This window comes from Aphelocoma coerulescens, chromosome 9 (assembly GCF_041296385.1).
Source record: "Aphelocoma coerulescens isolate FSJ_1873_10779 chromosome 9, UR_Acoe_1.0, whole genome shotgun sequence".
Classification (NCBI taxonomy): Eukaryota; Metazoa; Chordata; class Aves; order Passeriformes; family Corvidae; genus Aphelocoma; species Aphelocoma coerulescens.
Window position 1 is genome coordinate 25,399,586 of NC_091023.1, and position 246,603 is coordinate 25,646,188.

At 47.7% G+C, this 246,603-nt stretch overlaps 6 protein-coding genes across 10 annotated transcripts; 3 read left to right on the forward strand and 3 right to left on the reverse strand.

Annotated features, from left to right (window-relative positions):
* Positions 1-3,486: 3,486 nt before the first annotated feature.
* LOC138114893 (ovocalyxin-32-like) lies at positions 3,487-10,819 on the forward strand. The gene is made up of 6 exons (XM_069024853.1): positions 3,487-3,797; positions 7,666-7,728; positions 8,500-8,674; positions 9,309-9,445; positions 10,136-10,198; positions 10,290-10,819. The coding sequence occupies exons 1-6, from the start codon at positions 3,585-3,587 to the stop codon at positions 10,446-10,448; spliced, it is 810 nt and encodes a 269-aa protein (XP_068880954.1). The 5' UTR covers positions 3,487-3,584; the 3' UTR covers positions 10,449-10,819.
* A 2,169-nt stretch (positions 10,820-12,988) lies between these two features.
* On the reverse strand, positions 12,989-28,667 carry GFM1 (G elongation factor mitochondrial 1). The gene is made up of 18 exons (XM_069024852.1): positions 28,534-28,667; positions 27,736-27,888; positions 27,311-27,443; positions 26,699-26,903; positions 25,903-26,019; positions 25,225-25,375; positions 24,738-24,892; positions 23,877-23,961; positions 23,098-23,235; positions 22,523-22,624; positions 22,374-22,430; positions 21,924-22,061; positions 21,161-21,243; positions 15,961-16,123; positions 15,024-15,168; positions 14,221-14,381; positions 13,677-13,730; positions 12,989-13,411 (listed from the first exon to the last, which is right to left on the reverse strand). Exons 1-18 carry the CDS (start codon positions 28,585-28,587, stop codon positions 13,280-13,282), a joined length of 2,226 nt encoding a protein of 741 aa, XP_068880953.1. The 5' UTR covers positions 28,588-28,667; the 3' UTR covers positions 12,989-13,279.
* LXN (latexin) lies at positions 16,134-21,159 on the forward strand. The gene is made up of 6 exons (XM_069024854.1): positions 16,134-16,679; positions 17,684-17,746; positions 18,195-18,369; positions 18,954-19,090; positions 20,138-20,200; positions 20,864-21,159. The coding sequence occupies exons 1-6, from the start codon at positions 16,551-16,553 to the stop codon at positions 20,969-20,971; spliced, it is 675 nt and encodes a 224-aa protein (XP_068880955.1). The 5' UTR covers positions 16,134-16,550; the 3' UTR covers positions 20,972-21,159.
* A 744-nt stretch (positions 28,668-29,411) lies between the features above and the next one.
* On the reverse strand, positions 29,412-42,376 carry MLF1 (myeloid leukemia factor 1). Of its 5 annotated transcripts, none has more exons than XM_069023853.1 (8): positions 42,277-42,376; positions 37,406-37,580; positions 34,850-34,894; positions 33,878-33,964; positions 33,444-33,572; positions 31,775-31,934; positions 31,380-31,512; positions 29,412-31,222 (listed from the first exon to the last, which is right to left on the reverse strand). In XM_069023853.1, the coding sequence occupies exons 1-8, from the start codon at positions 42,321-42,323 to the stop codon at positions 31,120-31,122; spliced, it is 879 nt and encodes a 292-aa protein (XP_068879954.1). In that variant the 5' UTR covers positions 42,324-42,376; the 3' UTR covers positions 29,412-31,119. The 5 variants fall into 5 exon arrangements, with proteins under 5 accessions (XP_068879954.1, XP_068879953.1, XP_068879957.1 ...); XM_069023852.1 differs by having other exon boundaries at positions 33,878-33,967; XM_069023856.1 differs by having other exon boundaries at positions 33,878-33,967; positions 42,247-42,307.
* Positions 42,377-51,298: 8,922 nt separating this feature from the next.
* RSRC1 (arginine and serine rich coiled-coil 1) lies at positions 51,299-151,491 on the reverse strand. The gene is made up of 11 exons (XM_069024161.1): positions 151,442-151,491; positions 150,874-150,918; positions 150,336-150,530; positions 148,331-148,456; positions 127,665-127,823; positions 104,944-104,980; positions 89,865-89,916; positions 66,326-66,394; positions 54,736-54,842; positions 53,504-53,650; positions 51,299-52,709 (listed from the first exon to the last, which is right to left on the reverse strand). Exons 3-11 carry the CDS (start codon positions 150,521-150,523, stop codon positions 52,617-52,619), a joined length of 978 nt encoding a protein of 325 aa, XP_068880262.1. The 5' UTR covers positions 150,524-150,530; positions 150,874-150,918; positions 151,442-151,491; the 3' UTR covers positions 51,299-52,616.
* A 1,836-nt stretch (positions 151,492-153,327) lies between these two features.
* SHOX2 (SHOX homeobox 2) lies at positions 153,328-157,874 on the forward strand. Its single transcript, XM_069024476.1, has 4 exons — positions 153,328-153,592; positions 154,644-154,852; positions 157,307-157,364; positions 157,447-157,874. The coding sequence occupies exons 1-4, from the start codon at positions 153,328-153,330 to the stop codon at positions 157,872-157,874; spliced, it is 960 nt and encodes a 319-aa protein (XP_068880577.1).
* Positions 157,875-246,603: the final 88,729 nt, after the last annotated feature.

A 246,603-nucleotide genomic window follows, 5' to 3' on the forward strand; every position in this document is an offset into this window, starting at 1 on the left:
ACAATCATGGAATCATGGAATGCTTTGGATGGCAAGGGACCTTAAAGCCCATCCAGTGCCACCCCTGCCATGGGCAGGGACACCTCCCACTGTCCCAGGCTGCTCCAGCCCCAATGTCCAGCCTGGCCTTGGGCACTGCCAGGGATCCAGGGGCAGCCACAGCTGCTCTGGGCACCCTGTGCCAGGGCCTGCCCACCCTCCCAGGGAACAATTCCTTCCCAATGTCCCATCCATCCCTGCCCTCTGGCACTGGAAAGCCATTCCCTGTGTCCTGGCATTCCATCCCTTGTCAATAGTCTCTGTCCATCTTCTTGTAGCCCCGTCAGATGAGGCCACAGTGTGGTCACTTGGAGCTTCTCCAGGCTGAGCAATCCCAATTCTCCAGCCTTTCCTCCCAGCAGAGCTGCTCCATCCCTCTGATCACCCTGGTGCCTCCTCTGGACCCCCTCCAGCAGTGGATACATCCCTTCAGGTCAGATCATTCACTTCAGCTCTGACACATTGCAGAGCTTCATTTCACCCTCACCAAAGAGCCCGAAGCAACCTTGGCTCCCGGAGGATGCACTTCCAGCTTTCAAAAAAAACCCCCCAGAGCTTAAAATAAATTTCCTAATTTCCTAAATGCTGTGGAAGCACAAAACCTTGTGCTTGTACACATTTACAAACATCCCCCAGCCTTGACCTGAACCTGTTCAGAATCAGAGCTTTTGTTTTTCCCAAGTCAAATTGTTTTGTAAATTCCTAGTCCCATCAGATCAACAGCAAACTACAGCAGCCTGATCTCTGCAGAAGTGTAGGAAATTGCCCTGGGACTGTCCGTGCTTTGTCGCACCGACCCTCGGTTACTCACAGCCTCCTGCTTGCCCTCGGGAGGAAGGAAACTGCCCTGTCACTGGGAAAGCAGGAAAAGGAGGAGAACACGAGAGGAAAGGAAGTGCATCCAAAGTCACGGATGGGGTCAGCGGCTCAGGGCTCAGCTCTGAGCCAGCAGGGCTGGCAGGCTTTCTGTGACAAAGCCGGATTTAGAGGCTTTTACCTCTTTTTGAGCCTCTGAACTCCCCCCCATCAAAGGCACCGAAGCTGTGAGTGTGAACCCCCCCGTGCAGGGTGGGTTCCACTTGCTGCAGCACAGGAGCAGCGTGAGCAGGAGAAGCCGCTCCCTTCCCTCCCTGCCGCCCCACCCTCGCTGTCATCCTGCCCCGGGGCTTTCCTCCCCGGCCACCCTGCTCCACCTCGCTGCTCGCCTTTCCGCGGACCTTCCTGTGCTCCCACGGAACCCTCGGCGCCCATCCCACACCCAGGGTGCTGCTGGAAGGGCAGGAAGGGAACAGCAGGACACAGCTGGCACTGCCCAAACCGCCCCCCCAGTGCCAGCCGAGGGCAATCAGCCTTCGGAATTCAGTTTAAAAGGGACATCAGCGCTGTCACCACAGCGAGGATAAACGAGAAAAGGCTGGATGTTGGTTTATTTCCAGAAAAATATTGGAGAGAAACGTGGCAGGGTGTCCCAATAAGGAAAAAATTATCCTCCAGCTAAACTTGACACCAGGCAGGGACACCTTCCACTAGTCCAGGTTGCTCCAAGCCCGCTCCAGGCTGGCATGTGTGAAATGTGAATGTAAAGATGCAAACTGTAAATTACAGGATCTGTTTCAGGAGGGAAAACCATAATCAACAAAATCAGGAAAATTAGCTGGGTGGCATAAAAAACCGTAATAAAGATAGTTATCATAGCTTTACTGAAATAATTCTTTCCCTCACTTCAGAAAGCCTCAGAAATACTGAATTTCAAGTTCTGTGAAAAAGCGTTCCGGTAATAAAAAGAGACTTAAAGCTCCACAGGAGACAATTTGAGTGCTTAACCAAAGTTTTGATTTACTTCTCTGAGGTCCCAGCCCAGAAACCTGCCCCAATACTCATGCAGGAGCACAAAAATAGATTCCCAGCTGCACATACAAACACCCACCTGCTCAGATGGTACCAGAGCAGGTCATTAAAAATCAGCTTTTTTAACACAGGAAGTGCTGCAGCCTTTTACATTTTACCACATATAGTCTCTCCAAAAGAGATGCTTCCAGGAGGAGCAAGGCAGCAAGCTCGTATCCCAAAAATCATCTTAAGGGAATCTGGCTCCTTTCTCAGTTGATTTTCTTCATGTTACAAAGACATGACTATACTGGTTCCAAAAACTTTACTAAGTGAGATTTATTCCAGAGATGAATGCTTCCCTCTGCTTCTTGTGCACAACATTTGGAATATTTCAGCTGTGTCCAGGCAAAGTGTGTCATGGTCTGAGCGGGGCTCTGGAGTTTTGGGAGGTGTTGAGTTGTGGTAATGCTGAGAAGGAGCTAACTGCGTTTTTCCAACCATTACCTGTGTTTGTTCTGATCTGTGTCAGGCTTCCACACCTGGCTCGAGCTGCAGGCTCCCTTCAGACAAATCCTGTGACCCCTCAAGTGTCCCTGGCTCCCCAGAACCCCTGGTCCTGCTCAAGTTCCAGCATCCTTCAAGCACCCCTGGCTCCCAGCCCTGCCCGAGTACCCCCAGTCCCCCTCATCTCCTCTCACAACCCCTGGTCCCCCTTGAGTCCCCCTGGCTTCCCTTAGGACCCTGGCACCCCTCAAATCCCTCTGTCCCCCAGAACCCTTAGGTCCCCCTCAAGCTCCTCTGGCTCCCTTCAATTCCCCCTGGCTCCCCTTAAAATCCCTGGTTCCTCCGAAGTCCCTCTGGCTGCCCTCCAAGTCCCCAGTCCCCCTCAAATCCTCCTGGTTCCCCTCAGAACCCCTGGTCCCCCCCCAAGTGCCCCTGGCTCCCCTCAGTACCTGGTACCCCTCAAATTCCCCTGGCTCCCCTCAGCAGTCTCAGTCGCCCTCAAATCCCCTCAATTTCCCCCGCTCCCCTCAATACCCCTGGTGCCTCTCAAGTCCCCCCGGCATCTTCGAGCCTCAGTGTCCCCCTAACGTCCCGGCTCCCCTCAGCTCCTCCGGCTCCCCTCAGCCCCCCCGGCTCCCCTCAGCCCCTCCAGCTCCCCTCAGCCCCCCCGGCTCCCCTCAGCCCCTCCGGCTCCCCTCAGCCCCCCGGCTCCCCTCAGCCCCTCCGGCTCCCCTCAGCCTCCCCGGCTCCCCTCAGCCCCCCCGGCTCCCCTCAGCTCCCCCGGCTCCCCTCAGCCCCTCCGGCTCCCCTCAACCCCCCCGGCTCCCCTCAGCCCCTCCGGCTCCCCTCAGCCTCCCCGGCTCCCCTCAGCCCCCCCGGCTCCCCTCAGCTCCCCCGGCTCCCCTCAGCCCCTCCGGCTCCCCTCAGCTCCCCCGGCTCCCCTCAGCCCCCCCGGCTCCCCTCAGCCCCTCCGGCTCCCCTCAGCTCCCCCGGCTCCCCTCAGCCCCTCCGGCTCCCCTCAGCCCCCCCGGCTCCCCTGCCGCCCGCGGGCTCTCAGGTGGGAGGGCTGAGGGAAGGGGAGTCGCCGCCGGGCCGGGCCCTTCGGCGGGCGCTGGCAGCGGGCGGAGGGCGGGCGGGAGCAGCGGGCCGGGCCCCGCTATTTGTACCGGAGCGGGGTCCAGCCCGCCCCAGTGCCCGCCGCTGCCCGCACCATGCCGGGGCTCCGCGCCTCACTGCCCGCCTTCCTCCTGCTCCTCGTCCTTCCCCATGGCAGCCCCGCGGCGCCGGGCGCCGGGCAGGAGCTGGATCCCGGCAGCCGCTCGGCCGCGGCGGCGGCGCGGGTGGCCCTGCAGTACCGCAACTTCCAGGCGGGATCCCTCGGCAAGCTGAGGGCGCTCGGGCAGGTCCGCAAGGCTACGCTGAAGGTAAGCGGGGAGCCGGCGGGGTTTAAAGGGACGCTGGGGAAAGTGCAATTAACAGTAATTATTCTGTTATTATTCAGTTCTGTATAACCGAGCTTAGCGCGTTCCCACGCAGGGCACCGGGCGCCTTCCCGCATCCCTCAGGAGCCGCTGCCCCATGCTCGGGGACGCCCGGGGACTGTCCCATCTCCCTCAGGGGGCACCTGAGGCCCCTCCGGGACTGCTGTCCCACTGCCCCATCCTCAGGGACATCCAGGTCCCCTCATGGCCCACTGTCCATCTGTCCCTTCCTCAGAAACACCCGGGTCCCCTCAGGGACCTTTGTCCCATCTCCCCTTTTCCTCAGGGGGCAGCCCCTCAGGAGCTGTCCCACAGTCCCTCCCTCAGACCACGAGCTTCATCTAAAGGCAGTGTAGATTCCACCAGAAAATATACCTTAATCTTCCAAAAATCACATCGAATTGAGGCGACAGAACGGGACAGGAGTCCCAGAGAGGAGCAGCTACGGGGACAGAGCCTTCCTGTCATGGGGGGCTTGCCAGGGATGCTCGAGGTGGTACTCGGGGTACAGCCCTTCTCCTCCTCCAGGTCTGGGGTTTTTTTACAGCTTATTCAGTTTCTGAAAGTACAAGATCAGGCAAAAACTTCTGGGGAATGTTTGTCCAGGCTGTAGATCCTGGAAGGAATGCATCACCTTCCTGGAGAGCCGAGGGAAGGGATTTAAATCCAGCCCTGTGCTCCTGCTGCTGGGCGGCTCCCGAGAGCAAGGGTTGGTTGTTCTGGATTCCCAGTCTGAGGTGCCAGAGGCAGCACTGGATTCCAGTGGATCCTTCCCAGGATCTGGAGGTCTTACACCACTTGTCCTGTGCAACTCCTAAAACTGAGTAAGAGGGTGTAGTGTTAAATCCTCCCTTTCAAAAAAGATATTCCAAACCAAGCAGAAATATCGAGGATGCATTAATGCAGCCCCTATATGATAGAGATCATTAGCTGCTGAGCATGGAAGTGCTCATGGGACACTGAAGTTCTCCTATGAAACTGCTACAGACACCTGTGACAGGGATTCACTGTGTTAGTTTCTAGGCTCCAAAAGTACAAGTGCTCCTTCTGTATTTCCTGGGCACTTTGCATATGTCTATATGTAAATATTTCCGTATATAAACACCTGTGCCTGTCTGAAGAATAAGGAAGTATTTGTGGGGAGGGAAAGGGATTTTTCCACCCTCTGTCAGCCACCTGCTTCCTCATGTAGGAAGGAAAACAATTGGCTCATTACAGAGAAGCGAAATTGCTCCTTATTTCCTCACAGTGCTGGGTGCTGTAGGAGCTCCCTGGAACCACTCCCTGCAATTTATTTCCCTCTTTTTTTTGCACACTCTGTGAAAACAAGAGGAGAAATGCACTAGAAGTGGGCACTTCCTTCCTTCCTGTCCTCCCCTGGAAAAAAAATGAAAAGAATTTCCTGGAAGGAATGTGCTGTATTATGTGAAGGGAAGAGACAGAAATGTTGGGATTTGGGGTTTTTTTTGGCTTGTCTGGTTTTAAAGTTTTTTTTTTTTTAAGTGGGCTAATTTCCTATTGGTTACTCTATTTCTGGATCTCCTAAAATCAGGATAATTTTTTCATGGAATTTAATAATGAGCGCTGTAATTTAATACTGACTTTATTAGGCCACGAGCTGGTGAAACTGGTAATTGGAAACAGGAGTGGGAACTCTCTTAGATGGGAAAGATCTTCCAAGTTCAGGTAAAATGAGACTTTCTTTATGGGCAACGAAATGCCAAACATGGAATAATCCTTACCTTGCTGTTGGATGCAGTTGCTTTTTGTTGTCCCTTCTTTTTTCTTGAGTAAGGACCTTGTAGGAAACAGCAGCTCCTGGAGTTGTTGGCAGCAGCACTTTAAAATACACTTTTGATAAGAGAAGTATTAGTTTGTACCAGCTGAAGATCCCAGAATTTAAAGGGAAGCTTTTGGGAGCAGTTTCCCATCCCAAGCTGTCATGGAAATCCTAATTTAGAAGTAGGGAGGTGAAAGGGAAAAGCCAGGTGACCTCGTGCAACGTTTGCTTAAATTGGACTAGAAAATCCAATTTTCAGATATCCAGGTGGGCATTTCACAACCTCACCTGGACACAAACAGTGCAACACCACAGCTCTGGTCCCTAACATTAGAAGTCAATTAAAATTTTTCTAATAATTTCCAACAGTCAGAGCCCCACGTTTGGGTGGGAAAGGCAGAATCCATGGCAGGAGCAGCTCTGACTCCTTTTTCCATAGTGCCAGCTTCTCCATGCCCAGTGATCCAGGCAAAAGCTGATCCCAGGGGAGAAATCCTGGTGGGGAAACGCAGAAGGGAAGAGATGGAAACTTCCTGCAGCACGGGGGGAGAGGGGGATCCTCCCTTTCCGTGCCTGTGGGCAGTGAGGGAGGTGCAAACTGATTGTAAACTGATTGTAAACTGATTCCTTGGGGACCTGCAATTAAGCCGCTCTGAAATTGCTGTTTTGGCCTTCCCAGGACTGAAAATCTGTCAGGAAAGCTGCAGTAATTTGAAGCCCACAAGTAAAAGAATCCCGCGACCCAGATATTGAGTGGAAAAATGAATTACTCACTTGTTTTCTTCTCTTTTTGGACACTTTTTATCTTTGGCTGCTTCCCTGGGGGTTGTCAGATATCCCAGAGCTCTGACCAGCTCACACTCTGGGATTGGTTAACAGCGTTTTGGGATGAGAGTGGGAAAAATACTGGAAATGAAAGTTTTCCTTCGGGACTATGAAGACTTTTGTACATCTCCAACTATTTCAGGCTAATTGGAGCTTCTCCCTTCTCCCTGGTGAGCTCAGGAAGCCCCAGGTGTTCACACCAGAATAAGTATTTATTTTAGCTGTGTAGCATCATTTGAAAGCTTTCTAGGCAGCAGTAGTAGAGTGGTAGTACCAACTAGCAGTACTATGGGGGAGTTGTTGCAAATCAAGAGAGAATTTCTGCTTCAAAACCCATGGAAACACAGAATTCTGTGCCCTTTTAAAAGTCCTGCTGACTATTTCAGCTTCTCTCATCTGCAGGACTGATGACATAAAGGAACAAGCCTGGGTGACTGTAAAAATCCCCAAATTAATCAGATATGGGTGTTATAAACCATAGCAATAACACCTCTTGGGTAGATTTACAACGGTTAGAAACTTAGACTTAAATGTGGTTATTCCAGGAGATGAGAGCCTTCTTAACTTCATTTCATTTCAGTTACTGCTTCTTTGGTGTTCCTGCATTTCAGAAAGGCAGTTTTCACTCTTCTGCCCATGTCCTGTTGTCACTTTGAGGACAATATTTCAGGCAATACACAAAAAGGGCAGAAGGGGAGAAGGAGGATGCAGAGAAGAAAGAAATTATCAAAGTCTGAGCTCATCCTCTCTGTTTCCTCCACCTCCTTCATGGTGAGATTTGGCTCCACACTGGACTTGTCTCATCCTAAAACTCCAGGAGGGGATTTTATAAAAATAAAATGACTAAAGCAATTTTTTTACCTGCATTTTCCAACTCTGTGTAGGTACCACAGGCAGGTGCTGAGCTGAGGATCTGCTGTGGGTATGAAACTTCACTCACCTTATACCATTAATAATTTCCTGGGAAAAGTGTGCCGGGAACAGGAAGGCTCAGGGTTAGATAAACAACACACAGAGGTTTGCTTTGGGTCCTGATCTGCCAAATGCTGCCAACAGCCAGAATTGTGTTTAAACACCAAGGAAGACTAAAAATCAGCGCTGTTGCACTCAAACCCAGGGAATTGCAGGAGGGGCGTTCCCTCCTCAGTGCTCCTTGCAGCACTTAAGGCTTTAATTCCACTGCTGGCTCCATCTTCTCTCTTCCAGAACATCCCAGAGTCTGGCCACAAGTATTACCTGCAGTTCAGCACTGAGGACTACAGAACTGGGGTGAGTTCCCACCCTGGGGTGAGTAATGCCCTCACCCTGGGCATTAATAACTCCAGCAGCTCCAAAACAGGGACATTTGTGTCCTAAACGGATCTGCCACAATGGAAGGACCTTGTTGCTCCTCCCTGCCTGTCTTTGCTCCGAGGCTCACCTGAGCGAGCGTCAGGCCTCAGTCATGAAGGGATTTCTTGCTCAACTCACCTGAGGCAACCAAGGGCCTGAGTGGAACTTGGCAGTGGCCCAGGCTCAGTGACAGTGTGGTCCCCACTGTCCCTCTGTGGTCTTCATTCTCCTGCTGTCCACACCCCAAAATGGGAATCAGGAGCTGACAGCTCCACGTTCTTTCCAATTACAACCCCCTCCATTCGCTCTGTCCCAGCTGTCAGCAGCATTTTACTGTCCTCTTCCTTCACACACATTTTGTGGAATTCAAACGATTTTCAGAACTGACTGTGAAGCCTTCGATTATTTTTGTTCCAAGGCTGACACAATGAAAGTCCCTGTTATCAATTAATGTTGTTTCTTGAGCTCTCACAAACATACTTCCAGGATGACTTAGAGCATTGTCATGTCCTGAAAGCAGGACAAGCATTAATTAAAACCTTCTGTTAAATCCCTTTAGCCTTGTGGTTTTAACCTCTTTCCTGGAAAAAAGAAAAATAAAATCCTTCTTGACACTTTCCAAACCCCTGAGCAGCTTCATACGAAGAGTGAGTTGCTGGTAAATAAAATCTTGATTAAAGATAAGAGTTTTTAACTCTCCCTTGACAGGAAGATGCTGGGAGCTGCCTGGCTACAGTGCTGTATCCAAAGAAAAAGTCTCCTCCTGTTGTCAGCATCAAGTGCTCCCACACCAAAGATAAGAAGGAAATCCAGGAAGAAGACAACAGACTTTACCAAAGGATCAGGCACCAAACCAAACCAATAACTGCAAACAACATTCCAGGTATATTCCTCCAAACAATCACCTGTATTGCATTTTGTCTTAGAGAGCATGAAGAACACAAGCATTTGAGAAGGAGACACATTATTGGCAGTAGCACCCTGAGACCATCCTGCTGTCAAAACAACCCCACCTCCCCAGGGATTTTTGGGAGAACAAAGCCCCTCTGGATTTACCAGCAGCACTCAGCACCATCCTGTGAGGGTGGTTTGGATTTAAAAGCAAGTCCACACCATTTTTAAGTCAAGTCAATGCAGACTGTCCTCCAGGAACAAGTGCCCAAACCCACACACCTCCCCAGCTGTGGCTGGAAATTCACTGGGGATGACTAACACAATTTTTCCACCCTGGAAAAATCCCATCTTTTCTCCCAGCTGGGTAAGGACTCCCATTATTGTGGATTTTTGGGTTTCTCACCTCATCGTGGGGACCCCTCTCTTGGCAATGTCAGCTCTGCCACACTTTCATAGCTCGCTGGGACTGCAGGTTTGGCATCATTCTCCTCCCTGTGACACACTGGAGGGAAGAGCCCCATCCCAGGAAACGTGCTGTGCCAGGCAAAACCGCTCTGAGGTTCATCATTTTTCTGCTGAGCAGCCAGAATCAATATTATTTTCTCTTTCTCCTTGCCTTGCAGACAGCTATGGCAACATTGAGCCTGCCCTGGAGCCAGTGTGGGCTCTGGCTGTGGCTGGCAGCAGCTCCATCATGTGGGAAAAGTCCACGGAGACCTTGGGATACTTCCTGGCCCAAGTGAAGGCTGTGAAGCAGTGGGTGAGTGGGCAGCAGAGAGCACTGCCCTGAGGGGAGTTACCCCAAATCCCAGGGGGATTCTCCTCACCAGCAGCTCCACCTCTGAACACTTTGTGCAGGTTTTGCTGGGGAAAATTGTCCTTACCTGGGTCTGCAGGAGTGGCTTCTGCAGGTGCTGCAGTTCTGAGCCCCACAGCAGAGCCCAGCACCCTCTGCCCCCGGCCATGCTCACACCTGACACAAACACCAGGCTGGGGAGCAGCTCCAACACCTGCAGCACATCCATCCAGCAGCACTTCCAGAGCCCCCTGGCCCTCAGCCAGCTGGGATCCATAGGCAGGATCCAGGTTTTGTTGCTTAGCTGTTCAGCATGAGATTTCTCTGAAGGAGAGGTTAATAGTCAGGTATAATTCTCAGATTTAATTGAGGATTGAACTCAATTGATTAGCACTTAGCCAGCCCGGTTCCACTGCAGACAGTCAGGCTGCAGAGCCACACAGCTCTTGGTGCCTTCAAACATTCCATGCAGAAAGTGCTCCTAATTCCCTGTCTTTCCATGGTCAAACCCCATCTGACTCCAGCCAGCAACCACAGCCATAGGGCCCTGCTCACCTCCTTCCCCAAGCAAGCTCAAGTCAATCACAGCAAACATTAAATTTCAACAACATAAACCTGTGTTCTTGATAATTCTTTTTTTTTTACACCTGCCAGATGAGGAAAGATGATTTTATTGAGTTTGACTACACTGTCCTATTGCATGAAATGCCAACCCAGGTAAGGAATTTCATGTGGACAACCCCTGCTGTCAGCAGGAGATGAACAGCGTCAAGATGATAAAATCTGTGTGTTTCAATCCCTTCTCCAGGAAATCATTTCCTGTCACATGCGCCTCACGTGGCTCCCTGGGTACCCTCTGAAGGTGAAACACTTCTGTGCTCCTGAGAGCCACGGCCTGGATGAGGGATCTGGGGCAGAATCTGGATCAGCTGCTGGCGCTTCAGCTGAAAAGGGAGCAAATTTTTAAGTGAAATCCTCGGTTTTGGATGTGGAGCTGGGATCATCCTTCCACACAAGTCGGTGAATGGGAATGCTTTCACTGACCTGTTCTGTGCCAAAATTAATTCCTATCACTTCTTCAACTGCAAGACTCCAGTTCTGCAGCTCTGCCTAAACCTCTGCTACTCCATATATACACAGATGAACACACCCCAGGTGATTTGATGCCACTAATTAACTGTTACTCAAGAGTTTGTAAACAAAGTTAATATATTTGGATAAAAATCCTAAGTGTTAATCTGTCACTAAGAAATATTTGCCTACTAATTTTTTGTCATTTTTTTGGGCTCGAATCATGCTGATTTTAAACTCACACCTCCAATAAACCAAGTACCATCACTCAGGGTCGAGGCTGGGTTTTCTTTCAGCTGGCTGCTGTTGGAGCCCAAATTTCCACCTTCTCTGTTACCTCAAACCCAAACACAACTGCAGAGCCAGGGAGGCTCCCTGTGCATGAGTTCCCATGTTTGGGAACAGCTCCTCTGTTATTCCTGCCATGTCCTGTCCCATCCTAGCCACCACAAAGTCATGGCTTTGTCCTTTGCCTCCAGCTGGGTTCCCAGCAGATCCACCACTGTCCCACCTCTGCTCTCTGGGATTGTGCCAGACTGTCCCAAACTTACCTTTTTTCCCCCATTGATCAGGTTTGTGCCAGGATAAACTAAATCCTTCCCAAGAACACCACCTTCCTGAGGAAAAACAGTCTCTGAGATGGCTGTTCTGTTTAATTTGGGGTGGTTTTCACAATCCTTGAGCTGTAATTGGGAACAACAATCCAAGGATTTCACCCAACAGCTTTCCCCGGATGTTTTAAGCTTCCCAATTTCCAGCATTCTACACAAATAAGTCTGATTTTCTGACTGAAGCTTTTTCCCTCAGCACACAAAAGGCACCCAATAAACTCAGGGAGGCAGCATTCCACATCCTCCTCGTGTTTTCATTCCTGCTGGGAGAACATTTCTTGTCATCAAAAGTGTGAAATCAGAGCTTGGAATTCCACCATTCCTTAAAGAAGCTGGTGAATGAAATATTTTTTTGGAATTAAGCCAAGAAAATAGGATGGATTTGGCACTTTGGGGCTCTGATGTTGTCTCCTTACCCTGTTTTGGCCACTGCTCTGCAGAGCTGGAACTGAGGATCAGGCACTTCCCAGGCACCAGGGCAGTGGAAATGGCTGCTCACAAACTTAACAGCAGTTAAACAAATTCCACAGCAACTTCTGGATAAGTAGCAAAGCTGTTGGAGTTCTAAGGCAAAGTCTCCCCCAGCTGCTTTTAGGCCAAGATTTCAGCCTAAAAACCTCAAATCATACAGCAAAATTATTTTCCAGGTTTGTGGAGAACCAGTGTATCTGGCAGAACTCAGCCAGGAATTCCCATCACAACTGGTGTAAACATAACGGAAACCCCATAAATAGAAATACAAACCCCATAAATATTAACACACTCTGTAAGTACAAATATAAACCCCATAAATACAAACAAAATCCTCCCCACCCCGTTTCTGTCCTATGTTCACACTGCTTTCATCAGACATCTCCAAATTCTGGGAAAAGTGCTACATTTGCTTGTTTTAAAGACTCTCCAACTGTCTGAGAACCTGCAGGGCTTTTCTGCAAACGAATCCCAGCTGAGCATTCCCAAAAAACAAAGCCACGGATGTAGGGGAATCATGGTTTTTTCCCAAGGCAGCACCACACGGATACCCCACATCTTGCCTGGGATCCAGCAGCAGCTCCAGGCCCTGCCAAACCCTTTCCCAGGGTTTACATAATTCATTTTCCCAGTCTTTCCGTGAGGAGAAGCAGCCTGGCTGCTCCAGTTGTTTCTGTCTGGGAGCCATCAACCCCGGTCCTGTGCCAGGAATGTCACTGGGTTTCAACTGGAACTTTGCTCCCTGTTTACTGGAATCTGCAAAAACACTTCTCAGCTGAGTAGGGCAGGAAGGAGGAAGGAACATTCAACGTGGACATTCTGGGAATAATTATAAATGCAGAATTATGGGAATATCTTCTCACCTAACCCCCCTTGTTTTGTCTCTGCTGTGAGTCAGCAAAGTCAAGTGATTCCCAAGCTGAGCATCAGCTGCAACACAGCCTCTGGATTGTGAGATTCTGAGAAAAGGGATCTTTGGTTTGGATTTCTAACCAAGAGCTGAAAGCCAAGCCCATACCATGAATCCACACCCCAAGCCCATTAAATCCACATCACCAAGCCCACACAATAATTCCATGTTGTTCCCAGCTTTGGGAAGAGTCAGCTCCTTCCAACATCCTTGGCAATTCTGCTCCATCCCTGTGCCACCAGTGAAAGTGGATTTGGTGACAAGCCAGTTGCTTTTGCCCAGCGGGTTGAGACTTTGGAGGATCCTGTGCCATTTCTGAAGGATTTGGAGGGAAAAATTCCATCTGTTCCCTGGAGGGAAGCTGGAGCACCACGTGCCACGTCCCACTCCCTGTGTTTGTCCAGCAGCTCTCACCTGGCTTATACAAAATAATGAGGTATCAAGTAAAAAATAGAATTATTTTAATAGATCTCAATGAGGACGAATCTCAAGCAAATCGTCAGCCATGTTTTAACATCTATTTGTTACAACAACGTTAACATGTGAGCAATGCCGTGGCGATCCCCTGGTGCTTCTGACAACACCCCACAGGAAAGGCTTTAGCATAAAATTCCGAGTCCAAATCCCACTGGAGCCCACCTTACCCAGCCAGCCTGGGCTGCTTCCGTGGCTTGGAAAAGCGAGCTGTTGGAGAAGACTGGGAAAAACTGTTCAGTGGACTCCAGAGGAATATGATCAGCTCTTGGCTTTGCCCTTTTTGGCAGGAAGTCTCCCTGTTGCTTCCAGGTATTTGTTGATTATTTCTTCCTGAGTGCTGGCTGAACATGGGTGGTATTTGGAGTATTCCATGGTATATTCCCCTTTTCCCTGCAGAGTTGGGAAAAGAAAGTGAGGATGGGCCATGTGCAATCCTGCTGAGCACACAGCCCCTGTCTGTGAAGTAACACCCAGGGATCCTTTACAATCCCACCCAAACAAAACTCCTCAGGTACAGAAGGATTGTTTGGCCAGGAATTGCACAGCTCTGGTTTGATTTTGATCCCGTGCTGCAGGTGCCATGGATGTGATGCTCCAATTAACCCAAATTTACAGAATTAAACACGTTTTAGCAAAAAGGAGCAGGAGGACTCACCTCTGTGCAAGACCTCAGCTCGGAGGCATATCCAAACATATCGTTCAGAGGCACCTACAATCCAAACATAGCTGCTTGTAATAAGGTATTTTTCCATCAGTTTTGGGCTACCAGCTAATTAATCCCAATTATGATATCAAGAGTCAGCGCTGTCTATAAATGGTCCTGGTTTAATGATCTGCTGTTGCAAAGTACCTGTTATTTTAATTATTTTATATTTGCAATGTGTTTGCAGCAGGAAACTGCAAGAATCTGAGAGTTTGAGTGCACCAGGAACTGGAATATCCCAAACTCGGTGATGAGTCAACCAGCAAGGTTTGAGGTATCTCCAGACATTCCTCCAAGGATAATTTGGGAAGCAGAAAGGCCACAGGGTGTGGCTGTCCTGAGCCCCCCACCCAGCAGGAAAACACAAGCTTGTAGAAGGGACATAAAAGAAGGAACACTGAAATTGAGTTGACCTACAGCTGTATCCATATAAACTGCAGAAAACAATGGAATCAAACACCTGGAAAGGAGAGGTGAGGAGCAGAGCACCACAGACCTCAGCATAGAGAGTGAAGTATCCCTCCGAGCCATCCTGGCCCGTGATCACGCCGTGCCGGCGGTTGATCCCAGCTATCACTGCTCCCTGGAACTCTGAGGGAGCCATCACCTCCACGGCCATGATGGGCTCCAGGATGCGAACGGTGGTGTTTTCCATGGCTGGGGAAAGAATGGAATAAAGAATGCACCACCAAGGGTGAGCCTGGTGTAAGGCAAGCTGCTCCCATGCACAGCAACAAATGGTTCATGGGTAGTGCCAGGTGTTCCATCAGTGAGGGAAATCCGTGATCACCTACATGGAATTCCAGCTCCAGGCCTTTCATTCCTGGAACCGTAACCACAGAATCACTAAGGCTGGACAAGAACCTCCAAGGGCATCAAACCAACCTTTGGCTGATAGCACCGTGCCCACCAAACCACACTGTGAAATGCCACATCCACACGTTGGCTGAGCACCTCCAGGGATTGTGACTCCACCACTTCCCAGGGCAGCCCCTTGCAGTGTTTAACCTCTCCTTCAGTGAAAGACTTTTTCCTAAAACAAGGCCCAGTTTGACCAAATGTTCTCTCCCTACCCCGTAAGGATGAAGCTGGTGGTGTTGCTGTACTGAATTCTAGGGAAACAGGATTTCCTTTGTACAACCACGGGAATTATTGTGCCTCCCTCAGAGATTCTGTAAACTCCTGTACATGTTCTGCTCCAAGCAATTGGCCAGACTTTGGGTGGAGGGATGGATGGATGGAGGGATGGATGGAGGGATACCCCAGCCAGCAGGACCCGTTCCAAGGAGGAGCCTGTACCTTGTTTCAGGGCTCCCTCTCCGGCCCTGATGAAGGAGATCTCGTTGGAGTCCACCATGTGATGGGCACCATCTTCCAGCACGAAACGCACTCCGGAGATCCTGTGCCCCGACACCAGACCCTTCTCACAGGCATCTCGGAATCCCTGGCAACGACAGCTCAAAGTCACCAGCAGGGATCTGGAGACCCTGCACTGTCAGTCTCTGGCACCTCAGTTTGAGACTTTTTACAAATAAAAATCTCAGGACAAGGAAAAATGTCCTCGGCACTTGCCTTTTAAAGGGATTCTATGGCCAAACCCCAAAAGAATGCTCTGTGTGGAAAGAGCTCTTGCCTGGAGAACAACATTTCTTTAAGACCATGGTTTTTTCAGGATTTGGCAAAAATCCTTAAGTGTTGCCTCATGAAAAAATGAAGGAATAACTGCAGGTTATTACAGGAATTCCAAGATGTTGGTAGGTTAATTAGTGTGTGATAAATTATACAGTGAGACAATCACAGAGGGGATAAAGAGAATTTGGGAATTGTGGCAGGAAATGCAGCTTAATTACAGTTTCTCCATAATTGGCCTCAGAGAAGTCACTGAAAAAGTTACATATTTTGGGGTTAGGAGGAGAATTGTGGGGCCACAACCAGAAGCAGAAGAGGCCAAGAAAAAGCAGCTTGAGCAGGAGGCTCTGACTGTAAGAAAAGGAGGCACTGCAAGGGAGCCAGAGCCAGCACACACCACCAAAGAAAACACACAGCAGCTCCCGAATTAACTGGAAACCCCAGGAATGCAAGACATGAAGTAAAACCACACAACTGTGATCCTGCTGCCACTGGAGCAACGGGAAAAGCTTCCTTTCCTGGGGAAAGTAGGCACAGTAAATGTGGATGGTATTGCAGGAAAACAATGGGAATCAGGATTTTCTGTATCACAGACAGAGGTCTGTACCTTTTCCACAGCAGGCACAAACTGTTTGGGAATATTTGTGCCAATGGTTCTGTCCTCAAATTCCAGTTTGGTGAAGTCCTGTGGATCCAAGGGCTCCAGCACTCCGATCACTTTGCCGTACTGGCCTGCTCCTCCCGACTGCTTCTTGTGGGTGAACTCAAACCTAAACCCCAACAATCCCCCAAACACCACGTTACTCATGACACAAACCACGGCTTTCTATGGAAAACATTCCCATTGAGCATTTCAGAGAATCACAGACTGGTCTGGGCTGGAAGGGAATTCAAAGGTTCCATGGGCAGGGACACCTTCCACTATCCCAGGTTGCTCCAAGCCCCATCTGACCTGGACACTTCGAGGGATGGAGCGGCCACAACTTCCCTGGAAAACCTGTGCCACGGCCTCCTCACCCTCAGAGGGAAGGACTTACTCCCGGTATCCCACCCAGCGCTGTTTAAACGCTATCCCGTGCGGCCCGGAGGGATGCGCTGCCCCCGCAGCACCCGCCCCGTCCCGCGGCTCGGAGCCGCCCCGCCCGCTCCGGCCCCGCCCGGGCGCTTCCTGCGGGAGGAGGAAGCGGCTCCCTGGCCATGGAGCTGCCTCCGAGCCACTTCCCGGCCGGCCGGGCCGCGGCCGTGGCCGTGGGCTACCTGCGGTACCTGCGGGGCGGCCCCGGGCGGGGGCTGGAGCTGCGGGCGCTGCGCCGCGCCCGGCGCCAGGTGAGCGGGGAGGGACCGGGAACGCCACGGGAATCACCCCGGGAACAGCACGGGAATCACCCCGGGAACAGCACGGGAGCCGCCACCCCCGCGCCGGCAAGGGCTGCTTCCCAGGGAGCGGGCAGAGCACTGCGGAGCAGCCCAGGAGCTGCGGAGTGTCCCGCTTTGGGGACATCCAACCCCCGCCGGACGCGTCCCGGTGCCGCCGGCTCCAGGTGACCCTGCCTGGGCCGGGGCTTGGAGTGGATCATGGCCAAAGGTCCTTTCCAAGCCCAGCCACCCCGGGAGTGTGTCACCGCGGGGGTGACACCGGCTGTGCCCACCTGGGGGTCCCGGGAGGAGCTCGGTGTCACGGCCACCACGGGCGGGTCAGCAATGCGAAACACACCCCGTGTGTCACCCGCGGTGACAGCACCGCCGAGGGAGCCCTGCCCAGGGCACGGCACCGGCACCGGGCCCGGAGGAACGTCCCAGGGAGGAGGAGGGTGCTGGGTTTGTGGGGGCCAGGACACAGCTCAGCCCTGCCCTGGGTTTGCAGGGACACTGGCACAAGAGGGGCACAGCAAACCCCCCTCCCAAAACAAGGGTACAGCAAACCCCAGCTGCTCCCTTCTTTATAGCCAAAAAAATACAGGGCATGATCCAATTCATGATAACCTGCAAAATGGACTTAATAGAAGGAAGCACTGAAGGCTTTTAGGCGAGTATTTAACCAGGCAGCAAATTCTTGGACAGAATCACACAGGAGCCCAAAAAATGGCAACTCAGGGGTGTTCAAGGTTAGAAATGAAGGTGGAGAGGTGCTGGCACAGGTTGCCCATCCCTGGCAGTGTCCAAGACCAGACTGGATGGGACTTGGAGCAGCCTGGGATAGTGAGAGGTGGGTGGGACTGGATGGGATTTAAGGTCCCTCCCAACCCAAACCATGCTGGGATTCTCTGATTTTGTCCAAGATGCAGCCATTCAACAACTGCCAAAATAAATTAATGTGTTCCCTTCTTTAGGACATCGATGATGTTGGGCACAAGTACTACCTGGAACTGGAGCTGGAAGATGTCCTGGACAAAGTGAGTCAGGCTGGTTTAATTACACACTCTGAGGACACAGCACTTAATAACACAACTGTGTTCCTGATTTTTCTATACTGCTAATCAGGCCAAAAAAGGCTGAATTTCAACCAGAAAGGAACCCATGTGGTACCTTCCACTGCACCACCACACAGTGCTGCAGGGATGACAAGAACATTTCAGTGTCACTCAGCTCCACCTGAACAGCACAAGGGACATTCTGCACCCCAGCCACTGCCCCTTCCATCCCTGCAGAAAGCAAACCTCACCCTTAAACGTTCACAGAAATGCCATGAATTTAACCTTGTCTTAAATAATCACACATCTCCACAGGCCTTACTCAGAGAAAACAGCAACTACATAAAAATGACGGTTTTAGAAGTGCAAATTACCCTGGTTATACATGTATTTCATCAAATAATAATGCACATAATTAACTCTGCAACAGGACAGGCCTGTGAACTGCACTGCTGAGGTTCTGTATCATCTGGGCAGCAAAAGCACTGCTCCAGATGTGCAGGTCACAGTGCAAGGAGAACTCAGGAGCACAGAGGAAGCAGATAAGGAGTTCTACAGTCGAATCAGGAGCCTGGAAAAGGAGCTTGTGGCTGAGAACATCCCAGGTACAACCCAGGGCTGTGAGGGGCTCAGGCCTTCACCCTGCTCTGAGCACCAGCTGCTGCTTTTCCCTGTCTCTTTTTGGGCTCTGCCAATCACAGCCACTGCATTTATTCCTAATTCTGAATGGGACTGTTCTGGAAAAGCACCTGGCACTGTCACCCTCTCCTGCTCACTCTGAGGTCATCCCTGGCACAGCACATCAACACCCCAAATGTGCAACGAGGGTCTGCTCTCACCTCAACCCCTGCCTTCAAGACCTGCTGGAATTCATGTTAGGAGAAAAAGGTGGAGGAGAACACCCTGGCAGTGTCCAAGGCCAGGCTGGATGGAGCTCTGAACACCCTGGGATAGTGGAAGTGTCCCTGCCCATGGCACAGGTGGCACAGATCAGGATTTAAGGTCCTTTCCCACCCAAACCATTCCAGGATTCTGTGATGTGGGAGGAAAACTCTGTGGTGACGGAGCAGCTCTTCCAATTGCTGTGGAAGGTTGTGTGACAGGAGGGACTGCAGCATCAAGCCCTGTGGGAGGTGATAATGTTCTGTTAACGGCTCTCTTTAACATCCAGTGTTTATTTTGGTTCCAGACAGCCACGGGAACGTTTCCCCAGAGCTGGAGCCCATCCACCTGCTGGCCTGGGCAGCCTCTGGCTATGTGATCTGGCAGAATTCCACTGAAAACACCAAGTTCCACCTTGCCCAAGTCAAACACGTGAAGCAAGTGGTGAGTTACCAGCAGGCACAGAATCCCAGACTGGGCTGGGCTGGAGGGACCTTAAAGCTCATCCCATTCCCCCCCTGCATGGGCAGGGACACCTTCCATAGCCCCGGTGGCTCCAAGCCCATCCAACCTGGCCTTGGCTCTCCATGGGAAATATTTAAGAGCTAAAGACTTGTGGCAAGGACAAAAAAATTAACAGAATTCTATAGATTCTCCCAGTTTTCCTGTGTTCTATTGGAGAAAATAAATTCCGAGCTATTCTTAACTCCTAAAGTGATCACCAGCTTTAAATTCAAGGCAGTTTTCCATGGGAGCCAGGAAAAAGCAGCAGGATTTAGTATTTAGAAAACCCACTCTGAACAGACAGTGAACTCCCAGGAAGTTCTGGTGAAGGAAAGACAGAATTCCTTGTGGGAGCAGGATTTGTGAATGTTTTGCTCCCTCTGATGGCACCTTAGAGAATTCACAGCTGCTGCAGGGCTGTGCACCAGTGAGATCTCAACGTTTTCAACTCCTCTTTAACAAATTTGAGGATAAAGGAGACAAATAACTATTAACACAGCTGCCATCCCTCCTAGGTAATTTTGTCCCTTTTCCCCTGAAAAACATAGGAAAGAGTCTATTCCAAAGGCCAGGAGTTATTTTGTCACTCAGAATCCCTGACTGTCACCCTCTGTAAGGCCTCTGGAGCATCCTTATCCTACTGACAGTTTTATTTGGGATTGTTTGGGCTACATTGACACCTTGTAGAGTGAGGTGCTCCTATCCCAAAGAATTCCTGGTAGATCTGATCTCTTTTAGGCAGGAATTAGCAGCTTTAGGCTTTACATTCAGTGTCTCCAATGCAGTTCTGGGGTCCACAGAAATTCAAACCAGGAGCTTTTAGTTTTGTTACAGTGACTGAGCTCTAGCTGCTTCATTTGTTAGCAGGAGCTGTCAGCTTTACCTGAAATCCATCAGGGAATTTTTGTGATAACCACAGAGAACTGAATCACTTTTTCTGAGGTGGGAGAATCCCCAAATTCACCACTTTTCATCCTGTCTTTTCAGAAAAGAAGTGATGAAGACCTTCAGTTTGACTACGTGCTTCTACTCCACGAAATGGTGTCCCAGGTAAATAATTTTATTCCTAAAAAGCCTTTTTTGGGTGTTTTCAGACTCCAGCTGTGTGAGCTCCAGCTCAGACACTGATCTGATCCTGCAGGGTGAGCCCAGAGTCCCCATCCCTGCCTGTCTCAGCATTCCAGGAACAACAGCAGCAATTTCCAGCTATTTCTGGGCTTTCTTGGGAATGGCTGAGGTTCAAAACTGGCCCCTCACAGCCCTCCCTTGGGAAATCCCAGTGCCACAGTGGGCAGGGATAAAGGGAAGAGGCAGCTGGAGCATCCTGGATGCTGGGCTCAATCCCAGCTGGGCTATGGATGCCTCCATGCCCCAGGACAGCACTGGTGGCCCAGTACAGAGACACCATCAATCCCAGTAACCCCCAGCAGGAACTGGTTCCCAGAACAGCATTTACATCCTGTGCTACTCTCCATCCAAATTTTGGCACCTGAGCAAGTGTTTTCATAGGAAACCCACAGAAAATTGGGAAGAGAAGCTCTTGATTGTAATAATCCAGGGATCTCCCTCCCAGTTCCAGCTCTGCTGCTCCCAGTGCTCCCGGTTCCCCTGGGGTATCCACAGTGGTTTAACCCCTAAGTTTTCCATGAAGAGAATTCCTGACTGGTTAGGGAGGGGAAGCAGGGGTTGTTCACTGTGCTGTGTGACCCACAGGAGGTGATTCCCTGGGAGCTGACCCTGCTGTGGCACCCCCGGCGCGGGGCCCGAGTGTCCCGGGATCGCCGCCAGCCCGGCCACGCCCCGGGATCAGGGAACACCTGAGCACCCCTGGAAGCAGCTTCAGGGCTCCCACAGCTGGAAGGAGGCACAGAAGGTGCTGGGAGTGGGAATCAACCACCCTACAAAGACATTAAATTAAACTTTCCTGGATGTTTCTGATCCGAGAACTCCAAAGGGACTTTCTCTGCAACAAAGTGCATCAATCCAGCAATTCCCAGCAGGAATACTCACGGCACAGGGGCAGAGATGTTCTCCCTGAAGGCAACTTTGGGCTTCCCCATGGTGCAAGGACAACCATATTCCCTCTCCATTCGCTGCAGGAAAAAACCCACAGTGATTAGGGTTGTTCCACTGGGAATTATTTATTAACTTAATCAGGATCAGGCACTTTCTGGCTTGGGGGTTGGATTGATTTTTGAGGCTTTTTGTTGGGTTTTTTTAAATTAAAAAATTATTTACTGTCAACTTCTTAAAGACCTGCAGCTTCAGATGCAGGAAAAGGAAACAGCATTAATTATGCTAGTAAAATTCCAGTTTTTCAAGGCAAAAATCGCTTTTCCTTCATTCTGTCAGCATTTACGATCCATCTTTTGTGTCGGATTAAAATACAGACATCAGCTGGAATGAAACAAATCCCTCTAACTACTCCCTTCTCCCTGCACCACCTTTTATTAGGGAATGATACATTTAAAACCATAGAAACAGAGGGGTTTTCTGTAGAAACTAATTATAATTAAGTATTATTATTAATTATAAGCCAAGGCTGCTAGAGCAAAGTGTAGTGTTTAATACATTTTTTTATGAACTTGATCCAAAACCTACAAATATTCCAGGCAAAATTTCCTTTTAGAAGCCTTCAAAATGGAACCACTGGAGAGAAAGAACCTTCAAAAGTTAACCTTTTCCCTAAGCAGCTGGAAGGAAGAGGGAGAAGGAAGAGGAGACTGGAAAAGCAGGCAAAAGCAGAGTCCATGGAATCTGCTTCCCAAATTACCTGGGCATAGATTTCCAGGTGCAGCTCCCCCATCCCAGAGACGATGGTCTCCTTGCTCTCCTCATCAAAGTGGATCCTGAAAGTGGGATCTTCCCTGGTGAAGCGGCCCAGGCCTTTGGAAAATTTATCCAGGTCATTCTGAAATGAATTATGAGGCAAGATTTACTCAACATCCACCAGTCATTCCAAGAAAAGAGCCTCAAGTTTTCCTATCCACTGCTGAGCACTTCTGCTCTTTGGGGTTATTTGATGGAAGATTTCTAACTCTATTATTCACGTTCATGTTTCTGGCTGAGTGACACCATCCAACCCAGCCCTGAGTTATCCAAGGGCTAACATCTTGGATATTTGGGATGAAACACTTTGAAACAGTGCTTAGGCTGCTCCATAAAACACAAAGCAGCAGAGGGAAGGAACTCAGGGAGAAGAGGTTGATCCAAAGGCTCCTACCTTGTTGGAAGGCTTCATAGCCACAGAAATGACGGGATCAGGGATGTGGATGGATTCCTGCATGGCCAAGGAAGAGGGGATGGTTACACATGACACCAAAATCCTGGTGACTCCCAGTGCCCGAGGCAGCTGGGGCAAGGGGGGCTCACCATGGAGATGTCAGTGCTGGTTTTATCCGTGAACGTGTCCCCGCTGGCACAGTCGATCCCAAACAGGGCACAGATGTCCCCGGCATAAACTTCATTTACATCCTGAGGGAAGGAGAATTCCTGTTCAGACAGCACTGGGATAAGAGAAGCAGTGGCTGCCCCATCCCTGGAAGTGTCCAAGGCCAGGCTGGATGGAGCTTGGAGCACCCTGGTCTATGGAAGGTGTCCCTGCCCTTGGGGCTGGATGATCCTTAAGGTCCCTTCCATCCCAAACCATTCCAGGATGGATTCTGTCTTTCCCTTGCATCCAAACTACACCTGGATTATAGAATATCCATAAATACTGGGTTTTAAAGCTTGACACTGAGCTCCTTTAAAAATTCCAGCTTGGATAAAATGCCCTGCAAATCTCCCTCTTTATCCAAAGGACAAAAGGGAGGGCTCAGCTTGGATTAGTTTAGGATCAAACAAGAAGCAAAGTTGTTCAGAAGCAAACACCTTCCTGTGCTTCAGGCAGTGCTGACCCATCCAGGATTATCCAGTGGCTGGCAGCCAATCCCTGGGGATCCACTCACCTCCATGTTGTCCGAGTGCATCCGGACAAGCCTCTGCACCCGCACCTTCTTCCCCGTGCGGGTGTTGTAGATGTAATCTGACTTCTTCAGCATCCCCTGGTACACCCTCATGTAGGTCAGCTGCCCAAACCTGCCAGCCTGCAAGCAGAATCCACCAAAATCAGCTCTGAGAATGCTGGGAATCAATCCCAGCTCCAAGCTGCACTGACTGAACGTGCTTTGAGTTCCCGTGCTACAGACGGGAATGAAAGATTTTCACAGCTTTCACCTGGCTCTGCAATGGGATTTGGTGATTTTCTGGACCAGTTTTATCCCTCCCAAACCTTCCCAACAGAGACACACATTACCATGGAATTTGGCCAGCCATTTTCCATATTCCACATGAATCCTGAGGTGCTGCTCTCTAAGGAGCAAACAACTTACTTGCCTAAATCTCTGCACTTTTCCCTCTCTGACTCTCCCATACCCCATTGTTTCCAAACCCAGGATTTTTCCCTGAGCATATTTCAGTTAAGCCAACAACCTCCTAAATGTTCAAGTTTTAACTAGAAAACCAGGAAATATTTGAGGTCCAGAACCCATCCTGAAGTTCCAAATCGGCAGTGTTCGTGGATTTTATGGTTAAAGCCATTTTTTAAAAAAGAAGTTAAATTCCAATTGAAGTTAAATATGAACTGATTTTCAATATGAACTGATTTTCAAGTCTGCTCCAGGTAAGTTTTGGTAGCCCCACCTGGACTCTCCCCATGACTTGTGGGAAGGAGCAGAGTGAGACTCACCTCCAGTTTGAAGGCAAGGCCGATAAAAGGCTGGGAATTGTCACGAGCAGAGTTCAACAGGAACTTGGTTTGGTCCTCAGAATCCCTTAAAAATGGGGATGAGAGAGAGCTGAGGTTAGGAACCAACATGGGAGTCTCCTCTAAACATTTACTGGCTCTGCTTCACACGTCTTGCTGGGCTCTGCTCCCAGGGAACAGGGACAGGAGGAGAGGGAACAGCCTCAGGCTGGGCCAGGGGAGGCTCAGGGTGGGCAGCAGCAGGAATTTCCCCATGGAAAGGGTGCTCAGGCCTTGGCAGGGGCTGCCCAGGGAGGTTTGGAGTGCCTGTCCCTGGAGGTGTCCAAGGAAGGGCTGGAGGTGGCACTCAGTGCCCTGGGCTGGGGACAAAGTGGGGATCAGGCACCACTCGGACTCGATCCTGGAGCTCTTTTCCAGCCTCAGGGATTCTGGGATTCACATCCAAAAGAATAAACACCATTAACACACTTGGGATGTGCTCCCACCTCCAGGCAGGCCTGGCTTTAGGGGCTGCCATCAATTCTAAAGAATGATCTCCCAGTCATGGTTGAGGTGTAACACTGAGTGTGTTACATCCCCAGTACAGAGAGTAACCCTCGGACGAGAGAGGAGCTCTGGACTCTGTGCCAAATTCTGGTGGCACTGTTTGATACAAATGGTAAACAACTGTGGATCCTGTTGGGAATGTTTCCTGCTTTGAAATTGTTCCATGGAATCCTGGAACGGTTTGGGTGGGAAGGGTCCTTAAATCCCATCCAGTGCCATGGGCAGGGACACCTTCCACAGCCCAGGCTGCTCCAAAGCCCGCCCCTGGACACTCCTGCTGCTGCTGGATGCACTCACCCCTGGTTGAGCAGAGCGTAGTTCTCCACCTCAGAGGGATTGGGAAGGTATTCCAGGACAGCATCCAGCAGTGGCTGCACCCCTTTGTTCTTCAAAGCACTTCCCACGAGGACGGGGGTGAAGGATTTCTGCAGCGTTGCCCTTCGGATTGCCAGCTGGAAAATGTCCCTGTCAGCTCCTCCTGCAGCACAGCCCAGATTCCCTCCCTTTCCTGGGCTTCTCCCCTCCTGGAGCAAAGAGCTGCTCCCACAGTCCCCTGGACAGCCCCCAACACAGGGGCTTCCCACAAAACCTGCTCTCCAGAATTCTTTCCAACACAAAGCAAAACCAGACTGGGAATGGGCCCTGCCTGGGGGGAACTGGAGCTCAGCTGAGGTGACACGACTCCAGCGAACAGAACTCCTTCGAGAATTCCTGATGTGTTTACTGAGGAATGAGGGGACAGGGACACAGCCAGCTGAGGGCACAGCCAGCACAGGGCAGGTACCTTCAGCTGGGCAGCCGTGGGGATCTTCTCCTCCAGGAAGAGCTCCCCCAGGAGCTCGTCGGCGTTGGCCACGCACTCGATGAGCTCCCGCCGCCGCTCCGCAGCCTCGGCCCGCAGCTCGGCCGGGATCTCCTCACACCTCAGCGTCTGCCTGCACACACAGGGAACACAGGGACCCCAGGAGTTCCACTGGGATCAGCCTTCCTGCCACTGGCGTGGCCACCCTGACTGAGAACAATCCACCCTTCACGTGGATCCTGGAAAAAAATCCCCTGCGAGCATCACCTGCGTGTTATCTCTGACGTGGGAGAGGCCTTCCCACGCCTAGCAGGAGCTTGCAGGGATCAGGACAACTTCCCAACAGCCTCACCCACACCTGATCTTCATGCCAGGGAGCCACACACGCTGCCAGATCCCCCTATGGAGCAGTCTCCTGCTTCTCCAGGTGGGCAGCGTGGCCGCCACCCCTTCACAGCAACCAACTCCTGCTGCAGCCACCCCCACCCAGAGCTCCCTGCAGGCCCAGGGCCCTGGGGGAGCTGCAGGGGACCCTCAGCCCCAGCACAAGCCCAGTCCCAAATTTCCAGAGAGCTGGGTTTCATCTCTGAAGAGAAACTGCAGGAATTCCTCCTGCATAGAGCAGCTCCAGCTAAAAAAGAAGCAATTCCCAGGACTTACCCAAATGCCCCATCAAAGTAGATTGCTTTTTCTTCAATGAGATCTATAATTCCTTTAAAGTTTCCCTCCAGCCCAATTGGAATCTGAACAAAAGCTGCATTGTGTTTCAACTTGGATCTGAAAAGGGGGGAAAACAGGAAATATTGAAGAAAAAAGTAATTTCTGTGTGTGTGCTCCAGGTGGTCTTTGAGCATCATCCCCCTCCCACAAAATCCCAGTGGTTTGTCCTTTGGACAGTGCCCAGATGTGCCAATATGGATAAAAACCACCCAGCTGTGGTTTGGGGCTCCAGCCCTTTGTATCCCAACAGGCACAGGGAGCAACTCCCATGGGAAAGGCAGCAGGGGAAACCAGTTGGAGACTGATTACTTGATTAAGGGAGTTATTTCTCCCTTAATGAATATTCATGAGTTTATCTCATGGATCAAATTGGGCAGGGAAGGGTAGGGAGCAAGCAGGGCTCCAGGAATCCAAATCACCCTGTGTCACCTCCCTGCTGGAATTTCAGCAGCACCAGGACCTAGGGAAAACAAAGAGGCTGCTTTCAAAGTGGGTCCTGACACAGTTCCACCAACAAAACAAACATCAAAACCCAGCTCTTGGTCACTGCAAGTCTTGGCTGACACCGATATTTCAGGTATTTTTAGAAAAAGGAGATTGTTCTGGGTCAGATCAGGATTTAACCTCGAGTCAGGAATTCTCCAAACTGCAGCTCCCAAGAGAAGCTTCTCCAGTTTTGTTCCTAATGACCTGCCATGTGAAAGGGATTTCAGGAATCATTGTAAATGCCAAAAACCTGAGCTGCTGCACTGCTCTGGCCGGGTTGGAGCCCATCCTGTCCAGTTTGTTGATGAAGGTGAGGAAGGGGACATTGTAACGCTTCATCTGCCTGTTGACGGTGATGGTCTGGCACTGGACACCTCCCACAGCACAGAGAACCAGGATGGCTCCATCCAGCACCCTCAGAGACCTCTCCACTTCAATGGTGAAGTCCACGTGTCCTGGATAACAAATAGAAATGATAAATGCATTGGAAAGGAGCAACAGCCAAGGGGATCACACTGAGTCACATCAGCTCAAGTGACAGAGCACAGGGTCACAGGATGGTTTGGGTGGGAAGGGACCTTAAATCCCATCCAGTGCCACCCCCTGCCATGGGCAGGGACACCTCCCACTGTCCCTGGCCTTGGGCACTGCCAGGGATCCAGGGGCAGCCACAGCTTCTCTGGGCACCCTGTGCCAGGGCCTCCCCACCCTCACAGGGAACAATTCCTTCCCAATATTCCATCCAACGTTCTGCCAGTTTGAACCCATCACTCCATGTCCAGTTACAAGGGACAGAAGGATGCACCACATCCCCTGTATCCCTGAGGAGCAGCAATCCCCAGCTGTTCCCAGCTGCCCTCACCTGGTGTGTCGATGATGTTGATGTTGGTGTCCTTCCACATGGTGTAAGTGGCTGCAGACTGGATGGTGATGCCCCGCTGTCGCTCCAGCTCCATGGAATCCATGACAGCTCCAACTCCATCCTTACCTTTCACCTTAGGAGAAAAAAAAGGTTACTTCAAGGAGTTTACTAAGAATTCACACCCCATCCCTGGAAGGGCCCAAGGCCAGGTTGGACGGGACTTGGAGCAGCCTGGGATAGTGGAAGGTGTCCCTGCCCATGGCAGGGGATGGAATGGGTGAGCTTTAAGCTCTCTTCCCACCCAAACCATTCAGTGGTTCTGTGTGCAGGAGGGATGCTTATGGACCAAGCACCATCCCTCACGCAGAGAGGAAAAGCAGCACAACGCGGAGGAGCACAAGTCCTCGATGGGAGCTCAGCCCAACCTCGTGCATCTGCGCGATCCTGCCCGTGTAGAACAGGATCCGCTCCGTCAGCGTCGTCTTCCCAGAGTCGATGTGGGCCGAGATGCCGATGTTGCGGATCCTCTCGTTGGGAAGGACCCCCGAGGAGCAGTGCCTGCAGGAGCTCAGGAGCAGCTGCAAGGCAAGAGAAGGTCACTGGGTCAGCCAGGAGTGGCTCCAACACAGCCCGCAGGCAACGAGGAATGGGACAAGGGCAAACAGCCTGAAGCTGGGCCAGGGGAGGCTCAGGTTGGACACCAAGAGGAGTTTCTCCGTGGAAAGGGTGCTCAGGCCTTGGCAGGGGCTGCCCAGGGAGCTTTGGAGTGCCCATCCCTGGAGGTGTCCAAGGCATTCCTGGAGGTGGCACTCAGTGCTCTGGGCTGGGGACAAGGTGGGGATCAGGCACCGCTCGGACTCGGGGGTCCTGGAGGGCTTTTCCAGCCTCAGTGATCCTGGGATTCACTGTGCCCATGGATAAGCTGCCGAACGGCTTCCCCACGCTTTCCTGTCAGTCTACGACGAATCGGCCACCTCAAGCCGAGCGGCCTTTCCAGGGTCACCTCGGAGCTCTCACCGCACCCCGCGCGGCCCCTCCGCGCCCGTCCCGCACATTCCCGGCTTCCCTGTCCCCATCCATGTGACCGAGGCTGCTCGTTCCCTGCAGCTGCTGCGGCCCGTCCGGGGCTGCTCCTCGCCCTCCATCCCTTCCGCTCCCGGCTCCCTCCCCTCCCTCAGGCACCGTCCTCTCATGCGGGCCCGGGCCGGTCCCGCCGCCGGTACCTGGATGTGCCGCGGGCGGCCCGGGGCCAGCCCGGCCCGTACCACCCTGAGCATGGCCCCGGCTGCGCTCCGGCCCCGCTCCCGGCTCCAACCCCGGCTCCAGCCCCGGCTCCAACCCCGGCTCCAGCCCCGGGTCGCTCCCGCCTCTTCCGGGGCCCCGCGCAGGCGCCGCTGCCCAGCCCGGCCCCCTCAGGGCGGCGGCGGCTCCGGGCGGGAGCCCCGGGGCGGGGTGGGACGGGGAGGCTCCCACCGAGCCCGTCCCGGAGCATCCTCGGGCTGATCCCCTCACGGAGCGATCCGGACCCAGCCCTGGGGATGGCGGAATTCCGCAGCTGCGGCGTGAAAGGAGCGGATTTCACCCAAACCGGCATCGGCGCCGGGGTCACAGCCCCAGGAGTTTGGGAATTATTAGGAATTAGAACAACTGGAGAGCGGAGCGCTCTGGCCCAGGGGGGCAGAAGTGCAGGGAAAGGGGAAGGCAAGGCCAGGACGTGCTGGAGGGTGCTTGGGGCACAGCGACGCGTTTGGAACACGCTGTTAAATGTTAACATATTCTCGATATAAAAATATTCCCCAGGATTAGGAACTGCCCTGCAAAGGCTCCAGGAGCAGCTCTGAAACAGAGAAAGAGGCCCTCTCCATACTCTGTTTCCTTCTGTCAAACTGTATTTTTTGTGGAAAATGCACGTTTCCCTCCGGAAACAGAGGGATTTCCATAGAATCCCAGAATGCTGATGTTCAATCTCATCCTATTCCACCACTTCGTGGGCAGGGACACCGTCCCCAGCCCAGGTTTCCTTCATTGCAGTGGTTCAAAGCAGCTCAAAGTAAATAATGCACAAGTCCCTCTGTAGTGCAGAATAAACCAACAAACACCATAAATAATAAATAACTTTATTAAAGGATTGCAGTTTCAGATGCTTCTACAGAGCACAACTTGTCCCTTACATTGGAGAACAGGCCTGGCACAGCAAAGGGCTCTGGAGGGAATATTCACCTCTTTCCACCATCATTTCAAAAGCCAGGATGTGCTTGGTTTATTCCACACAAAAATCCCAGGTATCAGGTGAATTCTCCATTTAACAGCAGCAGCTCTCCAACATTCCTCAAGTGGCTCAAGTTCCAACATTTGCTGCTGTTCATTACTGAGAAGCTTCTCTAATACATTAATTGCAGAACCCACGGTGCCTCCAGTGTAGGGGTTGAGCTCTGACTTTAAGGGGTGTCCCCTGACCCCCACTTACCTTCACTGCTCATTAAATGGTTCAATTATTGCCATTATTATTGATCACATCAACTTATTGCCACTGATACTTCTCTAACTCAGGAAGAGACCACTGCAGGAACAAGCACATCATTGTCCTTCCTTTTCAGAACTCAACAAAAGTGCTGCTGGTTGGGTTTGCACATTAACAAACATTCATTCATTAAAATTAAATATTCTAGGGATACTGCAGGAATATTAAATATGATTTAGAGGCTTTTTGGCCAAACAAATATTACTCTTAACTTACTAAACCCTATTTCTTTTATCATACAAACAGTGCTTTTTAAGGCTACATTATAATGAAGCCTTGAATTTATGCAATGCTTTAATGTTATTAAATTAATTTGTATTATTTAATGTTATTTAATTTACAGAAATTCTTTATGTTGCACCACGGGGATAATTCTGTGTGGCACAACAGCACAGGGGCTGAACACCTGGAATACCTGCAGGATTTTCCTGTTCTCAGACACTGCTGGCTCTTCTAGACTCCAATCAAATGTAGATTTAGGGTAAAACACAAAGACCACAGTGAGGGGAGAGGGGTTCCTGTATCCAGGGCTCTTTAGAACACGAGAAATGGTAAAATCATTCCAGTTAAACTCATTTCTCCCACATATTTTTCCCACTAATAACTCCTACTTGCAGCTGATCTCAGGACACTGTTACTGCTACAGGATAAAGGAACTACAGACAATCCTCAAATGGAAAATGATGGGCCAACTCCACAGGAAACAAACAAGGAGCAGGAATACACAGTGGACAGTTCAGGCACAGGAAATGAGGTGCAAGCACAGCTCATCAACATCAAAGCTCTGATAAATTTAAAGTATTGTCATTGCAGTATTTCCTCTCTCTTCATGTTACACCAAGGTAAGTGTGGGGGTAACAATTTATAGTATGATCTTAAAGAGCTTTATAGCGTATTCAAATTCTATTAATTAACCTAGAAAATCAGTAATTATTTCAGCAACTCAAAAGAAAGAAAATTTACTTTATGTGCAACTTAGAGTGGGAAGGAGGAGCTGCAGTACCAGGCTTAGTAAAGCCTGAGACTGGTCAGCTGGAGCAGAAAACCTCTGCAAATCCAAGCTGTTTTTAACAGGATTAGAGAGGATCCATAAAGTGCTTTTAGGCAGAAAGTTGTTGGGTGTTAATTCACTGAGGAGCTGAGGTTTGAAGGACATTCAGAAGCAGGAGGAGCAAAGGCACAACACAGAACAGAGATTGGTCACAAATCCGGGTGTATTTTTACGGACGCGAGCACTGAGCACCATCATCTGCTCCAGGGAATCTCCATCCCCAGGGAATGGGGACAGTTATTTCCTGCAGCTCTTCAGGGGGACGTGTGTTCCTTTCACACTGAGAGTCTCCAAGGAATCCCTGGGCACTCTGGATCCTGGAGCTCCAAGCGGCTTCTCTCTGGAAAAAGAACAACAATGATCACAATCTCCATGAGGAAAGGAGGAATAAAACCTGCAGCTCCCCTGGGGCTGCCACAGACATTGCTCCAGAGCTGGATTTTCCTTCTGCTGCTGCAATTTCCATATCCTGTAGGATAGTAGGGAACTATTTTTACCTTCTTGATCCATTTTCCCTGGGACTGTAATGGACACTTTTGGATCTTGGAGATTCCACAGCTCCTCTGCTTCGGCAGGGCCTGAACTTCATGATCTCTTTCTGCCACTCCTCATCAAAGGTGTCAGCCTCAGCTGGAAAACAGATTAATTTATTTGAAATGTTAATAAAGAGAGGAAAAAAACATTTAATGAATATTAGGGGGGTTGAGTAGTGATTTTAAACTTTGTGGTCCACAATTCTCCATATGGCCTGCCCCTGTTTTTGGGATCTGTACATGAGAATTGAATTTGGAGACTTTCGGTCTAAAAGTCCCTTTTAAGCTATCTCAAGCTGGAACCTCAAAATCAGAGTGTGAAACAGTGCAAAGCCCATTAACTGCCTAAAAAGACCTACATTCATCCAGGTTGATGAATTCTTGGTTCATCTCCTCATCCCCAGTCTTGGAGTTCTTGGATTTTCTGATGACATGAGCCCGATCCTGAATGTGGTGACCAATGGCCATTTTCTCCAGGCCACTCTCAGAATCCTTCAGTGCTTTTCTTGTCTCCTTAACCTGTATTTAAAAAAAGGGAAGTAAGTGTCCTTCCAACCAAAACTGAGGTCAAAGAGTTCATAGAATCCCAGACTGGTTTGGGTTGGAAGGATTTAAAGCCCATCCAGTGCCACCCTGCTGTGGGCAGGGACACCTTCCACTGTCCCAGGCTGCTCCAAGCCTCGTCCAGCCTGGCCTTGGACACTGCCAGGAATCCAGGGGCAGCCACAGCTGCTCTGGGAAGAATTTCCTTCCAATATCCCATCTAACCCTGCCCTCTGCAGTGGGAAGCCATTCCCCCTTTTCCTGTTACTCCAGACCCTTGCAAAAGGTTATTTCCTTCCCCAATAGTTTTATATCTTTCCTTTAAAAAAGTCTGGTTTTCCAAGCTTTTCCAATTCTCTCATTTCCTGTGTTGGATGAAAATACACCAGCAAACACAAATCAAGCCTATTTTCTTTTGGCCACCAGACAGGAAGATGAAACACCACCTAAAGTTTTTTAGCTGGGTATTAATTATTGGGGAAAAAACCCTCAGTCTAAAAATGCTACAGAGCCAAGTTTCCAACACTCTCCTTGAAAAAAGACCGAGTTACACCCGGTGCCAAAATTCCCAGCGTGAGGAACAACCAATTCAGGCTGTGGTGCTGACTGGCCTGAAAGCCAGGCAGCCCCTTATCAGTGTGGTCTGGGGTATTATTAGCAGCCCTGTGATAACAGAGTGTGCTGCAGTGGGACACATTCCCAGCCAGTCCTGCCCACGGCCTTTAGGGAGCACGTCTAGGCTTTCATACCCCCTGCCAGGTTCACATTCCCACTCCCAGTTCCCGGCAGGATCAGACACAACAGCTGCAAGGGAGCTCCAGCTCAGTGTTATGTAAGTGCCTGGGCAAAGGGGTGCTTTGAAGGCAGGGGCTGCATAAATCAATGCCTCTCCTGGAGTTTGGGTGGACAGGAAAACGATTCATTATGGCAAAGAGAAGGACACTGGAAAATTGCTGCTCTGTGCTCTGGTTTTCCAGCCTTGGATGGGTCTGTAATTTATTTTGGGGGTGTACTCGAAGCATGAAATTACAGGGAGGAAATCAGAACTTTAATACAGAGCAGGGTTTGAGAGCCCTGTGTTTTCCCCATGTCCTAAATTTTCTTTGTGCAGCCAGGCAGGTCGGGCTCTGCTCCCAGGGAACAGGGACAGGAGGAGAGGGAACGGCCTCAGGCTGGGCCAGGGGAGGCTCAGGGTGGGCAGCAGCAGGAATTTCCCCATGGAAAGGGTTGTTAAACTCTCAAAGGCGCTCCCAGGGAGTCCCCATCCCTGGAGGTGTACAAGGAAGGGCTGGATGTGGCACTCAGTGACAAGGTGGGGATCGGGCACAGGCTGGACTCAATCCAACCTCAGGGATCCCAGGATTCTGTCAATTCCAGGAGTGGCTGTCTGCAGTGAAAGATGCTGGAGGACACTGCTTTGGTGTGGCTGCACCTCAATCCTGAGAAGTGCCCAGCTCCCTTGTGCTGCATCCCAGGATTACTCACCCCTCCCGGAGCCGTGCGGGTCTGGGTCGCGGCTTGGAAAACTTTGGGAGGTTCATCCCCCATTTTGGAGTAGGTCATCATGGAGGAGGAGCTGAAACTGTGTCCATCAGGCTGGATGGACAGGTCATCCTACAAAGCAATGCAGCCTCATCAATCAAAGTTAAAACTTGTGGAGAACAGGTGTTCCTTACTATTTTATTATGGAAAATATCCCTCCACAAAATTAACCCTTCCTGGCACCACATAAACTTCAGTTTTATCTTCAAAGAGTAAAGAAAAATTATAAACACAATATAGTCTAGGCAAAAAATTTCAAATTCTTACCAGCTCCTTGACATTAGTCCCATTTTCTTGGCATTATTTTCTGAGGACTATCTGAAGTAACTGGCACTCTCCAGTACACTAAATTTGAGAACAATTTTAAAAGAACTCACAAATTTCCTTTGCATTTCTAGCATGTTGTTCCTCATGTCTGACATCATCCTGTCCATTGCAGAAAATGGATCTCCAAAACCTGCATCCTGCTAAAAAAAAGGGGGAAAAAAGACTACAGTTAAAACAGCCTCAACTGAAAGCTGAAGTCCTGAAGCTCTTTTTCACATGCATTTTTAACTTAAAAAAGCTTTTCAGGCTGCACTTCACACACAGACAAGCCAAAATGCATCTTTTTAGATGAAAATTGAGGGAGCTGGATTAAGCTGGAGATATTGGGAAGATGAAAGTGGAAGATTTGTCACCCTAATGTCAAACTGGCCAAAAAATGAGTTAATTTTACAAAAATATTCATTGGATATATGTAATTGCAATATTCAATTATTTCACAAATGTGTTCACAAACCTTCTGAGGTCACCAGCTTCTGCTCTGAAAGTCCTGTGTGACCCTTCAGGGCTTACATTTGAATAAATTCATTTCCAGAGTTACGTATTTCAACATTGCAAACTTAAATCTGCATTTAAGCCCAAAATGAAGTAAAATTAAAGTATAGGAAACCTTCCACTTATTTTTTGACTACAAGACATTGGAATCCTCTGGCCAAGAACTATGGATAGATGATGGATATTTTACAGGATATTCCAGACCCCCAACCCACAGCTGGAAACCACTCCAAGCCCATTTCCAGGGGCAATCCCATCTCCAGGGGCTGCTCTGCCTTACTGGGAGCAGTGGTTTTGTTGGTGTCACCCCCACAACCACATCCTCCAGCAGCACTCAAAGTCTGGGGTTTCCCCAGGGATTACTCCATCCATATCCAGAGGTTAATGCCCCAGGAAGGATTTTTTTTTCCTGGATTTTCTTATTCCCAATCTGCCAACAGCACCAAAAGCAGGATGCAAGCACAGAGCTCAGCCTCTGCCATGCTCTGGTTACACACAGCTTACACAGGAGCTACTCCAGGGATACTAACCATTCTCCCAAAGCCTGCAAAGGGCATGAGGGAGAAGCTGGTGGCCTGGAAAAAAAGGAGCAACATCTGGAATTATTATCAGGAACAGCAGAAATTACTTTTATATGCAGCAGGTCACATGAAACATTTCCCATCTAATTAAAATCACTCAGGAGGCCCTTGGTAATTAATTAAGGAGTCCCTGGGTATGTGGAAAGAATATATTTATAGTGATGATATTAGAAAGTGATAACTGCCAGCACATCTAATAAATATTGATAAGTGTGTGTGAAAAGCACTTAGAGGTTGGCAAACATTTGTACACCACAAGAACCTTTGTGCTGAAGTGATTTCACACTTCAGGCCCCACCCTGGAATGCTCCATTCCAGTCAGGCAGCAGAACCCCAGCACTGAAAGCTGATTAAAATCAACAAATCAACAAATTGTCCCACTGATACTGAGTATTTCTGCATGACAGGGCAGTGAGATCCTGGGAAACACAGGGATGTTTCCAGGAAACTGAGATTGGAGGGTCAGATAAGGCCTGCAGACACACGGGGTGGCAGGAGGACCAAACCCTTTGCAGGAACTGTAAGGCAAAAAGAAGGAATTCTCCAATTCTGGAACAGCTTTAGGAACTCTTCAGGTTTCTGTCAGGACAGACTAGGCAGAACTGTAAATAATAATACATATTTTTTCTCTATATGTGACATCCTCACCAATAGTAGTTATTAGTCATACAAAGCTTATAAACTCTGTTTTGTAGCACTAAAAAGCCACTCAAAGCTGTTAAAATGTTTGCCTGATATACAGGATCATCAGATATCCCAAAAACCTCAGTTAATAGTATCCCTTAATATGTTTTAGCTCATTCTTCCTCCTTCCCTAAGAACTCAACTGCAAACCTGCTGGAGAAAGGAGAAGCAGTTTTAAATTTGAATCCTACACTGGCACACATTGAGTTGTCCCAGCTAATTTGGTTCCTTTGAAAGCAGTTTTAGGCCTGCTGCAATTTAATTAAACCCAGAATTACAACACTGCTAATCAGTGTAAGCCATTTGAACGAAGTGTATTTGACAAGGTAGCAAAGATCCACCTTTTCCTACATAAAAATCGAATTTTAAGGGTTTAAATCATTGGTGGAGCAGCAGTTTGAGATTACAAGGCAGAGCCATCAGTGCTGAGTCGGTGTGACATCTGACAGCTCTTCAGTGGAACATGAGCAACATCAAAAGATCCTGGGAAGGGTTTGGCATTCATGTGGAATTCGTGTGGAATTCTTTTGTGCTTGTCAGACTAACACAGTGCTCCTGTGCCTTTAAGCCCTTGGTGCAGCCACAGATAAAGGGTTGGGGCCTCACATCTGTCCCTCACTGCAGGAACAGGGACAGAACCCCTGAGCTTTAAAGGTGAGCTTTGACAGGTTCTTTGTCTAAAGGAAAATCTCAGATCTGGCTTTAGGCACCGCTGATCCGAGGCCTAAGGATCAGCAGAGGGAAGCTCATGCCCTAATTAGAACCAGCTTCTGTATTTGCCAGGAACTGGATGAGCAGGGGAAGGAATGTGCCAGTTCCCCTCTGGAGCTGCAGGTGACAGGCTCTGTTCCAGCTCTGACCTGGCCACCAGCCCCTGTCACCTGCCTTTTCTTCCAACGGTCTTTCAAAATCCACTGGGATTCATCACAGCCAGAGGGAGGCAGCTGCTGAATAGATGGAGGGAAAGGAACCAGCTCCCAACGTATATTCTCTATAAATACAGCTCTAGATAAGGGTTAGATAGGATTGTCCTGCATGCCCAGAGCTGAAAAAACACTTTATTTAAGCATAGATCATCAGTCTCACTTGGTAACACACAGAAATACTAAATTCCATGCCAATTTCCCTGAGCTTTAATTCTTACAGGTTTGTATCTAAGGAAATATTAACAATCAGCCCAAATTCAGAGCATGAAGTCTTGATTCCCAGCTGCAAAGGTGAAACAGGGATTAAAATCCATGGAGGGATATTCCTGAGGTGGTGAAATCCAGGCTTGTGTAAATCAAGCGGAAATAGCTGCACACAAGGGACTGACGTGCACAGGGAAGGCACAAATATACCATGGAATCCTGGAATGGCTTGGGTTGGAAGGGACCTGGAAAGATCAGCCACAGGCAGGGACACCTTCCATAGACCAGGTGGCTCCAACCTGGCCTCCAACACTTCCAGGGATGGGAGCAGCCACACCCAGGCACCTTTTTAAGTCAAGTTAACATAAAAAGGAAATACACGTGCAGAGCATGTGGGACATTCTTAGTGCCTTTCTCTAACAGAAACATTTAATCCATAGTATTTACGAAACCAAGCACTGGATAAAGACCAGTTTGTCCATTAAATGTTGTCTGTTCAATGATCAATAAAACCCAGACTCTGATTAGCCCTGACAGATGTTTACCAGAGATAAGGAATGTGCCATGAAGGAACCAAGAGAGGAATCATTCACATTTCACTGAGTGACGAAACAGCTTGAAGGAGATTCCAAGAGCTGAGGCAGGAAATGCCCATTCCATGGAGCAATCCCTGGAGCTCAGGAGCACTTACCCTGCCGCCGCCCCTCACAGCCACCTGGGAGTCCTGCTGTGCTCTCCGCTCCCATCTCCTGCCCGCCGGTCTCTCCCCTCCCTCCGGGAGGCTCAGGAATGGATCCCGCCCAAAAGGCTCGGAGAAGCTCCTCATCATCTGCCTCATGTGCTCATGGTGGGCAGCAAAGGGATCCCTGCACAACAGGCGTTCCAGAGAGAGGCACTGGCGTTATTCTGGCTGATGGAGAGTGGCTCTGAGATCTTCCAAACTCCATTTTTTAGTATCCCATAGGGTTCTGTATCCAAAATCTTTAATAGGATCCAACTGGGCCATCTCCCATGCCCAATGAACTCTGATTTTCTCTTCCCTTCCCATCTTTCAGGTTGGGTGTTTGAGATCCATTTTCCCTCAGCTGCCCTCACTGTTCTCCTGCACTCCTGGGTGTCCCTATTCCTTTTCCAGAAATATCCATCCTTAGCAGCATCTTTCACTCCAGCCTATGTTTAATACCTGCCAGAATCATAAACTGATCCATGTTTCATTTTCCACCTCTGACATTAAAATAACTTCTTTTTAACTTTCCCCCCTCCCTTTTTCCCTTGCATCTTCCCAAGCTTAGCCACGTCCTACTCCCTGAACTCCTCATGTCCCACTGGATCTTCTCTCAAATTTATTCTGCTGGCAGTTTCCATCCTTCTTTTCCTTTTCCTTGTCCCACATGCTTAAAAACACCCACTATCCTCTAAATTCAGGCCAATTCTATCTCTTTTAATCACCCACTGCTGCACCTTTGCCTTCCCTCTCCACAAATCCTGTTCCCACATCCCTTTCCTCTGCTTAGGAAGAAGATTCTCATTGGCTTTTTGTTTTCCTATAATTTTCCCCCTCCTCTCCCAAAAACCTACAGAACTCCACTGGTATTCCCAAAGCTTGGCTTGCAAGGAAAACATTGTTCAACTTCCCTAACTCTTTAATTTGGACAAGACATAATATTCCTAATTAAGGCCAAAAGAGGAGCAAACCAGGAACTTTTCAGAAGCACAGGGTATGAGCAGTGCTGCTGCCTGAGGGCCAGGCTGCAAATTAGCACTTCCCCTACAAATGAACATGGTTCATTTCCTCCTTCCATCTCATTTCCCTCTTTGCTAGCCCACTGAAAACTTTATGAACATTAGCAGTCACTTCCCAGGTATGTTTAGTTTTAATACACCTCATCCTCCTTCCTCTCAGTTCCTGGTGCTTCCCACAGCCAGGACACCACAGCCTTTCCTTCCTGGGACATCTCACAGGAAAAGCTTCAGGCTGTTCCTGACTTCTTCCCTGCCCAGTTATCTTCTGCACAGCTTTTCTGCTCCCCACCCCTTATCTCCAGCCCCATGAAAAGCAGTTCCCACATCACGTGGCCACTTTGATCTTGTGCCAAAGTCACACTTACCATTTTTTTTTTCCCTTTCAAGTGAAAAAGACAAACATGAGGCTGGATTCATTTTCAAACAAGACTTTTTTAACACAAAAATATCTCTTTAAGCTACGCCCAACCTTAAACTCATCCCAAAAGAGACTTTTGAAATATTTTAGTGTTGCCATGGAGCAGTCCCTGCCCTGCTCCCAGCTTTGGCTCCAGCCCTGCCATGATAAGGAGCTCACCCAGACGTGTTCCCTCACTTCACGATGAAGAACAGATGGAAAAAGTCCTGGCATGAGCCAAGGGCAGGGAATCACACCAGCATCACCATGGGATGTGCACAATTCCAGCAGATCCCAAACCTCAGAGAGGTTTGGTTATCAAACACAAAGAGCTCCTCAGTACCAGGGACAGGGAAGTCAGATACAAACTGAGGAAAAGGTTTAGGACCAGAAGGAAAGGCTCCCAATTCCCAATTTGCCATAAAATGAATTAATGCTGCCAAGCCTGAAAAGAAACACCCCAACTTTGGTATGAGCTGGAGTAGGGCAAAACCAATGCAAAGGGAACAGAAAATCCATTTGGAAGACAAAGTTTCCAAGGAATTAAACCTTGATGGCTCCAATGACTGAAACTCACACCACAATTACAAGAGGAGGAGGTCACCCTGACAGAAGAGAGATGGACTGAACAAGGCGAAGTCTCTGCAGGGGACATGCAGGATTTTAAGGCCCTTGCTGCAAGCACAGATTTTATGGGATGGCAGCAGGTGTAGAACACTTTAACAATTATTGAGCATATGAGACTTAAAATCTGACCTTTTTTGGGGGTGAGAAGATACTTTTGATGAGAAGGACATGATTTCTGTTATAGCATAAAAGTGATGAGGAGAAAGTGAGGGGCTCCACAAGGAGTCTGCACACCAAATTTGTGCCCTTCACGTGTTAAACACTAAATTATTTTTAAAATTGAATTCTGGGTGGAGACAAACAATATATACATTTATTGTTCCAGCACTCTGCAGTAACAGAATTTTGTCTAGTGTGTATTAACCTGACCTTCACCTGACATTAAACATGCACATATAATGTTACTGCTTACTTCAGTGCATGAAAAATCGGTCCTGGAACAACAAATTCCACTTATTATTTCTGTAAACTGTACATTGTATTAGGTATATTTCCTTTTATTAGCTATTAGATGGAAGTATTAGATTTTTTTTTTTTCCCCACTCAGGAAGTTATGTAAGGCTGCAGCTGCAGATTCCCTCTGGAGAGAACACCTGGCACAATAAATAAAAGCTGTGCTTTGGAGAATGAAATCCAGAGTGTGCACTTGGCAGGGCAAACACAACCCCTGCACCTGCACAGGGCTTCAGGGATGGATCCCAGCCTGCCCTGGACACCTTGGGGTGAGTGACTGCTGCTTCCCTGGGACAGCTGCTCACACAGGGGCTCCAACCCAGGCACTATTTCCAGTTCAGCATCAAACTCTCTCCTTATGAAGCAGCTGGAGCCTATTAGGACACTATTTTGGACGCTAATCTTATCTGAGGCAATCAGCTCATTTCCTTAACCACATGCAAAACAGACTGACAAGGACAGTGCTGAGAAAATAAGTCTCAATTTCCAGCTCATCTTTCACACAAACTCTTTTCCTCTACCTTTTGCAATCTTTTTTTTTCCCTACTTCAGTGGCTACCATAACAAGGAACAAATTAATAAATAAGCAATTGTCATTTCAAACAAAACCTAATTTCTATTACTACTTTAATTTCCTGCAAAGGATCTGCATAGGGAAGGTTCCTGCATAGAACTCATGAGTCGTTGTAACAGCAGGAATATTTCTGGAAACCAAGGGTACTAATCCATGTGGCACAGCTTTGGGAATTATCCTGGAATGTGCTGCAGCTCAGCAGCAGATTCTCCTTTAAGCAGCCTCAGCCAGAGCTCCCCGTAACCAGGAGATCCAGACAACAAACGACATCACAGGGCCTGCTGTTCCCTTCCTCATCCACCCCTTACCTTGGCTGTTAATTAAATTCCTTAGAGTTTTTTCAAAGATTTAAAACAATTATCAAGGCTCCCCAGAGTGCTCTGATCCCATTTTCATCCACTACAAATTACAGTTTCTGACCAAAGACATGAAATGGGGCCAGACCAGGTAATTCAGCAGTTCTGGCTGAGGGGAGAAGCATATGCACCACTCACTGCTTACATTTCGATTCCAGTGGCAAAAGAAGATTCCCACAGGGAATAAACTGGGCTCAGGCTTGAATACACAGACAGGAGCCACCACTGTGCTCATGGTACAGAAGCAGAATCCCAGAATGGTTTGGGCTGGAAGGACCTTAAAGCTCATCCCATTCCAACCCCTTGCCATGGGCAGGGACACCTTCCACCGTCCCAGGTTGCTCCAAGCCCCGTCCAACCTTGAGCAATTCCAGGGATGTTGCAGCAACAGCTTCTCTGGATAACCTGTGCCAGGACCTCCCCACCCTCACAAGGAACGAGAACAAAACCCAATCTGCTGAGCTAAAGCACCGCCATCTCCTCGGGAAATGAGCACACGGAGACAATTTGCCACCCGCGCTCTCACACACGCCTTGGCAAAGTTTTAACTGAAGAACACCCGGGGTTCTGAGTAGTGCTGGCAACGAGAAGAGTTCAGAGACAGCCTGTGGCTAAGTAATTAATTAAACACGAGCATAAATCCGGACGAGCTACGCTGCTCAGACCCTGTACTTAGGAAACTGAAGAGCAAACAAACTCAAGGCAGCCCAGGAGGTGAAGATCCCCTCTGTACGAAATGTGGATTAAATTCTTTCCTGCTGAGAGGGGAGACAGACTCGAGTCTCCGGTATCAAACCTCGCTGAGAACGTTTAACCCCGGCACGGCTTTAGGGGGGCTCGGGAGGTACCGGGAGGGGCCGGGTGCGGACACAGGGGCGGTTCAACAGCCCCGACCCCGGTCCTTGCGCCCCGAGCGACCCCTCGAACCCGGACAGACCCCGGTCCTTGCGCCCCGAGCGACCCCTCGAACCCGGACAGACCCCGGTCCTTGCGCCCCGAGCGACCCCTCGAACCCGGACAGACCCCGGTCCTTGCGCCCCGAGCGACCCCTCGAACCCGGACAGACCCCGGTCCTTCTACCTGCACCGATCCCTTTAACCCGCCCCGCTCCTTCTACCTGCACCGATCCCTTTAACCCGCCCCGCTCCTTCTACCTGCACCAATCCCTTTAACCCGCCCCGCTCCCCCAGTCCTTCCCCCTGCCCCGACCCCTTCAGTCAGCACCGACCCCATGTCCTTCCACCCGCACCGACCCCCGCTGCTGCCTCAGCCAACGGTCGGTCCCTCACACCCACCCCGCCCGCCCGTTTACAGCCCCGGACCGGCCCCTCAGAGCCCTCCACCGCCTCAGCCCCCACTCTGCCGATCCCCCTCCGCCTCACCGCCGTTGCCCACAGCCGCCCGCCCTTCACCTGAAGAAGGGATCGTCCTCGAAGCACCTCTGGAGCCCCCCGAACATGGCTGCGGCCACTGCGCTCTGCGCGCCCCCGGCCCCGCGCGGCCCCTCCTCACCGCGCCCCGCCCCGCCCACGCACGTGACCGCCCCGCCCGCTCCCATTGGCCGGCGCGCCGCGAGGGGCGGGGCTCCCCGCGCGACGCCGTTGCCGTGGCGACCGCGGGGCCGCCGCTCCAGAAGGTTCCCGGGAATGGGGAATGGGGAATGGGGAATGCGGGAAATTCGGGAATCGCGGCCTCCTCGCCCCTCGGGGTGCCCCTCCCGCAGCCCCGCTCTGCCACAGGGTGCGCCCCGGCCCTGGGGAGTGTGAGGCGGGGACAGGCCCGGCCCCAGCGGGGCTGCGGCGCGTCCCGCTCCTCGGCAATTCTAGAAACAATTCTATTTTTTCCAGTAGATGGCAGTAAAATAAAGCTGCGGCCTCTTCCCGGCGGCTGGAAACTCGCGGAGCGTGGAAAAGCACCGGGAGGCTGGAGTGAGCGATCCATACACTGCTGTTCCAGGGAAGCGCAGCAGCGAGGAGGGGCGGGCCGGGATGGAGCGAGGACAGGGATGCTGCGGCCGTGAGGATCAGGGCTCCAGGGCAGATCCCCTGCCCAAGGCTTTGTGGCAGCGCCTTATTGCTTCCCTGCGCTGCTTCGGGCCTGGGAAGGGCTGGGTAACAGTTAAACAGGGAAAAGGAGCTCTTGGTTTTAGCAGGAAGAGGCAGATAAAGGGAAAACACCTCAGCAAACCTTTGGAATAGTCGTCAGAGGGAGGTTTCAGTAAAAGCATGGATTTGGGAGATCTTTCCCAGCCTTAATCGTAGAATATGTTGAGAAGTTGAAGCTCCAGGAGCAGGAGAATTTGCAGGATTTTGTATTTGACAGACAAATTACATTAAAGAAAATCCACCTGGCTGGTTTGTGACAAGTGGCAAGTGAACATTGCAGCCTGCCATGGTTGCCCTAAAGCCAACCAGAGCCATCTCTGTTAATCAGAATATTGACAAGAAATTAATAAATTACTCCTGTGAATGATTTATGCTACGCTAAAGATGCTGCTTGTGGCGTTTTTAGTGTGAATAGACTTTAACTTCAGGGCAGTTTGAAATCGTTCTAAAATCTCAGAGTAACTGCAGTGCAGAGGTTGGTACTACTAAAATATTTGTAATATTCTGTATGTGGCTTGAAGCAAGGCTGAATTCTGTGTGCAAGCAATAAAACCCATCACAACTGGCACGAGATTTGGTTGTAAAAGGCCCAGAAGAGGCAGAATTGCCTCCCCTGAGTTTATTTGCTGCTCTCTCATCCACAAAGAGCTCACCTGGGCAATCCCGGGGTGACCCCTTCCCTGCCCACCAGTCACATTGCTGCTGTCACATCCAGCCTGGAGTGAATCCCATATCCCCTCTGGCTGGGATCCGAGGGAACTCTGCCTTCTGACAGCAGAATCAATGCTCCCCTGGTTACTGGGGCATGCAGGAATGCTGCAGCCTCAGTTCATTCATCTTTTATGTCTCTTCTCCACTTTGGGCCAAACCCCTGCAGCGTGATGGATCCTGATGGAACAAGGATCTCCTCTCCTGACTGCCATGGGAATACTCCAGGCTTCTCTAATCCCACCTGGTTATCCCAGGCATGTTTTTTATAGGGAATCTATGGAGTGACAGGGCAAGGGGGATGAATTCCCACTGCCAGAGGGGAGGGTTAGATGGGATATTGGGAAGGAATTCCTGGCTGTGAGGGTGGGCAGGCCCTGGCACAGGGTGCCCAGAGAAGCTGTGGCTGCCCCTGGATCCCTGGCAGTGCCCAAGGCCAGGCTGGACATTGGGGCTTGGAGCAGCCTGGGATAGGGGAAGGTGTCCCTGCCCATGGCAGGGGGATCTTTAGGGTCCCTCCCAACCCAAAGCATTCCATGATTCCCTGAACTCAGCCCTGTAAAAAGAAGTGATTTCTAACCCTGAGACAGGGATGGGGAACTTCCCCAGAGCTGCTCCCAGCCCTGCACATCACCCACACCTCCCTGTTTAACTTTATGCTGGCTCCAAAGGCTGACATCTCCCTCCCAGCCGGAGCAGCTGCAGCGCTGGGTCCTGTGCAGGAACGGAGGGATGGGGCTGCAGTGTTCACTCCCAGCTGCTGGAAGGAGCTCATTATGGGGTGCTCGGTGCCAGGGATGCAGGGCTGTGTTTGCACAGGGATCCCTTTAATTGCTCAGCCCTTCTCCAGGTCTGTGGCTGCTCCAGCTCCAGCTCCTTTGTGCAGATTAAAAGAGTTCTGTAAGAAACTCCTCGTGCTGCAGCTCTGTCGGGCTGGAGGGCATCTCCAATGAGATTAATGATGTCTGCCTTAATGGAAGAAAACTTTGCATAAATGAGATTATGGTTTCTGCTGAAACCTGCCAACTCTTATTCATTTGCAGTAAATATTATCTTTAATTAAAAGTTTTAAGGTATCTTGTTCCTGAGCTAATGAGATCTACAGTGATTTCCCTTAGGAATTAATTTACCTTCTCAATTCTTACTCATTTTGGTGATAGGACTATTTAAATCTGATCCAGGCTTCAGAGCTTTGTTGAGCACATCCAGCCAGAACAAAAGGTCATTTTGCCATATTGATGTTCTGTTGGTATTTATAATTCCCTTGTTCTCTCTCCATTCCAAGGATCCCTGTTTAGGTTCCTGCCCCAAACATTTCGTTCCAACCCCTGAGTTCCTCTTAACTCCTCATGCTGAGAGCTTTTTTTTCCACAGCCATTTCCCTTCGGATTTGTGTTTTCTGTTTCCTCCAGAGTAAAAATCAATTCTGGTGATGCCTAAAAAGACTCTGTGATCAACTCATTCATGTAAAATACACTAAAATCTGTGGGAAACACTTTGTGCAACTGCTGGAAAACACAGGAATATTTCTGCCTTTCTGTATGGGAAACCATCTACTCTAATTCCTCTACAAGGATTATTTTTAAGAAGCAAGGATGCTTTAACACTTGGAGGTGAAAATTGCATTCCTGCACATGTGTTTAAATAGGAAAAGTGCCAAATTGGGCTGGGAGAACTGGAGCCAGAGCCCTTCCTAAGGCTGGACACAATGCTGCTGGCCAGATCTAAATCAATTAATTAATAGAACTAAATGCCAAGGTTCCCTTCATTCAAACATAATCACAGATGGAAATTAAGCAGTCCATTTCAAAGGAAATACCTGGTCTGCACACACAAAGAAGAAACTGAGAGAAAAGAAAGAATTAATGCTCCTTAGCTCATTATCAGCAGATTTTTCTGCTGAAATCCCATCTGAATCCTGGGAGTCTCCTCTGAACATGCTGGGTCTGACAAGGTTTAAAAGTTGGGTAATTAGTTACGCTAACGAGGGAAATAGAACAATCAAGAGCCCAGTGTTGACCAGAGGTGGTTTTGTTCTGATGAAATATAAAATACCTGTTCAGGACTATGCTGTCAGCCTTACCTGGATAAGCTGAACCCTATTTTATACAAGATGCAAACCAGGGAAAGCCAATTCCTGCTTTCTACAGGAAAAGATTCCATTTCTTTTACTATTATTCCAATTTTTTCCACTTCCCACTCAACAAGTTGTGACAGAAAACCTCCCCGTGTCCACCCTGCGACTCTCCTTGTGTATAATTAGGAAATATCCCTAAAAACTGCCCTTGTGTCTCTGCAGCTGATAAAAGGAGTCACTTAGAGGCTGCAGGAGGAACTCCTGCCTGCAGGAACTCCTAACCCTGAACTTGCAGCACCAAAAAAGGGGAAGAAACACATTTTGGGGCCTGGGCCGGGCTATAAATAGAGCTGTCACCAACTTGTGCAGGCTGTTGATAACCTTCCTTTTATAGCTCACTGCAGCCCAGCTTCCTCCAGCCCACACAAATTAAAGATTATCAATTATGGATGAGCTAATAAATAATGCTGGCAGGGCAGGCAATATCCTCTGAGAGCAGGAGGGATCCTCGGGTTGTGTCACCTGTGTCCCAAGCCTTCTGTGTCCATAATGTCTCAGCAAAGTGGGAAAATTGGATTTTTTGGTGTGTTTCTTTGAGGAAGCTGAAAATCGGTGACAAATACCAATGTAAAACATCAATCTGAGTACAAAATCCCAATACATGTAGGAATTGCCTGACTGGATTAGCTGGGATGCCTCCTTGGTGTCATTTTAGGATTTACCCAGGCTGGGTGTTTGGTAAGGAACTACCAGAATGCTCCCAAGAGCTGCATGTGACACAGCCAGCCCATGGCCTGGCACATCACTGGCAGCCCAACTCACTCCCAAGACAGCCAGGATAAGCTTCTTGGGTTTTTTTAACATATTGGGATGTTGCTTTTCAAATCATCTCTACAGCAATGATCCATTGGAGAGTTCCTGAGGCCTGGGCTTTAATGAATTCCCAACCTTAATTTCCATCGTGTGAACCAGCGTTTCTTTTAACCAGCCCCAATTTTGTGACCTTTCTCTTCTCCTCTTGTTTTTGTTTAGCAGAGTCAAAACTGAGGCACAGAAATATTCTTAAAAACACCATGACCAAGAACTGGCTCCAGTGGGAGCACCAGCACCGATTCCAGGATCTGATCCAGACTAATACTGGTTTAAATGGCCTCTGGTGCCATCGAGGGCAGTAACTACTGATGGATAAATCTTTGGAAGCACATGTGGAAGCACAGGGAGCACAGGGAATTCTGATCCAGAGCTGCAGCTCTCTCAGTTTGCCATTCCCAAGGGCCAAGTGACCAAAGGCACTGAGCCTGAACAGCCTTCTGGAGATGACAGAGTTATTCCTTAAAGCCTGGCAACTTCTCTGTGGCACTGGAAGGGAGGGAAAAAATTCCTGCTCCAGCCCAGCTCCAGGAGTGCGAAAAAAACATCTGGATTTTGGTGCTTCCTTCAGCAGCACAGCCAGGGACAGCAACAGCAGTGGGAAGTCAGTGACTCCTCTCCAAAGCTGGAGAGACCCCAGGAGCAGAGATCCTGGGCTTTTGGCAGGCATTCTGGAGGTTTTTCCCAGGGAAAATCTGTCTCAGCTTAATGGTGATGGTCATCAAAACTGAGCCCAGCTTTGGCCATGGCCTCAAGCTGTGAAATCAGACAAAAATGCAAAATGGATAAAAAATCCCACCTGGGCAGCAGGAGCTGCTTGATTTATTCAGGGCTTCCAGGAGCCCTTTTCCATAGGGATCCAAATCCAGGTTTACCTGTGGCTGGCACCAGGTGAAGCCACTTCCAGCCCCTGTTTAAAACCTGAGCCCAGTTCAGGCCATGCTGTGTTTGTTCAAGCACTGAAGGCTCTGAAAGGGCTCCCCTGCCTCAGGCTGGTTGTGGCTGCAGCTAAAAATGCCTCCTGCTCCTTCAGCAGATCTTATTAATTCCATGTTCTAATTAGTCCTGGACAAACGGAGTGAACTCAGCGCATGAGTTATCACAACATCGAGTTACCAGCTCAGGTTCTGGCTGATCTCACAGGGAGGGCAAGGATTAATTGTCACTTCTAATCAGCCAGGAAAGGTTTCACTGCTCACTTAAGAAAAAAACAGCTTTTATTACACAATTACTTCTTAATTACATTTCTTGCAGCCCCAAACTTCTGTTTACCCACCTAGTGAGAAACAGCAGAGTTATTAAATAGGGAGTTTCCAACTATTTTGGAAAAAATGGGAGCACTTGGGGAGCCTGCTGCATTCTCTGCCCAGCAATGTCAGGAGCAAGGCTGGAGGGAACCTGAGAGGGCTCAGACAATCAGTGCTCCATCCCCAGCAGCTCTGGAGGGATCAGCAGTTCCTCTTTCAATTTCCCACGGATTGGCAGAAATGAGGGGTCCTCACTCCTTCCAACTGTTCCATTCCAGGTGGGCTCAGAGCTGCTCTGCAATTTCCAGAGCCTTACCAGTGTTTTTAGTGGGAGAAGCCTTTGGATTGTGCTGCTGCAGAGCTGATTTCAGTCCATAAGTGACATCAGCTTCTGCAAAGGCGATAAATTGTTGGTAAATGTCAGATAAAGCAAGGACTGGAGGGAGATGTGTAAGAACATGGCCATTAATATTTGATTTAAGTATCTCTTCAGGTCCCAGTTGTTCCCAGTTCAGTAATTTGTACAAGGCCTGAAATAAGATGACCAGAATTTATAGCAAAATGCTATTAAATTCACTGGTATAGAATCAGAGAATCATGGAATGGTTTGGGTTGGAAAGGACCTCATCCCTCCCACCCCTGCCATGGGCAGGGACACCTCCCACTGTCCCAGGCTGCTCCCAGCCCCAATGTCCAGCCTGGCCTTGGACACTGCCAGGGATCCAGGGGCAGCCACAGCTGTTCTGGGCACCCTGTGCCAGGGCCTCCCCACCCTCCCAGGGAACAATTCCTTCCCAATCTCCCATCCATCCCTGCCCTCTGGCACTGGGAAGCCATTCCCTGTGTCCTGTCCCTCCATCCTTTGTCCCCAGTCCCTCTGCAGCTCTCCTGGAGCCTTCTCCTCTCCAGCTGAGCACCCCCAGCTCTCCCAGCCTGGCTCCAGAGGGGCTCCAGCCCTGGAGCAGCTCCGGGGCCTCCTCTGGACTTGCTCCAGCAGCTGCACATCTTTGTGGTGTTGGGAGCAGAGCAGCCGGAATGTGGGAGCCAGGCTGGAAGCTCAGCTCACTCTGCTGGAAGCACTGAGCACCCTCCTCCCTCCCAGGCCTCAGCTCCTGCTTCCTCCCAGAAAGAGGAGCCCCCTCGTGTCCCCTGTGGCCCCGGAGTGGCAATTCCAGAGTGACTCAGGGTCTAATTCCCAGTGTTACCCTACCCGGCCCTGCCACTGCTGCTCTTTTTCCAACCAGGGAAAAACAAACCAGGCAATGCTGCCCTAAGTCCAGATTACAAGTGGGGAATATTTTCAATCCTGGTTAATGATATTTTTAGGATTTTGTATCACTTTCAAGCTGAGGAGTCTCCACAGCCCCCTCCAGCCCTGGCTTAAGTCCTGGGTTCCAGCTGATCCCTCCTCACAAAGGTTTCTGCAGTTCAAGGATCCCCACTAAAAATAACTCCTTGTAACCTGACAAATGGAAAACTGTCATCAGCCAGAGGGCTGGTTTTGGGTTACTGCTGGAAGAGAGGCCTTGGGATCATCCCATGCTGCTCCTCCTGGAGTGACTGGAGCAGAAGGAGCAACATTTGATCTCCTGGCCACGAGTGTTTTCTTTGACAGCATCATTTGAGCAGCAAAACCTTCCTAAAATATGGTACCAGTAATAAGAATCATCATTTAAAAACCAAGCCCAGCTCCTTTCCAGGCAATGATCCCACAACAAACAGTGCTGGAGCTGCTGAGGGATGAGAAGGGGCAGTGACCATCACACCTGGTTTGATGGGAAGGGAGGGCGGCTGCTCTGCAGCCTCAGGGAATGAGTTTGCTGCTGGAATTCCTGGGGGAGGGGGCTCTGCTGACTCCAGTTACAGCTTTATCTCCCCATTCCTGCACTCCACTCCCTGAGCCACAGCCAAGGCACTCTGGCATTAGCAGGAACTTTGTGCATCAGAGTCCTGAGTGACAAAGCCACGTCACTGCAGGCTCCAAAGCAGGGCTAAAATCCAGTGTTCTACTGGGAAAACTGGCACACAGCTGCTTCCTTCCCTTTCCTATTCAGGAATCTGCTCCCCTTCACCAGCAGCAAAGTGGAAAATACAACAAGAAGGTGAACTTTCTTGGAAAGAGTCCAAAATGTGAGAACATCAGAACTTAAAAAGCAGAGTTACTGTCACAGGTTAAGATTTAGGAGATTAAGACAAGTGGGATTGTTGGATCAGGAGAAGTGGGGGCTGGGAGCCAGCAGTGCATTTGTCCAGGCTGGTGGTGATAATTTGTACACATTTATAGGGGTTTATGGCCAGGTGCTGACATGGATTGATCTGGACCTGGCTGATGAGGTCACACATCCCCTTTTTCTCCACACATGGAATGGTGGAGGGCACATTTCCTTGGATACAATCCCTTTATAAGGTGTCCAATGGTAGAATAACCCCAGCAGTAAGTTCCAAATCCACCTGAGTCACACACAGCAAAGCTGGTTCCTGCTGGGGCTGCCTCCTCCCATATCCCATTGCTGCTATTCCAATGCGTGCCTGCCTTTGGCAGGAAAATGAATAATTGATCACAGGATGCTGCTCAAGGAAAAGCAAAGTTTGTCCCACTGGAACCTGCTGCAGCCCAAACCTTCACACCCAGCCCCCAGTCTGGCCCTGCACAAGCTCTGTGGCACTCACAGGAGCAAAGGTGGAGGAGAATCCACGGGAAGAGCCGAACTCACCTGGAGAACTCTCCTGGAGAACCCACCTGGAACTGCTGAGGTCACTGGTCAGCGCCATGGGAGCTCCCACTGAGCGTGGACAGCTCTGGCAGTGTGTCCTGCAGGGCTGGCACAAGGTTTGGGACTGATGGGATCCAGGCAAAAACTCCATCCTGATATTTCTTTCCTCTCCCAACACCAACAACTCCAAAGCTTCCACATCCTTGAGTGTGGAAAGGAGGGACTGGGAAGAGTGTCAGGTTAAGAAACCAGAAAAATCCCTCTTCAATGAACCACCCAAGGCAATACCCAAGTTATTATTCCATGAAAAGTGCAGAATCCTGAGGAATTCATTATTGGACGTGCTGATCATTGAGCTGTGACTGGAACTATAAAAATCAACTTTACCCTGATTTGCTCCATGTTTCCAGTGGAGTTTGGAATATTTCAGTACATTTTCCATTCAGCTGGGATTATCTAAAATTTATTATCTAAATGTTATTTCCAGTTTCTTTCCAGCTCTTGCTCCCAACTCTCCTCCAGCAAATTCAGATGCTGATTAACAAGCAATAATTAATTAATAAATACTACTTTTACCATAAGTCTCTTTACAGTCTATTGTGGAATTTTCTAATATTCTACAGGGCTGCAAATAAAAGGAATCATTTTACATCCAATAAAAGCACCAAAATTATCCAATACAATGTGTGAAAAGAGGAATTTACACCTGGACCTTCCACGGACATCAAATAGTTTTTATTTTCTATGAGAGAAGCATAAAAGGTGATTAGAAAACACAGCAATGCCAAATATTTACCATTTGAAAATGCTGAAATGAAACAAGGGAAACCATTTTCCCCCCCACTTTTTCCTGCAGACAAGGTCTTGGAATATTTGGATGCAGGATAAAGTCAAACTAATGCTTCATAGAGGAAGTAAAAAGGTGTCAGAATGCAAATTCAATACATTTTCCTTTTATATCCAGGATCTACAATAAAAAAGAAGACAACCAAAGTCCATTTCCAGAGTCAGCCTCCATTTTTTATCACCACAGATCTGAGAACCAGGAGAAATAATCCTAAAAAGCAGCCTCCCAAGGGAATGCTGATGCAGGTGAGTTCCAGTGAGGTACATCCAGAGGTGGGGCTCAGCTTTCTCCTCTCCTGATGTGCCAGTTTCCTCCCAGCTTTGCTGAAGAAACACTTTTGCATTTTATTTATTTTATTTGGTTGATCTCCCACATTTAGTTGGATGATGGGCAGTGTGGTGGGAGTTTATCCAGGCTAAATTCCAATGTTCAGACTAAACCTTCATTGTTTGGAAGTCCCACCTGGCCAGAGGGAACTTTGTGGGCTGGGAACAGTCACTGCACACAGCCAGGTGTGTGACAATGACATAATTCAGTAATTATATCGATGGTGAGATTGGTGCAATTCCCCATTTGGAGCTGCAGTACTGACAGATGTTCAAGGAGCATTTTGCCACCCAGAGTGAGGCACTGGGAGCAGATGGATGAACACATCCACGTGGAAGATTCCCTCAGCCAGGAGCCTGCCCAGATATTCAGGATTCCACAGAAGGAAGGAGGAGGGGATAACAGTGATCCCCCTGCCCTGGGTCCTCTCCAGCTGCAGGAGCTGGCCTGGCCTGGCCCCACTCACCCCTGACTGTCCCAGCCCTGCTCAGCCCCAGCCCCGAGCCTCAGTTCCCATTTATCTCCCAACTCCTGCCTGGTTCTCTAAAATGTTTTGGATTGGGAGGTATAAAATGATGTTTCATAGGCTGCCAGGTGTTCTGCCCCTGAGGAATTCCCCCCTAAACAAGGAAATGCCCCTGGCTGTGCTGCCCTGCCCATCTCCAGTGCGGGGTCTGGAGAGAACCAGGGCAGAACATTCCTGGGTATTCCAGTGGAGCAGGACACAGCACTCCTGTTCATTCAGGTGAAACCCTCCCTGCCTGCACAGCTCATTAAAATCTCCTCTAAGAGACAAACAGAACAACTGAATGTAGGAATTCCACGTGGGAACTGGCCTGGGATGGTCCTGGGAGCTGTCAGGCCACAGGGCTTCCCATCAGCCGTTCCTGGCGGAGAGCAACCAACCTCTGGAACCACTTCTCCTCAGCCTCTGCCTTCTCGATGAACAGCTGGGCACAGGGAAGAGGAGAGAAGTTGGCACAACTCAGCAACTCCAAGTTTGTGATCATCCCTTGGAACACCCATGACTGTTTCAGCACCCAAAGGAAAAGCTCAGGGGGTTAAAGACAAAGGTGATCCAAAAACATCAGGAAAAGCAGAGACTTTTCATGGAATCCTCAAATAGTTTGGCTTGGGAAGGATCTTAAAGATCATAATCATTGGAAAGCCAAGACTCCAATGCAAGTTCATCATTGTACATCTTGATCTCTGCTGTCTCTGTCCAGTGCACAGAACTCACACTGGTTTCTTTACTGCAAGTCATTTTTAACTTGCTAATTCTTAAAAAACTCTATGTAAGTCCTTTTATTTCCAACTGAAGTGCTCCCAAAGGAATTTGCTCAAGTATAGCCACAACAATTTAAAATTATCTGAAGTCTATCCTGTGTTTAAAACTTTGCAAGTTGGCAAAATGGGTAAGTCCTGAGTTTTCCACCTGGTTTCCAACTACAGAAACCAAAAGCAATTTGTCCTGAATTTTTATTCAAGGGGCTCTTAAATTCCCCTGTGTTACATTAATTATATTTTGTTATAAAATTAATTTCTAACTCCAGAACTCCTGGTGAACTTCCTGTGGGATTGCTCTGCTGGGCAGTGGGAGGAGTGGGATCCTCTGTGTCCTGCTGTCTCCAGAGCAGGGATTTTGTGAGGAGCAGCACAGCAGAGGCTGTGGGGTGCCCTGGTCCTGCTCTCATTCCAGGGGCTGTTCTAAAGCTAAAGATGGGATAAATATGGCAACACTCACGTTTGGATGTGCTAAGGAATTGTCATCCTGGTATTTGATGGCAGTGGGAATGTGGGCAGCTGGAGGCTCTTTCTCAGGAGCTGCTGCCTCAGTGGTTCCTGCTCCCACATTTCCAGGCTCATGCTGCAGTTCAGGAGGTTCTGTCGACTAAAAAAGAAACAAGCACACAAAATTGGAGTGTTTTATCCCCAAATTCCCAAACGTGGCAGCATCTTAACCCAGCACTTGGCTGTCTTCCCAGGAAAGGATCCTCATGGAAAGACTTCTCAGCATCCTCAGCAGGATGGACACCCTGGACATGGACAAAGGATATGAGGTGACAAAAAAAGGTATCGGGAGAGAGCTTGAAAAACTCATCACTGGGATTTTGGATCACTTCCTGAAGAAGCTGCATCAGCTTCTTGGAGACTTCTGGAAAGACAAGAAATTACATATTCCTGGGGAAACAACCAGGGATAATTCCAAACACTCGCTGCCTGGTGGAGAAAATGAACCAAGCCTTGGCTTGCACACATCCCAAACCAGTTCCCTACAACACCTGGTGGCCAAAATGCAGGTGATTTCTGGGATCTGGATGTCTCCTGTTGGGTTTCTGGAAAGCTGATTGAAAAGCAAACTGCTTCTTTTCAGGGAGTAAATACAGACTTAAAGTCTGGCTTTAAGTTAAGCAGCATTAAAAATATCTCCACTCTAATTACAAAGTAAATGTCTGATCACTTTGGGATTTTAATTCTCTTGCTTCTCCTAAAAAAAGTCTTTAAAACAGATGATTTCCTTAGATTATGACACATTTAAATTCCCTGAGCCCATCCTGAGACCATCAGGGAGTCCTTGGTGGGATTTCAGGTGGACTTAGGGTTGATGCTCTTTCCTCAATGGAAAATCCTTAATAGTGCAGCTTCCTCCTGGCTCTGAGGGGACAATGCAGCAAGAAAGGGATTGAGAATGTGCCTTGTGGAAGGAAGATGTCCCTTTTGGGAGGGAAATGTCCCTTTTGGAAGGGAAATGTCCCTTTTGGGAGGGAAAGGTCCCTTTTGTATGGGAAATGTCCCTTTTGGAAGGGAAATGTCCCTTTTGGATGGGAAATGTCCCCTTTGGGTGGGAAATGTCCCTTTTGGGTGAGAAATGTCCCTTTTGGGTGGGAAATGTCCCTTTTGGGTGAGAAATGTCCCTTTTGGGTGGGAAATGTCCCTTTTTGGGTGGGAAATGTCCCTTTTGGGTTAGAAATGTACCTTTTTGACTTCTTTGCTTGACCTGAAGGTCTGTGGGACGAAGGCGTCGCTTTCGATGGCTTCGATCTCCTTCACTCGCTTCACTTGGTCGATGAGGGTGGCTTGGTCTGCAGAGGGAAGGTGGGATATCATGGGATCAGTGAAATCCTGGGATCCAGGCCCTGTCCCAGCCATGCCTGGAGGAGATTTTGGGACATACCAGGAAAAACTGCTCGTGCAATGCAGCCCAAAATCCTCTGTCACAAGGGAAAGCTCCAAGTAAAGATAACAACAGTGAGGCCATTGCTGGGAACATTCCAAATGCTGACCTAAGGATTTGTGGGATAACTGGGGAAGAGAAGGCTCCAGGGAGGGCTCAGAGCCCCTGGCAGGGCCTAAAGGGGCTCCAGGAGAGCTGGAGAGGGACTGGGGACAAGGCATGGAGGGACAGGACACAGGGAATGGCTTCCCAGTGCCAGAGGGCAGGGATGGATGGGATATTGGGAAGGAATTGTTCCCTGGGAGGGTGGGGAGGGGCTGGGATGGAATTCCCAGAGCAGCTGTGGCTGCCCCTGGATCCCTGGCAGTGCCCAAGGCCAGGCTGGACATTGGGGCTTGGAGCAGCCTGGGACAGTGGGAGGTGTCCCTGCCCATGGCAGGGGTGGCACTGGATGAGCTTTGAGGTCCCTTCCAACCCAAACCATCCCATAATCCTAAGCTGGCAAGAGCTGCACTACAGCAAAGGCCATAAATACAACTTCAAGCCTGATGTTTTGGGGGAATTTGGAAGGAAAAAAATAATTTGCTACATTTAAACTTATAAGTCCTGCTGCCTCACTGCTGAAACCTTCTCCTTCAAAACAGATTCCTAAGGATTTCTGGGGATAAATCAAATATCCCAATGCCTGCTGGGGAGAGGGAGTCAGAATTCACTGAGGTTTTGGATACACCGGGCCTGAGGGTAAATAGAAGGACAGGACATGGAACCTGATTAAGCCAGGGATAAAAAGAGGCAGGAAAAGGAGATTTCAAATCCACTGCTCAGCTCCAGTTTCACAAAATCCCAGCCAGCTCCAGGATCCCACACGGATCCTGCACAAACTGATGGGGATGACAAATTAGGAAAGGGGCAAAAATCACTGAATGCTGCCAATGACATCAGTGACATTAACGGGGGAAAATGGACTGGAGGAAGCAGAGCCCATTAGTGCAGGGCACTTTTGACAAACACATTACTGGGAGATAAAACGACTTCCAGCTGTTGTTTGTCAGCTGTCAGTGGAAGGATATGTATTTCATAGGAAAATCAAAAATAATGGAGTCAGAAAGCTCAGAGGCTTCAGACAAAAAAAAAATCAATACTAACTCAGTGCATGGTGAGTGTTTTTACCCTGCAAGGGTGGAAAAAAGGAACTAAATCTCGGATTAGGGCTGGTTTTTAATAAAAAGGTGATTCCAGCAGCAGGTACAATTTCCAGCCCTGTCACCTTGGCAGGGGGGACCTTGCCCAGTTGGACTGGGAGCATCATCCTTCAGGGATAATTCACTATTTTACACTTCTCTATTTACATCTGTTTCTATCCTCCCACAGATATAAATACACACACCAGCTTTTACAGCTATAAATTCATATGGAATTGAGCCGGATCAGCAATAACCTGGAATGTCACTTCAGAACTAAAATCTGCAGGAATTCTTTCCATGCCACCCCAAAATACCACACACACAATAATTAAAAACACCAGAGAATCACATAAAAGAAAAGAAACAGAGAATTCTATGACCCTACAAATCAGATAAAAGGTAACTTCCCTACAAGCTCTGCCTAACATATTCCCCTTTTTTTCCTTAAAGACAAAATTTATTCCACTAAGAGTTTTAAATCAATGAAACAGAAGCATTAAATGACCAATAATATCTTGTGAATAATCCATTAAATAAAAATATGTTTTAAACATTTCTTGGATAATCTTTGGGTGTAAATTTTTATGGATTTGTTGCTTATCCATAATCCTGACCATGAACATGTACCTAAAGAGATTTTTTCAAGCAGGTCTAACTCCAGAATCAAAGCAATGACACAACAAACCTTCAATATTCCTCAGAATTGGTTTCTTCCTATTTTACTAATTGGATTTAAGGGGTTAATGTAATTTAAAAATACAACATGTTTTATGTTAAATGCTTTAAAAACCCAAAAAAGCTGTTATTTTTTCTTGCTCTTTTGAGTGGAGAATGAAAAGAAGGAAAAACCCCCAGACTGCAGAGTAAACAAACAACTACAGCAGAAAACATTTCCCCTTTGACCCCCTTTTCTTTGGGGTTATTGGAAGTGGTGGTTTTATCCAGCTGCCTTATAGCACGGTGTGTTTTCCAACAGAACTGTGTTGTCACACATCCCACGGTTTTTGACTGATCCCAGTTTTACTTAAGCTGCACAAACTGACAAAGAAAAATGAAGTTTTCCCTGGACAATTTGCAGTGGGAGAGACAAAACCTCCCTGGCTGTGGGAGATCCTGGATTCTGTACTAAACAGAAGGGAAGCACTGGGGAAAGGAGGAAAAATCCAGCAGGACAGTGGGATTCACTGCGGCCGTGCCAGCTCCGGATCTTACCAAACCTGGGGCTCTGGTTTTTAGGGACTGTTCCTGCCTCAGGTCCTTTCTGTGTGCAGGAGAGGATCAGTTATCCCAACCCTGATCCCGTGGTATCCCAGACTTCTGATACCCTTCCCAGCCCCAGTGCTGGAATTCCAAGGCCAGCGGGAGCTGCCTGGAGATCCTCCCTGGGGATCCTCCCTGGGGATCCTGCCTGGGGATCCTCCCTGGAGATCCTCCTTGGAGATCCTCCCTGGGGATCCTCCCTGGGGATCCTCCCTGGAGCCTCAGCGCCCACTCCAGAGGTGAGAGCTCCCAACAGCCGGAGCAAAATCCCGAGGGAATCAGCCCAGAAATGTCCCGTTCCCACAAGCTTTGAACGCAACATTCCCGGCACTCCGAGTCCCCCCTGCTCCTGCCCAGGCTGGAGGGGGCTATCCCGGGCCATCTCCTGGGATATATCCCAGGATATCTCCCGGGATGTTTCCCGGGCCCTCTCCCGGGATGTTTCCCGGCCCATCCCCCGGGATGTATCCCGGCCCATCCCCCGGGATGTATCCCGGCCCATCCCCCGGGATGTTTCCCGGCCCATCCCCCGGGATGTATCCCGGCCCATCCCCCGGGATGTATCCCGGCCCATCCCCCGGGATGTATCCCGGCCCATCCCCCGGGATGTTTCCCGGCCCATCCCCCGGGATGTATCCCGGCCCATCTCTCGGGATGTATCCCGGCCCATCCCCCGGGATGTTTCCCGGCCCATCCCCCGGGATGGTTCCCGGCCCATCTCCCGGGATGTTTCCCGGCCCATCCCCCGGGATGTTTCCCGGCCCATCTCCCGGGATGTTTCCCGGCCCATCTCCCGGGATGTTTCCCGGCCGGGCTCCGCTGCCGTTAGAGGGAGGCACCGCCTCACTCAACAGCGCCGGAGCCTCCGCGCCGCGGGTGCCGAGCCCGGGGATGCTCCGAGCGGAGCATCCCTGCAGGACCCACCCCGGGCATCCCGGATTTCGGGATCAGCTTCCAACCCCCGCCCCCCATCCCTCTGACAACTCAGCCAGGATAAGGCTTCCCATTCCCGCTGCCGCTCCCCGATGCCTGAGCTCCGGCAGAGCTCTGCTCCGACACTTGGCCACACTCTTTCCCAGCTGTTGGGATTTCCAGGGAAAGAACTTTTCCCAGGCAGAGGCGCAGGAACAATAACCACGCTCCAAAAAGAGAAACTGGGCAGAGAAAGCTTTGCCCAGTCATTTGTGTGTTCTCAGCTTCATTGCAAGCACTTAGAAAATACAATTAAAGGCATTAAAGTAGCAAGTTGTGAGTAATCCAGCATTTATTTACTACAGGGAGCACACAGGATTTACAATTAAGTTGGAAAAATGTGAATTAACAAAAAAAAACTTTGTCCAGTCTTGTTTTAAAATCCTGTGAGAGTGAGGTTATTAAAATATATTAAAAATAGCATTTTGTGAGCACTGTGGTACTTACTAGGGAGAATACTACAGAGAGTACTAGACTACTCTAAGTTTGCTATTTTAATACGTTATAGATAATAACCTCGTTTTTATAGGATTTTAAACAAGTCTGGACAGCTTTTCCTTTAAAAACGTGGGAGCATTAGGTATAAAATGCAACAGAAAACAGGAGGGGAAAGTTCAGCAAGCGAGCTCTGAATTTAAGAACCTCGAGCTTAAGAACCTTAAATTCAAGAACTTTGGATTTAAGAAGGTTAAACTTCTGCTGGAGCTCTGCACATCCTGCGTGCAGGTGGCCTTCACCACCGCCCTCCTCACATCCCTGCACCCCCATTTTGGGGCTTTTTGGGGTATTTCTGAAAACATCCTGGGCACGAGCCACACTCAGCCAGCGGAGAGCTGGGGCCAGCCCTGGCACAGTGAATTTTGCTGGATTTGTGGCCACCCCACGTTTGTCACCGTGCCGACACCGGAGCCGCCGCGCTCCTTCCTGGGCACACAAAGCCAGGGCTGTAATTCAATGCTCAATTTACCCTTGTCTCAGTGGAGATTTCTCCCCGCTAATTGATAGAAATTAAGCCATTAATCAAGGCACCAGCCATCATTCAACCCGGGGAAGATGAATCCAAACTTTCATCATAACCACCTTCCCCATTTTAGTGTTCATTAGCATTAATTTTTAATGCAATTATGCTCTTCTTTTACGCTGAGCTCATAAATTACTGCTCTTTTGTTGCTCACTGGCCTTGTAAAATCCAAGGTAATGCTTTGTGCTCTGATCTTAAAGGCAATTACTGCCTGCTTCTATCTTTTCCATACCTCTATCCCAAATAACCTCTGTGTTGGAGGTACAGACTCACCAGCGCGGATCCCACACGGATGTTTCCTACAGAGCAATTTGTCCACATTAAACCCACACACTGACATGGGCAGAGCAAGAATTCCTGCTTTTTCTGCCAGATCCCTGGATCCACCGGCAGAGAAATGACAGGAAAATGGGATGGTGCACTGGATACAGGGAAAAAATCAGTGTATTGGAGTGGAAATAAGCTGTGGATGAGCGCAGGGAAGCCGTGCAGGACAGCAGGGCTGCAGCTTGGAGGCTCTCCAGCTTTTCCAGGAATCACTTTGTGTTGTCACTTCAAAAAGTGCTGCTGGCACGTGCCCAGTGCTCCTTTCTTTGCCCTGTGCCTGTTACAGTGTGTGGAAACCCCACAGAGCCCTTCCAGGGGATCCTGTATTCCATGGGATCCGTGCTGGCACTCAGTGCCCCGAGTCAAGAACTTCCAGCCTTTTATTCCCACTCCATGCACCGATCCTCAGAAGCCCACCAGGGGAAAGGCACAGCAGCTACAGCCACCTCTGGCTGCCCTCAAACACCTCAGAGTGGTTCCAGGGAAAAGGAAATGTACTTCAGGAAGATGTTGCTTTGTTTGAATTATTTTTCCACTTCTTTCCTGGGCCAGTCCTTTAGCTGGGATACAGGATAATGTCACTCACAGCAGCTACAGGTCTGCCCAGCACCAAGAAAATACGATCCACCTCTAAGTTCCCAATTTATCTAGGCCTTAGCCAGCCTAAATAAGACAATTCCCAGTGAACTCTCATGCTCATCCCATAGATTCCCAGAAAAACCCCCCTCTGGAAGTACCTGTGTGATGTTCACATGGCCCAGATCCACAAAACCCCATTTCTTATCAAAATAAAATCCCCATACCAGGGACTGTGGCTTAAGAAAACGGATCTGGAATTTTGTTCCATACACCCCTGTTTGTCTCCCATACGCCCCTGTTTATCTTCCCTATACACCCCTGTTTATTTGCCATACACACCTGTTTATTTTCCTATATGCCTCTGTTTATTTCCCCATACATCCCTATTTATCTTCCCCATAACCCCTGTTTATTTCCCATACATCCCTATTTATTTTCCCCATAACCCCTGTTTATTTCCCATACATCCCTATTTATTTTCCCCATAACCCCTGTTTATTTCCCATACATCCCTATTTATTTTCCCCATAACCCGTTTATTTTCCCTTTAGAAACAGCTTTTCAATACGTAGCTATAAATTTGTGTTTCAACTGACTGAAGTCCGATAACCAATTCCATGATGGTTTTTACAACCCCATTCCCTTAAGTGACTTCTCCTTTAGCACAAATAAACACCAGGGAGATGACAGGAGAACACACCACATTAATGAAGTACAGAAACCAGATTTGTTTCTCATCCTGAAGCCTGAAGACGATTTCAAGACTTTTCATTTGTAAAAATAAATCCTAAATTTCCCTGTTAGGGAGATCATAAATTTCTCTGTTTCACTTGTGGAACAGTAAAAATTTAATGACACCAGCTGTGATTGCTAAAATAAAATCACTCAAATATCAGCTGCGAATGTTATTTGATATTTATCAAAGATTTATGGAATGCTTTGGGTTGGAAGGAGCCTTAAAGCCCATCCAGTGCCACCCCTGCCACGGGCAGGGACACCTCCCACTGTCCCAGGCTGCTCCAAGCCCCAGTGTCCAGCCTGGCCTTGGGCACTGCCAGGGATCCAGGGGCAGCCCCAGCTGCTCTGGGCACGCTGTGCCAGGGCCTCCCCACCCTCCCAGGGAACAATTCCTTCCCAATCTCCCATCCATCCCTGCCCTCTGGCACTGGGAAGCCATTCCCTGTGTCCTGGCCCTCCATGCCTTGTCCCAGTCCCTCTCCAGCTCTCCTGGAGCCCCTTTAGGCCCTGCAAGGGGCTCTGAGCTCTCCCTGGAGCCTTCTCCTCTCCAGGTGAGCACCCCCAGCTCTCCCAGCCTGGCTCCAGAGGGGCTCCAGCCCTGGAGCAGCTCCAGGACACTGGGACTGGGGTCTCTTCAGGGAAAGCAGGGAAGCAGAAGAGGGAAGTCTGGAATACGAAGGACAGGAGAGGATGGGCAGGCACAAAGCAGGGTACAATTTAAGGAACACATTTCCAAGTGATTATTAATTACAGCAGCTTTAATAAAAAGCCTGGCATTGATTCCTCCAGCAGCCATCATCCACGGGGGGCCATCGATCCCCTCTCCAATTCCCTTTCCCTCAGCTCTGCCGAGGGGGAACACGGACACAGAGAGTGGCCAAACCCCAAATGCCTGTCCCTCTTCCCAGCTCTCGTTATCACCGTGTGGCTGCTCTTCCTAACAAGCCACACTCTGCCACTGCACCAAAACTCGGCATTTTTTATTTTCTCCTTGATTTGTTCCTACCCCCTTTTAATTCCAAACCAGCAATATAAAGATTAAACAGAGATAAAAGAAGATCACAGTGTGTGCCAGATGCTGGAACAGCCTCCTGGGACCAGCAGCACAACACCAGGTGTTGGTGTCAGCCTAATGAAGTGACACTGGCACACCAGGGACAGCCAGGGCGGGGCTCCAAACCTGCCATTATCCAGGCAAAACCAGGGAATATTGGAAATTCCAGCTTTGAGAAGGCAGGAAAAAGCAATCCATGTGTTTCTACAAATGTATTGTCTGTATTAAATAATTTGGGGGTTAAACAAATTGAGTTTGGTCTTTGCCACCACAATGAACTTCAGGAAAATTTACTGAAGATAAATGATGACCTCAGGCAGTAACTGCTGAACTTAAGGGCATCCCAATATAGGGCTGAGTAAAGCACTTTAACTTATTACAGCTCCCAGCCTGACCTCACCCCAGCAAATCTTCTCCTGGCACATCCAACCTGTGGTTTAATATCCATTACACCCAGGGAAAGTCTTTTAGCTCTCTCTAAAGGAAGTGGGAAGGGAAATCAGTGGGTTGGGGTGGCCTGGGCAGGGCCAGGGGTTGGACTCGTGAGCCCTGTGGGTCCCGTCCTGCTCGGGATGCTCCGTGGTGGCCACGGACAAGATTCTTCATGTGAGAACTCCTGGCCCTCAGGTTAAAGATGAATGTAAAAAAATAAAACTTTTAATTTGGGTTTATAGAGTTTATAATTAAGGGAGCTTCTAAAAGTTAAGTCCTCCAGGAGTTTTTTTTCTGTACGTTCTAACTTTGCTTCCGTGACCCCTCCACCACTCGAAATCACGGAATCACAGAACCACGGAATGGTTTGGGTTGGAGGCACCTGAAGACTTGAAAAATTTCACTTTGCTAAGGAAAAGCCACCCCAGCAGCACAGAGGGATCAGCAAGAGCCTGGAATGACCCCTCAGGGATGGGGGTGATTCCCTGTTTAAGGCCAGCTGTCTCCCAGCCCTACGTTCCCGCTCTCGTTTGCATCCCTCCCTCCCCCTGCCCACGTGGGCCTCATTTCCAGGCCTATTCAAAATGATATTTTCCAAGCATGTGCCACACGACTTGTTCATATAAATGGAACAAATTAAACTGTCTCCACAGATATCCCCTCACATTTGTAGCCCTGATTCCTCTCCCTCACACGTGGCCAAGACACCGTATTATCTCCCTGCAGAGGTTGACCTCAGGATATTGGATTCTGCCACGGAGCTCTCCGGGACTAAACCGACGGGAAACACTTAATCACCCCCGCCTTTGCAGGAAAAAAATCAACTTTAAATTTGCCCTGATGAAAAATCAATAAACCAGTAATTGCTTGGCTTATCACGGCGTGGAGGAACAAATTGGGAAGCGGAGCTCGGCGTCGGCGCAGATTCCAGGGAAAGGCGCGGAGTTTCGGGATCACTAAGCCAGAAAAGGGAAAGGTCTCGCAGTGATAATTAAATCTACTCATGCTGATTTTCTGCCAAATTTATTTCCCCAGAGTCTATCAAAACGGTGCAGCACTTACTGGGGAGGCAGAACTAATCAGTTCAGTGCTGGGCCAGCACGCGCCGGGCACGGGAAATGCAAATTCCGGGATAAAGGCACCGGGATAACGCCCTGCCCATCCAGCACCACCTTCCCATCGATCCACCTATGGACTGATGGCCAAAAAACTCCCATTTTCTGTTCTGCTGTGTTCTGGAACAACTTCTTTTCCTGGCTTTCTGAGGCACCCACAGCTCCTCCTCCCCACACAGGCCCTGACAGGATGTATTTTAAACTCAACATTTAGAAATATTCTTATTCATGGCAGACTAAGAGAAATGAGCCCCAAATCTCTCCCTAACATCATCCAACATGTTCCAATTTTCCCTCCGTGGGTTTTTTCAATTTTTCTCTCGCCCACTTCACCTACTTGGGATTTGTCTGGAGTGAAACCCAAGTTTGGCGGCCAAATCCCCTTTAGATTTTGTCACTTTTCAGGCAGTGCCAAAGCAAGTAAACAAACACCAAAGTATGGAAATCCAACCACGGAAAATACTCCTGGAAAAGTAGTGGTTTTTGCTAATAGACCTAATTTCATGCAGCAAATTAGCATAGCTCCAATGGAAGTGCAAATGTAATCAAACTGAAAAATTCAAATGAGGCGGGGGGAGCCTTTTTCTTTCTTTCTTTGCTTTTTAGTCACTTAAAAAAAAAAAATCAGCATTTTGCTGTGTGTCCTTCATGGGGCTGGAGGGACTGTGGTAATTAAAACATTTAAACCAGCACAAGCCCCCAGTCTCCCAGTCTCTAATCTGGAGCTGGGGTCAGCTGTCTGTAGATTCTAATTTGTCCTCAATTTTTTATTCATGCTGGGGAAATGCTGCATATTTAACAGGAAACCAGCGGGAAGGGGCAGCGCTGGGCTTGGAGGTCAAATAATTTGATTTCCGAGCAGATTACATGGAACATCCAATGTCTAATCTCACACCTGATTTGGCAATAAAATGACAATAAAAGGAATGTTAAGACACCCTCGCCATGGGGTGGGCAATAACCAGTTTTTGTGGGCTGGGGAAGGATTGTTTTATTTGTAGAATTATTTTTATTGCAGCTCCTGGGTAAAGGAGTCACAGGATGCCCACACAGCCTGGAACTTCCTTTTGGAGAGTTCTAGTTAAGGAAATAAAATGAGGAAGATTAGAGAAATCAAATGTTTTTAAAACTCATAATTTAGAAATTATTTTTAAAGATTTAATTTAATTTCATTTTATTTCAGTGACTGGACGTGGCACTCAGTGCTCTGGTGGGGATCAGTCCCAGGTTGGAATCAATGATCTGGGAGGTTTTTTCCAACCTCAGTGATCCCATGATTCAAAGAGGGTTAAAAATCACCCAGAGATGATGTGTGAGAAAAGAACAACTAAGAAAAAATGCAAAAAGCTCTTTTTCCAAGCAAAAGATGCCACTGGAGCCCAGCATGGCTGGGACAGGGAAGGGAATACACTAAGCACTGGTAAATATCCTGTTTGCAAATCCACATGGGACATAACCCTACCTAAACCTGGAATTTTAAATCCATGTGGGACATAAACTTAAAAACTGGAGTTTCCCAGGTGTGCAGCTCCCCTGGATGTCTTGGAATGCTTAATGCACAATTTATTAGGACTTTGTCTTTTCCAGTGAGAATGGACTCTTTTACTCCTAACTGGGAGCCAACTCCTCAGCAAATGGATGAATTTGAGTTATTTAGGAAAAATCTTCTCTTCATTTTTGAACATTCTCAAACTCTTCAAAGCCACCCCAGGACAGTTTTAATGGCTTATTAATAAATTGTAAGGAAGTTTTCCTGCCCATTTCCCTGCAGATGACCATTGTTCCCAAGTCCTGAACCACCCCTTTTTTCTTCCCTCTGCCTTTCCACACTCGCCCTCCCCAGTCCCTGCTGGCACAGCAATTGCAAGCACATGTGCCACCCACAATGGGGTGTGAGCACAAAAACCCACGGGTTTTTCCAAATGTTCCCTGCAAATTGGTGCTGGTGGGACCCAACCACCTCATCCCAATATCCCTGGGCCCCGTGGGAGCCTGCCTGGGTGATTCCTCCAGGTGGAAAGGTTCCCCCTGGGCCCAGTGGCTCCAAAATCCAGGAATCACAGTGGGGAGGGGGCACAGTTGGCTGGTTTGGTGCCTTTTCCAGCCAGAAGTCCAAGTGCCCCTTCCCCCTCCTTCCATGTCTGTGCTATCCCACTTTTCCACTTGAATTTCCTTCTTTGGTATCACAAGAACCTTCGCCAAGCAGGGTTAACTGGGAGCACCAACCAATTCCTCTCAGCATCCCACAGTCCCCAAGTAAAACAAACTAAAGATCAGAACATTCTGATTTTGAATGAAATTCACAGCAGCCGTGGTTTCAAAACTGGGGAATTTTCCTGAGTCACCTCTTGTAAGTAAATCATGGAATCCCAGAATGGTTTGGGTTGGAAGGGACCTTAAAGGCCATCCAGTTCCACACAGCTCCAGTGAGGATTTGAGGCTCCTGGGATTGTCTGGATTGGCTCCCTCACAGGGGTGGAAATGTCTCTTCCCATCACTCCCTGACATTTCAATCCATTCACTTTAATTTTTCCAGCTGCTGGACTGCAGAGGCAGCAGCTCTGATCCCACCAGGATTCAGGGCACCAAATTCCATCATCAGCTTGGGGAGGAAAATCCCACAGCCCCACTGGAGCTTGGACCCTTCGAAACAATCATTTCTGACTTCCTGGGCCTTAGTTTGCTATGAAATAAAAGAAAATGCCTCACCTTCTTCCTTTCTTCTCTTGGCTTCTTCTTCACTTCTCTCCTTGGCCTTCAACGCTTCGTCTGCTTTAGCTAAAAGGAAGAAGAAGAAGAGAAGAGTTAGAATTAGTTAATTTATCCTATCAAATCATGGAATGGTTTGGGTTGGAAAGGACCTTAAATCCCACCCAGTGCCACCCCTGCCATGGGCAGGGACACCTCCCACTGTCCCAGGCTGCTCCAAGCCCCAAAGTCCAGCCTGGCCTTGGGCACTGCCAGGGATGGGTTGTCAACAACCTCTTGCCAAACAACATTTCCTGGGCTTTAAACCCAATTTCCTGTTCCTTTCTGCAGGTCCCACAATGAAATCCACGTGCATGAAAGACCAGAACTTGGTTCTTCACTTATTTTATTTGAAGTCATTCCCAGAGTTAAAGGACACAAATGGGATTATGAAGGGTAATATCAGGTCAATATTAGTGGCAATATTAATGCAATACAAATCCCTGCATTCATTTTGTGTTAAGCAAAGCCTTTAAGAGACTTTTAAGGGGTTTTCTTTCTTTAAACTCCAATCTCCCCACCCCAGTTGCCCCCAGACCGAACTGCAACGACCCAAACGTGGTGCATTCATAAAGTGGCAGATTTGCTGCCATAGTGAGTAATCCATCAGACCTATTTTGAGGATAAAACAGAAACAAAACAATATTTCCAGGGCTGCAGACTCTGCTCAGAGTGGGAGTCACACAGCTCTTCCTCAGCACTTTATTAGGTAGTACACAATTTTCTCTTCACTCCAAATCACAGCAGCAGCACTTAATCCATGTTACAACAATATCCTTTAAAAAGAATCTTTTTCCCTCTAGAAACCTTTTCCCTTATTACTTAATTATCTACCAGTTGCTCAACTGCAGGGGTTTTCAAACACTTTCCTACAGATGTTAAAGAAGATTAAAAATATACAGCACAGTAACAAGGGACTATCAATATACTCTGTAAATTAATTAAATTTCTGTTCTAGCACATCATTTATTCCAAAGCATTAATGTCTCAAAGGAGCCATTCTCTTTTATTGCCATCTCACTGCCTGATGAGTGAACTAAGTGAGAATAAGTCTCTAATAACATTATACTTGATGAAATATTAAGTTTTCAAAAGTATCACCAGGCCAAAAAGAAAAGAACCAACAAGGAACAGGAATCCAGCACTTAAACCAGGCCTTCTCAGGGAGGCAAATCACTATAAACTGTGGTCTAAATGGCAAGAGCTCAGTCAGATTTGCAAATATTTAATCCCAGCACCTACTAAAATTAGGCAATAATTTATGAAAACCAAATTCAGCTCACAGAGGGTGAAGGGGTTGTTCCTTTTCGGAGCCAGCAGCTCCACCTTAAAATGCACAACCTGAACAGGGTGTTACAAAGTGATACAATCACTGCACAGACAGCTGCTTCCATTTCCACACTTTTATCCATATTTAGACAACATCTAAAGTCATGAAATATTAAAACTTTTCTGCCACTGAAGATCATTACAAGAATCTATTAAATCCCATAATAAAACCAAACCACGAGTAACTCTAAAGACTTTTACTTCATTTACACTTTATTCTCCTTGGTAAAAGGACAGGGATAATAGAAATTCCATTTAAATTCAATTTTGGTTATATGTGTAATTGTAGATATACCCCTTGAGTCATGTAAAATGCTCAGCTTATGTTTCTTTCAAATTATCCCGCTCCGATTCCCATTCTGCTCCTTACAACTGTCTTCAATATGTATTAGCAGAGCTCATTAGGCTGGAATTTAATAATGCAAACATCAGGTGGATTTCAAGACCCTCCATTATCAGCACAAGATGGATTGCTCATATAGCTCGTGGGCCAACTGGGCACAATTTAGATTCAATAAACTACCAGGCCTAAATTTGATTTATCTATTCCACTGAGCTACTTTGTTCTTCCTCCCCGATTTGTTGCTGCACAGGAACAATTCATTGGGTATCTCAGTGGCAAAAAGATATTAAAACACACAGCAAAGATGGTGCTGGTCAATGAATAAATTTTTAGCTTGTCTTTGTTAACTTTAAATCGCTGATTTCCAACCCTTGTAACTCAAGTTAGAATTGCTGCCGAGGCAGAGCTTGGCCTTTCAAGTCCTGGTTAATTAGAGGGACAATGGAGCAATTTAAGAAGTATCATGAGGACAGTTCTCCACACAAAATTGCTCATCAACAACAATTTAACTTAGCCCATAAAGCTACAGAGCAGTCGGTCCCTGAGCTCACAGGGCACCGTCCACCACGACCAACACAGGCACTGAACCCATGAGATGCATTCAGGATTTCAAACCAGGGATTCTCTTCAAATATTTTACATTTTCTGTCATTTTTGCACAGAATCCCAGAATGGGCCAGGCTGGGAGGAACCACAGGGGGTCAAGTGTCCAACCTCCCTGCTCATCCTGGAGCACATGGCACAGGATTGGGTCCATTCTTCTTCTTCTCTCCTTCCCCTCCTCTTTTCTTCTTCTCCTCCTCCTTCTCTTCTTCTCCTTCTTCTTTTTTTCGTCTCCACCTCCTTCTCCTTGATGCTGTCATGATGATGATGATGATGATGATGATGATGATGCCAGTGAATATATTCTTGTTCACAGCCCAAGTGCCATTAAAAGCACTAAAAGAGATTCACTTTTCTCAAATTAAGCTGCAGTTAAACAACATTAAAAGATCTTTACAACTTGAAGGTTGGACTCCAAGGTCTGAGAGGGCTTTTCCAACCCAGACAATTCCAGGATTCCATGGAACCCCTGGGGTGGTGGAAGCGCTCGAGGTTTGGGAAGCAGAGTCACTCCCTGATGGATGGGTGATGCTTTAATCCTGACCAGCCTCACACTGTGCTAAGGTGAAATTATTCCAAGCAAAGCTGCTAATTAAGAGAAACCAGGAAAACCATGAATTATTCCAAGGTAGAAACAGGGCAGGGGCTGTTTTGGGGATGGAAAGGGCATTTTGGAAAGCATGGCACGAGCTCATGGAAGAGCCCCTGCAGCAGAGCCCTCTCCCAGTGCATGGGAGAAGCAGGGAAGGTGCAAGGAGAAGGCTCAGCCCTTCACTAAGAAGATTTCATTTTCCTGTCAAAATTAAAAGGAGAGGAGTGTCAGAACACCCACAACTGCAAACCACAAGAGGTCTGGAAAAATAAATGAATTCAACGTAATTGTAGACTTTCCAACTGCTCAAAGTTGAAAATACAAGATGTGTTTGAGGAAAAGAAAGCCCAGAAACTGAAAAAACCCACATGGACATCCCATTTAAAATGCAGCAAACCATCCACGATCCTCATCAGAAAGACTCCACTGGTTTTTTTAAACACAAACATTTTTGCACTTATAAAATATTCAGTCAGCTCACATATAAAAATACAAGTGGAATCCATTATTAATTTACAAGGCCCTGTTTAATTTACATGCTATTTTTCTCTGGTATATTAAATTTATCAAGGCTTGTGGAAATCCTCTCTGCTGAATATTCATAGGCTGACGTGTAAAATTATCTGTTATCCATCCGACAAATTCCAGCACAAACTCCAAACAACCACTTGCTCAGAGAATTCCTTCGACAGGAACACAAGGAGCAGGGCCCAGGAATTCCCAGTTCCAGAGGAAAAGTGACACCACCAAACACATTTTCATCACCCCAGATTTAAGCTGGTTTTCTGTACTTTTGCCTTCAGTAACGTCTCCCCCAAAATTTAAACACCACAAACATTCTTGGGGGTCTTCCCATCTTAGAGGCCTTTTCCAACCTAAGTGAGTGTGTGATTCTATCAATCCATGATTCTGTAAGTCCATGGAATTCTGTGATTCCATAAATCCATGGAAGCCAGGTGGCCACTTGCCCACTCCATCATGTCCACACCATGCACCTCTCAGTGCCATGAGAGTTCCCATCAGGCCTGTCCTCCCTAATTACACGTGAACACCGCAATTCCCAAACATGGGAAGTTCCAGCCGTTGCTGTCCTGTAATTTAATTACACCAGGCTCTAATTATGGATACTGGAGAGGCCTGAGCACGAGGGTGAGGGAGGAGCTCACTGCCCCCTCCCCAGCTCTGCCAGTCACACTTAGAAATTCCCCAGAAGCCCAAATCTATTTTAAGCTTTTCCACATTCTGGGAGGAGCACACCCAGCGTTTGGAAGGGGGACGTTACCCCACTGATTCCTCCTGGTGTAGGAATGCTGTTTCTCACCTCTTTAGCAGCATTCCTGCTCAGTTCCCTTCCCTCAGTCGTTTTGGGAAGTACTCCTTACTTTGGGATAAACGTCCTGTTATGGCACAGCTAATGAGCACCTGGCTCACAGCCACGAGGGATGTCCCAAATACTAAATGTGGTTTTGCTAGAAGATACATCCATACAACCCAACTGAAAAAACACAGGCAAAACCCAAATGTTGCCTTGTTCTTGTCCTAAAGCACAACCAAGGTAATTGTAATTATTTGGTAGAACCAAGGTATTTGTTTATGTTGGGTACAACCAAGATAACCGTGAAGATAAATCCTTTCCTGCCAACCAGGCAATTTCCCCCAGTTTCTTTCACTGTTACCATTTGCAGGAAGCAGTTTGTGGATCACCTGCTGGCTAGAAACGGCACAGGGCTGGGAGAAAGCCCTGCAGGAAAGAGAGAATATCTGAAATCCCACTGAACACGTGACTCTTGAGCCCAAATGGGTTAAATATTAAACCAACTTCTCGGGAGAGAGGGAAGCACGTTCATGCCTGGCCAGAAAATTAACATGCTGGGCAGAAATCCGGGAGGGGAAGAGAGGCTGGAAAGGGACACGGGGTGCTGGGCAGGGAAAGGTAAGAGCTGACAGCTAAAATCCCATTCTGGTGAGCGGGGCCGACCTCCCCAAAGACTGCCCGGATCCCGGTGACTGCCTCCTGTATTAAGACTGCCTTTCTCATCACTTAATGCTTATTTTCATCACTTTGCTTAAAATATTGATAATCAATTAGGGCTACGTCTGTTTTGCCACAGAATCTGTGTCACAGTCTATCAGCCTGTCAGGGCCAATTCAATCCTCATTCAAAGTTAATTTTTTCTCCATAAATCCGCCTTTGGAGGAGTCATTAGGCGCAGAACATAGCCCGAGGTGCAATCACCTATTCTCTTTCATTAGAGGCAGGCAGGGAAGGTGAGGGAGATTATTAGAACTTTGGAATGATCACAAAGCAGCGTGCTGCCTGTCAGATCCCCCCAACATTTCATTCATCTCGCCAGCTCGCTGCCAACGCTTCTAAATGGACATTATTCATGAACATCTGTGACACGCTGAATATTCCGAGGCTGGGAGTGATGAAAAAGCCGTGCCCCCCCTTGGACTGGGAAATTAATTCTATGGTCAGAACAATTAGGAATATAACAAACTTGTTCCGTGATGTTATTTTTAGTCCTTCCAAGATATCCTCCTTAAAGAGGTATTTTTTTCAGAACTGGTTTTTTTTTTTAAAGTGTAAATGTGACCGCTCCAAATGGTCAAACACTGGAGAATGATGAAAAATCCATGCACCCCTCTGACTGGGAAATTAATTCTATGGTCAGAACAATTAGGAATATAACAAACTTGTTTTGTAATGTTATTTTTAGTCCTCCCAAGATATCCTGTGTAAAAAGGTGCTATTTCAGAACTGCATTTTTTTTGAGTCCACCCTAGATGGTCAAACACTGTATTTTAAGGTATTGAAGAACAATGTGTATTTCCTTTGCTATGGAAATAAATTGTTGGTTGGGTTTTTATAAGCAATTACCAAATTAGCAGCTTTGCAATCTGATTTGTTGATCCATTTCTAAAAAGCAGCCAAATGAGACCCCACGTTGGATTTGAAATCGCTGCCATCTGAAATTACAGCCCACTTCACTCCTGGTGGAAAAGAAGAGTGGGAAACAGATTTCCAAAATCAAATCTATTTATTGCTATTTCCTTCCATTGAACATCTGATGGTCATCAAGGCATTTTTTGGGTAAGAAGGGCAGAAATGTTGGTGCAAGAGACAGCCACCCACAAAATTAAATAAACCACCACATTTTCTGTGCATATTCCCTTCCTACATGCAGGGGGTTAAGATGTAGCTACTTGGAGGAAAAGTCATTTCCATCTAATGAAATCACATCAAGTAGTTATTTGAATCTCATTACAAAATTCAAAAGAATAGTCATTTACATTTTTTCCCTGATATTACCAGGAAAACAGTGTTATCATCACCAAACTTCTCACAGCCCCCAGCATTCTCCTCCCCAAATACCCTCCTTTTCCAGAATTAAGGGCCAGATCCTCAGTGAATTCAAGCTGGCACAATTCCACTACTTGAAGCAAGCCAAGCCCATTTACTCCAGCTGAGGATCTGGCACTCCCTATTTATAATAATAATCCTAAAGAAGACTTAATCAGCAGATCTTGGCTAGGTACATTCATCCATTATTTAGTGCATCCCTAATTTCTTTCTGTCTCCCACAGTTTCCACACCCCCCCCCCCCCCCCAGACACACATTGGAGGAAAAATCCAGCCTAAATAGGGTTTAACACTAAGGATTAATTGGCTTCAGTTGCTTCTGTGGCTCCTGACTCATTGCAGGGGCTGCTGTTAAATATTCCAAGGATTTGTTTCCATCCCAGAAAAGGCTGTGCATTATCCACCTCGACATCTCCTAATCAAGTGATGTTTCACCTCGGATCTGCTCCCCCAGCCTGCAGCCCAGCTCGGGAAAACAGCAGAATTGGATGTGATTCTTGTCTCCTGCAATATTTAGCCTTGGGGAGGAAATCAGTTCTCAGAGTAAAATTCAGTGATTCCAATGGAAGTGTTTAAATGGCACCTTCCAGGCGAGTTTCTTTAGGGAGAGAGGGGTGGGAATCATGGAATTAGGAATCACTAAGTCTGGAAATCCCTCTGAGATCATCAAGTCCAACTGCTAATCCAGCACTAACCCTGTCCCCAAGTGCCACATCCATGCATTTTCTGAACAGTTCCAGGGATGAAGACTCCACCACTTCCCTGGGCAGCTCATTCCACCTTTTCCATGAAGAAATTTTTCCTCAAATCTAATCCAAACTTCCCCCAGTGTAACTTGAGGCCATTTCCTCCAGCTGATGACAAAGGAAGAGCTTCCTCTTCCTTCAGGAATGAAAAGCTGGGGAAAGAAAAAGGACAGCCTGGAGTTAAACCTTCCCCTAAACTACTGAGCCAAAAGAGGCACCAACATTTAGGAGCAAAGAAATAAATTCCATATATAAAAACTGATGGAGTAAGGAATGCTCTTAACTGCTGTATCCTTCAGGAGTAATTTCCACACCAATTGGAAAACCAAGAAGTGATCCCTATGAAAAACTCCAATCTGATTCAATTTATTTTAACTGTTCTTAAGCCACTATTTGTTCCAGAGTTGTTTCCTTCCCCCTGGCACACCATGGATGGAGAAAGGAGAGGACAACGGACACGGATCTGGTGAGCAGGTGAAGGGAGGGAGGCTGGGATGGAGCAAACTGGGACAGTGGGAGGTGTCCCTGCCCAGGGCCTGCAGTTGTGATGGAACAAATGCCTTCAAACCATCACACACCTTCTGCAGGATAAATTTAGGTTGCTTTTTTCCTCCTCGGTGACTTTAGTGCTCCCTTTCCTGTGAGGACCTCAGACCAAAGCATGACCCTAGTTCTGCATCCTGCTGTAAAGCAGAGCTCGACCAAGCCCTCCAGCTCCACAGACTGCATCCTGTCCCACATCCCACTCCCAGGAAACACCCAATCCTCATGGAATCTGCCAGCCACTCAGCTCCATCACCCACTGCATCTGCATGAGAAATCACCTTGATGTTGCACTGCCCATGTATCTTCACACAAAAACAGAACAGCTCCTCAATTTAATTCCACAAATCAATCATTTTAATTCAAAAAACACTCACTTGCTTAAAATATAACCACTAAGAAAAATTATTGAAATGATTTCTGGGGAAAAACATGGCACTGTGCCTCAAATACAATTGTCATTGCAGGCTGTAGATTGGGAATGACAGTCAGCTTTTCTTCCTGGGGTAAGGGCAGAATTCAGCCTGACAGCTTGTCAGCAAACTTGAAAAATTCACTCCCAAAACTTCGATTCCAAACGAGCCCTTCTTTCATCTGCCAATTTCCCAGCGTCAGGAATTGCCGTGCTAAGTGAAAATCAAGCAGATGACAACTCATGTGGCTATGGAAAGGAAGCAATAAAGCACAGAGCACGCACAGCTGATTACAGGGAACAACTCAGAGAGAAGCCAAAGCAGCCCCCAGCACCTTGGGAGGGCTCCGGGAATTTTCAGCTCCTGTTTTCCAATCGAATAAAAACATCAGGAGTGAAAACGTAAGGAATAAAGCTGTGTAAGGGGCTCCTGTTGGAGCATACTTCATCAAGAATGGAGCATAATTAATATTCAAATAACGGTGCAAGAATCAGGAAGCATTTCAGAGGATTTTTTGCAGAAAGAGGGAACTTTGTTTGCCCTACTCAGGATCATTTCCCACTCTGACCACGGCGTTAATGAAAAACCTTCGTGAAGCAATGGAAAATGAAAAGGATCAAAAGGAACTTTTAAAAAGTGATTTTTTTGAAGCCTCCAAGTCATAAACACCGAGACACAGTTAAAGAAAAAGCACATTAGCACCACGGAGTGTGACCTCACAAGATATTGAACGGGGCACTGCAAAATCAGGGAAGGACGAGGTGGAAAACTTCGGGGTCCCAGGATTTACTGTGCCGGAACTGCGGAATCATAAGACAGGCAGCCAAAAGAACCTGACATCTGGCACCAAAAGGGGGAGTGTGTGTCCAGGAAAGATTTGTGGGGAGGACTTAGGGCCGATGCCAGCACACACTCAATTACAGCCCGGCAGCCTTGGGAGCGGCCGGCAGCCCGGGAACGGCGCGGAGAGCGCGGAGCTCATCCCGGCCGAGAAAATGATGGGAAACTCCACGTTCTCAGGCTGTATCCTGAACTCCTGTAATCATTTACTGTACTCAGCATTATTAAATACTCCCCCAGGATAAAAGAGGTAAATATATTGCTTAAATATTCAGCGGCTGGCTGTAAAATTTCACTGCAGATTAAGTGATGAAGATGAAGAAATGCTGCTGAAAACAAACAATTTATCTTCACTCGGCACAGCAGAGCACTCCTGGAACCCCGCCAGAGGCTCTGTGGGTTGGAATTCAATAACTGCATTAAAAGAAAACTACACCCCTACTACACACCAGGCTGAACATCCCTGAGTAAACAGTTTGCTGCAGCGGCGCTTAAATAATTCAGGAAGGAATTTGGGGTATCAAACATTTTTCTGAAGTACTGTGTTTCTTAATGTATTTCAAATAAATGCTTGTTTTTAAAAGTTCAAGTAGAGCCCATTAGAGCAAATGGGAAAACAGACAAATCCAAGACGGAAAACCACCAAAGCACTGATTTCCAGGAGACGAGCGAAGAAAGATTTGTCATCAGTGAGGAAGTCAGCGCCAAGGGCACGGAGCTGATAATATACACATGCATTTCCACTGCTCATCTGCAACCTTGAGAGATTCCAACTGGCTCTCATAAGTCTGGACAGCATAATTTTCCCTCAGACACATGTGCATCTATATATTTGTATAAAGCTGTAGCAAAGTAATAAATAAGCAGCCTTATTCAACACCACAAGTTCCATAAACTTTCTCCAATTAGGTTTCATTCCCAGCCAGCTTTAACTTTGGATGGGAGAGCTCTGCAAAGTACTTCAGAGGGCATTTTTCTCATTCTCAGAAAAGAGAAATAATTCGAAATATTAAAACCTCATGAAGTGTTTAATGGTTATAACCAGGAGGAGAGGGAATGCACAAAACCTAGTGGAACTGGCAGCAGAGCACCAGTTGAGGCCCATCATCCTTCATCCATCACAAAGAACTTGGTTCTGAACTTGTACGTGCACCCGTGGGATGTCTGGGTATCCTTTACACGGAAGTTGTGCTATTTAATGAAGTGTTAATCACACTTTTAATTTCACTGCTCAGTCACCCAAGCACAGAACCATGGAACAGTTTACATTGGGAAGGACCTTGAATCTCACCCAGCCCCACCCCTGCCATGGACAGGGACATCTCCCACTGTCCCAGGCTGCTCCAAGCCCCATCCAGCCTGGCCTTGGACACTTCCAGGGATGAGGCAGCCATTGGAAGGTGGCAGGGGTGAAACTGGATGGTCTCTAAGGTCCCACCTAACCCAAACCATTCTGTAACACATGCTTTTTAAAAAAAAAAAAAATCCCTTTCTTCAGATAACTTTCATCATAACACTTTTTGAAATAATATTAACAGATTGATTTTAAAATTTGTACAAACTTTGCAAGCAGTGTAATAACTACCTCCGAGAAATCCATTTAACTGCTTTAATCCCTATCTTCTTCCAGCACTGGATTTCCACTCCTTTGAAGAGCCCCTGATCAATACTAGCCAGGCCAGGCTGGTTTGAGCCCACGTGGCAAGAACAGGTAACAAAGCACTGGTTGAGGGGCTGTGCTGGGCACAGGTCAGCTCCAGGTCCAGGTCCACATCCCGCCTGTGTCCTGGAGCCACGTTCAGAGCGCTCTTCCCGCTCTCGGGAGCCCTCTCCTGCATCCCCCCTATCGATCCCTTCACATCTGTGGGATGATCAATGCCCAGGCAGCCCCACAAACACCGGCTGAGGCTTTAATTACATCACTGCTGGGAGGGAATCATTGACCAGCAGCTTTGGGGAGACTCCGCTGCCCCCCGAACCAAAGTCGATGGAAGGCGGAGCAGCGGCTCCGGCTGGGAATTGTCCCACGTCAGTGCCCATGGACAGCACAGGGAACTCTGCTCTGCTCCCCCTCCCTGGCAGCTGTCATGCTGCAAGCACGGGTTTGATGACTCCAATTAATATAACATTATCAACAGATCTCCATATTGATCCCTAACCCTCCTTTCTAATGGAAAATTCCGAGCTTGGAGCTCGGGAGTCGAGGCGAGCGGGGTTAATGGTTTTAATCTTACCCCAGCGGTATGTTGGATTTCCTGAAAGTACTGCTGACTCCTTACAGCAGCAAACTGATTTGTTTTTTTAGTATTTAGTATTTTTTATTTTGGTATTTTCCTTTGCTACAGAAACAGGCACTACTTTGTTACCAGCTGAATCGATTTAAAAAATACCATGAACACACACATCCATTATTTTCACTGAGACTAAAACAAAAATATGAAATAAATTGAAATGAATAATAAAGCTGAGTTTTGATCCTAAACTTGATTTACTAAAAATAAACTAATAGGATCCTTATGGTTGGAAAAGACCTTCAAGGCCATCCAGTCCAACTTCCAAGAATTATCTATGTTACTGGAAAGTAAAAAGTTTCTTTCCATTGGCTGGTGACTGAAACATTTAAATATGAATAACTGCATGCAGAATATACTGTCACACGACATTTAATGTCCATGAGAAAGAAAAATAAGATGCTACTCCTGAAATTATAATTTAAATGACAAGTATTTTAAATTTTGGAATTTTTTCCCCTCAGTTTACAGTGCCACAGGGATGTTCCTTATTACCAGGACCAATTCCACATGTATCAGACCATGAAGGACTTTATAATCCCCCAACTTAGTCCTTTAAAACTCATTTAGCCCTATCACAGTCTGTGGCAGGAGTGGGCAGCACTAATAGGCCCCCGCTGCCCCGTGCCCCAGCTCTCCTCATTCGTCCCAAATTCCCTCAGGTGTTCTCCCTGCTAATGCCCAAATGGCATCACCCTGTTGTGCAGCACATCCCTGAAAAGCCGAGCCTGGATCATCCCCCCAGGGATTCAAGCCCTGCAACCACTCCAAGCTGTTCCTCTGTCTGTGGAAAAGCCCTGCCCTGCCAGCCAGGCCAAAGGGGAAGCCAAATAAAGCTCATTTTAAGGCAGAAAAATTCAAAGTGAGATCGTTTAAAGCAACCCCTCACGTGCCAAATACATCGGGTGCTGCTGCACACGTCTGCTGCCTAAAATTTGGGAAAAAAACCTGGGAAATACCGAGCATTGTGATGATCTAAGGGGATTTGTGTTTGAACACACTGATCTTGTTAACAAAAAAAAATCTGACACTTTTAATAAAAACCATGTTGCATTCAAAGTTCTGCACAACTCTAGTTACAGCCCTTAATTCTCTTTGAATATTTGGTGTTTCTCTGTGAACACCCTGGTTTTATTGCCATGTCCCGTGCTCACCAAGGGAAGGAGCAGGGCTGCTCCACCAGTCCTGCAGCGACAGCCAAAGCCTCACTCCCGAGGGATGAGATGAGTATAACCCCCTACCCAGGACACCCAGGGATGGTTAAAGCAATAAAGTTAATGGTATTTGTCACCCTGGGCAGGAGCAGCACCCAGGGAGGGAAGGGCACATCCAAAATCAGCTGCAGGGCTGCTCCTGAGCAAACATCCGAGCTCAGGATCCAGCCCACACAACTCAAAGCCTTTTCCATTTTCTTCCTCCACCCTCCCAAGTTTAATAAACAACAAACCCATCATTTCTTAACACTTTAACCAGCGAGAGCAGTGATTCATAACTCTGTCATAATTAAAATTTTATGGCAAATACACGCAGCCATCAGTCATCCAGGCGGGAACGTCCAAAAAAAGTGGGATTTCAATTTATAAGCCTGTGCAGGATTGTATGAGCTACACTGTATAAAAGCACATTTCTAGGGAGTTATTGAACTGGGGAAAGCAAAAGTTGGTGGGGTTTATTTTTTAAAATCAAATACAGAGGAGGTTATGAATTTGTCGGCACAGCGGCTCCGTACAGTGACTGATGGTTAAAAAGGGAAGGAAATATTATCCTGTGTCTCCTTCCAGAGCTGCACTAACGAAGTTTGGTGGTGTCCCTGGCACTCCCTAATGCCACAAACACAGATTTCCTGAAATTATTGAAAACTCCAGAAGAAAAGACAAAAACCCACATTGATGCCAGGGACCAAGAGGGGTAAATCAGTGGAATTGGTAAACTGTGACATAAGCATGTGCAGATATATTTTAGCATAAAACAATATGGATCCCATTTCAATAAATTCCATCCTTGCAACAACATGGAATTCTCCGCGTGACTGAAAATAATGGAATTGGTGGCCGGGTAAAGACACACATTTAGGGATTTCCAAAATTTGTCCTTGGCTCTCCTGTAGATCCATCCTGGATCCAGACATAGAACAAAGTACTCTTTAAAACATGCATCAGGATGATTTTACTTATTTAATATACAGCTGGGTTTAGGATATAGTAGAGAATAAATAAATGTTTGCAGATCAGTTTCACAAGCTGCTTATTTGTTTAGAAATAAAAGAAACCCAAATACTTTCAGTAACTGTTTCTCATACATGTCCTTAAAAGGACTTTTTCCTAAATCCCATCAATATTCCACATCACCTGGGAAATCCCTTCTGCTGGCACACACCCAGTTATTAAACCACTTGTGTTCTACAATGCTTTGAGAGAGAATGGATGCTCCATGGATTTCCAAGAAATATCTATTTTTAAGACATAACTGACACCCATTCCACATGTTTCTGCACATAATCCTAGGGCCAGATGATAGGAATTACCCACAAGAATATTTAGGGATTCCCAACACTCTTTGCCACTATAACACTGTCAACATTTGAGGTTTTTATCCACTTTTAAGATGAGAAAAATATCATGGGAGGTGCAGGGAAAAGTTGGATTAAGTTTTCCAGTGAAAATGGTGACTCTGCTGGCTTAAGGGTTGGGCTTGATGATTTTGGAGGATTTTTTTCAAGCTTAATGATCCTGGGACATAAATTCACAACACAATCCCATGATATAATTCTGGAAGAAGAACCAGTTTGTATTTTCACACCAAAAAGAAACCAGGGGAAAAAAAAGAAAGAAGGAAGCTAAACATTAGACTTGCAGCTTCCACAAACTGTTATTACAGGTCTCCACAGTCCATTAAAGGAAGTAATTGAATCAGTTTGCATTTTCTCAGTAAAATCTCATTCAGAGAAATTTTATTGCCAGCCATCTAAATAGTAAATACTTATTATCCTCTCCAAATGAGGTTTTGCTTGCCAAGGGCAAAGCCATGGCTGTGATTGTGGTGCTCTGTCAGAGCCAGCAGAAGTTAAAAAGGTTATAAAGACACCATTAATGTCACGGGAGTGCCTCGTCAGGGCTCGGGAGTGCTCCGTAATTGAGGCCTTTATTCCGAGGCTCAGGCCCCGCTAATAGGATGCTTTAGGGTTTCTTTGGTGGCAGCCCCACATAATCACCTCCACCAGCTGAATATGGACATTTATCTGCTGGGGAGCACGCCTGGTTTATCAGGAGGCTGAGCCTTGGAATAAAACGTCAATAATCGCCAGCTGAAAGGCCCAGAGGAGGCACAGCCAGGCAGGGCCACGGAGCCAGCGCCGACGGGGACCAACGGGGCACAGCCACGCTGGCAAAGGGCACAGGCAGGCTGGGTTTCACCACAGAAACGCTGGGAACAACGCTGGAAAAGAAGCTTTTAAAAGTCAGTCCATACTGCAGGGAAACCTGGGAATGGTACAGGCCCAAAGGTAATATTAAGATTGATTAAAAATAATGTGTTTCTAACTAGACTAGCACAGGCTGCCCAGGGAAGAGCCCAAGGAGCAACCTGGTGCACGGAAGGTGGTCCTGCCCATGGCAGGGGGTGGAATGAGATGGGCTTGAAGGTCCCTTCCAACCCAAGCCAGCCTGGAATTCCATGTACTCTTCCACAACTTGTTTCCTCTCCCCCTTAGCTTTACCCACAATTCAAACCAGAAAATCCTGAAACAAATCCAGTGCTACTGTAAGTTAGGAATATACAGGAGGCAAACCCAGAGCTGCAGTGAGTGAGAATCCCAAATGGTTGGGTTGGAAGGGACCTTAAAGCCCACCCAGTCCCATCCCCTTCCAGGGGCAGGGACACCTTCCACTATCCCAGGCTGCTCCAAGCCCTGTCCAAAGGAATCACAATTTCCTCTTGCTCCAAGAGGCTCATCGCTATAAAATCACTCACATTTCTCAGAGAAAACTCTCCGAGGGCTTGAGATCAGCAGCATAAAATGCTCAAAACCTTTAAGAAACTCCTGTGGTTAAATAGTTTTAGTGGGTATTTTAAGAACATAAGGGGATACACGATGGCTTAAACAAAGCAGCTCAGAAATCTTCGATGATAAATCACACTGCAGCCACAGAGAAGGAAACAGAAGCAGAATTAAAGGGAGGATCTGCTATAAAGGCACCTAATTTGATTTTTCACATAAGCTGTGTTTTGAAACACTTCCTTTTTCCTTGCTGGGGTGATCAATATGAGTGATATGGCAAAGGACACGAGTTTTCATTACTGTTGCCTTTTACCAACGATGCCGTTCCCCCTTTCCAATGGATCACAGAGCAGTTCTTTAATGGGCTGGTGGCAACAGGGCTCAAATCATCCAATGCAGGTTTAATTCAGTGTGAACTTGCCTTGCTTCACATTTGGGGGAGTGTTTAAACTTACTGTTACAGAAGTTTAACATCTGCTTTTCAAGAGCATTACTTCAGCAGAAAACATTGTATAACATCCTTTCCAAGTCACTAAAGTTACCAAACATCCCCAGGAAAACTCTTTATATTAAATATTCATAGAATAAAGGTGTGTAAACAACAAAAAGCAAATCAAAGAAAATTTTCTTATTAGTCTCTTAGATATGAGGAGAAATGTTTCACTTATAAAACTGTGGTAGGGACCTTGTTTCTATCAACCTCTATGACCACCCGCATTTGCAAAAGCCTAAGTGGGAGAACTCCCCTTAAACCACCCAAAAATCCCTGCTCATGACAAGCAGCAGCCCCATAAAAAGCCCACCACAACTGAAAAAGTCCTTGCAAAGCACCCTCTGCTCCATGCTAAGATTTATTTGGCCGACACCTCATAATCATCTCTAAATCTAATGGGACACGAATGCATTTCATCACAGATGAAAATCTTCAGCGACTGCTCAAATGAAAATCAAGGAATTATTACAATCCCGTGGTTTGGCTTGCAGCAGGCATTAATCAGAAATCATAATAAATCCACACAGCACATTCAGCCAGCACATTAGTCAGGCAGTTTTGCATGATAACGACGTTGACTAATGGGCTCCGAGTTGGAAGGGTCAATCATAAACTCATCAAATGCTTCATTTAATTTCTTAATTTGGACAAACACGATTTGTTTATGGGAAAGATATCAGGTGTTCTTGAATGAATAATGGCTGTGAAACCAAAGTCCATTAATCAGCGCCTGATTACAAATGACTCGGAGATTGTTTGTTCTAATTTCATTCATTTGGGGCAACAAAGAGAACACGAGAGAGCGAAGGCACTTGGCGAAAATGGCACACTTAGTTCTCCATGTTTAATAAAGTTGTGATAAATGGGCTTTCAATAACTAAAACAAGGGGGTTATTACCCATATTAAATACTATCCTTGAAAAAATTAATATATAGGAGTTACAAGACGGCGGTGCAGGCACAGAACAAGGTGCTGGATGACTGCTGAACTCGGAGCCGTGTGCTGGCATTCCAGGGTTTCCTGAAAGGATGGGTGGGAAAAGCACAAAACCAGCAGGGCTTCATTTCTACTTCCTGTGCAATATTTTAAGAAAATGATGAAATGGTTTGGGTTGGAAGGGACCTTAAAGCCCACCCAGTGCCACCCCTGCCATGGCAGGGACACCTCCCACTGTCCCAGGCTGCTCCCAGCCCCAATGTCCAGCCTGGCCTTGGGCACTGCCAGGGATCCAGGGGCAGTCACAGCTGCCCTGGGCACCCTGTGCCAGGGCCTGCCCACCCTCACAAGGAATTATAATTAATTTAATCTAATCTAATGGTTCCTTTCAGCAAGATGATTCCAGCACAATTCCCGTGTGGAAATTAGAAAGGCCCCCAACACCAGAACACCGAGGTGAGCCCATCAGCCAGAGCAGATGGGGCAATTTAAAGCCTTTTTCTGGGCATTCAGGCTATAAAATCCACCACTGGAATTTATATCCATGGATAAAAACACTCTCCACTTTCACTTGTAGAAAATATAAACATCCAAAGCTGTACAAGGGAAACAAAGATGTACAAGGAACAAAGCTCCTGGACACCCATTCCCGGGAATGCTTGGATGACCAGAGCCCACAGAGGGCAGCTGGGCAGAGAGGAGGCTGGGACAGATCATGTAGAACATGAGAAATAAATATTTCCCCGTCAATATTAAGAAATAACATTTCCCAAAAGACCTGCTGAAAACAAACGAGCCCCACGACCACATATGGTTTCCACAGCCAAACCAGTGGATAATTAAATTACAGCAAAGTTGCTAAATATGAATTGATATAAAACTTAAGCTAACTGAAAAATTGTCTTTGACTGCAGATCAATAGCTGGCCTGAAAGATTCATCTGCACATAATTAGCACAGAGATTTGCATCAAAATCCTGTATCCCATATGCTGCAATATTACTGAAAGCCATTAGGCACCATGCAAGCCTGAGATACTTTTGGTGCCACAAAAAAAAAGGCCTTGGATAAAAATCTAACAAAAAACCCCCAGAAATTCTAAAAGCTTTAAAGAGATTTCTGAAGGAAATAAATGCTCATTAATTAATAAAGTTACTCTAAATTCTACTTATAGGCTCTGGTTTATATTATGGCATCCCTACAACTCCTCATTGGCTTCTTACTCTAAAAACAAATATTCTGCAAAAATGGTTCAAAGCCTCTTTTTTTAGTCTCCTGTAAGAACCTAAAAGAGGTCCCTGAAGTGAACAGCTTTTAGACACCAACAGAATAATATCATACATTGCAAAAGTGAATTATTTCATTTCAAACACATTTTATTCTCTACCTACATTCAATTAAAATCCTGTATTTTTTCAGCAATCACAGAAATTAATTTAAATTAATGATTTAATAATTACTATTATCCAAGTGTTTACTCTGCTCACCAATGCCACAACCAGCTGCACTTCAGAAATCACATATTTTGTAAAGACAACAGCGCTAATATGTTAAACAAGCAATTAACTGGAGTAATGACTCTTTTTTCTACAGTTGGCACTTTGTGTGCAGAAATTCTTATTTTTTTAGAACTCTAAGGAGATTATGAAGCTTCTCCAAGAGATCAAGCAATGTGTGAAGAAAGGTGTCTCAGTCCAGCTTGGCTATGAAGCTCATTGGTCTGGAGCATTCAGATGAGCTCAAATACTTCCTGAATTTTCTGAAATTCAGTCTTAAAACACCTGAAATTCTCATAAAATACATCATATAAAAAGTAGCTACTTCTTCTAATGCACATCTCCTTGATTTTTAAATTAATTGTTTAATTCCTCTATCGCTCAGAGATTTTTCAAGTGTTCTGTCTGCTGATGCTGTCACTGAAATGGGTTTTGACACCAAAATCTGCTGAGTAGGAATCAGCAGTTGACCCAAAAACTGGGTTCATTAACTCCATAATTAGATGGATTTCCTAAATTAGCTGGTTTTCAAGAACAGGATAAACCTCCCCTATGGAGCCAGGAGAAGGGAAGGCTCCAGGGAGAGCTCAGAGCCCCTTGCAGGGCCTAAAGGGGCTCCAGGAGAGCTGCAGAGGGACTGGGGACAAGGCATGGAGGGACAGGACACAGGGAATGGCTTCCCAGTGCCAGAGGGCAGGGCTGGATGGGAGATTGGGAAGGAATTGTTCCCTGGGAGGGTGGGCAGGCCCTGGCACAGGGTGCCCAGAGCAGCTGGGGCTGCCCCTGGATCCCTGGCAGTGCCCAAGGCCAGGCTGGACATTGGGGCTGGGAGCAGCCTGGGACAGTGGGAGGTGTCCCTGCCATGGCAGGGGTGGCACTGGGTGGGCTTTGAGGTTCCTTCCAACCCAAACCAGTCTGGGATTCTGGAATCTCAGATGGCCCTAGAGCAGGACACACAAAGATGAAGTTTGAGCAATCACTCTTGAGGCTCTTCCCAGGTGTCATTCCAGTTCCTTTTCCTTTGGCACAGGGAACAGTAACAAGCTTCCCAGACTGGTGAAGAGTCACTATGCTGAAAAGTCCTCTCCTTAGCTGGGGGTTCAGGAAATGCTCCACAAAACACCCTCAAAACCCCTTCCAGCACCTCCACCCAGAAAGAGGTTGAAAGAGAAAACGTCATTCAAGGAAGACACCTTTGCTCTCCAAACCAAGATTTTTATATAAATAGAAGTAAAATGCAATTACCCAAAGTGCCAATTGCCACCATTCAAAACAACTATTTGAAACTGATAAAAATTAGAGTTTTATATCAAATCAAACCTACATAGCAACTAACTTCATCTCTTCTTCAATATTCAGAACTTTTAAGTTTGCTAAAATTTCAAATTCTTGCAATTTCTGGGGCAAGAATTATTTTAAAAGCCTGTTTTAAATTTCCACAGAACAAATAAAATATTTTAAGTATTATTTCATCCTTTGTGCATATATACAACACATGTTATCCACCCTTCTAAAATTCATTGCATAATTAGAAATTCAAATTAAAGCCAGCGACCTTTCAGTGGAAAGAACACAAATAAGAAAACTGAAAGAAAACCATCATCAAAACGAGAAATCCATAAACATTTGATAAATTTGGCAGTTGAAAAGAAGCCCCAATAAAAGGAAATTTTTCATACTTGTTGCCACCTGCCCGCCCGACTGCTTTGCATAGCCAGAAAAGAGCAAAATAGAGGCCAACCTATTTAACTAAACAGTTTTTATTAAAGTAAAAGAAAAGCAAGAATCTATAAAGTAGCAAGTGATCCTATTAGTTCCACCAGACTAAAATCATACAGTCTACGTATGTGGTCCTTTCAGCCACATCTGTTATGAGCCATTTTGATACCCAAAAGCAGAGAATATTTGACTACATTTGTCAGGCACTGAGTGCAAAGCAGGCTTTTCCTCCCCAATAACTTGTGGCAGAATGGGTAGATTTCAAAAAAAAATAAAAAAAAAAGGCAGTCAGAATTATAAAACATTTGTATTTACCACAGTTAAGGCCAAAGTACTCATTGTAGTCCATGATTTCCTCTTTGAGGAACGTGTGAAATGCAATGAAGACGCACGGTACAAAATGAAAGGCAGCAATCTGATAGCATAATTCAAAGATAATGAGTTAAATATCCAACAACCAGAATTGGATCTGATAAATGGTAAATGCTTGGAATTTGTATTCCCCCATTTTCATCACCTCACATTTAGTGCCTCGGTCCTGAAGTTTCCTTTAAATAAACTCCGGTGAATTCTTTGCACAAAACGCCCTATTCTTGACTGCTCTTTCAGCCAGAGATTGAAATGTAGATCCCAAAAATAGATCAGTCACTTATTTCAACTCTAGACCTTTGAAAATCCAGATCAATTGCCTTTTGTCATCGTCTTTATATGGAGAGTAAGAAATTTCTGCTTAGCACCATGGCAAAGCTCTCGGAGTCCTTTGGAAGAGGCGGCAATATCGACAGTTTGAAACATCCGCGTGCCATTTCATAGGAATTTATTGACATTTCGGGAATATTCATCCATATTTTAATCTTTATGAGAAAGCACAGGTGCTGTATCATTTACAGCACGTATTAAGCAGCTTTCAAATTTTGAGGTTTGCTCTGAGCTTGGGATTTAGGATTTGAAACAGCGCAAACTTTTCCCTAAAATCAGCGCCGGGAGCCACGTTTAACACAAACCCCCAGCTCGGATCTTCTCCGTCCCTCGGTAATGAAGTCTGGGAAAGAAATCACAGACACCCAAGTGGTTTGGCAACTGTAAGTGACAGAAGCTGAGCTAAATCCTCTGTTTACACTGGGGATTATCCGGGTGGATTGTGCGGCGCTCCCGGAGCCGGCGCTGGTCAGGGGACGCTGCTCCCCGTCCGCCCGTGGGGCAGCGGCACAAAGCCCCGGCCTGGTAGGAAGTGACCCAGAAGGAGATCCCGAGCAAGGATTTACACAAAGCCAGTCTGCCTCAGAAAAACTCCATATGACCATTAACTGGCCGGCAAGGCCTGCCAGGAGGCCTAATTACAGCCCTACAGAGCCCACTAACAAAGGCTGGAGAGCTTTAGCCCAGGGATGATCTGCTTTATACTGACTTGAGAGAGTCCATATAGAGCGACAAAAAGAAAGAGGTTTAGCTTGGAAATTCTCCCAAGAGACAAAGCATTGTAGCTCAGTCTGGAAGGCCCACATGGAACATACTTCAGATGGGCTTAAACATCCCACCCTCTCCAAATTAACATTCAACTACTGCCTGCTTAACATCTGCTCGGGCACGGCAACTTGTGGGAGGTTGTCAGAGGAGCCTAAAAAGGCTCCCTGGCACCTCAATATTAAGAAATCTAATTCAATGAATTCTGCAAATATGAATTTATAGCTGGGACTAACAACGCCTGAGGAATGATGGGTTTTATAAATCAAAAATCAGTTGCCTCGAGAATTAAAGTCTTTCAGTACCTCCCAGTGTTGCCCCGCCTAATGAGAACAAAAATACTGACATGAATCTACACTTACAAAGAAAAACATTCTTTAACAAAGTCAGCACGAATGCAGGACTTGGAGCCAAACCTTCTTGTCAGCACTGTGTCATATAAATATAAAAATGGCCATCTTACCCCTTCTCCCTCACAGGCACAGGTGAATAGTTTTTATTTGACCTGCTTTCATAATGAGAGACCAGAAGTCATAATTCCCATCTCTGAATACACATGGGGAAAAAAACCTCAATAATAAGAGTCTGTTTTACTACTTGCTGATTGCTGATTTCTGCCTTTCAGAGAAAGCAGCTGCTATTTCCTAAAATAAGATCTAGGTTAAATTCTAAAAGCAGATTTTCTCAAGATCCTAAATATCTGCAAAAGGGAAATTTAGATAGGAAAATAAAGACAAAGAATTCGAGAGAAGCTGTGGCTGCCCCTGGATCCCTGGCAGTGCCCAAGGCCAGGCTGGACATTGGGGCTGGGAGCAGCCTGGGACAGTGGGAGGTGTCCCTGCCCATGGCAGGGGTGGCACTGGGTGGGCTTTGAGGTCCCTTCCAACCCAAACCATTCCATGATTCCATGATGACAGCAGGGATGAACCAGGAAGGGACTGTCCCAAAAGTCTCTCCAACACTTGCTGGTGATTTAGAGCCCCTGGTTTGTTTGTCCAAACCACGGAGGAGCAGCGTGTCTCCAACCTCCAAATCCATGGATAATCCACTGGGAACAAAGCACAGCTTTTTATTCCCACTTAGTGGGACTGGAGCAATCCCTATAATGTGTACAGACAGATATTCCATGAGTTCATTCCCAAGTCTGGGATGGAGCCCGTACAGAGCCCTGTGTACACAAACAACAGCTCCACTCACCACTACTGAAGCACAGAGTTAATTTAAATTACATTCAAATAAAGCATCACCACAACAGCAACAGCAATGAGCCTGCTGAACCCAAACTCCTCAAAAAGCTGCTGGGTAATGGTTCAGCATAAAGTGATTTTTAAGACTAAAAGCTGAAAAAAGTGCTGATTTTGCAAGGAGTAAACACAAAAATATATTGAAACAACATTATCAACATTTCCAACCTCTTCTCACAGCAATTTAATAAAAATTAAATGTAATTGACTGAATGCAGGACTTGGGGAAGAAGGTGGGGGATGATCTCATCAGTGCCTGGGATGACCAAGACTGAAATGAAGCCAGGAAGGAACTTAATTCTGTATTTTGGATGGTAAGAGACACAAAGAGATTAAATCTCTTCTGTTCCTTATGAAAAACTTGCAACTTCAATCTAAGATCCAGCCCTCAATGGTGAATATTTGAGTTTAACAATGTCACAGACCTCTGATAAGCTTTGGAAAATTTTGGAGCCCAGGTCATGATGATATATGACCCCCAGTTATCTTCTGTACATTTCCCAGGTACAAAAGAAATTAAAAAATGAGGTGTGATTGATGGCAGCAGAATACACAAATTGTGCTTTTGAGGTCAGGGCTGTCACATCCATTTCATAATTACATGCTTCAAAGACTTATTAAAAGTTCTGGAGAACAAGGAATATATTGGAAGAGAGACAATGCAAAAGGCTGGATGGATTTTGGAAAAAAAATACATCAGCAATGTGAGGAGATTCCTCAAAACAGAGGGTTTCTAAAAGGGGAAATGTAATAATAAAAAAAAAATACTTGCACTGATTTAGAACAATGCCGAAAAATAAAGAAAAGTGCAAAAAACCAAACAAAACCAAATTTTTGAGAGCATGGAATAAAGCCTCAGTAGCAGCAGGAGCCAGAGGACAAACATGTGAGGTTTTAGTGTAAAAAAAAAAAAAAAAGACTTATTTTTATTTCCTTAAAGGGCTTTACTAAGTGCCAATGATGATGCAAACCAATTTAATCTTAACCTGAAATGAGAACAGGATCAGCATCTGCCAAACACCAACAGACAAAATCCCACCTGGTATCACAAACGTGAAGTAAATTGTTAAGATTATCATTTACTCACCAGCTGCCTCCAGAACCAGCTGTAGCCTGGCTTTGGCCTGTTCAGCAGGAGTCTGCAAGAGAGGATTTATCAGCTCACACCTGGCTGTACATTTGACACTCCAGGTCTGACATTCCCACCCCCAGAGAGCTCCAGCCTCCACCAGCGACTCCGTATCCACACCAGCCAGAGAAACCTCCAGACTGGAATCACATTGAGGTGGGAATTACCAAAGAAATCTTCAGAGGTGACACAAAACACCGTCCCCACGAGGTGGCTGTGGCACCATGACCAACCCACACCCAGCTCCTCTCCCAGCCCTCCAACCCCAAATCCTGCTCAGCTCCTGGGTGACCCCATTCCACACAACCACACAGCTCCACATAATGCTCCAAAACTGGAATTAACATGATTAATATGGCGAGTTTTTCACACTTTTGTCTGATCTGGGGTGATTTTTCCCTCTCCTGAAGGTATTGCTGCACATCTGCTGGGCTGAGGAGCACATTGTTGGCTGTGGCCCCACTATGCTAATGAGTCCCAGTGATGTTGCACTGTGTCCAATGTGTTTGCCATCCCTCTAAATTTGAAGCCACTCAAACGTTGCCACAGTTAAATTGATACACAAACCCTATTTGTCACGGAGTTCAGAAGTTGATTTTTTTCTGGAAGCGTCGGAGAAGTTTGGGAGGTTTCTGCTCTGCACTAAAAACAAAACCTGACAGAAATTTTTGGTGGTGTTTTGCAGCTTAGGAAACTCTTCTCAAGAACCTAAACATCTGCAAAAGGGAAATTTAAATGGAGAATAAAGACAAGACATTCAAGAAACTGCCCAGAGCAGCTGTGGCTGCCCCTGGATCCCTGGCAGTGCCCAAGGCCAGGTTGGATGGGGCTTGGAGCAGCCTGGGACAGTGGAAGGTGTCCCTGCCCATGGCAGGGGTGGCACTGGGTGAGCTTTAAATTCCTTCCAACCCAAATCCTGCCATGATTCCATGATTCTAATTAAGCAAAGCTCTTTGCCATGACTGTCCCTCCTGGTGATGCTCTGCAGGGCCCCACCACCCTCATCTACACCCATGAAGAGAGGCTGACAATGACAGAACAATTCCATTTCTGCTCCTTCCATTAGCATCCAGGAGGAGAGATGCTGCATTAAAATGCAATTTAAATGAAGATCCAGATTTTGGTTGTACAGAGATATAACATTTATAGTTCAGATTTTTTCTGCTTGCATAAACCCAGACCTACTGGGCAGAATTTATTACTGTAGCTGCCATAGGGAGCCTACCATTAGACCTGACCACTAATCCTGGTGGCAGCAACAAATATCTTGAAATTTATCATAAATTATCTTCCATTTCTTCTTCTTGCCATGAACTAATCATTGCAATGTGTTTTGGCATCTTAAATACATCACGGGGGGGAAGGAAGGAGAGAGGAAGGGAAAGATCTGCTTTTTATCCAGAACCAACTTGCCCAGCTTCAGTTTCAGAGAAGCTTTACTTGGGTTTGTGGTTTCTCCATTCCATGACAACTTTAAATTTAAAAAAACCCCACCAGGATTAGTTGAGTTTGGCAAAATTTTGCAGGAGAAGCAGAGAAGGCAAAGTGTTTGGTGTCAAACTCCGTCTGTGCTCACGTCAGCACATGAACAGCCCAAGTCTTTGTGCACCTCATCCATCAGGTGGGCTCTGGCATCCCAAAACACAATTTCCTATTCCTACTGCAGTGATCCAGTTCAGCTATTTCATCAAAACCCCCAGGGATCCCTCAGATCCCTGGATCTCTTCCTGTTGGCTACGCAACCATCACTGTTTAGCACCAGTGGCAGGAGAAAGATGTTCCACTGACAGTTTTGAAGATACTTGTGTCCAGCACCACCATGTCCACAAGAATTCCACGAAAGAGCAAATGCCAAGCCAGGCTCCAGAGGAGGAGAAGGGAGCCAAAGAGCAGCTGTACAAATGTCACTCCCAGCACTCAACACGGAGTTCCACAACACCAACACAGCCGACCCCGCTGTTCTGAGGAGCTCCACGAGCTCCAAATGCTTTTCCCCCTTCCTCTCATGGAGGTATGGATGTGTCCTGTTGATAGAAGGTAGGGAAGACTCAAATTCTTCTTTTACTCAGCAATATCCCACTGGGAACAGCCCCGGCAGTTGCTTTGGAGGCATCTTCCCCTTTGCCCTCGCTCCAGGTGCTAATTACTCCATGGGCATCATTTACCCGCCGGAGAACTCGGCACAGCCACCTTTTTATCAATCAATAAGCCCTAAACAAGGACTGAAAGAAGGATTCTGAAATAAAGGTGACTGGCTTGGCCCCAGAAAACATGTCTCCAACTGGTGGATGAGGCCAGCACTCAGAGAAAAAAGGACAGAGAGGATTTCAGCTGAAAACCACAATTAGAGCCTCAAACAAGCCAGGAGCAATGTGTGAGAACAACCAGCTACCCGAGGTCAGTATTGATTTAGGGGACCATTAAGTGAAAAAATTCAGCAAGACCCTCAGGAAACTTCAAAATGGTGAAATGATTGGTGGAGGAAACATTACCAGAGTGATGTCGAGCAAAATAAACCCTTGTACTTTCCTTATGGTCTTAAGCACAACACAGAAGGAAAATAGTTCAAAGAGAGTGGAAAAAAAAAAGAAAAACATATTTCTAGAGACAGCTGGGGAAGGAGGCCACTAACTGTAAAAGCAGGAGAGGAATTCCCTAAAATTCCTTAACAAGCATGCTGTAAAATGACCTGAGGTCATCCCCGGCAATGAATTTTACATGTGTCCAAAAGCATCAGGTGAGACACTGGAATCCCAGTTCAGAAAATGATGGTATTCCACAGGACACCACCAGCCACAAATATCCATGCGATTGACAACAGGTTTTAATATCTCAAGCAAAAATTTGATTCAATCATTCAATTTTTAATGGCAGCTGATTCATGAAGATGAAAGGCATCCTTGCTTCTCTTCACAGTTCATCCACTGCACTCCATCACTACTCCTTCTATAAGGAGTTATTTTTAATTAAACTACACTAAACCAAAATGTCATAACTTCAAATTCAGTGGGTTTTGTGTAAAAATCCCCCCACAAGCTGCTTGTCATTCATAGCTCCAGGAAACAAGTGCTGAGTGTGATGGGCAGCTCCAGAAATGCCATCAGAGCCATGGCTGGCTTTCAAAATATTCCATTTCAAGGGACATTCAGCATCTCAATTGATTAATAGATTAGAACAAACACTTTAATTCAGCTGTAGATTGTATTTTTTAAAATATTCCCGCTACTCGGGGTGAATAGTAAATGTTTCTGACAGAGAAAATATTAAAGTGAAAACTTGAGAACACTGAGGAAAAGGATTTGAGAAACATGAAGTTTGTAAAGAGAGTCCAAGTTTCTGCTGGAGGCAGCCACTGGGAATACTGTGGAGCAGAGCATGTGGCTCTTGGCAGCACTGGAAAACTTTTATCCCAGGGCTCCAGCAGTTCATGATGCTGCAGCATTTTGAGCTGGAACATTCCCTTCCTGAATTTTTATTACAGAATTTCACACAGAAAATGTCCAATATGTGCTAAAACGGGACAGGTTCCATTCCTCCTGCTCACCCCTGACACTGGTGGGGTAAAATTTACCTACAGGACTTTTCTGTCTGAAAATATCTGGGCAAAAGCCCAACAAACTTCTGGTGGTGGTGATCAATTTGGGGGGCTTTTCACACAAATCTTTTCTCTTGACATCTGATAAAGACAAATCTAGCCCTCAACATTCCCAGGAAAACCTGCTACCTGAAACTGTAATTCCACATTCGACTTGCAGAGAGGATGTAGGACATCAAACCTCTTCAATGAAAACAACCAAGCTCCTAATTTAAAAGCAGTGAAAACTGAAAACAGGATGTGAGCTGTGGTTGTACCCACTACAGAGCTCCTCGTGTCATTTCCCGGGGTTCAAATTCCTCTGGATGCAAGTGTAGATGGCAAAATCCCAGTTTAAAAGCAAAATCCAAACAATACCCCAAGGAGGCAGTAAATAAACACTAATTAAGTAACTCCAGATCTGATCTCGAAGGCAGAGCACAAATCCATCCTCCTGCTTTAACTCCAGCCTCTCATCCCTTTCCTGGGGACATTTATCCGACCTTTCCCAATGCCTGATGAGCTCAAAAAAAGGTTAAGGAGAAGTGTAACAAGAAAAAGAGGGAACAAAGCACACATTCCCCAGTTGTCTGAGGAGGTGGCTACCCAAAACTACTGGGAATAATTCCAAAGCAGGTCAGAAACCTACAGCAAATGTTTGGAATGGATTCCAGGAAAAAGAAAAGTCGGCAAGGCTGAGAATCCAAGAGAAATTCCTGAGTGGAAGTATAAGAGAGGTTTTCCCAGTGGAATGAGAGAGGTTGTGGTTGGCTGGGATGAAGGGAATTGTTCAGCAGGGATAAACCCAGGGGTTCTGGTATTACACAGATGGAATTCACATGGAGGAAGGAGAGCAAGAGGAAAGCAAATCCCATTAATGGACAAAGCGGTGGCTTCTCTGGACAAACAGCCACGTCACACGAGCCTATTCCATCACTCCTCAAACATGGATACAGGGGCTGGGAAAGACAAGCTGGTGTTTTCACAGAAGTGCCAAGAGGTTGTGATTCAATCCCTGTGTAAGACAGGAAAATCAGTAACCACAGCACAAAGCCACCAAATCCCACTGCTCCCAGGAATCCCTGATGAGGGCTGCCTGCTCCTGCGGAACTGGAATGGTGTCCCAGCTGCAGTGGGATGTGGGAATGATGCTGAATAACAACATCCCATCCAATGAGTACATAAATCCAGTATTCTGGGATACAGGAGACTGACAGGCAGAACCAGCTGGAGCGGTAACAGCAGCCTGGAGCGGGATAAATGCAATCCCACTGGGATAACTCTGCCCCACTGCATTCCCAAATCCCAGCATCAGTTCAGGAAAAGCCCCATTTGGGGCTGTGGACAGCTAAAAGGAGACCTCGAGTGTCAGTGATGGGAAGAGACAAGGAAGAAATTAATTAATCAGAGGGGCTACACCTATAATTACATTTGAATGTATTCCATAAATCGGTGGCCTGCCTTCACCTGGAACATTTTCCATCCCACTTCCAGCAAATCTCAACATGAGAGAGCAACAAAGGAGCCTAAGCCCAGCCAGCTTTTAAACAGGGTTTGATGAAATCATGGAAAAGATTGTGGGACAGGTTTGTCTACCACAGGAAGCTGGATTCCTTCTCTGCCATTTATTCCTCTTTGGGTGATTAAAAAAAAATAATTACCAAAGAAACTGAAAATAGCTTATTTGTGTGAGAAGACATTTCACAGGAGCATAAAATAGTAAAGTAAAAGTAAAACCAAAGGAGATTGAGAATTTGCAGTTGTCACCCTTTCCATAGGTATGTCTTTGAGGGTGGCAAATTCCAGATTGACATAGGAACGTTTTCCACATTAAATATATAAAAATAAAACCACAAACAAGAATTCCTAATCTGAATTAATAGCACAGAAATATAATAAGCACATCTGACACTATTTGAATTAAACCCCTGCATTTTCAGACATAAATCAGCCAAAAAGATTGGATGGGAAAATGATATTTATGTCCTAGTTGGATTTTTTTCCTCTGATACAATTAATCAATAACAACACTCTGGAAGAAGCTATGGCAGGAGTGTCCTGGCTGGATACAGACCCACCTGTTCCCAAAAATATCATCTTAAATTTATCAAAGTGAATTATAAGTGCAGAAAAATCATGTAAAGCATGGAATAATGGTAATTTCTGTCTGTGGAATACACAGATGCTCTTAGTACTTCCACAGAAATCAAGAATCCAGCATCAGAGATGGACTAATTATGGAAAGGGAAATCATTAACCAAAAACAGGCAGAAAAAACCCAAACTGTAATTTGTGTAAAGGCCCCAGAAAATATGACCAATGATGAAGGGAAGAGTCCAGCTTAATTAGACACCAACGCCACAGCGAAGGGAAAAGCCGGTTATGGAATGTGGCTCCTCCAGCCAGAGCCAGGAAAAAGCATCTGAACCTTGAGAGAAAGGATGGAAACCTTTCCCAGAGTTCTCCTCCTCCAAGACAGCCACTTGACCAAAACTGGGAAGGAGACTGACAACAAGGATAAGGCCCAATCCTTAAATTCAGAGCCCAAGGAGGAATGACAGCATTAGGCAGAACTATAAAATCCCAGCTCTAAACAACTGGATGCAAGGTCCGAATTTCCTGCTAAAACACCAAAGGGACTCCAAGCTTCCCACCCGAGGGAATTTCACACGAATTCGAGATCAAAGGGAGATCACCTTAAACTGTCCCCAAATGTCAGCAGCACTTTGACACGAGCCACAGCTCCACAGCTGAGGATTCCCCAAAGCCTCTCCCTCCTCTCGTCCAGGACACAAACTGCCATTAAAACATTTGGATTTGTTAACTTTAATTGTGGATTTTTAGGCTCACTCCACTTAACCAGGAGCCGCTTCCCAGAGCGACCCAGGATCTTCAGAGAACCCTGGAACACTGGCTGGGTGGAAAAATCCCATCTTATTCCCACTAAAACCAACCCAAAATGTGAGGAATAAGCAACAATGGATTACTGGAACACAATCAAAGGCAGGAGGGAATGGCTGTGGCAAATGGCCCGGATGGCTCAAGCACACGGCCGGGATTTTCGGAATACAAAGCAGTTTTTGCAGCAAGGACTCCTTTAAAAGGACCAGAAAACAACAATGTATTCATTTCAGTGAATATTCCTGAAAAAAGGAAAAAGGCCTTCCTACTGGGAGTGGAAACAGCAAAATGGATTAACCACTCAGCAGAAATAGGGAGGGTTGTAAATAAGATTTTTTAAAAAAATTAATCCATAAATCCAGGTCTTTTAAAAAGGAAAATTCCTGGACGTGTTAAACTTACACAGCCATAAACCCTGTGTGGGTTCTTTAATAAGAGAGAAAATAGGGATAATATTGCACCCAGATATACACTAAAGGCTGAAAAATTACCTCCCCTCTATTTATTTCCTTGCAGCCTGGAATATCATCCCTTAGATTGACATTTGCATGGAAATTCAGCCACAATCACCAAAAAACTCAACATTCCAATAAAGAGCTGACAGAACAGAGGTTTTTGCATCAACATCATCTGGTTGTTATTCTACAAATTCATATAATTCCTAACTTACCCTTTGAAAATTACTCCAAATCTCTGAGCTGAATGTGAAGTGAGAACTGAGCTCTTCTGAGCATTGCAGGGTGCGTGGAACCCAAAATTAAAGGTAGAACGATGCCCACTGCTTACAAAAACTCTCAGGTGATTAACATTTAACTCTTAAATGTGCATTTTTATCTTTTATCACGGTTTCAAACTGCTGCTGTGCTATGCTACAACAAAGTCGTGGGAGAATATAAAAACAGCAGCAGATAAATGCAGGTTCTGAAACAAAAATTCCTAATTAACACATCATAAACTGCTTTGGAAAGAGCTCCAGCCAAGGCTGGACTGGCTGGAAAAACAGGAGCACGACCAACAGGTAACAGGGATTAATTAACAACAGGAGGGGTTTATACTTGAATTACTGCTTTACTTTTTCCACTAAGAGAGGAGTTTTCTCTAAATAAATTATGAGTTTTTCGGGAAAAGGGAATCCCATCCCCTTCAGGATCTTTGCATTGAAATGCAGTAATTGAAAAATAATAGAAAAAAAAAAACATTTTTAAAATGAAAAGCATTTCAAATATCACAAGGACCCAGTGAGCTCTAAATTAGCACTCACCATTTCAAAATTATCTGACAATCTACCCAAAATCATGCCTAATTACCCAGGAATTAATCTGAACTTAATCAAGATTATATACTTTGAATAAAAGCGCATTTTCTCTTTGCTCTCAGAGTCAATGATCAACTCACCCCCACAGCACCATTTTTGGGATGGCACAGATTTGCTGTTTTAACTTTTCAAAAAATGACCCGTGTTTCATGCTTTTGGCTGCTTCTCTTGACAAATAAATACAATATAAAATGTGCAGGGCAAAACATAATTATCCTGAGGAGCACCTGCATAAAATCAGGGTGCAGAGATTTGTATCTTAGGTGCAGAGCACAGATAGTTGGGCAAATTTATGCTTCATCTCAGTATTGTGCCAAGATCCCTCTTCAGTATATGCAATAAAATACATTCGTACTGAAGATCTCTGTGCAAAATCCCCAAAAGAAGAGGAGAAAGAGCCCCCCGAAAAGATGAATTCAATGGTGGCCTCAATAATTAGATTAACAATCAATTACATTTCTGCCAAAGTGTTTGTTTGCTGGAGAAAACCCTCCCAGGAAATGCATTTAAACTTGGGCACAGGGAAGCAGCCACTGCCCTCCATAAAGTTCCTTTATATATTTTTCCACAATATGCACAAAACCAGAATATGAAATCAGAAACATTTTACACATTCTCATACTTCAGAGAGCACTAACAGCATTTTACTCGTCGAAAGCACTTTATCTTCATGTCTCTATAAGGCAGAGTTGGTGCATAATAATGTAATTTATATTGCCTAAATGTTATTTTGGGAGCATTGCATCATTTCTCAAACTTCATGACCTTTACAATTTTCTAAACTTTTATTTCCCTCATTATTCTGAACAGATTTCATTACATATTTTGAATGTAAACAACCCTGAATAATGATGGGCCCCATTACGTATGTACAGCTCTGACAATCGCGCGCGGGGCCGAGATGGAAACCCAGTGCATTAATTTACCTCTCATCTGCCGTAACTGCACTCCCATAAAAAGTTTTATACTCAACTCACATAAATCACGGGGAAGAAAAATGAGAAAATCTGGTGGCTAACTCATCTTCCACCATTCTGCGAAAATGAAATTCACTGAAATACCTATCAAAACTCCAATCATCAAGAGATAATGTCTTCTTAGGTCTATCTGCACTTTCCGATTTAATTTCCTCCATGCCCTTGACATCCACAGATACCATTAAGATTAAGAGCAGCGAGTAACTGAGCAGTTCTCAGATTTTGATATATGGGGCCCAGGCACTAAATGTAATATCATCATTTGAAAATTAATGCAATATTTCTTTTGTTAGTTTTTCGACTCGGGAAGCGGGACGAATACTCGGGGTTCTCGCCAGTAATTTCCCCATCAGAATGCCGTGCAATTATGAGGAGATGTGCACCTGGTCAGAGGTCACCCAAATTACTCCATCATTTAATGAGCACGGAGATCAAACCCGAGCACACTGTTGCTGCCGAGAGACGCCTCGCAGCCTGCTACATCAAATCTGATGGAATCATTAGAGTAATAAGCAGGAAAATCTGTTTGCAGATTAACCTCTGGTTTCATGCTGCTTTCATCTAATGGGGCGCTGTGGAAATCTTGTCAGCTTTTCATCAGCCACGATCAAATTACGGGAATTGCGAACAAACCGCCGGCGCGATTGGAAACAACACCCGCACGTGCCGGGGGTTTTATGCAGATGCCAGGGAAAATCACACTCTTTATATTTTACAGCGTTATTTACCTCAGCTGATCACTCCTCTCATCCGTCTGCAGAGCCGCATCGGGGCCGCTCCCATCGGCCTTTTCAAGTTTACAGCGGAGAGCGGGAGCCAAGCAAATTTCTGGGGTAAACACGAGCGGGGTGACAAAGGGAGAGCAAAATAAAGGCATGGGGGTCACGTGGATGAAAGGTCATGGGGTCCCCACCACAGCCAAGGGCAGGGGAGGCACCTCTGCCTCGGTGGTAAATGAGAGTGATCAAAGTTTACTTTTTAATAAAGACACACAGACATTAAAGTGCTGTTTCATGTGGAGTGGCTCTGGTTTCTGAGCCCGCTGGTAATGGGAAGTGACAGGGTAAAACTCGGTTCTCTTACCAAGTTTCCAGAACATTTGTCACTGTTGGAACAACAAACTACTGCAACCCTTTGAATATTGTGCCATTAACATATTCTGCCTCTGATGGTTTGATCCTCCGGTTGTTTGATTCACATCTGCAACTAAAAGCAGCAAAACCTTGGAACAAATACAAGTGGTGTGTGCACATTAATTTAATACACACTCAGTGCAGTAGGTTCTCCACAAATCCTCCAGATCCACGGAGCCCCTCTGCAGGAGCAGCCCGTATTTCATCCCTGTAGGCAAATGGAGCCAAACACGATGCATTTTGCCATGGATATTCATAAGCCATTGATCTTCTGCAGTGTGATTACCTAATACGAACCTGATCCAAAGCTCCTGAAGGAGCTGGAAAGATTTCCAAGGGCCAGGCTGCTGCTCAACAAGGGGAATGCTTGGGATGCCAACCCTGGCACAGCTGGATGGTCCATCGGCCACCAACTGACAAGTCAGGGACACCAGGGGCCCCCTTCAACAGGGGACACAGCCAGACCCCAGCACTGCTCCTCAAAAAGCACCTTCCAAGCTGGTGCCTCCCACTGGACACTTAGTGGCTCTCCAGCCCATCCAAGTGGAAATCTGGGATGTCCCTGAACACAAATGTCACTTTGGTCATAGGTGGAAAACCTCTCCACCCCCCAACCTTCACTCCCTTCCTCTCAGACTGGGACAACGTTTGCAACTGGAAATTTCACCCACTGCTCAGCACAGCTATGGAAAAGCTCAGGAGAATTAATTTTAGGGATTTACACCAGGAAGAATACTTTGAGTGATATGTATCAACTTTCAAGTGAAACCACCCCTTATTAGTTAGTAAGTGATGCAAATCAGAGGGGTTTTTTCATAAACTCATGGAATGGTTGTTGGAAGGCCCTTGAAGATGATCCAGTTGCAAGGCCTGGTTCAGGTGACTGTAATACAACCACCAAATTACAGTGAACTATTATTTATAAAACTGTCATTTACCAGGAAATCCCAGAATCATTTGGGTTGGAAAAGCCTTCCAAGCCCATTGAGTCCAACCATTAACCCACCACTGACCACGTCCCCAAGTGCCACATCCACAGGGCTTTTAAACCCCTCCAGGGATGGGGATTCCACCACTGCCCTGTTCCAATGCTTGGCCACCTTTTCCATGGAGGGATTTTCCCCAATATCCGACCTAAACCTGCCCTGGAGCAACCTGAGGCCATTTCCTCTCATCCCTTTCGCAAACAGGTGAACAGAAAAGGTCCTTTTTCACTAAGTTTGATCAATCCTGTGTTCTGGATACTTGAAAAATGTGAGCATCCAGTTGTGAAGCTTAGAAAGGTGCCCAATTCCTGCTCTCTGTGCTGTGTTTTTAATCAGGAATAACAAATTCCACAATTCTGTGATGGCAATAAACCATTTTATGCACTCTGATCACCACATTTCTCAGAGTGGTAGCTGGAACACAATGACAATACTCTTCTCTATTCCATATGAAGATAAAATTCACATTTAAGTTACTTAAATATTTTTTAATGGACATAAAATTTTATTTCCTTCTCATCTAATGTGTACTTTGCAGGAACAAACACTGGGCCCTTCAGGTCCTCTGTGTTCATTTGCATCCTGGGAGACTGCAGTGGTTTAGGTTGTAACCTCATGCTGGTCAACAACATTTTGGGCTCAATGCAACCAAAACCAGATAAAATCCAATGGCAGAATTCGGCGCTTGTCTACAAAAATGCCAATATTTACAGTCTAAGTAGTAGGAGTTAATCACTCATCAGTTACAAATAATTCATCTGCATAATTAATATTTAACACTATTTTAGAAAAGGGCCCAACCTGATTATTTCACAAATTCTTAATTTTTTGAAAACTTGCAGAAAATGAGTTATTTTATTACAACCTTGCCAAAATTACCTCAGCAGTGGCTGTGCTCTCACACTTCCCACTCCGTGAGGAATCTCCTATGTATCCATCACCTTTTAGGAAGGAGAAGATCAGAAAGACTCAAGTTGAAGACTCAAGCTTAATGTTCAAGCACCAAACTCAAGGCCAGACACAAAGGGGCATGAAAATTGTAATTCCCAAAGAACACCACAGTGGTTTCCCTAAGGGAATTCTTTCAGCTTTAATAATTTTTAGGACATGTGAGATAAAATGTCTTCTATTAAAAAAAAAAAAAGTGAAAAATCTTATTTTTAAATAAATCAATTTCAACAGGGGAAAATCCCAACCCTCCATTCAGCCTCTGTAAGAGACAATTCAAGCCTGCAGAACATAATTGACCAGCATGGAATTTTGCCAGGACAGCAAGATAAGCATAATTACTCATATTAAGAGCGTTAATTAATTGTTTGTGAACACAAATAATTGGCTGCTTGGTTTACAGCTCGCTGGGAAGCCAAGGACTCTGTCAGACATCACTGTCCCGTGGCCACCCGAGGACCACGGGGCTGTGACACCACAGGTGAGAAACTCAGAGAGCAACGATCAGCGAGGGGCCAGCACAGTGACAGCCAGGAAATAAATACTGACACTTAATAAAAAGAAACACTTCATAAAATATTGACACCTAATAAAGGAGAGGGGTTTTTTTGGTTGGGTTTTTTTTGGTTCACCAGATCAAAGAAAGACGTGGACCTTAAAGCCCATCCAGTGCCACCCCTGCCATGGCAGGGACACCTCCCACTGTCCCAGGCTGCTCCAAGCCCCAATGTCCAGCCTGGCCTGGGCACTGCCAGGGATCCAGGGGCAGCCCCAGCTGCTCTGGGCACCCAGTGCCAGGGCCTGCCCACCCTCAGAGACAGGAATTCCTTCCCAGTATTCCATCTAACCTACTCCCTTTCAGTTTGAAGCCATTCCCTCTTGTCCTGTCAGTCCAGGCTCTGGTAAATCACAAATTGTCAGACACCTCTTTTTCACAGAAGGGACTCAATAACAGATTATCAAATCAAGATAAAGACTCTTAAGGTGGGAAAAGCCTCCTTACACACATTTGGAGATGTGGGAATTAAAGTAGCAGAGCCGGAATTGTGTGGCTGAGACCTTTTGAGGAATATCCCTGTAATTTATTGGAGTCCAAAAGGTCTTTATGGGCAAAATGTTGGGATATGGAACAGTTTCCAGCACAAATATTCCTACCTGCAGGTGCCTTGGGAAACAGTTTGTTTCCTCAAGCACCCATTCCTAGGACAGATTTTCTAAGATGAAAGGGAAAAAAAGGCTTAAACCTGGAGGTTTTTGACAGATCTTTCAAAGAAACATTCGCTGTCCATGGTAGGGGGTGGAATGAGATATCATTATAAGATCTGTAAGATACATAAGATCTCTTCAAGGGATCTTTAAGGTCCCTTCCTGCCCAGTGCTGGCACTCTAAATGCAAAGCAGCCAATTTATTTAATACAGACATAATTTTATTCCAAATTATTGTGAGTTACCCTATAAGCACTTGAGGCATCCTCATCCCACAGGGGATATTTCCGGCACATTTTGCCCCAATCCCAGAGAAACCCTGAACACCACTCAACTCTCTTCCTGCTCCCCACCTCCCCAGGCTACTCCAAGCCCACAGAGCCTCTTCCTTCCCACTCCTTGGGAACATTTGTTGTTATAAACCAGGCCTGCAGCTCCTGCTGTGGCAGAAGTCCCAGTTCAGAACAAGTCCCAGCCAAGGTCAATCTGTCAGGAGCGGAGCAGCTTCATCGTGCACGAGAAGAACCCCAGGAAGCTGCTGGATTACAACTCCTTGCCACCAGCAGGGTGACCAAACATTCCTAAAACTTATTTAGGGGATTCAACCTGCAGCTGAGATCCCCCTGGAAGCAGCAAACAAGATGGATTTTCCAGCTGCTCCAAGAATTGTGCTCCTTATTCCAGTTGCTGATTCCCAACACATTTCTCACATGGCACCTTTAGAAAGGGGGAGCTCCTGAGAACTGTGCCAGGATATCCATCCCACCAGGATGTCCATCCCACCAGAACAGCCATCCTTTCCATCCCACCAGGATGTTCATCCCACCAGGATGTCCATCCCACCAGGATAGCAATCCTGTCCATCCCACCAGGATGTCCATCCCACCAGGATGTCCATCCCACCAGGATGTCCATCCCACCAGGATAGCAATCCTTTCCATCCCACCAGGATGTCCATCCCACCAGGATAGCAATCCTTTCCATCCCACCAGGATGTCCATCCCACCAGGATAGCAATCCTTTCCATCCCACCAGGATGTCCATCCTTTCCATCCCTCTAGCACTCCCAGGAGATACTGGTACCCAAGCTCCTACAAATCACCCTTCCCAAGTGATTCCCAAAATGATTCCCAACAAGTGGAAAGCAATGTTTTCCAGTGCAACACACGATGTTTTTAACAGCACTATGGAACCATGAGGATTATTTAGATATTCCATGAAAACATTAAACCCTTCTCAGGATGGATGTGCCACTAATAGCGAGTATTTTAATTTAATGGGATTTAATAATCACTTTAGATGAACTATTTAATGTTCCACTGATTGCTGATACCAACATGTGAGGCTCAACCAGCTCCTGACTTGTGACAAGATTTTATTTTTCCCAGTTTTGATCAACTGACGAGTTTTTAATGCTAAGCCTGGCTTGCCATCACTTGTGGGTTTAATATGTTTACTTAAACCAGAAATATTTTGCACCTCAATTATTATTATTTTCTGCTGCAGCCCTGAATGGAATTTAAGTCGATCCATTATTCATAAAGCAAAGACAAGAGAAAACACAAAGCTGTGCACTTCTTTCACAGCCTCCAAATGACTCAAACACACCATATTTATGCATGCAATATTTGATTGTGTCCCTGTCTCTTTTTTTTTTTTTTTTTTTAATCACAAGTTTGTTGTTTTCAGATCAGGATATGCCAAAAATCCAACACCAAACAATTTTTGTTTATAATTAAGGCAATCATCAATCCAGGGATTGTAGTCCGGTTTATTTCATCTCTACATCAAAAAAAAGTAATTTAAAAAAATTAAAATTCCCTTGAAATGGGGAGATAAATGAAAATGTGAGTGCCTTCACACAATAACAGTACCCTGACCCTCTGGGAAATGGTTGACTTTCTCAATTCAAGGTATTCAAAGCTCATTTAAAAGTGTTCATTTGGAATGCAGATATCAAAGATGATGCAAATGTTCAAGAGAAAATTAAAACTTACCAGATGTTCTAATCCAGCTTTGATGTTTGCAGAGTCCCTGTAAGAGAAGAACAAAAGTTCTAAATAGTTGCTAAACCCTTGTCTGCAATGATTTCTGTTTAACTCTGAAATGGCAAAGCTGGCTCATTTCTCCAGTGCGTAAAATATTTGATTTTAATACAAATATTTACCTGTAATGCCTAAAAAATATTGATTATCCTAATGCACAGTGACAGAATTAAACCCCCAAACAGCACCTGCCCTGAAACTGCTACAAACCATAGCAATGCCACTGGATACACGTTTAAAACCAACATTTTTAATCTAATTGTCCCACTATTTACACTGGGAAGAATCAGCCAGGCCAGGGCACGGGGCTGTTTATCAAATCCTCGTTTGGTGCTCCTGGCTCTGCTTTGCCACCCTACTGAAATCCTGTGCCCCCTTTCCAAGGTGACAGAGAAGGAATTGTGATTCATTCCATGGGTCGTGGCAGCCATGCTGCAGCTTGGCATCTGATACCTGAAAGCTGCAAGAAATACAAATGTACAGACAGAAAATGGGGAAAATTTTACATGAAGGCAGCTCCAAAAAATTTGGACCAAACTATCCAAGGAAAAACACCGGAAGGCAAGAATTCAGAGGGAAAATTAATCCTTAACACATCCTGCTATGGAAAAAATTACAAAATCCAATGGAAAACAAATTAAAAATTCCCCAAATCCCAACCCACTGAACAAGGAGATGGCTCCTGCTTCCATCAGCTCCAGGTTCTACCTAATTCCAACATCACCTCTTGGAAGGTGGGTCATTGCCATGGCAAACAAGGAGAAACCAGCCCGTGAGGATTGCAGGGAATCAGTTAATACTACAGTATTACCAATTACTGGTACTACAATTACTAATTATTTGTAATTTCCTAAAGCTTTTCCAAAAATCTGCTACACTATTTTCTTCTATTTAAATATCCCTAATGAAGTGAGAGGAAAAAAAACAAACGTATTTTCACTATTTGAATTTTGAAAGAATTTATTATTCTTCTCAGCCATACAGGATTTATCCCAAATTGTCTCCCACATCTTGAGCCTGAAGGAGGCTCCAGGGAGAGCTCAGAGCTCCTTCCAGGGCCTAAAGGGGCTCCAGGAGAGCTGGAGAGGGACTGGGGACAAGGCATGGAGGGGCAGGACACAGGGAATGGCTTCCCAGTGCCAGAGGGCAGGGATGGATGGGAGATTGGGAAGGAATTGTTCCCTGGGAGGGGCTGGGATGGAATTCCCAGAGCAGCTGTGGCTGCCCCTGGATCCCTGGCAGTGCCCAAGGCCAGGCTGGACATTGGGGCTGGGAGCAGCCTGGGATAGTGGGAGGTGTCCCTGCCCATGGCAGGGGTGGGATGGACAGGATTTAATCCCCCTTCCACCCCAAACCATCCCATGGTTCCATGATCCATTTTGGAGGTGCTACCTGGCCTTCAAGGCCTGAATTGCTTTGGGAGAGGGATGCAGGGCAGGGCTGGGAGGAGCCCCCAGGTCAGGCCCATCCCTGCCATCAATATCTCCCCCCGGCCTGTGCTGAAAGCAGCCTTAATTCAATTACAGGCCTCAAAACTGATAAAAAAGGTCCTGAAGTGGAAAATGTGAAGAGATTATTGGCAAATGAATAAAGATTTGTATCGAACCAACACATGGGAGGTAGAGCAGGGCTTGGTGGGGCTTTTTTTTAATCATCCCCTGTCTCAAACCTTCTGGGAACAGCGAGTTTCCCTTCCCCTCCTGCAGCACATCGATTCCTGAATTAGGCTGCAATATTAAATAATTAATATACTCGCCATGATTGATGTTTTGCATTAGTTGAATATTAGGTTATCAATCAAAATCCACTTGGTTTAATGTAATAATATTGAAAAAGTGTCACGGGCTGTTCAGCCAATTTGTAGTTGAGGCAGCCCAGACAGGAATATTGGTGTAACACAAGGCCCTAACGCAGGAAATGCAGTGCTCGAACATCCATAAGGAAAACATTATCAAACTAACCAGGACAAGGCTGAGCTTGTCCTAAATAAACCTTGGGGCACCTGTCACTTCCAATGAAAACCTCTTCCCAGCCTCAGGCTGCTGGGCATCAATCAGCCACGCTATGGCAGGGTTTTATCTTTCAGTTAACCAACAGATTATATTATAGATCTTATACAATTATATTCTGTATTCTATATTACATTGCATTATATATATAATACAATAAATTATTGCATAATTACAGCTATATTTATATAATTCTACATAATAATATATCTTAAATACATACCATAAACTATATTATAAAATTAGTTATGTTTGTATAATTATATATAGTGATCACATATTTAAATTTTATTATTGGTAACATAAATTATACAAACAAGACTCCCATTAATACTATATTTCATTTGTTGTTTTAGGCAAAACCAGACCTATGGTCACAGCTCAGTCTCCCACGCAGCCTTGAGTGCCTGCAGAATTTTCAACCACGAAACACCACAAATAAACACCAGGAGCAGCTTCCTGCACATCCAGCATTCCAATGCTCACATAAAAGAAACCATATAGTTGTATTAATTTGATATCATTACCAGGTAATTGTTTTACTCTGTTTTACACCCCAGAGTCCCCAGCAAGGCAAATATTTGCCTGTTAGACCATCCCCAGAGCAGCACCTTCATTTCTTTGGTTCATTAGGCAAGTTTGATTTTATTCCTGAGGTTTCCTTTTTCCTACCAGAGAAGCTCTGGAATTGTTTCCCCACTAAAGTCAAGATTTGCAGTGAAACACCACTTGACATGCATGTTTTAAAATCATCCATTAAACCCAGTAAATGAAACTCAGGCTCATCCAAATGTTTCAGCAATGCCAAGGGAAAAAATTCCAGCTGCATTTGAATCCTGGTCATGAGGGACCTGCAGCAAGAAGCTGGGAATTCAATTAAGGAAGTTTCATCCCTGCCCACACAGCAGGTGGAACTGGAAGAGTTTTAAGGTCCCTTCCAGCCCAAACCATTCTGGGATTCTCCAAGGTTCACCAGGTCTGGGATTACTTAAACCCATAGTGACTAACTGAGGTGGTGAGAACTTCCTTTCCCGGTAAATTAAATTTAAAATATTCCCTAGCACTTGCTGAAATCATGATTTTAACCTGGAATATATTCATGTTCCTAAAAATACTCCCTGTATCAAACTAACCATTAATCAAGGGAGTTGAAAAAACCACGGAATCACAGAATGAACTGGGTTGGAAAAGACCTTCAGGATCATCCAGTCCAACCTAAGGCTCCCATACGATGACACACCGTGTGTTTCTGCCTCAGGATATCCCAAGATGAGACACTGCTGAACTTGTCTTTTTTTTTTTTTTTTTTTTATTTGCTGCTCTTCCCAATCTTTTCTGCACATCAAACTCCTCAAGAAAAGCAAATGTTTTGGGAATCCTACACCCCCCGAGGAAAAGCATCCATGATACTGTTTTTAAAGTGTGGAATGCTGTTTTGGTCTACCAAGTATCAGCTTCAAATGATCTGGAGCTGATCCTGGAGAGCAAAGACCCCAAAGCTGGTGGTCCTGAGCTCAGTAGATCCCTCACTCCAGTCATCCAAATAATTTACCCCAGGAAAAACCAGTAGGAAGTTTGGCCAATTATTAATAAATTTAAATGCAACAAAGAGCCAAGAAGATCCTATGAAGGTCACTTAGCAAAAGCAGGAGGAAAAGCCAAAGTTACCCCCCTCACAAACACACTGGAGTAGCTTGGAAGTGCCAAAGAACTCAGTGGAATGTAATGCAAACCAAATCAAATCATGCTAAAACCAGGCACTTTAAACAGGACACAAGGTGAAACCATTTCCATAAAATGTTATCCTAGAGAGGAGGAAAATCAGTACCCAAGAGACCTTATCAAATATTCAAGAGGGGGAAATATGTAATAACCCTGGCTTAGAGAGTAAAATCCAAGATTTTATACAGTTGAAATAAATACTGAAACTAAACAGAGGAGGAAAAACCCCAAAATACAGTGTTGATAAGAGCAGTATTTTCAAATAGACCCTACAAAAATATTGCATTTCTTTGTCTGTCTTTCCCAGGTAAACAAGAGACAAAATAACTACCCAAAATCTCCTGGTTTTGTTTCATGGAGGCTTCAGGTCGGGTTTGGAAATCCCATAAATCACAAGAGACAAAATAACTCCCCAAAATCTCCTGGTTTTGTTTCATGGAGGCTTCAGGTCAGGTTTGGAAATCCCATAAATCACCAGAGACAAAATAACTCCCCAAAATCTCCTGGTTTTGTTTTACAGAGGCTTCAGGTCAGGTACGAAAATCCCATAAATGCCCAAAGCTGATTTCTCTGTCCTGGTTACCTTAAAGCCACTCCTCAGCTCCACCTGGTGATTCCAAGGACACCATAATGTGCAAGTGCTTGGAGTTTTCCAACGTGGAGTGGGGTTTGGTTGGGTTTTCCCCTGGTTTTGGCTGGCTGGGTGGGATTTCTCCTCCTGCTCCCTTCAGGAGGGAAGCCTTGTTCCCAGCAAACACAGGCAATTAAACGTGGGGCTCCGGAATGTCACGGGCTCTGTTAACCAGCCTTAAATAAATCAGACAACTTTGGCCTGCTTTACCTTCTCTGTAATATTATTTAGTAGATATTCAATTAAAACACATCCTGTAGGTGAAAGTGTAGGAAAACATTTCCATAATGGACATCAGTGGCAGTCGGAAGTGCTGCTAATTGGCCTCAAAGTACAAACCAGATTACAAAAGTAGCAGAAAGCCCGGCAGTGTAAATGCCCACAAGGCTGGGCTGAATATAAAACAAAGCCCAGCAAGTTCCAACGTTGGGAAGCACAACTATGGGAAAAACTCTCCGGACTGGTAGAGAGTGTTACAGGTTAATGAGGAACATAGAAGGAGAGCACAATAATTATCATACCCACCACCTCCCCATCTGTGGTGGGATGGCTGCAGAATATAAACACAGTTGATCAGCATTAAGGCTGCCACTAATTACACGTCCTGCCATTAGCAGAGTGTGAGCAGAAATATTTGAAACGTGAGCTTTTCCTCTGCTCGTGGCATTGAGGAATATTAAATGCAAGTGTAAGTCAGGGAGGAAATTTAAATGTTCTAAGCACTAAAACAATTTGAGTACAATCGATTTTCCATTTTCTGAAAGCTTCTAAATCCCCTCATTCACCCAATTACTACTGTACTTAACCTAATGAAATTTTATTCTGCAGGAACAATACTATTCTCAAACAAATTCTTGAAAAAAATATAAGATTAAAAACTTCGAGACAAAGAACAAACTCCTAGAGAAAAGATGCAAATAAAATTACTATCATAATCTTTTGTTTTTTATTTGCAAGTAGAAGAGTGAAGAGAAACAAAAGCATGGAACATAGCATCTGTCATATCAGAATATAAAAAGATGATCCTGGCACCAAATGAAAAAGCTCTAATTCATTTGCAAATCAAGCCTGCCAGTTCTATTTCAAGCTGGCGGTAACTGTCAAGAGTTAACAAGATAATCACTTTCAATCCTGCCTTCAATGGTACATTACACTGTTATTCCATTCAATAAGGCCCTTCTTTGGGGCACTGGATGAATGGTTTTCATTTCGAACTCACACAAAAAGTTGCAGAAAAAAAAAATCCATGGGGCTTAAGAAAGAAATCCCTTTATGGGCATTTATCTGCCGGCACTTGCTTTTAGGCAAAATGAGATATTTGGATACATTGGTGTCCATTCACTTCCCCTATTCCTTCAGGCCCTCAGTCTGGTGATAAAAAAAAAAAAAAAAATCCCACAAGGAAACCTCAAGCCTGTTTAGTTTGGGGTTGGGTTTTTTTTAAACTATCTATGCACATTAAACAAGTTCTGCAATAATCTTTGGTAAATACTTCTCACCACGCTGAAACGACACTGTGTTTGAACAGCTCCATCTTTGTCTAAATTCATTAAAAACTGCTCAAAACCCAGTAAATGCTCATGAAAATTGTGCTTAGGGAAACATTTGCCAGTTGCTCATTAAATATTCAATAAAAATAAAGTTACCAATTAAAGGCGCTCTGCCTAGGAAACAAGGCAACCTCCAATTTATCTGAATTAATTATTTGTAATTCTTTTTAAGACTCTGTGCCGTGACTTCTTCCCAAGAAGAGAAAATCTTCTAGAAGTTTATTAAGTATTTTAAACTCATTTGCTGGCACCCAACTTTCCACTAAGACTTGTGAATACAACACTTCATGCTTTTGCTCCGTGCTCAAAATTCACATTGCAAGACACAGCATTGGCTCCATTGCACAGATCTCATTCTGTTATTGCATGTTCATATTTAAAGGTTGGGACTGATGATCTTGGAGATCTTTTTCAACCTCAATGATTCTACACTGGCAATTTAAAGCTTCTATACTGACTTTGGAAACAAATCACTATTTTTTTTTCCATTTTTTCTTTCTTTAATCCCCACAGATCTCAGTTCAGAGAACAAAGCTAAAATCTATATTTAATATCTGAACTGAGCTCAGCTTATCCAACCTATAACCAGTGCAGAGCTAGCAATATTTTTTATTTAGTTTTTAATCAGCAAAACCCACTTTCCTCAAACCCAGGGACCCACCTCACTCATCACTTGTTATTCCGTTTGCAGAACTCTGAAGATTTTTGATTGTTTTTCTAACCCACCACTACAAGTCAGACATCATCTTTCCCCATGCTCCTCATGCAAATGCTCCTTTCTATTCAGGGTTTCTTTTATGGAAAATCTAAACACCACAAGTTATGGCTTTGTTTTTGTTCTTTGCACTTCACAAGTTCTTCAAAGCTTCTGAACACGGAGATGTTCTTATAATTAAAAATACACCTTAACAAACCCAAACCCTCCATGCCTTTGTGTAGCACTGGAATACAGCTGGTTTTGTTGCCCTGCTGCCCCTCCTTCCCAAAAAGAAGGAATATTATATAAAAATTAATTAAAAGTTCACACAATTTTGAAGGACCTTGAAAGAGCACAAGATGTTGCATTTGGAATAGAAATTAAAAGGAAGTGACAGACGGATTTCAAGCAGCAGGTCAGGACTCCAAGGAAGAATAATAAAGAATAAAATCCCAAAAAACCCAGGAGAAATTTGGGATGTGTTCCCTTCCTTTCTAGCCAGCAGCAGGATGACACTGGCACTGCTGAAAAACAAACAACTGATTAAAAAATAACAATGACCCAACAACTGACTCATTTCCACAGCTCAGGAGGAAGACCAGGCTCACCCAGCAAGCCTTAGATGCACAGATTTTAAGGCCAAAATTTAAAAAAAGGTTTCCAATATCCCTAAAGACAAGTGCAGCACTTTGGGAACCGTGGTCAAGCTCAGCTGAGCCCCACAAATTCCCACTTTGCTGAAATTCCAGCACCTGGGACTGCATTTGATCCAATTTTAGCACACTGAAACCTCACAATGTTTTGGGCAGCACCACTGGGAGGGATAAAATCCAGTTTGGAAATGCTTTTACAGGACTCCTCTTTGTCCCTGCAGGTTGAGTTGGTCACTCTGGTTTAATTCCTCTCCCTTCTTCCATCCAGCCTGGGTTGCTCTCCCTGAGGGACTCAGGGGCATGCTCAGAAAATTCTCAGAATGTCTCAGATATGTCAGACAGGCTCAGGTTTTCAATCACACAAGGTAAAAATTGCCCTGTTCCTGAAAAGAGCAGATCTACTTGATCTGAGAATATTTAGTTTTAATCTGCTCAGCTACCTCAGCTTTTCTGGTCAGAAGAGATTTGAGTTTCAGGCTTTACTTCACAATTAAACTTTTTTTTTTTTTTTTTTTTGCATCTCAACTCAATGCAGCCCTAAGGAAAACCTTTGGAAGTCTCTTGCTTTCTCCAAGATGGTCAATTCCAAGAGACCCAGCCTAACTTCCAGTAAGGAAGGAAGTTGTATCCTCTCCTAACAACTTCCACGCTGGGCTGTGTCACAAGACGAATTTATAAAATTTTAAAAGGTAGAGCTAAAGTTGTTCAAGCTTGAGGGGAAATTAGATCCTTGGCCACAAATGAAGAGGAAGAAATAATATTTAATCAAAATTAAAAATAGGAACTGATTGCAAGTCTCAAAAACATCTGACCAAACCCAAGCCTAACAGACAATGATAAAAGTAACCTGGAAGTGCTTTGAAATTAATGAAAACATGAGGGGAAAAAATCAAATCAAATTCAAAGCAGCTAATTGGAGCTGATGAAGGAGAGGAGATGGACAGGGATCACTAAAGGGATCCCACGTACATCAGTTCCCACTTTGGTTTTCACAGGATTCAGGCCAAAACAAGGCCGGGCACCTTTGGGACATGGCCCTGCCAAGGCTGAGAGCACCAGTATGGACTAGAATTTGATGTCCAACACAGCGTGGTGAGAACAACGAAAGACCCAGAAGTTCCACTAAATCACAATTTGTATTTTTGGCAGAAAATGTGACAGCCTAGAAGAGCCCCAAAACTACCAAGCAAATCTGCCTGAGCTCTTCATGCTCCTTGAGTTGCACCAAAACCTCCTTAGGGCTTCACGTTTCTTTAATTATTAACTCTGAAGTTCTTACCACACCACATTGGTCTCATTCATTTCGCTCTCTTGCTTTCACTAATTTGCTTTTAACCTTTTACTGCCATGAAAAACTAACACCATCTGTTTTCTTTGGCATTTCTCATTCCCAGCACTTCCCAGAGAAAGTGTCTGGTGGAAACAGAGAGAGGGACTGGCTTTGCAGGATGGAACAAACCCCCAAGAAGCTGCCAGCCAATGTCTAGACCAGTAATCCCAGAATGGTTTGGGTTGGAAGGGACCTTCAAAACCATCTCACTCCAACTGCCCCACCATGGGTGGGGACACCTTCCCCTAGAATCTCCCAAAAGCATTTTGTGTTTTGGCATTTCTTCAAGGAACTGTAAGTAATTAGTATTGCACATTATTGGTTTACCACCAACTGGACCAAAATGAGACCAAAAAAAGACAGAACTATAAGGCATGTCTCATTCTACAGCCAAGATTTCCTTCAAAGGTTATTTTTTTTAATAGAGAGTGAAGAGACTCCTGAAGGAATTGAGCACCATAAACATGGCAGGCTTCAAGGAAAGCTGGAGCTTAAGGAATTGGGAAGTTGATGGTTAAAACCAGTACTTCCTGTTGTATCTGCAAATCTTGGAGGTGAAGTGAAATAGTCTATTTAAAAAAAAGACCAAATAAGTGGCCAGATCCCAGAGGATTCACAGACCATACGAAAGACCTGGGAATGTGGATGATCCAGCCAACACTGAGCAACCACTTCTGGTGGGAAGAATTCCAAATGTGCAGAGAACCCCGGGAATATCCCCCAAACACCTCAAGTTACAAACCCAACCAGTAAATTGTAGCCAAATTTATGTGCCACACATCCCATCCAGCGCTCACCAACCTGCTGCTCATGAGGGACTTCCTGGGATCACTGAGGCTGGAAAAGACCTCCAAGACCATCAAGTCCAGCCTTTGACCAAATCCTGCAATTAAATTCTATTCTGAAATAGAACATCCAATTTTTTGACCACTCCAAGGATGGTGACTCTAGCCCTGCCCTGGGCAGCCCCTGCCGGTGCTTAACCAATCCTTCAGGGAAGAAATACTTCCCATTGTCCAACCTGAGCCTCCCCTGGCCCTCACAGACCCAGGCTGGCAAAGACCCCCAAAAATTACTGAGTCCAACCATTCCTGAACCAACACTTTAACACAAGCCCAAGGCAGTGCAGGTTTACATCAAAATGCCTATTTTTACCTCAAACCAAGGCTGACACTTCGGGGTGGTGGCCTCAACCAGCCCACAGTCAGCTGAGCTCATGTGTGAATCGAGGTTTTATACTTTCTCAAAGGAGGAACTGCCACTACAGCCAAAAAACCCTTCACCAATAGGAAATTCAGTTCCCAGGATTAAGGATTTTCCCCTGTTTTATCACAACACTCTTCATATTTGTCTTATTTCCCTCTTTGCAGGAAATGCATCCAGACAGCCTTACTGATGTCAATCAGAACAACCTGAACTGTTTGCTGTTGGAAGAGCGTGGTGGGGAACACTGGACCCGTGTCTGAAAGGGATTAAGAGAAAATAAAAAAATTAATACATAAATTCAATAACTAAATTCATAAATAACTATGCAAAATGAGGGACTGCTCTCCAGAAACAGCACCTTGATATTGCTGAAAAAAAAAAGTCTCCTATGTTGGCTTTTCCCCCATTTTCAGTTTGCAATTTCAATATACAAAATTATTATGGCTTGCAAAGAAGTGCCACAAAGGGGTGTCCCCAGAAAGAGAAACTGGAGCTGCTCTAAGCAATCAAACACATCCATGGGTTCAGCACAAAGCTCAGGACGGAGGGGCCTTCCACACAAAGGCAGGACAGGATAAGCCACTGCTTAACTTGCTGTTCAAGCAAAATATTGCAAAGTTACATCAACATTTGGGCATAGCTTTCAGGCCTTTCAAACAGGTCAGGATGTCCTAACAACATAAATAAAAAATATATAAAATACATCTATTAAAAAAATCCCTTCCCTCTGGTCATTGTGGCTTCAGTCAGCCAGGTCAGAATTTGGATGAGTACCTTTTACACCAGTACCAACAGCAGAGAATGGAAGAAACTGGAAGAATCAACCGAAGAAACTTAAAAATAAAGTTGAAAACTTTGTCCCTACACACAAGAGGAAACAATAGTTTAGTTGTCTCTCCATGTATTTTTTTTTTGCCCAGCAGCAGAAATACAGCATAGCCAACAGCTGGAGAGAACAATGCTCAAACTGCACGTAAAAGGGGAGAAATCATTTCAGCTATGGGGTAAAATTTGCAAACTCTGCTTCATATCCGGGATTCAAGGTGGGCTTTTCCTTGGAAATCTGTAATGACAGAAGCTGCACAAACCAATGGAACAAATAGCAGTAAAATGTTCAGTCTTTGTACATACAACACAGCCTAGCACGTGGTACTTGGTGTACCACAAAAGTGCCAAAAATAATTGTACAAATTAATAAACTGGTCATTTTAAATGCTTTTCTTTGGCCCATTCTATGTGTGTCTGGCACATCACTCATCGTGATGATGGTAATGAGGAAGGCTGAAATCAGCACCCTCTGGAGCATCTCCTGCACTTGCAGGATGTCACAGACCTGACTGGAGAATGACAGAAAGCCAAGTGCTGAGAAATACTTGAGAAACTGTAAGAGCCCAGCACCAGGTAGATATTTTTTTAAAATTAAAATAGAGCCCCCAAAGTCAGAGCCGAGGGAATTTGCTATCTCTTGGATGTGGAATTGATCTGAATGCAATTACTTTACTCTTTTCAGCGCTGTTTGACTTTGAACTAAACATCAATTAATGCACAAGCAAGATCTGTTAACTCCAATACTGATTTTTTCCATAAAAGATGTGAAGCAAATTTATTGGCTTCCACTGAATGGCTTCCCACAATCACAACCATCACCCAGGCAAGCTCAACTTCATTTTCCACTGGTCACTTAAACCCTTAATTCTCACGATAAAACTCCCTCAGCCTTAGTTTTAAACCCCTTAAATTAGCAAACAAGACATCACATAATGTATGCTCCAAAGCTGGGACCTTCCAGTGCTTCAGCTGCGATGCAGCCATTGAGCCATGGCCAATATAAGCTCATTTGAATAATCAATATGACAACCTTATTTTTCTAATGCAAACAGGATTGCTACAGTAAGGTGTCTCACTGCCACATCACAGTCATGGCCTCTTTTAACCCCTAATTAGATTTAGGCGATTATCCCTGCTCTTCCTTACAAGTGTACAGCCCGGATAAGGGATGACAAAAGCTATCTGCCACTTACTCAGCCTTTGCAGACTGCAGGTTATCCAGGGAGATACAGGGGAAGATCAGCAAACAATTGTTATTCATATCATCTCCAGTTTGGAGATAGTCACAGTTTGCCATACATGCTAAGGGAAAATAGCCCAGAGCATTAGGTAAATGCAAAACGCTTAAGAACATCGGGGTTACACAGATGGAAATTCAAGGTGATGTTGGGGAATTATGTTTAATTCAAATTGGTTATCACAAAGAAAACTATGGAGCAATGGTTTTGTGCCTCACACAGGAAACCCTGCCTTTTCAAGAGATTTCTGCTCATTGTCTGGTGGTGTGTAGCATTTTACATGGCTATTTCTACAAAAAAAAAAAAAGAAAGAAAGAAAAGAAATCAAACTTAGAACCAGCAATCCCAAAAGAATTACATTGCTCAACAAAGTCCGAGCAGACAGAGAAGATCTATTACAGAAATGTAATCACATTTCATTTACAAGAACTCTTATCTCAAGCACTTAAACATAACATTTAAACAGTTTTCCATTTTATTGTGCTCAGTATTGGAGCTAATAAGATAGAAAAGTATAATCACGTTAGCAACATTTCTATTGCATTACATAAACACAGCGCAAGATTAAAGGCAGAGCAGGGAGAAGGCAGCCTGGAAAACTGAGCCCTGGATTTCTCCTGGCAGACAGGAATATCACTGGGATCATGTGTGAAAACTGCCACGCTGAAATTGGATCCTGTGTTCCCAAAATGGCCATTCCCAGACTGACTGAAAAGGGGATTTCACCACATAGCCTCCATATGGGAAGGTGCTTTGGAGCAAAAGTACTGGCTCTTACTGGAAGGATCATTCATCCAAGGCAAGTAAAATTGTCAGAATTGCTAAAAACACCATTTGGACAGAGCTTTGAAAAGCACTGAAAGGGAAGGATATATTTTAAAAATATTATACAGATTGTGATTAATTCCCCTTATCAGCACAGCTCAAAGTAGCTCCAGTGCAAGCAGGGGCTTCATTTCCCAGGGAGGAATCACTGCAGCTCTCCCCAGATTTCTGCTCCATCCACAGCACAGGATGGCTCAGGCTGGAGGGGCCACGGTGCTCATCTGGTCCCACCTCCCTGCTCCAGCAGGGCCATCCCCGGGCACAGGACTGGAATTCTCCCTAGGAGACTCCACAGCCTCTCTGGTCCAGGTGGAACTTGCTGGGATCAGTCCCTGCCCGTTCCTCTGGTGCCACTGCTGGGCCCCTGGAGCAGAGCCAGGTCCATGCCCCAAAAGTTGCTCCAAAACTTGCAGTACAGAGAAGAAAGAGAACCAACCAACCATGGAGAAGAGAAGGAACCAGGGAGAGCTCAGAGCCCCCTCCAGGGCCTAAAGGGGCTCCAGGAGAGCTGCAGAGGGACTGGGGACAAGGCATGGAGGGACAAGACACAGGGAATGGCTTCCCAGTGCCAGAGGGCAGGGCTGGATGGGAGATTGGGAAGGAATTCCCGGCTGTGAGGGTGGGCAGGCCCTGGCACAGGGTGCCCAGAGCAGCTGTGGCTGCCCCCGGATCCCTGGCAGTGCCCAAGGCCAGGCTGGATGAGGCTTGGAGCTAATAAATTTTTCAAAACCTGTGAAAGTTTGTCAGAAGAAAATTTCTCTCTCTTAAGCAAGGTGAGAAGCACAACCTAAAGATAAGGCACTTCCATGAGTCAGAATATGTTACAGTGCAAACATGAAACATGTTATTTTCAAAAATTATATATAAAATATATAGCATATAAAATTGCAAGCCTTTATCATCTAGACCTAATTATCTAGTATCAATGTACTGAGTTATTGTGGCCTGAATGTTTTAAAATGAGGAAAAAAGTAGCAGAATTATTAAAATAACCTTTAAAGCTCATGGAAAGAGTTTCCAACAAGCTCTGGGGCCTAAAGCTTGCTTTGTTTTTTTTTAAATAAATTAATTGATGGACTTTAATCCTTTGTCCTCCTCAATAAAAAACCACATTGTGACCTTCTAAAATCAGATTTAGTGGCTCTCACTCCATATAAACCCCTTCCTTCTCTTCCATCTTCATGCTCCTGACTCACAGGGGACCTGTAAATTAACTCCCAGCAGAAACTCCCACTGCAACATTATCCAAAACTTCATTCAGGATTTTTTAGCACTGCTTAATGTGGTCAGGAAATAAAGGTTTTCCCTTAGACAAGGCAGAGCAAAGGAGGAAATAAGAATGAAAAAGGGAGATGGCAGAGACAGGCACATGAAGCCTTCCCACTCCTGCCCCTGCATTCCCCATCCCTGTGCTGAACACTCTCCCATAAATCCATGGTCTGCATTTCCCTAATATTTCTCAAAGCACAGAGCAATGCCCACCTGACAGGAATCAATGGAAGACTCCCTTTTCCCTCTTGGACACAGCATGATCCTGTTAAGCAGCCTCAAAAGATTCTGATCTGAGCAGCCAAGGCAGATCTTCCTGATCAATTCCTTAATCCATGTGGAGAGAATGGACTGATCCTGCTGGTTCGATTTCAGTCCAGGGAAAATCATTCCCAACGTAATTCACCATTAAATGGGCCTTGTATTACAAGAACTTCAGCTGCTGGGAGCAGCTGAGGAGCGAGGCAGGATCCAGGAGAATCCCCAGCACATCCAAGGTGCTCCCTCCTCTGGGTCTCCCATTTCTACCCTGGAAATCACACAAGCATTTCCCAGCCTTGTCCTTCACAGATATTTAAAGGTGTTGGTTTTCACACTGCAAATAATGTAAAAATTGATGGCTGAGGTGGAAGGGAACCCCAGACTTTTCCCCCAGAAAAACTGCAATGCATCAGGTTGCCACAATATATAGAAAAAAGGGAAAAAACCCAAGATGATGCTGAATTATTGTCACATGGATGACTCCACTCCATGGGCTGGTGGATTCTGCTGGAGAACTGAAGGGGTTTCATTCCCAGAGTGGGTCGGGGGATTCTCAGTGAACAGAGAAGGACATGAGGATCAAGTGCACCCTCTGCATTTGGAACTCTCTTATGGGAATCACTCTCAAGAAATTCTCAGAATGGAAAACTTAGGTTGGACAGCCTCTTCTCCTCAGGAAGATGCAAGAACCTCCCCACTCCAAGGGAAAATTCCTCTAGTGAAGTGGTGTGGAAGCAGAAAAATGTGTGCACAGATCATCTGTAGGACTTTACTCCTGTTGAGTAGGAACATCCTGCCCTGCACAGAACCAGGAGGTGCCAAGGATGAAACCAGAGCCTGGAAGTAAATAATGGAATTCCAAAGGGATTTGGGTTGGAAGGGACCATAAAGACCACCTCATTCCACACCCTCCCAAGGACAGGGACACCTCCCACTGTCCCAGGCTGCTCCAAGCCCCAATGTCCAGCCTGGCCTTGGGCACTGCCAGGGATCCAGGGGCAGCCACAGCTGCTCTGGGCACCCTGTGCCAGGGTCTCCCCACCCTCACAGCCAGGACTTTCTCCCCAATATCCCATCTAAATCCCTCTTCACTTAATTTAAAACTATTCCCTCATGTTGTACCACTGATCAACAATTTAGATTATTTCATTTAAGTTTGTCACATCATTTTGTAATTCCAACTAACAGAAAGGTCCAAAATTAGACCAGGATTAGAAATGCTTTCCTCAAACAAAGATTCTCCTTGACTTCCTAATCAAAGCCATGGATGGTTTATAATCTCCATAGCAGGTAAGCTCATTCCGGAAAAAGCATTCCCAATCCAAAATACGAGGTGCAACAGAGAGTTTAACATCCTAACATGGATTTCAATTTCACTTTAACCACAGCATTATCCTTTTGATGGGCTGTTTGTGACCTGCCTCTCCTTTGCCTGCTCTGAGGAGCAGTTTGCAGGTTTGGGGCTGGGTTCTCCCTAAATCCTGGCTGGGGTTTAGTGGCGGGGTGCAGAGCAGGGTGCACGGTGAGGTGATTACTGTATCTCTGCTGTTCAGTATCTGCAGGGTGTCTCAGTGCCACTCCAACTACTTAAACCCAGTAAAGAGATTACAGCTCACACTAACTGGATTTGCACAGCTCCGGATCATTCAGTTTGGATTCCTCCTGCCCAGATTAAGGGAGGCCATTAAAACAATAGTCAGCTGCTCTCCCAGCACAAGGTGTCCCAGGGAAAAAAAAAAACACCCCAAAACTCCATGTTTACATTCAGAGCGTGTGTGTGTTTGGACATGTGGGCAAACAAAACCCTCTTTCAGCAGGAATACTCCATGTTCAAGGAATGATTCCATTAAAAACCCAGGATAATGCAAATTATATAGTTATAAAAGGACAATCATGGTGGCTGGCAGTTTTAAGGAGCGGATAGTTTGGAAAATTTTAAACAGCTTAAAAGAATGTGTGTCTTTGAAGATACTGCCTTCAAATGCATTCCAAAACCTATTTCTGGAAACAGGGAGAAATATAATTCCCTCAACATAGTCCATGAATTTAGCAGGGGAGCTCCTTTGACAGCCATCACTAACTGACAGTCTGAACTGCAGAATTTGAACACAAAACTTAGATTTCCATATTTAGTACAAAAAGTACTTAATGAATGAAAATGAAACGGTTACTCTGGACTAAAATCTATTTATTTCCCAGAGCCAGTGGTTCCCCAGCACCTCCTGTACAGTTTTGCTCCACAGTTTACACACGTGTCCCATCCACGCTGGCTTTTCCAGCTGTCTGGGAGTGAAAGGAAAAGAAATCATCCCATATGCTGCTGCCTATTAAATAAATGGCCAGTCTTTTGAGTCCTAAAAGGGGATTTTTAGCAAACAAAAAGAAAAACAAGGCCAACACAGCTTAGACAACAATAGCAACAAATCTCAGTCAAAGGCAAGTGACCCTCGAGCTGCTCTGGGCATATGGAGGTCTCAGTCCTTTTCAGGGAAAACCCTTCCTCTGCTTCCCATTAGCCTCTGGCTGACTTACTGGAGAGGAAACTGTCCTCACTTGGCCTCTCAGCTGCTTCCTCCTGCCTTCCAGCACCAACAGCTTTTCCAGCAGAGCTCCTCGACTCCTCGTCCATCACCCCGAACATGCCCACGTGGCTCCCTCGGAACTCCAAGCCCTGGAAGCTCTCAGGAACCTTCCTCTCCTCTGAGCATCTGCATGGGGAGCACTCCAAACTGCTCAGCTCCTTTTCCATCAGGAAATAAGGATTCTGAGAGGGCAAGTGATTAAAGCTCTCTGCACTGGGCTCACCTCAGAGACCCGCCACAGCTACGAGGTGACTCCTTCATTACCTGCTTTAGTCACCTCGTGTTTGGGTTCTGCCTGCAGGCTGGAGGCAGAGAGGAAGGCAAAAGCAGTAAGAATAAATAAATAAGTTAATGACTAGAAGAGGTATTTTGGTTTTAGTGTGGATAAGTGACTCCTTCGCCATGACAATACATCCTAAAGATCCTGGAAAACCCACCTGGAGTCAAAGGAAGTGCCTGACAGTCATTGGAGCATCCCAGGCTGGACAAAGGGGCACAACTTGTCATAAAAGTTTAGAAGCTGTTCCTCAAGAAGCTACCAAAAGAAATCACTGGAACAAAGAAGTCCTACCAAGCATCTTAAAACTTAACTACAAGCACCTCTCAACAGCACGACCAGAGCTCTTGTAAAGTCCTCGTAATTTAGTCCAGACACTGAAAACAAACCCTCTTGGATTAAGGAAAGGTTTTTCCCCTCTGACAAAAGAACAAAGAAATTTCTCCTGTAAGCATTCAAACTATTTTCCACCACAGGACAGAGTAGTTTGGTTTCAGCATTCAAAATGCAGCTGCTAATTTTAAACAGATTTTAAAGAAGTTCTCCAGTTTTTCTATGAATTTCCATGTTTAAGATGGACTTTTGGCCATAGACTCTGCAATTCCCACCCAAGCCCATTTCTACTGCAGGAAAGGCTCTGCCATCATTTTCCTGGAAGCACCTCCTCTAGGATGCTTATAACTCAACAAGAAGAATGTGGTTAAGGTTGGAACACAGCATGGAAGGTTCCAGGCCTGCAGAAGTCCTTATTTATTATATTTGGGATCAAAACTTACAAAATAAATAGTTTTCCTTTTGGACTCCTGAGCTACAAACTAAACACAATGTACTTTCTCTATACTTTCCTCACCAAATAAGGAAATAAACTTTATTTTAAATGCTAAAGAAAATCCAAATAATGAAAAAGAACTCCTGAATCTGAGACCTGAGCAGAGCAAATTAAACGTTGTAGCACCCTGAATGTCAATTTGTATTTGCACATTTCTGCTCAAGAAATGGATTATGTCAGGTAAGATTTTGAGGAAAAGGTCTTTGACAAAATCAGCCTCGGTGCGACAAAATCCCACTTGGAAGTGAATGGGGAGGAGTGAACACAAATATCTTGGGCCAACAACTCCAGAAATTGTGTTTGTGTATAACTGGATCACATAAACACCAACATTGTATGGATTTTGAGAGGCACCCCTTGTGATGAGACTTGTCCCTCTTTTTGCCATCAACATAAAGAGGTGGGACCCCAAGGATTGCTCCCAGCCTGAATTTATTCCCTCAGGATTGCTGAGGGAGCCTCAGACCTGATGAAGGCCCCACATCCTTACAAACATGACTTTTTCCCTACTTACACCAGCTGATCTAAAAAAAGAAAAAAAAAAAACAAACCTATTTTTCCCAGCCAATTCTGCCTCTCATGTAACCTTAAACCACCACAGCTACAACTCTTGGATTCAGGAAGGTTTACAGAAGTTTTGTGCAGTATCCTCAATGCTATTCAGGCTAAAAAGCATTTAGAAATGACATTAGGAATGGCAGACCCACCTCCCACCTCTCATTTTTCCCTGCTGGAAAAACCCTTTTTAGGGCCATGGCAGGAGGCAGGTGATGAAGAGATCCTTTCTATAAAAGCAACAACACAGCTACAAAATACAACTTTTTAAGTTGTTTTATATACAGGAAACTTTTTTTACAAGTCTATCCACCACAATAGCAGCAGTAGCAGACTCCTTGGACATTAGAACTATTTTCTAATAATCAGACTCGGTAAGAAAATGTACACATTTCATGCACTTCGAAAAAATAAAGTTATTCACAGTCCCAGAGCAGGTGGAACACTTGGGATTTGGTACTCACAACATGCCAGAGCCAGCAGCTGCCAAAATCATGGAATGGTTTGGGTTGGAAGGGACCTTCGAGCTCACCTCATTCCCCCCCTGCCATGGGCAGGGACACCTTCCATTAAATGTGAGTAATCAGTAGTGCTTTACTCCCAGTAGTGGGTTATCCAACAATAACAGGATCACTTTTTGTCAAAAAGAAGTGGTTTATACAGCAGAGGTTAAAATAATCCCTACCTTTCTCAGCAAAGAGTTTTAAATACGAGAGTTTATATTACATGCATGAAGTATTAAATTCAGTGTATTAGTCCCTACTATTAAGTCAGCACAGAATTTATAAATATCAACTTATTTCATCATTATGGGACCATAATTGGTTAAAACCAAGCAGAATCCAAACCAAAAGAATGCTTATGTGATCTGTCAAAGCCATTCCTCAGAATAAACAACTTCAAGCTGGTTTTATTGCTCCTTTAAAGCCCAACCCTTCAGCTCCTGGTGTAACACACGCTCCAAACGTGCCAGAGGAATCTTCCCTCCCAACCAACCACTCCCCCTCCGCCACTGGTGAAAGGCAACAAGATCTCTGTCTTTCCAACACTCGTCTTCCCCAATAAATTTTGCATGAAAACATGTCAGCCAAGCCCAGAGTTTCCTGCTGTCAGGCTGGGAGTGTGATAAATGTTTAATGAAAACAACACACCCCGCTCGGTGTCAGACAACAGCGCGCGCACGGCCCCCTTTGATCCCAACACGCGCTTCCAAGGGGTTCTGGGGGTGCTCTGCACCACACAACTCCATAACCTATATGCAAATCAGGGGCAATTACCATAAATGACTTCCTACTGCACCGTGTGGGAAGAAGGAAGGGAAAATTAACAATGTGCCAAGCTCCAGGCGAGTCTGACTGCTGTCAAACTCAGAGAAGTCCAACATTCCCACTCCACCCCTGATGTTTTCTGCCAACTGTGAAAAACTCATCAGCAGCCATCAATCACCCATGTCCCATCCACGAGGCACTGAGCATGGAAATCCAGCTCCAAGGGATTTGGGGAAATGCCTCTGGAGAAAGACCCTACACAGAGAGACCTCAGTGAAACTCCAAAGACCTAAAGTGTGGAATTCAAAGGAAAAATGGAGATTGTGTTTGAACAATGGACTCCTCAACTCTGGAATAATGATGGGACACAGGGAATGGCTTCCCACTGCCAGAGGGCAGGGATGGATGGGAGTTTGGGAAGGAATTGTTCCCTGGCAGGGTGGGCAGGCCCTGGCACAGGGTGCCCAGAGCAGCTGGGGCTGCCCCTGGATCCCTGGCGGTGCCCAAGGCCACCTGGAGCACCCTGGCCAATGGAAGGTGTTCCTGCCCATGGCAGGAGTTGGAATGAGATAGGATTTAAGGTCTTTCCAACCCAACCCATTCCAGGATTCTGGGATCTGTCAAAGTATTTAAGAAGCTGTGAAACCATTAATGCCCAAATGTACCAATAACCTCATTAAGGATCAGAAATTAAAGCAGTGGTCAGGTTTGATTAATGGTTCACCACTTCTTTTCTCATAACAACTGAGAAACTGCTCTTAATTTATTCCATTAAAAATTGTCAAAATCACTTGGAGAAGTAATCCAAAATTCCACTACTACACCAGCAAGGATGAGACCCATAAATCTGGGAAGAGTTATTTAAAACTAACAAGCTTTTAGTAGCTTTCTCCCCCCCCATTTAAGAGTGAACAAGGAGCCTTTTGAAAAACACATCTTAGAACAACAGAATTTGCATGTTTTGAAGCTGATCAAGACTTGAAGCATCAAAATTCAACAGCACACCCAACCAGGTCAATGAAGACACATCTGCAGGTTGTTTTAAAACAAGTGCATTTCAAAAAGCATAAATAAAAGATGAATGTAATGCTCTGATTAGTAAAAAAATCAGCAGAAAAACATTGTAGTACTAGAAAACCCTTCACTTTTGCAGACTTGGACAGCTGAAGACTTCCTGCATGTAGATGCTGCTGGTCTAAAGGTGGGATTTGGGAGTGGAGGGAACTCCATGGAGCTGCCATGAGCTCCCAACCCACATTCCAAGCAGCTGCTGCCATGATTTCCCTCCGTAACAGCTGGAAAAGTAGAACACCCCTTAAAACATTTCGGGATGTAAGAGGAGAGGAGTTGAACTGTACCACAGCCCATCCCCAAGAACAGCTGACACTTCTCCAACAGTCCAGAAATTCAGTGCTCAGCATTAAAGAATCACCACTGAAATGGGGAATGCCAAGGGACAATGCCCAGAATACTACTTTTTCAGCAATTTTCAGTTTTTACTCCTGAAATCTCTCTTGAGATGTTTACTGTGACAAGATCTCCCTTGAAAGAACCTAACATTGCCTCCAAAAAAACCCCAAGCACAGGCATTGCCCCCTCACATGTACAAACACACCCAAGCCAAGCACAGGACAGAAAAATCATCGTTAGGGTTTACAGGAGCCACAAACAAATTTGCTGCTTAATTAGTGAAAAAAATGCATTTTGATTCTGTGCTTTAGAGGAGCAGTAAAGCCCCAAATACACAACAACTCTCAGATAAGCTACAGTGCTGCCAAGCTGAAATACCTCCTTTTATGCAAAGTTAAATTATAAAGTCAAGCAGCACCTGAGAATTTATGTTCCATCTTCCCACAATCTGGCTTCAGGCTGATCTTCATTATGGCTCCAAAGCAGCTATTTTGAATAAATACATTCCAAACAGCCATGAATTTAAACTGGGAGCTAGACCTGGTCCTTGAGGTGCCTTTGAGAAGGATCTGCTCCAAACACTGAGGTCACAGCATTGTTTCCACTACAGATCCCCTGATGCTGGCGGTTCTAGAAGGGCTCTGTAGAATAACGAGACTTTCAGTGCTGATCTAGACCCTGGGGATAGAAATTCATCTGTTTGGAGAGTCCAAACTGGATCCAACTTAACCAGGAATTTTCCTGCTGCCACAGGGAACTAAGGGAAAATTCCAGAAGCCAACAGAAGCCCACATGGGGCTGGAAGATGCTGCTTTAGAAATTCCCCAGGAGCATTTCTCAGCAGGAGTCCGCTCAAGGGAAGTTCATGAAGTGACACCCCAGTGTGTTCTTGTTTGGAAGGGATCAGACAAACAGGGAAAAGACAAACGCCCCAGTAAAGGCTGCTCGAGCAGCTGATGCATAAAGCAGAGGCAATTACCTCAACTGCCTTTCCTGAAATCAACAATCCCAGTTATTCCAAGCAGGAATCTGCTGACAGCAGGTTCTCAAAGGTTCCCGTGGTTCACCCAGAGCAAGGCTCATCTGAAACTGCATTTCTGAGCCTCAGCTGAAGCCCAGGAGGAACTTCTGCCACTGGGAGGAGGTGTAGGTGTGTGTGAACTGTGAAATCCATCTTCTCATAGCAAACAGTCCTCACACTTTCCAATACTCCTCATTTTTCCCTTAAATTGTGGCTATTATATATGGGAAGAATGTTTCTATTAACAAATGGCAAAAAAGCTCTTTAGCCCACCTGAAACCAAGAGGGGAAAAGGGTTGAAAATTAAACCATCACTCAGCGTGAAATGTTGCCACACTGCAGAACTGTAAAATCCTAAAAACCCCCAAATCAAATATGCTGAACAATTCCCACTTCCTTTACATAAAACAGAATTTAAGGTGATAATTTAAGGGACAACGATTACAAAACTAAAAAGACACGGAGTTGGTGCCTGGTTTTGCTGCAGTTCCATCATTTCTTGCTTCACTCACCCAGCCTTGGTGCCATACATCTCCTTCTCCTTCCCTTTGCCCTTCTCCTTGGCCTTGTCCCGGCCCTTGCGGCGCTCCCGGGATCCGCTGGGGGTTCTCCTGTGGCCGGACCTCTCGCTGCTGCGGCTGTAGGAACGCTGCCGGCCTCGGGAGCGGGACCTGCACAAACCCCACAGCATCAGAGCTCACCCTTTCTCAGCAGCACTGCACCTCAGCCCCGTTAGGTTGTATTCTTTCATTTGGATTGTAAATATTTCATAAAGAGCGTGTTTATTAAGGTAACACGCGGGCCAACTTAACACCTTTAAACTGACAACTTCGCAAAAGGAGTGAAAAAGAAAATATTGTTCCTGCTCTGAAAAGAGATGCAAAATAACTTAAAACACACAACACAGGCCGCATCCACCAACAAAGTCATCTTGGAGGTACTGGGGAAGGAAAGGAAGGAAATTTTTCCTTCAGCATTAAACTTTAAATTCCTGAATTCTGATCAATTCAGCTTGGAAAACAATTAAAGAATTTGGCTGCTACTAAATGCTTCTATTTACACACTAAATATGTTATCACCAGTAATGATGTTCAACAAAATCCAGAAAAACCAGAGGTGATGTGGCCAAACCAACCTCTCAATGTTTCTGATTTGGTCACCTCAAAGGTATTTTGGCAAGAAACGTGTGAATGTTCCAACTCTGCAGGTCCAATAATGCAGAAGCTGCACACATGGGGTTTGTGGATGTATTTGGGCTTTGGTTGCTACTACTGCCCATAGCTTTGGTCACTAAGCTGAATTCCTCCATGGATAAAGGATACTCCATTCTCAGTCCTGTTGTCCATTCCTCTGCAACAAATTCATGTTGCTCCTGACATACTTGAAGGAAAAAAAGATCAAGCAGCATTAGGACTGGTTCTCTGTGTGTCCAAAGTGCTTTCACTACTCCTGAATTTCCTGCAGAAGATTTTCTAAACTTTATTTAGCAATTTATCATGGATCCATGACACCTGAGCAGACATGGGATATTTAAGAAAAACCAGGTCAAGTTGTCCTTGTTTCTCTCACCTGAGCACTCTGGCCTTTGGAGTGTGTCCCTTCCCAGGGCAGGGATTGGAATGAGATGGGCTTTAAGGTCCCTCCCAACCCAAACCACCCCATAATTCTGCAATTCCATGATCCCCATCGAAGTTCTGATGGCACCTCATGGAAAAGTTTCATTAAGTGCTGAGGGAAATGGGGAAATTTTTAAAACAGTATAAAAAGTTTTCTTAGCACCCCTTGGAGTGTGAAACTCCCAAGGCCTTTAGAAGCCAAATCACAGAAAAAAACCCCTCCTTTTATAAAGCAACAACTGCTTAATAAAACTCAACAATAGACTAAGCAAAAGAAAATCCTACGTCCAGATGAGGCTATAAATTACATTCCTGGAATTCATCCAGGACATGGGAGTTCAGGTCCTTATTCCTGCCAGGAGCAGCTCCAGAGGTCAGAGCTGGGTTCCTGTTTCAGCAGCTGGTACCTTCCAACAGCAGCTCCCCCATACTGGTCACTCTATTAACACTGATAAATAGCTCCAATTACCACTGCAGTGCTGTATTATTAACTAGAGAACATTTGCTGGCTCAAAATGGATATTTAGTGTGTCACCACAAATGTAGAAGTGTCCATCCACCCATCCTTACTCCTCAGGCAGAGGAAGTTTTGACTTGAAAGAACATTCTGGATATTAAATCTGTTTTTTGGTTGGCACAGAGACACTGTTTTTACAAGCACCACGATGAGGCAGCACTGCCCTAAATCCACTATTCCCAGGTAACCCTGATTTCTCAGAACTCTGCAGGTAAGATAAGTCCAAAGCAGAAAAAAAACCCCAAACAACAAAACAAACAAAGCCCTGCAGCAACAGAAGTCACCTTTAATTGATGCAAGGCCTCTCCTCACTGAAGGGCACAGTCCTCCCAACAGGAATAACTGAGGAATCTCAAATATTTATTTGCTAAAGAACTTCAGTTTCTCAGCTCAAATCTGAACTTGAGTTCACATCTACCTTTTGCAGGTGCAAATAAAGTCAGCTCAGGTTGGCTGGATGCTCAGTTCCTGGATTTCTGCTCATTCCCATGTCTGTGCAGAACTGCTGGCAGGTGATATTTATATACAGGAAACAGCTTTTAAAAATGAAAAGTAGCTTCCCTGGGCACCACCCTGTGCCAGTGCCTCAGCACCCTCACGGGGAAGAATTTCTTCCCAATATCTCACCTAAACCTCCCCTCCATCAGCTTTAGATCATTCCCAGTTGTCCCATCACTCTATGCCCTGGGAAAAGTCCCTCTTTTCCCTTCTTGTGAGCTGCCTTTAATTCCTATTAAAGTATCTTACAAGATCTACAGGACAAGAAATAAAGATAAAACTTCCTGAAATGGAGCTCCCAAAAGTCATCTGTGTCCCCAACTCATCACTGAACCACAACAAAAGTCCACAGATCTGGCAGAGAAGACAGATTTTCTATTTTATCTACTTTGAAAAATAACAAGAATCACAATTAGTCCTATTAAAGCAAGACCCCAAATGTTCAAATTATGGAACTACTGGAGGAAAAAAAAAAATCACCAAAAAATGAAGCTGGAGAGGAGACTTCCAGCAAGGATCCCCTTCCCCCCAGACGACACCCGAAACACCCACCCACCATGCCAAAGGTTAAGTCATTTAGTCAAGTTCAAAGATCTTCAAAGAGTTCTTAGATCCAGATAAGCCCATATGTTCCCAAAATTCTGTGAAAAGCCATTACTTTCCAATCTGCTTTTCATGTCTAAGTTACAGAACACACAGATGCTTGGCATCACTCAGGATCCCTAAATTCTCACACCAGATAATCAAGGCTCACCAATAACTTCCCTATCTCAAACCCTAAGAAATGGCTTTATTCCATCAACGCTCGGGCCGCTTGTAAAAATTGAAAGTCTCCATAAAAGCCCATTCAGTTACTGCACAATAAGTGTTAATTTGCTAATTTCTTCACAGGTAATCAATTAAAATGTAAAATATTGGATAAAATTAGTTGCACTAAATTTAACAGCTGCTCCATAAGCATAATTAGTTTCACAAGGGCCATATGTATTCTGAGCAGAGACTGAGTTGAAACAAATAAGCGGATTTTAAAACAAGTTTGAGGAAATCTGCATTTAATTAGCAGGTGGGCACTACAACTGCATAATGTTTTTATACATTTATATTTATGAAGTGACAGAAGATCTAAAGGCTTTTTAAAATGGCGTTTATTGTTTGAATGGGAACTGTTTTGCTGCATGCTAAAGTGATTTAAATCCTTATAGCCCCGCTTTGAAAAAATCATAAATGGTGAAAGAAAACATGTGGAAAACTGTAAAACTAGAAAGAATTTGCGACAAAAAGCAGAGCCACATACCATAACCAAAAGGAAACTACACTTAATTAAATGTACACTACATCTGGAATATCAGCCTAATAAAACGTGCAACTATTAATTTTCATTGTTCTAAAGGAAATGAGGTCAGTGGCGTTTAGTATTTCCCCAATTATATTGCACTAAAGCACTGAACTCTATCTTAGAGGTCCAATCTAATCTCTTCAAAAGGTTACAACTGCAAAAGAGAGGCTTTTTTTAAATGGAAAGAGGAATCAGAGCCCCAAACCAAGACAGGGCTTGTTTTCTTCTCTTTGAGCTCTTCCAGGGAAGGTGAATTTTTGCAAAAATAATCTGTTTTATTGGCAAACAGCAACCCCCACTCCAAAGAACGGTGCTGAGATGTCAACTTCTCCCCTGGAATTCTTCTAAGCATCTCTCACCTGACACAAGCCTTATTAGATTATTTTTAGCTCAACGGCCACAAACAAAAGCCAACAAATTCAGGGCTCTTTAATACTTCAGCCATAAATCCAAAGGCTGGGCCAGAACAATGGAACAACTGCACTGCATCAAGCCTGGATGTTCAGATTGGTAATAAAGCCAGAGTGCAAACACACAAGTAATTGCAGCAAAATGCCATGTTCTCTTTCAAAGCACATTAAGAGAAAGTTCCTTGTTTAACTCAACTTCACCACCAGGAAAAAAAATCATGGTACGAGTTATTGGAAAGGTAAAATAATTTCAGGTATCAATTGCAGTCATTCAGACTGCAGAAATTATTAAATATATATATATTTAATGCAAATTTGGCTGCCTCTATAAAACATTTCAGGTCGTTATTAGTTTGCAATTTTAAAATGCATGTATTTGAGGAAGTTAAATATAGATAATATGTATGACAATACTTTTTTTAAATTTACTCTTAAATATAAGGTGAGGGATAACAAAACTAGGCAGCAGCAGAGTCAGAGTTTAAACCTGAAATGAGATTGATGCTGAGAGGAAAAAGTTGTTTCAAGCCAGCAGTTTGGACAGTTGGTAACTGACAAAAATATATGTCAGAATAAGGGAATATTTAATATTTTTTAAAAATATCATCCACAGTGCCAGAAAAAAGCAAGATGAAATAAAAACTGGGACAACAGAGAACTTTTGCAGAGCTGAGGAAATGGATTCGGCAAACACCAGCACCAACTCAGCCCAGCAATTCTGCACCTATAAACGGTGGTAATTACATTATCAAACATTTGAGGAGGCAAAAGTCCCATAAAACTGTTATTTTGAAAAGATGTAGTTCCTGGAAAAGCAGCATGGAGAGCACGAGAATGCAGCTGGAGAGAGGAACCCATGGATGAGACACTCCTGGAACTCTCAAGCAGCTGGTTTGATACAAAGCGAGTTCTCCTCACCACAACCTCCTGCTCTGCCTGTTCTGAATTCCCACGGGGATGGAGGTGCCACCTCTGCCACAATGCCTTGATCATCCTACAGAGTCCCAGGGAACACCCCACATCCTGAGCTGCCGGCCCAGCACGCCCCGGTCACCACCGAGGTGCTGGAAAACCCACGGGAGATCAACAACTGGGGGAGGAGAACTGACAGCAGAAACACAGGGAGCTCCCTTCATGGGAGATCAACAACCAGGGGAGGAGAACCAATGCCAGAAACACGGGGAGCTCCCTTCATGGGAGATCAACAACCAGGGGAGGAGAACCAATGCCAGAAACACGGGGAGCTCCCTTCATGGGAGATCAACAACCAGGGGAGGAGAACCAATCCCAGAAACACGGGGAGCTCCCTTCATGGGAGATCAACAACTGGGGGAGGAGAACCAATGCCAGAAACACAGGGAGCTCCCTTCATGGGAGATCAACAACCAGGGGAGGAGAACCAATGCCAGAAACACAGGGAGCTCCCTTCATGGGAGATCAGCAACCAGGGGAGGAGAACCAACCCCAGAAACACGGGGAGCTCCCTTCATGGGAGATCAACAACTGGGGGAGGAGAACCAATGCCAGAAACATGGAGAGTTCCCTTCATGGGAGATCAGCAACCAGGGGAGGAGAACCGACCCCAGAAACACGGGGAGCTCCCTTCATGGGAGATCAACAACCAGGGGAGGAGAACCAATGCCAGAAACACGGGGAGCTCCCTTCATGGGAGATCAACAACCAGGGGAGGAGAACCGACCCCAGAAACATGGAGAGTTCCCTTCACCTGAGCTGCCAGCAGGGCTGGGCTCAGAACTGGCTTCTCACGGAATTCAGGCCCAACTCCCTGCCTGAGGAATGGGTGATGGAAGAGAAGCCAACCAGGCCCTGCCAGCTGCAGAAGCACCTCAGTGAACACTTCATGGCAAACTGAAACCAAAACTAGACCTTACTGAGTGTTACCTGAGAGAGAAATCATGGGTTAATTAAACTGCTGGGAGATAAACCATTTATTTCCCTTGTCAATCTGTGTGAAGACTCTTTCCTAAAATTCAGCCTCAAGTTAAGATCATCTGGTAAGAACACATCTGATTTTACATGACATGGATTTCCCTCACATCTTCTTACAGTGTATCCCAAAGCAGGACCTTTCTCCAACCTTGTATTCCTGTAGCCATGCCATGACAGACCAGAAAAAAACTGGAATCTAACCCTAATAATCTTTAGGGAATAAAACATTAAAGAAACAGAAGTTAATACAGAAATTGGTACATTGTCCTGGCTATTAAATAAACAGCCAAAAGTCCCTCCCATTCCTTGTCCCTTCTCATTCAAAGCAGTCTTGGAGCTCAAGGGCATAAACCCCACATACACCTAAAGAGATGTGTGCAGTACCCAGCTGCAGGTACATTAGATAGAAACTTCCATACAAAACCAAAGTTAAGGTTGATAAGGGAAGTAAATATTATTCCAATAATCCGAAAACAAAACAAAAAAAAGGCACAAATGAGCTGAGAATACACAACTTGGCTTCTGCTCATGCAATAAGTTTAAAACCATGAGGTGAGGCAAAAGCAAAACAGTTGTTAATTTGCCACACAAAGATCCCAGCAAGAAAATTCCTTCCTCTCCCAACCAAATCCCAGAACTGTCACTGCTTAGGCTGAGGAAAGAGCAACCAGGAAAAAATGGGCTGAATGGAAGCTTAAAAGGTACAATCCTGGAGGAAAGGTATGTTACATCTTCTCAAAAAAAAAAAAGGGAAAACTGGAATTCTACAGGAACAAATGAATAACATATTCTATTAGCAAGCAGATCCACCAGACCTTGTAATTAATTCATACAAACATGTGTGCTTATTCCATTCTCCATACAGCTGGAATCTATTTGAAAAAAACAAAGGTCCAGCTTTCTTGCAGGACCCTGGATAAACACACCAGGTTATTCCTTTCTGCCTCATGCAGGCATTAGTGACTCTGCATCTGCCCTGCCAGGAAGACCTGGATGTATCCCAGAGCTGTGGAAAAGGCTCCAACTCATTTTCCAGATGGAATCACGACCCAGGTAATTATTTGTTGTAAATTTGACAACACCTCTGATATTATGGTAAAATGTTAAGGGACAGACAGAAGAGATTTTTCAGGTTGAGATTTTCCACTTCCCTTGAACCTCAGCTCAAATTAATTACAAGTAAACACTGCTCCTCTGTCTGCCTGTGACAAACCCAGGATTTCAGGTTTTGTGATCATAAAACCTCCAAAGCTAAGGCCGCACTGATGGTCTGAGCTTAAGGACTCTGTAATGTTTGTGTGTCCTTACACCCCCAAACTGAGATTAGACAGCTGAATGGAATTACCCTAAGCAGATGTTTGAAATCAGCTTACACACCAGGACATTACCTGCTCTCAGAAACTGCAAAAAAAAAAAAAACCAAAAATCACAATTTAGGTCATGCAGCACCATCACTGGCAACTGAGCTGTCAAAGTGCCACCAGCACAGAGCCAAAACTGAAACAACGGGGGAAAAAAATCTGAATATTCCTCATTCTTCGACACTGCAACACCATTTAAAAGGGAAAAAAATCCTGCTTAAAGACAGGATTAAGGCATTTCCTAGAAATAAATACCTAATTTGGAAGACTGGGAATATTGAGACCGACTGGATTCATAATGACCACAAACAACATGCTGGAAATAACACCTGGCTGAAAAGCTGTGGCTCTACTTTTTCCTGAGTAAAACAAATGAACCCATTCTCTGTAGTCACAACTGAAAAAAAAAAAGGAATTATTTTTTTTGTTAGTTCAGTGATAACCAGACAGGTTGAGGTTTAAATGTTGTGAGATGTAAAAATTCAGGTATTCCACTGTGCTTTTTACCACCATTGGTTTATGATAAATACAGAACGATTTTTAGAATATCACCTTGTTCTCCCAAACTAAAAGCAAAACAAACTTAACATTTTTAATGAAAATTGCTGTAACCGAACTTCAAAAATTAAGTCATAAAAAGGCTTTAGATACACACAAAAAAAGCAAAAAATGTATCACACCATCCACTCAATCTTGTGGAGGGACAATACAAAGAGTTTGGATATTTTATGTCTATTTTCCAGTGCACTCTCTATAAACACAGAGATAATTTTCTCATTTCCATGCAAGTTGGATGCGCCTCCCTTTAATATTTCGCATGTAACAAACACAGAGTGGAGAGAGGAAAGCAGGGTCTGTTTTTAATATTCTCCTGTGTGAAAACTGAACAGCTCCATTCCTGGAGACCGCTGAGGAGCACGGAGCTGCCACCTTTATCAGCCCCAAAATCTCCTTTACTGGCAGTTATCACCTCTAACCCTGTCCTGTCCCTCCCAAAGGCCAACTCTTATGGCTAATTAAAAACTCCATGGGAGGACCGGGAAGAAACACTGAAAATTTCATTTACTATTTTAAAAATTAGTGTTTTCATCATGGAATGTGCAATAGTTACATAAAATACTGTAAAATAAATCACACCAGAAAGAGAAACAACAAAATCTGGATTGTTAAAAAAAAAAAAATACATAAAGCAACAGAAGTACTTAATTATTATATTTCAGAATGTGTTCTGACTGTTCTGATCAACTGATGATGCTGAGCACAAACTGGTTGGTGTCAGTGCCAATAAAAATGGGTAATAAAGGTGAATTATGATGTGATTTCTACATACCTATGCTTTGTTTAAAAAAGAGTCTCATGGAACTTTCTTCTAAGCTCTGCTTTTTGTTTACAACACGAAAGAACCTCACAAAGCCACAGCTAACCCAGGAAACAGCAACAGCCCAGCATCACTCAGGTTCCTGACTCTGCAACAGCAGCTCTTATGTACCACACTCATCTCATTTCCAGACCTGAAGGCAAGAATTAAAATGAAAACTGAATTATTCCCATCACTAAGAATACTACCCAAATCAGACAGCTCAGGAATTGCAAAAATAAACCAGTACCTGCTGCGTCACTCAAAACCTTCCACAATTCTGTCCCCACAACTCTGGGAAGATTCACACCATCATGCTGTTAATTAACACAATTAGTACCATCCTGGGGATGTTGGAGGGGAGGGAATAGACTATAATGGGATTTTAGAACTGAAATGTGTAACTTATATTAAGTTAAGCAAGGGAGACTCGCCTGCCACCCCTCCAGCACCTTCCAGTGCCCTCCAGGAGTCACTGATGTCCCCAGGTGTTACTGCTGTGTGCATTTTTTTCTTTTTTACTGATGTATTTTTCATGTTTCTCCAACTTTTCCTCCCTCACACTTACAGGCTCTTGCTGCTGCTCAAGCTCCAGCTCCCTGGGAGTTCTGTTCTGGATACTCCTCGATGCTGCAGAGGACAGAGAGCTCCATCCCACCCGGCACTTTCCTGCTCCCCAAAACCCAAGGTCCACTGAGTGACCACAGGCCAGGGGGATGCCACCATTCCCTGGATGGGCTCAAATCATCCCCAGCAATCCATTCCACTCCCCAGCTGGGACACACCACAAACTCCATGGCTCTGGTGCCCGACCTCCAGCCCCAGCCCCGCGATCGGATCCTCTCGCTGTGAGCGATGCTCTGAGTAAGGCCAAGACTTCACCAGATTATTCAGAGAATTCCAGCTCTTTGATTTGGCTGAAGCAAGGGAACTTAATTAACCCATAATTCAGGTATTTTAGAGTCACCAGAATGCTCCAGAGCTGACTTTATCCTGCTGCCTGATCCATAACAATCACATTTCCAACATTCCTTTCAGCCAAGGGGTGAGGAACAACTCATCCTCGCCCCCCTCACTGTCACCCTCTGAGGAAGTGGGGACCATTTGCACTGAAAGTCTAATTTACTTTAATTTAACTACCCAGTTTCCAGATTATATGGATATAATTAAAACTGGTTTCACTCTAAAATGCATTTCCTAGTTCTGATAATCTACAGAGCAATTTCCATCACCACACATTTCTTGGGACTCCATAAAATAAAATTCATAATGAATAAGAAGGGGTATTTGTATTATACATCATTTTTCTGTATTGAATATTTGCTTACAAAGTGTTCTAAAAGCTACCTTCAGAGAAGTCTCAAAATTAAACCTGTTTTTAAAAAATTGAAACAATTCTGCAGTTTTCCTTAAGGATTTGTTTCTGCTTTAGTTCAAGTAGCCACAATTAATTTGCTTTAATCCTTTATCTGTTATTTAAAGTAATAGCTGTTATTTGAATCAATATCTGTTACTTGAACTAATATCTCCTGAAATAAATGACATTTTGGTTGGTTTTTTAATGAATAACTCTTTTCAATCAACCTTACACTTCAACCATAATAATTGTTTGGGTGATGCATTAATATGAAATTACTCAACCCCCATTTTTTGTGGCCACAATGGCAATGCTGACCTTTCTTTTATCAGGCTGCAATTTGCTCACAGTGTTTCCCTAAGCTGCACCAGTGGCTCCTGTAGGCTCACAGCACCCTGCAGATGGTTGTGATTACATCCAGCAGGACCACGCGCTCCCGGAGAACTTTCCCAGGCGCTTCCTAATGGGATGTCACGTTAAATCCTACATGGGGAGATAAAATCACTCCAGCCTGACTCCACCATCTCCAAGCAGGGCATTCGGAGAGGGGAGCCACAACATCTCCAGTGGAATTATTGGTGGCAGCACTGCACTAACCCAGCACAGGGACTGGGGGTTATGTCTGGGTGATGTCCTTGGATGTCAGAGCAGTCAACATCCTGGGAATGGATGCCCCAAACTGCCAAACACTGGGAAGCATCAGGATTTGCCTGCTCCTGGATTCCTCTCTCACTGCTCAGTGCCTAAATTCCTCGGAGATGCCCTGAAAAGCCCTGCAGTGCTGTCCCAGGGTAGAAACTTCCACTCGGGAATCAACCGGGAGCAAAGGAGCTGCTGGTGGTGAAATGCTGGGAGCTGGTTAAGGGAACAAATGACTGAAGAAAGGTGCTGCAGCTGAACACGAGGCACTGCAGTGAAGTTGCTAAAAGGGGCTCTGGGAAGAAGGTTTGGACTCCCGGGAAGCTGACGTGCCGTAAGAAGGGCCGGCGATGAAAGCGCGCCCGGCCCGACGGAAATCCAAACACAGCGACAGACACAATTATTTTACTAATTGCTAATGAATACAGTCAAGTGGCTTCAAAAAGCCAAACTTTGCTTGGACTACTTCAGGTTTTGACCTCTGCAGGAGCAAATGCATTTCAAACTGGAGCCCACCAAAACTGATTAATGGCGCCAGCCAAGGCCAGCGTGGAGCGGGAGCTTTTTTCCATCTATCACATGGCCCCAAGGATAGTTAAATGAACCTTAAAATGGCTACAAACAGCTCAATGACTACACAGAGTCCTGCCAATTAGAAATAATTAGGCAGTCATTTTGGTGGTAAGTCTTTTTAAGTGCATACATAATGATGCAATGATGCTTATTAGCAAGCTCATACGAGCTCTGCTCAAACAGCCTGGAATAATTATGCAACTATCACAAAGCCTTGCACATCTCTGTACTTCACCTTAATGCATTTAAAAATCCACTTCATTACCTCCAGTAATTAATCCTCCATTAATTGCAGGAAAAGCCCAGTTTACCGTGCTTCGTTTCTAATTATCTTATAAATAGTTATGGTTCTAATTAATGTGTTCATTAAGCTGAATATCTTTCTCAAAGCCATGCTCAGAGCAAAGGTTCTGCTTTTGAGAGAAAAAGCCTAACTAGCCATAAGGTGAGGCCATTTTGGTTGTATTTGCTTTTATTTTAGTATATTCAACCTCCTAATTGGCATTTAAAATCTAATTTGGAAGAACTTCAAGAAGACTATATAGGAGAAAGATAGGAAAAGGCTTTGCTTTTTTTTTTTTAACCCATTCTCCAATCAAGAAGCTCAGAGCTTTAACAGGAAAACTTTTATCATCTCTTTTTGATATGGACTGGGAACAGATTTTCAGTGCTGTGCCACAGATTAATTTAAATTCTATCACAATTCAGTTTATCCCTGCCTGTTTCCATAGAGGAGAACCAAAAACTATGGAAGAAAAACAGATACCTAAGAGTTTATAAGAAATTAAAAATAACAAACTCATACTGCTGGCCTTGCCTTCATTTCTAGGCTATAAATCCGTGGCACAGAATTACAGCAAGAACTTACATCAGTTATTGGAGCTGAGCACAATCTGAGCCTCTAAATTCATTGAGAGGTTGCCTTAACTAAGAGATATGGATATGATCCAATAAAAAACACAACTGGAGAGTATCTTACTATAATGTCTGTGGGTAAGGAAACTCCCTACTGAAACACATTTCCCAGGATTTTGGGGCTTTGCATGTAAGAATTTTGCAGAAAACTTAGATTCAAAATAAAATTCTACAAGAGTACAATCAAAATATCTGAGTTATAGTTAAAATTATGATATAGATAACAAATTTCTGTCTCTTCCTAGGTTTTAGGGTTTTTTAGATACACATATATTTAAATACACCTGTCTTCAGTTACACTACACAAAAACAAATCCAAGTTTTCCCATATTTTTATTAGCATGACCACATATTTAACATTAAATATTTTGTTCAGACAGTTACTCACACTCTACTTCAACAGCAGAAGCACAAAAACTCTGTGCATGCCTGCAATTATCAAAGTTCTTTTGGGAACCTTTCCCTCCTAGAACATCCCAGCTTGGGAAGATCTGGAATCACTGAAATCCAGCGCAGCTTTGCCATGGCTCCGACAGGGCCACAGTCTGATGCCAATTAAGCTGCATCAGGAGCAGATGAGGAGTTATCAGCTCTACATCTTGCTCTGGCACTCCTGGGAGCCTCAGTGCTTTGTCCTGGAAACTGGGAAAACCCCAGAAACTTCGGAGTTGAGATGTGAGAGGAGAAGCAGCAGCAGCACAAAGGATGAAGGGACAGCCAGGGAGTGTCAGGGCACCTCGATTTTAATCAGCTTAATCCAGCACGACCTCACTGCCAAAGCACACGTTGGGAATGGTACCAACACTGACTGGGAGCTGCCTGACTGGATCTCAAAGGAAAATTGATTTTCGTGGGATAACATTTGTCACAAAGGCACCCAAACCCTGCCTGCAGCAGGGACTGCCCTGCTCTCTCTCACACAGCAACCTCCTGCTAAGGAGCAATGCCTGGAATCCTGCAAAAAGCTGAGAGCAAAGAATTCCAGGGCATGGATGCTGGTTTATAGGGAATCACAGAATGGTCTGGGTTGGGAGGGACCTTAAAGCCCACCCCTGCCATGGGCAGGAACACCTCCCACTGTCCCAGGCTGCTCCAAGCCCCAATGTCCAGCCTGGCCTTGGGCACTGCCAGGGATCCAGGGGCCTCCCCACCCTCCCAGCCAGGAATTCCTTCCCAATATCCCATCTAACCCTGCCCTCTGGCAGTGGGAAGCCATTCCCCCTTGCTCTATCACTCCATGCCCAACACACTCTTTCCATATCACTTTTTTGACAGAAATCCACATTTTTTGCCTGCACCATTTTAAGCAGATTCTGTTCCTGCCATACATTATTAGAATTAGACAGAGTGAAAGATGGGAATAAAGAGTAAATTTTCACTACTAAATTCCACTATTTTGTGTTTCATAGTGGGAAAATCACTCCTAGAAATGAACCCTGGAAAGAGCAACAATTTACAGAGCAAAGAGGGTCTTGGATTACCAGGGCATCCTTAAGACATCTGCTTGTGCAGGGCTGCCTCGAGAAACCTGAGCTCTGCAGTGAAGAAATAACAGATTCTATTTCATGGCCAGAGCTTTGGTAGCAGAGGAAAAAAAGAGGATTAAAAAAAAAAAAACAAAACACAAACTTAAAATACATGGTGGTTTAGAATGCAGACACACAGAAATCAAAAAGGCAATTCCCCACTAAGGGGAGGCGTATTTTTTTTGTCTTCTTGAGTACCTTTTCCAAACAGAAAACTGAAGCATTAAAAAAAACCCAACAACCTGCAACTGCACCTTCTTCCAAAGGGAGGAATAAAAGGTTCTAGAGAAATAAGCAGCTCTACTTTAAACACACTGTGTGTACATAACACCTGGGCTGCACAGAAAATCAACTTTACGTGTAATTAGACTCGAGCCTGAGCTCTAAATGAACAGCACTTATGCATTCAGAGCTTTTTTTTTTAAGGCTTTTTTTTGGTTTTATACCAATGAAAGGCATCAAAGCAACTGTCACTCGCAGCTCTGTGGCCTTATTGATAACTGGAGGGCCCTTGGCATTGCCTTGTGAAGTTTAATTTCCCAAAGTGGTCAATTAGGGCTGGGCAATGAGCTCGGCAATGGTTGGTGCTCCAGGATATCTCCACTGCTCCTTCTCCACCTCTGTGCCTTTCCTGTGCAGCCATGTACACAAACTGTTCATTTCTCTTGAAAAAAAATCAGTTATTACCACAAAATAAAGAGATACTTTTAGAGGCTGTTGCTGATACAACCTGGAATGCAACAAGATCCTAAATAAAAACTGCAGGGTTGGATTTCTTGTGGGAAAAGCAAACATGAGCTGACATTACCACCAGTAGGAAAACTACAGATCACACTCAGTAATGTGAATTCCACCTTCCTGCCCCAAGCTTTCATTTGAAGCTCCATGAAAGAAATGCTGCAATATCTTAATTAAATCTATTTGCTAATGGACCAAAGGCTTCAAACTTCCCCAGCAGTAAAAAAAAAGAGGAGCCTGTAATATTTACACTGATTCCTTACATAATTGCACCTGAGTGGGTTAACTTGGGGAGCAAGGACAGGGGAAAAAATATCCTAAGCAGCAGATCAATGCTTGAAAGGAATAGGAACTCCAGTGGCTACAACCAGGCAAAAAATTAAGCAATCGTACAAATTAATTACAAGGATAAAATTATAGAGGCATGGAATGGCTTGGGTTGGAATTTCAAAAGCAATGCTCTAATTAAACAGCACTGCTTGGCTTCGGATAGGACTCCTGGCTGCTTCTCTTTGGAAAATTCTTCCAAGGGAGGTACTTCCAAAGGATTTTCCTAGCTGAAGAGCTGCTCAGCACTGGCCCTGCGTGCCCAACCCTGTTGTGGGCGGTTCAGGTCATTCCTGGTGTCCTGCAGCAGCAAAAGGGCCCTGGGTGGCCCTGGCCTGTCCCAGTCCCATTGCTCTGAGTCAGTCCTGCTGCTCCTACCCAAACTCCACTTCCAGCTCCTCCCAGCAGACAAAGCTGGTGGATGGTCACTCCAGAAACCTTCCCTTTGTCCCTGAGCTGTTCCTTTTCCCTGGAACAGCCAACATCACCTGTGCCAACGCTCAGTCCTGCAGCCAGACCTCTGTCCTCACCTGGAACAGCACCAGCTTTAATCCACACAGCTGCATCACCCTGAAATTCACACCTCAACACCCTTAAAAATCACTCTTCAACTCCACACAACTACAAGGGATCTTTGCCCACTACTGGAGACATTCCATTCTTTTTTTTTTTAATCACTCCCTACTCTACACCCTCCTGTTCCTCCATAAACTCTCCAGCAAATTTGCCAGGCCCATCACAATTTTACTCTCTGTTTGTCTGCTGTCCACTCAAAACATCCATACCTTTTATTTTCCTCTCTCCTAAAAAGCTTTCTTTTCCTTTTAGGCCAATGCTGTTTGAAGAGGTTTCTCCTGAAGTTGTTCACAATTAAGCCCCTGCTCTGTAACCCATGGAAAGCTCTCCACCAGCGTGTGCCAAGCAGGACAGACAGACACAGCTGTAAATAAAAGGCTGTTCTGAACAAAATTACTACAGATTGTGTCTTGATCCAACAGTTCTTATCAGCTGTGAGGTCTGATAGGCCACGTTTTAATGTGGAAAGGCTCCAGCACATTAATCCCACACTAAAATAATACATTGTATGGAAAAAAGGAGATTAACTGAAGACAGGTCCAAGTAACACAAATACAAAAGCATTCAGTGATAATATCTTTTAAAAGTCCTACAAACTGTGCAGCACCAACCCTTCTCTAAAATATACCAAAGCAGTGGTTTGGGTTTTTTAAAGCAGACACTAAAAAAAGGAAATTCTCAAAGATAAAAAAAAAAAATCAGTGGGGTTTTACTTCCAGCTATTGAATGCTCCTTTTCACACTGCACTTGAGGACCCTCTTTCTAAATATTACAAAATTAACTGCTAAACACAAAGAATTCTGCCAGGCTGGGAGGGTTGAACCCAGGTTAATTCCAGTGCACACTGCTGGGATAATGGCAGCTGCTTTTGCATCCCCAAACCTGAGCCTATTCCAAAGCCAGCCCCGAGCAGCAGCTCCCCTGCCCTGGACTGCAATAAACTGCAGACATTTCAGTATTAAATTAATTAGACTGGAGGAATGGTAAAGAAATAAGATGTAAAACCTGATCAAACACCTCCTTCAGCCACACTCCCAAGGATCAGGTCTCCAGGCAGGATTACTTTCCATATAATCTCTTTTCTTCTTCAGTATGTATGGATGTACTTGCTGGTTTTGTGTCAATTCTGAAGTGCATTAAAGATATTTTAAGGCAGCAGTTTGCAGTTTAACATAACAGAAGAAGCCAAAGACACTTGGCAGACAACAAAGCAAACTTGCATATTCAAAGGCAATTCCAGTGGAATACTCTCTAATCACAGGATTGGGTGAAATCAGGCAATAAAGGTCAACATTTTTTGGTTAATTCTATTTAAAGCTCCATGAATTAGATGATTTGTGCTGCAAGTTCTGCTGCAAAGTATTTTATATATGATTAACTTGCAGGACAATCACAGTGGAAACTCTCCAAATATTCCCAGACTCCATCCACCCCGGAATTCTGCGGGAGCCGAGCTCCTGCACGGCACAGCAGCAGAATATTCTAATAAGAACCCTCCTAATCTTCACCCAGCAATAATTTCAAGATGATATTATTATTCTCATTTCCTTGAATAATATCCATACTCCAGGGCCATTTTCCTTCTCATATTCAATATCGGGCATGCTCCTATCAAGATTCCTTTCTTCATATCCTGTCACGGTATCAATCACTGCCTCCTGTCCACTCAATCCACTTTTGATTTATCAGCCGCCGTCTTTCTGGACTCCATAACTCGACCCAAACCATTTTAGCAAGACAGTGACAAATAACACCCAGGATCACATCAACCTGTTCCACTTAGTAAACTAAGGAACAGGAACTGTGACATCCCTCCATAAGTATTCCCTGCTATTCCCCAGCCTGATGTATATTAATGAGGAGCTGCTATTTGAAATGCTCCTTCCACATCAGCATCTAATATGATCAAATTAGGAAATGGGATGATTTATTAAATTCTGTGGAGCTGAAATATTCCTTTCCAGCTCTGGATGTGTGGTTGCAGAGCTGGGAGCTGTTGCTTCCAATTTTTCCACAGGAGGATGTGCCTGCGCTTCACAGACGAATTATTGGCTTTAAAAAGATTGCAAGGAGGCGAAATGTTATTAAGCAAATGCTCAGTAAAACAAACTAAATCGGTTTTAAAATTCCTAATTTAATGTAAATCTTGGTTGTTTCTGCTGAAATTCAGTTTGTGATCTTATTAAGTCGTATTTGCATTGTACTCCCTCGCTGTAGGACAGCTTGGAATTTATAGCATTACTGGGAAGCTCCACTTTTTTGACTTTAAAAATTCATCTAAAACAGAATAGTTATAACATGCACAAGTTTCCTTATCCTCTCAAATAAAACACAACCATTTCTGGGAAGCTCCACTTTTTTAACTCCAGAAATGCATCTAAAACAGAATAGTGATAATAATGCACGAGTTTCTTTATCCTCTCCAATAAAGTACAGGCAATACTGGGGAGCCCCACCTTTTTCACCCTAAAACTGCATCTAAAATAAGATAGTCAACATATGCACAAGTTCCTTTAGCTTCTCAAATGAAACACAACCATCACTGGGAAGCTGCACTTTTTTCACTCTAAAAATGCATCTAAAATAAAATAATCATAATATGCACAAGTTTCCCTATCTGCTCAAATAAAGCACAAAAAATCAGTTCAGGTTACAAACAACACCTATTTAAAATATCTTACACGTGTCATTACAAAAATCTAACTTTTCAAAAAAAAAAAACTTGACCTATCTCAGTGTTTTGCACTGCTGGAGATCTGTAAATCACCTGCTCAAATAAAACACCTCTGTTAGAGAAGTTATTTTAAAAATACATTACTTTTAACAACACCTTCACTACCCTGAGAAACAAATTAAGAGCTGGTAAGGGATTGTGGGGAGAAAAGATGGTAGAGGATCCAGAATCTGTGCCACCTGCATGATTTATACCAAAAACAATTCCAGGGATTTAAAGAGACCATGTAACAGACCTTAACTTCCAACATGAAGGTAATTTTCTAGAGTCAGACTCACACTAAATAAAATGAAATTTTAAAATGGCATTTGCTCAGCTCCTAACGGGGATAATCCCCTGCAGGTGCAGCAGGAGGGTTACAAATACAGGGCTGATCTTCCCTCTCCTGCTGCTTTCCAGGTGGGGCAGCAGCTTTTCCTCCCTCCCCTGGCCATCCAGAAGCTGGAGATCACCAGGAATATTTCTCTGGATAACACATTCCTTACTGCAGGAACACAAGGGGCTGCCTGAGTTACTCTGGGTCCTTTCATTAATTATTTACAAGTGGTTTCTCCATGTGAAAAGTCACAGGAAAGTAAGTTGTCCTACCCTGAACAAAAAAAATTGGGAATTACAGAGAGAATTCATGAAAATCCCATGTCAGCACCACAAATACACACATTTCCCAAGACAAACACTGTCTGTGCATTTACCAGCTTTGAGTGGACTTTCCTTGTCCACGTGCCTTTTTAATCCCTTCCCACTTCTGGGATCCACAGGCTGCCCCAGCTCCATTCCTTATCCATAGGAACCATCTCCTTTGGTACCCCTGGGCCCTGGCAGCTCCTCCCTTCCCTCCTCCACACCTGCCCCAGGTCATGCACAGGAAGAGACAGAGAACCCCCAGTCCTGAATCACCTTTTCCCACCATTTTTATTTTTAGGTTTACTTTTTCTACCCCTCCATCACATTCCTTCTTTCCCCCATGATCTCTTCCTTCTGAGGAGCCCTGAAGTCCTTGGAGAGCTGGTGAGCCCTTGGACTGAGTGACTTTGAGGCAGACAAGGGATTATTTGGCATCACTGCAAGAGCTCAGCACTGACAACCAGGGCAAGCACAGGCCCCGAGTAGCAGCTTTGTGCTAAACCAAGGTTTAACTCTCCAAAACCAGATTAATCCACAGCTGCTCAGCGAAACATTACCAGCAGACTCGGAAAAATTACAATAAAGGATGGAATGTGTCCTGCTGGGCTTGATTTTAAGCTTTTGGACTCTTCTGGGATCATTTAGGGTGCTATTTATCAATATTTTCCCTCAGCGTGTGTGAATAGGACCAGCATTTAAAGGAATGTGCAGCTCTCCCCCTCTAGTGCTGCACAGCTGATGCATAAAGGATTTGATACATACAATATCTGATACATAAAATACCTGATACACAGTATTTTCTAGCCATAACCATGTTATTCAAGTTTTTAGGTGCCTAATCTCCATATATTGTAACCATGATTAAAATCAAACCCCTATAGAAAAGATGACCACTAGAGCATAGCTAGTGAGATCTGCAATTTCTATTTATTCTATATTATTTTATGGCCATTAAACCATAGCTAATGGGAACTGGAATTTATATTTATTATAATAAAATCCCATTTCCTAACACTGCATATGTGATATGCTGAAAAACCTTCATTTTCGCCTCATTCTTCTGACATTTCTGTGGGTTCAAACTGATTTTCTTAGGGGAAAAAGTGGATATTCACAGATTATCTGTACAGCTCTGATGGGGAGGACGCTCCAAGAGAGGTCAGGCTGCTTAAATAATCAAATTTCTTCCACAAAGGCACTGCAGCAAGAAAGGGTCTGGGCAACTCTTCCAATGAGCAGCTGGGAATAAGCCATGGCACAGTACAAATAAGAGAAAGGGGAATATTCACATCTTCCACCAACAATTTTTCAACATTTAGAGGCAACAGCTCTCCTGGTTTGGATTTGGAAATCACAGGTTTAACAAATTCTTAGTGCAGGCACACAAAATCACCTGGCTGAAGATTTGTAAATACACACCCAAACAGCTTTGACCTGCCTGATGCACTCAATAATTAATTTAAAACCACTAGAAAATGCTAATGGCAAACCTGGTATCCAGGATAAACTTCAGTTAAACTTCTTAATTAAAAACACACACAAACACAACTTGAGCTTCTTTTAATTAAAGAAGAAAAGCAGATTTTATACTACCTTTTGCAACTTCTCATTAGGATTTAAATATTTAAATTGTGAAATACTTGGTTGTCCCAAACCAATGTGTGCAAAAATTCACTGAAGACAAGTATTAGTAAAGGATTGCATATCTAAATACTCATCCTTTTCCAAGAGAAACACAGATGAGAAACTCAGTTTATTCTGGGACTTCAGGAAGCCAGTGTTATGTGTGGGAGTTATGGAAAGCAGGAAGCAAAAAACATCCACAAGGTATTTCCAAATGGTTCTATGAAGCCAAGAGACCCTATTAATTTTTTTTGCTTGAATCAAATGCAAAATAAACAGCTTCTCTTCAAAATTGTTTCACCAGGATAACTGAAACATACATTTAGTGCATGCAAAGCACTCCCGAGATCCCAAACTGGGAAGTTTCAAGGGATGCGTGGTTTAGACCATCACTTGCAGCCATTATTTCCATTTATTCCAAGCTCAGTAATTATGTCAGGGGTTCACAGGAATGTTTCCACAGCAGAAATAACACTGCTTTTTCCTGGGGAAGAGCCTTACCTCCTGGTTCTACTTTTTGACCTGGACCTTTGGGACCTGTAGGATTTGCCTCTGCCCCTGGAGCGGCTCCGGCTGCGCTTCCTCCTGGAGCCGTAGGAAGAGCTGCTGCTGGATCTGTGTCTGCGCCTGCAACAGAGCCAGGGGTGAGTGTGGCACTGCTCCCAAAACCCCCAACAGCAGGGACAAACCCCCAACAATTCCTGAGAAAACATCTACAAACCTGGGGGGGGTTTGTAGGGTGCTCCAGAAGCCTCAAATCCTCCTATTCCCCTGTAACAAGTAGCTCACATTCCCATGGATACTGCTGCCCTAAGGAGATGATCCTCCAAAATCCACAGCCCAGGTAAGAAAGGGAGGCTGTCTGGGGTTTTCTTTAAGTACAATTAGTAATCAGTGTTAATTAATTTCATTTGAGTTCACTTAAGGGCAGTGCCCTCCTGAGTCCAATCAGGAATCAAAAGGGTATCTTCCCTTCCCCTCCCTCCCAGTTTGGTTTATTCAAAGAATAAATTCTTACACACCAAGGAGAAAGGTGGAAGAAACGATACTAAATCCAAAACTGGGAGGGGGGAGATGTTCCAAATCTTCATTTGGAACATTTTCTCTCCATCTCCCCAATAGTTAGCTAATTAACAGTTACAATTCTCCCTATTTTTGACCTTTACATGTGACTAATATTAAAATATAACACCAAGGAAACACTTCTGGAATTCAGGATGTGCTCTGAGATTATCCAGCATAAGGGAAAGGGGCTGCAGGAGCTGGAGTACTGGAAAATATAAGTTAACTGCTGAAGAACAGGGCTGCACCTGGAAAGGGAATGTGATGTTCCTGCTGGATGAAGGACAGGAATTCTAGAAACTGCTGCCTTTGATTCCTGAGGGTCAGGGACAAATCCAGCGGGACCCCAGCGTGGAACATGGACTGAACTGCCAGGAGCAAATGCCCTACTCCAAGGGCAAAGCCAAGACCCTAAAAGCAGAGCCCTGGACCTTTCCTTGATGCAGTTTAAGTGAGCTGGTCTCCATCCAGCCCCCAGTCCCCCTCTGGATTCCCTGGGAGCTGGCCGTGCCTGCGCTGGGCTAACGGGATTCAGACTGCACGTGGTTGGGATCACAGCCCAGGGCACCCTGCCCTGGCCCCAGGGAGGATGGAGATCCTCAGCAGGAGAAAGAGCTGGGAATAAATCCATGAGGAAGCCCCCACAAGCACCCAACTGGTTCCTCCTCGCCACATCCTGCAGCCACTACAGGAAGGTTTGTCAGGACCATTTCCTACAGGATTTACAGGGCAGCTGGACACCAGGAGAGTTTTCCAGCTCCACTTCCTAATAAATTCACCACCACAAGCCAGACTGAGACAACCAGGATGGGGCCACAGAGATGCTCCCAGGCTGGAGCACCCCTGGAGCCAGGCTGGGAGAGCTGGGGGTGCTCACCTGGAGAGGAGAAGGCTCCAGGAGAGCTGCAGAGGGACTGGGGACAAGGCATGGAGGGACAGGACACAGGGAATGGCTTCCCAGTGCCAGAGGGCAGGGCTGGATGGGATATTGGGAAGGAATTGTTCCCTGGGAGGGTGGGCAGGCCCTGGCACAGGGTGCCCAGAGCAGCTGGGGCTGCCCCTGGATCCCTGGCAGTGCCCAAGGCCAGGCTGGACATTGGGGCTGGGAGCAGCCTGGGATAGGGGAAGGTGTCCCTGCTGGGAGAAGAAAGGAAGAGCTATTTCAGCTGGCTGGGGTTTCTCTGGTTTAAAGCACAAGTTACCTTTGGGTCTGCACATGCCCTGCTTTAGTGCTCCTGTGGGGGGAAGGAGGTGTGGGTATTTCTGGTCACAGTGCTGGGTTTAGGCTTTTATTTTGATGGAAGTGAAAACATTTTCACACCTTCCAAGGCATCAGGTTCAGAACAATCTGTGCTACAAAATTCCAACCCGTGGGATTCAAACTTTTCCAGCTTTCTGCCATAATATAAAAGAGCTCAGTTTCTAAAAACTCCTCCAAATGCACCTTTTCTCATAGGAATGGGACCAAGACTGGAGATCCCGAGACCGCGACCTCGACCTGGATTTCCTCCCCGATTTTTTCCGGCTGTAGGTCCTGCTGTCCGAGGAGCTGCTGGAGGAGGAGCGCCTGCGGTGCTTCTTCTTCCTCCTGCTCCTGCTCTCCTCCTCCGTGTCCGAGGAGCGGCGGCCCATCTTCAATCTGCACAAAACCCAAACATTCCCAGCTGTGAGAAGGGCCCGTGTCTGCATTGTGCTGGTTTATATTTATATAAAAATACGTGTGTCCCTCTCCTCCTGTCCCTGTTCCCTGGGAGCAGAGCCCGACCCCCCCGGCTGCCCCCTCCTGTCAGGGACTTGTGCAGAGCCACAAGGTCCCCCCTGAGCCTCCTTTGCTCCAGCCTGAGCCCCTTTCCCAGCTCCCTCAGCCGCTCCTGGGGCTCCAGCCCCTTCCCAGCTCCGTTCCCTTCCCTGCTCCTCCTCTTCCCAGCACAGACGGGTTCAACTTGCTCATTTCCTCCAGCCAAACTTTTGCCCTTCCTCACACTTTTGGCCACCGAGGCAGCACCTCCTGATCCACCGGGGAGAGCCTGGGAGCAGAACAAAGGACAAATTCACCATTAAGGACACAGAAATTCCTCCTCCTGGAGCCAGGGCCGGGGAGCCGCAGCAAGCACGAGTCAGGACTCAAGGGAACACCCTCCTGGAAAACGGCAGGTCCTGGACACGGCATCTGCCGCCAGGAGAATTCCCGGACTGTCCCAGCAGCGCACTGCGGACCGGGACAGGCCCCGAGCACCGGGATTTCACAGCAGAAATAACACTGCTCGCTCGCTGCCCGCAGAAACAGCAGCTCCACGCACTCCGTCCCACGGAGCCCGCGCATCCCGGCTGCTCGGCACCTCCCGGGGGGCCGGGACACCCCCGCGCGGGGCTCCACGTGCGCGGCCGGCGCTGCCCCGCGCACAGCCCGCACCGGAGGCCGCGCGGCCGCTGGGCACACCCGGCCCCGGCAGCGGCCGCCGATCCCCGCCTGCCGTGCCCTGGGGGCCGGTCCCGCCGTGTCCCCGTGTCCCCGTGTCCCCCTGTCCCCCTGTCCCCCTGTCCCCGTACCTGCGGCGCCGCCGCGGCCCCGGTTCGAGCCCAGCGCCTTCCGGGGCGGCGGGCAGGCAGCGCCAATCCACCGCCGAGCGCGGCCAGGCGGCCACAGCGAGCGCCGAGCCATGGATGCGGCGCGCCGGCGAACGCCCACGCGGGACGGGCGGGGGCCGGGGCCGGGCCGGGGCCGGGGTCCCGCTGCCCACGGGGGGATGCAGAGCCCACGGAGCCCCTCTGCACCGTGCCCAACACGGTGACCAACGCGATGACCCACGGGCACACGGCGTGACACGCCGCGGGTGACGGGCAAGAGGGGAGCGTGGGTGATTCCGGGGTCGGGGTCCCGCTGCCCAGGGGCGCGCAGAGCCCACGGAGCGCTGTCTGCACCGTGGCCAACACGGCGACCAACGCGGCGACCCACGGGCACAGCGCGTGTCCCGCCGGGTGACGGGGACCGCGCGGGGACAGCGGCACGGAGGGGATTTCGTTCCCTCTCGAAGAGTTAAAGGAGGGTCGGTGTTTTATGGCACCGAGAGCCGCCCCCGCGGGCGCAGGGACAGCTCTCCACGCGCGGCGTGGGCACCGCGGCCGTGCCCGCGGGACGGAGCGCGCCGGGCGCGGCTGGGCACGGTCCGAGCGGGGACCCGCCGGGCAACGACCAGAAATAGAACAGAACGATTTAATCGCTTCACTTAATCAGATTTTTCACCGAATTTGATTCGTTTAACGCGAGCTCCCGAGCACGCTCTCCCCGCCACGGGAATCGCGAAACGCGCGTGGGGATAAACGAAATGTCAGGGCGGAGGGGCTCATGAGGGTCAGCCACCGGGTCGGCAGCCGCGGCGGGGTCGGTCACACCGAATCCCCCGGTGCCCGATGTGCCGGGGATCGAGAACGCCCCGCGCGTGCCCTGGAGCGGAGGGACCGGGGCTCGCTCCTGTCGCGGCGGGGTCGCGTGTGACCGGCTCTGAATAAACGCTGATGCCACCGCCGGTACCGAACCTGCTCCGGTAAATAAACGCTCCGTTATGTGAAGTCATCGCCCCAAAGGTCAATGAAAAATCGATACACAGGCAAGAGTTAAACAATTCTGAATAATTTATTAGAATTTAGCAAAGGTGGAAGAGAGGCGAGTTCCGTCAACAGAAGTGCTCCGTGATGGGATTTAAAAAAAAACAAAGGGAAAACAATATTAGCAATATTGGCGTGTTCGGCTCTAATCTGACGCCTCGATGCGCGCCCGCTCCTGACGCGGCCGCGTTTCTCTCTGTCAATTATCCCCTCGTTGATTCGGGGGATGCGGGCGCCCACGGAGGAACTTTTGCGGCTCCCGCGGGGCCGCTGCCGCGGCGGGGCCGCTCCGGTTCGCTGTGCCCGCGGGCTGCGGGGCTGACCCGACCCACGCGGGGCGGTGCGCGGAGCCTGCGCGCCCCCCGCCGCCCCCCCGCGCGTCCCGGTGGCCACTCCCCCGCCGCCCCGGCCCCTCTCCGCGTCGCGCTCGCCCGGGACCTCGCACACGGTCCCGCGCCTAATTAAATTAATTAGGGCGCAGCGCGCGGCGGGCGGGCGGTGCCGTGGCCGCAGTGCCCCGCGGCGGGCGGGCGACCGGCAAGGACGGGAGGAAGGAAGGGAGGAAGGAAGGGGTCCATTCAGAGCTCCGAGGGGAGGTAATTCGCCGGGAACAAGGGGCCGGCTTTGCAAAGTATAAATAGTGCCACTTCAATCGCGGCGTCGCTATCAGACCCCGGGAGCCCTGCACGTCGGGCGGCACGGCACGGCACGGCACGGCCCGGCCCGGCCCGGCTCGGCTCGGCTCGGCTCGGCACGGCCCGGGGCGCCGCCGCCACCTCCCCGCCCCGTGGATGCCCGCCCGGGGAGCCGGGGCAGCGCGCCCCTGAGCCATGGAGGAGCTGACGGCGTTTGTCTCCAAGTCGTTTGATCCCAAAGCCAAGGAGAAGAAGGAGCTCATCACCTACCGCGAGGTGCTGGAGAGCGGGCCCCTGCGCGGCGGCGGCGGCCCGCGGGAGCCCGGCGGGGCGGCGGCGGAGCCGGGCCGGGAGGACACGGGCAGCCCCGCGGCGCGGCCGGCCGGGCGCTCCCCGCAGCGGGAGCCCGACGCCGCCGCCGAGAGAGCGGCCGAGGCGGCCACCCCCAAGCTCAGCGACGGTAACGGCGGCACCGCGGGCTCCCCCTTCTCCCGTTCCCTTTCCCCTTCCTCCCCTTCCCCCGTCGGGGTCGGTACGCGCGGAGCGGCCCGCGGTCGCGGGTGGACTGGGGCTGGCGGGGAGGCTGTGCCCGGCGGTGATGGGCGGCTGCCCGGGCTCTCCCAGCCGCGGGAGATCCGCGGCCAGCCTCGAAGTTTTTAGATTAAAATATTTGAACCCGGATTTAACTTGCTCAGAACGCGATCTTGTTCCCGTTCGGCATCCCACGGGAAGCCGCGCCGCCAACGAAAGCCCGGCCCCGCGGGCCCGTTCGTTCCCCGCGGCTCCGGGTGCGCGGACTCGCGTGGGGCCGGGCCGCGCTGCCCACGCTCGGCCCCGGGGCTCCCAGCAGATCCGCCCCGCGGGTGTTCCGCGCGGTACCGCGGGGCCGGTACCAGGGCCGCCCGTCGCTCTCGGGCGCTGCGGGAGGCGGCCGGGCCCGTGCCCGTGGCTGCGGGGACCCGCGGGTCGCTGCCGCCCTTTTGTTCGGACCGGCGGACCGCCCGGAGCATCCCTGGAACGGATGCCTGGAGAAAGGCAATCGGTGCCGCGGGGGAGCCGCGGCCGGGGCAGGACCGGGCCGGGCGGCCCCGCGGGGGTCGGTGCGGGGGCCCGCGCTCCGGCCCGGGGCGCGTCTCCGGCCGAAAATTGACCAAGGAAAAACGAATCCCGCGGGAGCGCGGGGCGCGGAGGGGCCGCGGCGGCCGGCGGAGGCTCCGGGGACCTGTTGCTGCGCATCCCCCGGGGGCGCGGCGGGGCCGGAGGGGAGGGCTCGGTGCGGACCCCGTTCTCCCCGCCAGCGGTTACCGGAGGCAGCGGCGGAGCCCGGAACGGCAGCGGCCGAGGCGGCCTAGCGCGGCCCGGGCGCACAGGCCCCGCTCCCGGCTGCCCCGGCCCCGGGGGGCTCCCGTCCGCATCCCCCGGCCGCCGGGAGCGGCGAGAGCGGGGCGAGCCCCGGTGCCCCCGGCCCCGGCGTGCCGGCCCCGCCGCTCTGACTGCTGTGTCGTGCCCAGTGTCCCCAGAGCTGAAGGAGCGCAAGGAGGATGCGAAAGCGATGGAAGACGAAGGGCAGACGAAAATCAAGCAGAGGAGGAGCCGGACGAATTTCACCCTGGAGCAGCTGAACGAGCTGGAAAGGCTTTTCGACGAGACCCACTACCCGGACGCGTTCATGCGGGAGGAGCTGAGCCAGCGGCTGGGGCTCTCCGAGGCCAGGGTGCAGGTAGCCGAGGCTGCGGGGCCGCGTGGGTGCCCACCCGCGTGGGTGCGTGTGCTCGGGGGAAGGGGCAGCTGTGGGAGAGCCGGGAAGATGATGGGGAAGAGCCCCATCCTTCTGTCAGGGAGAGGAGTCAGCTCCCCGGCGCCCAACTTCACCCAGCAAACCTGCGAACGGCCCCGCAGGGCTTTGCCTCCCCGGCGTTTGTCTCCCCGCGTGTCCCCATCCCTTCGTTCGGCCGTGTTTTAGCCCAGCTCCGCGGTTATTCCATCCCCGCCTCGGCAGCCGCTCCCGTGGCTCCGGGGCTGGCGGGGGCTGCGTTCCCGGTCCCCGCTGCCCGGCTCATCCATGGACGCAACGATTCCCTTCATGGATGTCGCGACCATAAACTGAATTAGGAACCGCGAAGTGAAACAAGAATAGATTTATTTTCAGTCCGTTTCTCCTCGTAGTTCTTAAATGTTGAAACGGCAGGAGAACTGAGGGAGGTGCTTTGTTCGGGTTTAAGAAATACAGAAAGTCTGGGATAAACCTGGGATATTTTGAGCTTTCTCCCTTCCCGGGAAGCCGCTGCTTCTCTGGATTTAACCTGCGCTTTGCACCCTCCCAAAGTTTTTTCCAAACGTGTTCCTGGGCTGCTTTCTGCGAGTTTTGTCGGGATGAGCTGAGGAGCGGGGAGGAAGGGGATCCGTCAAATGAGAACAAATGTAGCTGCTCCGGTGTATTTCCGTTCTGAAAATAAAAGAAGAGAAAATGATGGTCATTATTTGTTTGAACACATGGAGCAGTTCTAGGCCCCGAACATCTGCAGCTGGTAGAAAGTCTCGCTGTAACAGATACTCCCCCTCAATCTTTGTGCTCGCAGGCACCATCTGCACCCAAGTATGCGCTCCGTCCTCGGGGGGTTTCCCTGCATCGTGTAAGGTTGTAAGGACAGAGGCAGAGCCGGCACGGGGAACCGAAAAACTCAAAACGAGCAGCTTTTGTCAGAGCCTGAACCACGAAAAAAAATAAAAATAATAAAAAAAAGTCTTCATTTTCCCTCTCTTCCCCCCCCTTCTTTTTTTTGGTTGCTTTTTTTTTTTTTTTTCTGGTTGCTTGGTTGTTTTTTGGTTGGTTGGTTTTTAATTGTTTGTGTTTGTTCGTGGAGGTTTTTTTTATTTATTTTTTGTTTCTGTTCACCAAACCTTAACAAAACCAAGGCAAAAAGTTGTTGGCTGTGGAAAATGGAGCAGGGAGGTGCTCGACAAAGGAGGCGGCGGCGGCGCATAATCCGCGCTCCCATGATGCCAAATCGCAGGGTGCATAATAACTTTCGGAGATTTACATAGATTAAACCCATTCCCTAGAAATCCTCCCGGAAAAAAAAAAAAAAAACCAAACCAAACAAACCCCGCTTTTCAATAATATTTTGTCTCGTATCTGCTCTAATTCGTAAATGACGGAAGGCGCGTTTCCACGGGAGGGCTGAGGGCGAACGTGGCTCTTGGGCACATTTTCCTTGGCTGGAGAAAATGACAGGGCGGGAGAAATTCCCGTTTATATTCGTCTCTTCGAGTAAGACCTCAAAAAATGCAATTTTTATCTCTTTTTTTCTTCTTCTTTTTTTGTTTCTTTTTTTTTTTTTTTTTCCTGGCCGCGGGGAAACGATTCCTTGGTCGATGTGGCTGCTGGGATGCGCTGCAGAGCCCTGGGTTAATACAGGGATGTTTTCAGACCGGCTCTCCCCCTTTCCCTCCCTCCTTTCTCAAAGCCAGCAGAACTTAAAGCTGGGAATTTATTTTAACGATTCCATTTCCAATATTAAAAGTGTGTTCTTGTCTAACGGGGCAGCCTCTTCGGTGCAAGCAAATTAGGTTATGATGATAATGAGATAATTATTCCCCTTCTGTGCTACACTCCACTGAACAGAGACATTCGAAACTTCTTTGTAGCGAAGCTTTTAGGGCCGTAATTCTCCTCCACCCCCCACAAAAAAAAAACCAAACAAAAAAAAGAAAATAAGAAAAAAAGTCATTAAACTCAGTTGTTGTTGAGTTTTTCTGCAAGAGAAAGCTAATTAATTTATTTATTAATGAGCACGAGCTTCTCGGGCCGTTATCACCCGTTAGTATTGGATATCAGGGGCGATTCCAGCCTTTTGGGAGTCTGATGTGGAAAGAGGAGCCCGGGGCCCGGGAAATCATTTCCCTGGGGCGTGCACTCCGCGCGTGGCGATTTTCGGGGGGTTTGGCTCTTTCCCTTTTGCCCGTCGGAGCTCGGCAGCGGGGGCTGCCCGGGAGGGGGGAGCGCACCCGGGCGTCTTTGTCTGCGGGGCTGTGGGGCTTGGGAATTTTATCATAATTATTATCATTATTACTATTATCGTTATTGCTGCTGTTGTTGTTATTCTCGGCGGGTTTATTTGGGGTTTGCCCCTCCCGGCAGCGCGGCCGTGACCCCGTGTCCCCCTCCCCGCAGGTGTGGTTCCAGAACCGCCGAGCCAAGTGCCGAAAGCAGGAGAACCAGCTGCACAAAGGTAGCGGGGCGGGGGCGGGGGCGCGCCTCGGACACGCGCGGGGGGGTCCCGGCGCTGACCCCGCCGCTGCCTCCCTCCCCAGGGGTGCTGATCGGCGCCGCCACCCAGTTCGAGGCCTGCCGGGTGGCTCCCTACGTGAACGTGGGCGCGCTGAGGATGCCCTTCCAGCAGGCAAGTGGGCGCGGGTGGGCGCGGGTGGGCGGCCGGGTGGCTCCGGGGGGTGACACGGCCCCACGGGCCCTCGCGTTGTCCCCGCAGGTGCAGGCGCAGCTGCAGCTGGACAGCGCCGTGGCCCACGCGCACCATCACCTGCACCCGCACCTGGCCCACGCCCCCTACATGATGTTCCCCGCGCCCCCCTTCGGGCTCCCGCTGGCCACCCTGGCCGAGTCCGCCTCCGCCGCCTCCGTGGTGGCCGCCGCCGCCGCCGCCAAGACCACCAGCAAGAATTCCAGCATCGCCGACCTCCGCCTGAAGGCCAAGAAACACGCCGCCGCCCTGGGGCTGTGACCGCGCTTCTTCTTCTTTTTTTTTTTTTTTCTTTTTTTTTTTTTTTTTGGCAAGGAAAAAAAAAAGAAAAAAGGAAGAGAAAAAAAAAAAAAGGGAAAAAAGAGTTAAAAAGGAAAAAAAAAAAAAAGAAAGAAACGAGGGAGAGGAGAAACGGACGGGAGATATATACTTATTTAAGGAATTAGAGGACGCGCAGCTGGGAAGTTCACAGGTTTTGAAACTGACCTTTTTCTGCGAAGTTCACTTTAATACAAGAAATTTGATAAGAGAGGCGGGCCTCCTTTCACGTTGCATCAGATACTTGAGTTTAACAACCACGTCTGGAATAGCGACAAAAAAAAAAAAAAAAAAAAAAGAGAAAAAAAAGAAGAGAGAAAGACGACGACGAACGGGAAAAAAAAAAGACAAAAAAAAAAAAAAGACAATGATTTCTCTGCGAATTTCTAATGGGAAACTGTCCGGGATACTTCCTCCAGCAGCATTCCGGGTTGCATGTATTTGTATTTCATTGATGGAGTCCTTTGATTCACTTGCACTTCACCCTCATCTTTAGTAGAAAAAAAACAAGACAACCACAAAACCAAACAAACAAACGTGGCTGGGTTCTTTCTCCTTTAATCTTGGAGGGAAGCAGGCAGAGAGAGGGAGATCAAGCGCTACCTTTTCCACTCTTAAATCTTTGTTGGTCGTTTGCTGTCCCACCTCTGAAATAAAAGGGAGCGGAAAGCGCCAGGAGAGCGGAGTTTGCTTCCCTTTGCCGGGTCTCTCCTGTCCTGAGGGCAAAAGTAAATGAAAAAATAAGAAAGAAGGAAAAAAAAAAAAAAAGAGAGAGTATTTAATTCCCAACCACCACTTGACACCACGGCAAATTCCGATAAGAGGTACTGGGTACATGTAAAATATGTTGATACACACGAACAAAGTTTATTTTGGCTATAACTTGTGAATTGATAGTTGACTGTCAAACATTTACATTTTATCTCATAAAGGTGTATCTATTCACGTAATCTTGTGATTTTTTTGGTTATGATTATTATTATTTGAGAGACGTATAGCTATTTAACCTGGGGTACCCTGCAGTCAGTGATTGTTATCCCAGATTTTGTCATCAGACCCTCATGCTTATTGCCAAGACAGGGGGAAAGCTCTTCTACGCGAACTTTGGTATGGACGGGCTTTGTATCTATTTGTTCTCCATGAAAACAAAATTATTTATATTGACCATATTTTTTCTAGTGTATTTTAAGTTATTTAAAAAAGAAAAAGAAAAAAAAAAAAAAAAGAAAGCAAGATGCTGTTATCTCATTGCATTTGTTGTCAGTACAATATATTTTGTTTCACTCAGGTTTGCTTCACATTTTTTAATCCATTTTCGACGTCACGAATTTCAATAAGTGCCAAGTAATGAATTTAAGACACTTTGCGACCTATTGACTGAAGGGGGAACGGTTCGGGGGACGGTTCCAGCTCCCTGCCGGGACTGTCGGTGTCCAGCCATCGGTGATGTTCTTTCTTTTCCGTGTTCACACCTTCTGTAGCGCTCGCACGTTTCTTTCTGCTCCGTAGATACCGCGACACGCCGATAGCGCTCAGCACGACGAGGAAGCGCCGCTCGCCTCCGCGCAGCTTGTTTAGAGTTTCTTTTTTCCCCCCCTTTCTCTGAGTTTTTTCCCGAGTTTCGGCTGCACAAACCGGGACGCGGCGTTCGCGTTGGCTTTTCTGTGGCAGCCAAGCCGGCCGGCGGAAGCTCTATAGCAATTGTGTCTTTACGAGTTCTGTCAGGTTCCCTCAGGTAATAAAAGCGAGGAAAGCGGAACGGCTCGGAATCTTTTCCAGGGAGGGATCCGGGGGGATCGGGACCCCCCGCGCCCGGGCAGAGCCCGCGGTGGGCGCGGGGGGCTCCGGGCTGGGCGCTTCCCCCAGGTCGGGATTCTCCTCCCGCTCCTCCGGGAGCGCTGGGAAGCTCCGAGGAATCCCAGCGGGAAGAGCCGCTCCGGGGTGAGCGACGGACGGGGCTGGCGGGGGATGCGCAGCCCCCGAGCCCCCGCGGGGCCCCTCGCCGGGGAAGGGTTGGGAAAGGTTGGGGCGGCTTGGGAAGGGTCCCCCGGGCCGGCTGTGGCACCGCGGGCAGCGGCGGGAGAGCCCGAGGTGTCCCCGCGGGATGGGCAGGGATAAGGACAGGGATAAGGACAGGGATAAGGACAGGGACAGTCAGAGCCTTCCCGGCGAGGCCCGCGAGCGGCCAGAGTCAAACCAGCTCGGCCGTTTCTATGCTAATAACGGGCTGGAAATGATAGATTTTGTGTTAGGTAAAACGGCTTTATTCCAGCAAAAGTAAGATGCTGCTAATTATAAAGTCAATAAAAGTACCGGTGGTGTCGATTGATCCCCGAACGCAGCAGTTCATTAATATGAGCACGAGAGCATCGCAGCCCCGCGGCTCAGAACCTGCCTCAGACACCCTCTCCCTCCTCCAAATAAACTTGTCACGTCCCACCTGCTCTGCTTAAGCACAACTGGTTCAGGTAGAGTTGCCCAACAACCTTGTGCAGGTTTTTGCGGGGTGTATACAAGGGGAACCTCCCACCTGCGCTCCGCTCTTGGCACGTCCATCTTCAAGATGGTCGTAATAAAAAGTCAGGAAAAACGGGCTTTCATCCTATCGGGGAAGGGATTGGATGGTGTAAGAGAACTGCGTGGTTTTTAGCGCAGCTGTGATTAAAATAAAATAGCCTTAACGGGATGTTTTTGGACGGGAACACTTACATTCCTGGTTTCCTTGGACTGGAATGCCTAATAAGTCTACAGGCCAACAGAAGTTGGCCAGGACTCTTCTGTTCCTATTTTATTTCTTAGAGTGTCTGAGCCTCTGTAAAATCCCGTCGATTTCCCAAGATTTAATTATGGGTGTTTCACGAGGCAGCCAGCGCTCACGATCTGTGCTTCCTGGAGATAAAGTTTTTGTGTGGGATTGACATGGAGACATGCTGGCCTGCGAAGGGGATTTGGAGAAAGGATCCAAGAAATCCTGTAGGAAGGAGTAAACACCTGTTTCTGTCCTCGCAGAGCCCTTGGTGTGTTCCCAGCAGGACCTGATGCAGATTCCGCGGGGCTGAAGGAGCAGTTTCCACATTTTGTTGTCTCTCTGCAGCAGCACGAGCGAGGTGAGCGGGGCAGGGAGCAGCCAGATGTCTGACAGGGAGCTCAGATTCCTGCGTGGATCTCCATTCTCCACACAAAAATGCCGGAAATGAGAAGGGGAGAAAACACGGTGCATAAACCTGCATGAAAACACACTAAATCCTGTATACAAACCTGCCGTGTCTCTAGCTGTTCTCTCACAGCTCAGCTTTATTCCAGGCTAGGCTTTCAAAGTTGCCTTTCTGAGGAGCAGCACTGGACAAGCACCTGAGCCCCTGTGGTAGCCAGCCCTCGGAGCGAGCTGTGGCTGGGTAGCCACAGGATAAATAACGTGTTGTGCTAACAGGACACGCTGTTCTCCTTCCTGCCCAGTAAATATTGATACTTGTCCAATTCCGTGGCTGTTCCTGTTTCGTTTGCCCTTGAATCCTCAGTCACTCGCTATTTCTGAGCCTGATTTCCCTCACTGTGAGGTGCCAGCAGGTGAAAGGGCACCTCAAAGGTCATCTCCTGAGTAAGTTTAGGAGTAAAAGCAGCAGATCTGTATCACTTTTGTGGTTCTGAGGTGGGCAGAAAAGTTCTGCAAGGAACTGGAAAAGTTGTGCTCATTTTTAACCTTTCCTGCATTCAAGCAGCCACTGCCCCTGGTTTCCTGGAGGATCCAGTGAGTGTTCCCAGCAGCGGGAGCTGTCACTACTCACACCTTACACCAGCCCCCAGCCCTCTCTCCAGGTGTTCTTTAGGCAATTAAGTTGGTGTGAGTGAAGGAAATCCTCAGCATTTTCGGCACCCCGAGTCTCGCTGCTCTGGTGGCAGACTGTGGGCTTTGGGATGCATTCGTGCTGCTTTGCCACTTCCTCCTGATTCTGGGGCTGGCCCGAGTTCCTGATGGTAGAACCAGCAAAGCCACCAATTCCCATCATCTTCCTCAGTGTTGTGGTGACACTGTGCCCGCCTGGACAAGGCAATGAGCCCCCAAACCCCACCCCTTCCCGATGTGAGGCCGGGTTTTGGTTCAGTGGAAAGGCTGTGCGTGCCAGGCGCTGCTGCCTGCAGGATCTGCGGGAATCTGCCGAATCATCCCCGTGTGCATCCCCGATGCCGTGCCCACAGCCGGCTCCTGCCCTGCACTGCAGAGCCAGCCTCTCCTCCAGCAGTGTCATTTTGTGCTCACCAGAGCCTCAACTTCTCCTAGAGAGGGAAGGGAAGCTTTTCTCTGTTCAGGGAAAGGGTTTTGGGAATGTTTTCCTTCATAACAAAGGGTTTATGGCCTTTGCGCGTCAGGCACGCTGCTCATGAAACACCCACTTGCTTTCAGCAGCCTCCTTTTACACAGGTAAAAATCACCCAGGGAAAAATTCTGGGAGAGAATTACCAGATTGGGGAGGTAAAAATGCCCAAAAGGAACGAGGGGCAGTTTGACTTTCTCAGCAGCTGCAGCCACCCTGAAAGCACCGAGGATATAAAGCTGGAGTTGGTAAAACAGAGAGCCAGAGCTTTATGAACATCTTCCTCAAGCTCATTTAGGGAACAGAGAACAGTTTTAGCAATGCTTTCAGGAGTGCAGCTGCATCACCCTTCAGGCTGAGACCCCACGTGTGGCAGCGTGGCACCCACCCTAGTGCTGCACCCCTGGGTGTGTGGGGTCACTTGGGGTCACACCGTGGTCCTGCAGGGCATCCCCAGCTCTGTGCAGCTCCAGCAGCAGGTGCCTGCACATCCCCCTCCCCCTGCCAGCTCTTTGGAACTCCCACCTTGGATTCTGCGTCTTCTGGACGAGGCAGGAAGCACCCCCAGGCTCTTCTGTGCAGTGGGTAAACTGGTCAGCAGCTGTCCACATCCAGCTGCGGTGTTTGGGATGCCCAGTTCAAGGTGTCCCCTGCACCAGAATTGTCACTGGAGCCTTTTGGCTTCCTGGGTGTGCATGAAGGTCTCCTACCACTGTGGAATGGGAATTCTGCTCAGAACTTACTGGCTGTAGGGTCACATTGACCCCACAGTTTCTGCTCTCTCTATTAACTATATTAAACCTCCAGTCACCTTCCCTCACCCAGCCCCTGCAGTGCCCTGGAGCTCCAGGGAGATGCTGACAAGCTCCACGCTCTCTGTGACAGGGGAAACATTTCATCACTCCCGTGTCAGGCAGCCACTGCCACCATTCCTGCTTCCACAACAATTCCAACCCACTGTTTTCTTTTCCTTACAGGAGGAGAGCACGACCCACCAGTCACCACTGATGAGAACTCCAGATGGAGCTCACACACGGGGGTGGGGTTACCCCTGTAGGAGCAGCTCAGGCAAGAGAGAGTGTTTGGAAAATAAGGATTGTCCGTGTGTTATAGAATCATGGAATCATGGAAGAGCTTGGGTTGGGAGGAACCTTAAAGTTCATCTCATCCCATTCCACCCCTGCCACAGGCAGGGACACCTTCCACTGCCCCAGGCTGCTCCAAGCCCTGTCCAGCCTGGCCTTGGACACTGCCAGGGATCCAGGGGCAGCCACACCCTATGCCAGGGCTTCACCACCCTCACAGGGAAGAATTTTTTCCAATATGCCATCTATCCCTGCCCTCCATCCCTTTGAAGCCATTCTCCCTTGCCCTGTCTCTGCACGCTCTTAGAAAAAGCATCAGAATTTTGGAAGCAACCAGAAGGAGACGCAACGACTTTCCTTGGAGTCATTTTAATTTAGTGACTGCATTCTGAGGGGGGCTGGCCCAGGTGGCCTCCCCTCCCAGTGTGCCAGAGGATCCAGGAGGGGGTTTGGCACCCCAGCACAGACAGCAGTGTGCAAACTGTTATTATTAACAACAACACACTCACCACCCTCTCATTGTCCTTTGAGTAAATATTTAAGCAGTGGAAACTTGGCTTGCACTTCCCCAGCCTGGCAATCTGCTGGGAGCTGAGATGCTGCCCGGGTCCCGTTATAAAATCCCCATGAACACTCAGAACATCTTTTTCACCACTCCTCCACTTAATGTACACGTTCTAATTATTATGCAGATTTTCGTTTGGGAAATATTTGGATTTGGAAGTGTTTGGCCATGTGGTAATCTTTAGGACAAAGGTAAACATATTCCTTGTTAAAGAAAATGTAAATAAAGAATTGCCCCAAAATATCTCTGAGAGGTTAAATGCAGGACAATGGGAACCACATGTGAATGTTCCTGCTGTCCCCGTGCAGGAAACTCAGGGATGCTTCCAGTGGCTTTGGTGACTGCAGCAGGAATTCTGCTGGGGAGACGTCCTGACCCTACAAGAAAAAGGAAACAGCAGGCTGAGGAATTAGCTGGGTATGATGCATCTTAAATCACAGAATCCCAGACTGGTTTGGGATGGAAGGGAGCTTAAAACTCATCCCATTCCACCCCTGCCATGGCAGGGACACCTCCCACTGTCCCAGGCTGCTCCAAGCCCCAATGTCCAGCCTGGCCTTGGGCACTGCCAGGGATCCAGGGGCAGCCCCAGCTGCTCTGGGCACCCAGTGCCAGGGCCTGCCCATCCTCACAGGGAACAATTCCTTCCCAATACTCCATATAAGCCAACTCTTTGTCACCTCATACCTGGTTTAGATTGCCCCAGTCACTTGAGGAGCCATTAATTTACAGAGGTGCCATGGCTACAATGCCCATCCTCGCTCTGCACAGGGATGTGAGCTCATCCACAGGGTTCCTGCTCAGTTTTCAGCTGTTTGTCCTTCTTGTCCAATACCCCCAGTGGGATCTTTGTTATTCCCACGCTGCTGGAACTGCAGGAGAGGATTTCCTGATGGGATCTGATGGTTTTCAGGCCAGCTCCTGACCTGGTGGAAGCAGTGGCAGCTCTGCCCTCCATCCCTGCAGCTGCACAAGGTGTGACAGAGCCTTGGTGGGTTTTGTGCCTGTTCCATGCAGCTGACAAAGAGCTTTGTCACGTTAAGCAGATGACAATTCTTACATGTGTAATCAGTTTAATTACAGAAGCCATTTACAATATTTTCCTGCCCAGGTAAAGGATTCTGTATGAATTTCAAAACTAATTGAACCACATAAATACTGCTAAAGGAAACTGGAGCATTTGCAATTCATGCATTATTTTACGTTCAGATGTAATGAATTTGGATTAATTTCTAATGAACTCACTTTGCTTCTAATCAAGAACTTCTTTTCCTGGGCTGGGGAAATGCCTGTGCATTTTCCCTCCGAGCTTTCTTGTGTAACATCTGCCCTGAGCTGTGTCTGTGGAACAATGGAGAGGCAGATTTACAGGGTGTCAGCTCTTGCTCTGGGCCTGCAGAAAGATGAATTAAGCCTTCTCTCAGAAAAGGAGCATATATACTTCAAACCAATTGTTATTAGCCAAGATACGGCCAGGGTCAGGCTGAGTTCTGTGTGAAACACTCCTGTGAGTGATTTATCTCCAGGGCTCTTTAAAGTAAGAATTTATTTAAATTTTTTTCAAGTTGTGCACAAGTTCTTTAAGTGTCCCACTTAGTTTTCAGGAAAATAAAAACAAACTGTGACCAGGATTTGGTTTTGGTTTGAACTATTTCCTGTGTGCTCGTGCAATGGTTGGTCATTCATGTGGGGAAATCTGTAGGGGTTCAATGGACTTCAAATGTTGTCAAGGAGGAAAAGGTGAATTTTTGTCTTGCCTAAGTTCAGAGAACTTGGAGCAGAGATGTGGATTAATGTTGGGGGCTCAAGTAGCCAAGAGAATGAATAACTGGAGCAGAAAGAAGAATTTTTGTTCTGCCATTTGCAATTAAAACTCAGAGGATCCCAGAATGGTTCCTTAAAACCCAGCCCATCCCACTCCCTGCCATGGACAGAGACACCTCCCACTGCTGCTCCAAGCCCTGTCCAACCTGGCCCTGAAAAATGCTCAGACTTTTTGTATTTTAACACCTATAAAATGGGGATGGGAATAATTTAAATGTGGAATTGAAATTGCAAAAACTGGAGGAAAACGACAAGAATTCTGCAAGTTGTTCTGGAAGCTGCACTGGGTCCCTCTGTGGGCAGCACCCCCCTGCTCCTGTGCTCTGAGGAGGAGGATGGAAGGATGGCCTCCAGCCAGGCTTTCCAGAAAGGAGCTGCAGAATGTAAATGAAAACAAACAAAAAAACCCGGGTTTGGGCACAGAAGAAACACATTGCCCACAAACTGCATTTTTCCTGATTTCTGTACAGCTCTCGAATTGGCACAACCTTGTTTAGCTTCAAAGATCTAAGAAAATTACAGCCTGAGGCTCTTGGATGGTGGCTGAGTGTGGCTCTTATCACTGAAGTCCTGGGGAATAATTTCAGGCCAAATGTCCATCCCAGCTCTCTCGCTCTGTGCTTCCCAATGTTTGCCCTGGGACACCGAGGAAGGCAGGAAATGTGGGCAGTCTTTAGACCAGTCTCACATGAAAAATGCATAAAATGGTTAAACACAGTTCCAGTTCCTGCAGAGAAGCATCCTGGAGCATCCCTGGCAGTGTCCAAGGCCAGGCTGGACTGGGCTTGGAGCAGCCTGGGATAGTGGAAGGTGTCCCTGCCCATGGCAGGGGAATGAGATGATTTTTAAGGTTCCTCCCAACCCAAACCAGTCTGGGATTCCATGAGGTTTCTTGGGAATAAATAATCTGAAAACCCCTCTTGGAAGCAAACTGCTGTTGCCCCTTGAATGACAACTTCCAAGAAAGAGCCAGGAGAGTGAATTCCATCAAACACCCTGAAATCTGGGGCTCTGTGTGTGTGAGGAGCATTTCCAGGTCCCCTGGCTGCCTGTCCAGCTGGGCCTGGGGCTCCAGTTGGGAAGAAACCCCGATGGATTCATGGAATGCTTTGCCCGCTCCTCAATTTCTTTCCTGAGTTAAACAGCCCCAGAGAGCCTGGACTGTCTGTGCCACACAGGCTGACAGTGCTGGCCCTCTCTCCTGAGGCTGGAAATGCAGAGGGAAAAGGTGGGAAGGAAAACCCAAAGTCTGACCCTTGGAACATCACTACCTCGTGCACGCCTGTGTCCCCACAGAAGGGCTGGAATCACGGAGTGCAACCAGGAAATTAAATTTTCCTGTTATCCATGAATCCATCACCCATTAACAGCCACTGTCTCCGTCATTCCCAGCGGCAGGGAAACCAAAACACCTTCAGGGGAGTTGGGAGCTCCCTGAGAGGTGCATGACTGGATGAAGGACATGGAGATCATCCTCCTCCTCCTCACTAAATGTCCTCCTGGTCTTGCACCTGCTGCCAGCAAGGCAATGCCAAGAATGAGGGTGATGGAAACCTTGCTGGAAAGGGGATGTGCAGTGATGGAAAGGAGGACAGAAGACTTCAAGCTTTATATAATATTTTTTCCCTCCACCAGGATTGGCACAAAGAGCCACAGGAACAGCCAACCTCACCCTGGCTACCAGCAAACTGCGAGCCTTTAAACACAATTAATGCAAAACATCATTGAATTGTAACTGCCTTCCCTCGTTTGCAGCACATGGATGATATTCCACTGGGTTGTGGCTCCATGGAAAGTCTCGTGAGCAGCACTCACTGAGCTGGAACTCTGTTGGTGTAAGTGGAACTTCACAAAGGATAATTTTTATTTTTGACATCCATTTTAAAGAAAATTCACATCTAAGTAGCAACTCATGTTTCAGCTCTCAGCAGAGCCATTCGGTCCCCAAAATAAACTGTTGGTTTAACATTTATTTGTGTACAAACCCACACACATTTGTTTGCAGAGATCAAAGTGGGTTTCCAGTTTATAGATGAAGCTGTGGCTGTAGCAGAGCTGTGGAAGCCCTCCCCAGGCGTTTGAACAGTGTGTGTTTAAACACAGCTCTGCAGCCACAAATCCCACAGAGCCCTGGGCTCCAGGGGCACCCACGAGCCCTTTGTAGGCTCAGTTTGGGATTGCAGAGGGAAAACATCCCTGAATCAGTCATTTCCCAGTGTCTTTATTTCCCACTCAAAGCGCAGGGCAGCGAACAGGCTCTGGTAAAGTGATGTAAAGAGGTTTCCAGCTGGGAGGACATGTTGGGATCTTAAGCCTCATGCTGGAGCAGCTCCTTGCCGCTGGAGATGAATCCCAGCATCTTCCCCTTCTTCTCCCGGAGGACAGCAGAGTTCCAGCTGTCCAAAGGGACCTTCCACAGCGATTTGTTCAAGCTATCCCTTGGCAACAAGCTGTGAGATCCATTGGGAAATAAAAGTTCATGATGACTGTGCATCTAAATCCTGGCAGTGCTGGAATTCCGTGGATCAAGGACTGCAAGAGCCTCTGAATGGAGCCACAGCTACCTCGTGTTCTTCAGACACTTCCCACTGGGCAGATACTTGGAAGAGTGGCTGTAAAGTTAATGGTATTTAATAAAGGATCTGCAGAGGGAAAAATATCAGTTCAACACCCGAGAGAACAGGACGAGCGCTCTGGTTACGCTTCTCTGACCCATCTGCTTACATTTCTATCACCACTTTACTGACATTTTAGGCTCTATTATTTGGATACCAAAAAGAAACCAAACCTGGGCTGCAGGAGCAACCCAACCTTCTCAAGGGTGTGGTGGATTTTAGCTGATGTTGGTTTATGCCCAGTGAGACCAGAGCAAACTATTGGCAGTTGCTGTGTACGCGGGGTTGGTCTTTAAAGCATCAATTCGAGGGGTGTTTGTCTTTCCCAAGCCTGCTGTCTGCAAATGCTTCAACAGGCACAGATCTGGGGGAGTCCTGACCACAGCAGCCTATTTTATTTGTTGAAAATCAGTTTTGTATTTAATAAAGAATATTTGCTGTGGCAGCCTGGGGTTTTTTTTCTGGAGACTGATTTATACCTGTCCAGACAGCTAAAGAAAAATGCCTTAAGACTTAACTGCACAATTGTATTATCCTAAGTATCGACTCTCAAATTCCTGTAGTGAACTGACTGCGAATTTCTGATTAAAAATGAATTGTAATTAATTTAAGGAACAGAGAGAAACAAAAGGAAAACCATGAGCTACTACCTGACATCATGGATGGGAATGGTCTGGTATGGATGGGAATGGTCTGGTGTGGATGGAGGGCTGAAAATGTGTGAACAGATCCTGGAATCCCAGAGTGGGCTGGAGGGACCTTAAAGCTCATCTGCCATGGGATGCCTTCCACTATCCCAGGCTGCTCCAATCCCCTTCCAGCCTGGTCTTGGACCCTTCCAGGGATGGGGCATCCCAACTCCAGATGGGGTGGGAGCAGCTCTGATCCGTGGTGGAGCTGAGCTGGCTCCCCTGGCAGGTATTGCCTGACAAGGCAGGAGGGAAAACCTCTGTGAGAACATCACGGAAAGCTCCTTCCTAAAGCGTCCTCTTGAGGATATTTCTACTGTGGGAGGGTCCACAGGCCTGGAATTGAGGGTTCAGCAGCTCAGCTCCACGATGGGAGGCAGAAATGCCAAATATAACGTCACCAGGAGGAGGTGGAGGGAGGGACGGGCATTTCTTGATGGACTCGTGGCTGGGAGAGAGACTGAGGGAAGGGGAGCTAAGGAGCAAATGAGAAGCCAGGAATGACTCAGTCTGGAAGCATCCTGTATTTATGATCTTTGGCAGGGGGTGGCTCTCTGATGCTGCTTTCTCGCATCTCCTGGCCGGGACCCCGTTCCTGGCTGGTGCTCGTTTTCCCACTGGGATGGTTCTATTTATAGCACCCTGGGATGGGTGTGCAGGGGCGGCTCAGCAGGCTGGGCTGGGGCCAGCTTAACCCTGAGAGGCACAGCTCAGCTGGGACAAGCTTAACTTCCCTGAGATCAGCCAGGGGCTGCCCGAGGAGGGGCCTCCTCCTTTGGGAATCTCCTTTCCAGGGGGGAGCTCCAGAAAGTGCCCAGGGATTGATTGTGGCATCCCCCCTCCTCCACTAACCCTCCACACCCCCTGCTTTCCAGGGGCTCCTTCCACTAACCCAGCTTGCTCCAAGCCCCATCCAACCTGGCCTGGAGCACTTCCAGGGATGGGAATGAAGGTGACACAGGAAAAACAAGCAGTGGAAATGGAAGAAGGTCACTCACACAGGCAGCATTCACTAAAAAACCCGTCCTCAAACTGTGTTTATTTAACTTTTTGTTTGCTTGTTTCTAATTCTTTAATATATACTAGTCATTCTTAATTATTTTAGATGCAACCAGAGCCCTTTTTCTGATTTGAACCAGTTATAAATATAATTTTCTCATTGCAAGCTGAAGGAGTCCCTAAAGCAGTTCCAGATGCCAGACGTGGACATTTGTGACATTCCTACTGGAGGGATAACTTTGGATGTTGAATCCAAAGCAACAAGTCTAACAAACAAGACACCAACACATGAAGAGATAACGTGGTGAGAAGAAAAAACCCAGGCTATCAAATCTGGGTGAAACTTCTCCAATTTGTACAAAGAGTTTTACAAATGTTGGTTTAAGCAACAGCACAGCTCAAAAATGAGGCCTGAAACGTGTGAAAGAACTGGACTGGGGAGAAGTGGAATAAAATGGAAGGAAGAGGCAGAGGAAGAGAATAAAAAGAGTCAGTGAACAAAAAAGAAGTGCCAAATGTCAATGGAGAGAAGCAGAAAATCAGAAGAAACGCCAAGGCGGGAATAAACAACATATAAAAAATTGAGCTGTATGAGGAAAAGTACAAGAAATACCAGGAGTCACAAAGTTCTAAAGACAACAAAACTGTGAAAGTACTCAGGAGGAAAAAATGAAAAACCTCATTTTGTATTAATTGTGTTCCCTTTCAGCCAGCACATTCCAAGGCTGGAAAAACTGCTGTAATGAGATTATTGTTTACAGCAGGTTATTTATTCCTCAGCTGGTTCCTGTTCAGCCTGGCTCTGTTTGATCTCATTCTGTCAAACCTTGCCGTGCAGCCCTCGAGTCCTTACCTGAGAATAAAGACTTAATCACGCCAATGGATTTGGAACAAAACCCCTCATTATGGCCCCATTTTTCCTAAAGGCTTTGTGTGGTTACCAAAGCTCAGGCTGCAGCTTTGCAGCTTCTGGGCAATCCCCTGCTATCGATGTCTGGGGGCTTGGCTTGTTTCTTGACCTTGAGCAGCTCCGGTTTGAGGTGGCAATCACCCAGAATCTCCCCCTCAGTGCAATGCCAAGAAATACAAATTAAATGAAATATCAGAGCCCAAATATTTGTACAGAATAATTATGTCTGATCCTTTAACGGTTGTTGAAAATTTCTGCCCTCACAGCGTGGCAAATCTTCGTCTTTTTGGGGAAAAGAACATTGGAAAATAGGTATAAAACCCCCAAACAAGCAATTAGCTAAATAATCCCAGGAATACATTGAGAAAGCATGTGGGAAATGTTGTGTGGAGGTGTGGTTATAGGGGGAAAATTATTTTATTATCATGTGTTTTAAACAAGCAGGGGCCCACATTTTTCATGCAATGGCACAATCGTGTTAGGCACTAAAATCAGATTTTAAGCTACTTTTAAGTGTTCTCCCTTCCCCTCCACTCCGGGGCTTGGAAGTATGGGGTTTGTCACCATTCTCGTGGCTTTCAGAGCTTCTTTTAACCAGCCCACAATTACCAGAGCTGGCTAATGGACCATCTCCTTGATAAACTTCCTCGTTAAGGGGAGCCCAGGACAAAAAATGAGCCTGCTTCTTTAAAAGTTTATCCCTGTGGCACCATCATGTAAGCATCCATATGGGACAGTAAAAATGGAAGACGACACATTAAATGACATTATTATAAAATGCAATACTCTTGGAATGATCCCTTATTAAATTAGGCTCTATGATCTGAGATGAATTTCCCCGATCCCTAATCCATCACCAGAGAAATATTAAAAGATAGGTCTCAACTGGTATTAGAATCGCACTCAGTCTCTACTTTCATTATTTTGAATTAGGGTGCTACTGGGGGGAAGCCTCTTAATGAGAATTAGAGTGATTCACTGGCCTCCTTTTGGATTTTGACAAGTAAAATATTAACTCTTCAGTCACAGCTGTCGGAATTAAAATACTTGGCAGCCACAGATGCACAAATTAAATTGGCCTTTATGTTTCCATATTGCTGACCTCCTTAGAGGCAAAAACATCAAACCCAACAATAACAGCAAACCCACAGCATGTCATTCCTTGGAAGAAAATATATTTATTGAAGTTTTTATATTTGTTTCAGTTTTGAACACATAATTGAACAAATACGGGATGTTTCTACAAAAGGCTCTTATTTTAATTTTGTGTTCTGTAAAACTTCAGCTACAAATCAGTTCCTCTGAACCATTAATCAGGCAATAAAATAATAAATGAAGTTATTTCGGGGATTTCTTAACTGTTTAAACCAACATAAATCAGATTTACATGTGGTGCATCAGTGAAAACATCTTAATGGCTTTGACTGGCATTTCTTTGGGATTGTTCCTCTGGCTATAATTGATTCTTTTTCTTAGAAACAATATTTAAAAATGCACAATTATTGCAAAAGAACAAGGCTTTTTATTTGCAGCGCTCCAGTTTGGACCAGCAAAACAAGCTGGAGTTTAGCAATGTCAAGAAAAGATCCTTTCTGATCTTTTCCCCTCTTTTTTGATTTACTGCTGTGGCAGTGGAATTTCAATTAGTCTCAGTTAAATGCGTCTCAATTAATTTTATTTCAATTATAATAAGAGTTTCCAAAATGGAATTTGCAGCGTGGAAAAGAAGGGAATGATGCAGAAGTGATGCAGAGGTGGCTTTATTTATTTTTTTTTTTTAAGCTCTCCTAAAATTCTCTGATCCATCACATCCACGGCAGCGCAGGGTTTGTTATCCTCCCCTGTGTCTCTGGTCACCTCCGGCGCCTCTCCCTCCTCCCGAACGATCCCTCATTGATCCCAGCTTGTGACGGGCTGGGAGCGGCCCCCAGGGGGACAGTGATGGATGCCTTGGAGCCCTCTCACCCTTCGCATCCAACCCCAGCACGAACTCCCCGGACCTGCTCTCTGTGGGGAGAACGGGGGGGCTGTGGCCGAGGCAGGCACAGCGGGGTGAATTTTGGCTCCTTGGCAGAGGCTCTTCACACGCAGGAGATCACAAACCACCTCCACGGAATTCCTTGGAACACAGGTTGGGATTTGCCAACGTGTGCTGACGTGGAGTGGAGAGGCTGCAGTGCTGACAGGATGAAGCACCTTGTGTTTGCTGTGAGGAAATAGAGTTTGTTACCCACTTGCTGCTTCCCCAGTTTTCACTCATCCATAACCAGCCAGGGGGAGGTGGTGCCTCTTCTGCTCCTGACAGGGGAGTTCCAGAGCTGATAATGCAGCATCGCTGAGATCCAAAATAATCCAGCTCTGAAACCTTAATATTTGGAAATACCTTGTTATTCCCTGGCAGGGATCTGCTGGAGGCATTTGCCCTGAGCACATTTGTTGTCCCCCCACTCTCCGCAGGCAGCTGGGAGCCTCTCCCCAGTGACATGGGACACACTTGCTGTGCTTAGGCCACAGGAACTGGCCTCAGGTTGTGCCAGGGGAGCTTCAGGTTGGATATTCGGGAAAACTTCACCAAAGGGGTTGTCCTGTGCCAGGACAGTGGTGGAGTCCCCATCCCTGGAGGGGTTTAAGAGCCCTGTGGTGTGGCACTTGGGGACATGGGGCTGTGGTGGCCTTGGCAGCGCTGGGGAATAGTTGGACCTGATGGTCTGAGAGAGCTTTTCCAACCTTAATTATCCTTGAGGATGGTGAGGCTGCCCCGGTGGCTGGGACAGTTTAGGGCTGTGACATCCAGCCCTGCCTGCTCAGAGGCACAACCACACCGAGAGTCCGTGGTCAGGGCTCCTCGTGCTGCCCTCGGTCACACGTGAGGACAGCATTCCATGCCACCCTAAAGCTCTCCTGGAACCACTTCTCCACTGTTTTTATCCCTTTTATTACATTATCTCAGCCACGCCAACAGCTCCTTCCGTGGGATCGGGGCTTTCCCAGGAGCACTCACCCCATCTTTCCTCCTTGTCACATCCCCACTCGGTGCTGAAACCCTCTTCCCTCAGAGCACTGCTCCAGCCCCATCTCACCCCGGAATTCCCAGTCTGGATTGGGGCTGAGAACCCACACAGAGTTTTCCAGGCTCTGTGGTTCCTTCCCTGGTTCCTCGGCCGGAGCCAGGAATGCCACGGAGCCACCTCAGCGTGTGAATTAGTCCTGGGAACTACTTAATCCATCTTCCCTGGAATTAAATGTGCACGGAGAGCTGCCGGGGGCCGCGCCGCGGGCGGCTTTAATTTCTTTTTTAGAAGGCATTAGCAGAACTCGATAAAGGGTCAAGTAATTTCATCCAACTTGCCACCAGTTAGTTAAGGGGAAGCGACAGGGCTGGAGCCTGGCGTTGTTACAACCCTGCAGAATTATTTTATAGAACAGGAGGTTTAAAATCCCATTTTTTTGGCCAGAAGAGCGATGGCGGCAGGGACGCTCCCGAGCTTTAACGGATTGCCCCGAACGGGGCGCTGTGATGGATATTTGCAGTTTGGGGGGTGGGCTGAGAGCCCCGAAATGAGATGGTTACTTGTGGCCCGGGAGCGCCTCCGGAGCGGGGCCGGCGCGCTCCTGGGGAGCCTGGCCGGGGAGTAATTCCCGGGAATTGTGAGCGGACAGTGGGTCCGCGGGGAGCGCTGGCAATCATGGCGGAAACAATGTTTGCATCGATCAGCTGTCACGGTGATTTATGGCTTCATTTTGCTGTAATGGAGAATTAGTGGAAAGATTATCAGGGACTCAACACTTTGGCTTGTTACCCATGTCCAGACGAGCAATTTGTCTCCCTGAAGCAGTGAAATACTTGTGACAGCTCCAACACTTGCCCTAATTCAATCGAGAGAAAATGTTGGAATTAATTTGTTACAAGAAAATTTAAATATGTTCAGCAAACAGTAACCGCAGAGCAGCAGCTGATTTATTGTGCTCGGCAAGATATCGATCCGCTTCGATCTGGCCCATGTTGAGGTTTTAATGTGTAATAATTTCCAATTTAAAGCTCCTTTTCAAGATCACGGGTTTAAAGAGAGGGCAGGCTGGGTCTCAAGACCTGATTAGGAGCCTGTTGCAATGGCTTTGTCAAAAGCCTGTTTGAATGTAAATTCATAGTTATCTTTTGCACTATCTTTAATATTCTTGACATGGATTTTATTGTGTGTCAAACCTCAGGCCAGCTGCCTGCCACAACCATTAATGAAACATCTTAGGAAATAAATCTCAGTCTTTATACAATATTTTTAAAAACCTGAAACATTAGATGTCAGCGAAAAAGGTGGAACTGCATCCTTTTTTTTTTCCCTGCACAGTAAAGCATCAGAGATGGAGCAGTTTTACAGCTTCCCTACACAATTAGATTGAATTATTGTGCAAATGCTATTATGCCATAAGCCTAAATTCCAAAGTCTGCAGGAATATTTTAGGTGCTTGTACAGATCTGTTATCTCCATTGAAGGTGTGACAGCTTATTCGACCCATACAGATCTATAATTTTTAAGGTTTTCATTATTAAAATGCTCTCCCCTAACGCCTGTAGGGTAACACCGCTCGAGGAGGTGGCTGGAGCATTGGAAATTTAGCTCCTTATAATTCATGGAGCAGCCATGGTGGTCTGCAGGCAGTGCCAGCTCCTCTGCCACCCAACTGCTGCAAAATGGGGGGAAAAACAAAATGTGCTCAATGAGTCCTTTCAACCAAATTGTTATGATTGATTAAAGGGAAATCCAGGGCTAAAGCCTTGTTTAATAACCGGCCTTGTAGTTCCAATTGGAAGTTTTCTCCAACATTTTCAGAGCATCAGTGGGTCACATAATTAGAGAGCAATCCCGTTCAACCTAATCAATAAAGAGTCGTCACCACCGTTGGACACATCCATAGCCAAGGATTTTTTTGCTCATTAGTAGAGTTTATTTTAGTTATTCTTGCTTTTGCTGCCTCAGACTGAGCACTGAAAAACCAGCTCTCTTTATTTGAACTGGTTTTGAAAATATTTCTAACAATGCCAGGGCTGTCAAACGCAGGGTTTGGGCACCATCACCGGCTCAGCAGTGCTGGGAGGTGCAGCCCCAGGAAAACCCACACTGGGCAGCTGGATTTTTCCCAAATGGGTGATGGGAGAGGTGTGTGAACACTTCAACTCCATCAGAGTAATCCAGGAGGGCGTTTGCAGCTTCCCAGTTACAGGAGAAAGGACCAAAGTGCTGGGAAAGCCAAGCTTATCTCAACTCCCTTGGCCATCAGAGCACCTGCTTCCCTGCATTAAATACCTCCATCCCTAAGTGTGTGTAAAAGGCTGTTTGAAGGACGAATGTTATCCCAGAAAACAAGAGCTTCCTGTGTGGCAGCCGGAGCCACAGGAGCCACTTCCTGGGCTCTGGACTTTGCTGGCTTTGGAGAGGCCTTTGCAGAAGCAACATTTGGCTCTGTTGGAGCTTTTGGAGACAAAATGGGAAAAATTCCTGGTGCTACACCCAGTTCTGAGTGACCGTAATCCACAAGATGTCCAGTCGGGATCACATTTGATCAGTAAGTAGAAACGAGGTGAGTTAGGGCAAAACAGCCACACGTTTTTCCTGGAGACACTCTGGTTCAGGGCTGGTGACCTCTACCAGGTGTTTTGGTGACCTGGCAGCACAGTGTCCCCTGCCACACCCCCGGCGAGGGGACACAGCAGGAGCATGGTCACTGTGCTGGGACGCATCCCTCGGACGCGCCTTGGCCTCCTCCAGAGCAGCTTGGGCAGAGCTCTCCCTGTGTTCTCAGCCTCCTTCCCATCAAACCCTTCCCTGACTCCTCAGCAGGATGAGACTTCATCTTTCAAGGGCTCAAAAGACTTCCTAGATCTCGGACAGTGTCTCTGCTCCAAGGATTTAATGCTCCAGCCTTTGCTCGGCAGCCACATTCCCACCTCACTCCTCTCCACAATGGAGGGCAACATCTTCCCCCTTCCTGAGACATTGTCTCTATATCCTTCCACATGTGTGCACTCAGTGCCTTTGGAAAAGCAAATACAGTTTTATTAAATTTTGTGCATGAGTTGGATCATAAAAAAGAGGGATTATGGACGTGTTGTAGCAGCTTTATGAAGGGAGGTGTCCCTGTATTTCCGAGATTCACTCTGACTGGGGGCTTCAGGATTGGGAATTAATATTTTTTTATAAATGCCATGCTCCCACCGCTGCAAATCCATAATTACAACTCAGTTTTTCATTATGAACTAGAAACGTAAATATTTCTGTGGTCTTTGATGGAATTTAACTTCAGCAGCAAATAATATCTGCACATGTGTTTCCTATCTCGTTCTTTCCCGTGTAATACCAGGCAGGCTACAGCCAGTAAAATATTATTATAAAAGTCCCTTTGCTGCAATTCTTGACCAAAAAATCCAAGGTTTGCTATCAGAAGTGTTCCTGAGGGTTCCTGGGAGTCAGCAGAGTTCTCGCGGTCGGAAAGGCCACGGCAGGAGCAGCTTTGTCCTTCATGGTCACAGCTTCAGGGGGTGTCCCCTCCGTGAGCTCCATAACTTTGCACCAGAGACCCTCCCAGCTCCTTCTCCTCCCAGTTTTAGGGGAAGCCAGGCTGCTGCTGGGTGGTTTTGGGAGGCTGTGAGCCCTCAGCCCCCTTGGAGAGCGAGGCTGAGCATCCCTGGGCTCCGCAGCCTGGCAGGGAGGGAGGGCTCTGTGTGACCTGGAGGAGAATCAGGCCTTGACATTTCAAATTGAATTAGACTGATATTTAAAACAGAGATAAACTGACATTTAGAACAGTCCAATGTTCTGTTGTTTCAATTTGCTTCCTTTTTTCTTTTCTTTCTTCATTTCTCATGGCTCAAGGCTCCACCACATTGGAAGTGGCTCACTGGGGGTCTGCTGCTGGATCATGACCTGCAGGGACCCTGTGGCTCAGGTCTCACTCTTGTTTCTCCAGCCCTACAGGCAAGAAGGAGCCTCCTGGCTGACTCCAGTGGGATGCAGTGTTGCCTTCACCCGTTAATGTGTCAAAATGCAACACCAAAATCAGCTCATGATCGTTCCCGAGCCAGCCAGAGCAGTGCCAGCTTAAATTGTACTAAAATGTTGGTCAACAGTGCTAAAAGGCAGCATTGTAGATTAATAATATCAAGAGAACTCTAGAAACTTCATCTCATTTTCAGAGCCCTGCATTTGGCGTTCTTCTCTCCCTCTCTGCTTGAACAGCCAAGAACTGGTTTGGTTCCTTCTGTGTCTCAGCGAGCCCCGAGAGATGAGCTTTTCCAGCTCCCACTCATCAGCGTGGGCCTGCAGCCACGGGCTGCAAATCCCACTGGGGGATGTTTATTTGTTTTTAAAAAGTCCTATCAGAATCTGGATCTGCTTCTGCAATTGTCTTTAGTGCTGAAATACAAGTTTAGGGGCTGCTCATGGCTGCAAACACCAGTGCTGGGAGAGGGCTGAGAGAATGGCATTCCTTTCAAGTCAGATTTGCACAAAGCACAAAAAATCCGAGGAAAAATAATCTTTAAATAAGTTACCAATTGTGAACTTTATAACAGTGCCAGCCATTAACAATAGACCCTCTTGGGGTGGGTTTTTCTCCCTTCCCATAACAATTTTTTCTTTCTGCAAGGTCATTTTAGGTTCTCAGCCTCAATAATTATTCGCTCTTCGAGCCATTGCAGACAGGGCTGTCTTCAGCCTCTCAGCTCGGAGGGAGAAACCCGATCACGCCGTGGGATCCTTCCACAGTCTCTGCCAACAAAAATGGCTTTATTTTGCCCAGAACAAGGATGACAAGGGGTGTCTCCACAAGGCTCTGGCACCTCTCGGGCTCTGCCTCCTGCCCTTCGTGCGGCCGTGGCCCCAGAGCCGGCGGGAAGGACGGGGCTCTTCCGTGGGGGTGAAGCCCTGGCTGGGCTTTTCCAGCATTCCCATTGTTGCACAGCTGAATCCAATCACCGCTATTTGTTTTTCAAAACAGGGCCCAGCTCCCTGTTGCTGGATGATGTTTTCATCCGCTGACATTTAAGAGAGCTATTTCAAAGCGAGCTGAGAACGTTTCTAGAATTCCTCTATTTTTAAGGTTTTATCGAAATCAGCTTTGAATTATCTGTTTGGAAATAATTGTTAGTAAACAGCTCCGTGCCTGCTCTGAAGGCGCTCACCAGACTTGCAAAAACCAGCTAAAAAGGGCACATTTTGGGAAAGGAGATGGTTTTTCCAAACCCACAGAGTGATCAGATAATGCTCAAGCCCACGTGCTGCGTCCCAGACAACGTGGCTGTGATTAACCATTTCCTTCAGCTCCTGAATTGTTGTTCCAGTCTAGAATAAAGGTAAAGTTATTAAAAAAAGAAACAGCCTCTTCCTCAGAAAACCCACAGCCGGGCTCTTCTGCCCGGGGGCAGCTCCCAGCAGGAGCAGATTTCAGGAATTTCTGAGCATCCTGTTGTGACGAGGGTCATTCTGGGGGGATGCATTTTATGAAGGTTGGGAAATTAGTTTTGCTTGATTATGGTTAGGACTCTCTTCAAATGGTCTGCCAGGACTTCAGGATGTTGAAGAAGAAAGGGGAGAAGAAATTAAGCCCTTCAGAAGACAATTTTGACCTGCTGAGCTGTTGTGTCTCCTGATCCCGCCACAAAGAGCTACCAGATGTCCCTGTCTCATTTCCAGGAGTATTTCAGTAATTTACATTCCCAGGAAAACGAGAAGCCCAAAGACCAAGGTTGACTCATGTCTGCTGTGACCACGGGCTTTGCCCACTTGCCATCACCACATGCAGCCCCACAACAACCAATTACTCATAATTAATTATCAGCAAATTGTCAGAGTGGAGTTTAGGCCTCATGTCTGTAATGTCAGGTCACAATTAATTAAAATTCACCCCCAGCCTAATCCGAGTTTGACTCTGATGCTTTGCTCACTCAAAGACAACAATCCCTGTGCCTGGATCAGAAGGAAAGGTTGCCAAAACCTTCTGAGGAGTGAGGGAACCTGCAGGATTGGTTTCCAGTAAAGCATCAGTCCATATCCCACCAGCAGGGCCCGGGTGAGATGGGGACATTTGGACATTGGTACTCCCATGAATAAGCAGGTTTTGGAATGGTTGTGACTTCTGAGGAGGTGACATGTCATGGAATCATAAACCCATGGAATGTTCTGGGATGGAAGGCGCCATCTCCTTCCAACCCCCTGCCACGGGCAGGGACACCGTGGAGCCTCCCTTGCTGCAGCATATCCGGCTTGCAAAGCTTCTGGCATTTTGTGACGATCTGCCGGAATTCGGCTCTCTTGGTACAAAGGCCACATTCCGAACTGAGATGACTGTTTAAATCCCACCTGGCAGAGCCCAGCTAATCAATTTACCTTATCAAGCTCCAACGTCTAATTAGAGCTCTCCTGACACCGTTGCCAGGCTGGGTTCAGCTCGTCCTGGAGGCAGTGTAGCCCTTTTATTACTTTCTACAACTTAATCACTGTGTTTTAAAGACGTTTTCTCTGAATTGCTCAAAGGTTAGCCCCTCTGTCAATTTAAGTCAATATCCTCTTCTTTTCAAAATTAATTGCTATTAATTAATCACCATCTGAAGGAGTTTATTGGTATTGATTGGCTCCCTTTTGTGTGTTTCTGTGAGATCTCTCATTGGCCCTCCTTGCTGGGTTTGTTTTTCACCCACACCACGGAGGCCCTTTGGGTGAGCGTGGGTTGGCAGCAGCTCCAGAGGAACATCCCAATCTCCAGGATAATCCTTCTGCCAAAGGGTATCCATGGTGTAGGTGCCCCTGGCTTTTATAGTATTCTCTGAACTTCCTGAGTCACTTAAAATACCAGAACCCTTCTTCCAAACCTATTTGCAGCGTTTTGAAAACATCTCTTGGTTTTGGGGCCCTGACACCCTTTTTCCTGTGTCCCTGGGACTGGGGAGCTGTCCCAGCACCCACATCTCAGTGGTGTGACCTTTGGGCAGACTGGGAGTGTCCAAGCAGGACAAGACCGCACATCTTCCCCTGCTTCACCTGCAGCAGGAAGGAGAAGACCTCACAGTAAAATCTCTGTGCAAGGCTCTGCCTCTCGCTGCTCTGCGGCGCCAGAGGGAAGCAGGAGGGTGATGATGGAAAAGCATTAATTTGCTTTCAAGTTTTGCACCATTATTGGCATTTTCTCTCCAACCTTTTTCCCAGTGTAATCAAATAGCAGCGATCAATACATTAAAAGTCAGTTTTCCTTGGAAGCCTCTCCTTGCAACGTGTGGTGACCAGCGCGGCACCGTCTTCCCAGTCAATCATTAAACTGGAGTTTGGGGGGGCTAGAAAGACCCCAGGTCATGCTGGGGCCTTACAGGGCTGAGCAGAGTGGGAAAATGCAGCAGGAATGAGGATGGTGGTGGGAAGAGGTTTCAAACTGAAGGAGAACCTGCACAAGAACGTGCTTTCCACAGAATGAGGAGCCATTTAAAAGCAGATTGATCCTGGGATCAGTTTTATTCCAACAGACCCGTCAGCAGCAGGGGCTGGGACACTTCAGACCTCCCCTTCTGGCCCTGGGACACCCTCAGGATGATTGACACCTGAGAGGAGAACAAGCCACGTTTCCCACCCAGCCAGCAGGACCCACCTCAGCTCCTTCCTTGAGGATGAGCAGGGGGTGATTCCTAGAGCAGAGCTTCCCACCAGCTCCCGTGGGAATATCCAACAGCTCTTCCAGCTGGTGGGACGGGGTTCTCAAGGCCCCCTGGTCGGTGACACCATGAGCCCAGGGCACGGGCACGCTGTGTCTGATCCAGGGCTGCAGGAGACACGTTCCAGGCTGCTGAGTGCTGTCATTTGTCAGCCTCTGAAAAGACAGAATTCCTCCTCTCCAAAGCTTCCCCAGCTCCCCGGGGATGTCGTCAGCGGCTTTCACCGCCTTGAAAAAAATGTCATTTTTCTTTTTAAAGAGTACTACAATTATTATCACCAGGCCTCAGGGCACTTCACCCCAAATCACACAATGCTATTTCGGGTCTCTCTTTTACCACAAATGTTCAAAACCAGCTGCTTAAATCCGGTTTTCAAAAGTGAATTGGGCGTTTAGCAGCTCGAGAGTCTCTTGGCATCTCTGAGATGCTGTGGCAGCTTCCAGCCAGCCAGGAGCACCCAGAGGCTCCATCCCAAAGCCAGGGACCACATCAGGAGTGTCTTTCTGGGATCCTTCAGGGTGAGATGGGTTTGCTGGAACTTTTCTCCTTGCCTCACTCTTCAGGATGCCCAGATGTGAGGATCCAGCTGTGCAGCGCTGGCTCAGGCAGGGTCACGCTCCCTCACCCCACAGAAAATATGGATTACATTTTGTATATAAGGCTTTTTGGATTAAACCTTGCTGAATTTGAAGGGCTAATTACTCCTAGGACAGAGCCCACAGGAGTTTTTTCTCTCTGCAGCCTCTCCTGACCATGTTTATGTGTGAGTTTCCCTGAGCACCTCCGAGACTGAAAGCTTTTCTTTACGAGACAGATGGAGGTGTTCTTTCCAAGAGTGAGCAATATTTAACCTTAAGCACTTTCAAATCCGGCCTCAGGAATATTGAGATGAAAGCCTCGTGGCACTAAGCTCCTTTCAAATGGATATTGCAGCAGAGCTGCCTGGACATTAGTCTGGCTGAACCTGAGCAGTGTTTAACATGCTGCCGGTGTGCCCGCGCTCCTCGAGGAGCCCCGACAAGAATAAATACTCGGCTTTCAGATTTAATTTCCAGCGGCGGCTCCGCTCTCGCTATTGTGTTTCTTCTGAGCATCCTTTATTGGACTTGAAGTTCCTGAGAGTGGCAGCGAGGGTGTGGTGAGATGGCTTCACCCTCTCCCTGCCAGTGGCGAGTGCAGGGACAGGGGACAATGCCCTGGTGGCTCAGCATCACTGTGACACGGGTCACCAGCATGGTGGTGCAATGCCCACGTGGTTTGGGTGGGAAGGGACCTTCAGTTAATCTCATTCCACCCCCTGTCACATCCAGGGACACCTTCCACTGTCCCAGGCTGCTCCAAGCCCCAGTGTCCAGCCCGGCCTTGGGCACTGCCAGGGATCCAGGGGCAGCCACAGCTGCTCTGGGCACCCTGTGCCAGGGCCTGCCCACCCTCACAGGGAGGAATTCCTTCCCAATATCCAATTCAAATCTACACTATTTCAGTTTAAATCCATGAGTTGCAGTTATTGAAATGACAATATTCAATCAACAATCATAGAATTATAGAGTGATTTGAGCTGGAGAATAACAGTTGGAGAGAATGAAATGGGAAGTACAAATACATTTTCAAGAGCTTTTAGGTTTTCTCTTGCCCTGTTGATCAGATTCTTTACATGTAAATCCTCATCCGAAAGTTGTGCACTGTGAGGGGGAAGGGAATGACTTTTTCCTCACTGCAAAAACACGGGCACTTCTCAGGATTTCTTAGGGTTTTGTCTATCCTCTGAGTTTTCCAGGGAGCCCCTTTTGGCTTTGTCCTCTGCAGTGGCCCCATGGCCTGGCCATGATCTGTATTTGTCTTGATCAGGATATTAAACCCCAATCGTGCACAAAGCACCGAGGTCCCAGTGCACCACTGTTGAACTAAGAAATCATTATCATCAGCCAGAGGAGAAGGATGGATGATGGATAATGGGTCTCTCCCTGCCCAGCGATCATTACGCTCCTGCCGATGAGGCAGCAACTGTCTTAAGTCCCATTAGTGGATGATGGGCTGTCTGGAAGAGGATCCTCATTCCTGGGCAGGCAGCTCACTGCCTTAACCCCGGTGTGGAGGGACTGTCCCCTCCCAGCCCAGCCCCCAGCATGTGGGAAAGGTGAAATGGCATCTCCCCATGAGGCAGAAAAATGCACAAATTGGAGCTGAAAGGCAAAATGCACCTTCCTGAAGGGTCTGCTGGGCAAAAAATACATTTAGGAAAGTGTTAATGCAAGTCTGAGGGAGTTTGAGAGTTTATAACTGAGAGTTGTCTGCTGGTGTCTTCCACGTCTGCTCAGCTCGGCAGAGGGTTAAACTCTTCCCATATCCCTGGGCTGGAGCATTGATGGCCGGGCTGGGGCAGTGCAGGGAGCAGAGACAGCGGTGTCACCCATGGGTGCTCAGAGCTGTGCACACCCGTGCCACAGCCAGTCTGGGGGTGGGCAGCGACATGGGAACGAGCTGGACAGCAGAACTGCTTCAGCAGTGAAGGGGAGGCGGTGTGGGAACCGCCCCAAAGTGATGTGGGAGGCAGCCCCGAGGTGGAGCAGCGGGAGACAAGGATGCTGCCAGGGGTGAGGGAACAGCTCTGGGGTGTCTGAGCAATCCTGTGGGCTCCTGACATCCATTGCCAATGTTGGCTGGAAAATGCTACAGGAAGGGCCGAGTCCCTCCTGACTTTGCAGACTCAAAAAGGGCTTCCTATCACAGCCAGTTCCATTTTCCTGGAATATTCTCCTGTTGCTGTGTGATCCCTGAGTCCTGCAGCTCTGCATGGCACAGGAGGGATCTGTTAATCCCAGAATGGTTTGGGTTGGAAGGGGCCTTAAAAATCATCTTCTACCCCCTGCCATGGGCAGGAACACCTTCCACTGTCCCAGGCTGCTCCAAGCCCCACTGTCCAGCCTGGCCTTGGACACTGCCAGGGATCCAGGGGCAGCCACAGCTGCTCTGGGCACCCTGTGCCAGGGCCTGCCCACCCTCACAGAGAGGAATTCCTTCCTGCTCACAGAATCAGAGAATCACAGGGTAACCCGAGCTGGAAGGGACCCACAAAGATCATCGAGTCCAACTCCTGGCACCCGAGCCCCAGTTGGGACCTTCCACCCCAAAGGGTATCTAATCCAACATCTGATGTAAGCCTCTCTCAATATAATGGCCCATCCCTCTATGAAAGCGTTCGTGAATCTCAGTAATTTTAAGTGAACTTTGAGAAATTGAATTTTAAGTCATATCTAAATCAGATCCGTCCCTGGCCTGTGACCTGGGCACATGGTAATGAACAGAGGTATCTGCTGGCTGTCCCCCGGGAGCAGCTCTTGCCTTGGCAGCTTTGCTCTCGATTACACGGCCCCGACTGCGGCTCCCTCGCTGTGATTCATCCTGACGTGATCCCCTGGTGATGAGAGCCCGGGACAGGATCCTGTGTTTAGCTGGAAATACATTTAAAAATGCATTCTGGAGGGTTTTCTTTAAATTATTAAAGAACAGTAATTCACCTTTTAAACTCACCAAGATGTAAAGCACTTTATGGACTATCTTTCAAATCGTTTTAAAAATCTTCAGATCCCTCTCTTGGTGCTCTCATAACTATTTAGTAAAACAATAATAAAACCAAAACCGATACAAATGTTGCCTGTTGTTTAGAGAAGTAAATATCCTTGGTAAGTCTTAGCAAAGCACTTACAACAGAGTGGTTTGGATGCAGTCCAGACTGTTCAATAGTTAATATATTATTCATATTAATAAAATAATGTTTGGAAAGGCACCAAGAGTCATAATCTGCATAGCCAGAGCTGGGGTTTAGCAGTTAGTTGACAATTAGTTACCAGTCGAGGGTTTCCCATGTTTCTCTGAGTTTTATTGGGGTGTGAAGAGGATTTCGAGCCATGTCACTGCCACAGCTGTGATTTACTCAGCATTCCCAGTATCCAAACTGAGCTTCTGCTGGACCCTGGGGCTCGGCTTTCACTCCGGGAGCTCCATTCATTGCAAAATCAAATCCCAGAGGAACACAAAGTTTGCAAAGTTCCAGGGTGCCCTGGCTGGGGACCCCGCTGTGCCGCTGGCCCCGGCCAGAGCCCTGCCCACGCTGTGCCCCAGCAGCTTGGAGGGGCTGAACCCTCTTGCCAGAGCAGCGGAAAACAAACGAGCCATTTGTAACCCTTAATTTAAACAGCTCCCGAAGTAATAGTAGAAATAGTATAATGCAATTGTAATGGCCAATGAATTATGCATGCAGCCTCTTCCCTCTTTGAATATGCATGAGGCAGGAAATCGCCAAGTGGCACAATATTGCTGCTTTAGTGCTTACTGAGAGCCCTGCCCGGGCTCTGGGGACAGCCAGCCCAGGGCTGCAGCTCCCCTGTCTCCTGCTCAGCACAGGGATGCTCCAAACCTGCTGAGAAAGAGCTTCTGGTTGGGACAACACCAGCACCAAACCCTGCACTTTGAGCCCTGGGTAAGGTAGGTGTAAATATCAGAGCCAGCCCCAGCTTTGTACAGTCTAGCTTAAAAATCAGGATAATATCAAACTAGTTTGAGAAGCTGAAGCAAATAAATTCATTTCAGTGACAGGAATAAAGTGGATTTAATTAGAAGTCCCTCTGCAGTGCCTCATTAGTGTGGTTGGTAAGTAAATGAAATTTCAGCAGTAGTGAGTTAGACTATTTGTCTTGGGGTATTTTTAGGATTCACAGAATGCCAACAAACCGGGTTTTCCTCACAGAAAATTTCCTTCATCAGATGTCTGGGGGCCTTTTTCACAGAGCATGGCACAGCCACTTCATTTACATTCCTTGGGCACTTCCCTCGCTCTCTGCAGCTCATTCATAAATTGAAACAAATCAAAGGGATTTTTGGAGACAAATGGATTTTAGCTGTCTCATTGCCTGCCTGTAAACTCCACAGAGCAACGTGCCGCTGTTGAATCTGAGCACTTCAGAAACTTCATCCTTTTCCCCCTGTGAATAAACGACTCTTCTTTCCTTCTGCGGGTGCCAGCGTCCTCCAGCACAGACACCCCCACATCACAGGGTAATTTTATTACAGGCCTGTGCAAGGAGCAGTCATTTGTCAGTCTTATTCAACTTGAGGCAGCTGTTGGTAACCTGCAATCCCGGATTGTCAGTCAGCAACGATTTCCCGTGACTTTCAGTGCCTAGAAAGTCATACCCCGCGGTAATTTAATGAGTGGGACATAAAAATTCTGGTCATACCCATCCAGCAGTGGTCCTGACAGATCATTTAGTGAGAAACCCTCTCTTCAGGACAGAGCCCTCCGATGGAAAGCGCAAAGTTATCCCATTAATTATGTCCTCAACACATCAGAGCCCCAAAACCCTGGCAATCCACAGGGTTGATGTTTTTGGGATGTACTGCCACCTCCGATCCTGTTGTTACTGCAACACCACAAGGTCTGGACTTTGGGAATTTAATCAAATTAATGGAGATGCTGTTCTGGAGAGGTGGCCAAGGGACACGTGCCCTGAGTAGGGAGTGACCTAGAGTCCAGCTGAGGAGCTCTGCTCCCTGATGAGGGAAGCTGAGAGATCCCAGGAGCTCTGCACGCTGCTTGCAGCTTTCCAGGATTTGTTTGTTATGCTAAAAGAGGGTTTTTTGCATAAAAGCTGAGGTTGCTGCCAGGGAAAGGTACAGGTTGCATCTGTGTGAAGGCACTTGGGTGTTTTCTGCCCGGTCCTTGCTCACAGCCTCCCCTGACACCTGGAATGACAAGAACTGGGAATAGCAGGGGAAAGTCTTCCCAAAACCCTCCTTTTGTAGGGTTGGGATAAAAACCTGCATGAGCTTTTGCCCCGTTTGCAACCTGAATTTCTCTATTTAACAACAACCCCTGTGATGCTGGCAAAATGCTTGGATTGGGATTTTGATGTTCAGCTTCCAGAAATGCTGGAATTAAACACTATTTTTATGTCAGATTGAAGTGTCCAAGGCCAGGTTGGACAGGACTTGGACCAACCTGAGATAGTGGAAGGTGTTCCTGCTCAGGGCACGGGGGTGGAATGAGAAGAACTTTAAGTCCCTCCCAAACCAAATCATTGTGTGATTTTAAGCCTGATTTTAACAAAAAAGCAGCCTCAAAGAGGTGGCCCAAAATTGGGGCCTACCCATTGCAATCAATTCTAATACGAACAACAATTTGAACTGGGGCTTTTTAGCTCTATTAGACTGCAGAGGTTTGGACATCTAAATTAGTATAAAGCTCTTAACAGATTTTCAGCCAATGGCTGTGATTAACATCTTTATTAAAAATTTTTACATGGATTAAATTCAGACACTTCCATTCTGTTCCACAGTGTGACTGCCTAGAAATTGGGCCACACAGGATGATTCATAAAGTTTAGATACCAGAATAACATCCTCAGGCAAGAATAATTTGATTTCCCCCCCTGCCCTCAAATATGTTGCCGTAGATTTTCCTAAATGTTTTACAAACAGTTATTAAAAGCACATTGAGAATCTGAATTCCCTGTGGGCAAAATGTTTTTGTACTTAACTTTCATTTAATTCAAGAAAAAAGTCCCATCTGGTTGGAGTTGCAGCAAAACATGGGAAAATCCTTACCCAGCTATCACAACAACAACGATGTGAACCCACAGATTGCTCGTGGCCACCTTCCCTCATCCCATTCCCTCTGGGGCTGGGCAGGAGCCAGGTTTGGCTGTGGGAACCCCTTCAGGGATCAGGACAAGGCAAAGCTTTGGGGGGCTCAGACATTTCCCTCTTCCCAAGGTGGGCTCTGCTGGATTCCAGGAGCATCCTGGGCCCATCACACCGTGGGTCACTGGGTATTTGCACAGTGGTGGCTCTGGCTGGGCAACTTTTAATCACAGAATCATTATGGAAGGGTTTGGGTTGGAAGGACCTAAAGCTCATCCCATTCCACTGCTGCCACGGGCAGGGACACCTTCCCCACAGCAGGTTGCTCAGGGTGGTATCAAACAATGAGTAGGTGCTGCAGGGCTGGCACCTTCCTTACAGCAGCCATCAGAGACATCAAAACCACTCCAGCATTAATTTATTGAGATTCAAAATACACATTTATCAGCTTGTGCTTTTAAACAGCTCCTAACTGAGCAAATAGATGGGAATTAAAAAAAAAACCCAAACAACCCAACACCCGCCACCCCCTTTCAAATCTCCCTTCCCTTAACGGCCCCGTAAATTTTCAATGTCATATTCCTGTGCATGGCTGCCCTTAATCTGACAGTGTCACAGGGATCTATCTTCATTTTCTCACTCTTTTCATAATCTAATCCTCAGCTCTAACATGCAATTAGTGCCCTCCTCGCCCCCCGCATACCAAGCAGGCTGATTGCTACAGCTTTCCCTGTGCAATCCATTTAGCCCCGCGCCTCATAATGAATATGTACATTTGGAGGACCTCGCCGAGGAGGGTCACAGGCAATCAACCTTGAATTCAATTATGCGAGTCAAGGTTAATGACTCGGCGCAGTGGTCAGAGGCAGCGAGGCTCCCGCAGATTAAATCAGGCTGTCACAGCTGCCAGTGCCGCGTGCCGGCAGCGCCTCAGCGCCGGGCCCAGGCGCTGGCCCTGCCAAACGCCGCTGCGCCGCTCGCCCCGGCCCCTCATGGGATCGGGCCGCGGGAAGGCAGCGCTGGAGAGGGGCACGGGGTGCCTGTGCCCTGCTGCTGCGCCCGTGGGGACAGCGCTGCCGCCTGGGAAAGGGGCATTGGGTCATCAGTACGAGGCTCCTGCTCTGCAGGAGGAACCCCAAACCCCAGCTCTGTCCCACGCCATGGTCCCAGCCCTGGGTTAGGGCTGGAGGGCCCACAGGGGCTCGCCTGCTCCCACTGCCCGGCTCATCGCAGAGCTCCTGGCACAGCATTGTGCCCAGGTCCCACACGGGTGGCTCTGGGGCGCTGTGCCTTCTCCAGCCGTGCCAGGGCCCAGCACCAGGGGAAGGCTGCCACCAGCCCATGGTGGGACCTGCCAGGAAGGGCTGCTCCAAGCCCAGTCCTCACCCTCATCACCCCCAGGACTCATAATGTTGTTTCAGGACAGCTTCCCAGCTGATATTTAAATGGCATCCGTTTCTTTTGTTTTGTCTCTCAAGGACACGATTTTTTGGTTTGCTCCAGGACTAACGATGGTGTGAAAGGGCTTAGAATAGGCTGAAGGTGGGGCTTTGGTGAGGGACTGCAAGCACTCTATGACACATTTCCATACCCACGAGGGTTCAGTTCCACCCCTGGCTCTGGGGTTTCCGAGCTGGCCTTCGGTTCAGGGCAAAGGTGTTTTGTGCAATATGCTCACCCTAAGAGAACCAGAATCCCTGGGAATGCCTTCTGGAAAGCCCATCCGTGTGGAGGGTGTCAGAGTTCCTCCACAGCAGGATACTGGGACCAGTGCTGGCTGTGACTCCCCCGGCTGCCACAAGGTCCCCCCTGAGCCTCCTTTGCTCCAGGCTGAGCCCCTTCCCCAGCTCCCTCAGCCCCTCTGGGTACTCGGTTCCCTTCCCTGGACACTCTCCAGATCCATGTGTTGGATTCCAGGCTGTGCAGGGATGTTCAGTCCTGGCTCCACAGGACCCTGCCCTCCCTGGGCACGTCCTGCCTGGGCACCGGGGGCACTCCAGAGGCTGGAGCTGGGGACAAAGCCCCTGGAGCAGCCAGCCCTGCCTCCCCCTGCCCATCCGAGGCTTCCCACGGGGCTGCACACTGAGGAGGGAGTTATTTAGTAGTGCAGACAAATTAAAAACATAAATAACCTTCGACTGTCGGAATCTTTTCAATAAAAACAAATTATGGGGTTTATGTATGTAAAGCAGTTTCGCTTGGTGTGAAGAATCTTTTACACGTGATTTATGCTGTTATTAAATATGGGGCAATTTTTAGAACGAAATCACTGCTGTCATTTGGGGACCATTACCTTGTATTTAACACAAATTCCTAATGAATGTCTTTTTCAAAATTTTCTTCCAATGCATAGATTTTAAAAGAGAAACCCCTTTTTTAAAAAAGATAATTTTGTTTATTTTGTCTGCTTTTCCTTTCTATTCACTGGCAGAAAAAATTGGAGAGGACAAATGAACAGTTTCAGTTTCTATAACTGGGCTGGGCAGAGATGCAGCCCAAGACCTGGCAGAGCGTTTTAATATATCCAAATTCCTCATCTCTCACTCTGAAACATTTCCTGTCCTCTTCCATCAGCAATTAAACATTCCAAAACCAGCTCTTCTGGGCAAGAGGAATGAGCTTGTGAGTGCTTCAGTTCAGCCCTGGAAATCTGGGACAGAATTAATCTTTCAGTATGTTGAATTAAACTTTCAGTATGTATCACACAATACTTGGGTAAGACCCTGGGGTCTGTGAGGGGTTGGAAAGCAGGAAAATCCTGGGAATTGCTCCCACACAGGAGCAGTTCCTGCAGGTGGTGGTGGAAAGTCTACAGTAAAGGTTAAACAGGAGAAAAGCAGGGAAGTGCTGTGGGCACTGCTTGTGGAACGGTGGCAGCCAGCGCTAAGGGAAGGCTTTGTCGGTGTCCAGTGTGATTTGTCTGACACACAGATTCTTTAATATCCCTCGGAGACACCGCTCAGGTGTTCCAGGATTTGCATGAGTTGGTTTGGGTGTGGGGAGCCTCTAATGAGGATTCAGGAATCCCCCGCTCCGGCGTGGATGCCTCCTGTTATTTCAGCTCCTGAAATGCAATTTTGGCCCAAGCCATAACATCACATTAGGAGCAAACAGTAAATTGAGGCTTCTTCAGGAGGGGCAGCAGGACAGGAGCAAAATGAAAACTTGTGAAGGGCTGGCACAGCCCAGCTCAGAGCAGATCCATGTGCTCAGGGAGCCATGGAAAATCATTGGCATGGTTGGGCTGAAACTGTGGAGAATCCACTCTGCCCAGTGGTTGGGATGTCCTAATCCTGGCCATTCTCAGAGACTGAGGAGTGGAATATTTTTAGGATTATCTGATTAGAGTCACTTAAAATGGCTTTAATTAGATTATTGAATGTTACCGCTCCAGAGGATGCTGTGGGGATGAATTAGTACCTAAACAGTTGAGATTTTAATTGGTCCATGAGTTTACTTATAAAACATAGGATCACATCTTCCAGGTTTTATTTCAGTTTTCTCCGAGTACCTAAAAAGTCTTGCAGGGGCTGTCAGGGAAAAGCAGTGAGGTTGTTCTCTCCCATTTAATTATGATATAAATGGTAGGCAGGGAAAGGGCTTAGAGGGGAAGTTTGGAAAACAATTTGGTGTACAGGTAATATACTGGTGTGACTGGTACCAGTATCCTTATATTTCCAAAATAAATTCAGTTGTAGCAAAATATATTCAGTTATAGCTGTGAGATCTGACATTTCAAACCAGCATCATTATTATGCACATTTACATTAAATGATACTTTTGTATTAATAAGAGACACCTCAAACCCAAACCTTCAGACATTTTTCTGGGAGCCTCCAAAGCTTCCTCAATGAGCACTGAGAGTTAAATAAAGCTTTCCAAAGGATTTATCAGGTAAATGTTATGGATTGCTGTGATTTAATTTATGGGATTACTTTGACTTTCAATTACCAGGCTTCACACTGAATCACTATATTTTGAGCTCTGTAAGTAGCACTCCTTACACTCGATCTTTCATTTGGGGAAGGATTATCAATAATTAGACACCATGGCCTTATTGATCAACTAATCAATAACCACATTAATCATCAGCAGTCTGAAAACAATTCACTCTTTGCATGAAAAGGAGTCAGTGCAATCAAATTAACATCCTGTGCCTCACCCCCTGCAGGCGGTACCTTTCTGAGAGGGGATCTCTGAACCTGCTGCTGCACACCTGAAGCAGCTTTGCTCTTTTTTTGAACTTAATTAAGTTTGAGTTGTTGTTTCTTAATTTTCTGCTGTTGATGTGTCACCAACAATAACTTTTGGTCCAAAAATGTGCTGGATAGAGAGAGAGAGTCTCCAAAGGTGCCAGTTTATCCCCAGTAGCGCAGTACAGAAGGATTGCAGGGTGAACCCCGAGGCTGAGCTCTCATCTACATCCTCACCTCCCCAAAGCTCAGCTGCCCCCCAAACCAGCTGCTTCACACAAATGTCTCTCTGTGAGTTTTTTCCCCTTTAATCACTCAAAATTTCCCAGGCACTCCAAATAATTATACTTGCACGTTATCCAAGTTACACAGGCTTTCCTCAATCCAGAGTGGAACACCTGATTAAGTTTGTGTTTGCTGTTCTCAGTCATAAAAAATCATTTATAGCCAAGCCTCTCCATCAATCAGGTGAGACTATTAGGAAAACAATAAACTGCCCAATAAATTATCCTGATCTGCTGTAAAACTGATCTTAGTAATTAATTTAGTCAATTATATTTAACCAGTTGGCAAGTGGCCTAAATAATGTAATCGCATTGGGTTTTTCACAGAATAAAACATGAGAGAGCTGTAAAAGTCATTCAGAGTAACATGGAACTGTAATTTTGTTTGGGGATGTTATGCAGAGCTGTGGCTCAGGTGGGCACGCGGCCTCGGGCACAGCCATAAATGGTTTTTGTGGTGGTAACTGGTGAGGGGAGATCGGTGTGAGGCCTCCTGGCTTTGCTGAACCACGTCCCCTTCCAGCTCTGGTGGCTTTAGGGCATCCCTGTCCATGGGTGGAGGGGACTCTACTTTTCTCTGACACCCCTGGACTGGTCTCAAAGCTTTGGCTCCCTCGGTCACTGCTCAGCCCCCACAGCTGAGGGAGAACAGACACAAATCCACCATTTTCATGGGAGTTGGGCCTGCAGGCTTCAGCAAGTTTTGTTTGTTGAGAGTCAAACAGCAATTCCTGACGTGGTTCAGAGCAGGATGGTTCTGTGTGTTCATTAATCCTCTGGATTTCCAAAGAAATCATTGGACTGTGCATGTCCTGGTGGGAAGGGCCTGTTTGTTCCCTTCCTCTAAACAGGCCCTTGCTCCCCGTGTCAGGGCCTGCTTCTACACTTGGAAGTACCAGTAGGTATTCCAAAGGGATTTTAATGGAGTCTTGGTGGATAATTGAGGTGAAATCCATGTGCTGCTATTTATGGAGTTAAAGAAAGGTTGTGATTATGGTCAAGGAGGGAGAGTTTGCTGCAGCAAACCCTAAAAACGACCTGTTGGTGGGGTGGACATTGGGGAGTGCCCTTTGCAGTGCCCAAGGATTCCACCGCTGGAACCACATTCCCAGTGCTCCCTTGGAACGCCACCTGCGCCGCTGGCAGGCGCACAGGGAGCACCCAACGTGGCTGTTCCTGCCCTTGCCAGCCACATTATCATTGCTTCCAAACAATAAAACCATTTCTTAATCACTTCTTCTCGTTCTTCGCATTAATGAGGCGGCTCGTTCCACGCTCCCCTCTCCACAAAAAGCAATCAGAAACCTGGCAAAGCAGCAGCGTTTGTTCCCCCATCGTCACTGAGCCTTCGACTGGGAGTGAGCGGAGCCTTTGTGTTCAACCCGTGTGGATCCAGCCGTGGGCATGGGCGGGACATGGCGACAAGGGCAGGGGCTGCTCTGTGCGATGTCACAGGAGGTGCCACCATCGGGAGGGGCTCAAACTGCTGGCATGGAGTATTTTAACTTTGAGGAGGAAGAAGTTCTGAGCTGTGAAGTGGCAAGAGGGCTGCTCCTCACTCAGTGTAGTCCCAGGGACGCTGCCAGTGACATGTCCCCCACCTGGGGGACAGCAGGGAACAGCCAGTCCCCTCCCAGTGCAATTAGTAGTAATTACCTGAGCTGTTTATTAATAGTAGTTGCAGCAGTATGATGCACTCCAATGTGTACATCAATACCCATATTCATACTCAGATCCACATCTCTGATTTCTTTGCTGGGGACTGTGAACCAACCTGCTGTACCCTAGCATTTCCTCCTGCTCGGTGCATGACCTGGAATCGTGGAATCATGGAATCATGGGGTTGTTAATTTGGAAACACCCTCTAAAATCAGGGAGTCTGACATCCCCCCAACACTGCCAAGACCACCACTGAGCCATGTCCCCAAGTGCCACATCCACACATCTGGCTTTTAAATCTCTCCTGGGATGTGGACTCCGCCACTGCTCTGGGAAGCTGTGCCAGGGCTGGACAGCCCTTTCCATGAATAAATTTTCCCAATATCCAACCTAAAACTCCCCTGGCACAACTTGAGGCTGTTTTCACTTGTTTTTTGGGAAAAGAGACCAACCCTCACCTGGCTGCCCCCTCCTGTCAGGGAGTTGTGCAGAGCCAGAAGATCCCCCCTGAGCCTCCTCTTCTCCAGGCTGAGCCCCCCCAGCTCCAGATCATTCCCCAACTCCGTTCCCTTCTCTTGACACTCATGAAATATCCCACAGCTCATTTCCAGCAGGCTCCATGCCTGCATCCCACCCTTGGCAGGTCGGACTCTTGGCACATGCCAGGGCTCACGGAGGAGCGAGAACCCCTCGACTCCCTGCCCAGGGTGACTCCTCCCTGCCAACAGCGCCGTGCAATAAAGCCTGGCTTAAAAGCCCCATAAAGCCAGCGATTATAAGACACAGAATGATCTGAGGCGGGGCTGGAGCAGAGGCCTCCTGCCTTTGATGTTTATTGCCACAGCGGAGCAAATCGGAACAATGCCGGGCTTCGTGAGCCCTTCTTAGCACTTGGAATTTCACATTTGTTTCCAATTTTACCAGTTGCCATTGTGGGCTTTCCTTCTGCCATTGTCTAAGGGGTGGCGGTTGTAATTTCTCTTTTGTGCTCCGTAATTCGGAGCAGTCCAGGCCAGGCAGGAACATCTGCATGGAGGGCCCTGCCCTCCTGCACCAGGCCGTGTTGGAAGGTCACTCTCCTCATAAACTTCGTTATCGCTGTTGGTTTTATTCATTATATTTGACATATTAAGCTTCTGTATCTTGGCATAAAGGACACAATATTGCAGCATATTGGCAAGCTCATTTGCTTTTCACAGCCAGTGTTGTGTCCAAATAGCAGTCCCTGGGGAGCAACACGTGGATATAGACTGCAGGAAAATGAGCCTCAGCAGCAGGTGGCCTTTTGCAGCCTAATGAACACGGCAATCTGTTACCAGCACGGCGAGGCTTTTCACCAGACAATTAGGCAACTAAGCATGTAATTATTCAGGCCAACAAGAAGAGCCTCTTCTCTAATTTCATCTTTTCATTGCTGTTTACTCACCCACACTCCCCTCATTAATGAGAGATTTTCCAGTCTATGCTAATTGGTTTCAATAACATTCATTTCAGTTGAAAGGGAGCGATTCTGTTAATTGGGAATCGAAGGCGTCTTTTCATTTCGAGTGCGTCCTGCCATGGAAATCTGAACACTCTCAACAGGTTCGAGCTAATGAAATTAAGTTACACAGCCACTGGTGGTGTAATAGAAATAAAGTAATTTATTTTCACTGAAGCATGTGCTATAGGTCCTGAACAATTAATCCAGCTCGTTCAGGAGAGCCATCGCAGGAGGCGATTTGGAACAAACAAGGCTGCAGCTCCAGAGCTGCTGCTGCAATTCTCAGGGCGGTTTCACTGCTGAGCTCTCCAGCACGACCCAAAATGTTTAATGGGAACAAGAAGCATTTATGGAAACACAAATTCTTTAAGAGCTGTTTGGGAAATAAAGGAACAGAGCGCAGAGCTTGCCAGCCTGTTAAGTGTGAGGGTGGGTTAAAGCACCATAAAATAAATAAATGGGTGGTTCCCAGCTCTGAAATCGGAGCCCTCCACAGGGCATGTGGTGCTGAGAGGACTGGGGAGCTGTAATCTGATTTCTCCAGTGTTCAGGACCTGGAAAGCAAGAGGGAACTGAAGCCCAAGAGTAGAATATGTTTGGGGTTTTTCATTGACCACAAGTATGAGGAATTATTTTGAAGGAAAACTGAGATTCTCAATTATCAACATAATTTCTGGTGCTCAGGCTGTAAGGAAAACTTCAGCCACCTTGTTCCAGCTTCAGGCTTGGAACTGGATGATTTTTAAGGTCCCTTCCAACCCAACCCAATGTAGGATTCTGTGATTCTGCCATAGATAAACCTTAGAACATCTGCAGGCAGCACCGAGGTGGTGGAGGCAGCTTGGAGATGCCTGAGCATCCTGGCCATGCCCTGACTTTCCTTGTCATGGAATCCCAGAACAGTTTGGGTTGCAAGGGACCTTCGGGGTCACCCAGTTCCGCCCCATCCCACGGATCACCTTCCACTGGACCAGGTTGCTCAGAGGTTTCTTGTCCTGGAGTGGGTGATCCCAACTGCTGCAGGTCAGTGTAGTGGTCATTAATTAATTTAAAATAAATTTGCAGGCTGAGAATTACAGTCTCCAACCAATGCCAGGGCTAAAGGACGGCTTTCCATGTGGGAAAAATCAGGAAACTTTGAAAACTTCACTGCTCCAGTGTGGAGGAGACCAAAGCTGGAGCGTGCCTGAGTGCTCTCTGGAGCTGAACATGAGCCAGGGGCAGAGGGATGTGGAATTCTCTGCAAATTCAGATGTAATCATGTATTTTTCAACGATGATACAGTATATATTTAAACTATCTTTTGGACATCCAAAATACTTAGGTACAACTGAGTATAAAGTACCCCAAACCACATATTTTCTCGACTTCATCAACTTTTGAGGGAGACTTTCATCTTTTCCCACCCTTTTGTCCCGGCATTAAAGCAGCCTGATGAATTAATTTTAACACACGTGAAAGTGCAGTGTGCAACTTTTGTTTTCATCCAACCTGAGCATGGGAGGTGCTGTTCCAAACCTTTGTGGATAACCCATCCTCTGTGCTGTTCCTCCAGCTGGAATATTTCCTTGGTGGGAGATGCCCTTTCCAGCAGCAGGGAGAGGAGCCCCGGCTTGTTGCAGTTGCCGGTTGTGTTTCATCTTGGGTTTACTTATAAATGTTTATGCCAGCGTGGGGGATGTAAATGCTAATGCTGGTCCTTTTAAAACCTGCCTTCCAAAATGCATAATAGGCAGAGCCTTCTAAAATAATACTCTGCAGCCTGTTATGAATATTTCAAAGAATTATTTCTTTATTTTGCACAGAGCGCATCGGGCTGACGTTTGATTCATAGCTGCACAAACGTACCTGGGGTTGCTAAGGTTACCCAATTTCATTCACCCATAGATAGTTGAGATCTACATAATCCCATCAGATCTTCCACTGCATTTCCAAGTGCTGTTGATGAATGGGGCCTTGCTCAGATGATGTGTCCATTTACATGTGATATATCTCACCAGTCCTGTCTTCGGGAATATTGCAGCTGATGAAATTTCCCATTATGTGCACACACAGAAAGCAGAGGTGCGTGGGTTTATTCTCAGCTTGAGCAGGCCCCAGAACTAGAAGCCAAGGAGGGTATTTTGTGCTTGAATCTCGCTTTTTCTGCTTAAAATGAGAGTATTGTGACTGTAATACCAGACTGTGCTTTGGTCACAGTTCTCTGCAGTGGTACCATCTCTGGTTCCTGCCACCAGAAAGGTTCAACACCTCACTTCACCGAGCCAGAGCTTACCAGTGACACCCTCATCACCTTTGAATGGGAAACATCCCAGGAAAAGTGAGCAGTTTTTCCAGCAGAACTTGGAGACCCTGAGGGATGGCCCAGGTTGGGCACTGTGGCTCTCAGTGGTGACAGAAACCAGGGGACAGCTGTGGCAGGCAGCGAAATGCACCACAGACACCACAAGACCTGAGCAGTGCCCTCCCCTCCCCACCTCAGGAAGACATAGGTTATACACAACAGATTAATTTCTGCGTTAGAAACCACGGTCAAGCCGTTATTAATTACATTAATTTGAATTTTACAAACTTACAGCAACCGTCGGCCCAGTGTGTTGGGAAGCAAAGAAGACTTTAACTCCACCAACCAGCCAAACCCAAATCCCTCTCCCTGTGCCCCTTTACCTCAGAAACCCAGCCCAAACCACATCACACAGGCTGGGAAGTGCTGTAACTGTGGTCTTGGTGGGACTGGGGTGGGCTGGGAGGCGCCAGGGGCCCGTGGAACCCCCAGGAGCCAAACTGAAGTGTGGATGCAGCTGGGGCACTTAACCCAGGTGAGCATCCCCCACTGCCCCAGTGCCCTGTCAGCCCTGCTGGGAGACAGCGGGACAGACCCTGTTTGCATAAAAAGAATGAAAATCCAACAAATTTGGTGTGAGTGGGGTCAGGACCGAGGGTCCCAGGTCACTTCCTCCCAGAGCAGGCCTAGTCAGCATCTGATCTCCAAACCCAGGGATGCTCATCCCAAATCTTCTCAGAGATACATTTGTAAGTGGAAGGAGGAAACTGTTATTGAGGCCATCTGAGGCTGGAGCCTGTGCAGCCCTGCAAACCCACGCTGTATTTCATCCTTTAAAAGCTATCACTTTACTGAGCAAGCTGCTTACTACAATTATACAATGTTTTTCTTGGCCCCCAGCTACATTAAACATCCATTTTACAGCGTTTGCTGTGCTCCCCTGAAAGCCTGGCTCCCAAGGAGGGGGCTGTAAAGGGTTATACTGTAAAAAAGGACACAGGTTCCTCATTAACTTTATAGTTTTACTGCCTTGTTTTGGGGCACCTTCCCTTCCTCCCCTTCTGTGGCTGGTGCATGGCTACTTTACCCCAGCGGATTTGGCTGGGAACATTTTCCAACAGCATCCTCTGCTCTTGGCTGCAAAGCCCCTCCTAAAGTGGATGCAAAGTCCCTCCTATCAAAGCCCTCAGGCTGAGCACAGAATCACAGAATCTTGGAATCACAGAGTCATTGAATGGTTTGCGTGGGAAAGGACCTTAAAGCCCATCCAGTCCCACCCCCTGCCAAGGGCAGAGGCTCCTTCCACTGGTCCAGGCTGACTCCAAGCCCTGTCCAAATCCTGTCCCCGGATTTATCCCACGGCGGCTCCGCTGCTATCAGGAATAAGGCACCTCTGCAGCGGCGAGGGCAGAGCTCCCTCCAGAGCCGCCCGCCGCAGGATTTATGCTTCCCACACGTTCCCAGGCCAGCTGGACTTTTTTACACCCCTGCACATTATCGAGACAGGCAGAGTCTGCCGATTAAATCATGTTCGAACGTGCATAAAACCTGTCCTCGTTCCTGCACAGCCTGGCCAGGCGCAGGCTCTGCCTGCTGCTAATTATAGCCCATAAAAACTGCCCGGCGCGGCGGAGCCCTCCCGGAGCAGACAACGTCTCGAGCTGTTGATTATTTAGCCCTATTATATATTGATGGGTTAGGATTTATTCCTGAGAGCGGAGCCCAATAGCTGGGGCTCGGCTGGCGCTGGGGAATGGGCTCTGGGGCCGTTAGCCCGGGGTAATCTATCAGCGGGAGGAGGAGGAGGAGCAGGAGGAGGAGGAGGGTGCTCCAGCAATTAGGGAGCAGCAATCCCGGCGATGGGCTATCGGCAGCATAATAGAGATAATGGCTTTTACTGGCCAGGCCGGGCACGGGGCTGCTGGGGAAGCAGTGACACGAGATAAATAGAGAAATGCTCATTAAAAGCTGCTGCGAGCGCGGGCGCGAGGCACCACTGTGTCTGGATGGAGCAGATCCTCCCGATACCGGCGGATGTTGCAGGGAAACCTAGATGGCTGCGAGTTTAAGGGCATACATTAAGCTGGTGTTTGTGACAGAATTAAGTTCTTTCCAGCCCAACGTGCTTCTTATTACAGCCCCCACCCTCCCCACGATACTATTTTTACCGCCTGCGCTGTGAGATGCCCTTCCTTCCCCTCAAGTTTTCCGCCCCAAAATGCCAGATCCTCCCCAAAACTCCCCTCTGCCAAGCACCAGCGCTGCCAGTGTGGCAAAGGGCGGCTCAGAGCTGTGGAAACCTTCACCTGCAAGGGAACATCTTCTCACAGGGGCCAAATGTCTGTCACCCACCAACAGCACTGGTCAGCCAATGTCAGGCAGCGATCTCTGCTCTCTGTGGCAGGGACAGCACCCAGGGAACGGCTGGAGCTGGGCCAGGGCAGGCTCAGGCTGGAGAGCAGGGAAAGGTTCTTCCCCCAGAGGCTGCTGGGCACTGCCCAGGCTCCCCAGGGAATGGGCACGGCCCCGAGGCTGCCAGAGCTCCAGGAGCGTTTGGACAGCGCTGCCAGGGATGCCCAGGGTGGGGTTGTTGGGGCGTCTGGGCAGGGCCAGGAGCTCGGCTGGATGATCCTTGGGGGTCCCCTCCAGCTCAGGAGATTCTGTTTCTATTTCATGAACAGGGTGAGCACCCTCTATACCCACTTCTCCATATTTATTACAGTCTTGCTAAGCAGTTCTGATCCATTAAGGTTGGGAAATTGGCTCCAAATGCTGGACTCCATATAAATGCATGATCTGTTCACACGATGAGGGCTGAGCCTGGGATGGGGAAGTGGATTTTGAGGGAAGCAGCTCTCCAGAATGAGAATGTGCTTTACCTTCATTAGTGTTTCACCCTTAAACAAAGACCCTGGGTACAATAATTAACAGGTGAATTACGAAGGTACCAGCTCACACCCAGGAATAAATGAATACTTTTACTACAAACCCCTTAAAGTTGAGCAGGCAGCAAAGTGTACAGGTTAATCAAGCATTCAGTAACAAGTAAATTAATATACTGGCAATAAATTACCTCATTTTGTCATTACCCAGTTTGTGAACCACAGGGTATCAGAGAAAAAATTCATACTGGAGTTGTGGAGCCTGAATTAATGGGAGCTGGGCACTGGAAGAGGCACAGGGTGAGCACCATTCCCTGGCAAACACCACACACATCCCTCTTTTCTGACAGGAGGCAGCAAAAGGGTCCGGCTTGAAGGTTTTTCTCCTTCTGAATATTTCAGTTTAGCTGAATATAAATAAATCAGGCACTTCCAGACTCAGCAGGATCCTACCTCCTGCAATATTGCTCTGTCATCCTATTCCTGCCCAGCCTTCCTTCGGCATCGGCCTGGCTGCATCCTTTATTAGCTCTGTGCTCGCAACTGGCCCGGGTAGATCCGGTTACCGGAACACCCAACGGCAACTGGGAGCTTTCCCACTCACCAGTTGGGCCTCCCAGTGCCCAGGGAAAGCTGGGAGTGGGCCCATCCCAGCAGCGACATCCCTGTTCCCGGCATCAGCCCTGCTCCCTCTCCCCCCACCCACAATGGGATCAGATCCAAAGGGAGCCCTGGCACAGGGGCTGCCCGCGGCCAGGGAGCAGCGACCGTGTCCCTGGGGCAGGGATTCCACCCCTGGCACCTGCAAAGTCCCACTCTGTCCAAGCAGGTGGGGGTTTTTCGGATTTGCTCTCCTTCTCTGTAACACACTTGGAGTCAGTGAGCTCAGCCCTTTCCTGAACATCCCTAAAGGTATAATGAGCTGGGATGAGCTGGGGGCTGCTGGGATGTGCTGGGATCAGCTGGGACATGCTGATGAGCAAGGGTGTGCTGGGATGTGCTTGGAGATGCTGGGATGTGCCGGGATCAGCTGGGATATCCTGGCGCCTGCTGGGATGAGCTGGGATGTGCTGGGATGAACTGGGATGTGCTGGGATGAACTAGGATGTACTGTGATGACCTGTGACATCCCAGCACATGCTGGGATCAGCTGGGATGTGCTGGGATGTGCTGAGACATCCTGGCACATGCTTGGGATGTTCACCACCATGCTCAGCTCCCCAGTCCACACCAAAGCTGGCTGCAAAGGTCAGGGGCATGGCTCTGTCCCAGCATCCGCTTTTCCCACCATCGCTTTATTCCCAGTCCCACTTCCCACAGGCACACACAGGCATTAGGGTTTGACTGCTGCTCGCAGATTCCAGGAAAAGGGAGGGAAGCAGGATTCTGGCAGAGCACCTTCATTTTGGGAAGTCCTACATCGCCATCAATCACAGCACATGAAACGTCGGAATTTTATGGCAACAACAATTTTGGAATTGTTACCAAAAACACGCTTGAAGGTTTTCCCTGAATTTCTCTGAAGATCCATGGGATCAGGCTCTATTTCCCAAGCAGGCTGAGTTTTACTGACGTGTTCTGCTCAGCAAACGAGCGAATCCGATAGTGCTGGGCCGGGAGGATGTATTGATCCCAGCACTGAGAGTGCCTTGGCTCCGGGTGGATGAGGGCATGCAAAACGCAGATTGATTTTAGAAAGAGCTGCCAGGAAGAGCTGGGATAGCTCAGGGATGGCACAGGCACCTGGTTCATTCCTCAAATATTTGTCCACAATCATGGACATGGCTGGAGGACGCCGCTCCAGGGGAGGGATGAAGTTGGGAGATGCTGAGATGCATGGCCTGAGCACCCCTGGTGGTGATGGGACCAGGGAAGGGGGTGATTCCACACATCCTGTAGCTCTTGGTGGGGTTGGAGCATCCCCGTCCCTCCTTGGGGTCTCCCACATCCTTCACTGCTCCAGGCCCAGGAGTTGGACTTGATTCTTGTGGGTCCAACTCAGGATATTCTGTGATTCTGTGATTCTGTGATTCTGTGATTCTGTGGTTCTGTGATTCAGGGATTCTGTGATTCTGGGACTCTGGGATTCAGGGATTCTGTGATTCTGGGATTCAGGGATTTTGTGATTCAGGGATTCTGTGATTCAGGGATTCTGTGATTCTGTGGCTGACTCCCTCATGTTCCTTTAAACCCCTCACAATTCCCAATTCTTGCTCTTCTCCAGGCCCTGATTTGCTTTCTCTTCCTTACATGGATACTGAAGACATCCCAGGGAGATAATGTGGAGCAGGGTCAATACAAAACCCAGACTTTGAAGGCAGCACAAACCATATTCCTCCTGACACACACTCATCACAATTAATTTGCATGTGCTAATTTCCAGTGCACACAGAAAACGTGGTGAGCAGGGCACCCTCAAAGCTCAGGTCTCCATCCAGTCTTCCCAGACTGCTGGGAATTCTCCTCTGGCTACAGGGACCAAAGAACCATCAAAACCCAAGGGAAACAACAACAAAAAAAGCCATGGCAGTTGTTAAAATGTCTTGTGTTTCTTTCCTGCATGAGAGAAACTATTTAAACTGGCACAAAATAAATTTAAGGAGCATATTCTTGGAATTACATAGAAAAATACCCCATACATTTTGGCAGCAGCTAAACATGTCCTTAATGGAATTCATATGGGGCCTGGAGTGATCACAATGTTTGGAGAGGAGCCAGATAGTAAGTAATTTAAACATCACAGGAAATTAAATTTTAGAATTCAATTTTGCATAAAGTTTTCTGTAATGAAAATGTCACACATAAATTATGAAGTCTGATTATATTCTTTTTTGACTTTTTAATAAAATAATAGAGGCACTTGACAGTCAAGAACAAATGCATATTTTATGTGAGGAGCATTACGTTAAAGCAACGTCCTGTGGAAATAATGGAACAGATGTTAACACTGCTCTATCAGTTATCAGGTGCTCTGTTCAACAGCTTCAAACACAAGTATTTATTAAAAATGCTAACGGGATTGTCTCCCAGGGTTATCTAATTGTGGGCTTAAAATGGAGGTCTTTAATGTAATTAATTATAGCTGTGGAATTATAGAGTTAGGCCATAATTTATTGGATGTGTGGATGTGTCCACATATAAATTATATGCTGCTGTTAATACAGAATTAATTCGGGGCAGGGGGAGAAGGACTTTGGTGAAAACACAAACTTGGTCATAACAGAGCCGTAAATCAAAACTAATCCAAACTGTCCCTTCGTTGCCATGGAAGGACTCAAAGCTGGCACGTTTCAAACTTCACCCACCCTGGGGGCCATCGAGCTGGGCTGGGCTGAGACCCTGGGGGGACACAGGGACAGCCCTGAGACCCCGCTCCACGGCTGGTCCTGCAGGGCGGTGGGCATTCCAGTGGGCATCCCAGTGGGCATCGTGGTGGGCATCACAGTGGAGACTGCATGGGCATCATGGTGGGAACTGTGGTGGGTGTTGCAGTGGGAGTCACAGTGGGGATCATGGGGGACATCGTGAGGGGCGCTGCTGCGGTCATCATGCTGGACATCATGGTGGACATTGTGGCAGATGTCGTGGTGAGCATTGCTGTGGTCATCATGGTGGACATGGTGGTGGACATTGCAGTGGGCATCACAGCAGGCTACATGTCCATCTGTAAAACCCAGCCCTGCACGAGCCACCAGAGGCAGCTTTAGATCAGCAGAACCGTATCGATTATCAACAAAGCCGATTTTCGGCCAAGGACATTGCTCTGCAGCCTTTCTATAATAACACCAGCTTGGCTTTGTGGGTTTTTCCATATCCTGAGAAAGTCCTTGGTGGTTCTTTCCGCCCAGCAGCACCGGATGGGTGTTCTGGCTGGGGCTGGCACCTGGGGCTGGGTGGGATCCTTGTCCTCCTCCTCACCTTGGGGTCAAAGGGATGCAATGTTCTCCCAGCTGAGGACGCTGGGAGGTATCAGGATGCGACCCCAGTGCTGGCTGTATCCCAAAAAATTATCTTTGCATGGAGCAGACAGAGGGATATCTTCACTCCTAGCATGGAGATGTCAAAAAGCTGCATCTCTCTGACAGGGGACATTAAAAGAAGCTGGGCTCAGCAGCCACGGGAGCTGACCCAGCCTTGAGGATGGCTGGAGATTCCAGAGGGAATGTGCCAGGGGTTTTCCTTGGGCTTCCCATACTGTCCCCCATGCATCCCTGTCTGTAAGAGGTTATAAATGTGCCAGGTACAGGCTGAAGGAAGTAAAACAGATCAGTGGGTTTGCAGTTTGTGCTCATACCCAGTTCCCAGTCCCTGACTCCTTACTGGTTGGGAATGGGATGTGGGATGTGCGGTAGGGTTGGGGACACCTGCAGCAGCAGCAGTTGGGGGAACAGGAGTCATGCAGGTGGCTGTCCTGAGGAGTTCAGGGTTCAGGGCTGGCGTTTTGGGGGGCTGGTGGGGGACAGGAATACCATGGGGAGAAACCTCTGCTCCTCTCGGAGATTCCCCAGAGACGCCTTGTCCCCTCTTTGGGTGTCCGTGGGGCACAGAGGGCTTCCAGCATGAACCAGCACTAAAGGCTGACAAACCCCCACTCCTGGGGTTGGTGGCAGAGACATTTTGTCCCTGCAAGAGCAGAACAACCCCCTTCCTGCTCCCACAGCACAACCACACTGGGTGATCCCAGTTTTGGGACCAGTGTCTGCTGCAGCGGCAGCTGGGACCATTCCCACGCTGAATCCTCCTGCCAGTGTGAGGAGAAACTGGTGGCATGTGTGGCATGTCCCTGGGGCATGTCCCCACTGCCATCCCCATGAGGGGACCTGGATTCCTGCAAGGAGGATCCCAGCTCCTGCAAACCCACGGCTGCAACAGGCTGCAGCCTCTTCCAAACGGCTTGGAAAAATACAGTGGGATTTGTTTGCTTGGATTTAAATGGGTAAATTATTTGAATTTCTCCACCCCCAGGTGAATGATTTAGATGGCCTTGACCCCAGGCTGACTGCAGGGATTAATGTGGGATAATGATTGCTGAGGCTATCATTGCAGCAGGCATCATTAATTATCCTTATTGATTGGAGCTTTCAAAGATAAAGCATTATGCTGACTGGAAAATACCCTCTTCCTGCAAGGTCAAGGCTAAAATAGGGCAGCTAAATAATTGCATTAACAAACAAAGAAATAAAAATAACCTCTCGCAGAGTTGTGTAATTAAGATCCAATTACAGCATTTGGCCATGCTGGCGGAGCAGCCTTGCCTTGTGTGGGATGTGGGATAGAGGATGGGGGACCTCGTGGGATCCTGCCAGGTTCACCTGCAGCCCTGCACGGCTGGGGATCCCTTGGAAATACTCCTGGGATGGGAAATTAAAAGGGTCAGATGGAGAAAATGATAAATGGCCCCAAGTCCTATTACATCACTTTGGGGTCAGGGAGTGGAGTTCAGAGCTGTCCCAGGGATGTTGCTGCTGATGTCCCTCACTCCCCCTTTCCACTCCTGCAGCATTCCTGACCACACCGAGCACCTGGCTGCAGTTTGCTCCCATGTTTGTCCTGCATCACCGGGCACACATTGTCCCAAAAATCTGTGGCTGCCCCTGGATCTCTGGCAGTGTCCAAGGCCAGGCTGGATTGGACTTGGAGCACCCTGGGATAGTGGGAGGTGTCCCTGCCCATGGCAGGGGGTGGCATTGGCTGAGCTTTCAGGTCCCTCCCAACCCAAACCATTTGATGATTCTATGATCCCAGGCCACCACTCCAAAGAAAAAATCATCCAAATCCAACCCTTAAAACCACCTTGGGTGGGAGGAGAGCAAACCTTGGTCTCTGGTTCCGTGTGTGCTGGGTGAGAGTGAAGATTCCCATCTCTGGCAGCTCACGTGGGTTTCAGATACTCATCAGTGTTTGGCGAGAGCCAGGAGAGCTGACACCCAAAAAATCCACGTGATGTCAGAGTTATTAAAGCCTCAGAAGTGGCTTTGGTTTGGTGCAGGTGACTCCTGGCCCTGCCACCCCTCTGGCTGCCAGCAGCATGGCACAGCCGGCTGGGAATTACCGCTGCTCTTTGAGGAACATTTGCCTAAAGGTCTCAGTTTATTTTGTGTTTTGTCATGTGCTCCCCTGCCTGATAGGATGTGATGTGAGGTTGTGAAGTGTGTTTTGAACTGAAACATTTTTCTGACATCCATTTAATTAGAATTATTTTAATTCAAACATTTGTCATTAGGAAGGCAGACGATCTGGCACACGCTCCAGCAGCCCTCCTGCTCCTCGTCATTAGGAATTCTTAAACCAATAAAATAATTTATTTAAATATGAATATCAATTTCCATTTAAGGAATTTTACAACTTGGTTTTGAGCTGAGGGAGCCCAGTCTGTATCAGCAGGAAAGATCACTGGAAAAATTGCTCTGGATGTGGGGTTACTCATCCTTTACAATGGGTTTCATGAAAGCCAGATTCCCGAGGATGGGAGCATGGGGTTGAGCACTGCCACGGGGAGGTTTCTCAGGAGCGGGACCAGCTCCTCAGGGTGTTTCCTCACTGCTGGAACAGGGATGAGAACTTGACCATAGGTCATAGGAAATGAGTGGTGTGTTGGTGCAGGGACCTGCCCATCCTCTGCCCTCTGGCACCCAGGAAGGGATCCTGCTCCTATCCCTGGCACAATATCAAATTCATTCCATGTGTCCTCTCCAGAGCCCTGCAGGAGCACACAGAGAACCTGCAGGGGCCGGAGGTCGCACCCTGCAAGGATCAAAGCTCTGGTTCCTCCTGTTGCAGGTTCAACCTCAAGGATTAATAGATGAGATGGAATAGTTTTGATTTCCTGCTGGTTTTTTCGCTGAGGCAATCCAGAAGTGCTGGAAGATGATCCTGTTGAGGTGACAATGGGAGCAACGAGGGCTGGATCCTGTTCCTGTGCTGCCATGGGATCGCTGGCTTGGGCTGGGAGCAGCAGGAGCTGTGCTGGCCATGGGCCAGTGCCCACGGCAGGGTGGCACCAGTGCGGAGCCTGCCCTGACAGCTTCATTAGCCAGAGACGATCTTTGCAGAGTTAGGGATGTCACGTTGGGTAATTAACACATCCCCAGATATGCAGATTTTCCTGGGCTTCTCAAGCAGAATAACCCAGCAAGCAGCATGGTGTGAGCTGGGGGGGAAATCTCTCCAAGAATTGTGCTGTTCTTTAGAGTTATCACTCATTATAGGTTGCAAAAGGGGGGAACACTGTGAAAAGGCAACTCCAAGAGCAAAAAGAGTTTGCATTATTGTTCACCCGGTGAAAAGCAAGGTGCAGGATGTAAAGCACTGGGGGAAAGCTGCCAACAATAGACCCCATGGCAACAACAACTTCTGAGGGGGAGCGGGTGGCTGCACATCCCACTGCCCATTCCTTGATCTTGGTGTTCCAGCCCCAGGAGCCACGCAGCCCCGTGGGGACAAAGGCCCCCCGCTGCCGGCAGACAAAGGCAGCTCCTTCCCCCAGCACAATGCACCCGGCACGGCGGGGCTGGCACACGGCACAGCTGCACCCCACACCCCAGAACCCCCGCACCCACTCCGGGGCACCTGGAGGGGTGGCTGGGCAGGAGCAGGGGGCTGCAGGGCGTTGGAATGCAGGGGAGCCCATGGGGGTCCTGTCCCAGTTAGAACAGCCGTGGTGCTCATCAGGGTCCCATCCCAGCTGTCGAGGCCCATGGTGTCATGGGGGGTCCTGTCCCAGTTAGCACGGATCATGATGCCCATCAGGGTGCCCATTGGGATCCCATCCCAGTTGGCACGGCCCATGATCAGCATCCTGGGGACATCACCAGCAGCATCCTGAGCAAAGGCACAGCCGATCCCTCACTCGTCCCCCCGCCCCCACCATCTCCTCCCTGCCCTCCCCTGTGGGAGCTATTTTTAGCTTTTGGGGGCCTGCTGTTGCATCTCCCCCGCTTTGTCACCGAGCACAAACCATGGGGTTCAAACCACATTTCCCTCGTTGCATTAGCAAGAAGCGGAGTAATTTTGACTCAATTTTTGCATGCAAAGGTCACCATTAAAAAGTCATCATTCAGCTGCTCCCAGGGCTGGGTCGTGCCTGTGCTGTCATTAGAGCAGAACTTCAGGAGGTTCTGCCTGAAACGAGTGGGTATTTTTAGCTGACAGTATCAGAGAGGGAGCTGGGGGTGCGTGGGGAGATAAGGGCATGGTTTAGATTTCTGCCTTTACGCTCACTGTCACATTCAAAAAAATAAATCATAATTTTGATTTTCCACCTCCCTGAGGGAGAGATTGACAAGAGCATCCAGTGCTCGTAATTGGATCATTCCTCTGGGAAAGTTGGCTCCTTCGCTGAAATCCTTACATGCTCTAAGGAAAATTGCTCTCAACGTTATTGAAAATATTTTAGGAGACTGAAGATTGCGGGGCCTTTCCAATTCGAGTGCTCCGGTCAGTCATGCCAAAGGAAGACAATAATGGGAACCAAATCTGGAGAGCATTGCACTTAATTGGAGCCCGATCCTGTGGGCTTGGAAAGCCCAGGACCCCCGGGGGCTCCGAGCCCTCCTCTGTGGGGACTTGCAGGAAGGGGCCGTTCGGACGCGTTCCAAAAGAGATGCCTGAAATAAATTCTTGAAAATCTTCATTGTTTTTTTTTTTTTTGATGATGAAAAATTCGAGTGTTTTGACTCGGGTAAGTGCTGGAGAACGGGGCTGCAAGAGGCTGGTGCAAAACCTCTCCTGTACAATACTTTTCCCAGCTGCTGCAGGATTTTGGAGACAAAGCTTTGGGATGTGTTTGAGCAGTGGTTTGCAGCCCGTTTGCCTGCTCAGGGTGATGAAGTTCCTTGTAGAGACTCTGTGTCATCCTCACCCTCCAACTGAAGGACGCTGAAGCCAGGTGGGGATCGGGCTCTTCTCAGAGGGAACAAGTGACAGGACAGGAAACAACCTCAAGTTGCACTAGGGGAGGTTTAGGTTGGATATTAGGGAAAAACTCTTTGTGGAAAGGGTTGTCAAGGCCTGGAACAGGGAAGTGGTGGAATCCCCATCCCTGGAGGGATTTAACAGCCCTGGGGCTGTGGCACTTGGGGACATGGGTTAGTGGTCTTGGCACTGCTGAAGGAATGGCTGGACTCGATCTTAGAGAGCTTTTCCAACCTAAGGGACTCTGGGATTCTGTCGGCACCCGGCGCTGTGGGGGCTGTGTTGGGGACTCTCCATCATTCCCAGTGGAAGCAGTGGTGGCATGCACAGTTTTACCCAGCTCACTTTTGGAGGACGAGGCTAAAAGGGAAGGTTTTGATGAGATATAGCCTTCCCTGCCTCCACATAAATGAATTGCACAGTTTAATAAACTAACAGGTGGTTCCACTTCAGAGCGAGCAGATGTTACCCTGAACGAGCCGAGTCCCCCTTCGCCATACCCTCGTCCCCCAGCTATTCCTTCCTTTCTATCTTCCCCTTTCTCCTCACCTCCTCCCTTTCCCCTTTTTCTCCCTCTGATTTATGAGCAGCTCCAATATGAAATGTTTTGTCTGGGCTCTATGAATATTGATGCTGGGGCTGTGCTGATTTGAGCTGTGTTCATAACTTCCTGTGTTTCCTGGGAGCATCCCTTGTCCCCAGCTCCGGTGCTGCTCTTCCATCCCAATTTATTCCAAGGAGTTTTCGGGAGGCAGCCCCATTTGTTAAAGCTGCCTCTTGCCTGCACATTTGTCTTGGATTATCTCCCGAGGAGAAGACGATAAGTACTTACACAAACCTACGCCGAAATTAAACACACAAAACAAATGAGCCTGGCGTGTTCACATTCTTTCATTTCCAGGGATAATGCCCGGGAGGAAACACTTGTGTGACCGCAGATGGAGGATGGGTTGGGAGCCCCAGGAGGATCTGGGCTGCCCTCTTTAGAGGAAAGCTCTCCCCTACTTCCCATATGGAGAGAAAAAATGATAGCTCTGCTAATGGCTGGGGCATGGCTGGGCACCGAAGGGAAGGAGGAGGTAGCTGGGGATGGAGGGAAGACTGGAAAATAATAGTGGGAAATGTTTTGATAAGAAGCGTTGTGGTCTTATACAAATATTCCAACACTTCTGGAGCCCATTTATGCCTCAATTGAACCCAGATGACAGCAAGCTGTTTGCATGGGCTGGAATGTGCCTCCAACAGACACCCAGTTCTCCAGGCTGGGGACCCAGGGGGGAACATGGGGGCAGCCCTGGGTGGCTCATTCCCCCCTCGCCTCGTCCAGAGCCCCAAACATCTCTGTCCGACCATGGCTGGGCACTCCCGCTCCCCTGGGAGCCACCTGCAGTCACTCACATCCCTCCTGTGGTAAAAGGAGAGGCCCCAAATAGGGGCACAGTCCTGGAAACTGTGAATGGCACATGGAAAGCACCAAAAGCTTTTCAAAGGTTGGAGAGGGCCCAGCCCACTCCAAAAGCCCACAGCAGCCTGGCACATCCCTGTGCCTTGGGGAACATCTAAAACAGAGCAACTGAGCATTTCCACCTCTCCCTTGGCCACCCTCCCTTTTGCCTCCTCTTTGTCTTGCAGGCACCACCATTGAAATTTCCTTTACATCCCTCCTAAGCTGCTTCTGATGTCGAGGAACATGTGGCAATAGAAAGCGTTAAACACTAATCACTGATTTCCTCCTGGAAGTTTAAAGTGTGATCCTGGTGTTTATTTTCCCTGGAGCAGCCACAGGGCTGGGAGCATCCAGCAAAGGCCACAGCACCGTTCCCTGCTGGGGTTTGGCTCTTTACCTCTGCATGGGCAAAGTCTGGAACTTGCAGTTTTAGTACAAAAGTCAGCAAGAAAATCCACTGGCACTGGAGAAGATCCATTCCTTTGTCAGCAGTCAGCACTGGCTTCTGCCTTCAGCCTCTGCAGAGCATTTGAGAAGGATGAACTCTAAACATTGCAGCACTCTGGCCATTTCTTTGCTCCATCCAGGGAAAATTTCCAAGGAAAGGATTGTCCAGCCTGGCACAGCTGCCCGGGGTGGTGGTGGAGTCCCCATCCCTGGAGGGATTTAAAAGCTGTGTGGATGTGGCACTTGGGGACATGGGTTAGTGGTAGCCTTGGCAGCTCTGGGGGAATGGTTGAACTCAATCTTAGACTTTTCCAAGCTATACAATTCCATGATTTTATGATTTTGTGGGCTGGCATTGGCCCCAGAGGCTGGGGCTTGTTGCACAAACAGCGTTGGCTGATGCAGAGCAGCTCCTGGAGAGCATCGATAGCGATCGGCAACAGCAGGAATGAACTGGGGATGTGTAATTCCCATCCAGCAGGAATAATCTTCAAAGTCCTGCTGGGGTGCTTTTGGACAACAGCGGAGTTTTCCCTGCTGTAAATGGGATGCGAAAGAATTAACTGAAGTTGGAATGTTATTGTTTGTGTCAGACTCTGTTAACCACGTTAAAACTATATATAATACTTCAATTTCCTATGTCAAAACTCTCTAATGGGCAATATTCCGAAATCAAAGTCTTATGGAGCGGTTAATCTTCCGCACGGACAACGCCAAGTTTAAATCCAGTCCAAATGCCACTTCTCAGTCACAGCTTTAAAGGATTATAAATGATTATAATGGTATTTGTCTACTTGCCTGATACATAAGTTCACGTCAATGTTATCTCGAAAATTGACATTCGGTTTCATCTCGGAGGTGAGAGAATAAACTGTTGACTACCAGCTTCAGAGAGGAAAATGGATTAGCTCTAATGTAATTAGGGCTCCATTCACAGATGATTATTTTCGGCGGGCGCACAAACGGCGCTGATAAGGAGCGCGCTCAGCAGGGGCGACCAGGGGAGGCTGGGCTGGGTTTGCTCTTTATCCTGCACAGGGTGATGGGTCCCTGTGAGCAGCTCCTGCTTCAGACCTGCACGGTGTTTGTGCGGTGCCCAAAGGCAGCTGGGGCTCAAGGACTTGAATTTCCATGTGGGTGTTGATGGGGATGAAGGTTTGCTGCCAGTCTTGCTCTGACAGGCCAGGTCTCATGGGACACGGTCTCTGTTCTGGTGCCTCTCTTTTTCCTGGGTCCTGCTCAGTGTGCCAACACCAACACCAACATCAGTGCCAATGACAACATCAACACCAATGCCAACACAAACACCAGCACCAGCATCAGTGCCAATGCCAACATCAACACCAAAGCCAACATCAACACCAAAGCCAACATCAACACCAAAGCCAAAATTAACGTCAACATCCACGCCAACACCAATACCAATGCCAACATCAATGCCAAAATCAATGTTGATGCCAAATCAACACCAATGTCAACATTGATGCCATGGTCAATGCCACCACCACCACCACCACGGTGGCCTGCTCCAGCTCACGGTTTTTAACTCCTTCCAGCACTCTGAACCCAGAGACAACTAAAGCCACTGCACCTTTTTAATGCATTATTTGTCCATGTGACTCTTTAGCCCTTAAAAATACATGAAAGGATAAGGATTGTCCCCAGGATAATGGAACAATGGGAAGCAGCGAGAAGTTAATAAAAATAAATAAATGAATCTGTATATACTGGTGCTAATACAAATGATTTGTGAGCAGCATGAAGGATTTTGCATTATTTTCAAAAAAAGCACAAAACCCTTTTCTTTTGCATTAGAAACTCAATTTAAGTCACATGATAAATGGTGGCAAATTGAACTTTATTACAAATTCATGAAGGCAGTTTAATAAAATTGTTCTTTCTGGCCTCTGTGCTTTGAAGACAGTCCCTTCTGCCACAATGTTATTTTTTAATGTGCCACTTCAGCAGTGATGACCTGTGGCCTCCCTGGCCCGCGGCGTTCGGTGCCGGCAGAGCCACGCTCCGTGTCTGGCAGGATGCACTTTGGTATCGCCGGCTGTGGAAGAGCTTCTGCTGCCTTCCCATCCCCTGGCTTGGCAGGAAAGACCCTCATGTGGAGAACTACGGGGGAATTACGGAGCGGGGATTATTTTCTGAAGACAATGCAAACTCGGAGGCATGAATGTCCCTGCAGCGCCGCTCCGGTGCGGAGCCTTCGCCGCGGCAGCCTTGGCAGCTGGATAATGGCACAGCCAGCCCGGCCTCCAAGCCAGGCTCCAGGGAACCATCCCAGAAAATGCTGAGACGTCTTGTTTTGGGCACTGAATTGTTCTGTTCCGGCGTCAGCCTGGCCAAGTCCTCCTTATCCCCCGCCTGCCACGCCTCAGCAAGGGGAGCTCAAGGACAGGCCTGAGGAGTTTGTCCCTCCTGTCCCCTCACCACTGCCCTGCGCTGTCACAGTGTCCCCATCATGGAGCCACCAAAGGAGGTGACATCTGCACATCCAAATTCACCTGCTATGAGGAATATTAAAACTCCCACTCCTTTGTGTGATTAACAAGAGCCATCGCACCGGCTTTTTAACAGCATAAGAAACAGACAGATAAAAATTATTAAAATCGTTAAATAGATCTGTGCAAACAACAGAAATGCAATTTGTAGCTGAAAAATCTGCGTGTTCACTCTGGGTGTTTCTGTGGGCAGAGCAGAGCAGAGTCTGTGCCTGCAGGAAAGGAATGCCCAGTCCTAACACAGCCCCAGCTCCAGCACTGGGCTGAGATTTCTTGCAGAGACTTTGGCAGTAAAATAACCACAGTTGCTTAGGAAAACTTTTCCTCCTCTTGCTGGATACCCCCTAAATTTAGAAGAATTTCAGATGGACAAATTAAAAAGTACATTTGAGATAAAAATACACAGTCAGATGCAGATTTGAACTCCAGATCTAACTCCAAAACCACTTGCAGCCTGACATGGCAAAATGATTTACTGTGTTCATGATTATATCCTGTAGGTAGCAGCTCTGCAAGTGGGAAATAATTCAGGCAGGGATGTGGAAAGAGAATAACTTTTCTTCTGAGTGCAGGACTTCAAGAGCAGCGGCACAAAGCCAAAGCCCCACAGTTTCCAGTACTTGAAGGGAGCTTATAAGAAAGAAGGAAAGCCACTTTTTACACAGGCAGATAGTGATAGAATAAGGGGGAATGGCCTTAAAATGAAGGGAGTGAGATTTGGATTAGATGATAGGGAGAAATCCCTCCCTGGGAGGGTGGGCAGGCCCTGGCACAGGGTGCCCAGAGCAGCTGTGGCTGCCCCTGGATCCCTGGCAGTGTCCAAGGCCAGGCTGGCTGGGAGCAGCCTGGGACAGTGGGAGGTGTCCCTGCCATGGCAAGGGTGGCACTGGATGGGCTTTAAGGCTCCTTCCAAACCAAACCAGTCTGGGATTCTGAGCAATTCCAGCAGCAATTCCATCAGAGGCTGCTCCGTGGGACGGAGGAGGTGCAGGTCCCTTTGGCACCCCTCAAGCTCCTGGGATGAAACCTCTGCCCAGTGACTGTGGGGTATTAAAGAATTAACCAGCAGCTGTGCAGGGTGGTGATGATGATGATGGTACTGATGATGACAATGATGATGATGATGACATGCATTTGGGATCCTGACCCCTCAGAGAGCTTTTTCACTGTTGTGCACTGAAAATGATATAACCATATATAAAATAAACTCTCCTACCCCCTCCCTCCACACGCCAGGAAACGTTCTGTGAGGGCCCTTCATAAATAGCCTGTCCCACCTTCTCAGATTTAATTATAAAAATACTTGAAACACAATAGTCCTTCTCATGCAGGGCTCATTTTCTAATTGAGTTTTGATATGGATATGCACCCAGGAGACCCTCGGCTGATGCACACAACAGATGGAGGGACCGAGCCCTCTCTCCCCTCTCCCTGAAGCAAAGTCACAGCAGGAGGATGTGTCAGATGTCCAGGCTCGTCTCTCCAGCCCCGCCTGCCCAGCAGAGATGGAGCTTGTTCAGGTGCAATGGACTGGCCCTGAAATGTCCCCGCAGTGGCCAAGGGGGAATGGGGACAGAGTGGGGGTTCCTGGGCACTGCAGCACCCACTCCTCCCTGGGAACAATGTCCTTAAGCCTCTGTGCGAGACCTGTCACTGACACTTCCCTGCCTGGTTAGGCTACACTGGCAAAATTAATTCTGAGCAAAGGTTCAAACACTAAATTAGAAGCTGAGCCAAGCGGAGCGAGGAGTCCCTGACTCGCGCCGGCGCGGTGCTGGTGGGCAGCACATCAAGGGGGGGATGACACCCCGGTGATGAATTACTCACTCCTCTAACATTGCCCAGCTGGAGTGGCTGGAGCAAGCCTTAATTTACTATTTATAAACCTCTGCAGCTGTATTTTCCTAGGCAGAGCAGCTGGCTCGTTGCGGGAGTGTGAAGGAGAGGATGTTAACAGGTTGGCTGGCCGGACTCTGGAGAGCGTTTGCAGCGGCACAGGGAAGGGGTTCATGTGCAGGACAGCACTGAAAATCCTCCTCCAGCCAGGCCAGGGCTGCAAACCCCCCGGGGCCAGGCTGGAGAGGGGATCTGGACAGTTACTGGTTAAAGATGATATTCCTGTGATGATTATGGTGAGAAAACAGCTCAGGAAGGCTGAGCCCAGGGCTGGGGGTGCCAGCCTGGTACCCTCCATGTGAATGGGGGAAAACCCCTCATTTTGTCACCCTCACTGTCCTGCTGAACCCCAGCCTGGGCAGCCTCTCCCCATCCTTCTCCTGCTCTCCCACCTCACTCACTCCTGTAGCACTTAACCCCAGCAGGGACTCGTGGGACTGGGAGCTCCCACACACCTGGCCTGCCCCACTGGGGAAAACCCCTCAGAGGAGCAGCAAAACCCAGTAGAAATAGAGGCAAACCCCCCCCCCCCACGGCCCTTCCCTGTGTCAGAGCCACCTGAGGGTGTGCAACTGCTGAGCTTTGTGCTGGGTGACACATCCCCACGCTCTGCATAGGCTTCTCCCGCCGCTCCTAATGCAAACATTTAATTTTGATGATTTATAGCACAGCTATAAAAAAACTCTGGATTACGCTTTGGAGTCGAGGTCTCAGCTCGAGAGCGCATTTTTATAGAGTCAGCATCTCTGTTTTTAAAAGTTATACTTCAATATTAAATATGACTTTTTTTTTCAGCAAGTCAATAAAATCCCTTTAGAGCAGATAATAAACTCATTTCTTCTGGGCTGGCTGTTGTTTCTAGCATGGGTCATATCCTGAAGCCTTTAAGGCTGTGCTTTAGCCTCTCTGATGAGGAATTTTGAGTTCAAACCCTCCCAGGCACTGCCCGAGCAGGCACAGACCCCCAAACCAAGCCTTCCCTCAGCCAGGCTCTGTTCCTCAGTGCAGTGTGGTTTGCAGAAGAAACCACCAAGGTCTGGCATAATAAGCTCTCCAAGCTCCCATCCCTCTCCCATGGCTGCTCCTGGGCCTAAAACCCCGCCTAGCCCAAGGAGCAGCAAGAGAGAGGGAGTTATGGACTGTGGGGTCCTGCCTTGCCTGGGCTGAGCCTGTTCCTGCAGCTGCTGATGCTCACCCTTGTCCCAGGGCATCCCCACCCCATCCTCACCCCATCCCCTATCCAACCCTTCCCCATCCCCTCTCTGCCGTGCCTGGCAGCAGAGCTGGGCTGGGAATGGGGCTGGGATGCAGCCCAGAGCTCCCTGCACCAGGATCGTGGCCCTGGACTGCAGAGAGATGCCCATGGTGGGGCAGTTGATGGTACCAGTCCCTGCAGGAGGCAATCCCATGTCTGGGAGCGGATGGAATCACTGTGGAAGTGCTGCTCAATAGAACACAACTTGTGCCTTTAAGGGCAGACAAGTGTTTTATGTTTTTACAGCTCTCAGAATTACCCTGTAATCTTATTTATTTTCTAATACAAGTTTCTGTGGAAAAGGGTATCACAAGATAAATAGAAATTAACTGATTATGAGGATTGTCATTCTTTAAGTACATATTTATCAGGCCATTTGCTCATTCTCTTCTAATATCTTGACATAAGAGTGTCAAATTAAACACTCCCCAGATGAGGATAATACCCAGCACTTTTGTAGCTTTCCTATCTGATTTGCAAAGCTTTCTTCTCCACAAATGCACTTGAAGTTGGTGCTTTACAGGGCTTGATAGAATTCATTTCGGGATTAATAAGTCCTCTCTGAACCATTTAACAAAATCTCTGCAGCATCCTCGTCTTGAATGGGGAATAGATTCCAAAGAGCGCTTTAATTAATTTGTCTAATTAATGGAGGGAAATGGAAGTTGGTTCTTTGCTGCAAATTGGTTCATGTTCACGGCAGCAAATGTCAGCTCAGTTCCAGGGGTGGCCCAGCCCCAGCTCCCAGCACACGGGGTTATCTGGGGGGGTTCAGCTGTACACGGAATTCGGCGTCTGGGCCCACGTGAGGCTCTAATTACTTTTGCCACGTTGCCTTTGTGCAGTCATTCATCCCCAGCCCGTCCTTATCTTGTCATCCCCGGTGTCATTAGCGATGTTCAAATGCATTAGTGACCGAAGGCAGGTTGGGCAGGCAGCGATTAGAGCGGCGGGGCCTGAGTGATGTTTGAAATATTGGAATTGTTCTGCTCATTTCTATCCAAACAGGAGAGGGAGGCGTCGGCGGCCAGCCCGGTGCTGCTCCGAGGGGGAAGCGCTTCCCGCTTTCATCGCGGCGCGATCGCTCTCCCAATTACTCTCCCAATTACTCTCCCAATTAACCTGGCGCACCGGGGCTCCGGGGCCGCGGTGTCCGGTGAAACGGGACACGCGGTGCCAGGGCTGCAAAGCTTTGTTTGAACAAGGAATGTGCTCAGGGAAGCAGCGTTTCCCCCCCTTCAGGGCTCCCTAAAAGCTGCTTCTGCTGCTGCCAGGGTGTGTCTGCACACCCAGCACCTCCAAATGCACCCCAGCCTCGCCGTGTGACTGATCCCAGAATGGTTGGGTGGGAGAGAACCTTGAAGCCCATCCAGTGCCACCCCTTGCCATGGCAGGGATACCTCCCACTGTCCCAGGCTGCTCCAAGCCCCAATGTCCAGCCTGGCCTTGGGCACTGCCAGGGATCCAGGGGCAGCCCCAGCTGCTCTGGGCACCCTGTGCCAGAGCCTGCCCACCCTCCCAGGGAGGGTTCTCCCAATATCCCATCCATCCCTGCCCTCTGGCACATTCACGTGCAGCTGTGGCAAGCCCTGCTCAGCTCAGCATCCTCTTCAAGAGATGTTGTGGTGGAGGAGGAGGAGGCCTCAAGGGCTGGGCGTGGAGAAGAGCTCAGGAGACCACACTGGATGTGCAATCCCACGAGGAAATGGAGCTTTCCAGGCTGAAGGACATCCCTAACTCAAGAACAAATCTGTGGAGTGTCTATGGACAGAGTTTGTGGTGTTCTGATTTCTGTGGTGTGCAGTAGTCCTGCAGCACCTGTACAGACACCGGGGAGTGTGGGGGAAGGAAGGGGAAGCAGCCTTGGGGGCTTTGGATCAGGCTCAAGTTTATGGAATGGATTCTATCCCATGGCTGCCTAAATACAGAGCATTCTCCTGCCCCAAACTCACAGTGAAATCCCTGCAGTAGGAATTCTGTGCTCCTTGCTGGCTCCCACGGCAAATTAAATCAAATGCTTGGACAATTAGTACAATCCTCATGTCAAGGGAACAGCCTCCAGACACAGCAAACACACTGGATGTCTGATAGATCTGAAAAATCTTTATAGTCAAGATATTTTACACTGAGCCACATTGATTTCCCGTCCATTTTTTTTTATATCAGTGTGTGCAACACCAGTCCAGCAAGGAATACAATAAATACCAGCAGTGATTTATCCAAATGGCATTCAGCAGGCACTTTGCAGTCACTCAGTTCACAGCCTCAGCATAAATAAATCAACACGCAAACAAAAGCCAGCACGTAAATCCCATGTACAACTTGCACCCTTCTTGGGATGGAAAATCCAAGGGGAAAACAGAGCCAGCATGAGCTGTTCCTGCTGGAGAAGCTGCACATCTGGCTCCCCTTGCTCAGTTAAGAATTTGCTTTTCTCCTTTCATTAATTTTTGCAAAGATATTCCAGCGTTTCATCTGCCAGTCCTAATAGCAAAGGGCCTTTTTCGCCCATGCATTACCCGGGCCCTGTCTCCTGGAAACTCAGATGAGACCAGGCAGGAGCAGCTCCAAAGAGGCACAGAAATGTTCTTTGCTTAGAGTCTGGCGGATGGAAAGGGGCAGGAAGAGATGGGAAGGAGGAATGGGAAGGCTGGAAATTAAAAATACTGATACAAAGGAGAAGAGGAAGGAGAAGAAGGAGAAGAAGGAGAAGAAGGAGAAGAAGGAGAAGAAGGAGAAGAAGGAGAAGAAGGAGAAGAAGGAGGAGAAGGGGAAGGGGAAGGGGAAGGGGAAGGGGAAGGGGAAGGGGAAGGGGAAGGGGAAGGGGAAGGGGAAGGGGAAGGGGAAGGGGAAGAAAGAGAAAGAGAAAGAGAAAGAGAAAGAGAAAGAGAAAGAGAAAGAGAAAGAGAAAGAGAAAGAGAAAGAGAAAGAGAAAGAGAAAGAGAAAGAGAAAGAGAAAGAGAAAGAGAAAGAGAAAGAGAAAGAGGATGAACGAAATCCTCTATATGCTCTGTAAAATACAGAATCACAGGATCACTAATACAGGGAAAGGCCTTTAAGACCATCAAATCCAACCATTAGCCTAACACAGACACATCCATACAGATACACTTAATGCCGTGGTGGTGTATTTTAGCTGAGTTTAAAACCTCCACATTCAGTGTTTCATTTAACCTCTCGCAATATTTAAGATGTTGCAGGTGCCCCATTGCAGCAGATGTTGGGGCTCCCACAGTTTCCTGCAGCTGTGCATGGAAGTTACTTCTTCCAATTGATTTTCTAGTTAATTTAAAATAGCCAGACTAACAGCCTGTGTGCTAAATTCAGTGTAAAAGTGCATACTTTAAAATGGACTTAAAGCAATTTTAACTGGAGATATTTCTTCAGTCTGCCTGTAGGAAAAAAAAATAAAATCAATCCTAACTTAATTGGAGGCCACAAACCAACTTCCCCATTCACTGCTTGCTGTGAGGAACACGAGAGGCTGGGTTTACAAACAGGATTTGGGGCAGGGAGCCTGAGAAACCTGTTGCATATCAAGCAGTTTGCATTTTTGCTCCTTTAAAAGCCCGATGGCTCTGATGCTCCCACAGATCCAAGGGGATCACCAGAGCCAGTTGCTGTTTCAGGGCTCTGGATATGAGCAGCAGTCCTAGAAACACTGGAGAATCCCTAGAAGCCCTGTGGAAGTGTGAAGGATTATTAGTATCAGATCAGTGCTCGTATATCTGCTCCGAGCCGTGTTTATTGTGCAGCAGCTGCGGCAGGGCCACTGGGAATTGGGATCAATGGGTCAATCCCGCCCGCCCAGCACCGCCTTCCTTGAGAATTCAGGATCCCCAGGCTCAGCAGCACCTCGGGGGGCTCTGAGCCAGTGTTTGCACCCCAAGCTACACCCCACGAGCCAGGAGCGTGGGCTCAGCCAAACCCCTTGGAGTGCTGGCTCATGGCCGGGGCAGGGCTGTGGAAGGATGTGCTCTCCCTCTTCAAGGAAACAAATATTTTCTTTCCCAGTTCTCCTGAAAATGGGAAGTTTTTCCCCAAGTGCTTTCTCCCCACCTGCAAGGAGGGAGGTTAATCCTCTCTGCATCCTGCGGCAGGGAAGCAGAGCGGGGCTGCCGGGTGCTGGGGCAGACGCCTGAGCCCGAGTTTCTTTCCTCGCCAAAATAAACCCAAACAGAGATTACAGGGATGGGGCATGAAAACCTCAGTCCGAGAGGCAAAACTCTCCACCTCATTATATCATTATATCCACCCTCACAGATGTTGTGTTCCGGTTTGTGGAGCACGAAGTGGGACGAGGCTTCTCCCTTTCTCCGGGGGAGCGCGGCGCCGGCTTTCCCCGGTAATGAGGAGCCATCAAACCTCTGTTTGAAATGAACTCACAATATGAGTGTAAAAGCCACCAGGCTGGGGGGAAAAGAAAGAGAATAAAAATCATATTAGTGCTGGAAACTCAACTTTCTACTTTTCTTCCTCTCGCAGAATTTAATAAAGCCTTGTCCGGGCCCAGCGCCGCTGAAAGCCACACAAGCCCCAAGCAGGCAACCTCGGGGCGCAGACACCACGGCAAGGCTTTATTAAAGCCAGGCCTAGAGAAAAACGTGTGTTCCTGCAAAGCTGAGTCACAAACAGTGCTCACAGAAGCTCCAAACAACGCCCCCTCCTGAGCTGAGAGGCTTTTTTAGCAAGGCACATCCACTGACGTGAAACTCTGAGGGAAAAAGGGGGGAATGGCTCAGGATGGAGGTGGCAGCAGCCACGTCTGGGGTTGGGTGAGGAACCTCTGCTCTCATGGTGGTGTTGGGATGGAACTGACAAGAGTGACCAATAAGCAGAGACCACTCCAACAGGGTGGGTATTGATGATGCCAAAATTCAGGTTTAAGACAAGCAACCCCCTTCTTCTTAACCTTTTGGGGAATTTGGGGGGGGGGGGGGGGTTCACTCATGTGAATTTTTTTCACTCATGTGAATTTAATTAGTAGAGGTTCTGAGGCTTTAAGGGGAAAAGCTTTCTCCTGCAGCCACAGCAGCCTGACATGCTGGGCTGAGAGGCTCTTGGGGTTTGAGACTAGATTTGGGTTGGGTTGAAGTTCAGGTTTGGTTTGGGTTTGAGTTTGTGGAGGAGCTTTACTGGTTTGGGTTTGGGTTTGGGTTTGGGTTTGGGTTTGGGTTTGGGTTTGGGTTCGGTTGGAGGTTAGCTTAGGGTTGGGTTTTAGTTTGGGTTGGGCTCAGATTCTGGTTTAGGTGTGGGACTGAGTTAGGCTCCGCTTTGTGTTTGGGTTGGGCTCAGCTTTGGGTTTGGTTTAGTCTTGGTTTTGGGCTGTGATTTGGGTTTTGGTTGGGTTCAGGTCAGGACTGGTTTGCTTTCAGGTTCAGGTTCAGGTTCAGGTTCAGGTTCAGGTTCAGGTTTGCTTTGGCTTTGGCTTTGAGCTCATGTTCATGTTTTGGTTTGAGTTTGTGCTGGGTCCCAGTCCAAGCGTGAGTTCGAGTTTGGGACAGGAGTCCAGGCCCCTTTCCAGAGCTGCCCCCCAGCTCCAGAGGGTCTGGAGCTCGGAGTGGGAGCAGGACCAGGGCTGAGGATCCCACTCCTGCTGGGATGGAAGGGGTTTGCAGTCGGAGCAGGACTTTCCCAGGGCACTCCTGAAGCAGAGCCTGTCGGAAGATGAGTTTTGTAAATGACTTTCCTGACTTCTCTTTTGGCTCCCGTTGGTAATTGGTCCATTTCCAGGTACTTGCAAGAATGTAAATATGGAATGAATCAACTTTTTCCACATTTTCTTTAGCAGCCCTTTTATGAAGAACAGATTTTCCACAGAGGAAATTAAAAAGTACATAAAACTGAGAAATCATGGTGTTGCTGAGAACAGCATCAGCTTTCAATGTCACTTTGTAACTGGCAGCACATACTGTATTCCAATGGCATTAATAGAAACTACAAAGTTTGTTTCAATTAGCTTCGTTTTTCTTTCAGAAAAGGAATTATCATAAATCCCTGAAATAACATTTGTCCAAAAGAGATGTGTAGCGTTACTTTAGAAATCTTTTATGCCTGTTTTTAAATTACACTTCCTTGTAAAAATGATTATACATTGATTTAATAAATGCACTTGATTTGTGTATATTGCTGAAATTAAAAAAAAACCCACGACACAGCTCTGGTTTCCTGTACAAGGCTGTCAAACAGCTTTTCTGCAGTAAATTCTGAGAGAAGGCACTTGGCAACTTGTTCTGTGCATGGGCACGTTAGTGAGGAGAAGATGGGGCTGCATTAGGATTTGGACAGATTTCTTTTGGAACACTTCTGAAGCAATCTTCCTTCTCAGTGCATCTGTCCTCGTGGGAGGCCCTGGACCTTGTGGAGGGTGATGGGTGTGGACAGCTCAGAGGGTGGGACTGACCAATCCAACCCCACACCTGGATCCTGGAGGGTCCTTCTGCAGCAACTTTGCAGCTGAAGCACCATTTATCCCACACAGGTCGCCAGGCTCTGGGCCAGAGGGTGCCCAGGCCCTGCAGCACTGGAAATAATCTGCCTTTAAGAGTCTAAACAAACCTTTTGTTTGTTCTCCGTGCCAGGGAGAAGCTTACAGCACAGTTAGCCAGCTAAAGGTGATTTTTATATCTGATTATCTCCGTTGTGGTGATGCTTTGCTGACAGCTTTAACAGGACCCCCTCCCAGAGTGGTGCCCATGTAAAACACAGCATTTTGTGGTCTTGTTTCACACTAAACAAATACAGGCACTAATTTTGGGGTGCATGAGGCAAACCCTGAATCTCTGTGGTGTGGGAAGGAGGTTGGGTGGTTGGGAAGGAGGTTGGATGGTTGGGAAGGAGGTTGGATGGGGTGGGAAGGAGGTTGGATGGGGTGGGAAGGAGGTTGGATGGGTGGGAAGGAGGCTGAATGTTGGGAAGGAGGTTGGATGGGGTGGGAAGGAGGTTGGATGGTTGGGAAGGAGGTTGAATGTTGGGAAGGAGGTTGGATGGGGTGGGAAGGAGGTTGGATGGGGTAGGAAGGAGGTTGGATGTTGGGAAGGAGGTTGGATGGGGTGGGAAGGAGGTTGGATGGGGTGGGAAGGAGGTTGGATGTTGGGAAGGAGGTTGGATGGGGTGGGAAGGAGGTTGGATGGGGTGGGAAGGAGGTTGGATGGGGTGGTTGCTGTGTGGTGCCAGTGCTGATGGCTCCAGCCCCGCTCTGGGGAAGATTCACAAGGGGCTGGTCTTAATTAAAATATCCCAAAGGTCTCTCCATGCAGCTGACAACAGATATAATTTATCTTGTCAGCTGTGCCCACATCAGAAGTGCACTCTTCGAGCAATAGTAATAATAACATTAATAAAAATCATCCCTGCCTACAATGTGGAGCAAGTTGTGGCTGCTCCCCTGCCTGAGCCTGCCCGGGTGGTGGAGCAGCTCCAGGCTCTGCTCCCGGGGACCCCCTCCCTATTTCTGCTCCAGGAAAAATGGATTTTCCCAGGCATTTTGTGACTTTTCTCAGGAGACCATCCCATATTCCCTGGGCTCACCCTCACCACCCCAAATGGCCCCGCCCCGCGCTGAGATGTTCTGAGGAAAAGAGCAATAATTGTACATTTGCTGGGAATTACGCAGGATGAAGACAATTATAGGATGAAGACAATTAGTGCATGAAGCAGATCTGATCCTGTTTCCGCTCCCCAAATCACATTTCCTAGTTTGCCTTCGTGGTGCTCAGAGTCCATCTCATGTGTGAAGTGCTGCTCACGGTGTGCCCCCCGTCCCCCCCACCCGGGAGCAGAATGAAAACCTCACCCAGGGCTCTCACCCTTGCTTTGGGCTTCTCTCCCTCTACAGCGGGAGAAGACAAACTCCTCCCACCCTCAGTGCCTCTAGAAAGTTTTAGAATTTAAATCATGGTTGAACTTTTGGATTTCACTTCCAGGGGAGCAGGAGGACGAACCCCGCGGGCACTTGGGCTGTGTTCCACGTGGGATTTTCCATAATCTCCCCAACAACCCAGGGCCGCGGCAGTTCCAGCCCGGTCTCCCTTCCCCGGCCTCCATCGCCTCCTCTCCAGCGCGCACCGCAATTATCATGCAAACCAGCACCTCGCACCTCGTTAATGCCTTTCAAACCCGAACTTCCTTGAAGTTCTGAGGGGTTTCAAAACCCTGCTCCCCATTAGCAGCGTTTTTGCCCGCGCCACAAACGCGCAGGGCGCGCTGGAAGGTTTGCTGGAGCAGCAAACGCCGCGTCGGGAATGTTTACACGGCTGTTGTGGAAAACGCCGCCGCGCTAATTTATTCCTGTTCCTTAAATTCTGTTAGCAGTTGTAAGACAGTCGGATCCCACCCATGGGAGCGTGTGCCCTCATGAAACACAATTACAATGAGAATATCTCATTATCTCATTGGCTTTAGCTTACTCTTCTGTTACCATGGTTTCAAATACACAGAGGAGCCTGAAACTAAGCGCGCTGCTAACAAAGAACATCTCCTTGTACAATGACATCAGATCGTGTCAGACAGAACAGACTTAATTAAATACCCCCCGACGCAGGGCAGATGCAGAAGTTGGGGGCACTTTTAAACCCGGCATCTCCCGGGTGCTGCGGGAAGCTCCGCCAAGGAGCAGCCGGGTGGTTCCTGTCGGAGCGGCAAACACGGGCAGCTCTGGCAATAAAATTGGCTATGAAATGATCTCTGTCCACCCGGAGCCCTCTCCCACCTCTCCACGGCCCCTCCCCTGCCCAGCCACGGCGCTGTCCCGGTGCGGGTGACGCCGAGTGACTTCGGGCGATGCTCCGGGAAGGACGCGAGGGTCAGCGGGCCGGCCCAGCCCACTGCCGGTGACCTTTCCCCGGGGAAGGGCAGTGCCCGGACCCCCGGCCAGCCGCTCCCACCACCCGGCTGGCTCAGCCGCGGCTTTCCAGCGGCGGCATTAAAAATTCCACAAATCATTTATTTACCCTGGAGTATATCCGGTGACATAATGTGACAATAATGACATCCCTAGTGGTGTTAATTGATTTTGTCCTGGTAGAGGAGGTAATTTGGCGTCCACAGCAGCTTCTAGATCACGGACCTACTGATTGTCTGCCGAGGTAATATTACTGTTAATGAAGAGAAAACACGCTTTCCTCTTTAAGAGACAATATGCTAATTAAGACAGACAATAGAGAGTCAGGGGTCATTTTTTATTTTTAAACAGAGACTTAATGCTAAACGACTGGAATGGAAGTGCAAAACGACTGTAAATTAATAAGTGCAATTCCTGGCTCATAAAATCCATCGTCGCTGTTAAATAAAAAGAAGGGCATTCATGAAATATTCCGACCATCGGAATACTTGAAGGTGTGAATAATTAACAGCCACAAGTTAACATCCACCAGCTTGTAAAAGGTCTGATTAAAGGCAGTGTTCATCAGCCACCAAACTATCACAGCTCGTCGGGTCAACATCTCCTAATTAATGATTTCTTATTAGAGAGATAAAACGTGTTTTCTGGGGAGAATTATTTTTAAAAAGGAATGAGTGTTTTCAGTGCAATGTGTGGAATAATTAAAACTCGTTTAATGGGGCTGAGCTGGCTGGGCTCCTCAGGGGGTGTTGCTGCGGGAACTGGTGGCTCTGGTGACACCAGGGGCTGCTGGAGAGGTCCCTGGGCAGATGCTACACCTGGAGCCTCCAGCTCAGAGCTGAACGCTGCTAAAAACCAACCCCAAAATCCGTATTTCCAACTTTCCCAGCAAACACATCACAGCAGCACCCAAACCAGCAGGCAGCTCTCTCCCACAAGCACAAACTGAGTGAGGCAGGGGCAGGAGGAGAGGTTGGGTACAGGAGCCCAACCCTGCAGCCTTGGCTCTTTCGCTGTGTTTGTGCCATTTCAATGAGTTTAATACAGAATTAGTGGAATACAGGGGAAGGGACCCGACCTTTGCTGCTCTTTGTTGGAAAACTTCGAAAAATTCATTACAGGCCATGGTTGAGGTGTCCCTGTGACCTTCACCTCACCCTGCCTCTCCTGCTCCTGTCACATCTCACTGAGGCCTCCTGTGCAGAACCAGAGCTCACCTGGAGCTGCCCCCTCCACTCCTCACAGGTCCAACTCACAAGGTTGGTTTTTAGCTCAACCACTCTGAAAACCAAACTGCCCTTACCTTTCTTTATATTTTAGAAGACCTCCTGGGCACTTTCTTTGCCATTTTACAGTTTTTTCTTCACAGGAATGAAGGACACTTTTCTTGCTCTATTTTAACCTGCCCCACGGAATTTGTGCATTTATTTCTCTCCAGAAACAGGGACTCTTTGCATTCACCTGTTGCAAAATTCTCAACAGCAGAAAGAACTGGCATCATCCCAAACTCAGCATCACCACTGAGCTGCTGTTTTCTTGACTTCTACTCCTTTTGCTGCTACATTAATATAAATAAGCTTATTTTCAAAAATAATTTGGTTAATGGCTCCGGGAATGGGTTTGGAGTTGGGGATTTGTGTTTAGGACAGTGGTTATAGCACTATAAGACTTCTTTTTTTTTTTTTAACTAAAAAAGCATTCCTGGAAAGGTGAAGGAAATACCCTATAAATTCAGAGTGTTGGTCACTGGGATGCTGCAAACCATGGCAGCCTGAACACTGAAGTTGAGGAAATACCATTTTAGTGCATTAAAAATCATCACAGGGTGAGTAAATACCTCACAGGACCACCATGTCCTGTTGCACCCCGTTCAGGGATTTTAGGGTGATTGTGTTCCCATAAATCCCCAGCTTGGAGGGCTCTGCTCCAGGGGCCATCACTGGGGGGAATAAACAGCACTGGGACTGGGATGAGCTGCTGCCTGCACGGCCACGGGAGCCTGGGTGCAGTGACCTCGGGAAGAGGAAAACCAGGAGGATCCCAGTGTCCCCTCAAACCCTCTGGTGTCACCCATGGTCCTCACTGGACCAGGGTCAGAGGAAAAAGAGTGGTGGCAGAGCTGGGAATTCGGGCCTGAGCCCCGCTGGGGGAGGGAGGTGCAGCTTTATCACCACGTAAACAACAACAAAGAGCTCTGGTGACAGCGTGGCCCCGGAGCTTTGGGGGTTTGGGCTTTAATTTACCTTTTAAACACCGATTTCTGAGCGGGGACCTGCATTAAAAGCATCTCCTGGTGCTCATTTGCATTTAAAGAAGAGAAGTTCAAGCTCTCAAACCTCCAAATTCTGCATGAAGCAGGCGCTGGAGAACCAATATTTACTCTGCCTTCATTTTGGGGCCTAAATGGCATTTTAGGAGCTGTTTTAATGAGGGAGCACTGCGCATGCCCCCGTGCTGTTTTGGACTTGCTCTAATGATCTGGAGGTGTGGCTATGCTTTAATGATCCGCTTTAATAATTTATCAATAGAGTTTGTAAGTGCTAATTTGCACTTTTAGGTGCACATTCTCCTTTTGAAGCCGCCACACAACCCCCTATTAATGTTAATGGGAGTTGTGCTCACATTAAAAGGAGATTATACCCCTAAGGTGTTGAACATCTGACTTAGCCAGGTCTGAAATTGCATTGCTGAATGTCACTGCTTTCATTTCGGGAGATGGCTTGTGGTGGGGCTGTCACCACACGAGTGCAAAGGCAAAGACGACTTCAAACGAGGACAAAAACTGGGCAGTGGTTAAGTCAGTGCACCAGCCCTGACTTCTTAGGCTTGGGCTTAAATCCAGCTGCAGGGCGAGGTCGGCGATGGAGCAGCTCCAGAGGGTGCTGGTGTCACCCAGCGCTGTCACCGGAGCCACCGAGGTGTGTGCAGGGGTTAATTTGTGCCCAGGAAAGAGTGGAAGGGCCAACAGTCTGGGAAACAGATTTCCTCCACCAGTTTAAGAGAGGCTCTAATCACTTCTGGGGGCAATTTTTTGCCGTGGCATCAAATTCCGGCGTTTATGAATTGACATCTAATTAACGGGAAGGAGGTGAGGGCCTGTATTTATCTCCTGACTTAACAAATCACTTCAGCAGAAATTTAAATCCTATTTACTGCGCTGGAATTAATTGGGTTAAATGACATGGCCAAGGATCGATGCAGGAGGGTTTCACCTCTTAACCCTTTCCTCAGCCCACAGCTCCCAATAACCGGGGTCTGGGGAGATGAGTGGAGCAGCCCCGAGTTATTTGGGTGCAGCGAGGTCTGCACAGGGATGTGCTGGCTGACACAGAGAGGAGTGTGTGGACACGGGAAAGAGGGATATTTAATTACTACAACCCATCTTCTCCCCCAGAAATGGTGGAGAGCTGTCCCCAGCTCAACCGCTCACCTGCATCCCCTCACTGAGGTTTCCAGGTTCACTCTTAGCTCCTTTGGAGGGATTTGGGGAGGGATCAAATGACAGCCCTGGGGTCAGCCGGGGCCGGCTCTCCGGGCTGGGTCCCCGCAGCTCCTTGTGCACCCCCAGCTCTGCAGCAAAGGCCTCGGTGCTGTGTGAGCCCTGCTCAGCAAGAACAAAACCAGCCCTGGGTTATCAGCATTGCTCCCAGCACAAACCCCAACCCCAGCCCCGTTGCAGCCACTGCGAGGAGAATTAACCCTCCCGCAGCCAGAGCTGACACACGTTCAGCAGGAGCGAGGCAGAGGCAGCCTGCTGATGAATTATGCATCTGCCCCACCTGGGAGTTCATATTTACCATCTCTTGCTGAAATCCATTAGGAAGAACAAACACTGTGTTTATCCAACACGCTCCAAAGCCGCTCCTTTGCACCCCTGCTGTGAGGAGAGGGAACCAGGGCGGCTGCGGGCTCCGAAGGGCCCTGTCCAGCTCCAGGCTCAGCTCCAGCCAGGGGGGCTCAGCTCCAGCCTCTGGAAAGCCCTCGGCTGGACACGCCTGGGAACGCTCCCGGTGGGACAGCTTGGAGGTGACTCCGGCTGCAGGTGACGGGCAGGGACGAGGGTGGAAGGGCTGAGGCCTCGGTGCACCCCGAGCTGCTGCACCCCAGCACCCCCAGCACCCCCAGAACCCCCTAGGCATCCTCAGCACCTCCAGAATCCCAGTACTCCCAGCACCTCCAACATCCCAATACCCCCAGCACCTCCAGCACCCCCAGCACGCCCATAACCCCAGTGCTCCCAGTGCCCTCAGCACCCCCAGAACCCCCTAGGCATCCTCAGCACCTCAGCATCCTCAGCACCTCCAGAATCCCAGTACTCCCAGCACCTCCAGCACCCTCAGCATCCCAATACCCCCAGCACCCCCAGCACCCCAGTAACCCCCAGCACTGCCAGCACCCCAGCACGCAGCGTGGCTGATGCCCAGCCGGGTGGGAGGGAGCCTGGGGAGCCCCCCCAGCTCCCCCAGCCCCTGCACAGGCGAAGGCCGGGTTCGGGAAGCCGCGGCAGCAGAGGAATCCTGTTTTGAAAGGACCGATGGCGGCGGCAGAGGAAGGGGAGGCCCGGGCTTTGAGGAGAGGAGCGCATCTCCTGCGTTTCATCTCGGCTCCCGGCCCGTCCCTGCAGGACCGCGCCTCCCACACCCCGGCGTTTCAATCGCTCTGCCAGCGCCGTGTTTGAAGATGTCAGGGGAGAACGGGGCTCTCTCTGAAGCGAGTTGCAAGAAAAGAGACCGTTCGCTGTCCCTGCTCAGAGAAGAGCTCTTTAAAGCCTTCAGGAACGCCCCAAACCGGCCCCGCTTCCCTTCCCGGAGCGCTCCATCCCGGCTCTCACCTGCCTGCATGCTCCAGCAGGGGAAGGAGCGGTGGTGGGGAGGCTCGGGAGTCCACAGGAGCACTCAAATAACCCTTTTCCGTCTTTCTTCCTACTTAATAACAAACAAAAACAAAAGCAAAAAACACAACCCCCCAAAAAACCACCCAAAAATCCCACAAAAAACAAACAAACTAAAAAAAACCCACCCGAAAAACTACAACAAAAAAAAAGAGAACTTCTTCCTTTTTTTCTGACAAGGTATCAAAAGCTGTGTTTTCTGCAAAGCAGGAGCTCCAGCAGCCCCCAGGGTCTCCTCTGCCCACCCAGGCAAATCCTAGGCAGGGACATGCTGAGCTGAGATGATCCCCATCCTCAGCAGCCCGGGGGGGCTCTGCAGTGATGGAACACAGGAAGAAAGTGGGAAAACTCCTTCCTGGATACCTGGGATGACCCATGACTGAGGTGGGGTCTCTGTAGAGCAAATCCATGAGAAATGGGAATGGCTTCACATGGAGAGAGGGCAGGTTTGGATGGGATATTGGGAAGGAATTCCTCCCTGGGTGGGTGGGCAGGCCCTGGCACAGGGTGCCCAGAGCAGCTGTGGCTGCCCCTGGATCCCTGGCAGTGCCCAAGGCCAGGCTGGACATTGGGGCTGGGAGCAGCCTGGGACAGTGGGAGGTGTCGTCCCTGTCCGTGGAACATCGGATGAGCTTTAAGGTCCCTCCCAACCCAAACCCTTCCGTGATTCTCTGATTGATGCTGCTGAAAGAAGAAGTTAAATATTGATATAAATATTTAAACTTCACTTACGGCCTTCAGCGTCTATTTACTCCAAAGCATCCTCTTGGAAAGTTTTGTCGACATGATCTGCAAGTTAAACAACTTTTCAAAAGACACTCCAGGGGCCGCACAAAGGCCCCAAACTCTCTGTATTGTCACGGGCCTGTGCTTTAAGCCGGGTTTAAAAGGGGCGGTGAGTGCGGGGCGGGGCAGCGCCGGGCTAGGGGCCGGCGGGCCGGGGTGGCCGTGCCCGGGGTGGCCGTGCCCGGGCTGCCACCAGCGCCGCGGTGGCTCCCGGCAGGGCTGGGCACTCGCCACAGCCCGCGGAGAGAGGAGCACATGAAAGCCGGGCTGGATTTGCCTTGCAATGACAGCTGCATATTAATCTAAAGAATTTCTGAAAAATCAAAAAGACATTTTTCAGCAAAATACACCCCTAGAGCCTCAATCGTAAAGCAAGGGAATAAACTTGAAACAGGATTGATTTCATCTTAAAGGGAATAGCTCTTTGAAATGCTACCAGCTGCAGTTGTCTTATTTGGTTTTCAATACTATAACAAAATTGTGCCATATTGTGTCAAATAAGGAGATAATATAACAGCTTTAAACAAATTTTGTAATTATGGGATCAATCAGAAACGAATTAAATCCGTGTGCATTAGGTAAGTGGTGCCACTGAATACTGAGTAGCTCCAAATAGCAGCTCCGAGCCCGTCTCCAGAGGCAGCCCCAGACCTGAGAGGGTGGTGGGACACCAGCCAGGGGACACGGGGGACGTGGCAGCCCCCAGCCAGTGCTCCTGGACTGGGGAAGGAGCACAAGGCACCACGGTGTGATTAAAGCTAAAAGAGGAAAGAGGGAACTCCCCCAGCAGCCCGTGCCGACAGAGCAGTGCCCAGCAGCAGCAGCTGCCCCCCGAGCCAGGGCCTGGGAGCACCGGGGCTCCAAAAGTGGGGTTTGTTCCTGGGAATGGCAGCGCTGATCCCACACAGGGGTGGTGACACTCGGCTGCCCAGGACGTTCTCCCTGCCCTCGTGCAAGTGGTTCAAGGATGGGGTGGCATTCCTGCAGCCAGCTTGGATGGCAAGCCACTCCCCATTAAAGCTGGGTGCCCCACACCACCCCGAGCTCCTGGGGATTATTCACCTCTGGGTGTTTGGAGTTACACCAAAGCAGAAATCTCCCCCAGGGCAGCCGGTGCCAGACCCCATCCCGCGGGAAGGGCCGTGCCCAGAGCTCCTCTCCCGTCCCACCCGGGTTTGTGCCGTCACTCCCAGCCCGTGTGGCCCAGGCGCAGCACCCAAACCCTGCTCAGTGATAACAGGACTGATAAGAACCTACAAACCGTGGTTCAGGTGCATCACAGAGATGGTTTGGCAAAAGCACACATCAAACAGGGTCAGGCTTACCAGGAGAAGCTCTTTGGCTCCTCCACCAGATCCTGCCCATCCTCGGCCGCTCAGGGGCGTGGGGGCTCTCACTCCTGCCATTTAATTACTTGTTAATGAACTTCTTATGCAAATGAAGCACCAAGTGGCCCTTCCAGCTGTGATGTCACCCCAGGACCTGCGGGGAGAGGGGTCCCGGATGCTGCGTGGAGCAGGATTGGATCCCAGCGGATCAGCGTGATCCCACCAGGGACTAATAAAACTATTATTTGGAAAAGCTTTTGCATATTTAATATTCTTATATAAACTGGAGCATTCCAAATCAGGCCTTTCTGCTCTTTCAAAGAACGAGGAATGCTGTTAGGGAATAATACATTAATAGCTGAGATGCTGCACACACTCTTTTCTGAGGCTGTTTCTGCACCACTTGAATAATTCTGTTGATTCCTCCACTTGAACATCAAATTTGTATTTGAGCTGCTCTCTCGGAAGCTGCTGCCACAGCTGGAGCTACAGGATGAGTCAAAACAAGAGTCTGTGAACACAGGCAGCACAGGAGGGGGGGATTGTGTGCAGGAGTGCTCATCATCCCTCCCCAAAATCAGGCTCTTCATTTCTTTGTACTCTGTTTGATTTCCCTTTTCCCACACTTCCTTCTGATTCCCATTTTCCTTCAGGGCAGCAGCGAAGAGCTCGGCTGGGACAGGGTTTGTATCGAGTATCAGGAGCCCGAGTTTTGTGTGGCTGGGAAATGCAAACCCCATTTTCTCTTTTGGAAAGCAAACTCCAGCAGTGTGGGGGATCAGGAGCTGAGAAATTTTGCAAACCCCGAAATTTTCAATACAATTATCCAAAAAATGCCTCTCCTAAATGCATTGCTCCCCAGCCCTTCACCCCAAGCAGAATCCAGCGACCCAAATTCCTGGAGATGTGGGGACCAAGGGAGCACCACCAGCATGGAGAGAAGCAACCATTCCCCTAGAAACTGGAAATTTGATGTCTTAAAACCCCTCAAAATTCTCTTTTTTGTTGTTTTTTAAAGGATTTAAAGGATTTCTTCCTTCCTGGGCAGGCCTGGGCTCCTGGGCACAGCACCCCCCTGTACCCCTGCAGCTACTCCCCAGTGCTCCAAACACCCTGGAGGAGAATTCTGAGAGCAGCTGGATCTTTTCCAAAGGAATTTCCGAATCTCCTCCTCTTCTATGTGTCTTACTGACAGTGGCCTTATTATCTAAAAGGCTTTATGAGGAACTTGGGCTGATGCTCCTCTCTGAGCAACACCTTCTGATGATTTAATAACAGCTCTGAAGACAAAACTTGGCTCTGACCACTCTCGTCTGGCTGGTGGCTCCACATCCCCATTTTCAGTTAAAAAATGGGAATTTTCAGGAAATGTGTATTTGAAGTGCTCCTGAGCAGGCTGTCAGTAATGGAAAGGCTTTTCCCCTGGAATACCTGCAGGCCTGGTGGGTGTCCCTGCCCACGGCAAGGGGTCAGAACGAGACAGGATTTAAGTTCCCTTCCAACCATTCCATGATTTTCTGGTGTCAGCCGGGAGGCAGCAGAGCTCGCCAGCCATGGAGGAACCTTGGCAGAGCAGATTGGCTTTGTGAGGAGCTGAACTGGGCTGTGGGGATGGACAGAGACCGAGTGCACCCTGGTTTGGCACGGATGGGAGACACGAGCAGCCTGTGGGGGCTCCTCTGCTCATCGGCTGCGCTGCCACCAGCCCTGCTCTGCTGCTGCTCCAGGGAATGAGGGACAGGGAATGAGGGACAGGGAATGAGGGACAGGGAATGAGGGACTGGGAATGAGGGACAGGGGATGAGGGACAGGGAATGAGGGACTGGGGATGAGGGATAGGGAATGAGGGACTGGGAATGAGGGACAGGGAGTGCTGGGCAAGGGATGAGGGACAGGGAATGAGGGACAGGGAATGAGGGACAGGGGATGAGGGGCAGGGAATGAGGGACAGGGGATGAGGGGCAGGGAATGAGGGACTGGGGATGAGGGACAGGGAGTGCTGGGCAAGGGATGAGGGACAGGGAATGAGGGACAGGGGATGAGGGGCAGGGAATGAGGGACAGGGAATGAGGGACAGGGAGTGCTGGGCAAGGGATGAGGGACAGGGAATGAGGGACAGGGAATGAGGGACAGGGAATGAGGGACAGGGGATGAGGGACAGGGAATGAGGGACAGGGGATGAGGGACAGGGAATGAAGGACAGGGGATGAGGGGCAGGGGATGAGGGACAGGGAATGAGGGGCAGGGAATGAGGGATGGGGAATGAGGGACAGGGAATGCAACTGCAGGAATGCTGTGCAGGGAATGAGGGGTAGGGAATGAGAGGTAGGGAATGCTAGGCAGGGAATGAGGGGCAGGGAATGCTGGTGCAGGAATGCTGTGCAGGGAATGAAGCTGCAGGGAATGCTGTGTAGGGAATGCTATGCAGGGAATGCTGTGCAGGGAATGCTGTGCAGGGAATACTGTGTAGGGAATGAAGCTGCAGGGAATGCTGTACCGGGAATGCTGTGTAGGGAACGCTGTGCAGGGAATGCTGTGCCGGGAATGCTGTGTAGGGAACGCTGTGCAGGGAATGCTGGTGCAGGCAAGGCTGGTGTAGGGAATGCTGGTACAGGGAATGCTGGTGTAGGGAATGCCCGAGATCCACACATGTTTTGGATGAAGGGTGTTCACGTGCAGCTCGTGCTTACAACATTTTACATCGCTCTGGATTATCCGTCTGTCATGTTGGGCATTAAGTCACCCTGGATTATGCTGCATTCCCACTTAACTCAGGGATGTACGGAAAAGCAGGAGAGCGCCCTCCCCACCCCAGCAGAGGACCTTGTTTTCCCATATTTGCCCTGGAAGATCACCCATTATAATTGCTGTGTACACTGCACCACGTAAAATGATCCCCATTTATTCCATACAACAGATCCGGTGTCGTTTAATTAATTTCAGCCGCAGAGGAATGATCAAACATTCGCCAACAACTTCACCTTTGGGACTGTCAGTGAGAAACCCTCGTGCTGTGCAGCAGCCAGAGCGGGGCAGCATTCCTGGAGGGGAGTTTTGCATGGAGAGGAAACGGCCCCTGTGCCCCTTGCTGCCACCAGGTCACCTTAGGGACACCAGCGAGTGTAGACCAGCAGCGCTGGGCTGGCAGGACAAGTCTTTCTGTATCAGAGCAGTGGATTTAGTAAAGCTAACAAAGAACTTAAAGAAAAGAAGTCCTGGACAGCCCCACACATTGCACGGGACAGACCCATGGAGGAACCACACACGATTCCAGGAGGAACCAGCAGAGCTGGTACCAGCAGAGCTGCTTTACTTCCCAATACCTGGATTGTTCCAGGTTCTTTTTTTGTTCTTAAGCAAAGTACCACAGGAAGGTGTAAAGAGACCGTGCAGGGAGCAGCCGGCCCAGCCTGCCTGCAGTGCTGCTGCCTCCCCTCAGCACCCCCATCCCTGCAGGATCCAGCCCTGCCTCACGGACACTGCTGCAGGCTCAGGCCAGGAGCGCTGCCAGCGCTCACCTCTGCAGCTCCTCACTGACCCACAGCTGGGCTGCTTTTGGACATAAAAGCACCACTGAGAGCCCTGTGTTGCTCCCAGATGTTGTTCACCCCTGTGCTCCAGGAGACTTTTAAACTTGCCGCTAATTAGGAGCGCGTTAATGAGGCCAAGGCCCAGTCAGATATCACAGCTCCGTGTTCATCGCTCCTGTTGGAGGCTTTCCCTGGATCCTGCCTGCACTGGGTGTGGAGTGTTCACATCCATGTGGATGTGGCCACTGGGACCACGGCTCAGTGGTGGCCTTGGCAGTGCTGGGTTGGACTCAGTGATCCCAGAGGGTTTTCCCAATCCCAATCCCAACCCCAGTCCCTGGCGGGTGCTGAGGTCCAGCCTCTGCTTTGTCACTGACTGTTCTGCTGGCGCACAGCCCCTGCCCTGCCCAACGAGGTGACACCACCACAGACCCCAGGACACGACTGCAAACCTTCTCTGTACCTTCTCCCTCACTCTCCACTTCTCTTCCCACACTTCCATCTCTGTGCACTTCCTGCAGGAACTGTTTCCAGCATCCATAGTGTGAAGTACCTTAATCACAACTAGCAGAGTTCCTCACTCTGAAATAATTATTCTTGGGAGAGATGCTGTGCCCTGGATCAGCCCCCACCACGCTCCTGGGTGAACCAGCCATGGAAAAGTCCTTCCTGCAGCCCTGAGCAGCTGGAGCAGCTACACACAGCTCTCGCTGGGTGCCACAAAAGATCCAATAAAAGATCCTCCTTGTGCTGCTGGGTTTGACTGGAATGGTTTCCTCTGCCATGGATCTCAGCTCCTCTCATGCCTGGCGATGCAGCGATGGCCCCAAGTGCGCAGGGAGGTCGAGGACAGCCATTGATTGCTTTAAGCAAATGCTGCTGTCGATTCGAGGTGGGCTCGCCCTGGAGTTCCTGCCCTTCCTGGGCACGGGCACGGCCCAAAGCTGGCACCAGCAGCTCTCTCCTGGGGTGCTGTTGGTCACTGGGGGGGATCCCAGGTGCCCTGACCACAGGATGAGGAAGGGGTGGGGGATCCACCAGGGGACACCCCCACTGGGCTTCCCCCAGCTCAGCTCCAGCCAGGACAGCCTCAAGGACAACCTCAGGACAGCCTCAAGGACAACTCCTGCTGTCTCAGCACCTTCAATCCACTTCCCATCAATCCCCTTCCCACATCTTTTTCTCCTTTCCTGTTTAGAGCCTCGCCAATTCCTTTTACATGAAGATTTCCTAAGTCTCCCTGGCCATTTCCCATGTCTATAAATGGTTTATTAATGGCCAAAACACTCCCTTGTCCCCTCTCCAGGACCCCAGACACACCAAAACAACTGCCCTCAATCCTTTTCTCCCAGGGTCTCATCACACTGAAAACCTGCTGGGGTTTGTGACAGCACTTTTACATTAAGATACAAGAATTCAGATTTTCCATGTGATGCAGCACTAAAAATCACATTAGCAGAGAGCTGGAGTGAGAAGATCAACATTTATTGCATCCCCATCATACACCTGCTTCTAAGTATGAAATGGAATATTGGATAAAGAGGGTTTAAAATCAAACCTGTCTTCAGCTTTGTGCTTGGGGCAAGTTCCTGCAGCGCCAGCACCGCCGGGGTCGTGTTAAATTTGCTGTGGGGATCCAAAACACAACTCAAATCATTTGTCTGTTGTGGTTTGGGAGAGGGAACTGATACGTGTGGGCATGGGGGAGACTGGGAGGAAGGACATGCCCCATGGGCTGATCCATCTGGATTAGATATCAGGATCTATTCCGAGTGCTCTGTGTGAGCAGCAAGCAGAGCCAGCACCCACAATCTGCACTGGGTGCAATGCAGACCCTTCCCAAGCCCTTTCACCTCACACTGTTTCTAAACCCTAAATGTCACTTCCTTTCAGGAAGATGCAGATTTTACCCGGGGTGTGGGTGGGCTGCACTCTCCAGGCTGTGGCTGCCAGCAGAGCACAGCCTTGGCTCACTGTGGGATGCTCTGTGGGGTGGAATCACAGAATATCCTGAGCTGGGAGGGACCCACAAGGATCATCCAGTCCAACTCCTGGCCCCGCACAGACACCCCAACAATCCCACCCTGTGCCTGAGAGCGTTTCCCAAACACCCCCTGAGCTTGGAAAGCTGCTGGGCAGGGAGGGCAGCAGGGAAAGCGCTCCTGCTGCAGGTTTCTGTTGCACTGAGCAGCAGGAATTGTACTTTGGCAGCAGCCAGATCAGGATTTTCATGCCCAGGCAGCACAGCAGGAGCCTGGGGGTGACGCTGCCTGCCCTGCCTGCACTTCCACTGCCAGGAAAAGGCAGCAGGCAGGCACGGGAGAGTTCCCTGCACAAGCAGTGGTGGGGTTTGGTGTCAACAGCATCTTTTTGGGGCATTTTTTGTGGCACTATCAGCTCAATATCCAAGCATTTCACCTCCCAGGACAAGCCGTGGCTCCTGAACTCACCCTTTGCAGAAGTTCCTGCAGTTTTTTAGGCACAAACAGGCAAAAGATGTTGGTTTCCTTTGGGAAAGGAACTTCAACCCATCCTGTCCCTCCAGCCCCCAGCTCCCCACCCATCCCACAGCACCTCCCACAGCCCCAGCAGGAAAACCACAGGGATTATCCACCAGGAGAGAGGGAGAAACATCCACATCTGTGCAGGGAGAGAACGCAATAAATAACAAATGAGCTCTGGTTATGTAACACAATCTTATTTTCGACGTAGAGACGAGTGATGCAATAATAAATCCCACCTTTGTGTCTCACCAGCTCAGAGCCAGCTCCAGACTGCAACATCTGGAGCTCTGGCTGAGCCTCCCAAATCCTGGGGGTACCTGGACCCCAAGGTTCACCTCCAGCAGAGCAGATGGAAAACTCTCGAGTTTTAGCTCTGCTGGTTGTCACAGAGGTACGGGCACACAGGGAGAGGGCATCGCCCTCCATGGCAAGGGACAGCCAGGGCAGGGGGGATGGGAACAATTTCTTTTTAAAGCAGTAGGAAAGACAAGGAACAGACTGATGGAATGGTTCCCTTTGGAACAGCCCGCTAAGGTCACTGAGTCCAACCATCCCGAAGCACTGCCAAGGCCACCGCTGAGCCACGTTCCTGTTCAAGCCCTGCAGGGATGGGGGCTCCACCTCTGCCCTGGGCAGCTGGGCCAGGCTGGAGAGCTCTTTCTGGGAACAGATTTCCCCAATACCCACCCTGAGCCTCCCCTGGCCCAGCCTGAGGCCGTTCCCTCTCCTGTCCCTGTTCCCTGGGAGCAGAGCCCGATCCCCCCGACTGCCCCCTCCTGTCAGGGACTTGTGCAGAGCCACAAGGTGCAGCCAGCGGCTGCCAGAGCTGTGCCAAGGGATGGGGATGGGGATGGGGGTGGCTGTGGGGGCATCCTCCGCTCCCCCCGGGAAAGACGCCCCAAATCCACACCTGGAGCACATTTTAGTGTTAGGTGTTGCCTGGTCTTTAATCATCGGTTTGCCGTTTTGGCCAAACCACGTGAAAAGAGTCCGCTAAAACAGCAGCGGCCCCGTGCCCAGCTAAAACCTGGCAAAGTCGGGAAAAACGCGGGCAGAGCTTGGACGTGCTCGGGAAGCCGAGGCTGTTGAGAGGAGCGAAGCAAAGGACTAAAGCAGCAAGGGCTGAAGGTTGTTTCTCGTGGCTCCGTGAGCTCTGGGGCAGATTCACACCCGGCAGCAGCGAGAGCATCAGCGGGTCCCGGCTGGAGCCGGAGCTCCGCAGGGTTTGGGATTCGCGGCCCGGCAGCGCTGGAACAGCAACTGCTCCATCTGGTGGGAGCGGCTCCGGCCGGGATGGGATGTGGGATGAGGGATGAGGGATGTGGGATGTGGGATGAGGGAGGAGGGATGAGGGCTCGCAGCTCCCCCGGCAGAGCGGCGGCGATGGCCCGGCCGGTCCCGGCATCCCGGGGGCTGCCAGCATCCCCGGGAATCCCGGCTGGAGTGCGGGAGAGGGCCCCGGTCCTAAAGAAACCGGGCTGAGCCGGCCCAGCTGCCCTCGGGTTATAAACGAATCACTTAAAAGAAGGGGGATTTGGATCAGATATGAGGGGAAAATCCTTCCCCGTGAGGGTGAGAAGGCCCTGACAGAGTAGCTGTGGCTGCCCCTGGATCCCTGGCAGTGCCCAAGGCCAGGCTGGACATTGGGGCTGGGAGCAGCCTGGGACAGGGGAAGGTGTCCCTGCCCATGGCAGGGGGTGGGATGGGATGATTTTTAGGGTCCCTTCCAACCCAAACCATCCCAGGATTCCATGAGGTTTCCCGGGAGCGTGGCTCAGCCCGGCACCGGGCAGGGGTGGGAGCGCACAGGGCTGGGCTCTGCCTGGGGTCCCAGGTTCCACTAAAAAACAAACACAGAAATGCGGGGAGGGGAGAAAATCGATGTCTAGAATTTAAACTTTCCTTTCATGTGAATTTTTGCTTCCTCACAACCCAGGGAGAGCCCTGAGAGTCCAGGCTGGACTGCAGCACTCATCCCCAAACTAATGATTGTGGATCTGCTCGGACGTTGATGGCTCCAGGCATTTCTATATCCAGGGCCAACTTGAATGAGCCCCCACCCCAGAAAGGATCAAACTGCCCAAGATGGAATCAAACCACCCCAGAAGAGATCAAGCTGCCCCCAAAGAGATCCAGTTGCCTGGCTGTGGGTGCTTAGATGTGTGATGAGAGAGATGGCCCAAGCTTGGCCCTGTGGCCAGGGGCTCCCAGGGAGTTTCTGTGCTACCCAACGTACCTGATGGATATGGAGACACCTGGACAGATGTGGATGTTGGAAGAAGAAGGGAAGAAATACTTCCTTGCTTTCTAAGCGTGGCATTTTTGTACCTCAGCAAATTGGCGTCGCTACCACCAGCAGTCCTTACTTTAAAATATGGGCATTTCTCTGCTGAAAATGCTTTCCTGCACTATTTCCTTGACCTGAAAGCTGGGAGCATCAATACATCAGCTCTGAAGTCTGCTGAGTGCCTAGAAATAAGGGGATATAATCTCCAAAATGAGTGCCCACCAGGCCCTGTCAGCTCTGCCAGCGCAGAGCAGCTCTTTGCAACTTTGATTTACTGGCAATAGTTGGAAAAGGAGCAAGCAAGGAATGAAAACCCAATATTTCCATTACCGTTTACTTAATAAAAAAATATTGTAGGGAAGTCAGACATCATAAAACGCCCATCCTCGCTCTGTATTTACAGGGTCATCCAATAACCTGAGCCAGACCAGTAATCAATTTTAAAAAGCCCTTTGCAATTGAAGGCACAGACAAGTGAGTGCTCGATATCAATATTCCCACGGCAGAGCAGCAGCCAGGCTGCTCTGGAGCACCCCAAGGAGCCCTCACAGGGGATGAGGTGGCTCATAGGTCAGGAGCACCCCAAGCAGCCCTCACAGGGAGTGAGGTGGCTCACAGGGAGCACTGGAGAGGGAGGCTCTGTTTCCAAGGAGCCTTTTGGAACACTGAGAAATTCCCTTTCTAACGTGCCCAAGAGCTCTTCTGCATCATCCACTCACAGAAGACCTTCTCTCATTGATGTGGAGGGGATTTTTACCATCGAGCTCTGGGGTTCTGGCCAATCCATGGGGCAGAAGTGCTGCCTGTGGCAAGAAAAGATCAGTTCTGAGGCAGTGGTTTCTCCTCTCCCCCAGCATCACATCCCCTTCCTTGGCTGCTTCTGGTCCTTCCCAGTGTCACAGGATCACAGAAGAGTTTGGGTTGGAAGGGACCTCAAAGACCATCTGGTTCTGACCCTGTGGGCTGGTGGCTTTAGGGCTATCTCCTGTCCAGCCACTTTCAGCTCAGGCTGTGCTCGTGGGCAGCTCTGGATGTTCAGCTTCCTCAGAGTCGCTTTGGGCCACAAGAACTTCCTTTAAGAGGAGAAACCTCAGGCTGCTGCTGAAGAAATCAAAGCTCAGTTCCCAGAGAGGGCTGTTCCCTCTGGATGTGTTCCCTCCCTGGAAGATGTCCTCTAGCAGAACAAGGTTGGGCTCCAGGCAGGAGCAGGTGGATCAAGGCAAAACCACGCAATCCTTTTCCTTCCTGCTGTCTGCAGCCACCCTCCAAAGGCATGTTAAGATAAATTGTGCTGTTTCAAGAGTTGCTCATTCTGAGGTTTGTGGAGAACAGTGCCTGGCCCCTGAATCCCCAGGGAGCAGCAGAAAGTTCCAGGGAGCAGGAGGGGCCCTGCTGTAAAGTCAAAGCAGCTCTTCTGCCAGAGTCACGTCTCATTTCTCAGTCGATGGTTTAATCTATTTTAATGATTATCAATACTGATGGTGAGTGTAATCACTTTGTCTGATACAATTGCTAGAATCTAAAAGTCAACTTGATTTTAATGGTTTATCATTAGGAGTATTATTTAGTCGGATTAAACTGGTCTTAATTCCTCCGCAGTCATTATTTAAAAGCTGTTTGGAGCACATTAGGGCGACCCCCCTCATCCGGGAATGAATCAATGCCCTGTCTCCATCCCATATATTTCCAGCAGCCTCTCACAAGCAGCCACACGATGGACACCGAGGCACTACAAGCTGTTAATATTCATGAGTCCTCCCTCCTGCCATTAAGATTCCCTTAACACCCCCAGCAGGGTTGGATTTAACTCTCCTGCTGTGATGGGGCCCCTTAACCCCACACTGTCAGCAGGAAGGCTGGGAAACACTCACGGACTGGGATTTGGAGAGGCTGGAGCAGCTTCCAGGTGACAGGTCCAGAGCCTTTGGAGCAAGTGCTGTGCTGCCAGGGAATCTCTGGGTGCGTCCCTGTCACCTCCCAGGGCCAGGGGACACAGCCCAGCAGCAATTCCAGGTCAGCCAAGCACGGAGCAGGGACCTGGGCTTCTCCAGCAGCATGGATGCTGTCCCAAGGCTCCCTGAGCCCAGGGATCACCATTCTCCTGCCTGCCCAGCCACTGCAGGGAGCAGGGCTGTGTCCACCCGTGGCTTTGGGAATAAAACCTCTGGATGTCACCCAGACCTTGGCTCTGGAGCAGGAGGTGGTGCAGCCTGAGTGAGGCTGGATCCTTCGCTGCCTCCTCCTGCTGGGTGCCAAATTCAATCTCTCCTCCCAGGGACGCCCAGCCCTGCCCTCCCTCAGCCACAGAGCTCTCCCTGTGCAGGGTGTCCCCTCCCAGCCTCTGCCCCAGGAAAACAGGGAAGGGTTGTACTGCTGGGGCCTGGGATGTGCCCGAGGAGCCGCAGCGACCTGCTCAGGGTCGTGGCATTGGCTCACTGCAGCCACTGGCCCAAGCACATTCCATGTCCTTTCCACATTATCCATTAAGGGGTTTTGCCCCTCTCACAGGGCTTGTACCAAAAAATGGTGGGAGCAGCTTTTGTTGCTTCCAGAGGATGCTGAAGAGCTCGTTAGTAGGAGCCAGAGGGAAGGAGACACCGCAGTGACCAGTTGTGGCCGTGCTGCTCCACACTCGTGCTGAACCAACTTCCCCTCCCAACAACACAAGGCTGAGGACTGGGAACACAAGGATGAACTCAGGAAAACCTCACATTCCAAGAGACAGGCAGAAGGTGCAAATGAAGCACAGTTTTCTTCTTTTAGACACAGTTTTCTTAGTGAACAAGGGATCAAAGCTGGTATGTAACAACCAGGAGCAACTCCAGTCCTGGAGGAGGCTTCTGAGGACAACAGAGAGCTGTGGTAGCTCAGTGATGGGATTATTTTGTTTAAAAATAAAGCCCTGGAGACATTTTAGATGTTTCCTTTAGTTAATGAGATTTCCATGATAGTTAAAACAATAAAATTAGCAAACAATGCTGTTAATCTCGGATTACAAGCAGCACCAGGGAAGAATTAGTAAAATAAATCAAGAAGATTTAAGGCACTTTGCTCTCCAATAAAGTCACTGGGGTGGAAGCTCTATGCTGTGTTTTCTTGGGATTAAGGAAGAGGTGATCAGGATCTGCCTTTCAGCCTTTAACCTGGAATATCTGAGCATGGAAACATCATTTTCTCAAATCTAAGCCTTGATTTAAACTGTACACTAAATATTACTTATATACGACCTATCAGTAAATAACTGCCACTGCTTCACATTTAAAAATTCAAATTATTTTCAATCAAAAGCCTCAAATTAAATCACAGCAACTTTATACACCCCACATTTGGCTGTTCTAACCAGCAGTATGAAACGGGGATAAAAGACATCCCAAAATAGGATTACACAGAGCAGCAATAAAAGGGGAAATAATCTTTGAAGAAATGATGGAAGAACAAAATCTAAGGGCATTAAGAAGGAACAAGTCATGGTTTCAATCACAGCCAGGCAGGAGATTGCTAATCTCATGTGTACAGCAGATAAATCTGGGAGGACAACAAATTGCATTTTAATTTATGGACTGAAAAGGTTAATTTTCAACTCCTTGTACTCACTCCAGAAATCAGGGAAATGAAACTAATAAAGTAATGGAGTTCTCCAAGGTGGATCCTCAAAAACAGAGGGAAAACATTTCATTTTTAGTGTGTGCTTTTGGCAGGAATTTAAATACAATCCATTGAATCCATTCATTTGTTATTTAAAAACAGATTTATTTTTGATTAGTTTTTATTATTTAAAAATAAAATTTACATTGTGTTCCTTTAAGTTACCTGAAATCAAAGGAACTTCATGATCAGCCCACAAATGTAGAAAAGACTCATACTGACCTATTTAAAAAGTCTGTTTATTCATGAGCTTCATGAATGAGACACACATTCAATGAAATACAACATTTCTCTCTGTTGGAAACAACACAGTATATATTAAATATTATTGGCAGGTCATTTGTGACACGTTAATGGCAAAATAAATTAGAAAAGAAAAGTTATAAGTTTGGTTCTCAAGCAACTGCAGACTTAATGGTTTGCCAAAATTGTCCAAGAGCAAAATCCGATGAAAATTCTTTCCTGGAAGGGGCTGTGAGGCGCTGGAAGGGGCTCCCAGGGAGGTTTGGAGTGCCCAGCCCTGGAGGGGTCCAAGGAAGGCCTGGACGCGGCACTCAGTGCTCTGGGCTGGGGACAAGGTGGGCATCGGGCACAGCTTGGATTTGATGATCCTGGAGGGCTTTTCCAGCCTCCTTGACCCTGGGATTCTGTGCAAAGAGGAGCCAGATCCCGCTGGACGCTGGGCAGGATCCTCGTTCTCCAGCAGTGGCTTCCCTTCCAGTGCTCCCAAACTCCTTGGGTTTCCCCTGTGCTGCTGGTGCAGGGTCACCTGGCATTCCCAGGTAAGGAAGGCACTGATGGGGACACAGGGGTGGCACTTGCAATTCCAGCTTTCCATTAAACCCCAAATCAGCCCCACAGAACGACAGCAGCACCCCTTCAGTCCTGGCTGCGGCTCCCAAAGCTGCATTCCGCAGAGGAAAGCTCAGAACCTGCTGTGCCTAATTCCTGCACTGGGATCCATTTGTTTAATCCTCACTGGGGGATTTTCTACATTAGCCCAGCACCTTTTCCAAATCCTACTCAAGGCTCATTTTCTGTACTCCTTCAGGGCAAAAAGTTCCATCATGTTTTACTTGTAACTCTGGAAAAGAGAAAATGGAGAAAAATTCCAGCTCCAAACTTCAGATCCTCTTGGATATGTGGCTCAAATATTCATGAAAATGTCCTTTCTACCTCATCCTTGTGCTTGCAAGGGTCCTAAGTGAGAAATACAAGGATAAGAACCAGGTTAATCTAGGAACAGCTGCGGGAGCAAACACATTGCCCTGCAC

What these genes read in the sequence shown, in the direction of transcription:
- SHOX2 (XM_069024476.1), top strand. Translation starts at nt 153,328, where the DNA reads ATGGAGGAGCTGACGGCGTTTGTCTCCAAGTCGTTTGATCCCAAAGCC. An exon ending in CACCCCCAAGCTCAGCGACG is followed by an intron (nt 153,593 to 154,643) that starts GTAACGGCGGCA and finishes TGTCGTGCCCAG; the next exon opens with TGTCCCCAGAGCTGAAGGAG. An exon ending in TCTCCGAGGCCAGGGTGCAG is followed by an intron (nt 154,853 to 157,306) that starts GTAGCCGAGGCT and finishes CCCTCCCCGCAG; the next exon opens with GTGTGGTTCCAGAACCGCCG.
- MLF1 (XM_069023852.1), bottom strand. Translation starts at nt 42,323, where the DNA reads ATGTTCGGGGGGCTCCAGAGGTGCTTCGAGGACGATCCCTTCTTCAG. An exon ending in CTGTGAGGGGCGGCGGCAGG is followed by an intron (nt 34,895 to 37,405) that starts GTAAGTGCTCCT and finishes CTTTTTTTCCAG; the next exon opens with GCCACCAGCTTCTCCCTCAT. An exon ending in ATTCATCAACCTGGATGAAT is followed by an intron (nt 31,513 to 31,774) that starts GTAGGTCTTTTT and finishes TCTGTTTTCCAG; the next exon opens with CTGAGGCTGACACCTTTGAT.
- GFM1 (XM_069024852.1), bottom strand. Translation starts at nt 28,587, where the DNA reads ATGCTCAGGGTGGTACGGGCCGGGCTGGCCCCGGGCCGCCCGCGGCAC. An exon ending in TACGCTCTGCTCAACCAGGG is followed by an intron (nt 23,962 to 24,737) that starts GTGAGTGCATCC and finishes CCCATTTTTAAG; the next exon opens with GGATTCTGAGGACCAAACCA. An exon ending in AGAGGGAGCCCTGAAACAAG is followed by an intron (nt 14,382 to 15,023) that starts GTACAGGCTCCT and finishes TTCTTTCCCCAG; the next exon opens with CCATGGAAAACACCACCGTT.
- LXN (XM_069024854.1), top strand. Translation starts at nt 16,551, where the DNA reads ATGGAGCTGCCTCCGAGCCACTTCCCGGCCGGCCGGGCCGCGGCCGTG. An exon ending in TGGAAGATGTCCTGGACAAA is followed by an intron (nt 17,747 to 18,194) that starts GTGAGTCAGGCT and finishes ACTCTGCAACAG; the next exon opens with GACAGGCCTGTGAACTGCAC. An exon ending in TCAAACACGTGAAGCAAGTG is followed by an intron (nt 19,091 to 20,137) that starts GTGAGTTACCAG and finishes CTGTCTTTTCAG; the next exon opens with AAAAGAAGTGATGAAGACCT.
- RSRC1 (XM_069024161.1), bottom strand. Translation starts at nt 150,523, where the DNA reads ATGGGCCGCCGCTCCTCGGACACGGAGGAGGAGAGCAGGAGCAGGAGG. An exon ending in AAGCTGGATTAGAACATCTG is followed by an intron (nt 89,917 to 104,943) that starts GTAAGTTTTAAT and finishes CCTCTCTTGCAG; the next exon opens with ACTCCTGCTGAACAGGCCAA. An exon ending in ATTCCTTAGCACATCCAAAC is followed by an intron (nt 52,710 to 53,503) that starts GTGAGTGTTGCC and finishes CCCTGTGCCCAG; the next exon opens with CTGTTCATCGAGAAGGCAGA.
- LOC138114893 (XM_069024853.1), top strand. Translation starts at nt 3,585, where the DNA reads ATGCCGGGGCTCCGCGCCTCACTGCCCGCCTTCCTCCTGCTCCTCGTC. An exon ending in CTGAGGACTACAGAACTGGG is followed by an intron (nt 7,729 to 8,499) that starts GTGAGTTCCCAC and finishes CTCCCTTGACAG; the next exon opens with GAAGATGCTGGGAGCTGCCT. An exon ending in TGAAGGCTGTGAAGCAGTGG is followed by an intron (nt 9,446 to 10,135) that starts GTGAGTGGGCAG and finishes TACACCTGCCAG; the next exon opens with ATGAGGAAAGATGATTTTAT.